Raw genomic sequence first — 283,176 nt, forward strand, 5'->3', positions numbered from 1 at the left:
TCTAGTATTATAGAAGTTAGAGTGAGCTCCAGCCATTTCGGGAGCATGCTACTTACGAAGTCCAATAGCGTGCTTGAGCCCGGTGCGCCAGTTTTTAACCCGAAGAGGCGAATGTTCTTCCTACGTCCTCGATCCTCTAATTCATTTGTCTTCGCCTCTAGTTCGGCAATCCGTTTCAACGCCTTCGCCAGAACCGCTCCGTCCTCGTTCAGCTTGTCTTCAGCGTTTGATATGCGTTGCTCGGCTTCCGCAACGCGTTGCGTGTTGGATGTGACCTCCGTCTTGATGTTCACAATTATCCCCTCTAGCGCTGCTACAGAGTTTGTCATTTCATTCAGTTGCCTGCTTGTAGCATCCGTCTTGGTGTTAAATTCACTGCGGAAAGCCATCAGCTCTTCTTTGAGCTCCTTTAGTACCTCCGCGGTGGACATGTCGCCAGGTGTATCCTCAGACTCGTTGCTCTCGGCTGGCAGATTGAGTTTTGCACTTCGTAGAGTTATTTTCCGCGCTTTGACCAAATTATCTCGCTCCTTTCTTTGTAGAGGTTTTGGCATAATCGTACCCCCATGTAAAATCTTCTTTGGGGTGAGTTTTTAAGCAGTTTAGTGTGGAGATTTACCGGAGCTCAGACACTACGCCGCCATCTTGACCGGGTCACGGTTCAGGCATGTTTTTAATGAGGGAATGACATAATAACATGATGTATAGCTTGAAAAAGTCAATTTTGCATAATACCCCCCCTTTAAAGCAGTACTAAGTAACGTGTTTACCTTAATAAATTCTTTCCGTAGTCCCTGTGGGGGTAATACAAGTGTTTATGGGATGCTTGGAGGGTCATTCATCTCCCCCTGGTGTCTCTGGCCAGAAAACCATGTTTGCAACTTTCCTGCCACCGGGTCGGAGTCACCAATACACACTAATAGAATCACGAAGACGAAGCTAACAGGCTAACGGGCAAAGCTAACTGCGGGCTAGCGTCACTTTAAACAGTATTTACAGCCAAGTTTAAGTGAAAAAAATGATTTCCATTGTGTAATTGGATGAACAATATCCTTCTCTCCCTTCGCCTTTTCTGTCAGTGTAGTATTTACTCTCACGGACAATTAATGAGTAAAAAATCGTAACTTGCTACGACACCTGCAGTTGCGCTTATGGCCTATAGGGGCAAGAGTTACTTAGTACTGCTTTAACACAGTGAGCAAGTTAACATAGATTATTCAGTATTTAGTAGAATGTTATGTTCAAAATGTAGCTAAAATACTCTCAAATCATCAAACCTTTTACTGAACCACATCATTAAAACTAGAGATTCACCGATCCAGATTTTATGCTACCGATGCCGATACTGGGGTTGGAGTATCTGCCGACATCCGATATTTACTGATACCAAAAGACTCTCTTAAGAAGTGAACATTTTAAGAGACTCTTCTCCATTGTGACATCAGCAAAGTTTTATTTATTTATTGGTCGGGACAGTGCATGTTAAAGGGACTATACAGAGTTTAAAATGTTAAAATAATGTATTTTCCTCCACCTACATGTTCCAGCCATGTCCTAATGAGAATGAGCCCAGTTCACCACAACTGCCTCTAAAATCCTGCACTGTCACTCAAAAAGGTGTTAATTCGGGTCCGAAGTGCCGTCATGCACCAGCTAAATATAGAAGGTGCAGTTACACGTATGACCTGAGGTGGCAGTAGTGAGTAAAAATGGCAAACTTGCATCTAGCCCCTTTAATAATAATAATAATAATAATAATACATTTTATTTGTCGGCGCCTTTCAAAACACCCAAGGTCACCTTACATGAGCTACAATGATAAAAGCATAACAAAATAAAACACATCAAAGTAAGTAGCTAACTTTAAATAGGTGGGTTTTGAGACGCGATTTAAAAAGGGGCAGTGAGGTCATTTGTCGGAGTTCAGCGGGGAGTGAGTTCCAGAGGTTTGGGGCTGAGCGGCTAAAAGCTCGAGCACCCATGGTGGCTAAGTGGGCAGTAGGTACAGACAGCTGAGGGGCAGAGGAGGACCGGAGGGTGCGGGAGGGAGGAGGCACATGAAGGAGCTCAGAGAGATAAGGAGGGGCCAGGTTTCTGAGAGATTTGAAGGTGAGGAGAAGGATCTTGTATTGAATGCGATGTTTGATGGGGAGCCAGTGGAGCTGCTGAAGAACTGGGGTGATGGGATGAGTGGATGGAGTTCTGGTGATTATTCGGGCAGCGGAGTTTTGGACGAGCTGAAGTCTGTGGAGTGATTTTTGGGGGAGACCAAAGAGGAGTTAGTTACAGTAATCTAACCGGGATGTGACAAGACTGTGGACCAGAATGGCAGCTGTATTGGGGGTGAGGGAGGGGCGGAGGCGGGTGATGTTCCGGAGATGGAAATATGCAGAACGGGTGATATTGCTGATATGGGCCTGAAAGGAGAGTGTGCTGTCCAAGATGACACCCAGACTCTTAACCTGAGGGGAGGGGAGGACTGTTGAGTTGTCAATGTTGATGGAGACGCTGTCAGTTTTGGATAAGATGGACTTCTTGCCAATGAGGAGGACCTCGGTTTTATCACTGTTTAGCTTGAGAAAATTGAGAGAGAACCAGGATTTGATTTCCTGTAAACAGGCACAGAGGGAAGAGGGAGGGAGAGCAGTGGTGGGTTTGGTGGACAGATAGAGCTGGGTGTCATCTGCATAACAGTGGAAACTGACATGAAATTTGCGGAGAATATGGCCAAGGGGGAGAAGGTAGATGGTAAATAAGAGAGGGCCAAGGACAGAGCCTTGGGGAACACCAGAGGAGAGGGGAAAATACACAACACGACTTCTTTTTACACATTTTAAGGTTATTATATTACTTATCATAATTACTTACTGTATCGCAATACGTATCGGATCGTCCCAGCCTAATAATCGTGTAGTTAATTGGCTAATTGGGAAAATGCACTAACTTAAACTGTATCATAACTACGTGCATTACATGTGAAAACGTTGTCTTATTAATATATAATCGATGAGAATGATCATGGAAAAGGAAAAATGTGAAATATATTGTTTTACACCGAGACAAACTCACCTTGTGCAGCTGCAGTCACTCGATACAAGATCCTTCAGTCACTGCGCTACTGAAGGAGCGGCAAGTTACCCAATACAACATCCGGGAGCAGCGCACATCCGGGTTTTCAAAATAAAATACAAAACGGTAACACACATTAAAACCAAGTAAAAATAAAATGCATTTCTAACTCTGTTACAATTGCCTGCACGTTTTTCAGCCAAATAATGGGCCTACACGTGGACAATGTATTTTGGTCACGTGTTTTATTTTGAAAACAGATAAATGCTCTTGTGTGGGTGTGTTCACTTAGAGTAGTTATCAATGATGATTTTTTTTTATAGCCTCACTCTTTCCCCTCAGCCTGATCAAGAGCAGACAGATCCGAGAGGAGCCTGTTTTATGGTGAGAAGACGATTAATTTAGTGAACTTATTCTCTCATTGACTTGACTTTAGTTTTTACTGACTGGACCTGGCTCGTGTTGAAGTAGCTACTTTGTATACGCCTATTATTAAGTAGCCTAAATAAATATTTGATTGTTTAAACACTTTCACAGGTTGCAGAAGCGATTAAAACCAAAGTTATAGCTGACTGCACTTTGCACCATGTGTTACTATCGACTGTATCGTTGTTTATACGGTAAATGGTCTCAACTTATACAGCACTATTCCACCTACATTAGGCACTCAGAGCGCTTTACAGCAAGGATCCACTCACCCATTCATACACCAATGCACGCAGACACTGGGGGCAATGTGGGTGAAGTGTCTTGCCCAAGGACACAACGACAGTGTGCATTTTCAGGAGGTGGGATTCGAACCCCCGACCTTCCGATCACGAGACGACCCGCTCTACCATCTGCGCCACCGTCGCCCCATATATCAGTGGTTCTCAACAAAGGGGGTTGCGAGACAAATTTGGGGGGTCGCCAGATCATGTAGATAAAATATACATATTTTTATTAGCATATAATATAATATTTTATTGTAGCAGTGCCATTATTTGTTCGGAATTTGATTAATTTTATTTTGTCCATTTGTTTTTTAAGAATTATGTAATGTTCCTATTTCTCACGGTGTGACTTGAGCTTTAACTGTTATAATTGGGGTCGCGGCTCCAAAGGGTTGAGAACCACTGGTCTATGTTCCATTGAGTTGCCTTGTGTACGAAATGCGCAGTATAAATAAAGTTGCCTTGCCTGTATGTGTGTTACAGGTAAGATGGACCTTTCACAGTATTTCAAAAGAATTGGTTTTGCTGGATCATTCGAGGAACCAGACCTTGCAACTTTGAAGTTGATCCATAAACTGCACGTGATGTCCATTCCTTTTGAAAGCCTCAGCATTCAGTGTGGAGAGAAGATCACCATGGACCTTGAGGATATCTTTGATAAGATCGTCAGACACAGCCGTGGGGGTTGGTGCCTTGAAAACAACTTTCTTTTTGCTTGGGTTCTGCAAAAAATGGGTTATGACAGCACGATGCTGGGCTCCAGGGTGTTTGACTATCGTCTCAAAGACTTTGGTCCTGTTGAAACCCATCTGATAAACAAGGTTGTGATCGATGGGAAAGTTTATATCGCTGATGTAAGTTATGGGGTGGATTGTCAACTGCGGGAGCCACTGGAGCTTGTTTCAGGGAAGGATCAAGTTCAAGAAGCCGGTGTTTTCCGTGTCTTAGACAAAGGAGACATGTGGGTGTTTGAAAAGACTGGTAGGAAAAATGAAGTGCTCGACCCGGCATTTGCCAATTATTCCCTGGTGAATAAAAAACAGACGAAACCAATCTACTGCTTTACCTTGGAGCCACGGGGTCGGGAGGATTTCACTGAGACGTGCCACTCTCTGCAAACGGATCCCACGTCTCTGTTCACCAACAAATCCATCTGCTCTGCACAAACACCGACTGGATTCAAAGCTCTTATTGGATGGACGTTCAGCCACGTCACCCACAGCCCTGAGGAACATGTGGATCTGTACGACATACGTAACGTCACCACTGAGGAGGTGGAGAAAATCCTGTGTGAAGAATTCAATATAAGACTTTCCAATAAATTACAGCCTGTGGACAGAAAGAGTTCATTCTCATTTGGTGAATAAAAGCGAGATGTTGAACAATATTGGTGGTTTGAGTCTCTTTCCTTAAGGAGTCTTTTATATGGTGGTTTTCAATAATTACAATTACAATGTCAATTTTCTCATTTATAGTCAAACAACAATCTGGACAAGATCTGTTACTTTTTATACAAATATGGAAAAGACCAATGGATTTGTTTCCCCCCTTGTAATGACATTATATTTCTTTTTCTTTCTTTTGTATCGTGAACCAGCAGTTGTTATGAGGATTCTTTTATTACCGTTGTGATTTGCTCCCTGAAAATTGTGAAACTCGGAAAGTTAAATGAGTTACACCACGACCTAACAACTACAGTAAAACATTGACTCCATGTGATTTAATAAGATTTTATATGTACTACATAATACTGTCCATGTACTTTGAACCCGTAACTCACGAGCCACTCACAGGTCAATGCAGTGTCACTGTTGATGGTTTATTCAGGGTGAACATGGGTAAAGTGGGACGCTGAACTTTAATAATGATTAATTGTTAATGTGTCACAGGCTGTTTATATAAGAGCACACACGCAGCCAATGTGCAGGATTTAAAACATACAATGGTTCTGTGGATAGTACTTCACTTCCTGGGGCGCGACAAACCATAATCTACAAGCGAGTAATAAAAAGTGGAGCTGTGTACACAATGACAAAGCATTTTGAGATTTATGATCTTAAACGGATATTTCATGATTTTTGACATTGGGCCTCATTTCCTAGTTATCCAGAGTGTTGCTGATTTCTGGAGATATTTTTTATTTTTTTGTGATTCATGCAGTTCTTGTGTTTGAAGAGTTTTGTGGCGCTAGGCTAGTTTTAGGCTAGTGCATTTCTATGGTATCAGCTAGCCTGCACTGAAAACAGTCTGACCCGCTCCACAGAGCACCTGAGGCAAATCACTTATAACACCAGACTAATGATATAAATGTTTGTGTCGATAGAAGAATTTTTGGAATATAACCGACCTTGCATCACATGAATGATCGCATTTTGAGGGACTATTTTCTAGCAGATCACTCCGCCGCTGCGTAGTTTATACCAGTGGTTCTCAACCTGGGGGTCGGGACCCCCAAGGGGGTCGCGAGACAAATTTGGGGGGTCGCCAGATCATGTAGATAAAATATACATACTTTTTTTTAGCGTTTATCATAATATTTTATTGTGGCATGTGTTGCTATTTTACCAGAGTGCCATTATATGTTCATAATTTGATGATTTTATTTTAGCCATTTGTTTTTTTCTTTGTGTTTTAAGAATTATGTCATTATGCTAATGTTCCAATTTCTCACAGTGTGACCCAGGTGGGGGGTCACGAACCCATTTAACTGTTATACTGGGGGTCGCGGCTCCAAAAGGTTGAGAACCACTGGCTTATACAACCACGAAGCTGATGCTGCTCAAATATAAGGTATTTTAAAAGCAAAATGGTTAAAATTATAAATGTCTATTGACACAGACATTTATATGGTTAGTCTGGCGTAATAAGTGATTTGCCTCAGGTGCTCTGTGGAGCGGGTCAGACTGTTTTTAATGCAGGCTAGCTGATACCATAGAAATGCGCTAGCCTTGCACTGGCCTAGCACCACAAAACTCTTCAAATAAAAGAACTGCATGAATTACAAAAAAAATATCTCCAGAAATCAGCAACACTCTGGATAACTAGGAAATGAGGCCCTATGTCAAAAATCCTGAAATATCCCTTTAAAATAACAGCCATGTAGTCGTTTGTACATTTTTGTTTATTCTTTACACTTTTATTTGGCAATATGTTAGGGCTGGGACAAAATATTGGATCAGATTCCAATACTTTTTTTCTGACCAGAGACACCAGGGGGAGATGAAAGGCCCCCCAGTCATCCCATTAACACTTGTAAAAACCAGACGGACGACGGAAAGGATGTATTATGGTAAACAAGTTACTTGTTTTCAAAGTGGCGTGAGTTACCATCTTAAGTTTATTTATAAAGCACTTTAAATGCTTTACAGTTGGTCAAAGTACCGTACACCCATCATAAAATGATTGACGAACTAGTTAATTGCGTAGATTAAAGGGGGGGTATTATGCAAAATCGACTTTTTCAAGCTTTACATCATGTAATTATGTCATTCCCTCATTAAAAACATGCCTGAAGTGTTGCCTTGGCACATTCACATTCAGCCATTTTAGGGACAGGTTTGCCTGAGTCCTCCTAGGAACGCCCCCACCTCCTGGAGACGCCTCCGAGCTTTCGTCACCAGCCGAGTAACCAACCACTGCTCCTCAGCAGAACCCCCTCCCCACTGATGCCACAGACAGCGTGTGGAGGGGGCGTGTCGGAAAGAGTCAGAGGTTCTTAAAGAGACAGGGGCCTATTTCAAGACATTCATTACAGCCATTTTGAGAGAGATTTTATACAAGGCAGTTATTCTAATTTACTGCATTTACAGACCAACAGAAGGTTTCGTCATCATTGTAGTGTGATATAGACTGGTGCTATGTGATTGAAAAAAGAATAATACCCCCTCTTTAACATAATCATAAAAGTACTTGCTGCACATATATATTAACTTTACCAATTACCCACTGATTTAGAGAAAATTGATGAGACATTTTTGAGCAAAACCTGCAAATGAATGTAAAATGGAAAAGTGCAGCTCTCATGTCTGTTGGGATCCCTGCTCTCTCCCGCTCTGTTCGGGACGGGGCGCTGCCGTGTTCATCACAAATGTCCCAAAAATCACGACGGATTTGGAGGCTTAATCCTGGGTTATCCACAGTGCACCGCGCCGTCTGTTTCGCACTGAATTACACTTTCACAGTGGGACGTCCCAAACAGAACGGCACTAACAGATTAAAATTACTGCAGCAGCACGTGTTTAATGAAGCTGGGTGTTTTCTGCAGTGGATCAGCAGTCAGTGGGTTATTTTAAAGTGGTACTGCTGCTGCCAACTATTACTGTTCTGGTTACCAATGTGTGAGGGAATTGAACCACCAACTTATTACTATTACCTATAATTCTGCACTCATTTATGCTGTTTATTTTGTAATTTCGATGTCGCAGTAACACTTTCACACCGAATTCAAAATTGAAATTAACATCTGTCCCATTAACATAATATTGGGGGTACTAGAAAACACACCGTTAAAAGTGTTGCTTAGATCTAAAGTAAATGACGTAAGTGGTTGCATTGCCCCAATTATGTTCTGGCAACTTTTGTCGATTTATGCTTAAAGGTAAAACAAAACAAATACGTCAAAAGAAACAATGGACATTGCTTCAAGATTATAGTTTTTCCCAACAATTGTGTGTTAAGATAAAGCAATGAATTGACTTTATCTTAACATCATTATGTTTGATAAAATGATTTTGAAGATACAAATGTGTATAAGGATGAACAGGACAAAGGAAGGAGTGCCCATTCTTTGAGAGCCACTGTAAAATATAAAATATAATGTAATAATGTAAATATAATGTAAAATATAATGCAAAAAAAAATATGGAATTTATGAAAAATATGTCAAGGACTTGTATGTCTTGTCTTTGTGTTTGTTTGTTTGTCTTTGTCTTGTCCTGTCTTAGTCTGGAATTATCTTTCTGTGAAATGTATCGTGATTTTGGTATCGTTGTGTTATTTATGTTTTTGTTTTATTCAATGTCTACTGTGACTGTGTCTATGTCTGAGGTGAACGAATGAATAAATAAAATAAAATAAAATAAATAAATAAAAATAAACACTTTCACACCACTAGAGGCAACAATGTTCTCCTTTATTAGATTTTTTAATTGTGCAAAATAGTTTTTGTCAAAGAAATCCAAAAATATACAAATATTATCTCAAAATACAATCTTCACAAAAAGTATCAGTTTCTAAACCGGTAAAGAACAACAGCAGCTGATAGTGACAGAGTGACTGCAGTTTGACCCACAATTATACATCGCAAACATCTTAATACGTCAAAGTGGCTGAGAATTGGAATATTTAGTCAAAAAATGCCAATGGAATTTAAAAAAAAAGTGTTATTTCAAGAAATTTGAGATTTATTATGTCATTTTTAAGTTCAGAAACATTGTTATGTCATTGTTACTTTTAGTGCATTCAGATAAAAAAGACTCTATCAGCAGATCATTTTACTTACCTGTTCTTATTTAATGTATATGCGTTGTTATTAACAAGCTGAAGACACAAAATGTACTTAAATTGAAGAAATTGTTGTAACAAACTGTGCTTTTTCAAGAGTTCGGGATAGAACGTTATAACTCCAGTTACCATGGAGCTCTGGCATGTCTGTGGGTGCTAGCATTTATTTAAATTGGCCTAAAAAGTTTAAAAAAGTGGAGAGAAACGCTGTGGAACTACTCCTTTAGCTACTGGTAAATCTATCAAACACACTGCGGTGTCCACATGTTTTTATGTAAACCATAACTCCAGTATTTTACCTTTTGAATCTCAAATCCCATGATGCTTAGCGATATGACATCACGATCCTGAACTCTATTTATGGGAGTTTGTTGATTTAATTTCAAAGAGCAGGGGTGGAGAAAGAGGGGGGCCTCGGGTGGCACGTACCCCCCTGGAATTTAACCTGTTGCCATTCAGGGGGCTAGGATTATGATGAGGGTTAAAGGCCGTATACCTGATTTTTTTTTATTGCAAACAATGAAAGGGAAAGCTACTAAATTAAAATGTTATTGGTCGTCCAAACTCATTCACGACTTTCCTATAATATAATATATTTGTAGCATCCAAAATCTTCACAGGGACATGTTTATAGGCACATTTCACAACTTGCAGGGTCACTTTTCAGGCTCACTTTCACAAAAGTACCAGAAAAAGAGCCTAAAAGTTCATGACATTGATATAAATGTTTTATATTTTGATGCACGCCGTTTTCCCCACAAACGTTTGAGTTTACAATATACTAGGAGGACAAAATACATTTAATTCAATTTGTAGAAGTAAAATCAGGTATAGCTCCTTTAAGGATGGCAAATGGGATGTGAGCTGTGTTCCACTCACACTGATCTTATATTTAATTTTAGAAACTAGAAGGTCTTGGCTTTAAAATTAGATATCAAACTGTTAGCTCTCCTGTTAATACGCTCTCAGATTTGGATATGCATAATTGGAGGAAATAACTAACACCAAACCTAACCCTAAGATGTCAGATAACAGGTTTAGCCTCACTGCTCAGGATGGCTCTAAACTTAAATAATTTAAAGAGCCGTTAAAAATGCTAATTTTTATATCAATTATTTTATGACGACAGCCTGAAAACGTACGTTATCGAAGACCTGACCGGTGACAGGCACCTTTTTATTCAAATGATCCAAAATGATGATGTTCTCCCTTTCAAAAATGTGTATGTGAATGAAAGTTTGAGTCAGAATCAACGCTACACATCGTTTTAGTGCAGAAAGCTTTCACCTGTGTTCCCTGCTCTGCTCGAGCCAATATATCTCGTTCACAGTCCCTAAAAAAGCACAGTTAGTTCTGCTATTTAAGTACATTTCGCATCACTACTGCGGTCTTTGCACAAACAAATGCACAGAGAACTAATTTTATGTTGTGCATTGTAGACAATTTGTAAATTACTGGGGCTGTTTTGTTTAAAGGGAGCAATAATAATAAAAACACATATATAAAAAAATAATATTCTGGCCTTAAACGGTTGCTGGTTTACAGAATGTGTCTAATATCTACATAATTATACAGTAAAACTCCTGATCTCAGGTGATTTTGCACATCAGTCTTCACTTATACAGATATACAGGCACACACACACACACACACACACACACACACACACACACACACACACACACACACACACGGTCCTCGCTCTGTCTCGTCCTCAGGCGGCGGCTTCGTTCCTCTGGTTAAACAGCAGCTCCACTACTTTAGGATCAGCCAGAGTCGAGAGGTCGCCCAGGTCTCTGTCATTACGAGCGATCTGCCGCAGAACCCGCCTCATGATCTTCCCTGAGAGAGAAGACGAGAAGAGGAGTTTGTATTTTTGTGTGGATGGATGGAGTCGTGGCTCCGCGGGGTCTTCACCTGAGCGGGTTTTGGGCAGAGCTGGGGCGTTCTGGATGAAGTCTGGCGTCGCGATTGGTCCGATTTTCTCTCTCACTAAAAACACACACAAACACAGAGTAGTTGTGTGGAGCTGCTTTGGTAGATTGGCACCATCTATTGGACACTGTTAGTTACTGCAACTCGCTGACAATTTCTATACTGGGCATCTTCCAAGCCTAAGTGGAAGGAAAATGTTTATTGTTTTATTATATGGAGAGTTTGTATATGGAGTTTATTTTCATTACATTTTCTCCAGCTGAAGCTAAATCTGAATTACTTATTATTGGCTATTATTGGCCCAGTCCACGATGCAGTCAGGAACCTGGGAGTCGTCTTTGACCGAGAGCTTAAGTTCAACCAGCAAATACATGCTGTTGTCAACGCCATCTTTTTACAGCAGTTCATAAACCCAGGACCTGTGACGTGGCATAAAAATACAATCCTTACATGTTCTCTCAAATAAAAGCTTGGTGTTTTTGATGGAAAGTACACTCTCTATGTGCGATAGGAGCGTTTCCTCACTGATAATGGAAGCGTTTCCTCACCCAGTGTCTTGAGCTCCTGCACCAGGCTGTAGTTGAAGTCAGTGCTGCCCTTCAGTGAGACGAAGCAGTGCAGACATTCCCCTTTCACCGCGTGGGGCCGCCCTACCACCGCTGCCTCAGCCACTCCGGGGTGCTCCGTCAGGGCACCCTCCACTTCTGAGGTGCTCAGCAGGTGACCTTAAACACACAATGATTTCAGTTACCATACCATACCATCTCTGTTTATAAAGCACTTTAAAAACTTTAAAAAGTGCTGTACACAAAAACACACATAGGCAAATATATATATATACAAAAACAATAATACATAAAATCACACATTTTCAAAGGCAAGTGGCAAGGCAAATCTCGATAGGCAACTGATTCCAAAGGCGTGGGGCTGCAACAGAAAAGGCATGGTCACCACAAAGTTTGCGCTGTGTTTTAGGGACCATAAGCTTCAGCTGATCTGCTGACCTTAGGGCACGAGAGGGAACATAGGGCTGAATCAGATCAGAGAGGTAGGAGGGGGCGAGGCCGTTTAAAGATTCAAAGGTAAATAAAATGATTTTAAAATCAACTCTAAAGCACAACGGCAGCCAATGCAGGGATTTTAAAACTGGTGTGACGCTCTCACGTCTACGTGTTCCAGTTAAAAGTCGAGCTGCAGAATTTTGGATGAGCTGTAGCCGAGAAAGTGTATGTTTGCTCACCCCACAATAAAGTGCTGCTCGAGCTAAAAAACAGTCATTTCTGATTTATCCTGGTTAAGATTCATAAAGTTTAAAGACATCCACAATTTCAAATCCAGTCCAAGAGAGAGGTAGCTGCTTGTGTTTCTTCAAATAAGTCTGACTATCATCAGCGTAAAAAAGAAAAACCACACTGTGTTTTCTCAAGATGGATCCAAGGGGGAGCATATACAATGAAAACAATAAAGGGCCAAGGATTGATCCTTGAGGAACTCCAGATGTCAGTGGGGCTTAAGAGGAGACAAAATCTCCCAAACTGACACAAAAATATCTATCGGCCAGGTATGACCGGAACCAGCCGAGACAGGAAGATCTCCAAGTCCAGCAGTCCAGCAGTACCGAAGTGGACAGTGTCAGTAGAAATAATAATAAATCTTTTTTCTTGCATTGTCACATTAAAAAAAAAATCAATTGCTTTTTTGTTGCATTTTCGTCAGTTTTTGTTACATTTTTGTCAGTTTTTCTTCAGTTTTTTGTCACTTTTCTGTTACTCTTTTGTCGCTCATTTTGATCCTTGTTTTTGTCTCATTTTTGTTGCTATTTTGACACTTTTTTCCAGAAGCTTCTAGATTTGGGTAAAGCCAAACTGGAGAGAAAGTGCTCTCGGTTCAGGTGGGAGTTAGAAAGTTATTGTTTTGATAAATGATTAAAACTAAATTCATAATATATGTTGCTAAAACTCTGTTGCATTGAGACATTTCTCCTGAATTGTGGAGCCTTCCGGTACCTGACACGTTGAGCATGTCGTCTATTCGTCCAGTGATCCAGTAATACCCGTCTTTGTCTCGTCTGCAGCCTTAAAACACACAAACACAACTATTTTATATCTTTATTTTCTTCATTTCTCCAGTCTTAATCCTCTTCTGTCTCTTACCGTCTCCTGTCACATAGAAACCCGGGAATTTCTTGAAGTACGTGTTTTCAAATCTTTCATGGTTCTTGTAGACGGTCCTCATGATGCCAGGCCACGGCCTCCTGAACACCTACACGATACAACACATAATGGTTTACTTAAACTTTTACTGCGAATATTACTGCTGTTATTTACCAGATATCCCTCAGCCTCGCCCTCCAGCTCCTCCCCGTGTTCGTTCAAAATGGTCGGCTCCACACCAAAGAAGGGAAAAGTCTGAAAACCAGGCAACAGTGAGTCAATTTTCATCTGCTTATGTTGAATTTATTTTTGTTCTTCACAAACATTCCATCAAACAAAGTAATGTTGGGAAATCTAGAGTATTGTGCTTTTTGCGAGTATTTTCTAATAATGCTAAGACCAGCCAGTGGGGAAAATTCAAAGATTACTCAAAAATGCGCTAGCAGCTTCAAACACAACTCCAGGTCTGTTTTTGATGAGAGAACAATATTTTAACATGGTAAAAAGCTCCTTTAAGACCCTGCTTTTGGCACAATTAATTTGATTACTTTTGGGAAAATTATAAGCGGTTTTACTGATACATCATAATCTTAACAGTAATGATAAAAAAAAATTAAAAAAAAATCTACATGAGAAACTATATTAAAGTGAAATTTCAAGATTTTTGACATAGGGCCTCATTTCCTAGTTATCCAGAGTGTTGTTGATTTTTGGAGATATATATATATATATATTTTTAATTCATGCAGTCCTTATCTTTGAAGAGTTCAGTGGTGCTAGGCTAGTGCTAGGCTAGCGCATGTCTATGGTAACTAGTAGCCTGCATTAAAAACCTCTTAAAAATCATGAGGTAGTCCTCCAAACGTTGCCATATCTGATTTGTAGAAAGCTCCTTTGTGAATTCCACGTGTAGTAATGCACGAGTAACAAACTACTGTAGATCCGGTAACGTAGCAGATCACTCCGCCGCTGCGTAGCTACAACCAGGAAGCTGATGCTGCTCAAACATTAGTTCTTTTAAATGCAAAATGGTTATATTTTAAAACAAATATTCAGTCAACAGAGACATTTATATGAGTAGTCTGGTGTTATAAGTGATTTGCCTCAGGTGCACTGTGTCAGACTGTTTTAATGCAGGCTAGCTGATACCATAGACATGCACTAGCCTAGCACCACTAAACTCTTCAAATATAAGGACTGCATGAAATAAAATTTTTTTTCAAAATCTCCAGAAATCAACAATAGTCTGGATAACTAGGAAATTAGGCCCTATGTCAAAAATCCTGAAATATCCCTTTAATGTTTGATATTCTGTGGAGAGACTTACAGCAGAGCCAGGCTTGAGTGGAGTCGCCGCAGGAAGAGGAGTGAGCACGTGACCTCCCTGTGAACAAAATGAGACGATCAGTATAATAAGTATAATAGTTAAGGTTGTGAGCGTTCTCCACTCACTGTCTCCGTCTGCCAGAACGTGTCGACCACGGGACAGCGGCCCTGTCCCACCACAGAGTGATACCAGAGCCACGCCTCCGGGTTTATGGGCTCCCCCACTGAACCCAGCACCTGCAGACTGGAGAGGTCGTATCTGCAGCAAACAACAGGCAGAGTTATTGAAAGCACTGTCTCAATTTATGCTTTACTTTATGGACTGTTCTATTCATAACTTTGCTGACAAAAATGGAATTAGAGATTTTCAGGATCTATACTTTGTATTTATGCTGAGATCTTTTTACTTTTACCTTCTACTCTTTTTGAGGCTGCGGTTGTTTGTTTGTTACGGGCCGACATATATGAGCGGCAGAATAAGCTAGTTCTCCATTAGAAAGCATTGCACTTTAGACACAAAAAAACTGTAAAAGCCTGACACCTAAACTGTAAAGCCTGATGCCTAATTTGCCTTTTTTGGAACTTTCTACAACTAGGTATTCCTCATGTGACAATGCTCGGTTAGGCTCAATCAAAGGGACCAGGCACGTTTTCGTAAGGCACATTTTAGGAATGTTGTATACTAATGAGGGCCGGACTTTCATTGACAGGCCGTTAGCATTAGAGCTAATGGCACGGGCGCGGTTACGGCCAAACTACATGTCACGTGAGGGCCGAGTCTACTTTTTAGGAACATGCTCCATCAGAGCTGAGTAGGAGGAGTCTGTAAATCCACCATGGACTCCCTTTTCAAACGTAGTTATTAACGTAAACAGGAAGAAGTGAGGAGGAGCTGTCCATTATTATTTTTACGGACTATGATGGTAACGCTGAATTCACACTGGTTAAAAAGAAGAAAAAAATCTACTGAAGGCAACCAGAACAATGTTATTGGCAAATGCAATATTGAATGCCTGAGCGCTCTTCCTCTTCATCTTCATCTGCACCTCAAGCAAGACTTATTTTGTGTTTGCCTTTCTTGTCTCTTTTTACACAGAAGTTATAATAATCATTTTTATTTGCCAATGAGAATCCTGCAGATATCTGGAATGTATCAATATTTCAGAATTATGTGCCAAAAACAACAGCGCAATTTCCTGTAAAGGATCAATAAAGTCTAAAAAAATAATAAATAATAATAAAGATCTATCTATCTGCAGTTTTCCAATGCAAAAAGCATTAATATGAGAGAAATTAGGGCTGCTCGATTATTGAAAAAAATAATAATCACGATTATTTTTGTCATAATTGAAATCACGATTATTCAAACGATTATTTGTTGCCTTTGAAAAAAGTCTATTTTATTTATATATTTATTAATTTAAAAAAAAAACATGGTGAATATTTTCTGTTTTCTGAACAGTCATAAAAGTACAAATGATTTAAAGTATGCCTCGATTAAGGAGAGGTCTCTGTTTCACACCTGCCCCCTGCTGGCCAGCCCTCACACCTGCGCAAGCAAACTGAGCAGCGCGGCCTGATGACATCATCACACAGCGCCGTTTGTTTTTGTGTCAGGCAAAAGCACGAGCCACGGCCCGTGAAATGTGAAGGGAAAATAATCCCAGCGCCCTGAAATAATGCAAGTCTGCTTTGCCAGAAAAAATGAAAAAAAAAAGAAGAGAAAAAACAACAACTTTTTTTCCCGATTATACTCATTTTGTAATCGTTTAGTGTAGTAATCGAAATTGTAATCGAATTTCGATTAATTGCACAGCCCTAAGAGAAATGATACATCACAAATCTTAGGTTCAAACATAACACTTTGAATCACTTGCTTAAAGTAGTTTGCTCTTACTTCTGCAGAGGCTCCCGTCCGTACTTCATGAGCAGGCGGATGGCAGTGGGCGCCGTGTAAAACTTAGTCACTTTGTGTTTCTGTACGATCTCCCAGAGTCGCCCCACGTGCGGATAGGTGGGGATCCCTTCAAACTGACGGAGCGAAGAGAAGCTTGTCATCAACATCTGTCTTTCTTTCGTCGTGCAAACTATTCCCTAACTCACCAGGACGCTCGTGGCGCCGTTGGCCAGCGGTCCGTAGGTGATGTAGGAGTGTCCCGTGATCCAGCCGATGTCCGCGGTGCACCAGAACACGTCTCCATGGCGATGGTCGAAAACGTACTTGAAGGTCAGGTAAGTGTACAGGAGGTACCCGGCGACCGTGTGGAGGACGCCCTGCAGCCAAAGCAGAGCGGAGGTCATTTTACATTATGTTCTGCGTTTGCGGTGGCCGTACCTTGGGTTTCCCCGTGGAGCCGCTGGTGTACAGGATAAACAGAGGGTCTTCTGAGTCCATCCACTCGGGCTCACACTGTTCAGGGCTGCCCCGCATCGCCTCGTCCCACCAAACGTCACAGGCGCCGTCCCAGGGCGTCTGCGAGTACATTGCCTTAGAAAAACAGATGCTGATATTCATAATGCTCATGGCGGTGCGTTAAACCTGTAGCTTGTTGCAGGACGCTCCGCTCTTGGTCCTCAGCGCCGGGTGTTTAACCACCAGGCACTTGGCCACACTGGAACAACCTCTGGGAAAATAAATGAATAATATATATTGCAGTCCAAATAATGTGACCATAATAACACTGAACAATTGTAAAACTCCATTTAGAAGAATGAGGAGATATCAATAATAAATAAAAGGTCTACCAGGGTTTAATAAGTTACATGAAGTCAAATTTAATACATAATACGACCAAAACACAATATCCAATCCCACACAGAGATGCACTGATCCCACGTTTTTGCTTCCGATATGATACTAATACTGGGGATACCTTAACAGGGGGCGACAGAGTGAAAACCCAGAGGGAGACCTTTTGGATTGAAACACTACAAACTACACGCTTCCCAGGCCTCAACGAAGATATGGACTTCTCTGTTTTCCTCTGATCAGTTTCCTGTTGGCCCTGCGTTTATTGGACATGTACATTTTTTACTTAATAATGAACTAATTAATCAATACATCTGTGGTTTCTGCTTAGACCTGTTGTCCCTTTATCATTTTTATTTTCAGTGCACTGAATGACACATGTATTTGAGTGGGGTTCTCACATTTTGGTCATCTTGTGTTTTCTTACTTGTCTAACATATGCTTCACTTTCTCCGCAAGGTATGTTTGTATACAATTGTATATAATTGTACTTAATACATGTTGTAAATATTTGTGACTAGTGTGTGTGGAAGATGGTCACATCAAACACATCAAACATATGCCCTGAGGACCATCTCTAGGTCGAAACGCGTCGGCATGTCCATTCAATAAAGGACTTTTAAGAGTGCCTCAGATCCCTTTTTTCCTTTTTTAAATTTTTTTATATCAAGTTAGATACCTGATCTCTGAAGAGCACCTGCGCCTACTTTTCACCTTTTACCTCTTTTCTGTTTTTCTACTGATACTGGGGGTTTGAGTATATCCAACACCAACAGAGACTTTCTTAAGAGTCACTTACTATTTATGAGATCAATAAAGTCTTGTCTTTCTTGCTAACCAGATGTTACTTTTTAATTGGTTTTCTACGACATGAAGTAATGGAAAATCATTTAACAAAGATCCTCACATAGGTTCAGTCTCAGCCTTGTTTAGTTGCCGCCACAGACTGTAAAATTAAGAATGGACCTGACTCATAGCGTTCAGCGCAGGCTAGCTTTAAGCTTTTACGTTTTAATGAACAGTCCCTAGGAGCCAAGAACTTCTGTAGCCAGATGCCATTTCCATATGGTTACAGGAAGTAGTGTACCACAATAAGTCAGTTCTTAGTTTTAGTCTATGGTTGCCGTTAGAGACGCTATTTTGCGAAGGTTAAAACTAAAGTTGTGTTTTTAAATTGGTGGGACTCGGTGTCTCCCTAAATGCCACAAACGCATTTATGATTTACAACGTGTTCTATCCATTCTAGTAAACCGTTTTGTCCACTTTACAAGCCAAGTGGAAACAATGGGAAACGTTTGAGCAAAAACTAGTGTAAAGGTTTTGCAGAGAGCAGTAGGAACCGAGGGTGCTGAGAGTGCAGCAGCCCCCTCTGTTGGACACTTTGAGCACGGCAGGCAATATCACTAACGCACAGATGGAGCAATTTTGGAGGCAATCTTGTCCCTCAGCTCCACCTAACCACTTTACTTACCAACTTAATGTGTTTAGGACCATAGTTTTTTGTACTTTCACTGGATTATGGTAAATTTAACGCCTGTTAGAATCCAATTTAGTGCTTTTTGATGACAGATAAGGCCTTAATTTTCGCATAAATCACTCATTCATTTCCTGTTTATGTTCACAAATGAAATATTTGCCTGTCGAAGCTTATTGATCGCCTGAACAAAGACATGAACCAATTACTGTCCTCCGTCTCCTGTTGCCATGTGGAGAGTGAAGTTTCCTGTGGTTTCCTTAGTAACATATTCACCGTGGAAACCTCTCCTCTCTTTCCTCAATAGCTTTTATTTATTTATTTATTTGAAATGAAACATTATGGTGAATTTAGTCGACTACACCTTAAATCAGTTTTATCAAATTCACATGTATATTATTCAATTCAAACACATTGTCTGTTTTATGGAGCTTTTCCTGTTCTACTCCTGTTCACACTCACCACCCCCCCCCAAACAAAGAACTGCACAATCTTTTAAATAACTATAATTAAACTCAGAAAACAAAAAAAAAGCAAAAAAATAGACAACATTTACTGACCTCTCTTTACATTTCTCCAAAGCCTCGTCCACAATCTGCTTCAGGTTGATCAGCTTCTCTCCTCGATAAACACCGTCTGAATGATATCAAAATATGTGAATTCATTATAACTTACATTATTACTGACTGAACCACCAAAGACTATTCACATGTGCAAACCAACAAGCACCAAAACAAGCCTATAATAGTGAAAAGCATGAAAGTAGTAAGAGTGTAGTTTACCTGCTGTGACCAGGACACAGCTCTGGGCGTCGACGATCCGCTCACACAGAGACTCAGCGGAGAAACCTGCAAACTGAGGACAGAGGAAGCAAAAGGAAATGAATAGAAGAAAACACTTGGTTATCTACCTCTGATGGGAGCAAACCGAGCAGTTAGTAAGTTTATAAGTTTATTAATGGAGTGCCCCTTGAGATGTGCCGTCTCATTTTCGAGGGGGTCCATAAACAACAAAACACAGTACAATATACAGACAGGACAAAACACACATTAAGACAGTCAGACAAAACAAAACATGCTCCATAGTTCTCCCAAACCCCTCACAGAAATATAGTCAAAAGGAAACAAAAACTCTGAGACAAGTAACAAAACAGAATTGACTCTGTGCATAACGTCAAATCATAACTTCCTGTTTCAATCCAGCATGCCAAAATAAAAGCACCACCTTATTCATTAGTTCAACATTCTTTCTGCGTAACTACTAACAGACAAAACACTTAAAGTATTATTGCATTAGTGTTATGCAAAATCGACTTTTTCAAGCTTTACATCATGTTATTATGTCATTCCCTCATTAAAAACATGCCTGAAGTGTTGCCTTGGCTCATTCACGTATTTTTGTAAAAACTCTGATGGCAGCCATTTTAGGGATAGGTTTGCCTGAGTCCTCCTAGGAACGCCTCCTGGCTATGCCACAGACAGCGTGTGGAGGGGGCGTGTCAGAAAGAGTCAGAGGTTCTTAAAGAGACAGAGGCCTATTTCAAGACATTCACTACAGCCATTTTGAGAGAGCAATTTTATACAAGGCAGTTATTCAGATTTACTGCAGTTACAGACCAACAGAAGGTTTGGTCATCATTGTAGTGTGATATATACTGGTGCTATGTGATTGAAAAAAGCACAATACCCCCTCTTTAAAATGTGTGTATTTAATTATATTCTTGTAATGTTGCCAGTACCTGCTGAACTAATCAATGAGACGAGCTGTGTGCTTTTAATTTGGCGTGCTGGATTGAAACAGGAAGTCACTTCTTGGGCGGCGATGATTTGAGTCAATTATACATATTTCAGACACAAAGTAATAGAAAATACAAAAGAGGCAAACTTAAAAACATGAACAAGGAGTTTTAAGGTGTGAAAATAATGAGAATCTTAATAAATCAAACAATGTTAAGGAACGAACACATGTAAGTGAACACATGCATTTAGAAAACTCATTCAGTGTAACTGTATTCTGGTACAGCTACAATTTCAAAGGAACAAGCCACAGTTTTTCCATACTTTTCCGTACCTGTCTGGTCTTTGTTTGTGCCCATGGAAGAGTGTGGTAGCTTCCAACTTCTGAGGGCACGCACAGAGACCAGACAGGTACACATCAACTCATCTAAGCTCAGGTAAACATATCTCAGTATGGAAAAAAAACGTGGCCTGTTCCTTTAACATCAATGACAGCTTGGAGTCTTTTGCGGTAGTTGTGGATGAGGTTCTTTATTTTTTCTGATGGTAAAGCGGCCCATTCTTCTTGGCAAAAAGCCTCCAGCTCCTGTTCATTCCTGGGCCGTCGTGCATGAACTACATGTTTGAGTTCTCCCCACAGTGGCTCAATGATATTAAGGTCAGGAGACTGATATGGCACTAACAGGACCTTCACTTTTTTCTGCTGGAGCCACTGGCACCAACGAACCAGGTCCATATTTCACCGTAGGCATGGTGCACTTTTCATCATAGGCCATCAAAGGTCTTTCATCATAGACCATCATTGGCCTTGATGACAACAAAAAAAGTGCTTAGGAGTGCAGTGCTGCCATGGAAGTATTCTTGACCCTCTGTTGACAGTTTAAAACAGGCCGACGCTTGTAGCTTTTCACATTTCTTACCACGACAGAGTGCACGGCTCCGATCCGCGCACAGGCCAACATGGTGTAGACGAGCTCCGGGATCATGGGCAGGTAGATGGACACGCGGTCGCCCTTCTTCACTCCTGCACCACCACACAAACACATGCACTTAATATTCTGCAGTAAACGGCCCTAAACAGGAGCTAAATAAAGCACAGAGGTGACGAGAGACGGCGATTTACAACCAGCGTGTTTATTCTGGGAAGCGCTCTGATGTTTGGCAGAGTTTCAAGTCTGTCGTCTCACCTCTGAAGGACAATAACAACCGGAGGAAATCTGTAGCACTGTTAAATTTGATCCCAGCTTTTGGCCCATCCTTCAATGCCACGAGGGGCAACCTGTCAGGAGCGGTGGGAGCAGGGCCAGGGGGTTCATTTACAGATTGTGAGATTATTATAGCTGTAGGTTTTAGACTAATATGCATTTCTATTTTAAGTTGATGGGGAAATTATAGCACCAAAAGTAAACCCACACAGACACGGACAGAACATGCAAAGTCCTCAAAGAAGGATCAAGAGCGCTAACCTCTCTTGTCTTTTACTTACCTAATAATTGTATTTATTTAATGTTCCTTTTATGGTCTTTTGCTCTTTTACTAGTTTTGATTGTTCTATATGGGGATAATGGAGAGTGTGGTGAAAGGCAAAATGAAGCAGGCAACGAAACGTGTGTCAAGAAAAAGTGACACAAATTAGCCTTTGTGTTTCAAGAACCAGGAAATCTTCATGGAAATTATGAATTTATGGATTTATGTGGTGCCTAAAACTTTGACATAATGTTCTCACACATTCAAACGATTGCACATGCTATATTCCAACTTTAGGCACTGGGAAAAATGTAAATATTTACATTATCAAATGTAATACAGTACAATAAATCATCAGCAGATGGCAGTATAGAGTGAGGCTTCAGTTTTGACTCTTTGCTGACAGTCGGCTGTGAAGGTGACTTGTTGTTTTGAGTTTTATTTCCATGTTTTGCTTCTTTAGTTGTTTGAATGTGCAAGATTAATACAGTGGATTTGGATCACACCACTATGTCAGAATGCTTAAAGGAACAGGCCACTGTTATACATGCTGAGATATGTTCTTATCTGAGCTTAGACGAGTTGATGCGTACCTGTCTCGTGTTTTGCTCAGTCACGCATGTGTTACTAGCATTTAGCCTCTCCTAGCATAGGTATAGCCATAACTTGGGTGAAGTTAGAAGCTACCAAGCTGTTCCATGTTTTCCCTATTTAAGTAAAGGGGTACTATATAGATACAGACGGCATCTCGTCATAGAAGGGGGCGTGGCTTCGCCGAGGGGGAAAATAGAATCTTTAGAGAAACACAATTTTCCACTCTTTTTAGCCATTTTCTGGTGGAATATCAACTTATTTATCACACATAAATAAAGTCAAGTGTAAATCGGGCCCATATGGATATTTTCTCACAGCACATTTTTCAGTAGAAGTGAAAAAACGGCAGTTGTACCAGGCGCTAGCTAACCGTTAGCATTAGCCCGATGCTAACATGTAGGATCAAGTTAGCATTCTCCGTTATTCATGTGTTTATGGGCTGTTGAACCACTTTGTTCCTCCCCATGTCTTTGTATCATTATTTAGTAGAAAACTATATTCATAATTCAGCATTTGTTACAGTAGTTTTTGAATTATCAGAAAAAAATTACATTTTTTCAAAATTGTTTTCCCCCTTAACTGTTTTCAAAAATGACCATATATGGGCGATTTCAGAGATGCCGTCTGTATCTATATGTAAGGCGTAATAATACAGTACATTAGGAGCACTTCGACGTCCGCACAGTAAAGTGAGATATTACTGCACTGTCAAAGTGCTCTTATGTTATTACGCTTTATAATAGACCCTTTAACTGCTGACATCATCAGTGACATCATCTGGAGGCAGGAAGTGATCAAGAGAAATAAGATTAAACTAAAACTAGCGATTATAAGTGTAAAACTACAACTAAAAATGTGGTCCTGTTGTGCAAGACCAAGAGGAATGACATTTGAGACGATAAAATAAGGTTTACTTGATATTTCCACAAACAGTTAGACATCTGTTTATTGTTACCATGACAACAGCTCCAATGGAAATAGATAGGAATTTAACTTCCTACCTCCAGCTAAGCCCCGAATGTTTACAAACAATTGAAGGGTCTATATAGTGCCCCTTTTTATCCGCTGAGAAAATCAACATGTTTAATTTTGTGTAACTTGACTTGGATCGTGTAAAGGCTCACGTAACTTTATTTAAATAGGGAAAACGTGGAACAGCTTGGTAGCTTCTAACTTCACCCCTGGCTATACCTATGCTAGGAGAGGCTGAACGCTAACAACAAGACCAGACAGTGGCCTATTCCTTTAATATTTTTTTCACTTCAACTGTTTGAGCGGTGATTATATGTATATTTAAAATGTTCAATCTATAGTCAAAAATAAGGGAAAAGACAAAATTGCAGAGGAAAAACCCCACTGCCTCTCTCCTCTCTACACCACTGGTTCTCAACTGGTGCGGCTTCAGGACCAACCTCCAACATATCACAACCCAAAAAACATATTAATTTCAACTTTTACTGAAAATATTTTACGGTTAGGCCATTTTTGTGTGATTTCAGTTGATTTCAATAATCACCCACAAATCATCTGGAATAGGTCAGTCCAGTCATGCAATAATATATGGTACATATGGTGTCCACATCCATTTAAAGTGATTCTGCCCTCAACTGTTATTATCAGTACAGTTTTTCTTCATCACTCTTGTTTTTGTTCTGGATCTGAGAATTCATCTTCTACTGAGCTCATTAAGATACTCTAATTAGTGCCATTGAATTGCATCCTACAGTGCAGCATAATAATTATTGCTTTGGTCTTTTTATAGCGTATTGTACAGTGTATTCCTCCAGTGAAAATCCCTCTTTAATCATGTATTTTTAGGCTGCTGGGTACAGTACATATTCTGCCTGCCTCACATAGTGTTTATGTCCACAGGGCTGTAAACTGTGTCAATGCACATACTGTACATAAGGCACAGGCTGCACTTGTTGCTTCTGTGCCAGACCTAAGTGCACATAATGTCCAATAAAAGCTGCACAGAGCAAAATACAAGGCAGATTATGATTTTTTTTTTCCAAAACAGAACAGTTCATGGTGTTTTTTGTAATTATAAATGTGTATAAAAGACTAAAGCTTGTATTTTTCACCATTTCTCCACCATTGACATCATATTCAACATAAATTGTCTATGGTAATTGTTTAGTGGACACAATAAGGATACGTAAAATAGTGAGGATTTAGTGTCACAGTAAAAGGAATTATTATAATCACTGTCCAAAATGAGCATATATGGCATTCTGGACAATAAGAACAATCGTAGCATTTTGTCCTTGGATTTTCTCAGGATTTCTACAGTGAAAATGGCTACGATTAAGGCTACAGGTTGTGGGAATTATGAGGAATAAAATCCAGGGAGGCTTTTGTGTCACTTCAAAAGGAATTATTATAATCCCAGTCCAAAAGTAGCATATATGGCATTCTGGAAGTAATAATGGTAACAATTATAAGAATTTTGTCCTTGAATTTTCTCCAGATTTCCACAGTAAAATAATTTAGATTCACAGGTAGAGGAAATGATGTGGAATAATAATTAAGCGAAAGCTTTGTGTCATCTCAAATTGGATTATTATACTCCCTGTCCAAATGTAGCATATATGGTATTTTGGATAATAATAACTGACAATTGTAAGCGTTTTGTCCTTAGATTTCCCCAGGATTTCCCCAGTGAAGATGCTTGAAACTAAATCCAGTAGTCGTGGAAATGATGAGGAATAATAATCCAGTGAGTGTTTCATGTCACTTCAAATGGGATTTTTATAATTCCAGTCCAAATGCCATCATTTTGGATAATAATAACTGACAATTGCAAGCATTTTGTCCATGAATTTTCTCAGGATTTCCACAGTAAAAATGGTTGAGATTAAGTCCACAGTGGAAATTATGAGGAATAATAATCCAGTGGCAGTTTTATGTCAACACAAAATGAATGATCATGATCGGTTTCCGAAATAGCATATATGGCATTGTGGAGTAGATAGATTAGATACAGCGCTGCCCTGAGTTACTATATCTGACTAAGATTCTACAGGAACCACTGAATGACAACATCATGTACATACTGGTACGTGCAATTGTTTTTTTCAATACAAAGTCAGTACTGCATGTATTTTGACAGTGGTTCCTACCGAGTTTCTTGAGCACGTTGGCACATTTGCAGACCTGGCACAGAAGCTGACTGTAGGTGATCTCTGTGTGTTGGTCCGGACAGTTCCCCTCCCTGAGAAGCAGAGGGAAAACATGAAAAAAAATATCTGCTGGCTTGTTTTAAAGGGATATTTCAGGATTTTTGACATAGGGCCTCTTTCCAAGTTAGAAAGTGTTTTTATTTATTTATTTTATTTTTGAAGAGTTTAGTGGTGCTAGGCTAGCTCATGTCTATGGTAACTAGTAGCCTGCATTAAAAACAGTCTGACCTGAGGCAAATCACTTATAACATCAGACTACCCATAGAAAAGTCTGTGTTGATATGATAATTATAACCATTTTGCATTTAAAAAACTTATATTTGAGCAGCATCAGCTTTGTGATTGTAAAAGCTACGCAGCGGCGGAGTGATCTGTTAGAAAACAGTCCCTAAAAATGCGGTCATTCATGTGATGTAAGGTCAGTTATATTTAAGAAATTGTTGTATCAACACAGACATTTATAAGAATAGTCTGGTGTTATAAGTCATTTGCCTCAGGTGCACTGTGGAGCGGGTCAGACTGTTTTTAATGCAGGCTACTAGTTACCATAGACATGCGCTAGCCTAGCACTAGCCTAGCACCACTAAACTCTTCAAATATAAGAACTGCATGAATTAAAAATAAATATATCTCCAGAAATCAACAACACTCTGGATAACTCAGAAATGAGGCACTATGTGAAAAATCCTGAAATATCCCTTTAAAGTTCTGTTGTCAACAAGAGGATCACTTTAACTGTTCCAATTTTGAAACAATGGACATTGACGGATTTACGCCTGACAGACTTATTTTTACTGGGGACAGGCAGAACTAAATTTAGCCTCTATTTATAATACATCCCAGTTTATTGTTATAATAAAGGCTGTGCTGATACTTGATCAAGGTAGAAACCATACAATTAGTAATACAGGAAAAAAGCTCAGGAAGTCAATGATAGAATTAGTTATTGGGGGGAAGGAGCTCTTCGGTGACTCAAAAGAAAAACAAAAAGCCAAGGCACTCCTCCCGATTATATTTCTCTATTTACATTTAAAAAGCCTTTATTGTGCTGGGCTGATGAGTGTTAAAATCTTTAAAACATGTTGCTGGTTTCTTCCATGCGTATCGGCTCCAAACAAGCCTTTGTCAAGAATTAGTAACTGTTGTCTCTTTGCATACTGGCTGCATTTAAAAAGGTCAACTTCAACCCGGGTTTCTTGTTGTGCCAACATTAGAGAAGGCTATGTCATTTCTAAAAACCACTGAGTCAGCGACAACCGAGGTTTTCACAGCAAATAAATGATCAAATCCTCTGTAATGACAATTCAATACTGCTTGTCTAATGCGGTATTTACATATCTGCAGTGCAACAGTCCAGATTGAACATTACAACACTATTCAAGGTATACAGTGTATTTTAACACCGTGTCTATGTGATCCAGTTCTCCCACTTCACCCACAGCTCGGAAAGTTAAACTCGGGACACGTTGTAGGGAGGGCTGTGGTTTGTTTTGGAGCAGGACGGTGTAGAGGTCACACCAGCTGCTATTTACTGAGCGCTGCACATATCTACGGGAAACGGCCCACTCACGGTACGCGATAAGAGCTGCAGGGAAACCAGATACTCGTAAAAAAGTCTTTCTGATTATTTTTCAACGAGTTATCGGAAGTAGGTAAATAAATGTTGCAAAGGTGCAAACAATCAAGGTTTCAAAAACAAAACAGCAACCAATAAAATATAGCATTCCATTGAAGAATTGTTCATTTAAGTCTCATAAGAACCAGTGTATTTGATTTCAATTCACGATGGCCGATGTGTCTTAATAATAGGATTCCTCTGAACTTTTCTTTACACGTGTTGAGATAAGATAAGATAAGATAAGATAAGATAAGATAAGATAAGATAAGATAAGATAAGATAAGATAAGATAAGATAAGATAAGATAAGATAAGATAAGATAAGATAAGATAAGATAAGATAAGATAAGATAAGATAAGATGATAAGAGAGCCTTTATTGATCTCACAATGGAGAAATTTACTTGTTACATTCAGCTCTTAGAAACACTCAGGGTGTGCAAATAGGCAGGAAATGTGAGGAAAAAACAACTAAATAGTAAATAGTGATACCTTATATACAATGACTATCAAGGACTTTGTGCGGACAAAACGTATAAACAGTAAATAATAAGTAAACAGACTATAACAAAAAAGTTATAGTCAGTATTAGCAGTGCAGGTTTACAACTGCTAACTGCTTCTCTTCAGCAGAACTTAAAAAGACTGAGATGTTTACGACGTGTCTTGCCCACAGACACAAAGGCAATACTGAGTGGGAAAACCTGCGCCGGCTCTGGGAGAACGTGCAAACTCCACACAGAACCTTCTTGCCATAAAGAACGAACATTAACTGTTCCGTGCCGGGTGTGCGCCCTGTTTTCATGTATGTAACATAAATAGCATGTTATTACACTGCCATGATATTTCTCTCCTATTACCAGGCTATTACTGTGCTTTAAGCTCTTAACCCCCACCTGAACCAAGCACATTTTCGCCAAAGCTTAAAGCAGCATTATGCAGCTTTTTATGTGAAAAATAAAAAGATATTTGTGCGTGTTTGACCTTGTAGTGACCCGGCGGCTGTATGAGTGGTCAGCAAGGCGCCTTTGCTTCCCGTGGTTTCTAGAACCCTCCAGGATCAATTGTTTGGAAGGTTTTCACTGTTGTCGGACCCTCTCTCCAGAAAACCTGCAAAATGTTTGATCCTGGAGCGCTGTAGAGGCCACCATGATTGAAATTAAAGACTACACTGGGGCAGTACAAGGTCAAATACACACAAAAAATAAAAATAGCGACAAAAAGTGACAAAAAGAGACAAAAAAGCAATGAAAAAATGTGATGAAAAATCAGCAAAAAAGCCACAAACAGTAACAAAACCTCGGCAAAAAAACAAACAGAAAAATGCAACAAAAAAGAGACGCAAACACAACAAAAATGCTTAAAAAAAAGTGACCAAAACACTGCGAAACGTGACAAAAAAAGCTACGATCACTTTTCTAAGTCTTAGCTTTCAAATGAGGCATTACACTGTTTCTCTCCAGTTTAGAAGCGTATAGATTTGGGTAAAGCCGAGGTTAAAGCAATAGCATTGTTGAGAGCAAGGTAATTAAGAACAACTTTTAATGGCAACAGATTTAGCGCAGTGTTTCTGTGCCATGAGCTAACTGAAAGGTAACACTTGCCCTACAGTTTAAGTGCTCCTCTTCCTTCCTCAGTGGTCTCCTATCTCCATCTCTCCTCTGCCCTTGTGCCCATGAGCAGCGGCCTCACACTCACCAGTAATAGGCCACTTTCTCTCCCAGATTCCCCCGTTTCACGTGTCTGTCCAGGACGTTGTAGCACACGTTGGTCTTCGCTCCCTCCATGCACTTGATGAAGACGTTTCCCTTCGTGACGTCGAAGTTGTGCTGAAGCATCGGTCCCGTCGCTGGCTTCTTCCAAAAGAACTCATCGGCCACTTCTTTCCAAAAAGCTGGGAAACACAAAAATATAATGTAAGGTTTTTAATCTCACTGGTAGAGGCAAAGTTAGGTATTGGTAAGGGATCAAATGGGGGCGTGCAAACAGACCCCATGAGAACTGGAAGTGCAAGCTTGTGTTTCCCACGCAGTTCAGGCAAGTTTGTACAAGAACTCACGCTTAAAGAGGGGGTATTATGCTTTTTTCAGCCACATAGCACCAGTCTATATCACACTACAATGATGACGAAACCTTCTGTTGGTCTGTCAATGCAGTAAATTAGAATAACTGCCTTGTATAAAATTGCTCTTTCAAAATGGCGTAGCAAATGACTTGAAATAGGCCTCTGTCTCTTTAAGAACCTCTGACCCTTTCCGACACGCCCCCTCCACACGCTGTCTGTGGCATCACAACAACACTGCGCTCGTTGTCTGCGTACAGTATTGAAACTACGATCGGTGCATTTTAATTTTTATTGTTGGAAAGGACCTACTGTTTATCACTTTGTGAACAATGGCCACACAGGATATTATTTGGAAACGAACCTTCCACACCGGACGCTTGGAAGGGGCTCTTGCCTGAAAAATAACTGCTGTTTGGAGGCTATCTCTTTGCATCTGCCATGCCCTATGGATCTCTAACTATACCCCCATGGACGACACCAGGATCTGCAGGAGCCCATACCATTCAAAGACGGACATTATCTGTGCAGGTGGACAATGGTTTTTCGAGGTTACCCGTTAGCTTGTTATAATCGACTACAGCTCATTGTTGATGAAAAGTCTGTAATAAACCACAAATGTGTAAAGCCAGGCTCATTGTGTGATCATCGTAAAGGCTGCTTCGAGTAGTTGCCGGCTTTATTGACGTTATTTGTGCATAATATGCTGCCTGTTTTCAATGAATGTTGTGAAGGTGAAGGTTGTTAGCTTGTCGCGGCTAATAGTGCCTTAGCTCCGGGAGAAAACCAATCGGCTACGACTCACTGTTGATGAAATGTGAGCAATAAACTACGAAATCAACAAGCCAGGCTCCGTGTGTCATCATCATAAAGGCAGCTTCAAGCAGTTGCCTGTTTTAGTGACGTTTTCAATGCATAATATGCTGCTTGTATTCAGTGAATTTTCCCGTTAGCTTATCGCGGCTAGCTTGTTAGCTCCGGGAGAAAACCACTCGGCTACGACTCACTGTAGATGAAATGTGAGCAATAAACTACACAATCAACAAGCCAGGCTCCGTGTGTCATCATCATAAAGGCTGCTTCAAGCAGTTGCCTGTTTTAGTGACGTTTTCAATGCATAATATGCTTGTATTCAGTGAATTTTCCCGTTAGCTTATCGCGGCTAGCTTGTTAGCTCCGGGAGAAAGCCACTCGGCTATGACCCATTGTAGATGAAATGTGAGCAATAAACTTCCAAATCAACAAGCCAGGCTCCGTGTGTGATCATTGTTAAACGGTTCTTTATGTGTGTGGTGGTTTTATTGACTTTATGTGTGCATATTTCTCGTTTTCACGTGATGACTCGAGGTTTAGCTTAGCATTAGCTTTCTCCGGAGGCTCTGTGCATCATCAAGGCCCAGCGCAGAATCAGACACTGAAATAAGTGTTCTTGTCACCGGTTTTAATCCTGGGTGTTTAGGTAACAGAAACACTGATGTGTGTCTTTGTAAAAGTCTGCTGTGGCTCCGGTTCACAACACATGAAGCTAATCCTCCATGATGACTCTGTTTACATCTTAGGGCTAGACACTGCGGGGAGGGGGTTCTGCTGAGGAGCAGTGGTTGGTTACTCGGCTGGTGACGAAAGGTCGGAGGCGTATCCTGGAGGTCGAGGGCGTTTCCTGAAGGAATCAGGCGTTTTATCCCTAAAATGGCCGCCATCAGAGTTTCTACAGATTACTCGAAAATACGTGAATGTGCCAAGGCAACACTTCAGGCATGGTTTTAATGAGGGAATGACTTGATAACATGATGTAAAGCTTGAAAAAGTCGATTTTGCATAATAGGCCCCCTTTAATATCAATGTCTTTATAACCTAGTAAGATAATCAATTAAAACGACAACTCAAAGTGCAATCTAGTAACACTTCCATTCATTTCCACCAGATCAGCAGCTTGGGATTCTGTTCCCCATTTTTGCAACACGAGAATTCCCCCATGCAAACTGACGTGTTGTTTCTTTGTGACTTATGTCATTGTTTAAACACATCATGTTCACTCAGCTTTCATCATCACAAAGGCGAAGAAGAAGTCAGTTTTATAAATATTTGAATGCTTCTCCAATAGCTGCAGATAAAGTGCTTGAATGAATGTTTTGGTTAATGACTGTCTGAGGGTCTTTCTTTGCTGTGACGTGACCTCGACTGTCAACGATTATTATTAGACAAAGACAGCAATATGGGAACACTTTATAATAACTACATCTTATTTAGCCTTAAAGGAACAGGCCACCATTGTTATATACTGAGATATGTTCTTGCCTGAGCTTAGATGAGTTGTCGCTTTTAACTTCACCCCCGTTTGGAGCTATAGGAATACAATGGGAGAGGCCAAATGCTAACAACATCTCTGGTCATTTTTGCATGACTGAGGGCACGCACAAAGACCAGATAGGTACGTATCAACTCGTCTAAGGTCAGGTAAGAACATATTGTGGGTATGTAAAATTGGTGGCCTGTTCCTTTAAGTGTTAACTCATCATTTATTAAAGGAGCTATACCTGATTGTACAAAGAAACAGGGTCATTCAAATTTCAAATTGCTATGGTCTGGCCCAAACTCATCTCAAACTTTCGTAATGCATTTACAACATTAAATTTCGTCACAGGGAATGAGTTTAAACCAGTTTTCACAACTTTCAGGGAGGAAAACAGTCACTTCACTGTAAAAAATGACTACTAGCCTGGTAATTTATGACTGTTTAAAAGGCTTTAAAACAAGTGTTTTTGGATAAAATGTCTGCTTTTACCATGTACTAAAGGACAAAATAAATTTTATTCCAATAACAGAAAATTGAACAAATCAAAGATAGCTCCTTTAAGGCTAAATAAGCTGGAGTTATCATTAAGTGTTACCCAATAGTGGTTCCCAGCCTTTTTTGTTCCACACACCCCTTGAAGCATTCATTTATATTCCCACGAGCACCCCCTGACTCGAGGTCCTGCCAAGATGTAAACAAAATGGTCAACTTAACACAAATAATGCTGTATTTAGTTGAATGTTATGTTCAAAGTTTAGCTAAAATGCTCTTAAAGTCAAAGTTTGTGTTGAAAAACATTAAAACTAACTTTTCTTTCTAAGTAATATTGACACCCCTCTGCAAAGTCCTCATACCCCTGGTTGGAAAACACAGCTCTAAAGTACAAAATTGTCCTACCATCTGGATTCTCGATAGACTTCTTGTAGAGTTCCAAATAAGTGTTAAAATCCGGCACATGGGCATCCCGCTGCAGCTCTATGGGCGGGTAGTACATTTCGTCCTGCGAGTCTGGAACAACCATTGTGAATAGACAGAGTAAAGCAGCTTGACCATGGGCTGTAATGACTAACCACCACTGCTGCTGCTGCTTCTGCTTCCCCTCTCTCTCTGTCTAACTCCTCTCACAGTGCGCCAAAGCAAAATATTTGAGCGTGCACATCCAGCCCGCGGACCCACCTCCGCTGCTCACGCTGCTCAGGTCTGCTCAGAGCCAGGCGGGCCAATGGGACGGCAGGAAACGGCACTCCCACTTTGTAATTGGTTCGGCCCTCCGTGGTCCGTGGATGGCATTATTTTTTGCTAGAGCGTGGAAGGAGGAGAGAGCCGAGCGTGAGGGGAGGGCAGAGGGACGGGTGCCAAGGATGAATACCAGGCCTTGAGCTGTGTACCAAACCGTGATGAGAGGGTTCAGAAAGCACTCACACCTCCATAATTATTCCTGTGTTATTGTGTTGCAGAGTCGGATACTTTACCACACACCTAGACTTTTAGAAATGTGAGGAATTGAATGGTTCTGTTGAGTAGGATACTTTAAATTTAGTTTCCCTCTTTATAGCATATACAAGTGTCTCCAAAACGTTTTAAGATACTGCAGATGTTGAACTTTTGCTATTGTTTTTTTATGATCTAAAAATAAGGACTTTTACGTGTTCGCAGTTAGATGGTCCGGGTTCGATTCCCACCAGGGGAAAAAGTATAGGCATTTACTTTGGGAAGACACGGGTATTTCTAGAGGTACACACCACCTCTAGTTCAAATTTGAGCACTCTTTTGGGGGCCCCCTGGTGGTCATGGGGCCCAAAGCAGATGCATGGTCTGTTTATATAGGCTACTGGACCGTTCCTGCTCATGGCCCCCACAAAAAATCACTCTACTGGAAAATATATATGTATATTACAACTCATATTTGACTTTAAAAAAATATATCACAATGATTTAAAGAAGTAAAAAAGGCATGTTTTATTTGTTTTCGTACTCAATTTGTTGCTTTAGCGGAGCCCCTAAAGTGTCTGTCAATCACCCCAAGGGACCCCTGGATTATGATTGATCAACCTAGTCATATCTGATGAAAAATAAAACACTCATCTACGTTTAAAGTGAATATGACACATTAGACACAATTTTTGCTAAAACATAGTTAACGCAACTAGAAATGCAATGGCTGCGCCATTGCGATTGACTGCGGAATTGCGGGAAGCGAATGCAGAAATTGCATAAACTGTTCAAATTGCATAAATTGCTTAATTTGCATAATCTAATTTGCATAAACTGGTAAAATGCATAAAATGTTATGTTGCATAAACTGTATAAACTGCATAAAGTGGTAAAATGCATGAATGGGTTAATTTGCATAGATTATGTAAATTGCATAAACTCTTTAAAATTCATAAATCCTAAATGGCATAAACTCTTAAGTTGCATAAACGGTTTAAAATGCATAAAGTGGTTAATTTGTATAAATTGTTAATATTGCATAAACTTTTATATTCCATAAACTGGTCAAACTGTTGAAAGTGCTTGATTGGCAGAAGCTGCATAAACGGCTGAAAGGCCTGGAGTCTCCCCATTGGCTGGATTCCCCCCATACACACCAATGCAAAAATTTCAAACTCTCGTATAAAAAAACTGAAAAACTGCAGAAGGCCAATTTTTTCTCAAAACCCACAAGTTGCAGAAGCTGAACATGCACAAAGTGCAGAAATTGCATAAAATGCAGAAAAAAGTGCAGAAAAGCATGGATTTGCGGCAGCCCCATTATAAGTCAATGGGAAAAATCTCAGACATTTTGGCCGATTGCGGAAAAACCGTAAGTTGCAGAAGTCCCAAAAGTAATAGCACCCTTCTCCTCAACATGCGGAACATTTTGATGCATAACTTGCATAAATTGCACAAAGCATGAAGGTGCTGAAAGCTCTAGAAAATCGGGAAAAAGATGGAAGAGGAATAATAATAAAGAACATGAAAACCAATAATTGACTGCGGAAGAATTCCGCAGTCAATCAATTATATTTAACATTTTGCAAAAGATTGTACCCAGCTTTCTTTAGTTTGGCCATTTTTTGTGATTTTTTTTTAGTTTCACTTCCTTATCGGACACCGACAGGAAGTGACATAGAAGAAGGTAAACAATGCTAAACTGTTGCCGTGCCGACCACGTAAAGTCAATGGATACAGACCACAGATACAGATGGCATGGCGTCATAGAAGGGGGCGTGGCTTTAGGGAAACACAATTTTCTACTCTTTTTAGCCATTTTCTGGTGGAATATGAACTTATGTATCACATAAATAAAGTCAAGTGTAAATCAGACCCATATGGATATTTTCTCGCAGCAGATTGTTCAATAGAAGTGAAAAAATGGCAGTCGTAGATAGCCGTTAGCATTAGCACGCTTCTGACATATAGCATCATGTTAGCATTCTCCGTTATTTATGCATTTATGGGCTGTTGAACCACTTTGCTCCTCTCCATGTCTTTATATCTTTATTTAGTAGAAAATTCATAATCCAGCATTTGTTAAGGTAGTTTTTGGATCATTAGAGAAAGGTCAGATTTTCTTCAAATTGTTTTCCCCCTTAACTGTTTTCAAACTTGACCATATATGGGCGATACAGATGGCGTCTGTATCTATGGGAAATGAGTCAAACTGCTATGGAATGTCACCTTCTATGTCACTTCTATGTAAAAAATAACTTTTCTGCCCAACTTTCTTCATTAAAATTGCTGCTTCACGGACGTCATCCATTTAAATAAGTCATAATAAAACCTGTCATATACACTTTAAGGCTCTGTCTGCACGCGATATCCTCTTCTCTTTTGGGAACTTATTTCTGAAGACAAATTGAAACCATATGAAGCGTGCAGTGCAGAGGAGTTCTGCAATCTTGCATAACCCGCGGTGTCCAATCCTCTGCAGGCTGAGATTGTTTTTGTACTCGGTTTTTTTTTTCATGTTTCTTCTCTCTGGGATCGATTGCTCTCCTCCCTGCCCCACGCGCCTCTCCTCAGACCCGATACATCGATCGTCGAGCTTGATGTTCGCCGCCGCTTCCCCGTCCAAGAGCTAACAACAAACCGGGGACAAATCTGCACCCCCAAGATGTTTTTGGCGTCTGCTTTCCGGTCTGCCGTCTCGCAAACGGTATATATATTTTGTCTTTAACGATATGCAGTGGTTGCTGATTGGCAAAGTTGATAGTTTTGAATGAAAATGCCATGACTTCTCACAAGGGCAAGCGAGCGCTGTGGGCCGCTAAACTAACGGTGGCTAACGTTAGCATTTAGCTAAAGCTGTCAAAACTTCCACGGAAAATGTAGCTTTGTTGAAGACTTAAAGCAGGATTGACATTTATAGCTTGGGAAAAGACATGCACTAGTGAATTATCTTACGTGATTAGATATGAAGATAATATTGCGATGTGTCCCTTGTTTTGTAACACGTTACACAAGGGAAGGAACCGTGTTTACATCAGCGGTGAAGTCCTTGGGGCTGAAATTATACAAGAAACAAAATGCTCTGTTTGTGATAAGCTAATGAAGGTTTATTACGATAGTATTTAATACAATTATTTGTATATTATTATTTTTGTTTTTATTATGTCTGTCATCCAATATCTGCTTTGACGATAATGGAATTTTTTTCTTCATGTAATGTTTGGAGTGGAAAAATTATTTTTGAAACGTTTTTTTTATTTTTTATTATCATTGATTTATCGAAGTCCTTGTTTTGAACATAATCAAAATCAATGAATGGAAATTAATTGAATTCAAATGTTTTAACAATTATTTGGATTTTACCAGATTCAGATAGTTGAATTTATGATAGGCTACCAGTTTTGTTTGTCATATAATCATTTTATTGTTTTTAATCTCTTAACCCCCACCTTTGCCGGGCATATTTTGTCCAGTTTGATATTACCCAAATCAAAAAGCTTCTTGATTTTATTTTATTTATTATTTTTTTGGGGAATTGCAATGAAAAGGGTGAAAACGCAACAGAAAAGTGACTATCTGTCTATAATCAGCCACATGTGTCAAGGTCAAGGCCTTGACACAGATGATTTAATGTGGCCCTTTGAGGAGCATGAATTCCTGAGCATGTCAAAGAAAAAAAAAGTAGTAAGTCTAGCCCATTCCTGTGCAGAGTTATGGATAAAGAAATGACCAGTTTGCTCACTCCAGCCACTAGGGGGCAGCTTAAATTGACAAAAGGAAAGAATTCCACACGTGTCCAGCAGAGGGCACTGACATAATAAGAGGGTATAACAGAATGTAAACAGCACATTATAGCCACGTGGTAAATGGTCAGTCTGTGGAGTGAATGAATAATGACTTCATGTAGCACTTTGAGAAACATGTGACACAGGCTGATCAAGCACAATAAGTGTAGCCGTTATTTATGAGGCCACAGTCCTTTACAATATATTCGGCCCACGACCCAAACAACTTCGACAGCCCTGTATTAAGCAATGAAGAAAGCAATGAAAAAGCAGCAAAACAATACTAAAAGGCGACAAAAATGCTTTAAAAATGTGACATAAATACAGTGACAACGCAACATGAAATTGAGGCGTTTCTCTGGCCTATAGGATCTAAACTCTCCAGTTGTGAAGCTTTTAGATTTGGGTAAAACCAAACTGGAGAAAATGTGATTAAGGGGAACAATGTGATTATAAAAGCTAAAGAAAATAATCTGTGTAGTGTGTATATAGTGTAAAGTAACATCAGATTTATCAGATTACATCAGATTTTGTTGACAATTACACTTGTAAACTTATCATCAGCAATTGTGTCTTTAATGCCTTTAATTTGTTTGTGTGCTGTGTTTTTGTGCCTTTAGGCCCGACAGGTGAGGGCTCTGCATCAGTCGGCTGCGAGAGCTGGAGCTGGAGGCATCTTTGTGGTGAGTTTTTCTTGCATAATCCATATTCAGTTGTCTCCTCAGTAGTGACGGTTTAGCCTGTGTGTTTGCTATACTCAGAGGCGTGTGTGGTGGCGCAGTGACCATCTTTTTAAGCGTCTTTAAGTCTTAACAGTAATTAATTATAACAGTGTGTTGGTAATTAATCCCCCACTGCCAGTTCATTGTTTCAGCCCTCGGCACCTGTTGTTCTTCTAATCAAAGCCACAGAAACCTCACTTGTGGTTTTCATGTTGTGGAAATACTCCATGGTTTCAGAATCCCAAGACAATCTGTTATGTATGTTTCACCGAGCCTTTGGTACAAACAAGGTCATTAATAATAAGTTGCTTCTTATATTGGTGAGTCCGTTATTGTCAAGGGTCTGTTACAGCACAGGGATGTGGAAGGATCTTACGACAGGAATGAACTTAAATACTAATATTTGATCTGTAACGAGTTGCAGCCAATTTTCATTTTCATTTGTTTACTGTGAAAAGTAAGAACCGAACCAGGGCAAAGATCAGGTCTAAACAAGGATTGGCTCCTACATTTCTTTCTAAATCAGACCATCTTTTATCCCTAGATGGAAAAGAACCACACGTGCAGGGCTCCAGACTGCGGCTAAAAATATAATGGGTGCAACTCCACCATATTTACTTCATTGCACTGGTGTCAGGCAGAGTAGTAAAGAACTAATTTTATTATGTAATTCAACTTGTGTGAAACTAATACATGATATATAGACTCATTACAGGCAAAGTGAGATATGTCAAGCATTATTTGTTATAATTTTGATGATTATGGCTTATAATATTCTAATTTTATAGGTTTTTTTATTCGGGTTTATAAAAGCTGAGACATACTAATCAAAATTATAACAAATAAAGGCTATACATATCTCACTTTGCATGTCATGAGTCTATATCATATATTAGTTTCACAGTTTAAGTTGAATAGCAGAAATGAATGCACTTTTTGAGTATGTCGCAGAATGAACACCAGGGGGCAGTGTGGTTGGAAGAGAGAATGGTCTTCTTTTACTTAGCATGACAATAGCCTGTTGAAATGACATTGATTTTGCTAAAGGGCCATCGTTTCTAAGTATTTTTCTGTTTCTTTAGCACAGAGATACGCCTGACAACAATGCCGACACCCCGTTTGAATTCACAGAGGAGAACAAAAAGGTAAAGAGCAAAGAAGCCACATATTTCTCTTTATTTTTCTTCTCATACACATCTCGCAGCTGCCTCATTGTGCACCCAGGTTTTTTTTTTTTTCCTCAAATGTGTGTTTTCTTTTTGCAGAGAATCGAGGCTATTATTTCATGTTACCCGGATGGACACAAGCAGTCGGCCACCATCCCGGTGCTGGACGTGGCTCAGAGGCAGCACGGATGGCTCCCAATCGCCGCCATGAACAAGGTCATTACACTTAAACATCCCGTCTAAAATATGATGCTGTTATTTATGAGAACACGGTGTGATAGTGATTAATACTGAACTCAGTATTTTCATTTCCTACTTGTACTAAATGGTTTCATGTGTTTTTGTCACAGTCTGGTTGGTCTAACATGAACAATAGACAATGTATTTGAACGGATAGACTCCCAACCTTTCAATAGACATTTCTTATCTTGAAATTAAAACACAGCTGTATGTTCATGCGCCCCATTAAGCTGCATAGTTTTTCACTCGCGTAATTGTGATTATGTATGTTATCAAAGCCAAAGATTGAGTTAAGGATTGAATTATAAATTACGGTCACACTTTATTTAATACTACCCTTGATGCATCGTACCTGACTAAATGTAGTACAATGTAATGAGCTCTGTAACAATGTGTAATAACTTGTACCTATGGGTTAGATACACAATGGAATAATATGTATTTGTAGTTTGTAGGTATATATTGTTATAAGACATAACTCTAAACTTATTTCCCCACTTTCTCCTCCTTTTTCCCCAATTTTTCCCCATCTAATTTTTCCCTAATTTTCTCAAAAAAATTAACCAAATTGTTTTCCTGTTTTCCACTCCTTTTCCCCCTATTTTTTAATCCCCCCATTTTTTTCAAATTTTTAACCTATTTTTTCCAGTATTTTCTTTTACCTTATTTTCTACTAATTTCTACCTTATTTTCCCCCCTATTTTAACCTAATTAAATTCTTCTATTCTAGTTCTTAACCTAAATTTTCCCTAGTTTTTTACCCTATTTTAACCAATTTTTTCCTAACTTTTAATTTTTTCCCCCAATTTTTTTACCTAATTATTGCCCCATTTTCTCCTCCTTTTCCCCCTATTTTTCTTAATTTTCATCCCTATTTTCCTCATATTTCCCCCCACATTTCTTCACATTTGAGACAAACTCAATATTACATAAATAAAGTAAATGTGCATATCTTCCAAACAGCAATTTTGATATGATCCTGTAGATGATATTTTCCCCACCTCTAGTAACGACACAGTATTATCAAAATAATTGCAACCTTAGTATTTTGCGAGCTGAAATACCAATGACAAAGTGCCAATAATGTGTAATATAGTAACTAGAAGAAACCACTTCCTCTGTATTTGACACTCAGGTGGCCGAAGTGCTGGAAATCCCTCCGATGAGAGTGTACGAGGTCGTCACTTTCTACACGATGTTCCTGCGGCAGCCGGTGGGAAAGTACTTCATCCAGATCTGCACCACGACTCCGTGCATGCTCTGCAACTCCGACAGCATCCTGGAGGCCATCCAAAACAAACTGGGTAAGACGCGCTCCCCGTCCACTGCCAGACGCCAGAGAAGACACAAATATGTAGACGATACGAGCGCTTTATGACCCGGCTTTGGGAAGGAAGGAATGGAAGTTAAAAAAAAACCTGCACAGTCGAACATTTACATCCACGTTCACGGTCGATGATACTAAGACCTTAATAAGTTTTAATACTAAATTATTATTGACAAATATGAGATCATACCTGCATTATTACTGTTCCACATTTTAGGGACAACCTTCTATATATACAGACGGCATTTCGTCATAGAAGGGGGCGTGGCTTCGCCGAGGGGGAAAATAGAATCTTTAGAGAAACATAATTTTCCACTGCTTTTTGCCATTTTCTGGTGGAATATGAACTTATTTATCACACAAATAAAGTCAAATGTAAATTGGGCCCATATGGATATTTTCTCAGAGCAGATTGTTCCGTGGAAGTGAAAAAACAGCAGTTGTAGCTAGCCGTTAGCATTAGCTAAATGCTAACATCAAGAACCATGTTAGCATTCTCCGTTATTTATGTATTTATGGGCTGTAGAACCACTTTGCTCCTCCCCATGTCTTTGTCTCTTTATTTAGTAGAAAACTATATTCATAATTCAGCATTTGTTCAATTAGTTTTTGAATAATTAGAGAAAGTTTCGATTTTATCTCCAAATTGTTTTCCCCCTTAACTGTTTTCAAACACACCATATATGGGCGATTCCAGAGATGCCGTCTGTATCTATAGGAATTGACTCCCGCCCAAGAAGTGACATCCTGTTTTGATCGAGCACACCAAAATAAAAGCACACAGCTCGTCTCATTGATTAGTTCAGCTTGCTACTTGCAACCAATGGCCGCTGGCTGCCCTGCTTTTTGACCACGAACGTGGGGGCTGCCATTGCTCCGCCATTGCTGTAGTACGTCCATATCGCCACTAGGCCCCCATTGAAAAGCATTGGAGTTTAGACACGTTAAAAACAACTTTAACGCCTGGTTTCAATGTTTTCAAACCTAGACTAGGCTAGATATTCCTCCTGAGATAATGCTGGGTTAATCACAATATATGAAACCAGGCTGGTTTTCGTAATATGAAGTTTTGAAATCTCGTACTTAATGAGGGTCGGACTGTTAGCATTGGAGCAGCGCGAGCTACACGTCACGCAAGGGCCGAGTCTACGGTGAAAATCCTGTCCGTATGTCCTTTTTAGGGACATGCTTCATCAGAGCTGGGGAGGGGGAGTCTGTAAATCCGCCATGAATTGCCCCACGGCCGTGGTCATTATGGTAAACGGGGAGGAGTGAGCATAAGACGTCCATTTTTTTTTACAGTCTATACTTGCAAAATTACAAGAATATAATAGTTACGCAGGAAGAAAGTTGAACTAATGAATAAGATAAGATGTTGCTTTTATTTTGGCGTGCTGGATCGAAACAGGAAGTCACTGCGTGGGCGGCGTTGTTATGATTTGAAGTTATGCACAGTCGAAATGGATTGATTCATCGCTCATTTTTTGCATCTCTAGACTTAAATGCACATTTTGAAGTTTCGCAAATGTAACGAGTGACGGAAACGCCACATTTTTCATTTAGAACCTTTATGTTGTATAAAAAAAGATTATCTGCTCACAATAAGCGTTAATGCACATTTTGAAAGAAGGAAACCTACAGTCGTGCTCAAAAGTTTACATACCCTGGCAGAATTGTAGATTTTTGACTATTTTTCAAAGAATATAAAGCAAAACATCATGGTCGTGGTTGTGTGAAGCCATTTATGCAGGAAAAAAAACACACAATTTACTCCTTTTAAATCATAATGAAAAAAGAAAGTACCAAAATGACCCTGATCAAAGAAAAGACTCCAGGCTGTCATTGATGCTAAAGGGGAAATACACAGAAGGGGGTTTGTAAACTTAGGATCAGGGTCATTTTTGGTACTTTCTTTTTTTTTTTCATTATGATTTTAAAAAAGTAAGTTGTGTTTCTTTTTCACCAAAAATGGCTTCACACAACCACTAACTGTGAGAGAAGAAAAAACTATTTGTGCTATTTTTTGTAAAAAAAAAAAAATACTGCCAGGGAATGTAAACCTTTCAGCGCAACTGTATTTACCGGCCATTTTCTTCTTCAGTGAAAGATGGCTGAACTGACCATTTTTTTTTGGTCTTTTGGCTTTATTGGACAGAACAGCAGGGCTTTAAAGTTGTGAATAGTGGAGAAAATCATTCAGCAAATGATTGTAGCCAGGTCTATTTTATATTTTAGTTTATTTATTTGAACAGGGACAATGTACAATTGTATTCACCTCAAAAAGGAGACCTGCATTATTTGCACCAGGCTGTAGAACTTATTTCCAGCTGCAGTCCCTGGGCAGGCTGATGTCAACAAAGTCTTAAAAAATACAACATATTATTAACACATTTCCCCCCACAGCTTTAAAATCCTTTTACATTTCATCAAAACTTAAAAACTCACTTCATTTGTGTCAATTGCATCCTTCAAAAGCTAGATATCTCCAATATATCAGTGCACGTTTGTAATGTTTTTACTGTAACCTTCTTTTGTTTATTTTGTTAAAGAGACTATACAGAGTTTAAAAATGTAGAAGTATTTTCCTTCTCCTACATGTTCTAAAATCCTGCACTGTCACTCAAAAAGTTGTTACTTCGTGTCCGAATTGCCGTCATGCACGAGTTTAATACAGAAGCTGCAGTTACACGTATGACCTGAGGTGGCAGTAATGAGTATAAAATGGCCAACTTGCATCTAGCCCCTTTAACTGTGTTTTTATGCCTTGACTGTACGGTTTACCAGTGCACCTTGGCCAGGTCGTCACTGTAAATGAGAATTGGTTCTCATTTGACTAACCTGGTAAAATACAGAAAAACTAAAATGTGGTAAGACTCAAACACTCAACACTGAGAACAGAAGAGCTCTGCCACATGTGCCGCAGCCTTAACCACTAGACCATCAGCTGCACAGAAAGCAGATGTTCTTGTCTCGCGCTTCTTTGCTCCATTTGGTGCATTGTTTTTCACATACAAGTCTAAAGTTACTGCGGGTATCCGTATTGGAGTGAGTGTGACCGTCTTTGCCATAGTACATTTTCAAAACAGTTTTATAGCATGTTTTAAATCATGTGGAAAACCGGTGTATAACGTTTGGAAATATTAAAGCACTACAAAGTAACTCTAGAGGCCACAAGCGCCACTGCAGGTGTCGTAGCATGTTGCGTTTTTTTGCTCATTAATTGTCCGTGAGAGTAAATACTACGCTGACAGTAAAGACAAAGGGAGAGAGGGATATTGTACATCCAATTACACAATGGAGATATTTATTTTTTCACTCAAACTTGGCCGTAAATACTGTTTAAGTGGGGCTAGCCCGCAGTTAGCTTTGCCCGTTAGCCTGTTAGCTTCGTCTTTGTGATTCTATTATGTATTGTAATTTCTGGCCAGACACACCGGGGGGAGATGACAGACCCCGCAACCATCCCTTTAACACTTGTATTACTCCTAAGGGGAATACGAAAAGGATTTAGTGAGATACACAAGTTACATAGTACTGCTTTAATATAAAAAATAAATCTGCCTTTGTAACAAGCACCCAAACACATCTTGGTATTTAAGTTTCAAATGACCAAACTCGTACACTTCTCTCCCATGTGTCGAGTTTCAGCAGAAGCTAAAGTGACGTGTTTTAGCGGCGTCAGTAACACAATATGTATTTGTGTCTGCGCAGGTATTAAGGTGGGGGAGACGACGCCAGATAAGATGTTCACTCTAATCGAAGTGGAGTGTCTGGGAGCCTGTGTCAACGCCCCCATGGTCCAGATCAACGACAACTACTACGTGAGTCACTGTGAACATGTTTTTGATCATCTGATTTTGTCACTTGCCAAAAGACGGGGACACAAACCTCTCAATTGTGGACCGAAGTCAGACGCCATTTTCTCCAAATCCTAGTGTTGTACATCATCTACGACCTAGCAGGGTTTTGGGAGCATTTCCTAAGAAAATTTAAGGGAATTATGAGTATTTTCTGCATTTTTGTTTAACTCTGATTTGTGTTTCTCATTGCGTACCACCGATTTAAAGAGTTTATAATGTTAGTAATGCCTTTTATATGCTGTTGCTGTTTATTGACGCGACAAACAAACATTTGAGGGGTGTCTAAAATGTGGAATATCAACAGTTACTTGATAAAATGAGTGATGACTTTATTGATCTCGCACTGCAGAAATTTACCCAACTTTACTTTACAGCCCAGTAATAACATTTAAATAGCCCTTAAGTGAATGACGGGTAATGCATTTGGTTGCTGTTTCTATATTAATACCATTTCCAGTCTTTACACTGTGTTAGAAATGTGATAAGTCATATTTAGGGCTGGATACTGTTACATTTTTTCTATACCAGTGGTTTAATGATACTTGGTTTTCGATACCGATACCTTAGGGCTGGGCGATAAATTGAATTATTTCGCGCTTTTAGACGATTTGGAAAATGGCTACATATTAAAATCGAGTCCACCGCTCCGTGTCCTCCCAATGTGCGGCCAATTTATCAGCGTATAAGCCAAATTTATAAGCCAGACCGAGACTTTCTGACGATCTCTGCTGCTTCACAAAGTGTTGTGTTTTAAGAGGACGCAGTGGAGTTTTCTTTTTCCACTTTCCTCCGGTCTGCTCCTGTGCCTTTCTCTCACTCTGCTCTGAGCGGACCATTTAACTCCGCCCCTTTTCCTTGAGTCTCCATGGAGACGGCTGTCAATCACAGCAGAGGCAGGGAGACGATAAAACTAAAACACTTTTGAAAACTCCATGGCTTATTAAGAGGTTTTACTTTTGAGAGCAGACAGGGAATATCTAAAACAGAAATAACCATTTTTTAAATAAAGGGTTACAGTATGTTATGTTAATGGGCCTAATTGTAGCTACATTATGAAATATTAATGAGCAGGACTCTGAGCAGTTTTCTTCAAAGATCAGGAGACTTTTTAAAGTGTATTTCAAATAAAATAAAATAAAAAATCGAGTTTTATTTTTTGGCCATATCGCCCAGCCCTACGATGCCTTAGTTATAATTAAATATTTCTCATCTAGAACCAGAAAACGGAATAATAATGTGTGGAGGCTCTGCAAATTCACAAGATCGGGAATTATCTCCAATGTCAAGAAATAACAAGGGAGGAAATTGTGGCAAAAATAAGGAAATGCAAAAATAGGGAAAATGTTAGTGATTAAAAAAATGAGCAAAAATTGGGCAAAATAAGAAAAAAATGGGGCAAGCTCTGGGCAGAAACATTTGAAGAAAATTAGGCAAAAATGGGGGGGGGGGGAAATCTTGCATTTGAGCTGAAACCTTTAGAGCTGTCCCTGGACCAACAGCATCAAAACTTGGATCTAAAGATAAAAGATTATTTTGTTGGTAATCTGCTTTCGATACCAGTAATACCTAAACTTTTTCCCCCAATACTATACTGGTATTGTTCAATGGTAGTCATATTACCAAGCAATAAAGTGTGCAATCTTTTAGACATGAATACTCGAACGATCTTTGAACACGGCAATGCTTTCTAAATGGTACAATATAGGCCTGACACAATAATTACAACTTGTTCCATATTTTCTAATCCACACGAACATTTTCCTGCATCCTGCGCTTGAATAACACGACTTTCTCACGGTTTTATAAAACTGTTCAGCATTTCTTCGGAAGCTTGACATTTATTGTGCTACTGGGAGATATTACAGCCCTTTTTCTCAGACGTGGAGAGAAAATGATCTAGAAGAAGGCTACAGTGGGATTATCGCATCGTTTTATTTGAGACTTGATAAAATGCTGTTGAATATTAATAATTATCTCTATCTGGTGGCTCATCTTTTAAATTGTGTTAAATAAAGCTCCCTGTTGTGCATTTTAGGAGGACCTGACGCCCAAAGACATGGACGAAATCATCGATGAACTCCGAGCTGGGAGAGTCCCACTTCCAGGACCCAGGTAAAAACGCTTAATAATGGATTTTCATTGACAGTTATTGGGATTTACGGCTCTTTTCTGGGAGCCGAGTCTTTGGGATCTGATCATTTCAAAGAGCCGTTCAAAAGACTGACTGTTTTTAGTATAAAATTGTATTAACGCCAGCCGGATAACTCACAATATATAATAAAATCAATCGAAATGTTCAATAAAAGACACACTTTTTAATTTAAATTAAAGGGCAACCGATATGAGTTTTTCTAAAGCCGATGTCGATTATTTGGGATTTTTATTGGCCGATGCCGATACGCGCGGACCGATATTTTTGACCGACACTTTCGGCCGATTTTACCATATGTCTGGTCTATAATCCTGTAAAAACATAAATTCTTGGCCACTCCAGCAGAGGCCGATTTTATTGTATTACTTTCGGTGATTCGATCAGTTTCTGTCCCAGCTTTGATTAGCTTCCGTTAGCATTAGCATACTGTTGCTAGCCACGGTGTTTTGGGCGGTGATCAAAAATACAATTGTGGAGGTTAAAACTCACTCAGCGATTTAATCCTCCAGGTTCTGTGCTTCAAGTGTGTGTCCATATTCACGGAGGCTTAGTGTTTAACAAACTTGTAGCTAACCAATTTTCATCGCGATGTTACTCTGTTCCTCTGAGGCCTAGGAAGTAGGGCTGGGCGATATATCAATATTTAAGATATATCGATAGATTTTTAAATGAGATATGGAATTTAGACCATATCGCATATATCGGGATATTTCAAATTCAGATAGGCTATTAAGTTAACAAAAAGAAACAGGTAATCTCAAGCTGTTTTTTTAAAAAGTTTATCTTCAACTGAGCACTTTATTTTGTTATCTCTTTATATAGAAATGCTGCCCTCAGATAAAGATTTAAACTATTTTCTTTCCTTTTTATTTGAGATGTTTTTTTATTTAATTGTGCACCTTACGCAGCTTTGTTATACAGTGTTTATATTTACATTTTATAGTGAGTTTTCAATCAAACTACTCGTATTTGGCTTTGACTTAACATTTCATTTCACAGCTCTCACTTTGCGGAAAAAATATCGGGACATATATCTATATTCAACTTAAATATACCGGGATATGACTTTTGGTCCATATCGCCCAGCCCTACTAGGAAGTTGAGGGATGTCTGTCGCTTTCGGTCCCGGAGATATCAGCGCTAGATCGGCCGATAGCCGATATTGCAAATTCCCCAAATAACGGCCCGATATATCAGCTGGCCGATATATTGGTCAACCTCTAATTTAAATCATGTTTTACAATGGGACTGATATTTACGCTTTGAAAAACGTGTTTGTGAATAAAATCTTGTTCCGCAACTAATAAAAAAAGTCTGTCTGACAAATCAGTTTTAGTGCATTTAGCTTTGACTCGTGTCGCTGATCCCTGTGTTCGTTCGGGGCAGTTCTGGCTCTCACAGCTGAGATCTTATTTGAGCCGTTCACCGTAAAGAGCCGTTCAAAAGAGCCGCTCATGAACGTCACATCACTAACATTTATGTGACGACTTGCATTACATATTGTTAGATTTATTGTTATAGATTTGCTACTAGTTTACTTGGAAAACCGGTGTATAACGTTTGGAAATATTAAAGCACTACAAAGTAACTCTAGAGGCCACAAGCGCCACTGCAGGTGCCGTAGCATGTTGCGGTTTTTTACTCATTAATTGTCCGTGAGAGTAAATACTACGCTGACAGTAAAGACAAAGGGAGAGAGGGATATTGTACATCCAATTACACAATGGAGATATTTATTTTTTCACTCAAACTTGGCCGTAAATACTGTTTAAGTGGGGCTAGCCCGCAGTTAGCTTTGCCCGTTAGCCTGTTAGCTTCGTCTTTGTGATTCTATTATGTATTGTAATTTCTGGCCAGACACACCGGGGGGAGATGACAGACCCCTCAACCATCCCTTTAACACTTGTATTACTCCTTAGCCGTTCACCGTAAAGAGCCGCTCATGAACGTCACATCACTAACATTTATGTGACGACTTGCATTACATATTGTTAGATTTATTGTTATAGATTTGCTACTAGTTTACTTTACAGTCGAGAACAACAATCACATTATTTCAGAACAAAATCCTAATCAATGGAGTTGTTTAACCGGTACAATATCTTTTACAAAAAACTAAATATCCTGTCTCCATGGGGCTTTTATTACATTTGTCTTACTGTAGTTCTGATGGTGACTCCAAAGAATGATCAAATTTAGGTGGATACTGATTAGCAAATACAGTGTGAATTGGTTTTAATAATGTCTCTCAGGAAGTCCTACATTTATTGTAATCTATCATTGAGTCACCATTTCATTGTCTTTCATTGTTGAGAAATAAGATCCTTGTTTTTGTACAGTTTTGTGCAGCCGCCTGGTGTAAAAACCACTGGGAAATTTACATGTATTATTAGGCCTTCCTCTGATATTGTTTATTTTCTCCTTTTATTCATTGGTTTTAAATTGCCTTGTCTGTTTTGCAGGGGTGGGCGTTTCTCGTGCGAACCAGCTGGCGGACTGACTTCTTTAACAGAGCCTCCCACAGGACCTGGTTTTGGCGTAAGAGCGGATTTGTAATGGTCACATTCGGCACCTGTTCCTCAGCTTAATCTAATGTTAAAATCTTATTGTGTAAATAAAATGTTCCTATACATGTGTTCTTGGTGTCATTGTGCCTCTATGACCACATTTGTCATGTATTCAATTAAACATGAGACTAATTAGTTTGGACATTGCAATAATTTACCAGCAATTTGTAAAAGACAACAACAAAGACGACTATGGCTGCTGCGATCTGTTTAATGTTACTTGTCCATCAAAAACAATTAAACATGAATTAACTATAGAAATTCAGCAAAATAAGGCATCTAAGATTTTATACTTATGACTGTAATTCGAATTTCTTATGGCATAATCCCTTTAAAAACATTGTTTCTTTAATGGCACATAAACCGGATCTTTACTCCATTTCCATGGCAACAAGCCTCAACGTAGTGCAACACCAAAGAAGAGCAAGAATAGAAAAGCTTTCATTCATATCTCAAAAACACAATGTGTAGCTGAAGTGACTATAAAACAGTTGTTTAAAATACAAAACAACCCCGTCAAGTCCATAGATGTAACATTCTGCATACATTCTAGGCTGTGGCCATAATAAAGGTTTCTCCTGTCATGCAGCCCTGCACCCATCCCCTGCCCCGGTGGCGTGTTCGTGTCTCGCCGCTGCCCCTCCCCCACTCCGGTTCCTCCGTGAATTTCAAGCTCTGCTCCGCAACATTTATTTTGCACCAGCACGCATGCGCACACGAGACAGCATGATGCAAATGCCACTGCGCAATCAGTTCAAAACTGCCTGACAGAAAGAACTGGCGGGATACAGACGACTACACGGCGTACACGGGCTGTTAAAATGTAGAAAATTATACAGGCACGTTCACAAAAAGACTGCAGCCACTAATCCTCCGTGAGACATAACTATGATCTTCTAGAAACTTCCCACTGACCGCAGCACAGCAGCGGAAAAGATGACGTCAAGCGCCCATTAGGGCTCGCACTCTATTCGTTTAAGTCTAAATTCACCCAATAAAGTCCATTAGCAGAGGTCATGGACCTTACCATTTGATGAAGTGCGATGCCGAGCGTAAAAACAATGCGGTCTGTACTGCGCAGTTACACACTACGTAGCAAAAAAACAGGTTAAAACCGATCACGTCCCGTGTACAGTCGTCGTCCACACGCGGACACTGCTCCGCTCTGTGGGGCTGGAGCCGTCACGTGGCAGCTCTCAGCCAATCAGCGCGCAGCTCCATGTTTTGCTGGGCTTTTCTGAGCTCGAGCGGCTGATGTTTTCAAACCAGCGATGAACGTCACACAGCCGTAGGCTCCGGTAAACCCAGTATTTAGGACGTTATTCTCTTTACTGCACTACATACACGTAGAGCAAAAGCTGTATGAAACGAAGGGGACACGAAGCCCCGTTTAAAGGTAAGAACTTGGCTCAGTTTTTCTCCGAGCATAAAGACTGAAATGCCAGTGAACGTTAGCCATCTGGCTAAGTTCTGTAGCACGTAGGCTAATGTAGAGTTGAGCTAACTTGACGTAAACTGCGTGCGAAATGAATGTAATGTTTTGCGTGGGTTTGGTATAGGCTTGTACCACGTGCGTTACACACCTTCATTACTTTTTGTAGTACAATAGAGACACGTTTATTTCGCCTCCAGAACCTGAACGCCCCTGAGAGTACACGGAGGAAGAGGAAAATGTCGGGGCTTAGCGGAGTACGCTGTTAGCCCCAGCAGCTAGGTTAGCTCTGAAGCGCTGGGGAGGGGAACATACTGAGGGCAGTCAGGCTGCAGTGGGCTTTTGTCTCAGGTTGTGCTCTGCTTTCGTAATACTGAAAATAACCGTGTAAGCGCTAGCCTTGCATTCACGTGTGCTATATGCCCAAGAACAAGCAGTGTTTTTTTTAAACCCCGCGTTAGGAAAATCCTCTCCAAACATTACTGTAAAGCTCCCATTTGTATCATGTTTACTTACCATGCCCAAGTTGAGCATTTTAGCGCTCACCCATGTCGCTGGCTCTTGGCGACATACCGTTAGGTGGGAGGTGCTGCCCATGCTAGTTTTCTTAACGCTCTGAAATAATCATCTCACAAATTTACAGAGCTCAAATTGTGTTACTTAAGGCTCAGAAAAGGCAGTCTGCTGAATAACGAGCAGCGTGCTTCTCCCAGTCAGAGTGTGACATCTTGGGGGTGTGTTGCCTGATACAAAAGCGGACTGTTTTAGATGGCTGTCTGCAACGACCGCTTTGAACCATAAAGCGATCGGATTACAATAAAATAACCTTGTCCGTAATGAAATATGATATTCATTTACAGACTAATTGCTAAACTACTATTCATATTAATTATTATTTAAGATAAAGAAATGATGGGCTGTTATCAAACCCACATTTTGAACATGTTTGAGGCCAACTTCAAAAGACAGATTTATTTTCTTTATTTAGTTTATTTTCTGTCAAAATTACCATTATCTTGACAGGAACAAAGGTCTTTGTTGAAGACACGCTCACCACAAGGCATAGACTCGAGCAAGATCAAATCAGGAGTCAGGACTAAATAGTATCTTAAAAAAAAGTTTAATATACTTGAATTGGACTAAAATGTGTCTAGACTAGAACTTGAATAAGCTATCAAGTCATAAATGATTTTTTTCTCTGATAAATTTTTATAAAGTCTACAATTGCAGATGATCCTGAGTACCACCCGAAGAAGCCCAAGTACATACATACATTTATCAATATCAAACATGATGTACATCTGCTGTACATCTATATGACACTGGAACGTTTGCTGATCTTTCTCTTAATGCAGAGTAATTCAGGGACAATATCGCAATACATTTCAAGGACAGACTGTTGTTCATGGAATGAGAATGTTTAAGTGATCTGAGCTATTTGCACTCAAACTGTTATCATCAATACTTTGTAAGTATGGCAAACCTAAGCCCCAACCTCCTGTGGTAGCTTGCATAGTGACTATACCACAGGCTGCATAGGCTTGTCAGGGAGAATGTAAGCCTCTTAGAGCATGGAGTATTGACCAAGACGCTGAACAGAAGGTAGCAGTGTAAAACAGGGCTCGAGACTAACTTTTTCACTAGATGCACCTGTGCGACTTTCTTTATTAGGTCTCACTACGTCGCTCAAATGTAAGTTTGATTGATCAATAAATGACAGCCCAGAGAATTTGGAAATGCTATTAGACTGGCCATTACTGTAGCAGTCACATTGAAAGCGTGTGAGTAGGCAGTTTACACGATGCATTACGGTAAGTAGCTTCAGCCGAAAACTTAACGGCGCTGCGATTACCCTACGCTGGACACAGAGCAACGAGACGAGCGTCATTTCATTCACACAATGAGGGTTTAGTCTAGTTACCTGGTTAGTATTATTCATCAATCCCTTGTATCCACTGAGAAGGAGGGAAAAACACTTGCATACTATCAATGCATACAATAATCTGTCGGCAAACGACATAATATCTGCCCTCAGCGGAGCAGCGCTTAGCACTTGTGCTTCACAGCCACAAGGTCCCAGGTTCAATCCCTGACAGGTTCTCCCTGTGTCTGCGTAGGTTTCCTCCTGGTGCTCCGATTTCTCTGGTGGTTGTGGCTGCAATAGTAGCTTATGAATAATGACTACAGTGTGGCGCTTTGAAAAACTTGGTAACACAGGCTTGAAAAGCGCAATACAAGTGTAAGCCCTTTATATAATTATTGTTATTAATGGGGTCTTATGTATGAAGCCCTGTTGTTAAAATGTCCTCAAACCTGCTCTGAAATGTTCCTAGACATGGCAGAATGTAAACTATGGACTAAATATTTTGTAAAAGAAAATTGCAATACTGGTCATCACAATTAAGCATTTACAAAATTGTTCAGCCTCACACCACAGCTCCGTGAAGGCATCTTTAGAGAAGTGGTTCCCAACCGTTTTTCCTTGAAGCCCCGGTCATGCTGTAGCCAGGCCGTGCCCCCTCAGTCCAAGTGTATCAAAACAAATAATCGCCAGTAGGAATTTCTTTCATATTAACAATCTAAAATTGGAGTGTTTTGTTCACCTACAGCCTTTTGTCTTTCATATTTGATTGATTTGTAACCATTTAATTGACTATTTGTACCGTTTTAATTGTACCATTTTAATGGTACTTAGGACCTGACCAGACAATGCTCTGGGCCTCCTGCAATCTCAGGCGCCCACCCTGGGGGGTCCGACTCCCAGAAGGGGAAGCGCTGTTTTAGAGAATAATAATTTTGTGCAGTGTTATGAGACATTTCTCCAAAGTCCAGTAATTTCACAGCGATGTTTTTGGACTTTCTTATCATTTTATTATGAATGGACTTTGAGGAATGGGGCTTAATTGTTTTTACATGAAAAATGGGCAGAGCAACAATCAAACTACCAACTTTACTGATTATTGCCAAAAAACGCTTATATATTTTACACACTCTACACAAAATAACTAGAAGAAAAATGGAAGCAGCAGAATCAAATGTCTACACATCAAACTAACCTTCAAATGTGTGAACCTTATTGGATTGTGCAGACACAGATTAAATTACGCTGTCTCATTACAAATAGTTTTCTTTTTGTGTTTGTTTTTTGCTTTGGTCATTTTAAGTAATATTTTATACATTATTTGGAATTAGGGCTGCACAATTTTGGAAATTAAAAAAGTTAAGTTTATCAACGTTCAGTTCACAGTGCACACATTAAAGCTTCAAAGAAAACTTCAACTAAACCATAAAAACTACTATAGTTTTAAACACAAGAGCCCATGGCAGACTGGATTTTTTGTTTGCAAACCCAGGAATGGAATGGACGTTGGACTTACCAAACAATTGCAATTTTTGCAGATATTCAAATTATGGTTTTGATTAATTGTTTTGGCTAATTTATTTAATTCTGCTTCTTTTATACTTGCTGTGCTACAAAACAGATGCTTCCTGCTCTGCAAATGCAGTTAGTGAGTTCAAGCTTAAGTCACTTATGTGAATGTTAAGGTGTACTTTATAGTCCATGTAGGGAAAATAGTCCTGCATTTGACCCATTCTTAGATCCCTCTGGGGCGACCCGTCAGGAGCAGTGGGCGACTGCAGTGCAGCGTCCGGGGACACGTCTCCAGATGTGGAGCCAGATGAGTGAATGTTTTTTCTCACCTCTATAGATTTTAAGTTGGACTGTACAATTGGCCTGCACTATAGAAGGGAAAGGTATATTCAATGCACTCTTATATTGTAATAGCCTTATTATTATTATTATTATTATTATTATTATTATTATTATTATTAATGTGATATTTCACTGAACTGAAGTGAAGTTCCCGTTGTTCCGGGCTCTGGTGGCTTTTTGCTAAATGAATGCGATGTGCTGAGCATATTTTGATGACGACTGTAGTAGATGTAATAATCTCTTGTGGAGATGATCACATAGACAAAGCTGTTGCACCTGCTCCGTACGTAATCCACATAATACTCAATTAATACTAGAAACCTTACACTAAACCTTACATGTTGCAGCATTCAGTGTAAAACTGCAAATGTTTTGAAGTCACTTTCACACTATTCCTTTTTGTAAGCGCCATTTTCAATTTCTTTTAATTTATGGATTTCTAAAACATGCCTCGTAGTAAAGTAGTGAAAATGCTTTCACTCCCACAGCAGCGTGATCTAGTTCCCCTTTTCTGTTTTTATGATCACAGCTGCTTCAGATGTTCGGGACAGCCCCTAAAATGACTGTTGTATTTCAACATCTCTTCTCCTCGACACCACGTGGAAACCATGTGCTTACTTTTAGTGGAAAGTGCAACATTGAAGTTAGTTACAATATTACCATATTTTCCGGAGTACAAGTCGCACTTATTTTTCATAGTTTGGCAGGTCTTATTCTCTGGAGCGACTAATATGTGTTTTTTTTTTTTTTTGTAAAATTCAAATATATAATTTCACATGCCGCCAGAGGGAACTGCAGGCTAATGGAGCAGCAGAAAGAACGTTCAGAGTGAGCGGGAAACTTGTGAGGGACTGGCGAAAAGCGGAGGTTACTCTTACTGCAATTAAGAAAACAAAAAAAGCCAATCACGGGCTAAAAGCTCGATGGCCACAGCTAGAGGAACGAGTTTGCAAATGAGAGCTTGAAAAACGTGCTGCCAGGAGAGGCTTCTCAACGGTGCAGTTGCGCCTCCGTGCTCAGATCGTTGCCAAGGCGATTGTTCAGAAGTGACACTGAGGATGAAGATTTCAATGGATTTAGAGATCGAGAGTTTTGTATGTTATGCTATAGTTATCTGAACTGTTTATGTGACGTTGCCATACCAGACTCTTATTTAGCTCGTTGTTTAGCTTAATGTGGCTAACCATCAATGTGCTACGCTAGCATACCGTACGCCTATTCAGCCTGTTGCTTTTTGCTCCAATAGGCATTTTTTGGCTAGTGTGTCTTATACTCCAGAGTGACTTATTGTCCGGATTACACGGTACACTTTACTTTGGTAGAGATCCCAAGACCTTTTTTTTATAGGGAATTAATCAATATTTAATCGAAATCGCAATATATACTTTGGTCAATCTCGATTATCATTGTAGGACTATATAATCGACAGGTTTACAGCCATTTCTTTGCCACAAACCATACCTAAACATACCTAGTTTCAATCAATCAAGTGCAAGACTTTTGTGCGTTAAATGAGACTTGAGGAAAGCATTTGTTTGAGCAGAGGCTTGAATAAAAAAATGCTTCTAATTTTATGAATCAAAATATCGTGATCGATTAGTATGGGGAAAATCGTGATTCTTTTTCCAAAAATCGCCCAGCCCTACAGCAAAGTCGAGTCATTGCTGTATTGGTTTGAAACTAAATACAAGGCAAAACAAATGCACTTTTGGCGGTCTGTGATGTAGATTTATTTAGATTTTTTTCATGTGTGTAAAAGATATTTCGGTTTATTTTAGATTTTTGATATGAACACAGACTTTTCCACTGGTAACGTCTTTGTGACTGTCCGCCATGAAATCTCAAAAGATTTTTAATTATTTTTTCGAGACACTGCTAATCCCTCAAAGGAAAATAACCCGAGCGGTGCCTGTCGGGAAAATCCAGTAGAAAGTCACTTGTCACCTCCGTGCACAAAGCCCATCGGCAAATCAAAGTCTAATGATTTTTTGAAGTACAACACCATTTCAAAACTACAAAATATGCCCTTTCCAAGGAATATACTAATACATCCTGCTAACCCTGTAATTAAGCGTCTACACCTGAAATTCATGAGATTGTTGCATTAGTTCAGCAGTTCACGCTCCAGTCTAGTCTCTAATCCTCCTGGACTTAATGTGCTCTGTGAAGCCAGTCTTGATTCAAAAATCACATTACAATCGGCAAACTCTATGACTATGCAATATTTTTTTCCGTAGTTGTTCGGCCGCACTTTAAGACTCTAAATATTTTCTCCCAGTCTTCGAGCTCCGTCTCCTCTCAGGCCTGGTCTGTGCTGCTCTGTCCTCCCTCTGGTTTCAGATTACCACCACTTTGTTCACGTTCTGTCCTAGTTTTAGTCCTGCTTTAGCCCGTTTTATAAGACTTGGTTCTCGGCCATATTTGTCTTTTTGATTTTAGTCACAGTTCAGCCCTTGAATAGTTTTATTTCTAATAATGGTACGATGCTGTTGTTTCTTTAGTCTTGAATTACAGGTTTTAATCCTAAACCCGGTTTAGTCAGTGTGGCTCAATCACGGTGGAAACTAAAGCAGAGATCTTATCCTCGACCGGACCAGGTTTGAGGCCAGGCTTAATACTTACTTACACTTACTGCTACCCCAAATGTTTTATTCTTATTTGATTATTGCAACTATATTTGGAAAGAAATGCTTCAGTCGGTTTAAGCGGTAATGACTTTTCGATATAATTTCACAGATTTGCTTTAATAGGAGTTTGTATTTTACCTGTTGTTCCTTTATTCTCTTTTGTAAAGCACAAAATATGATTGTGACTGTAAACACCTGAGCTCGGCTAGCTTCGACTGGTCATTATATACAGTAGTTTGACCGTTTGCAGTTCATTTTCTGGCTGCTCAGTCCGGGGATCTCGTGTCTTGAGGGAATTTTCGTGGAGGTGGGCATTTCCTCATCCTGGGTCCTTTCCCGATGGCTGCCTGGGATTGTTCAGTCGGACTGGGCTGAAGCGGATCCTCCCGTGTTTACACTCAGAGAAGTCAAGTTATAAGCCTCGCCCCTGGTTTAGTCCTGGTTTTCTTTGCAGATCTGAGTGTTTGAGAGTCGGACAGGACAAAAGAGGAGGGGCCTAATGGTTATTACACAACACACGCAGGTCTTTGCCAGCAGCACAGTGTGTTTCGTGGGCCTGTGCGTGTCTGTCTGTGCGTGCGCTCATTGCTGCTGTTATTTGGCAGGGTCTGTGTAACGGACGCTGCTGATTTGGTCTTGATAATCCAGCCATGTGCTGGAGTCTTTAAACATGTCCGCCTTCATTCACTCGCATTTATTTAACCTCTGCTTCATCTGGAAGGATATTGGGAACAAATTCTTGACCTGGATTCTCATGTAAGGGGAGAGATTGCACTTTCCATTTTGTGTTGGGATTCATTTCAGTCGACTTGTGTTTCAAACCTATGGTCAATCTTGTAAACCCTCAACCTTCTTTTGGAATGTGAGAAATAAAATGGCCACTATTTTGTGTTAGATTATCCTGGAATTCATCGTATCTTATTTTGTATTCTCACACGGTCAAGAGCTTGCAAAAAGCCAATAACTCTCAATAATTTGTGAGATATTGAATTCGTTTTTTTTTTGCATCCTCTTTTTTTACTCTATATTCATCATTATATACCCACATCTTTTACATGATACAGGTGACTTGTTTTTCCTGTGAAACGTTCATGTTTTAAATGAATGAACCTTGGCCTGTAATTTAGGCTCTGCTTTCCTGTCTGCAGCGTCCTACCAAAGATATTATTATGCAATTACTAGCGATGTTTCTTTCATGTCGGTGCAGATAGCTGTGAATATCTCTGAATGATTTGAAGCTTATCTTGACGTCCCGTTGAGAGATTATGGCCTTGGTTGTAAACAGCGAGGCCTGGTTCACGGTTTGGTGCCCGTGCAGAGCATGTCGGGGCAGGCCTCTTGTTTACATTACGCTACGGCTAAAAACAGAGCAGCCACATCCTACCGGAGCCTTTGTTTATTCCGTCTATTGAGGAAAAATAATGGCCACATCTTTCAAGGCATTCATTCAGAAATACTAGACCAACTGCGTCCTTTTATCGTCCAAAATCTGACTCGGCGTGAAGCAAAATTTCAGACAATTACGACTAAAATTAAGCTTCATTTTCGCCTGTAAGTCCATTATTGTTTCCTGCATTGCTTTTCTTGAATGATTTGGCGATATTGTCCATGTTTTTTCACTCCATTTACCCCCTGTTTTCACTGCGAGGTGTGGGGGATTGTTGCACCTGTATCTTGCTGTACGACTCTGCATCTTAAGGGTTTAAACGCTGACTGCAGTCAGGGGAAGAGGAAGGAGCTGGGGGATGACGAGGCAGATTTACTTGCCTGGTCAATACTAAAACGTAGTTAGCGCTTGATACTTGGCTTCCTCTGTGCATTGGGATGTTTTAATATAAGCAAGATTCTACAGCTACATTTTTTTTTAGTCTAGAAAGCAAAAAAGTGCAATAAACATTTGTCTTTTAGCATACCTTTTTTTTTTTTGAAGGCTGATCGTTTTTGCAAGTCATGCTCTTATTACAAAGCTGAACAAAAGTATTTGTTTATATGGCATGTATGATATTTTACCTACGTTGTTTACATTGCAATTATGGGTGGGCTGTAATGATGATTATACAAATCTTAATCAAGGCCTGATGGTGCTTGGAAGGCCAAATACTAATCAAATACAAATCTATCGTCTGGGTCCTTGACTTCAGATTTGAGTGGTGGATTAACTAATCGAAGACATGTGTGTTTCTTTCACGTCAACAAAAATGGTGAATCAGAGAGATTGAGAAACTGCGGGAATTCCAGTTGAATCAACCGGCGTATTACTATATGATAATACTTAACTAGGCATGCACTGGTCCGATATCGAAGCCGAAAGTGGGAAACATAAGAAATCGGGCAACTTTCACGGACTAAATCTAAGCGAATATGGGCAATACTGTACATCATTTTGTTGAGAACCAAGAGAATTCAATTGCTTCAAGTTGCTAGTTTTAACTTCCACAAATGTATTTCTATTCACCACGTAGGGCTGTCACAATAACTACGATATCGGACTTATAGTTTAATAAATAACAGATAAACGATATATTTTTGGGCTCGATATTTATCGTCTGGACATTTATTAGCATTTCCCCCTATTTTTCTTTGTAAAACCTGATCTCTAACTGAAGCAAATTGATTATATTTCATATTTATTGCAGCTTATGTAGTATTTTAGGATCGCTAGTCAATAATATTGTTTATCGCGATATTTTCCTGCGTCAATATATCTAACTTCAAATTTGTTATTGTGACAGGCCTATCGCTATGCTACAGCATGCTAGAGCTAGCGGGAGCATGCTATTGCTAGCGGCAACTAATTAAAGGACGAGTTGATACATATTTGTCTGGTCTTTGTGCCCGTGGAAGAGCGTGGTAGCTTCCAACTTCACTCCGTTTGGAGCTATAGGAATATGTTTGGAGAAGCCAAATGCTAACAACATCTTTGGTCGTTTTGCGTGACTGAGGGCACGCACAAAGACCAGACGGGTACGTATGCACTCATCTAAGCTCAGATAAGAACATATCTATGTATGGAAAAACTGTGGCCTATTCCTTTAAGGCTTGGTCAGAAACTATAATAGAAATATAGAAGTTGCCTAATAAAATAAAATCAGCCACTGTGTTTGTGTTTTAGTTAGTGAAATGCATTTGAAGTATAATTGATATAGGAAAGATGTATCTCAATCAAAGGAGTCGCTCTGTGGAACAGTCTTGATTGTAAAGTTAAAACTTCTAAGTCCATTGATGTGTTTAAGAAATATGTAAAATTATCAATGTTACAAAAATATGACACTGCGGAGTAGCAGATCAACTTTATTTATGTAGTTTGTATTTTGTGTTTTGATGTCTTGGACAAGAAAAAAAAGAAAAAGAAAAAAGACGGCTGCATGAGACAGTTTAACATTTAAATGAACTGGAACTGTAAATGATTTTGTGTTGATTAGGGGCAGACATTATAAGTTTTTACTTCTTTCTGCTCCTTTTCATTCATGCTAAATGCTGTTGTTGCATTTTTAAATGAATGAAATAAAAAAAAAAAAATGAAAATTGATATGAGATATTTGTAATACAGATGTTGTAATGATCAGATTAGTTTTATATTCCAGTGATCCTTGTTTTTTAATAGATCTAGTTGATAATTGATCTGTTAAGATAAGACTTCTCACACTGGAGAAAAAAAGACCATTCACTTTTTCACTCTGAGAAAGCCTCTTGGTATCGGTTAAGATTGGCAGATTCTCAAACCCTCGGTATCGGACGCAAAAGGTGCATCTCTATTCTTAACAGATGCAATGAGTTGTCGCTTGGTCCGTTGAAATGCAGTGGAGATACTTTCTGATTTTCCGACCTTTTGAAAATCCAACTATGGCACTTCAATGGCCTACTATTCAATCAAGTGCTGCTCACTCGCCCCGACGCTAACGGCTTTTACGAACTATCCCCAAACTAAACCTGGGTGGATCCTTCTCCCATCCTTCCGTTCCTCCTTGAGAGTAATTGCTTCTGCACATGTCCCCCGTCATTATCTTAGCTCGTATTGTTTTCCGAGCTTGTCGTCCGTTGCTGCAGATTTCGCCGCCGCTGAACAGCCGCCTCACTGTTCGCCCGGGTCGGTCATGTGATCCCCAACCCCACGCCACGGCCCTAACCTTTGCACTAATCCCTCCCCCCTGCGCCTTAACCACAACCGGCCAAACCAAAGGCCTCATTGTTCTGGGCTGTCCCAACATTAACCTACATTCAGCCGCCTGCTTAAGACTCGCCTCCCGCTCTCCCGCTCTCTCTCGCCTCGCCGCAGAGCCAGTTAGTTGGGCGTGTTTTTGAGCCAGAGAAGTTAACCCTTCGCCAACAGGCTGGTGTTTTTACCACTGTTTTGATTTGTGTGAGAATCGTACATCCCTTCATCGCCTCTGCCGTTTTCCTAGAAGCGGAATAAAATGAGTTTTGTCCGTCAGTGTATTTGGAAAAACAGATTCCCTGAATGTTTTGAAGCAGGCGTATTGTGCTCTTAATGTTGGTAAAATGCATTAGCAAAGTTTGTAGCACATCTGATGATTTAAATTTGACCTGCTCCTTTGGCTGCAGGTCTCGATAATTACTGTATCGGCATATCGTTAAGTGGATGAAGATAAACTATATTTATGTACATTTATTGCATTTTTCCCTGTTTTATCTAATACTCATACTTTTATTTGACCCGAAGTAACTGCGCTTCATTGTATTTCATGTTTATGGTGGGATATCTTAAGATTAAGTACTTTTTGAACAGAGCTTTACTGTCATTTTTAAGCTTTAGAGTTTAGTTTCTGTGGCTTTAAAACGGCGGTTCTCAACTGGTTTGGCGCCGGGACCCACAATCCCCCTGGGATGACGAGCAGCGACCCAAATATGACTTTAGAAAATGTTTCAATTAAATAATCCAAAAAAAGCTGATATTATGATGAAAAGCAACACAATAAGTAGTGATTATACTTTTTCTGTTCATAAATATTACAAGAAATGTTTTCAGGGAAAGGCTCCAGTTAAGAACGTTTCCGCAACCCACTTTTGGATCCCAACCCACTAGTTGGGAACCACTGCTTTTTCTTTTTGTCTCAGTATCTCAAACTTCAGCTGTTATCGTGGCAGGCCCATGTGCTCCCTCTGTCATTGTTTGTAAACTATGATTAGCTTTTATCATTTTCATCATAACTCGATTAAAATTCTAGTTTGGAGGAATGAAACGGAAACTGTTTTGTGAAGGACTGCACCGAAGTGAGTGATTTATTACGACTTGTGATATACGGCTCTTCACAATGCAATGAATGCTCCATTGACTTGAATGGGATTTTCCAACATTCTACCGGTCATTATTTTCTGATAGAGGACCTCCTGAAAAACATAATGACCGCTGCCAATTGCAACGGAGTTCGTACTTGTAATACAGGTCTTTCATATCACTCTGCACGTAGTAATAGAAGACACTGTCTCTGTCCCCGTCCCTGAGAGAGAAGTTGGTGGAATCGATCGTGAAGTTAACGTGAGTCCGACTTACCCAGAGATTCACCACCATAAACCTTTCGGCCTCCAGGAAAGTGTATGAAGTTTATTTTGTGTGTGTTCAGTTGGCAAATAGCCGTATAATAAGCAAGATAATGTACCTTCGGGAAAATAAGTACCTTCAGGGCAAAACAAGACCCCTCCTCATTTTCCCGATAATGACCAGCGTTCTATACATTATCCCTTACTAAATTTAGGTTCATTGTTCACAAGGTGTTTCTGGTTTAGGATCCATTATAGTGTTTGTGAATTATATTTGTTATAATAATTGCTCATCTGGGTTTGAAACACATTAATATCTCAGTGTTTTGTTTGTCCCGCAACTCTTGACTTCTATAATTGTAATTCATCAACTTGTGACTTAGCTCCCAGTCATAGCAACATCAGAACTGGCTCCTGAAGAACCGTCCTGAACATTGAGTCTTTTCTAGTTTGCGTTTTATGTGACGTGTTTTTGTAGGTTAAGATCCTCTCAGTCCCACTCGAGGCTCTTGTCGTCATCTGAACAGGGCTCCGTTCATCCAGCCTCTCTCTGGTTAAACGCTTGTTTAGTCTGTGGATATCAGGGGTCGAGGAGGTGTCAGTCTGTGTCCACGGGGCAGGAAGTGTGACGGTGCTAAACTGGTTTGGGACAAAGCCTCGTGGAGCTGTTTGGTTTTTCCGACAGCGGATCGACCAGAAACACTATTTTGAATGAACCAAGTCAAGAATACTGTAGGTCTTTTGGCGTAACAGCCTCATCCTGTTTCGTTTGGGCCTTTCGTTGGCCTTTCATCCTGTTGTTTTGTTTTAACTTCACAAGATTGAACAATTAAAGCTGAACGATTTATCGAATGGCCATAAGCAACGGAGGATGGAGGTTTTCTGTCTGTTTTTTCCTGTACCAGTTTAGCCATTTCTATCACGTTTCTGTCCAATCTTGACACTCCTGGATGCGCTTTAAATATGCTCTGTGATCCCAATCTCCCTGTAAAGGAATACCTCGCAAATGCAATCACTTTAATCAGATTCATCCGGATATTGTGGCTACATTTGTAACACAAACCATGAGCTGTACATGTTGGTGTTCTCGTCTGCGGTGTCTGTGTCGTGTCTAATCTTGGCCCTGGCTTTGTCCTGCGCCTCCTCATTATGCAGTCTGCGAGAGTCCTCCCCCATCGTTTAGACCGCCGTCACGTGACCCGCCAGCCCCCCCACCTCACACATAACACACGCATACTCTCCTGATGCTCAAGTCACATGACACCCCAGCCCCCCCACCCCACCCCTCTCCAGTCATGTGACCAGCTGTTTACCATCATGGCGCATCCACCACTCGCTCCTGCTGTTGCTGCTGCTGCTGCCTCCATTCAGCAGAGAAACCCTCAGAACCAGGCCTGGGACGGGTTATGTAACGTAATGTAATGGACCGAAAGAGATGCTCGGAGTACAGCTTTAGCAACAATGTGGTTTTAGAGAAAAGGACGGCCACGTTTCAGTTCCTAGATTGTGATGTCTGGCTCTTAGAGTGAAGACTTGTGCATCGATTACATGGCTTTTTTATAAAATCAGATATTTCCCCCAAAGCGACCTACTGTGGGCCTCTCTTTCCTCATTCCAGACACCAGACGCCTCGTGCATGTTGGGATGGTCTAAAACTCGACCAGCCGTGATATTATAATCATGACATAGTAGAAAAAAGAGAAGAAATTGAGCTTTCTTGTATCTTAAAAGGACTAGATGCGAGTTAGCAATTTTATACTCACTACTGCCACCTCAGGTCATACGTGTAACTGCACCTTCTGTATTAAGCTCGTGCATGACGACACTTGGGACCCGAATTAACACCTTTTTGAGTGACATTGCAGGATTTTAGAGGCAGTTGTGGTGAATAGGTCTGGGCTCATTCTACACAATAGGACGTTGGAACATGTATCGGGAGGAAAATACATAATTTTGACAATTTTGTATAGTCCCTTTGAAGACCTGCAAGACTATATCTGTTTGGTAACCACAAAAATCCACATTTTACCTACACTAAGATGACAAATCTCGCATGGTTGTCCACGGAGAATTAGTTTGAGTGGTGAAAAGTGGCTTTGAGCTTGCTTTGCAGGTGTGAACAAGCAGATCTAAATTGATTTTAAACAAGAAATGCCACATCAGGGTCCAGTTATCATGCAAGAGGGAGAAGACAAGCTTTAGCAAATGGTGCATTCATATTTGTTGGACAAATCCAGAGGACTGCAATTTTGTTTTGATTTGTTTTTGCTGTGAATGTGTAGCCTGGCCAGCCAGAATACATTCTGGGATATAATATAGAATATAATACTGGGATAAGGGGGCGAGCGTATTAATCAATCGGAGAAAAGCCGGGTATGGCGCAAACGGCATGCAGCATATCTTGTAAACATGGAAGTTATCTGTCAGATCTGTGCTATTTTTGCCACAAAAACACAAGGATACAAGGACTCATTTGCAACTGTTCCGATTGTTCATGTTGGAGAATTCAACACGAATGTGCAACAGCTTTTTCAATCATTGTACATTTGGAAATTCTTTTTTTTAATAGATTGTAACAAGAAGAAAATACTCCGGTTGATTCTTGTTAACTCATTGACTGCCATTGACATGTTGGACGTCAATTATGTTTTTCAGTGGGAACAGGTTCAGTAAAGCCTTCTGCTACTTCTATATAAAGATCTTACTTGTAGACGTTTTATCGAGTCAGCAGTGACAACATTGCTCTTTGGATGCCCGATCACAGGTGGCAGAAGTAGAAATGGCGACGAGATTAGAAGATCGAGAGAGAATGGCGAAAGGAAAAATACAGGCAACTTACAACGAGAGCCACCACTAACCAAAACCTGTTCAAGTGTAAGAGTGTCGGAGGAGATGATGGTGATCATAGTGAAGGAGGAGGATTAAGGAAGCAGACCGGTGTTCGACCTTAAAAAGCCGCCGACAAGCATGCTAACCCTGTGCCCGCATCCGGACATAGCGTCTGACGGCGAAGCAATTTTTTGCAGTTTTATAGAAGGAAACCACTATTCTGATGTTTGAGGTGTCACTAAAGCCAAACCTATTTAGCGTCAAAGTGAGTGGCGTGTTCAATGAAACTTACCTGTATTCAACTGGTTATTATGGAAGAACGAAGCAAGCTAGAAACCTTTTTTGTGCTGATGTAAGTAGAAAGTCTATTCTTTATTTCAGAATACAGTACACAATATTCTGTGGGGCTTGAAAAATCTGTGAAACGCCTGGTAATTTGGGGTTGGCTGGCAGCCAATGAGTTAATTACATTGAAGAAATTATTTTAATGACAACGTGGTCTGTCATTGGATCGATATTATAAAATGTTTCGAGATTTATTGGCTGTTAGCAAAGTTCCAGATGGTTGTGCTTTTGAACAGATACAAAAAGCAGGAGTGGATGGCTGGCCAGGCAAGAGAATGAGAGGATTGACTCCAGACTGAAGTTAAGGTGTACTTTGTCTTCTTAACTTCACCCATCCTCCAGTGCCATTTGTGCAACCAATGCAGCGCTCTCATTTCCAGATCTTGAGCTGGGTTTGGTCAGGAGGAGTACCCAGATGGAGTTTTTGGCCTATCGTTCATGTTTTTGAATTGATGGAAGAAATATGAGCAGCCTGAGAGAACCTACACAGGACGACCCTGAATCAAACCCGAGACTGTAAGATAAGAGCGCTAACTACTCTGCCGCCGTCATTATTAGACCAGTATCGCTAAACCTGCACTTAATTTGACCTCCTCTCACTAAATGGTGAAAGGGAATTACAACAGCAGAGCCGAAGCCGTGACTTGATTTGCATTTGTGAATCTTCAGACTGAAATTCCACATTTATCTCATGATCCGCCGTTTTGTGAATTAAAGCCAACGCAGACAATGGACAGACTGCTGCGTTGGGTCACAGAGGTCTGCGATGGGCTCAGTGTTATGTAAGGTTATGTGGAGGCTCTATTGAACGGCTATTCCCTTTTGTCTGTGGCATTGACGAAGACTTTGAAGATATGTTATAAAATGTGCCATTCGAAACAGGATTCTGCAGAAACACAACTCGTCTCGGAAGCATTTACTTTCCTTTTTCTGTCTTTAGTTGAACCTGCCTCAGACCAGAGAACGCTTTTCCCCCCATGTAAAGTCGATCCATAATGCTACGCCATGACGACATTTTCATCCCTTATAATTTCCATTCTCCTCTGCCGCAGACGTCTCTCTGCACACGTGTTGGGAGCGAGGCGTGGAGAGTAGCGTGTTGCTGGTTCGGCCGCTGCTCTGTGCTATATTTAGGCCCCTCTTCGCTCCGCTCTGCAGTGGATCAGGTTACTGTACTGCTGCATGTGCGCTGCCGCTACATCTGCCAACACTCGCTCTCCTCTTCCTCCCTCCCGTCTCTCCATCTTTATTACGCCGCTCCTCTCTTCACATCGCCAAACCTGGCACAGCCTTTTGTGGTCATTGTTACTCAAGAGTCGGCTCGTGTGGTCGTGGTCCACATGTGCTTGATGTTAGAGCTAGCATTGCAGCTAACAGACCCACACTCTCGATCGACGTCAGATACTGGCCATTCGTTATATCCTTATCCTATCCTTCTTGCAAGCTCGGCCTTAAACTGAAAATCCATGCACCTTTTTTATAGATTTACTGTTGCTTTGACACAATTCGCAAAAAAACTAATGACTTTTTTCTTCAACAGATTGTAATGGGTAAAGTAAAATATCGTTACATTGCTCACCCGTATCGCATTTCGCAAGTTCTTGGTCTCTGGACTTGACACAGCAGGCGTCAAATGTACCAATTGCTTTTAAACCGAAGCACATGGCTTATTTGCGTAATCCAAATCCAGGTTTGTGGTACGCTTTACTCCCACTTTGCAAAACAAAGACGCGGCGGACGTCACAAACGTCAGCGTTCAGTGATGAGTGTCCTCTGCAGCGTCACTGTGGTCACGGTTCATTTGCATCAGTCTGCAACAGTGAGAGGAAACGGTTCAAGTGCTAAAGCTTTGCATGTATCAACCCTCAACGGTCTAATATTTAAACTTCTTTGATCTGGAAGTCTAAGTTGAGTGACTTAAAGTGGTGAAAGAATGAACTCAGTGACTTGACCAGGTTATTTCATCAATGGATCAATCTTCCCTAGATGACAATGCCAGGATTCATCAGGTCGGCATCATTTTCACTCATGGATTGACCACAGAGACCAGATCCTAACCCCAATGAGAATCTTTGGGATGTGCTGGAGAAGGCTTTGCGCAGTGGTCATGCTCTCCCATCATCAGTACACGATATTGGGGTAACATTAATGCAACACAAGACGGCGATTGATGTTGCTGACCTTTATCCAAACAATACCAGTGTTTCCCCTACCATTATTTTGACAGGACGATAGCCTTTTGTAATGCAGCACCAATCACCGATAAAACGAGCGTCTCTACGAAATCCGTTCCGGGTTTTGTTTTTTAATACTACACTGCTCAATCCAGTCCGAGTTTTTTATTGATCTGGTCCGTGTTTTGTGCTCAAGTACCGTGTGGCAGACTCGGGCCACGCAGTCGTGTTTATTTGGAGCTTCGCCAAAAAAGATCGGAGAAACCGGGGCAGAGACAGGAGCTGCCGGTTCAGTGTAAGTTTAACTAGAGATTACAACAAGATTTACATTAAAGCCCTTTGGCACAACTACATGTAACAGTTGTGTTTAGGCAAAGTTAGAATTATCTGTTTCACATCAGTCACTGAAGTGAGCTCTGATATTGTAAGTCCTGAATTTAGCCGTACGCTGATCTTGGTTCCTCTTGTTTTATGCAGAACACAGACATTTGTGCTATTAGATTATAAACTGTAGAACTCACTAATATTTAACATGAATATAAGGAAAATCCAAACCGTAGCCTATATCAATCTAATAATAGTATATTACAGACTCAAGCTTTCTAAAACATAGTATTGTGTCCTACATTAAAATGCTTTATAGTTACTTAAACTAAATTAAATAAGTATTAAACAGAAATTCAAACAATAGATTGTTTATGTTACCCGGCACACGGACCGCACGTGTGGCTATACCCCCCCCGCCAAACCAGTTAACCACGGGGAAACACTGAATACCACAGCAAATATGTGCCGTATCCAGGCTGAAAGCCGTCCAACGTTAGTGCGTAAATGCGATGGTTTAACTCGTCCAGGAGCATGTTGAGAGAACTTATAAAACTGTGAGTTGCATGTGGAGCTTTTTAGCAGCACTGGTTCGCTGACTCACAAATTGAGCAGTTTTTGTTTCGCTCCTGGTTTTCTGGTTGTTTTGGCCACTGGAGTCTCTGGTGTTTGTTCTGTTCACTGATGATTAAATTTGTGATTTATATTTTACATATGTTCAGTTCACATTTGCGAGATAACTGTAAAATTAACTACGAATTAAAGACACAGATTTGATAAAATATTTGTACATATGCACGTCATTAAATATGTTGCTTTATCTGCAATTAATTGTGCCGCCCCCGTGTGTAGTTCAGGGTTCAGTGTAAGCCATTGGTTTTGCTCAGATGGAGGTTTTGACTGCGCGGTGAGTCATCCACTGTTCTCTCAGCACCACTGCTCTCCCTCATTAAGACGGCTCTATGTACAAAACAGAACCAAATATTTTTCTTATTTAGAAACATGTCTTATTTGACATATTTCATCATGTGCCAATCCCATTTTTTAGAGCGGTAGATGAGTTAGTTTTGAGACTTGCGTGAGATCAGGATGAAGACCCCACAGATGAATGGGATGATATTGGCTTTTAACCACTTTTGCTGGTGGTTTTCTTTGCTTTGTTGTTGTTGTTTTTAGCACCATGCTAATGAACGCTAGTAGGCTATGCAACACGGCCACAACTTCTTCCAAGACACAAAGCCTGAGCTCCATCCCTGCAAAGATTATCAAGAAGCTTCATTCATCCAGTCAGTGTTCATGTTGCTCTCTGTAGCTGCGATCTCGAGTCAAAATCGTGTGTGTGTGTAATTCCATCTTATCCAAATATGAAGCCTAGGCGTTAATTCAACCTGGTGGACTAATTTCAGCATCACCTACGTCCAGCGAATGGTCGCTTCCGAGAGGGCTCCACCTCCACCTCAGCCATCAGCCTAAAGGTTGAAATGGTTAGTTGTAATTTTCTCAGACGCCCCTTAAGTTTTACGCGTCGGCGAACTGAAAATATTTCTATCTACGCTAACGGTCCAAGCGGAAATCGATGGCGGAGAACAACTAGAATACCGAGCAGACCGTCCGCAGCTACCAAACAGTGAAAGGCCACTAGCGTCCGTCTGTGCGTCTAAACTCCACGCGGAATTGACCTGAGGGAAGTCTAATTAGACCTTAAGAGCCGCACCTCCGTGGCAGCCAATCATCGCCCTCGGTCCCGCTTTAAAGCCCCAGCAATCATGGTTTGTTCGCTTCCCAGCTGTGCTGCGACCCACCTCCGCCCCGTCTCCACCTCTTCTGCCCACCGCTTCTTCCTGCTGCATCTTCACGGGTCTCATATTCACCTTGTTCCGGAGGCTGGGTGGGCGCTGCCATTAATTGTGCCCGCCCCTTTTCTCCTATCTGTTAACATGGGACTGGAGAAGTCCACATAAAATCAGTCACTACACGAAAACAAAGCCGTTTTTCGGCCGCGCTGAGAAACGGTGCAGTGTTGACATGTTGGTGCAAATGAACATTGGCCATTTTACACAAATCAATCGACTTAACATCAGATTTGAGCGGGGAATATTTTCCCTCGTTCTCCGTTTAAATGAACGGGCTTCGCGCTTGACCGGAAGTGTCTGTACAACGGAAGTGCCGAGACACTTCCGTTGGGAAAAGTGGGCGGGGCGGAGTAAGGTGAATACCACCACCAGTGTCCAGGCTCCGGGGAAGACGGCCCTAACTCCAAGCTGTTCATACTGACTTTTATATGTAGGGATGCACCGATACCACGTTTTCTAAAAGCGATAAGAGTACGAGTACTTTGATTTAAGTACTCGCCGATACCGAATACCATTACGAGTACAAGGCATTTTCAACATTCTTACTTTTTTCACAGCAGATTGGTTTGTTATTAGTTTATTTACTCATGTACATTTCCTTAAGTAAAGTAGGCTACACATTTAAGAGCAGTTATATTAGAATGGTGCTGATGCCATTTATGTATTTATTTTTTATTTTCATTCAATATATTTTTTTATTTTTATTTCTCTGTCCATCATAGACAGAAAAGCCCATGTCCAAAAGCTCCCCAATGCCTGTGCTTTATTCATTTATGTATTTTTATTTAATAATAGTATTGAGATGGTTACTGGTTAATGGTCTCTTTTCGTCTTTACTTCAGCTCCGTGTGGATTTTCTCGTGTGTTTTGTAGCAACTTAGCGAGTAGCTACAGCGTTTTCATTGTTCTGCTGCAGCTCATTTTCGCTCAATATGGACATGCTGTTTAATTTGGATTTTCTGAGGACTTTTTAGTCGCTGGGTTAGTTTTTCAGAAGAAGAAAACGGCGTCAGAATGGCCAAAACTGCGCTAGCCGCGAGTTAGCAACGTTAGCCTGTATGTTGTAAACACTGCAGACGCTGCAGCACTAACAACATTAAGCTCTGGTTAAATCCAGCACAGACTCTGATTTAGAGAGCGCAGTCTCTAATAAAGTCAGCTCTATGTGGAATATTGTATTTCCACTAAAGAATTCTCCAGTTTGTTGCTTCTTCTCTCCTCAGCTGTGAGGTGCGCCTCGTAGGTGCGCTGCCTGGCCGTACGTCAAATGGTATCGGTATTGGTGCATCCCTATTTATATGTATACATCGACGTCTACCGCCAAAACTAATATACATGTCAATAAATCTTCCTAATCGCTGCTTTTGTCTGTTTGAGTCTATCCAGGTTGAAATGACACTGGTATAACGGTGCACAATGTGACATGGCCCAGCCCTTACACTGCAGGTTTGTTTTTGTTGAGGTTTACTCTTATAACATGGTTGAAACCTCAACGTCAGTTTAGCACGACGTAGGACTACCTTTAAATAAATATCAGTCTCTCAAACCTCTAGCCTGTGTTTACATCTCGGCTTGTCGCATTTCAAACACGGGTTAATCTCCTCCAGAGAGAGGAGGGAAGAGCGAGGATCCTGCGGGGATTACAGCGCCGTGTCCCAGCCGTAGCCACAGACCAGCGCAGCTTATGTCGTAGTAACCAATGACCATACATAGCATTATCAAAACAACGGTATTTATGGAAGCCTGCCAGGGTCACATTAGCTGTGGGATTTGGCCGGTTAACTGCGTGTTACACTGAACAAGTTTGAAAGAAAGTATTCTCCTTGATGTTTTGTGGCTTTGAGATTGTGAATAGTGTTTCTTGAGCATTACCAACATATACTTTATTAGAATGACAAATATTTTACATCTCCTCATGGCTTGGTTGTTGAACTTTCACCCTCTCTGTCCTTATAGAAACCCGCAATGTTAAAATTAGCCGTGTGGGATTCTGTGTTTTTAGCATTCCTCCCTATATTCCAAGTTCTTTTCCCTCTCGTTTTTGTTCCAGATGATAAATATAGCCGTTGAGTCACTGAAAGCAAACAACACGGCTTTTCCTGGTAAACATTTATGACTTCTGCATAACGGCCTCTGCTCAGCGCCCAGACTCTGCTTTGATTTATTGTTTTTTTGACCCTGCTTTGGAAATGACCAAGTTGTGCGGCCAAATGTTGCTGTTAGTTTTATTGTTGGATCATATTTAAAATGCGTGCCTTGTTTTTTTGTTTTTCTTTTACAAGTAGAGGATTGGGTTGTAGCTTAAGCAAGAGAAAACACGACTGTGAAATTGTGCAAAACCAAAGCAATGTCTTTTTTTTTTTTTCCAAGTGTGAGATCTGAGTGATGACCAAACCAGTGGAGGAAAATTGGGGATTTAATTGGCCCATAATCCTCCTAATCAAGCCTTTTAGTTAGAAACAGACAATCCTGTGCCTTTCCTACATTTTTTCAGATTTCCCAGTATAAGAAAGCCATCCTATTCTCCCCAAGGTTTCTCTTTTCTCCTGCCGGGTTTTTGAGTTTTTCCTTGCCGTACTGGAGAGTCTAAGGATGGGGGACGCCCACGCCGCTCATCGCTACCTTTGGACATTATATTTGCCTGGATTTACCTGAACTTTTAATTGTCATATTTATTGCTCTGTTTTATTGCCTTGATGTTTGTTGCAGCCCTTTGAGGCGACTTCTGTTGTGATATTGGGCTATACAAAACCATTAAACTTGAAACTTGAAACTCCTATATCATATAGGCACAGCACCTCTGGCCCTCAAAATGATTTTGAGAAACATTATCACACAAATCAGAGAGGACTTTTAACATTATTAGAGTTAAATGGGAGAAAAGTGGTAGAAATACTGTCAATACACCAAATTAGGGCATATATTATGTACAACACTGACATTTGAAGGAAGTGCACTGGATAGGAATAATCGTTTTAAAGAAGAAATTACATAAATCTACTTGAATTAAGAGATTAAATCTAAGGTTTGAGTAGATGTGTTCTGGTTTTAGATGAGATAAAACCTTTAGTAGTAGTTATTCTCTTAATTCAGATAGTTGTGTGTCATTTCATGTGAAAAACAATTATTTGTCTGATTTCAAGTGGGTTTTATTCTTGTTCCATTGGCGCTACAGCATTTGTATCTTGGATTAGTTCAAACTGACTGAAATTCAACATAGAAGAACTTTTATTCAAACAATTTTAAGTCATTTATCTCATTTAAGATGGTCATTTTTCCAGTGTTGTGCTTTACTTTGGGCAAATAATAATCGGCTTCGGCCCTCGATCTATTTACAATAAAGAAAATCGTCCCTCCGCCAAGAAAACTTGCCTACCCCTGATATAGGTCTTTTTTTTGGTTGTTCATGTCGTATCTTTGTAATGTTTTCTAACAATATCTAGATTGTAGACCACAACAACACGACATCTGCTGAAATTACCTTTTGGTGAAATTATAAAAGCTGTTTGAGTGAACCAAAGATGGAGTTCTCTGTGAAACCTGTTGCTTTCTACAGTGCAAGTCCTTCTCGCGGTGTAATGTCTGCCCAGTCCTTCCAGTCCAACACCGCGCTCCCCACAAATGCATTAGACGTTGAGAATGATTCCCAACAAGTTTTTATTTCAGACAAAGAGATGACGTTGCTGTGAGCTTAGGTGGTTGGACTGGGCGATCTGTCCAAAACTGCCTTTTTTTTTTTACATCTTGGACTAATGGGATTTTTGCTTTAACAGCGGTGGCACCTTAGAAATCACAGAAATGCCTTAAGCCTTCGAATCCCAGACCCAGTTTAAATTGAACATTCCATCCCCATACAAATGAATAGTGAAGCCAGGCGCAGTATTAACATAGGGGGAGGTATGTTTTGTCCTTTTCATGGCATTTATATCATTTCTGTGGTTTAGTGGCCACTGGACCCTCACAAAAAGCAAAACCTTAAAGGGATATTTCAGGATTTTTGACATAGGGCCTCATTTCCTTGTTATCCAGAGTGTTGCTGATTTCTGGAGGTATTTTTTTTGTAATTCATGCAGTTCTTATATTTGAAGAGTTTCATGGCGCTAGCACATTTCTATGTTATCAGCTAGCCTGCACTAAAAACAGTGTGACCCGCTCCACAGAGCACCTGAGGCAAATCACTTATAACACCAGACTAACCATATAAATGTCTGTCGATAGAATAATTTTAACCATTTTGCCTTTAAAAGAACTTATATTTGAGCAGCATCAGCTTCGTGGTTGTATAAGCTACGCAGCGGCGGAGTGATCTGCTAGAAAATAGTCCCTCAAAATGCGATCATTCATGTGATGCAAGGTCAGTTATATTCCAAAAATTATTCTATCGACACAGACATTTATATGGTTAGTGTGGTGTTATAAGTGATTTGCGTCAGGTTTTTAATGCAGGCTAGCTGTTACCTTAGAAATGCGCTAGCCTTGCACTAGCCTAGCGCCACGCAGTTCTTAATCAAATATAAGAACTGCACGAATTACAAAAAAATATCTCCAGAAATCAACAACACTCTGGATAACTAAGAAATGAGGCCCTATGTCAAAAATCTTGAAATATCCCTTTAACTGAGTTTGAGCTAGCATTTAGCTCAGAGGACACTTTTATACGCTAAAGTTAAATCTCAAAAGCTGTACATTCATTAATGATTTCTAGACTTTGACCTAAATGTGGAAAACATCTGGATCGTTCATAATTTGTGATGTTTGGTGGCTAATGCTAACGGCTATAGGGAAAATACATTGAGCAGGACTAGCTTACTTTCTAGCTTTCTGCATGCGTTGTGATCGAACGCCGCTTCTCCTTTTTATTTCTCTGGTGGCTGCTGGTTTTTCATATTAACCTCCTGAATGTTTTACTTCCTTTTAATAACCTTGAAAAAAAGAGTTGTGAATATTGCGGTCAATGTCGGGGATTTTTAAACAATAGTTAAGTTGATGATGAGTGTGATTTATGATGATTTATGTTTGCCTATTCATAGTATACCTTTCTGCACTTATTTAGAGCAGTGACATTTCATTTTCTCTCAAATGGACAATCATACTATGTGACTATGATGCATCAGTGATCTCTCAAACACATGTCAAACCTGGACTTTTTTCAAGTTACTCACATTTATTATCAGCTTCATCATCGGCAGCTGTTTCGTGTCTTGTTTTGCTGCGCCCCTGCAGCCTGCCCTGTCTCCCCCGTCTCTCCCCTCTGTCCCCTCTGCCGTGCTTTGGCCCACATCACACAGACCTGGTTCCCATAATGAGTGGGCGCCCGAGTTTTTCGGTTTCCTTCAAGCTCCCAGTCTCTGTGAATCACGCTGCAGCTCGGGCCTGTTTCCTGACTGATTTAAGGTCAAGAAACAGCGGCGGAAACTTCTATAAAACTCCCGACTCACTGATCAGCGACTTCCTCAAACATGGCCGACGTCTAAATTAGAACCTAAAAGTGAAAAAGGGCTTTATTTAGATTTTATTTGATACTGAGCACATCTTGTTGTTGATCTACTTGGCCCGCTCTTGTCGATGTTGCAAATTCAAAGTCTCGTTGTTGTTTTTAAGATGTGGAAATTTCAAAGCTTCAACAACAAAGGAGCAGCGTGGCGTCATGAGAGGATACATTCTCCACTTGACATTTACTTTACTCTTTGATTTGTTGTGCATTTACTAACCCCCTCTGCTCCTCTTTAGGTGCACGATGAGCCGCCTGTGCAGCTGCAGTGACAGCTAGTCTGAGCCGCACCATGGCCAAACCCGGGAGCGACCGCGATGGAGCCCTGGTGGACAAACAGCCCGCGGCCAAGAAGGTACTGCTCGCCCTCCACACGAGAACTAGTAAAAGGAAGGCTTGTTTCGTTTTTGTTTCATACACTCTTTGCGCAAATGAGAAAGATGAGATTTTTCACAATTTCAAAAGCAAATCTCCAAAGCTGAGGAATCTTAGACCATTCGATGTCCTCTGCAAAAGCGAGATGAGGTCCTATTACACTGTGTTCCAAATTATTATACAAGATGTGCATTAAACTGTCAACTCAAATGAGAGTCAGCATAATTTTCAAGTCTTTAACTGTTAGAGGATCATTTGAATGTGGTTGAAAAAAAAAACACCCAGAGATTACAGTTGTTTTTTTCAAAAATAAATATAGTAAAAAAACTCAATCTACTGTTCCAACTTATTATGCAACTCATGGTTTCAATACATTTTAAAGCTTGTAATTAACTGAAAGTGGTCAGTTTTGCAGCATTAGGAGGTCATATTTGCTGAAATCAAAACCGATTTCAATTAAAAACATCTTAACGTTATACGAAGTTATATTTTAACATAACAGCCCTTCTTTGATAGGAGCTTCAAAATTCTTAAATCCATTAAACTTGAGAGTTTTTGGAGAGTTTCTGCTTGGATTTGTGTGCTGGATGTCAGAATAGCCTCCTGGAGCTGCTGTTTGGAGGAAAACTGCCTCCCACCGTCATAGATGTTTTGCTTGAGGCTCCAAAGGTTCTCGATAGGGTTGAGGTCAGGGGAGGATGGGGTCCACATCATGAGAAAGTGGTCAGTCAGAAACTCTGCATATTTTTCAGAGGTCATTTTCACCCCTTCAGGGATCCTAAAGGGGCCGACCAGCTCTCTCCCCATGATTCTGGCCCAAAACATGACTCCACCCCCTTACTGACGTCACAGCCTTGTTGGGACGTGGTGGCCATTCACCAACCATCCACTACTCCCTTCATCTGACCATCCAGGGTTACACGGCCTCATCAGTGAACAAGACTGTTTGAAAATGAGTCCTCATGTATTTCTGAGCCACTGCAGCCGTTTCTGTTCACGAGCTTCAATGAACAGTTTAGGGGAGGCCGGATAGAAGGTTTATGCACCGTCAGAAACCGTCCTTATTGTGCCTTTATCTGCACAAACCCGTGTGTGTCTGAATCATCCACAAATCTCTTAACAGTACGATGATTGCGCTTAATCTTTCGTGAAAAATCGAAGGTTTTCATACCTAGACCAAGGCATTCAACTATTTCACGCTTTTCATCAGCAGAGAGATCCTTTTTCAAGCAATAAGGGAAAGAAAAAGGTTGGTCTGCTTAATAATGTGGAACGTCCTTTTTCAGTAGTTTTTCCCTTAACTGGGCTTAACCTGAAAACTATTTATCACAGGCGTCTGAGATAATGGCTTTATTTCCGTCTGACAGTAACTTGGTGAATGGTTAAGTCGGTCTTTTGTGGCGCCGACTCGGTGACGGCGTGACTTTGTCGCCTGTCAACAAATTTAATGAAGAGGCGAATGTAAACAAGCGGCGGCGTTTCTAAACAGCGCGGCTCTGACCTCTGTTCTCTGCACGCGCCGCTGTTTACAAGAGGCAGACGATCATCCATCTGAACATCGGGAAATTATACACGAACTTTGTTAACTTAAAAGAGGATTTGGAAAAATGTCAGGAAATCAGGGTCTTGTATTGAATATGTTTTTAATTCTTTAAGCCGCATTGACTCATGTAGGATTAGTAGCTGATGGTGGAAGCGGCATGTGTCATCAGGGTTTTTCGCAGAGCATTTCTTCACAAATGAAACCCTTGCTTGGTCTTTCACGCCCGCAGCTACAAAGATTGTAAATAAGTAGGATGGGGATGGGCATAAATAAGCATTGTTTGCTTCAGCCTACTCCTTTTGGGCATTGTTGTGTTTTCTTTCTCCTAATAACTGTATCCATGGCTTGCTTGATAAAACACAATTGCTCAAATAAATAATCTACAAAAACTGATCGAAAATGCAAGAACGTTTGCACCAAAAACTCATTCAACTCCATGTTTTGCTTTGATTGTCTGTCAGTTTTACACAACTGATGAACAAAGTAGAGGCCGACTGATATGGGTTTTTCTAAGGCTGATGCTAGGGATGCACCCATACCACTTTGTCTAAAACCGATTCGAGTACTTTGATTTAAGTACTTGCCGATACCGAATACCGACACGAGTACAAGGCATTTTCTTCAACATACTGACTTTTTCACAGCAGATTGGTTAGTAATTAGTTCATTTACTCATTTACATTTCCTTGAGTACAGTAGGCGACACTTTTAAGAGAAGTTCTATCAAAATAAACAGATGCCATTTTATTTATTTTCATTCAATATAATTTTTTATTTTTATTGCACTGTCCATCATAGACACAACACCCAATGTCCAAAAGCTCCTCAATGCTCGTGCTTTGTTCATTTATCTATTTTTATTTAACAGTAGTATCGAGATGTTGCTTATTACTGCAGCTAAATGGTCTCTTTTCGCCTTTACTTCAGCTCCTTGTAGATTTTTTTGGTGTTTTTATCGCAACTTAGCGAGTAGCTACTAGCCTGGCTAACACCAGACTAAAATCACAAGTGATATTTAGTCTGGGGACCACCAATTCATTTTCTCGTAGGAGAGGTGTGGTTTACGAGCGTCCATAGTCGTTTATTGGGCGATACGAAAAAAAAAAAAAAAAAGTCTCATGCGTCTGCACGTAGCCATGGCCAATCATATCATCGTATGAGATGACGTATGACGTACCCGCTGTAAACTTTTGAGCTAAATTATTTAGAACAAGGTCTAAAGCTTGATCAAAAAATACCATCGTGTCTGCTGCTGTCATGTTGGATCCGTAAATAAACTTTTTTTTTATTATCCGTAAATAAACTACAAGCTTCCATATATCGAATAGCGCGTCATCGTCTTGCCGTCCCTCCTCGCTCTGTGATTGGTTCCCAAATCCACCGGAGATTTGGCCATGGTCCCCAGGCTGTTGTGCAGTTCGAAATATTTCGAGCGCACACAGCAGCCTGGTGTTAGCCAGGTTAAGTAGCTACAGCATTTTGATTACTTTGCTGCAGCTCACTCAATATGGACATGCTGTATGTTTTTATTTTGGATTTTCTGAGTAACATTTAGTCGCTGGGTTACTTTTTCAGATGAATAAGCCCCTGGGTATTAAACAGCGCAAGAATCGTCAAAACGGTTCGCCGCTAGTTAGCAGCATTAGCCTGTATCTTGTAAACACTGCAGACGCTGCAGCACTAACAACATTTAGCTCCGGTTAAATCCAGCACACTCTGATTTAGGGAGTGTCGTCTGTAATAAAGTCAGCTCTATGTGGAATATTGTATTTCCACTAAAGAATTCTCCAGTTTGTTGCTATTTTCTCTCCTCAGCGGAGAGCTGCGCCCAGTAGGAGCGCCGGCCACACGTCAAGTTGTATCGGTTTCTGGTATCGGGACTTAATGAATAAGTACAAGCATTTTGTATCGGCCCGATGCCCGATACTGGCCGATAGCATTTTGCGCGGCAATCAAAAATACAATAGTGGAGGCTAAAACTAATTCAATCCCCAAATATCAGTCAGCCTCTAGAACAAAGTAAGTGTTTATTTACTAATTCCATAAATGAGCCGGGCTTTTGCTTTCCATGTTTAGCACAAATGACTTCTTAAATTTGTCATTGGCTTTAGCTTACTTAACATAACTTTTTTATTATCCAAAATCAACCTTCATCTTGGCTTATTTCTGCCCCATATTTCTATATTTGCCCCACATTTCTAATTGTGCCTGTAAATACCGGCGTTGTCTTTCATTCCTCTTCCTCGCCTCGTTTTCTGTGGAATCTGCTGGACTCCTTTTCTTTGCAGCTGGCTCCGCGTTTCACTAAAGATCAAAGAGGCGCCGCTCTGCAGACACTTCAGCTCCTGCCAAAAAAATGTATTCACTGCACCAAAGAAAACGGGTTTAAAATCGACTTCTGCGCGATCACTACGGCTCAGACACCTTACACAGTGTATGGGAATTTCAAGTGTGAGGTTAGAATGGCTGTAGCATAGTGGCAGAACGGGTATTGGCTATTTCAGAAGTTTATCCAGGACCGCAAGGTTTATCCATAGCAAATCGCAATTGCAGTTGTGACTACTGCAATAACCTAACCTCAAGAGGCTGAGGTGTTTTTTTTTTCCTTCTGTCTCTGGCATTTGAGTGATAGATGTTCATCAGAATTGTGGAGCCTTGCGATCTCAGGTTCAGCTGCAACAGATGAAAGGTCTGTTTCCATAAAGCAGATTCTAAAGTGTTGAATCAGAGGGTTCTGTCTGCATCCCGAGCAGCTGCAGTAAATGTGTAAATGTAAAATAGAAACTAGCCACCTTGTAACTTGTGTACCTTAAAGGGACTATATGGAGTTTATGTTAAAATTAAGTATTTTCCTCCCCTACATGTTCCAGCCAGGTCCTAATGTGTAGAATGAGCCCAGACCTGTTCACCACAACTGCCTCTAAAATCCTGCACTGTCACTGAAAAAGGTGTTAATTCGGGTCCTAAGTGCGTCATGCATAAGCTTAATATAGAAGGTGCAGTTACACGTATGACCTGAGAGCAGTAGTGAGCCTAAAATGGCCAACTTGCATCTAGCCTCTTTGATAAATCCTTTCCTGGGGGTAATACAAGTGTTAATGGGATGATTGGGGGTCTTTCATATCCCCCTGTTATCTCTGGCCAGAAAACCACGTTTGCAACTTCACTGCCACTGGACCGGAACAACTAATACACACTAAAGGAATCACGAAGAAGAAGCTAGCAGGCTAGCGGGGAAAGCTAGCTGCGGGAAAAGGGCATGAGTTACTTAGTTCTGCTTTAATTTAGCCTGTTTCAAAGTGGCCCTATATGCAGGCTGCACTGTGGTTGTAACAGGTAGCATGTAAGAAAATATTACAACTTTTTAAATTTATAATCTGTGTTTATATTTTGCGGCTCCAAACATTTTTTCCTTGGTGGAAAAGGAGAAAAATGGCTCGTTTTGATTTATGAAAACTGCAGAACTTACGTGTAGTTAATTAAGATACTCATGTTTGTGGACGTCTAAAACGTTCTTAAACTTTTCACACAAAGTACTGTTGTTTCTTCCAAGTACTATCAAGCCTTGTTCAAGATCAAATCCAGACTAAACCAGATCTCAAAAGGGTCTAGAATAAGTTTTGTCTGAATGATCTTCTCCTCGTGTCTTCAGTATTTTCTATAAATCAATCGAAGTTTATTTCTAGAGCATTTTACAACAGCACTTGGCAGACTAGGACTGCATACCATTAAACAATACCAGGGTATATGTTGAGTAAAAAGCTTAGGGACTCCTGGTATCGAAAGCAGGTACAGAAAAATACATACCCTTTTGGTCCAGGGACAGACTACTTTACAATAATGTTATCAAATTAACATTATTATTCATTTTTCTGGGTCTAGATTACACATATTTTAGGTGTAGGTATCAAAAAAAGCAAAAGTATTGTTAATGTATATTTCATGGTACCTTGCCCTTGTAATTTACCTAGTGATTTGTGTGATTTTACAAAAAAATCCTCTGGGTACGTGCTTTGCCATTTTGATTTTAACTTTTTGCTGTGTCATTGTGTAAAACTATTGCCAAAAGAAAAGGTTGTATATTTGCTGTCGGCCTTGGGTATTGCCATTATTCTTGCGGGTAAAACAAATATATATTCTGTTCCTGTAGTGCACTTTTTAAACTAGTTCAGAAGCTTTAAAGCTGCGGTAATGCACTTATTTTCCTTTAGTGGAGTAAACTTCTTTTGGCTCCATAGTTCTTCTTTGTAAACGCAGCATTTGTGAGAGTAAAAGGGTTTGATGTTTTGTTTACTGTGTGTGTCTGTGTGCACTTCCCTCTCGTCCGCACTGTTCTCTAAACTTTAAATCCGAATGCCGTGTGTCCCCAGAGCAAAGACAAGTTGTCCCCTTTCACCAAGACTCCGAAGCTGGACCGGAGCGAGTTACTGGGGAAGGAGGGAAAGGCCAAGTCGTCCATGAAGCGAAAGCTCTCCTTCAGCTCCAGCCCGCCCCCCACAGAGCCGCGAGCCGAGCCCCGGACGGAGGAGCGCGACTCGGACACAGGTACTGCCCTCTCACCCTCCCTCCCCTGTCCCCAACACTGGCCCGCAGCCACACTCACAGCGCCCTCTGCTGGAGAATTATAGCACTGTCATTACTGCAGGTCACTGAGCACCGAAATGTGTTTGTGTGGATGCTGGGATTTGGATATATTTCCTTCTATCAAGAGTTAAGTTCATTTATTTGACTTTTAAAATGTTTCTCACAAAGAAGTCAGGAGTTAATAAACTAAAATGGCTACTTGTTTTAATATATCGAGAGAAATATTCAGCATTTCGAGCATTTAGCTAACCTACTCTTTTATTGATTTTATTTAGTTGGTAAGGAGTTTGTAGAGAGATCCTTAAAGGAACAGGCCACCGTTTTTCCATTTTGAGATATGTTCTTACCTTAGCTTAGATGAGTTTATATGTAGTCTTTGTGTGTGCCCATTCACCCCCCGTTTGGAGCCATAGGAATATACCGGGAGAGGCCAAATGCTAACATCTTTGGTCTTTTTTGCTTGACTGAGGGCACAGAGTTCTTCCATGCTGAGATATGTTCTTACCTGAGCTTAGACGAGTTGATACGTACCTGTCTGGTCTTTGTGCCCGTGGAAAAGCGTGCTAGCTTCCAATTTCACCCCCCGTTTGGAGCTATAGGAATGCATTGGGAGAGGCCAAATGCTAGCAACATCTTTGGTCGTTTGAAGGCACGTACAAAGACCAGACAGTTACACATTAACTCGTCTAAGCTCAGGTAAGAACATATCTCAGTATGGAAAAATGGTGGCCTGTTCCTTTAAAGGCCTTATACCTAATGTTTTGTTAACTGTTTCACTGTTTCATTGGGAGTCAAAGAATCGGGTATAGGGCCTTTAACTAAAGTAGAAAAAAATACACGATGTAGGGATTTAACAATGACATGTGTAATGCAAGACACAGAGTTATTTGTTTTTGGATTAGGATTATAGAATTAGAAATGCACATGTATCTTTGTTTGCATGATTCTCTTCTTTTTCCCTTTTTGTTTTATCAATTATACTTTGTTATAATCCCTGAAATTGCATGTGCAGTCGTTTTTAAAATGACAGTCTCTGGTATTTATAGTCGTCTCGCATCAAGTAATGGCCGCCACGAGACGATTCTGCTTTTCTCAAACATAGGGCTGGTTTTCTGAAGGAGGATAATGACTTGAGTACACGGTTCTGCTGCGATTTCACACAAAATGACCCTTAATTTAGAGCCTGCTGAGTCATGGCAGACTTTGTTTATGTGGAGGTTTGCTCACAGATCAGATCATTTATGAACCAGTACAACAATGTAGCGTTTTAGTATTGTTTAGCTTGACTTCAATCTTAAAGGACTCACTACATTTTCATTTGCTTTTGTCCAACAGTTTGGCTTTAAAGTCGTCATTTGTGTTAATATCACTGATGTTAACTGAGGCGTGGGTGGTAAGTAGGGCTGCTGGAGTTTGTGAGAAATAACAATTGAAATGTCCTTTTGAGGGTGACATATCAATACATTTAAAAATCTAGAGCAAATCTGAAGCTAGCACACCTTTACAAAATGTCTGTAAAGGTCTAAACTACAGGGTATGTTTTATATTCACAAGATGATAAATGCTCTGCCCTACTTGCAGCCCGGTTTCGTACAAAAATCCCAAAGCCTTTGCTGCTCTGTGTTTGAGGGTCATCTCTGTGTCTTTACTGTCGAGGTTCCATATCATTTTTCGGCCTGTGACAATAAATACTTAACTATCTGCACGTTCAGGAGCATTGAGCGGCTAAACCAATCCAAGAAGCTTTTCAGGGCATATTCGTAGAGGTGTGGACTAGGGATGTACCGATCCGGGCATTTTGAGAGAGAGAGAGATCAGATTGGATCGGATTTGATGACTGGACGGGTCCGATACAAGACAGTCGTGAATCTGCAGTAAATCTGCTGACAGGAGCCACTGCAGATCCAGGACCACAGATTTACAGCCTTCATGCTATCGCTAAGCTAGGCTACTGAATTGATTTATTCTTATTATGTCTTGCACATAAGGGCCCAGCCCTCATGGACTTACAAGACACATTTTAAAACAGAATTCGGATGGCTGCCAAAATGAAAAACTGTACAATCAATCATAACAAAACAACATCAACATCACACAGGAGGATATAAATTAATTTGTTTACTATTGTTAACCGGCCGCTAACACCACATGCTTCTGAAAAACTTGCAATTTAAAATTCGGAGCTAAAGCCAAAACCTCTTGCATGTTTACATTAAAAGACTGGTAAAACTACTGTATTGTCCATAGGCTATAATATATATAATGTATACAAATATAATAATACAAATAGACTATTGGATCGGGAGCCCAAAAAAGTGGATCGGTGCATCCCTACTGAAGACTGCAGAGTTGGCGGAAGGGCTGCACAATAAATTACTAAATTATCATCACGTTTGAGGTGACGTAATATCCATATCGCAAAATCATTCAGCTATTCAGATTTAGTTTAATTTTGTGTTGATTTAGGTTTTTTTTATTGTATTTTTTTTTATTTAGTGAAGTTTTAGTAAAGTTATCGCAATATCCAAGATGATTGGCGTAATTGTGCAGCTCTAAATCATCGATCATGTGTGCCAAGCCTAAAGACTCAGCATCAGACTCTGTTGCCGTACGTGGTCATGTCGTGGTGGTGTCGTGGTGCTGCGAGCGTGTTTTTGGTGGAGGTGCTTGTGTGAGTGATGCTTCCTCTCCTGCTCCTTCTGCTTTGCTCTGTAGACGAGTCAGAGCCGGGCGTTTCCGCCGAGCCCTGGACCATTTTCACAGGTAAAACCCTTCTCTGCGCCCCGTCCCGTTTTTTTAGAACCACACCTCCCCCCGACGCTAAACAGCCAATACTTCTATAGACGCAGCGCACGTGCACGTGTGTTTATGTTAGCCACGCCCCCCCCACCTGCCCTCTGCATCCGCTGCCCCTCGCCCAGCTAACGCATGTCTCTTTGGTGTTTTTGATTTTGATTTGGTGAGGCTGACGGAGATGGGGAGGGGTAGAGGCACTGTCCCCAGAGTAGTAGTGAGAGTTTGTGCACTTGGCTGGCTTCAGAGAATGTGGTTTCCACTGCTGAGGTTTGGTACGGGTCAAGTACAAGTGCTTTATTTTTGAAAAGGTTCTGGTGATGCATTTACTGACCTATCTCTGCTGAAACCTAATTTCAGTACTATTTATGTGCTTTTTTACCATGGTGTCTGCCATCTGCTAATTTAGTCCTCTTCTAGAGAGGGGCACCAGCTTCTCCAGTCCTGAATTCCAATACTGATGGCTACAACCAACCAATGCCAGGAAAGGTTAAAAGTACAAAGTCTTGTCTTCTCGAAAACAAAATAAGGGCGGCGTTCACTCTTGGTTCTCTTGAAATAAACTCTGGTGCTCTTCCAGGGATAATTTGCTTGTTTTGTGGAGCTCATCCAACGCTTATGGATCAACTAAAGGACTGATGAAAGCAAACGGAATAAAGGTGCAATGTGATTTTAGTTGTTTATTTTTGACATTTTGCCATTGGTCTTTTCGTTTCAAAGCGTTGGAGCAAAACAGAGTCGAGGCGAGTTCATGAGCTGCACAAAATAAGCACTTTTTTCCTGGAAGTGCACCAGAGTTCACTTTTAGTCCGAACGCATCTTCAACACACCATCAAGACGAGACAAGTGTGATATATCATTGTAATACGATCATGAATTAACAAGCCTTGCTCCCTGTTGTTCTTGGTCTGTGCAAACCACAGTCCACTAATGGATTTTTATTCTCCAAGTTTGTATTACTGTAACACTGTATCTGTGCCTATTGCTGACTCTTGGCCAGGACTCCCTTGAAAAGGAGGTTTTTAATCTCAAAGGGACTTTCCTGGTTAAATAAAGGTTAATAAAAATGTGTTAAGCTTTCTTCAAATACCTCTACATCCAGAACACAATCTGCATAGTACCTGCATAACTTGTATTCTTTTCATTGGTGACCCTAAGTGCACTCTGCCAATCTTCCCCGTACCAAACCCCGCAGTGGAAACACGGCTTTAGTTTCCCCTCTTTTCAACACTTCAGCTTGTCATCTGTTCACCGGGACCTCGGCAGATACAAGGCGAAGAGGAAAATCCTCCTCCTTTTGGCACCAAACTTGCAAAGCTTCGATCAAATAAAGTTGCTCAAAAGTGTTGATTTGTCCTGGTGTTGTTGCAGATAAAGATGGCCCTGATAAGAAGCGTGTGAAGAAGGAGTCTGGAGGCAGGAAGTCGCAGTCGTCGACCCTGTTGTTTGGGTATCCGCTGTCGGAGAGGAAGCAAATGGCTCTCCTCATGCAGATGACCGCCAACAGCCCAGGTTAGTACCTCTCACACAAGTACTGCTCGTGTTTTGCTTTCCAGAAGCAAACAGAACTCCATTAGTTTTCTCTTTCATCTTAGTGGGTCATTTATCAAGACAGGTGCTAAACGGCGAGTGAAAGCTGAAAAATAAAATATGCTCTCTTGTGGGTATGTTGCACCTAATTTACTATTTGAAGCATCGTGTATTACGGTATTAGGGCCCCACATCTGATATTTAAATGAGACAATGCTGCGTGTGTAAAAAAAATGCACAAATCTGTTGCTGATACACTTTTGCACTTGAGTAAACGACCCCCTTAGTTTCATGTCGGAATATAAAAAAGCAAAAGCCCGTACTCACCCTGTACGATGCTTGATTTAGGATGCACAAAGGAGCTGGAGATATCGCACGTGTGCTCCGTGCATGTACACTATAATCCAAATATGTTCATTTCTTTTTCTGGGAGACTCCTGGTACGAAAGACTGTAGAAATGTATCGCTCGTGTGCACCAAACTTCAGGGTCGGTTTTCTCAAGAAACGTTCCACTCATGCAACAACTTTTCCCCTACAGACTCCAAACTTAGACTTAAAGCAGTACTAAGTAACTTGTTAACCTTAATAAATCCTTTCCGTACTCCCTCTGGGGGTGATACAAGTGTTAATGGGATGATTGGGGGGTCTTTCATCTCCCCCTGGTGTCTCTGGCCAGAAAACCACAATTGCAACTTGACTGCCACCAGGTCAGAGGTGCAATACACACTAATGGAATCACGAAGAAGAGGCTAACAGGCAAAGCTAGCTGTGGGCTAGCGCCGCTTAAACAGTATTTACAACCAGGTTTGAGTGAAAAAAGTTGTCTTCATTGTGTGATTGGATGTACAATATCCCTCCCTCTCTTTGTCTTTTCTGTCAGTGTAGTATTTACTCTCCAAGACAAGTAATAAATAAAAAATGGCAACATGCTACAACACCTGCACTTACGTTTATGGCCTCTAGGGGCAAGTGTTACTTTGTACTGTACTACTAATTCCAAGTCTGATTTCTTCAGCTTTGAACATGAAAAAACCAGACAAAATTTGAGTTTGTGCAGATTTTTTCACTTGTGACTAGCTTTTTCAAAAACTAAACAAGACTGAAAATCCCCTCAGAAAGTATCTTTACTCATATGTCAACAAAATAAAACTTATCTTAAATTTTGGTAGTTTTTTTTAATGCATAAATTCTATTCTTCATTTCTTTATAAAAACATGAAACAGCAGAAAACTTGCAATACATTTTTTCTCAAATTTCTATCTCTAAATGTAATTTTCCTTATTCACCTGCAGTGTCTTAATCCTGAATGAAGCTGTAAACCAAGTGTGTGTTTGAGATTAGGTGAATACTGTTAAAAGCTCTTGGATATTTGCCTGTGATGCTGCACTTTCCTGACCGGACAGAATGTCATTAAACTATTGCAATATCAGTTTTCAAACCAGACGACACCATACCACAAAAACATGCATCGTCCCAGCCCTGAATGCTCACATAATCAGCTCTTCCTAAAGACAAGAACTCAACCCAGGTGATATCACGACTAAAGTGAGTGCAAAGCAGGTCTAAACTACAACACGCTTTACAGTTGTGTCAGTTTAAACGTTTTCCACTCATTCACCCATTGACAAAACGCTGCTCTGTCCCTTTAAGAAGCCTCTGAATGAGTCGCACGGCGCAGTTAACCCACTTCTCATTCATCCCCATTGTTGACACAGTCTGAAGCCCGTCGTGACTTTGTATTTACACAAAACACCATTACTCATCTAATCTACCTCCAGGAAGTGCAGTTTGTTTAGAGAGAAAACCAAGGGGATCAGCAGCTGCTCGTCAACTGGTTTTACTGGAAACCTCAGCCTACGCTTTGTTTTTATCCAAGTTACAAACGCGACAGATCAGTGGATTAACTTTCTCACAGCATCATGTGTTTACATTAATGAAGAGTGTGTGTGGCTTATGTGTGATGAGGAAGTAGTAGTTTGTTTATTGGTCTATTTTTATTTTGTGAATAAAACACAAAAACTAAACTAAAAATTTTACACAATCTTTTGCTCAATAGTTTCCTGCTGTGTCCAATTTGGTTTTGAATTACAACATTTCCCCTCATTCCTCTGTTTGATTGTTTACACATTTTACGAAAGGAAATATGCTGAGACTTAAAATATAGTATTTAGGCATCCAAATGGCATTAAAAAGCATCCAACCTGTAGAAACCCGGTTAGAGACAGAACTAGGGCTGCCACGATAATTACTATATTGACTAATCGTTCAATAAACAGATACACAATATATTTTTGGGCTCGATATTTATCGCCTGTACTAGAGCTGTGTGATTAATTTTTATAAAAAAATATATATTTTCGATTTGATTTCCCCGCCCCCATTTTAAATAAAAATAACTGCGAAATGTAAATATATTTTAAATATAAATTTATTGTATTTAATTATAGTGCATCAACATAAACAAAATTACAAAGGCAAACCCTTTCTCTAACTGAAAAGTCACTGTGCAACAAAGATTGTTAAACATCCAAATTATTTATACTGTATTTGGATTGAGCAATAAAACGACAAGAAATCCTGAGGTAACTGAGGCACATTTATGCAGCAGGTCCTTTTTTCTCTAAGCAGAGGTCAGAGCTGAAAATAAAAAAATCTTTAAAAAATTGGACCTTTGACCTACCAACTCGATTTTTAAATCAAATCAATTTTCCCCCAGCCCTAGTCTGTACATTTATTAGCATTTCCACCCTATTTTTTCTTTTTGCAAATTGAGTTTCATTATATATTTCATTTTTATTACAGCTTGTGTGGTATTTTAGGATATTATGATGCACTCTTGGCACAAAGATTTACTGTCATTTTTATGCCCGAGACTTGACAGTGTCTAGTATCATTCAATATACTCGACATACTTTCCTGCCTCAATATATTGAACTTCAAATTTCTTATAGTGACAGGCCTTGACGGAATGCAATAAATGACATTGCTCGACCATTTTTACTGCATACAAATGTCAAAAACACAAAAAACTATGGCCGTAAACTAATTCAGCTGCAGTTCTGACTGAGATTTTTGTTCAGAGGTTTATTGTTGTTTCCAGTGTAGTTTTGAATATCAAATCTTTCCCCTCATTCCCCTGTTTGATTGAATGTTGTTGAATATGCCAAGATTTTTTGCATTTATGGCATTAAAATATAGTATGTAGGCATTATAATGGCATCAAAAAGCATTACAGCCACCTGTTGTAGGATTGGAATAATTTCTGAGATTTCACTTTATGACGTCACACTGTTCATCTAACAATGCAATACTTGTGGGTTGTTCTTACGTTTTGTGAAATGCTGCTTTTTCTCTACAATCTCCAGACAAACCTTCAGTGCTGTTATTGTTGTATTCCAAAAGAATTAACATGAAAGAAAGGGGTAAATAGAAAAAGTTCATGAGCTCACAATTCCAGACACTCCTTAACTGTCGGCGATTGTGATGATAAATAAACCTTTCCTAGGGCCACGTTGTAAACATGGTTCCTCTCCCCCTCCAGACTCCACGCCCAGTCACCCCTCGCAGACGCCCCCGGTGCAGAAGAAGGTGCCCTCGTCGCGACAGAAGGACAAAGTGAACAAGCGGAACGAGCGCGGAGAGACGCCGCTGCACATGGCCGCCATCAGAGGCGACGCCAAACAGGTCAAAGAGCTCATCAGCCTCGGGGCGGACGTCAATGTCAAGGACTTCGCAGGTACGGTGGCACGGGAGGGACATTAGGCCTGAATGAGTTTATTTGCAGATAATTCAGACCATTTTTACATTTAGTTGATCATTTTCTTCTTGTCATGTGAACGTGATGACTTTTTCCCAGATGTTTGTCTGACAAGGGAAGGTTATAGTTTACAGCTCAAGTTAAGCAGTAAACGTTGAATCTTCTCACCATAATGGCTTATTTTGAGATGTTTAATTGTAATCCAGACACAACAGGTAGTCAGTGGACATATCATGCAAAATAGGCTTTCTCAAAAACAGACTTGAAGGTGGTACAGTCACTATTTCACAACAGTTTTGAGCAATCCTCAGGACAAAGCTGTTAAATTTAGCTGTTTCTTCTTCTACAGCGTCAGTGCCTCGTTCTGCTCTCCCTGGTTACAGTAATTGTTCAAACCCAAAAACTGTCCTGCACGTTTTTAAAGCCCATAATTCAGCATTGAGTGTCTTTACAAGGGCTCGGTTATTAGTTAAATTCCGGTAATGGCAGTTTTCAGGATATGGTGTTTATATGTCACTGAGAAAACGGGAAACTCAAATGTTTACATGATCAAATACGGAAGCCCAGCTTTTCGTATTTAAGCTCTGTCCGTGCAGGCGCATACATTATATTTTTGAGCACATCACGGTGAAAATACTAAAAGCATAAATGTGTGGCTTATTGCGGGGCTTGTTCTTTTGAATGCCCACTTTGGCCCACTTATCCTCTACATCCTGAGCAACATCCAGATTGTGGATAATTCTTTACCTTGACCCGTCCTGGGGCTTTGTTTGCCACCGACGTGGACCAGGCAGCGCTGGGGGAAGGTTTGAAGCCGGGGCTGGTGTGAGAGAGTGGAGCTGATGGAGTTCACTGATAGCTAGTGGAGGAAAAACTTTATCCGTCTCTGTGCATCCGCAGGAAAACCAGCTGGTTTGATACCGACAGTTTCCCATAAATCCGCATGACGCGCTTCTTTCCATCTTAAATATTCACTACTTTTAGTTCTTTCATGGTTAAAATAAAAAACAGTCTCCTCTTCACTCCAGAAACAGGAGCTCTTCGGACATGCAGCCGCCATGTTTGTTTACTATGAACGTCGCATTTGCAAGAAATGGGAAGTTTCTTAAAACCGGAAAATAGCGTATACATGCTGCTATATCCTGGTTACTGGCGGAAAATCCTAGCCAGAAAATCCGGGTTTCTCAAAACTGGGAATTTATTTTCGGGTTTTTATAATCAGGAAACTGCGTTTATATGATCAAAAACAAAACCGGAATTTTAAAAACTCCCGATAATAACCGGGAAACTCGAGCCCTTGTAAACACACTCATCGAGTGTCTCGATCCCCACACCGTATCCAACTTGGAAGTTGTTTAAGAAAATTATTCCTAGAGCTGCCAGCAGGAGAAGCCCAAGTCAAGATTTTCACCTGGTCTTTCACCTACATTTCATTGTTACAATTTAATTCTTACAGATTCTTACAGAATTTCAAATTATAGCACATAAATTATCAAAGCTGAAGTACCCACAATAATGTTTTAAAGTCTGTTTTTTAGCTCCATATGCATGACAGGTCCGCTTAAAACAGCATTTACTGACTGTTTTCTTTCAGTCATGCCGTGTCCAGTTTAAAGACACCGTCACCTGCTCCCCTCCCATTCTCACAGCACTATATCTATATTGTGACCATCGATGCTTATTACTTTTCAAGTTTTGTTCCTGTATTTTCCCTTTTTAGGAGTAAAGTACTTATGAAAGCTGGCTTAGCATAACAGGCTCAATCAGAACTTTGTAATTCTTAAATTTTGTGCCAAACCAGCAGCGAGAAATCACGATCTTTACACAAATGTGTCATGAGGTGTTACTGACTCAAGAGACTGATCTTCCTGTTGGTGTTGCCAGGTTGGACCCCTCTTCACGAGGCCTGTAACCTGGGGTACTACGACGTGGCCAAAGTCCTGATCGCAGCCGGAGCTGAAGTCAACACACAGGGGCTGGACGACGACACGCCGCTGCACGACGCCTCCAGCAGCGGACACAAGGACGTAAGTCAGACGACACACTAAAGACTAAATCATCAGTATGTAAAGAGATTATGACTTTTAATCCATTGATTTTTCTATGCATAGCTCTGACAGTGGATATTCCTCATTTGACAGGCAGATTTTACTTTTTAATTTCTGACTTCTGTATCAGTTTTTACGTTTTTCGGTGTACAAAGAATCAAACCATAAATTGTTGATACAGTGTCAAAAGCTCTGGAGGCTGGGAAATCTTAGGAATTCTTCATCCTGCAGCCAGACCTTTAAATCACCTTTTGAACAATGTTAAACAAAAATGCTTTAAGTAATAAAGAAAACAAAGACGTGAGTGGTGGTATTTTCATATGTCTTTTCCAAATATGGCTCAAAATCTGCATATTCACTGCATTAATTGTGGCTGTCCCGTCTCATTAATGCTACAGGCCTATTGAATGCTTTGATTTCATTTTAACCTCCTCGATCTTGTGTTTTCCAGATCGTGAAGCTGCTGCTGCGTCACGGGGGAAATGCGTTCCAGTTGAACAAGCGTGGGGAGCGGCCGGTGGACGTGGCCGACTCCCAGGAGCTCGAGCAGCTGCTGAAGGGAGAGCTGCCCCTGTCCGAGCCCGAAGACAGCTCCTCGGGTATGCACTACTTTTAGATCATACTGTATCAAGAGGATTTCATATACAGGGCGTGTGATGTGGCTACAAACAACTTTTAACTTTTTACATTTTAGATTTTAGTCTCTTTGGCCTGAAATCATTTAATTCGTTCATTACCAGAAAAATGTAATGCAGTGAAGGCTATTGTGGATATTTATTTTATGGGTTATTTTAGTCTATCAGATCATTGGTCTATTATTAATACGATACTGAGACAGAGGGTGCAACATTTGGCTGCCAATTCTGTCATATCGCCTAGTCCTCATGCAACATGAGAAATGCTTTCCCGATTCCTTTTTCTTCAGTTCATACGCAGTGTTTCTGCCGGGCATTGAAAGTCATTCAATTAATTTTGCCAATATGAAGGCCTTATAAGGAGTTGTTAAAATGATGTATTTTCCTCCCCCTACATGTTCCAGCCGTGTCCAAATGTTTAAAATCCTGCACTGTCACTCAAAACGGTGTTACTTCGGGTCCGAATTGCCGTCATGCACAAGCTTAATATAGAAGGTGCAGTTACATGTATGACCTGAGGTGGCAGTAGTGAGTGTAAAATGGCTAACTTGCATCCAGCCACTTTAAATGTCAAAAAAGCATTAAAAATGGATTCAAACTGGCATTCAATTTAAATTTCTCATCAATTTTTTCTGCATGAATTCCTGAAAAATACAAAAACTATGGTCTAAAACAAACTCTGATGTAGGGGTGGGCCAAATCATATCGCATATCGTTATCACGATTTTTTTATATCGTTATTTTTTTTATATCGTGTTGGACACAATATAATTTAGAGCAGCATAAACACTGACTATGTAGGACACAGGAGAAGGTGTTTAAAAAGTAAAATGAAATGAAGGCTGTAAACTGCTTGATTAGATCATATTTGTGCGTAAATTAGTTTGGCGCTAAAAGAAGAAAAAAATCTTTGCATTATTCTTCCAAAAAGGCATATGGCTGGAATTTTGAAGTAATTTTTCCGTTGTCAATTATATCGTCAAATATGTCGTCATTGTGATATTTGTTTTTTATATTGTAATAGAGATTTTAGTCCATATCGCCTTGCCCTACTCGGATGGAGTTTTGACTCAAATTTTACTCGGTCTTATGCTCAAAAGTTTCCCGTTGAGTCCAATTTGAATATTCCTCTTATTCCTGTTTGATTGAATGTTTACAAATTTTACGAAAGCAAGTATGCCGAGATTTTTTGCATTTGTGGCATTAAAAGTAAAAGGCCTTTTTAGTTCTAAACAAATTCACAACTTTTTATTTTACTTTGTTCTGTGTCTTTGCACTTACACACTTTGTCTTTTCTGTCTGTGCAGATTCTGAGGACCCTCCGTCCGTGAACCCTTCCAGTGTGGACGACATCATGGAGGACTCTGAAACCGAGAAGGACTCCGACGGGAAACCCAAGTCCTCCTCGAACTCCACCGTCCCGGGACTCGACGAGTACGAGTTCAAAGACGAGGAGGAGGAAGAGGACCTCAGCAAGGCCCTGAACGAGCGGCACATTCTGCGGCGCGAGCTACGGCAGCGAGAGAAGGAAGAAAAGGAACGGAACCACGTCAAACAGAGCGGGAAGGGCGAGAAATCCAAAAAGCAGAAATCGTCCCGCGTGCACTGTAGCTCGGAGTCATCCAGCGACGAAATGGACAGTCTTCCGGAGAAAAGAAACTCGCCCACGTGCTCCCAAAACTCCGAGAGCCACAACAGCGAGTCTCGATCGAAAAAGGACGATCAGAAACTGGGCAAACTGAAGCGGAAAAGCAAAATCCGCAACAAGGAAAACCAAGAGGACGGGAAGGAGAACAGCAAAACGCTTGTCCTGTCGCTCGCAACCGTGTCGGAAACTACGGAAAAGATCAGGGAGGAGGATTCGTTCAAAATGTCGTTCAGCCCCAAAGACGACTCCTCGGTCCATCTCTTCCACTTGTCGTCGATAAAGTCCCCGAAGTTAAATCACGGTTTGACGGACAAGCAGACGCCGTTGAAGCAAGAAATCAACGATAATAAGTATAACCACTACACGGACTCGGATTACTGCACGGAAGGGTCCAGTACGAAAGGATGCAAGCACAAAGAAAAGAGCAAGCATCAACAAAAAGACACTATCGAAGGAGACGACGGGCATTCGAGTCCGTACAACAAAGATGCCGCCATAGGACACAGCTTAGACAGTTCGGACGGGGCGACGAGGAAAACTGACACTGACGGGAAAGTGGTGAAGAAGCACAAACTCAAGCATAAAGAAAAAGACAAGCATAGAAGAGACTATGAAGGAAGCCGGCATAAGCTAAAGGAAGGCCGCAAAGAAGGCCACAGGAATACGGAGTTCGACCGCGAGTTTTGGAAGGAGAACTTCTTCAAAAGCGACGATACGGAAGACGTGGTCAAAAAGGAAGGGGAGGAGTTGAAGATATCGGATTCGCCTTCGCTTCGGGAGGAGAGGAAGCATTCGGTGAGCAAAGACAAGCGGCCCAAAGAGGAGAGGGACAAGAAGAAATCCGATCGGAGAGATGACAAAGCAGATGGACACGGTTCGGGGAGGAGTTCAGAGGACGCGAGCGTGAAAGAGGAGCCTGAGGAGAGGGTCGTAACTGCGGATCCAGAACAGTCGGACGCATCGGACAAACGGGAAAAATCCGAAAAGAAAATGATCGCAAAAGAGTCTGAAAAAGTTGAGAAAAAGCATTCGGACAAGGACAAAAAGGTCAAGTCGGAGCATTCGGAAGATCGATGGAAGGACCGGGATAAAAGTTACAAGGAAAATGAGAAATTAAAATCCACGTCATCGATTAAGAGGCATGACGACGGCAGAAAGAGCAAGGATAAATTGGAGAAAAGGTCAGATAGGGAGAGTATAGGGGAGCACAAGGAACACAGAGACAAAGACAGAAGCAGTTTGGATAGGAAAAACAAACTGCAAGACAAAAGCAGCGATCACAGCAAATCAGAGCGTTCGAAGGACAAAGACTGTGATAAGAAGAGGAAAGACAGGCCAAAAGAGTCATCTGTTTCGTCAAGTTCGAATTTAAAGTTACTATTGGAAGAAAAAAGAAGTTACATCTCTGAAAGTGGGAAGTTGATATCTTCAAAATCAAAGGAAGAAGTGGTGCGAACGCCAGAAAAAGATAGAGATAGGAGAGACCGAGATCGCGATTTGGATCGGCATAAGGACAGGGATAAGGAGAGGCACAAAGATCGCCCCCCACTGTCCAAACCAAGCAAACCGAAATCCAATGACAGCGAAGCTGACAATAGGACGAAACTCAAGCCCTCTCCGGCGCCGCAGAAAGACGCGAAACCCAAAGAGAAACGACTGGTGAACGACGACTTGATGCAGACGAGTTTTGAACGGATGCTCAGCTTGAAAGACCAGGAGATCGAGCAGTGGCATCGGAAGCACATGGAAAAAATCAAGCAGAAAGAACGAGAGAGGCTCAAGCAAAGGCCGACGGGAGATTCGGTGAAGCCCAAGTTGAAGGACAGGACGAAACCCGAATCTTGTTTGAGCAAGGAGCTGATGAGATCCAAAAGCTCGGACACGCAAGAAGGCAAGGGCCTGAAAGAAGGCACTAGTCAAAGAACAGTGTCGCTAGATGGGAAAAATCTACCATCTATCGGCGCCAAAGTTATGTCCGTTGTCGAGAACTGCTTAACGAGATCGCCCCGACCGGATAGTAGCGATCGTCTAATGTCTAGATCCGTGTCGATGGTGTCTGTAGCGAGCTCCGAAGACTCGAGCCACGCGACTATTCTAACGCCAAAACACACGGAGTACGATTCGGACATGAATTTAGACGCTTCCGATTCACAACCAGGCTTCCTACAATCCTCCCTAGTCATCCAAGCAACAAGATCGCCATCCATTCATGACGCAAGCAGCGGCGTTTTGGACAGCAGCAGGACGCCGCTGCCGGTGAGGCACGAGTCTCCGTGTCTCAGGGCCATTTTGGATGAAGAAGCGTCAAGTGAAAGCAAAACGGTCGAAAATGTCCCGAAAATTAGCTTACCCGTAGAGGAGACGAGCTCTAGAGACGCTCCAACGGAGGGAGATTCAAGCTCAAACACTCAAAGTCCCCAACAGCATTTGAGTTTAGTGCCAGATAGCAATTTGGATAAAGAGACATCAAGCCCGTTGCAAAGTAAAGATGTGAAAATCACCACCGACCTAAAAGAGTCTTCCTCAGAATCCATTGCCGTACAGGACGTCCAAATCGTTGTTGAAAAGGACTGTAAGGATCAAGCAATGCCCACAACAGGGGCAGTACCTTGTCCAAGTTCTGATGCAGTGAGTTTGGACAAAGCAGAAGTGCCGGAGTCCATTGACAAACTGCAGGAGAGCGTCCCCCAAATGGACACTCTGACTGTGATCGGATTGACAGATAGCCAAGCCGAGATCGCAGATAAAAGTGCTAGTGCTTGTGCTAGCCCTCTGCCATCTACAAGCACGGCTAATGTTCCCAGCTCCACTCCAGTCGAGTCTCTACCGGGCTTTTGCGCAGACCCTCAAGAAGACATGGACGTGGATATAAATGACAATAAGAAATCCAAAACTGCGATTAGTGAGACGGCAGTTATCGAGGAGAAAAAGGAGATTCCAGAGGAAGACTCAAGACAAGAGACGCCCGAAGTCGAGGCTCAGCAAGATAAAAGTTGTGAGAATTTGGGAGAAATGAAACCGGAGATTGAGGAACCGATGGAAGTGGAGCAAACTGAGGACAAAACAGAAATCCAGTCTAGTTTGGAAGACCAGCGACCTGCCCAAAACGTAGCGGATACAAGCTGCACCACGTCCGGAAGCTCCTCCCCTCAATCCGGCGAGTCAGATTCGAGCGGCGGCGCAAAAAGCAAAACCCGAACTTCAGACGAGGAGATCGACATGAACGTCCCCCACCCGAGGAAGCGAAAAATGCCCAAAATGTCCTTGACCCAACCGCTGAGCAACCAACAGGACAAGGAGACGGGGCAGCAGTCTTTAGCGGCCATGGTGGACTCGGTGAAGCTGGAGGAGATCGAGCCTTACCAGACGGAGAGGGCCAACCCGTACTACGAGTTCTTACACATCAGGAGGAAGATCGAGGAGAAGCGTAAAGTGCTGTGCAGCGTGATCCCGCAGCCGCCGCAGTATTACGACGAGTACGTGACGTTTAACGGGTCCTACCTCCTCGATGGGAATCCACTCAGCAAGCTCTGCATACCCACCGTGAGTATTGCCTTTGAACTTTACGTTTTTCTAAAGCTCATGTTAAATGAAGTCTTTGTTGATCAATTCATTTGGAACCAGCGAAGGTTTCAAGGTGGGAAGGTTGTTGACCCATGTTGGAAGGAATTAGATTTCTGTGACGTGATCCATGTTTGACACAGTAAAAACTATTTAACAGACATGAATAATGGATGGCACAGCTTTGTTGTTTTGGCGCCAAAAAGGGCCAAATATAAACCAGCAAATTATGTGACATACAGAGATACGATCATATTTAATGGTTTAGACCAGGGGTGTCCAAAGTGTGGCCCTCAGACGTCTTGTTGAGTTGGCAAACATCATAGGGATGGTACTTTTTCACTACAAGTTTCACAGATTTACAAAATGAACCTCAAAAGCTAAAAAGAGCTGGGTTTAAATGTGCATTATGCAACTTTTTATGTGGAAAAGAGTTGATATTTGTGTGTATTTGACCTTGTAGTGACCCAGAGGCTGTATGAGTGGTCAGCATGACATTACTTAAGATTACACTGATCTCTGCAATGCTCTACAAGGTTTTCTGGCGACCGGGTCCGTCAGCAGTGAAGACCTACAAAACAATTGATCCTAGAGACCACGGGGTCACTACAAGGTCAAATAAGCACAAACTTTTTTTCACATAAAAGGTTGCTTAATGCACCTTCAAGGTTCCATGTAGTGTTGATCCGATACTTGGGTTCATAGTTGTCGCTGATACAGAGTTTGATGCCAAAGCAAATTAATACAAACAATGATGAAGCCTGTAAGAATATGCCAAAACCTAAAGCATTGTGCCTATTAAAGGAAGTCGGTTCTACGTGGGTAAAAAAAGATGATGATAGGAGTTTTATTGACTGCATGCATAGCCCAAAAAAGACAGTTTGGTGTTGTGTAGTTTTGGGGAATATCTGTGGTATCGGCATAAAATCCAATATCGGTATCGGAATAAACCTAGTTCCAAGCCCTGAGCAAAGGTCACTCGGTTGAATGAAAAAGTTTGGACACTCCTGGTTTAGAAAAGCTTGACTTAAGAGTAATGATTGCACAAAACAGAAATCTGAACACGTTCTAGTACTTCCAAAATACTCCAAATATTGGCACTTCTTCGAGGTCTATTGGACGATGTACAGTTCAGATGTTTGTAGAAAGTTGACCTTCCCAGCTCATGACTTGAAAAAGAAGTCAGCCCGCCATCATAATAGATTTGCCGTTCCCAGCTTTACCACAATACTTACAAAGTGTTGTCTCTGCTTTGTCTATCTCCAGATAACTCCGCCCCCCTCGTTACCGGAGCAACTGAAAGAGATGTTCAAACAACAGGAAGTGGTCCGTATGAAACTCCGGCTTCAGCACAGCATCGAGAGGGTGAGGAGAACATCCACATGACTCTCTTCCACTCTGTCCACAGCGGTTTAACCTTCTGTTTAACCTTCTGTGTTACTCTTTGTTCAGGAAAAGCTGATCGTTTCGAATGAGCAGGAAGTGCTCAGAGTTCACTATCGAGCGGCGAGGACCTTAGCCAATCAGACGCTCCCGTTCAGCGCCTGCACGGTTCTGCTGGACGCTGAGGTTTACAACATGCCCCAAGACGTCCAGGTTTGTGCAAATGTCAGTAACTTTAATAAACAGCATTATTCCAAATAAACTAGTGATTGAGAAGAGACTAAGGAAAAGCGTTTTTATTCAGAGCGAAGATGGGAAGACGTCGGTGAGAGACCGGTTCAATGCTCGGCAGTTCATGTCGTGGTTACAAGACGTGGACGACAAGTTCGATAAACTCAAGGTAAGAACATTTCACACGTTTATTTTCATATTTCCACCTAAAGGGAGGGGGTTTGATGATCAACATTTATCATAAACACTTCGAACTGTCAGAAGGATTATCCACATGCTTTAGTCTAAAACATCCTCCTCTCTCTCCTCAGACGTGTCTCCTGATGAGGCAGCAGCACGAGGCGGCGGCTCTGAACGCTGTGCAGCGCCTGGAGTGGCAGCTCAAACTGCAGGAGCTCGATCCTGCCACCTACAAATCCACCAGTATCTTCGAGATCCCGGAGTTCTACATCCCACTGGTGGAGGTCAACGACGACTTCGACCTGACTCCCATCTGAAGGTAGGAAACCGTCTGCACGTCAGGCTACCAGGGGAGCAGGGGGGACAAGACCAGTCACAATGTTGAAGACGGGGAAACGTGTGGTGGTGATTCTTCAGTGGTTTGTGCAGGTCACATGCAATGGCCGCTGGCTGCCCTGCTTTTTGACCACAAACGTGGGGGCAGCCATTGCTCCGCCGTTGCTGCAGTACCTCCATATCGCCACTAGGCCCCCATTGAAAAGCATTGGAGTTTAGACACGTTAAAAACTACTTTAAAGCCTGGTTTCAATTGTTTCAACACTAGACTAGGCTAGATATTCCTCCTGAGATAACGCTGGGTTAATCACAATATATGAAACCAGGCTGGTTTTCGTAATATGAATTTTTGAAATCTCGTATTTAATGAGGCTCGGACTGTTAGCATTGGAGCAGCGCGAGCTACACGTCACGCAAGGGCCGAGTCTACGGTGAAAATCCCGCCCGTATGTCCTTTTTAGGAACATGCTTCGTCAGAGCTGGGGAGGGGGAGTCTGTAAATCCGCCATGAATTGCCCCACGGCCGTGGTCAATCTGGTAAACGGGGAGGAGTGAGCATAAGACGTCCATTTTTTTTTTACAGTCTATGGTCACATGTCTCTGCAGAGATATTCAAAAATAAATCCTATTTAATCGCTTAACCGGGGTTTTTCTTTTTTTTATTCCGAAATTAGACACACTACTACACCTTATGCATGATTTTGGTAGCTCTGTGATGAACAGAAGTGAAATAAATGACGATCAAAAACTTGTGAAGAGTCAGGATCTGGACATTTTTATATATTTCATTGCGTTTCTTTTCCCTCTTTTTTTGTCCGAGGGGGCGCGGTGTTGTGCAGTGAACAGCTGTAAAGTCGACATTTCTCTCTCGCTCTCTGGAGTGCGTTTGACAAGCCAGAGCGGCTTCTCATGGACAGATCGAAACAGTTGAGATTTCAACGTTTCTCTGAATTTTTAAATGGTCAAAATTGGTCCAAGGACGACTGAGAAACATCCTGTTAAAGTCTTCAATCCGATAAATCTGCGGCAACGCAGTGTTTCAAAACGTGTCAATGTTGTCCTTGAAAATTGACTTGAAACTAATATATTTAGGTATTTGCCTCTTCACATAACGTTAGTGTCCGTCCAGTGAGGTGGAGAGAGGAGTTAATCTGAAAGGAGAATGTTTCATAAAACACTAATTATCTCAGAATCTAGAAAAAAATCTAGGATTTTGATCAAAACTAGCCTGAGGAACCTTAGGATTTCTCAGGAACCGAGGCACGTGGAATTAAACTGTTTTCACCTACAGAGAGTTTAGAGTCTCATCTTTCAAGCGAACCACAGCCTGTGTCCATGTCTATAACAAAGAATACAATGTGGTGCTACAAATATCATGGAAAACGTCTGGATTGCTGGCACTCTGCAGCTAAATCCCCAAAACAGCGCGGCACTCAATGTTTCTGTTGCTTTTTTGACCCTTTTTGGTTGCGTTTTCATCCTCATTTTCATCACTATTTTGGTCATTTTTTTTCAAGAAGCTTTTACATTTGGGTAAAGCCAAACTGGAGAAAATGCGCTCGGTTCAGTTGGGGGATTAAGAGATTCACACACATCTCAAGTCCATCTACTGTTAAAAGTTAATCAAAATCCATTTAGAATCATAAGGTTCCATCTGACGTTTTTGTGGAAATTGAATCACCATGAAACCTTCTCTATTAAGACATTTTTGCAACTTCTCACTTCAACGTCTTCTCTTTTCCTTTCAGTGCGAGACTCTGTGCATTGGAGATACTGAGCAAATACGAAGCACTTACAGCCCGGCACTTAAGACTTTGAGTCCCCGAAAAGACCCGAGTCCACGATCCCGAGTCCAGGGTCCGGTCGACAGAAGCGGGACGACGAAGAGACCGACCCCTCTCGGCGTCCCGGACGAGGAACAAGGAAGTGCTGCTCCTCCTGAACATAACTAAATATTTCAAGATGTTGTTCATATGTCGTGTACAGACTCGTGCTCTTAATTTTTTAACTTATTTTATACATACGAATTGTGCATTTGTAAATAGCCATGTAATTATTGTTTTAAACCTGTAAAAAAATGATAGATATTTTGATTGTAAACTCGTTCTGTCTCGTTTTATCGGACCAAAGTTGTTTTTTATATCGTGTCCTACGTCCGTGCTGTTCTTCTCGTTAATGTTGTTGAAAATTTAAAGCATGTGTTTTCGTTTAGCGTTTTTTCAGCTCTTTCTCTTCATGCGGCGCCACAGCTGACGTTTTTCAAACTTTTTGGCGGTTTTGAAAGCTGTGCATGCGTTTTTCGCGTATTCGTTCTTCTGTGGATTTTATCGTAAAAGGTTTTTCGGCTTCTTCTCCCCCCGTGTTTCACTCCTCGCGCCGCGAAAGAGTCATTTACAAGAGTTGAAGCGAGTTGGATTGAAAGATTAATCTACCTTTGAGTCGTTCGGACAAATGTTTTATTCTATTTATTGCTCGTTTTATGTCATTTCAGTGGTTTTAAGTAATCCACCCCCGATCAGCCTTTTCCTTCACTGATTCTCAGTAAGTTTATTGATTTATAATAATTTGAATATTACGACATAAAATAAGTTTAAAAGCTTTATTTGTCCCACAGTTGTTTAGTCTCAAGCCAGAAAGTACAAAAACAGCTGTAGAATCAAGTTTTCTTAATGGAGGGACAATTTTTTCATTGTAAAAAGACCGAGAGCCGAAGCCGCCAATTTTACACTGGAAAAATGACCGTCTTAAATGAGATAAAGGCCTTAAAATTGCTTAAATAAAGGTTCTTTATGTTGGATTTGAGTCTAAGATAAAGATACAAATGCTGATGCCAATGGAACCAGCATAAAACCCACTTTGAAATCAGACAAATTAACTTTTACTTTGAAAAAGATTTGTTTTTCACTTGAAATTAAACAATATAATCTGAATTAAGAGAATAAGCACTTGTTCCATTGGCGATAAGATGTTTATCTGATCTAAGACCAGAACAAATCTACTTTAAAGACTTAAGTTTGAATCTCATAATTCAAGTTTCTGTCATTTATTCTTATTGTTCCAGTGCACTTTCTACAAATGCCAGAGTTTTAATATGACCTAATTGGGTGCATTGACAGTATTTCTCCCATTTAACCTTAAAAATGTTAAAGTACTTTGTGATTTGTGTCATCTTGAGGGCCAGAGGTTTTGTGCTGGAGGGCTGGATTTGGCCCCCGGGCCTGACGTTGCCTTAGACGTTGATTTAGACATTAAAAAAATATGTTTCACAAAAACATAGACTTTGATACAGATATAAAATATGTGGGTCTAATGAGTCAAATCTGCTCAAATCTAGATTAGAAAAAGTCTGAATTCAAGTCATTTCAACTCCGTGTCGATCTGTTTTTTGCGGTGCATGTCGTCTGTGTCTCGCGCACATTAAAGTCTGTTGTGGCTTCAAGGAAAAAAAAAAAAAGGAAAAAAACATACTTTTACAGTTTCAATGTGAGATCACAACAAAACCTATTTTTTCAACATAATGCCTTTTTGAACGATAGTTCTAAAAATGTCTATTTTAATATTTACTTACATGACCTGTACATATCTGTAATATATAATTGAATAAATTTTATTTGTTGTGAAATGAAGCTTGAGCGTTTGGTGCGTAATTTAAGCTTTTAGGAGCTCACGGTCTTAAAGGAACAGGCCACAGTTTTCACATACTGAGATATAGGGATGGGACAAAACATCGGATCGGACTTTGATCACAACACTTTGTGCTGCAATACCAAGTATCGTTGCTTTAACAAGTATCGCAATACTTTCAATACTTGTGTTTGGAGGCATTTTTTATCACATACTCTGTTTTCCAGTAACCGTTACGCAGCACTTTTACATTTTGTGGTAAATGTCAAATGGCATATGGTTTCTAAACTTTGAACCTGTGACCTGTTTTTCCGCATTTTAAGGTAAATATATCACTTGTCATAGAAGAAGAGCTTTATTTATACAGTGCTTTTCACAGACATGGCCACAAAGCACTTTACATGAGACAATTGTACATTCACTCACACACAAAATTCATCCTGGCCTATTGTACATGTTATTAGTGGTAGGGGGAACCGGAGTACCCAGAGGAAACAAACGCAGACACAGGGAGAACATGCAAACTCCACACAGAAAGGCCCGTCCAGGTGGGAATCAAACCATGGACTTTCTAGCTGTGAAGCATGAGTGCTAACCGCTGATAATTACTTCCTGTATCGCAATACGTATCAGATCGGCCCCTGGGTATCGTGATAAGTATCGGATTGTGACAAAAGTTGATCGTCCCAGCCCTACTGAAATATGTTCTTGCCTGAGCTTAGATGAGTTGATGCGTATCTGTCTGGTCTTTGTGAGTGCCCTCAGTCACACAAAACGACCAAAGATGTTGTTAGCATTTGGCCTCTCCCACTATTTTCCTATAGCTCCGGGGTGAAGTTAGAAGCAACCAAGCTCTTCCACGGGCACAAAGACCAGACGGATACGTATCAACTCGTCTAAGCTCAGGTAAGAACATATCTCAGAAAAACGGTGGCCTGTTTAATGAGTATTTAAAAGATTCATCACACACTGAGTAAAGCCCGGATCTACAGGGATGCAAAAGGATGCGTTGTAACTCCATTTTAAAATGTTTGTACCCTCAGTAGCATCAGAATGTATTTTAATGTGGAGAATCTGTGCGCACCCCTTTTGAAACTCGGACCCCCTGAGTGCAAACCCTCTGCCCACGCCCCTTTTAGCAAACCGTCAGGACAGCGGGAAACACCACGTGCAGTGTAAAACTGGAGCTTTGCACAATCCATTCGGTCATCATTTCTGGCCGGCTCTTATATTTCCTAACTGTCCGCTTTAAATCTCAACAACAACCATCTGTTGGACGTGGCAAAGGCCTGGGAACATTTTAGTTTGATAATTGAATGGTTTGTGGACGCGTCAGTTTGTTTGATGGACAGTAGAGGGTGCTGTTGGCCACTTTTTAATAGATGTGTCTTTGAGTTATGTGGAGTTAAAACCTCTTAACCCCTACCTGAACTGAGCACATTTTCTCCTTTTTGACTTTACCCAAAAAATGTAAAATCTTCTTGGAAAAAAGAGCGACAGTAAAGTGACAAAAATATGTGGCGTAAGTGCAACAAAAAACGCCACAAAAAAAGAATGTATTAGTTTTATATAACACTTTTCTGGACACTCAAAGACGCTTTACATTGCATTATTGATTCACTCCATACTTGGGCGGTGGTAAGCCACTATTGTCGCCACAGCTGCCCTGGGGTAGACTGACGGAAGCGAGGCAACCAGTCAGGGCCGAGGGGAGGTATTTTGGCTAGGGGGGGCTGAGAGACGAGATTGCCCCCCAAAACGCTATTTCTTTGCTTTATTTCCTATTTATTTAACCCCTTGACTCCCACCTGAACCGAGCACATTTTCTCCAGATTGGCTTTAGCCCAATCCAAAAGCTTCTGGAAAAAAAAGAGGTGAAAATAGCGCCAGAACTGAGACGAAAACAATGATGAAGATGTGACAAAAAAAGACAAAAAGTGACCAAAAAATGACAAAAAATGTGACCAAAAAAATGACCAAAAAATGACTAAAATGATTTAAAAAAAAGACTAAAAAATGACAAAAAAATTGACAAAAAAATGACAAGAAAATGATAAAAAAAAAATTACAAAAAATGGACAAAAAATGGACAAAAAATGACAAAAAATTGACAAAAAACGACAAAAAAATGACCAAAAAAAATGACTAAAAAATGACAAGAAAATGACAAAAAATGACAAGAAAATGACAAAAAAATTACAAGAAAATTACAAACAAATTGACAAAAAAATTACAAACAAATTGACAAAAAAATTACAAACAAATTACAAAAAAATTACAAAAACTAGTTTAATACCCCCCTCAAAAAAATGGGAAAAAATCTGATGATGTGAGGGAAAAGATCCACTTAGATGAGTTTTGTAGATCTTAGCTTTCAAATGAGGTATTACACTGGCCTACAGGATTTGGGTAAAGCTGAACTGGAGAAAATGCTCTCAGTTCAGGCGGGAGTTAAGAGGTTAATATTGCTTGTAATGCATAGTCGATCCACCAGGGGGTGCTGTTGCGCCCTCAGCACCCTGGGTTCCCACGGCCTTGCAACCAGTCTGCGCTATCGACCCCTCCGACCAAGTACCGACCGCTTAGCCTCCGAGGTCTGACAGCCTCGGGCACAGCAAAGTATGATCATTAAAAAGCAACAAAAAGTGACGAAAACCCAACAAAAAAGGAAAAAGATGCAGCTTTGTAGGTCTTAGCTTTCAAATGAGGCGTTACACTGGTCTATAGGCTGTGACCTTATAAGCTGAACTGGAGAAAATGTACTCGGTTAAGGGGTTAAGTGTGAGAAGATGGGCAAAGCCTGAAGGGAAATAACAAAGTAGTGCCTAGAATAAAACAGGTCAACTAGATGTGGGAATGAATAAACTCTCCAATTACGCGTAACATGTTTGTAACTCGCACTCTTGGCTGAGTTCGGTCTGGTCTGGCCTTTCCAAACCCTCATTGCAAGGGCGACTGGGACTGAAAAACAGCCCTGGACTCTGACCAGCCTGGCCCAAATGAGCGTAATTGTGCACTTCCACAAATACATATTTTAACCTCTTACCACCCGCCTAAACCAAATGCATTCTGTCCTCTTTTGGCTGTGTAACACCTCATTTGAAAGCTAAGACCCACAAAACTGACCTTTTTCCTCGCGCTGTTGCTGTGTTGTGTCACCTTTTGTTTTTTTTGTTTTTTTTGTTTTTGTCACATTTTTGTTGCATTTTTGTCACATTTTTGTTGAGTTTTTGTCACATTTTTGATGAGTTTTTGTCACATTTTTGTTGAGTTTTTGTCACATTTTTGTTGAGTATTTGTTACTTTTTGGTTGAGTTTTTGTCACATTTTTGTTGAGTTTTTGTCACATTTTTGTCACATTTTTGTTGAGTTTTTGTCACGTTTTTGTCACATTTTTGTTGAGTTTTTGTCACGTTTTTGTTGAGTTTTTGTCACATTTTTGTTGAGTTTTTGTTACTTTTTGGTTGAATTTTTGTCACATTTTTGTCACATTTTTGATGAGTTTTGTCACATTTTTGTTGAGTTTTTGTCACATTTTTGTCACATTTTTGTTGAGTTTTTGTCACGTTTTTGTCACATTTTTGTTGAGTTTTTGTCACATTTTTGTTGAGTTTTTGTCACATTTTTGTTGAGTTTTTGTTACTTTTTGGTTGAATTTTTGTCACATTTTTGTTGAGTTTTTGTAATTTTTTTGTTGAGTTTTTGTCACATTTTTGTCACATTTTTGTTGAGTTTTTGTCACATTTTTGTTGAATTTTTGTCACATTTTTGTTGAGTTTTTGTAATTTTTTTGTTGAGTTTTTGTCACATTTTTGTCACATTTTTGTTGAGTTTTTGTCACATTTTTGTTGAATTTTTGTTGAGTTTTTGTCACATTTTTGTTGAGTTTTTGTCACATTTTTGTTGAGTTTTTGTCACATTTTTGTTGAGTTTTTGTTACATTTTTGTTGAGTTTTTGTCACATTTTTGTCACATTTTTGTTGAGTATTTGTTACTTTTTGGTTGAGTTTTTGTCACATTTTTGTTGAGTTTTTGTCACATTTTTGTCACATTTTTGTCACATTTTTGTTGAGTTTTTGTCACGTTTTTGTCACATTTTTGTTGAGTTTTTGTCACATTTTTGTTGAGTTTTTGTTACTTTTTGGTTGAATTTTTGTCACATTTTTGTTGAGTTTTTGTTACTTTTTGGTTGAATTTTTGTCACATTTTTGTTGAGTTTTTGTAATTTTTTTGTTGAGTTTTTGTCACATTTTTGTCACATTTTTGTTGAGTTTTTGTCACATTTTTGTTGAATTTTTGTCACATTTTTGTTGAGTTTTTGTCACATTTTTGTCACATTTTTGTTGAGTTTTTGTCACATTTTTGTCACATTTTTGTTGAATTTTTGTCACATTTTTGTTGAGTTTTTGTCACATTTTTGTTGAGTTTTTGTCACATTTTTGTTGAATTTTTGTTGAGTTTTTGTCACATTTTTGTTGAGTTTTTGTCACATTTTTGTTGAGTTTTTGTCACATTTTTGTTGAGTTTTTGTTACATTTTTGTTGAGTTTTTGTCACATTTTTGTCACATTTTTGTTGAGTATTTGTTACTTTTTGGTTGAGTTTTTGTCACATTTTTGTTGAGTTTTTGTCACATTTTTGTCACATTTTTGTCACATTTTTGTTGAGTTTTTGTCACGTTTTTGTCACATTTTTGTTGAGTTTTTGTCACATTTTTGTTGAGTTTTTGTTACTTTTTGGTTGAATTTTTGTCACATTTTTGTTGAGTTTTTGTTACTTTTTGGTTGAATTTTTGTCACATTTTTGTTGAGTTTTTGTAATTTTTTTGTTGAGTTTTTGTCACATTTTTGTCACATTTTTGTTGAGTTTTTGTCACATTTTTGTTGAATTTTTGTCACATTTTTGTCACATTTTTGTTGAGTTTTTGTCACATTTTTGTCACATTTTTGTTGAATTTTTGTCACATTTTTGTTGAGTTTTTGTCACATTTTTGTTGAGTTTTTGTCACATTTTTGTTGAGTTTTTGTCACATTTTTGTTGAGTTTTTGTTACATTTTTGTTGAGTTTTTGTCACATTTTTGTCACATTTTTGTTGAGTTTTTGTTACTTTTTTGTTGAGTTTTTGTTACATTTTTGTTGAGTTTTTGTCACATTTTTGTCACATTTTTGTTGAGTTTTTGTTACTTTTTTGTTGAGTTTTTGTCACGTTTTTGTCACATTTTTGTTGAGTTTTTGTCACATTTTTGTTGAGTTTTTGTCACATTTTTGTTGAGTTTTTGTTACTTTTTGGTTGAATTTTTGTCACATTTTTGTCACATTTTTGATGAGTTTTTGTCACATTTTTGTTGAGTTTTTGTCACATTTTTGTCACATTTTTGTTGAGTTTTTGTCACGTTTTTGTCACATTTTTGTTGAGTTTTTGTCACATTTTTGTTGAGTTTTTGTTACTTTTTGGTTGAATTTTTGTCACATTTTTGTTGAGTTTTTGTAATTTTTTTGTTGAATTTTTGTCACATTTTTGTCACATTTTTGATGAGTTTTGTCACATTTTTGTTGAGTTTTTGTCACATTTTTGTCACATTTTTGTTGAGTTTTGTCACATTTTTGTTGAGTTTTTGTCACATTTTTGTCACATTTTTGTTGAGTTTTTGTCACGTTTTTGTTGAGTTTTTGTCACATTTTTGTTGAGTTTTTGTCACATTTTTGTCACATTTTTGTTGAGTATTTGTTACTTTTTGGTTGAGTTTTTGTCACATTTTTGTTGAGTTTTTGTCACATTTTTGTCACATTTTTGTCACATTTTTGTTGAGTTTTTGTCACATTTTTGTTGAGTTTTTGTCACATTTTTGTCACATTTTTGTTGAGTTTTTGTTACTTTTTTGTTGAGTTTTTGTCACGTTTTTGTCACATTTTTGTTGAGTTTTTGTCACATTTTTGTTGAGTTTTTGTCACATTTTTGTTGAGTTTTTGTTACTTTTTGGTTGAATTTTTGTCACATTTTTGTCACATTTTTGATGAGTTTTTGTCACATTTTTGTTGAGTTTTTGTCACATTTTTGTCACATTTTTGTTGAGTTTTTGTCACGTTTTTGTCACATTTTTGTTGAGTTTTTGTCACATTTTTGTTGAGTTTTTGTTACTTTTTGGTTGAATTTTTGTCACATTTTTGTTGAGTTTTTGTAATTTTTTTGTTGAGTTTTTGTCACATTTTTGTCACATTTTTGTTGAGTTTTTGTCACATTTTTGTCACATTTTTGTCACATTTTTGTTGAGTTTTTGTCACATTTTTGTTGAGTTTTTGTTACTTTTTGGTTGAATTTTTGTCACATTTTTGTCACATTTTTGATGAGTTTTTGTCACATTTTTGTTGAGTTTTTGTCACATTTTTGTCACATTTTTGTTGAGTTTTTGTCACGTTTTTGTCACATTTTTGTTGAGTTTTTGTCACATTTTTGTTGAGTTTTTGTTACTTTTTGGTTGAATTTTTGTCACATTTTTGTTGAGTTTTTGTAATTTTTTTGTTGAATTTTTGTCACATTTTTGTCACATTTTTGATGAGTTTTGTCACATTTTTGTTGAGTTTTTGTCACATTTTTGTCACATTTTTGTTGAGTTTTGTCACATTTTTGTTGAGTTTTTGTCACATTTTTGTCACATTTTTGTTGAGTTTTTGTCACGTTTTTGTTGAGTTTTTGTCACATTTTTGTTGAGTTTTTGTCACATTTTTGTCACATTTTTGTTGAGTATTTGTTACTTTTTGGTTGAGTTTTTGTCACATTTTTGTTGAGTTTTTGTCACATTTTTGTCACATTTTTGTCACATTTTTGTTGAGTTTTTGTCACATTTTTGTTGAGTTTTTGTCACATTTTTGTCACATTTTTGTTGAGTTTTTGTTACTTTTTTGTTGAGTTTTTGTCACGTTTTTGTCACATTTTTGTTGAGTTTTTGTCACATTTTTGTTGAGTTTTTGTCACATTTTTGTTGAGTTTTTGTTACTTTTTGGTTGAATTTTTGTCACATTTTTGTCACATTTTTGATGAGTTTTTGTCACATTTTTGTTGAGTTTTTGTCACATTTTTGTCACATTTTTGTTGAGTTTTTGTCACGTTTTTGTCACATTTTTGTTGAGTTTTTGTCACATTTTTGTTGAGTTTTTGTTACTTTTTGGTTGAATTTTTGTCACATTTTTGTTGAGTTTTTGTAATTTTTTTGTTGAGTTTTTGTCACATTTTTGTCACATTTTTGTTGAGTTTTTGTCACATTTTTGTCACATTTTTGTCACATTTTTGTTGAGTTTTTGTCACATTTTTGTCACATTTTTGTCACATTTTTGTTGAGTTTTTGTCACGTTTTTGTCACATTTTGTTGAGTTTTTGTCACGTTTTTGTTGAGTTTTTGTCACATTTTTGTTGAGTTTTTGTTACTTTTTGGTTGAATTTTTGTCACATTTTTGTCACATTTTTGATGAGTTTTGTCACATTTTTGTTGAGTTTTTGTCACATTTTTGTCACATTTTTGTTGAGTTTTTGTCACGTTTTTGTTGAGTTTTTGTCACATTTTTGTTGAGTTTTTGTCACATTTTTGTCACATTTTTGTTGAGTATTTGTTACTTTTTGGTTGAGTTTTTGTCACATTTTTGTTGAGTTTTTGTCACATTTTTGTCACATTTTTGTCACATTTTTGTTGAGTTTTTGTCACGTTTTTGTCACATTTTTGTTGAGTTTTTGTCACATTTTTGTTGAGTTTTTGTCACATTTTTGTTGAGTTTTTGTTACTTTTTGGTTGAATTTTTGTCACATTTTTGATGAGTTTTTGTCACATTTTTGTTGAGTTTTTGTCACATTTTTGTCACATTTTTGTTGAGTTTTTGTCACATTTTTGTCACATTTTTGTTGAGTTTTTGTCACATTTTTGTCACATTTTTGTCACATTTTTGTTGAGTTTTTGTCACGTTTTTGTCACATTTTTGTTGAGTTTTTGTCACGTTTTTGTTGAGTTTTTGTCACATTTTTGTTGAGTTTTTGTCACGTTTTTGTTGAGTTTTTGTCACATTTTTGTTGAGTTTTTGTCACATTTTTGTCACATTTTTGTTGAGTATTTGTTACTTTTTGGTTGAGTTTTTGTCACATTTTTGTTGAGTTTTTGTCACATTTTTGTCACATTTTTGTCACATTTTTGTTGAGTTTTTGTCACATTTTTGTTGAGTTTTTGTCACATTTTTGTCACATTTTTGTTGAGTTTTTGTTACTTTTTTGTTGAGTTTTTGTCACGTTTTTGTCACATTTTTGTTGAGTTTTTGTCACATTTTTGTTGAGTTTTTGTCACATTTTTGTTGAGTTTTTGTTACTTTTTGGTTGAATTTTTGTCACATTTTTGTCACATTTTTGATGAGTTTTTGTCACATTTTTGTTGAGTTTTTGTCACATTTTTGTCACATTTTTGTTGAGTTTTTGTCACGTTTTTGTCACATTTTTGTTGAGTTTTTGTCACATTTTTGTTGAGTTTTTGTTACTTTTTGGTTGAATTTTTGTCACATTTTTGTTGAGTTTTTGTAATTTTTTTGTTGAGTTTTTGTCACATTTTTGTCACATTTTTGTTGAGTTTTTGTCACATTTTTGTCACATTTTTGTCACATTTTTGTTGAGTTTTTGTCACATTTTTGTCACATTTTTGTCACATTTTTGTTGAGTTTTTGTCACGTTTTTGTCACATTTTTGTTGAGTTTTTGTCACGTTTTTGTTGAGTTTTTGTCACATTTTTGTTGAGTTTTTGTTACTTTTTGGTTGAATTTTTGTCACATTTTTGTCACATTTTTGATGAGTTTTGTCACATTTTTGTTGAGTTTTTGTCACATTTTTGTCACATTTTTGTTGAGTTTTTGTCACGTTTTTGTTGAGTTTTTGTCACATTTTTGTTGAGTTTTTGTCACATTTTTGTCACATTTTTGTTGAGTATTTGTTACTTTTTGGTTGAGTTTTTGTCACATTTTTGTTGAGTTTTTGTCACATTTTTGTCACATTTTTGTCACATTTTTGTTGAGTTTTTGTCACGTTTTTGTCACATTTTTGTTGAGTTTTTGTCACATTTTTGTTGAGTTTTTGTCACATTTTTGTTGAGTTTTTGTTACTTTTTGGTTGAATTTTTGTCACATTTTTGATGAGTTTTTGTCACATTTTTGTTGAGTTTTTGTCACATTTTTGTCACATTTTTGTTGAGTTTTTGTCACATTTTTGTCACATTTTTGTTGAGTTTTTGTCACATTTTTGTCACATTTTTGTCACATTTTTGTTGAGTTTTTGTCACGTTTTTGTCACATTTTTGTTGAGTTTTTGTCACGTTTTTGTTGAGTTTTTGTCACATTTTTGTTGAGTTTTTGTTACTTTTTGGTTGAATTTTTGTCACATTTTTGTCACATTTTTGATGAGTTTTGTCACATTTTTGTTGAGTTTTTGTCACATTTTTGTCACATTTTTGTTGAGTTTTTGTCACGTTTTTGTCACATTTTTGTTGAGTTTTTGTCACATTTTTGTTGAGTTTTTGTCACATTTTTGTTGAGTTTTTGTTACTTTTTGGTTGAATTTTTGTCACATTTTTGTTGAGTTTTTGTAATTTTTTTGTTGAGTTTTTGTCACATTTTTGTCACATTTTTGTTGAGTTTTTGTCACATTTTTGTTGAATTTTTGTCACATTTTTGTTGAGTTTTTGTAATTTTTTTGTTGAGTTTTTGTCACATTTTTGTCACATTTTTGTTGAGTTTTTGTCACATTTTTGTTGAATTTTTGTTGAGTTTTTGTCACATTTTTGTTGAGTTTTTGTCACATTTTTGTTGAGTTTTTGTCACATTTTTGTTGAGTTTTTGTTACATTTTTGTTGAGTTTTTGTCACATTTTTGTCACATTTTTGTTGAGTATTTGTTACTTTTTGGTTGAGTTTTTGTCACATTTTTGTTGAGTTTTTGTCACATTTTTGTCACATTTTTGTCACATTTTTGTTGAGTTTTTGTCACATTTTTGTCACATTTTTGTTGAATTTTTGTCACATTTTTGTTGAGTTTTTGTCACATTTTTGTTGAGTTTTTGTCACATTTTTGTTGAGTTTTTGTCACATTTTTGTTGAGTTTTTGTTACATTTTTGTTGAGTTTTTGTCACATTTTTGTCACATTTTTGTTGAGTATTTGTTACTTTTTTGTTGAGTTTTTGTCACGTTTTTGTCACATTTTTGTTGAGTTTTTGTCACATTTTTGTTGAGTTTTTGTCACATTTTTGTTGAGTTTTTGTTACTTTTTGGTTGAATTTTTGTCACATTTTTGTCACATTTTTGATGAGTTTTTGTCACATTTTTGTTGAGTTTTTGTCACATTTTTGTCACATTTTTGTTGAGTTTTTGTCACGTTTTTGTCACATTTTTGTTGAGTTTTTGTCACATTTTTGTTGAGTTTTTGTTACTTTTTGGTTGAATTTTTGTCACATTTTTGTTGAGTTTTTGTAATTTTTTTGTTGAGTTTTTGTCACATTTTTGTCACATTTTTGTTGAGTTTTTGTCACATTTTTGTTGAATTTTTGTCACATTTTTGTTGAGTTTTTGTCACATTTTTGTTGAATTTTTGTCACATTTTTGTTGAGTTTTTGTCACATTTTTGTAGAATTTTTAATTATTTTTTCTATCATTTTTTGTTTTTAGATTTGGGTAAAGCTCAGTTGAGGCGGGACTGGTGGCCCTAGAGCCAGTGGCCCTTCTGTGCTCTTCCAGAATGGACATATGGCCAGTCCGCCCCTGCCTCATTGTGTGCGTGGCCCTGATGTCCGGTCATGACACCGGTGCTAATTGTCCTGAGCGCGGTCACACGTGCTCCTGTCTGTGCCCTGGAGGCGGGAAGCGCGGCTCCTCTCATGATGCGTCAGGACATCAACACGACCCCCGTGGCGCGCGCTACCTGCTCCTCAGAGACTTTACAAACCGCCTCTCTGCGGGGGGCGGGGGGGCGAGTCCTGGGACAGACACGGGCCCCTCCTCACCTCGGAGCGGCCCAGACAAACGGGACTCAGGCTGTAGGACGACGTTATTATTCAAGGCGAGTTGCGCGTAATGGAGTTGCAGCCTCTCCTTAGGACGCAGGACGCGCATTGGGCTTTTAAATAACAATGCAGGCGGTCTGATGTTTTTAATGTAGGCCATTAACTAAGAGCTACCGCTGCTGCTGACGGGATTTACTCTCCACAGTAGCCCGGGCAACTTTCAACATCCTCACTACTATGTGCAGCAGCCAAAAAACAAACTGTGAGGGAGGCCATTCATGCTTTATTTAGTGAGTTTTACGAGGTCCAGGCTTAATAACCTCACTGAAAGCAGACCGTAAAATTTAGACTTTTGGATTGTGAGTGAAAATTTGTGGTCATGATTTTATCCTAAATGAAGAAGCGATTTCGTGCAACTTGGGAAACTCGTGCTGAATTAACTTAACCTCTTAACTCCCGCCTGAACCGAGAGGATCTTTTTCCTCACGTCATCAGATCTCTTTTTACCATCATTTTTTTGTTGGGTATTCAACTCATTTTTGTAACTTTTTTGTCATTTTTGTCCAATTTTTTCCTTTTTTTTTCATCAATTTTTTATCACATTTTTGTCACATTTTTGTCACATTATTGTCATTTTTTCATCAATTTTTTGTCAATTTTTTGTCATATTTTTGTCATTTTTTTCGTCATTTTTTTCAAATTTTTGTCATTTTTTTGTCACATTTTTGTCATTTTTTTGTATTTTTTTAGTCTTTTTTTATTTTTGTCATTTTTTTGTCACATTTTTGTCACTTTTTCATCCATTTTTTGTCAATTTTTTATCACATTTTTATCACATTTTTGTCACATTTTGTCACATTTTTGTCGGTTTTTTTGTCATTTTTTGTCACATTATTGTCATTTTTTCGTCTTCCGGTCTGGCCTCTCACTTTACCTTACCCTTACCGAGCTTTACCCAAATCTAAAAGCTTAAAAGAAAAGCATCCAAAAACAAAAATGTGCTGGAAAAGCAACAGAATGTGACGAAAACGTGATGACAAAGCAATGAAAAAAGCGAAGAAAAAACAACAATAACATGAAAAAAAAAGCGGAAAACAAGAGATAAAACACACCGAAAAAGTGACAAAAAAGTGACAAAAAAGCAGTAAAAACATGACAAAAATGTAGCGACAACGTGACAAAAAGTTACTTTTCTAGATTTTAGCTTTCAAATGAGGCGTTACAGTGTTGCTCTCCAGTCAAGAAGCCTTTTGATTTGGGTAAAGCCGAACTGGAGAAAATGCTCTCGGTTAAGGCGGGTGGTAAGAGGTTAGCATATGTATTTGTGGAAGTGTCGCATTTACGCTAATTTGGGCCAGGCTGACCAGAGTCCAGGGCTGTTTTTCAGTCCCAGTCCGCCCCTGCCGAAAAAGCCACGCGTTAGCAACATTGTTAAAGCATTTAGCTCCTTACCATATTTGTCATTAGCTCCGCCCCTCTCTGGAGCCTAAACATCCAGGATACTGTAGTTGCTCGTGTGAACAGGGATATGAGTGTCCCAGTTTCCTCATATCCAGAACACTGTCATAACCAGGATATGCCTAATACCCGGTTTACCCGAGCGCATGTGAACACACTCCCTGTGAAGAAGTTGGATCGTACGAGCATGTTAGGAAAGTTAGGAATGAGTTTGGGCCACACCTCTTTCATTGATTGTAATGGAAAAAAATTCAACCAAAAAGTGACAAAAAATCAACAAAAATGTGACGAAAACTCAACAAAAATGTGACAAAAACACAACCAAAAAGTGACAAAAATACAACAAAAATGTGACAAAAATTCAACAAAAATGTGACAAAAACTCAACAAAAAAGTGACAAAAATTCAACAAAAATGTGACAAAAACTCAACAAAAAAGTGACAAAAATTCAACAAAAATGTGACAAAAATTCAACAAAAATGTGACAAAAATTCAACAAAAAAGTGACAAAAATTCAACAAAAAAGTGACAAAAATTCAACAAAAATGTGACAAAAAAATCAACCAAAAAGTGACAAAAATTAAACCAAAATGTGACAAAAACTCAACAAAAAAGTGACAAAAATTCAACCAAAAAGTGAGAAAAATTCAACAAAAATGTGACAAAAATGCGACAAAAATGTGACAAAAATTCAACAAAAATGTGACAAAAATTCAACAAAAATGTGACAAAAACTCAACGAAAATGTGACAAAAACTCAACAAAAATGTGCCAAAAGCTCAACAAAAAAGGGACAAAAACTAAAAAAAAAAGTGACAAAAATGCAACAAAAATTCAACAAAAATGTGACAAAAACTCAACAAAAATGTGACAAAAACTCAACAAAAATGTGACAAAAACTCAACAAAAAAGTGACAAAAATTCAACCAAAAAGTGACAAAAATTCAACAAAAATGTGACAAAAACTCAACAAAAAAGTGACAAAAATTCAACCAAAAAGTGAGAAAAATTCAACAAAAATGTGACAAAAATGCGACAAAAATGTGACAAAAATTCAACAAAAATGTGACAAAAATTCAACAAAAATGTGACAAAAACTCAACGAAAATGTGACAAAAACTCAACAAAAATGTGCCAAAAGCTCAACAAAAAAGGGACAAAAACTAAAAAAAAAAGTGACAAAAATGCAACAAAAATTCAACAAAAATGTGACAAAAACTCAACAAAAATGTGACAAAAACTCAACAAAAAAGTGACAAAAATTCAACCAAAAAGTGACAAAAATTCAACAAAAATGTGACAAAAATTCAACAAAAAAGTGACAAAAATTCAACAAAAAAGTGACAAAAATTCAACAAAAATGTGACAAAAAAATCAACCAAAAAGTGACAAAAATTCAACAAAAATGTGACAAAAACTCAACAAAAAAGTGACAAAAACTCAACAAAAATGTGACAAAAACTCAACAAAAAAGTGACAAAAATTCAACAAAAATGTGACAAAAACTCAACAAAAAAGTGACAAAAATTAAACCAAAAAGTGACAAAAATTCAACAAAAATGTGACAAAAATTCAACAAAAAAGTGACAAAAAATCAACCAAAAAGTGACAAAAATGCAACAAAAATGTGACAAAAACTCAACAAAAAAGTGACAAAAACTCAACAAAAATGTGACAAAAATTCAACAAAATGTGACAAAAACTCAACAAAAAAGTGACAAAAATTCAACAAAAATGTGACAAAAATTCAACCAAAAAGTGACAAAAATTCAACCAAAAAGTTACAAAAATTCAACATAAGTGTGACAAAAATGTGACAAAAACACAACCAAAAAGTGACAAAAATTCAACAAAAAAGTGACAAAAATTCAACCAAAAAGTTACAAAAATTCAACATAAATGTGACAAAAATGTGACAAAAACACAACCAAAAAGTGACAAAAATTCAACAAAAAAGTGACAAAAATTCAACCAAAAAGTGACAAAAATTCAACAAAAATGTGACAAAAATCATCAGGTATATATAGGGCCTTTTTAACTTATAACACTTTATACAGGCAATGATAAGATAAGACTGTGGAGAAGCTAACGCATTCAGCTCATTAGACACAAGGAGGGAAATGTCTGCAATAAAAAGCAAAGTTAAGGCCCTGGTTCTCACACTCTTTCATCTCATAGACCTTAAGGCCTCGCACAAAACCAACCGAGGACTAACCTGGGTACAAAACAGACCTAAATTATACCTAAACTGAGTGTAAACTATGCCTAGTCCAGAAAACAAACCAAAAACTAAAGCATACATGAAATGAACTGTCGTGACCTTGAGTGGCCAGTTTGAGAGCCACCAAACCACTCGTTTTATAATCACAATAGTCGCTCTGCGGGCCGTCACGTGACCATCGATCGTGGTAGTTTAACCTTTAATGTCTTCCCTCTCACAATCTGTGGAGGAAAACCGGTTCTGGCGCTGACCCGGCTCCGCTCCGCATAAGCCGAGCCTATCCCTTTAAGGCGCCGGTCTGCCTGCTGCTTTGTGCGGGGAGACTGCGCCCTCCCTCTGGCCACAGCAGCTCCGACTCTCACCACTCACCCACCGACCATCCTGGAGAGGTTCAAAGGGAAAACAAGGCTCCTCCACGGCCGAAAGAAAGGAATCACACTTTTACCGAGCGCACTGGTGAGTCTTTAAACGAACATTTTACGCACGGATAAAGCCGTCGGTTTTGGGCCATACTTTTTTATTTTTTAAAGGAACTCGCTTTGGGTGAAGCTAAACAACACGTTCCTGACTTTTGGGAGCTCGTGTTCTTCACTTTTTTTTTTTGCGGTTGAAGAAGAGGGGAAAAGGAAAAGTTGGAACAGCGGAAGACGCAGAGGGGAAAAAAAAAAGAAGCACCAGGTAGGAGTTTGTTTAAGCGAATTACGCACAGAAATGGCTCGGTTTTTTTTGGAGATGCTGATGTGCCCAGATGTGAACATTGTTAAGGCGCAGCGACCTGGCACTGAATGAAACGTGAAGCCCCGCGTTTTGGGATCAGCGCTGTTTACATGTAAAGGCTCGTGCCAGCCGAGCGTGACGTTCCTCAGGGAATAGCGTAGGCTGCGTGTCTTTTACAGCCCTGGGTTTTAAGCATCGTAGCTGTGGAGCGGCCGCAGTAAAGGTGAGTTTGAAAGTGTCTGGATTTACACAGTGGAGATGAGGACAGTGTAGTAACAGAGTACTCAGTTACATTTACTCAAGTACGTGCACTTCTTGAACTGATTGTACTTCTTAGAGTTGTTTTATCATATGCTACTGTCTGCTTCTGCTTGAGTGATATTATATTGAAGTATCTGTACTCTCACTGCAGTAAAAACAATAGTTCTACAGGGAGTAAATCTTTGAGTGGCAAAAGCTTCATGTGACACATAAAATATTCTCTTTGGAAATACTAGGATTGCAAGTTTAGCTTTATCATAGTTCAGGCCATTCCTGAATCATAAATCAGACTTTTACGCTCAAACATTTACTCCCGAGGTACTTTTTTACTCACTCTCTTGAGAAATTACATTGGTCACTGCTTTTTACTTTGGTAACACTGCATTTTACACTCCCCTTGATACATTTAGCACAATCTGCTTTGAAACAATCTGTAGTAACTTGTAGCTATGTAGTACAATGTAATAATGTGTATTAGTACTTTGCAGGTTCATAATGTAAAAAGACATGTGACCTTAAGGGATAGGACTTACGGTTAGGGTTAAGGTCTTATGTTATATTACATTATGTACCTGCAAAGTACTAATACACATTATTCCATTGTGTATCTGACCCTTAGGTACAAGTTATTACAGATTGTTACAAAGGCCAATATTACATTGGGCTAAATTTGGCAGGTACAATGTAATCTTCTTCTTCTTCTTCTTCTTCTTCTTCTTCTTCTTCTTCTTCTTCTTCTTCTTCTTCTTTCCTCTTCTTCTTCTTTCCTCTTCTTCTTCTTTCCTCTTCTTCCTGTTCTTCTTCTTTCCTCTTCTTGTTCTTCTTCTTTCCTCTTCTTGTTCTTGTTCTTGTTCTTCTTGTTCTTCTTCTTCTTCTTCTTCTTCTTCTTCTTCTTCTTCTTCTTCTTCTTCTTCTTCTTCTTCTTCTTCTTCTTCTTCTTCTTCTTCTTCAGTCAAGACTCATGGACATAGATTTCAGTTTTGATCTCAGGCGTTCATTTTTATGGTTCTACCTGTGACTGAACTTTACCCAAACTTTAGCCTCTTACCCTCTACATTAAGGGAGCGCATTTACCCCAGTTCAGCTTTACCCGAATCTAAAAGCTTCTGGACTGCAGAGTAACAGCGTAATGCCTCATTTGAAAGCTAAGACTTACAAAAGTGATCAAAAGTCATGGCCATTTTTGACAAAGCTTGGAAGCTTTTTTGTTGCATTTTTGTCATGTTTTTGTTGCATTTTTGTCATGTTTTTGTTGCATTTTTGTCATGTTTTTGTTGCATTTTTGTCATGTTTTTGTTGCATTTTTGTCATGTTTTTGTTGCTCTTCCATCGCTTTTCTCATAGGGCATTTTAATCATGTTTTTGTCACTTTTTCGTTTCATTTTCGTCCCGGTTTTGTCCCTTTGTTGTTGCTTTTTTGGTCACTTTTTTGTCGCGTTTCCATCCTCGTTTTCATGGCTATTTAGATGCTTTTTTTTCAAGAAGATTTTAGACTTGGGTAAAGCCAAACTGGAGGTAGGTAGATAGATTTCGACTCTTCTTTGTCGTCTGTGGCTACGCTCGTTTTCTTACATTTATTGCTTCTTTGTTTTTCAACAGTTTAGAGATAGTTTCGTTTATGCTTTACAGTTTAGTTTCATGTTTTTCAGGTTTACAGACATGATTTAGTCCAGTTTGGGTTCATTTTGTACCTGAGTTGATCTGGATCTCGGCTTCGTGGCTCTTTTGAAGGCGACACATCGTAAAGCTACTTGCAAATTCAAATGTTTCAGTTCAATCCCTCCGTCACTAATGTGTCGTTCAGCCAAAGCCTCTCCTCCATTGGCGTGCAAATGTGACGGCGTAATTAGCAACTGGAACGTCTCAAAAGCTGTGATTATGTTGTGCTGCAAACAAAAAGTAAATCTCCCTGTGTCTCTGTGGAGCTTCATCACAAACCTCCTAACCCTGTAGTTTACACGTCTACAAACATAATCTCTCTGGGACGTGTTCAAGTGCAGCTCGATCGTTTGGAAATCGATTCGTGTCAGAAGAATTGCAGCCCCGGTAGTTTGACGTCCCACCACAGGATCTGCACTTTTGTTTTTTTTTACTTCATTCACTTGAGGAACTTTCAGGTTGTTGTTGTTACAGAGTACTTTTGCTTTTACAGGTACTTGAGTAACAGTATCAACCGTCTCAGTCAATTCATTTTCCCCATTCAATTCCTATGGGGGGTTTTCATCGGAATTTGCTCATTGTTTATGTTTTGTTGGACGAAAAGCAAAAGAAAAAAAAGTTTATGCCCAATGTTGAGAGATGTGGGGGAATATAGGGGGGAAATTGGCGATAAAATGGGAACAATGTAGGGAAATGTGGAAGAAATGGGAGAAAAAAAATGGAGGGGGGAATGGAAAAAGTAACAAAAAAAATTGTATAATAATAAAGGAAAAAAAATTAGGCAGAAAGTTTGAGGGGGGAAAGATAATGAGGATAATTGGAACATTTTGGGGGGCAGGGATACAGGAAAAAATGAGGATTGGACGTGTGGGAAAATATAGTGGGAAAATTGGAGAAAAATAGAGGAAAAATTGGACAAAAGTAAAAAAAGTTTTTTGGGGAAAAGAGTAAAAAATAAAGAGGATAACTGGAACAAACTGGGGGGAAAATACAGGAAAAATTAGGGAAAAAATAGGGGGAAAATTGGGAAACAGTGAAAAAAAATAGGGGGAACTTTCGGGGAAAAAAGTGGAAAAAGTAAAAAAAGAAAATGAAATAAATTAAAAATAGAGAAAAAATTAGGAAGAAAGTTTGGGGAAAAAGTGAAAAAATAAGGAGGAACTGGAACAAATTGATGGAAAACACAGGAAAAATGAGGGGGGAAAGTGGAGGGAAAAAGTGGAAGAAAAAAATGGGTTGGGAAAAAAGTAAACAATAGAGGAAAATTTGAACAAATTTGGGGGAAAATACGGGAAAAATTGGGGAGAAAAAGTGGAAAGTTTTTTTCAGCTTGCACATTTTTTCATTTTTCTAATGGTTTTGCAAAAATATCTCTTCATCATCGTGATCCAGAAAGTCCGAAAAATATTGAGATATTCATTTTGGTCAATATTGCTCAGTCTCACTTCAACATAAATCAGGTTTTTATGCTCATGTTCATTAAATATTTGTCTGTCTTGAGTAGGAGAGAAAATTTGATGAGATGTGACTTTATTTATATCTCTGTGCGTGATAATTATGTAATACTAATCGGATAAAGGTGTCTTCTTGTATGACAGGAATAAAAACAGTTTGGATGACGACATTGCTTAAAGCCAGACCCTGCTGCTGTGTAATAAGCAGCAGAGTATTAAACCCTGTATTGTTGCTCTAACGTCCCTCCTGTGTTTGCAGTAGTCTCTGTCCGGCGGCCGCGGTTGGTCCAGGATGCGTCAGCTGCTCGTCCCGCTCTCCGCTGCCCTGCTCCTGCTGCTCCTCTCGGGCCTCAGCACCACCCACGGCTGCAACAAAGCTCTGTGCGCCAGCGACGTCAGCAAGTGCCTCATTCAGGTAACGAGCGCGGGACGATAACGGAGGAGACCTCGGGGGTTAGAGACGCAGTGAAGGATTTCAAAAGAGGCTTCAGGCGAGTCTGTGGGGCTTTAGAAAGCATTAAAACTGAAGCAACTGTGCCAGAAGCAAGGCATGGACGAGGCCTTTCTCTGTGGAGTCTGCATGTTCTCCCTACCACTTAAAACATGTACATTGGGCTTTATTGACATTTCTCAATTAATTCACTGATAAGCTGAACAATATTTTAAAAATCCAAATCACATTTAACTGCATTTTTAGCGTTTGTGTCCAATTTTCCCTCATTCCTCTGTTTGATGGAACAGTCTGTGTTGGGCAGTAACTAAATACATGTATTTAGAATACTCATTTTGAGTAATTGTATTGTGGTAAAGTTACTCTTTCATTTGAGAGTATTTAGAAAACTGTTACTTTCCAAATATCAGGGGAAAACATCTCAGTATCAGTCATTAAATTTTAGCTCCATATTGCACCACATTGTTAACACATTGAGTGCCAACAATCCAGACCATTTTTCATGATGTTTGTAGCACCACAGCATATTCTATGTTATATCTATGGACACAGGCTGTGGCTCGTTTGAAAGACAAGAATCTAAACTCTCTGTAGGTGAAAACAGTTTAATTCTACGTGCCTCGGTTCCTGAGAAATCTAAGCTAAAGAGAGGCTAGTTTTGATCAAAATCACAGATTTTTTCCTAGATTCGGAGATAACGGGTGTTTTATGAAACATTCTCCTTTCCGATTAACTCATCTCTCCTCCTCTATCCTCTATGGACAGACACTAACGTTATGGGAAGAGGAAAATACCTAAATCTATTCGTTTCAAGTACATTTTCAAGCACAACATTGATGACACATTTGCACATGCGTCACACGATGCTGTATCTGCTCTCATAACACCTGACCGTAACTGCACTGGTTCACCCTGGAGATGTCGACGAAAGGCAGCCAAATATTTAATTAGGTCAGGTCCTACAAATCCACTCTTTAAAATAGTATTCGGGCAGAACTAACCTGTTTATAACCTTCACCTCTCGAGATCTTGAAAAGGTCTTCAACTGAGAAGACCTTTTGAAAAACCTTTGCTGCTCATGAACAGTTCTGTTTATGTGTCAAGACCAGGAAAGGCTTTGTTGCATCTATTGAGTAACAACTTGAACTCCTTCCCCTGAACATCTTTCGCTGCTTACGCTCGCTTTTATAGCACGATTGTTCACATTTGTGCATATTTCTGCAAACGTCTGTCATCGTTCGACTCAGGGCTCGGGAGAATCGGGCCTGTGTTGATGGAAAAAATGTGGATTTGCGAACAAAAATCTGAGAAATGCTGCCGATTCATCCCTTTGACGAGGGTGGGCTGCCGTGACTAGGCAAATCCAACCGAATAGGGCTAAAGCAAGACTCAATGTGGGCTAAACCTGGGCAAACGCTTCAAACTTCTGCTTTAAATTAGACATCCAGCGCCGTCTTAAGTCCGTGGTTTCTTATTTTGAGTTAAGAGCAGCCTTTCTGTGGAGCTGCTGCCACTTTTAACATTTGTTGACTCTCTCACATCACCTCCCCTTGTCATATTTTCCTTAAGGCTGCGGTGGCCGAAGGGAAACTGGGCCGTACCTGTGTGTTTCTAGTGAAAAAATAGATTTACGGCTGATGTTTCCGCGGACAGGGGCCTGGCTCCGCTCTCCCTGCCTCCGACTTTAACCTCTGCTTTACTGTTCAGGAGGAGGCTTGACCCAGGGCTTCGGTCTGAAAAAGAAAAACATAACTCCTGGGTAAGGATCGCGTCCGTGTTGCGATGATTGATGTCGCGGAGTCCAGAATCGGGCCAGAAATGCATGTGGCACTTCGATTAGCAGCTTCAGCTTTCACTCAGAGGTTACGTGTCTAGACGGGATTGATTTCAAAACTAATTTCGCAAAGTGACACCAACATTCTGGGTGTTTTTCCCCAAATTCCCTGGATTTTGAGGTTTGTAAATCCTTTTCGTGATAAAACTCTTTGAACCTGGAGTGAGGACCGGTTTGTGACTGCAGGTGGAAGCAGAGGCAGGGAGGGAAAGGCTGTTGGATGAAGCTGTACGGTTGACTGATGGGTTTGGAGGTATGAGATGCATTTCTGAAGGCTTTGGTGTCAGACGGTTTGAGTAAATGTCCGAAAGAGAAGGCAGAGGAGCACTGATGATCTTCTCAGCTGATCCCACTCGTCGCTGGAGGCTCTTATGGCCTACCTGTCACGCTTTGGGCATGAAATACGGGAAATCTTCGGGAGACTTGACAGCTGACATTCAGGCTTCTTCAGGCGACAGTGCTTGCGAGTTTAGTGGCAGAGTTCAGTTTGGACAGTCAGAGGAATGTTTCTGTTAAAGGAACAGGCCACCGTTTCTACATACTGAGATATGTTCTTACCTGAGCTTAGACGAGTTCATGTGTACCTGTCTGGTCTCCGCGCTTGTCCTCAGTCACGTAAACACAGCATAGACGGCGTTAGCATTTAGCCTCTCCTCCTCTCCTCTATAGCTCCAAGGAGTTGAAGATAGAAGCTACCAAGCTCTTCCACGTTTCGTTTCCAGGAGTACTTCAACATCGGCGCAGTGATATCTTCACTTTACTGTGCGGATGTCGAACTACTCCTGGTATTATTACGCCTTACAACATAGTTCCCCTTTTTATCCACTTTGAAAATCCACATTGTTTCATTTTGTGTAATTATACTTTGTTGTATAACACTTCACGTAACCATATTTAAATAGGGAAAACGTGTAAGAGCTTGGTAGCTTCTATCTTCAACTCGTTTGGAACTATGGAGCAGAGGAGGAGAGGCTAAATGCTAACGCCGTCTGTGCTGTGTTTACGTGACTGAGGGCACGCGTGAAGACCAGATAGGTACACATGAACTCGTCTAAGCTCAGGTAAGATCATATCAATATGCAAAAACAGTGGCCTATGCCATTTAGTTTGAAAATCAAAAATCTGTATTTTTTCAAAATTCACCTTGTATTCTGAAATTCAAACTCAAGAAATCAGATTTGGGATTAGATATTACGCTATTCAAAAATATTGTTCAGACAAAGGCTAGAAAGTCTGTAGTTGCCAATTACGAGGAGATATTGTCGCACCAATGTGAGAAAAACAAAATAAAAATCCCAAATAAGTCTACTGTGAAACATTGAATCAATTCAATAATCACACATGTTATTGTGAAGATTTGTGCCTTTTTTGTTCCCAGGTGAAAGTTTGTATGTTAAAGCAGAACTAAGTAACTCCTGCCCTTAGAGGCCATAAGCGCCACTGCAGGTGTCGTAGCATGTAAGGTTTTTTACTCCTTAATTGTCCGTGAGAGTAAATACTTTGCTGACAGAAAAGGCAAAGGGAGAGAGGGATATTGTACATCCAATTACACAATGGAGATAAAAAAAATTTCACTCAAACTTGGCTGTAAATACTGTTTAAGTGACGCTAGCCCGCAGTTAGCTTTACCCGCTAGCTTGTTAGCTTATGAAAGACCCCCCAATCATCCCATTAACACTTGTATTAACCCCTGAGGGACCACGGAAAGGTTTTATTCATGTAAACAAGCTACTTAGAACTGCTTTAAGAGAACAACTTGGCCCCCTATGGAAAAATTGAGTTTTGCCTGTAGAGTCTCCACTTAAGATGTCATTTCTTGTCCAGTAATGTGTGTTTGTGAACCAGGAGAGGTTGTTTATGATGTGGACGCCCGGGAACTTGGTGCTAGTCAGTCTCTCCCCAGACTGTCGGCTACTGGCTTTCACTCCTTCCTGTTTTCATTTATTTATATATTGGTTTATTCGGTAGAGACAGTGCACGTTAATGAACAAGCCACTCTGGAGTCGATCTGTACCTGAGCAGCATTAGAAATATGTTGGTTGATTTGACTTTCTATCCCTAAAAATCCACTCTTCTGTAATCCATAGTTCAAGAGAGTCAAACGTGGGACTAACTCTGGGTTAATTTGGGGACAGACCAGGTCTAATCCAGAGCTAAACCTCAACGAAAGTGGGACAGCGTTGACCAAAAGCAAAATTTACTCAGTTTTTATCATCATGTCTTCAAAGCACTGGCCCGGGGCAAACCCAGAGCTAAACCTGAACTCTGCCAGTGTAATCCATCTAGTCATGGGGTTCATGGCTCTTTCATCTTTGGGATCAATTCATTTTTATACTGATTTATTAAGAAACCAGACAAAATGACTGTGACAGCTGTCTTGCAGAGCATTGTTTAAAGAACGACAAAACCACTAATCCAACACAAACTGGGTCAAAGCCAGGGCCAGCTCCAGTCTAAATTCAAGCACCCATTATACTCTATGTCCGACACTCTTTACTATCGATAGAGCTCCCCAAAGGTCTGGTCGGGGCGGCGCTCCTGTCTCCTGTCGTTTCTCTGATTTGTGGGAAGTTCACCCAGAGCCCGGAGGCGGGAGAACACGAGGAGGGAGGCGTCTGGGGAGGGGGAGGGCGGCGCAGTTAACGATGAAAGGACAAGTAAGTGTCCAAATTATTTACGGAAACGTGAAGGAGAGAATTTAGCTTGTAGGATGTTAATGACTCTTGAGAACTTATTACTTTCACTCAGATGAGGGGAGCACCGATCCAATACTTTATAAATGATATCTGGTATCGCTTCCACATATAGATACATACATAGATACAGCATGAAGCTTGGAATCTGGAGAATTCAGTCACTGACTTAGTTTTTACCTCCGCAAATGTATTTTTTATGGCCGCACAAAATGCCAAGAGAATCTAAACGCAGCCGATGGAGAGTGACGTGATCAGTGGAGCTCCACAATGACGTCACCTACACTTTTTCCTCCCTTTATTTAAGTTAATTTCAATAAAGCGCCTTTCATAAACTCCACTATCCTGACGGTTAGGATTAGGGTTAGTTTTGATTCGTTTAAAGCAGTACTAAGTAACTCTTGCCCCTAGAGGCCATAAGCGCCACTGCAGGTGTCGTAGCATGTTGCGTTTTTTTTACTCATTAATTGTCTGTGAGAGTAAATACTTTGCTGACAGAAAAGACAAAGGGAGAGAGGGATATTGTACATCCAATTACACAATTTCTTCTTCGTGATTCCATTAGTGTGTATTGGTGGCTCCGAACCATAGGCAGCAAAGTTGCAAGTGTGGTTTTCTGGCCAGAGACACCAGGGGGAGATGAAAGACCCTCAATAATCCCATTAACATTAGTATTACCCCCAGAGGGGCTATGGAAAGGATTTATTAAGGTAAACATGTTACTTAGTACTGCTTTAAACTAGCGTTGTCCTGCAGAGGTGACGTCATTTCCTGTGGAAAAGTAGAGCTCCACTGAGCACGTCTGCTCACTGTTTGTGTTAATGACCACGTTTGAAAGGGAATCCATGCTGGATTTACAGACTCCTCCTACCCTGCTCTGACGGAGCATGTTCCTAAAAAGGGCATAAGGGCGGGATCTTCACTGTCAATCAAAGTCAGGCCCTCACTAATATACAAGAATTCTAAAATGTTTCTTTGAAAACCCGCCTGGTCCCTTTAATTGTACCAAACCCAGCGTTATCACTGGAGGAATATCTAGCTGTAGAAATTTAAATAAATTAGGCACCAGGCTTTACAGTTGTTTAAAACGTGTGCTTTTTAATAGAAAACTAGCTTGTTTTGCCGCCGCTAGATGGAGGTACCACAGCAATGGCGGCCCCTAGTGTCGTGGTCACGGAGCAGTGCAACCCATGGCCTTCTCAGACCCTTCTCCAAAATGCTAATGCTAGCGGCAGCATGCTAACACAAATGTCAATCAAAGCTGGGACAGAAATGACTGTTTTACCACAAAACGTCCTTAAACCCCCCAAAATAAATGAGCCCTTTTCTCTGTTTTATTGAATATTGGCATGAGTTTGTACAGATTGTTTTTGCGTTTGCGGTGTTTTGACGTTAGAAAGCATCAAATTTGACTCACTGCTTCCTCTGTAAACAATGCATTACTCAAGTACTAAACTAAAGCACTTTGTCGTCAGTAGTTTATGAGCATTTGCCTCCTCATCGTCGCTCGTCTGTTCTGCCAAATCACTTTTACTCGACGCTGAAGTGAAAACGCTCCATGACTCGCCGGCCTTCGTCATTCCGTCTAATTTACCCACATGAGTCGTCATGTCATAAAAACGGCAGATGCTTTTCCTCCCGGGGCAGCGCTCGGGTTTGGTTTAATTGTGCCTTTCGTGGGTATTTGGTCTGAGTTGGAGCTGCGGTTTCTGAATGGAGCGGTGATTCGCTGAGAGCCTCTTTGGTGAGTCACGGTCATTTATCATCCCAGTGTTTACAAAGTGACTGAGCGAGTGAAAGAGTCGAGCTTTAGGAGCGAGTGAAGGAGAAGAGACGTGCTGCACAGGGTGAAGACGTTACACAATGATAGTATTAGTCAACACGGTGTAAATAAAAGGAATCGGTACAAGAACTCACTCATCCTTTTGTCGACTACAGCGTCATAAACAAGAGAAGATGTTCATTGCACTTTTGGGTTTTCAAATCCTACGGCTAAAGTTTGGAAACTAACTTAACGGGACTCTCTCCTGCCTGATCAGTGCTAGAGCAGGTACTTAAAGCTGTGACTGAACTGTGGAGGAACTTGGCTTCAAAAAACGATAACACAAAAAGTGTATTTTCACTCATAGTTACACCCAGTTCACAGTAAAAAAAAAATAAAACCTGTCTGCTCACTACTTATCTGGTCTTGTTTACCACCTGTTAGCATAATGTCGTAAATGTAAAGATTTCTCCATTACCAGTGACACAGGGGCAGTGTTGCAAAGCATCCACTTCAGTCGGGAGAGTCGTTGTTCTGGCAAATACGTCTTTTGTTTACAAAAACTATATACATGGGGCTAATCATCAGGTGAACCCACGTACACTTCTGTTCTCGTGAGTGTGTTTCTGTGCCTGGCGCGGCGTCTGTCGCGGAGCTGGCCACAGTGTAAGCTCGACTCACTGTCAGTGGTGGTTTGGGGCAAACCCGGACTTATCTACCATTTACCATCAGGACCAAACCCGGACTGAAGTTAATTTGAGCCGGGGGTTAGTTGTTGTGTGAAGCCATTTATGGTCAAACAACTGAGTTTGCTATTTTTAAATCACAATGAAAAAAGAAATTACTAAAACGTATTCCCCCTTTAACATCAATGACAGCTTGGAGTCTAGTGGTTTTTGTGGATGAGGTTATTTATTTTTTCTGATGGTAAAGCGGCCCATTCTTGACAAAAGGCCTCCAGTTCCTGGGTCTTGCATGAACTGCACGTTTGAGCTTTCCCCACAGTGGCTCAATGATATTGAGGTCAGGAGACTGACCTCAATATCATTGAGGCCACTGGCATCTGGAGCCACTGGAGCCACTGACATAACCAAACCAGCTCCACATTTCACAGTGGGTATGGTGCACTTTTTTGTTGTCAACCAGGCCTATGAATGTATGTAAACCTTTGAGCACAACTGTTCATGCCAAATGGCACGTCCACATTTAGTAAAACTTATGTTTCTTATCTGCAAGTAAAAGCAACCAAAGTTCTATTGTAGCCCTACAAATATATAATTTATAAGTGGAAAAAGTTGTTTTTATTCCTCTTAAAGAAAGGAGTATCCTAAAGCAGAGGTGAGCGAGGGCAAGCGGCGTCCCGTCTGCTCAGGTGCTGCCTCCTGCCGCTGGGTTCACTTCAGTCTGACCTCCGCGTGAGGAATGTGCTTCCTGTCTGCTCTCCTCTGTCTCACCCGCTTCTGCCCCAGTGTTTCCGTCTGTAACAAATCCAGGAGTTCAGTGTCGCATGTTCGATAATGTCTCAAAGTCACGACTGAGCCTCGTTTCCACTGAATGGTTTGTGTGATGCCATTGGCTCGCTCTCATGTCCGTTCGTGTTTTGCAGGAGCTGTGCCAGTGCCGTCCGTCCGATGGGAACTGCTCGTGTTGTAAGGAGTGCATGTTGTGTTTGGGAAACCTGTGGGAGGAGTGCTGCGACTGCGTGGGTGAGTGTTCAAGTCAATTCACGTATTCTTTACAACATTTGCATTATGTGTCATTACTAAAATGCCTTCCGAATAATCTGAGATGGAAAAGCTGGAATGTGAATGCAGTATTTCACTTATTCTGTACACATTTAATGAATTTTTGTAAGTATAACATCAACCTGTCCTGAGGGTGGAAATTTGCTTTTTTGCTCTAACCTGGCACATGATGTCTCTTCTTTTTTAGACTAATGTCTCTGGTGCATTGTCCCTGATCAAATAAAATATTTTTTTTTTGTTTTGAACATATGGGGTTTCACGGTAAAGCTTAATTTGCTGGGAATGACTTCAGAGAACAAGCTTTTAACCATGCGACGGCTTATCTCCATCAAAAACATACCTGAAGTGGTGTCTTTTCATTAATACATGAAGCGTTTGTGAGTGCCTCATCTCCCCACAGACCTGACTGTAAGTTTACTTGGAGTGGGTTGCAAAGGGATTAGAGGAAGCCAAATATGAGATTTCAATAGGATGGGATCTCGTCCAAATCCATTCTTTGATTACCCTCAGCCACAATAGCATTTTGTGTCCAGCAGCTCATTAGGGGCATGTTTTGTGTCACTGGCAGCCAAAGACATTGAAACTCATGGGCGTAGTTAACATCACTATTAGCTGCTGAAGCCTAATAGTAAATGTTTGCAGGCTCCAGAAGTTCCCTGCTGCAAAGGACTTTACATTGAAACTTTTTTTGTCAGCCATTATTGAACACAGGCCTGTCATTCTGACCTAAGACACACAACACCGTCCTTATTTTGTTTTAATCCTGTTCTCTAGGAGCTGACTCTTGCCAGTTTGCTAGCATGAACGAGCCTGAGTTAGCCCTCGCTGAAAGCTATGAGGGAAGCCACCCTCACTGCTGGTCCAGAGGTGGGAAATCTGCGGCCCGTCCATAATTTATATATTTTTCCTTTGCATTTTTCACGCCGAATTGCGCAGTGGTTTATCAGATGCTTCATGACAATCCCCTGCCCGAGAGGACTCAAAGGGTTCTATATTTCTATATTTCAAGCCAGTTCCAGATAGAATTTAGAGCATTTTGTAAGTTACAGTAGTTATCGTTGTTTCAGCCCTTTCACACTATTTAGGTTTCTCATTTGGCCCCACCCCTGTCGTAGGCCATCGCTGTTCTACAGTCGGCAACAGTGTAATACAAAATATTATAAACCCCCTCTTTTAATAAACTTTACTTTACTTTTATCTTTATTAAAGGGACATTAAGCTCATAGAGACAGAGATGTACTGCTAAATAGCTAGTTTCCATCCGTAGTCCCTGGTTACAGAGAAATAAATAACAATATATGACAATGCATTATTCTCACAGTCAATCACAAAGTCAACCACACAACACTTCACCCATCACTACATTTGAGTCTGCATCAGTCAAATCACCATTTCCTAGTTACAGACATGTATTAAAGGTCCTATATCATGCAAAATCGACTTTTTGGAGCTTTTAGGCATGTTGTTATGCTATTTCCTTATCAAAAACACCCCCAGAGTGGTTTGTGGCTTCATTCACGCAGCTCTCAGTAATCCTCCTGAATCCTGCTCTCTGAGCAGCTGCTCCTCCCTCTCCTGGTGAACAGCTGAGTGTTCAGTTGTGTCGTAACAGCGGAACGGAAGTGCTCGACGTCTGTAATGTAATGTCTTAATTCTATGCTTATGCCTGCTTTTAATTAGTAAAACAGCGTTTTCATTATTTCTGTCGTAAGAGAGAAACAAAGAGAAAAAAAAAGGAAAAAAAATAAATAAAATAAAATAAAAAGGTTGTGCCCGAGGTGCTTCCAGGTCAGCTGAGGCCAAAACAAACACATCGCCTTGAGCGTCTGAACAGATCAGTCATGTTTGCACTGCAGCTGTCAAGATGGAGCTCGTTATAAATGGACACACCTGTTCTTCATTCTTACCTAACGATCATGTCACGGAGAAAAAGAAGAGCGTTTGACTACGAGGACGGGAGTTTATTCAACCTTTTTCAAGAAGAGGCCACTCTCTCAGAAGCTGTTTTTTTCTCCGGGATTCAGCGACTATCACCAAAATATTGTTTTTCTGTAACTGTCACTGATGGATGTTTGGGGAACCTTCGCCAGAACCAAAGTGGATTAACTTTTATAACCAACGCGAGTCCCATAATGTAAACAGCGATGGACCAGAGCGGTGAGTCAGTCGTGTTAGCATGTGTGTTTGCCATTTATGAAGCTGTGTTGCTTATAACTGCTTTGTGAAGTATCTTCACTTATTGTTGTTTATTTATATTACGGTAAAGTTGTATGCGCGGAGAGAGGGGGCGGAGTTAACTGAATCGAAGCTTTGTGTCTTCCGGGTTTGAAAAATACCTCCAGAAAACACTTTATATTTATCACAAAAATGAGTGCTCCATAGCGGTAGGGGTACAATATATCATATAAATGTCTATACTTAACTTTGGAATGGCTAAAATAGCATGATATAGATCCTTTAAAATATGTTAAAATCATTCAGCGCTGCCCCCTACAGTTAACAGTATATAATCCAATTTCTCATAATACACTGACACTGGTCCAAGACCTAAAACTAACCAGTCCGTGCTGGCAGAGGCTGGCAGAGAACTAAAACATATAAAGCATTTGCCTTCCAGATAAAGTTATGAGCATTATTTATAATGTTAATGCGGCCTTGATCCTGCTAAAAGTTGTCTTAAAGTACTTTACAAACCATGATTTCAGCAGAATGTAGCACGTGGAGGAATGTCAGTGTCATAAACAGTTATTGCACGTCTTTCTTTCACTTGTCCTTGATGTTGACACGTCCAGATCTACGCCTTGGTTCGACCCTGTGTTGGACTCTTCTTGTGAGTGTCTAAATGGAGCTGTGTTTCCCCTGATACGACGTGAGTGTGAGAGACTGGAGGCAGACACAGAGACGTTAATGCACTTTTGTTTATCTCTGAGAGGTGCGTGATGAAAGTGAGTCCATCACAGGCTCGTAATTACGCGAGCGAACAAAGGAGTCGAGAGGAGTTTAGGAAAATGGGGGTAGAGGATGTAAGAGGGAAAGTAAAGATATAAAATGAATCATACACTTTGAGGAGCCTTGAGATGTTAAGATGAAAAACTACTCGAACATGAACGGGCCGGAACTGAACTTGTGTCTGCGCTGGTGAACTTTGACTCTGAAGCTGTGAGTGAGGGGCAGCGGGAGGCGTAAATTCAAAACAACCGGATTTGAGGTCCCAGCTCCAGCCTGATCCTGAATTAGTCCTGCTTTAGAGCTGGTGACAGGACTGGTGTATGCACTGACTTTATTAGGACGTTTCCATGAGCATGTCGTCACTCAGCTTTGCACCAACGCCACTTCTGCTGCTGCTGTTGTGGAAATGCCTTTAATCATCAGCCAGGTCTTGCAATTGCATTTCATTCAGTCGATTTATTTTCATAAATTCAGTCCTTAGTGCACAAAGAATTGACATTAAGATCATCTGCTAAGCTACAAGCCTCATGTGCATTTTCGAAGGAGCTGATAGAGGTCTGACCAGGGGTTCTCAACTTGTATGATGTCAGGTCCCCCATAAGCCAAGGAAGATAAATCGTATTTTCTGGACTATATGTCACACTTTTTTTCATTGTTTGGCTGAGAGTGTGATTTACTCAGGTGCAACCTATTTATCAAAATTTATTACATGGCTCTTCACAGTGCAAGTGGAACGCTCCATTGACCTGAATGGGATTAACCAACGTTCTATTGGTCATTATTTTCTGATAGAGGACCTCTGAAAAAAATAATAATACAGACCTGTATTACAATACTTGTTATACAAGTCTTTCATATCACTCAGCACGTAGTAATAGAGGGCACTATCCCTGTCCTCGTCCCTTCGAGAGAAGTTGGGGGAATCGATCGTGAAGTTAATGCAGTACTAAGTAGCGTGTTTAACTTAATAAATCCTTTTCGTAGTCCCTCTGGGGGTAATACAAGTGTTTATGGGATGATTGGGGGGTCTTTCCACCAATACACACTAATCGAATCACGAAAAAGAAGCTAACATGCAAATGGGCAAAGCTAACTGCGGGCTAGCGTCATTTTAAACAGCATTTACAGCCAAGTTTGAGTGATTTCCATTGTATAATTGGATGTACAATATCCCTCTCTCCCTTGGTCTTTCCTGTCAGCATAGTATTTACTCTCTAAGACAATTAATAAGTTAAAAATCGCATCTTGCGACGACACCTGCAGTTGCGCTTATGGCCTCTCGGGGCAAGAGTTACTTAGTTCTGCTTTAACGGGAGTCTGACTTTCAACTTACCCAGAGATTCACCACCATTCCTCCAACTGCACCTTCCACTAAGTAGCTAGGCTAGCAATAAGTAGCTAGCCTGGCTGCTACTAGTCTAGCCACACTGCCTGGAATCAAAACAAACGTTGCCAAGTTTTGGGACCTATTTGCTGCGGAAGTCATTAAATAAACCTTTCAGTCTTCATAAAAGTGTTTGAAGTTTATTTTGTGTGTGTTCAGTTGGCAAATAGCTGTATAATGAGCGGAATAATTTATAGAACGCTGGTCATTATCGGGAAAATAAGCACCTTGAGGATGAAACAAGACCTCTTCACTTCACGTCAGGGTCCGGTTCGCCCAGTCGGTACTTATTGTCCCGATAATGACCAGCGTGCTATTCATTATCCCTTACATATAATTTCACATGTTTGTTATTTTCACACTGACCGCCGCTAGAGGGCGCTCTAGGCTTGTATCTGCTAGTACTGTACCACTGAAGATTTAAAAACCGGTTATCGAGCAGCAGAAAGAAAGTTTGGAGTGAGCGAGAAACTTGCGGAGGTGACTGTTACTGCTGTGAAGAAAACAAAAACAGATAATCGCGGGGTGAAAGCTAGATGGGCACAGTTAGAGAAACAAGTTTGCAGATGAAATGAGAGCTCGTACAACGTGCTGCCGGGAGAGGCTTGTCAGCGCTGCAGTTACGCCTCCGTGCCCGGGTGATTGCCACGGCTGGTGCGACTTATATGTTTTTTTCTTCTTCATTGTGCATTCTTTGGCTGGTGCGACTTATGCTCCGGAGCGACGTGTAGTCCAGAAAATAACACAACATGCATTCTTGCCTATTGTACATGTTTTTAGTGGTAGGGGAAGCTGTAGTACCCAAAAGAAAGTCACAAGTCCAGCCCATTTAAGAAGGGCTTTCTCATTGTTTTATTGTATGAATTCTGACATCGTTTAGCTACGTTTGAACTTTTTAAACACATCTTGACTTGAGTTGTACGTCTGTGCCTAAACAACTGTGATTTTGATCCGACCGTGATTGATTTCTTAGCCCGTCTTTTGTCACTTTGTATCAGTCCTTACGAAACATGTCCTGGCTGCTGGTGCTCTGCGGAGACTCTAAACGTGCTCCAGATGTCCACATTGAAAAGTCTGGAGCGGAGTGTTTAGTTTGAGGTCTGAAACGAGGAACAAACCGACCACGTGCATAAAACTCTGTCAATAAATACTTTCTGCAGACCTCACTTGCACTAATAGTTTCTGAAGTAGATGAGTCATTAGTGTTAACACTTGCTCTGGAGCAAACAAACAGGTCCCCGGATAGAACAAAGTCTGGGAAAATCAATGAAAATGTTGGAACTTTGTTGTTGTTTTGGACACTTTCTGACCCCAAGTATAACATAATCTAATCACTGCCCTTCTCAGTCAGAGGAAAGGGGTGGACAAATGCACCCTCTTCTGGAATATTACAATATATAGGAGTATCAACTTTTTCTTTTGCTTCATTCACGCTGCAGTTTTGTGAAATCCTGTTCACTCTGGCTGTTTCTTGTTCATGTTGCATCATAGGTGTTCTCTTTAAAAGCCCATAAACCACCAAGTTGTTCTGCGCTAAAAAAACCCAACACATTTATCGCAGGGCCTTTGATTCAATTTCCTGTCAAAAAAATAAGGTTTGTAATTGTTTTGCCGATATTTTAAGTAGTTTAATTAGCCTTAAGTTAAACATGTATTATTATAGTAAAGGTTTCAATCATAGAAATATATAGAAATATCCGTCGACCAATGTGTGTTTTTCTGAGGCTGATGCCGATTATCAGGGATTCTGATTGGCTGATGCCGGTCTGCAAAACTGAGATTTTTGGCCAAATTTTAGAAATGTCTATAATCCTGTACGTGAAGCTTCTAAATGTGTCAGTGTTGAACTGTGACAGCAGGGAGCGCTAAATATGCATGCATCGTCGGCGCTTCAGAGAAAGTTTGTTTAAAAGACCAATATCATTAGATTCCAAAACAAAAAAGCGGTAAGTCTCTATCTCTTATGGTTCTGAAATTATACGCAAACGTTTATAAAATAAAAGATGTAAAATAGGTGTATAGACAGTTTTCACTGCGATGTTTCTCCGCTCCCCTGAGGATTAGGAAGTTGTGTGACGGCTCATTTTTAAGCTCTGATTGAGCTCTTTCTGGAAGTCTCTATCACTTTCGGTCCCGGAGATATCGGCCATTTTATCGGCCGATTTTGGCCAATAGCCGATATTGAAAATATCAGAATATCGGTCGGGCCCTAATAATTATTACAGACAACAGATGTTATCCATCTGAAAAAGTAATATTTTCAAAAGCATTGAAACCTGTATTAGTAGAATACACTGTGCATCACTCACGCAAAACATGCTCCACCTGCTTCTGCAATGACACCGCATTATGTAATAACAATAACAAAACCACATTTTATACTAAATCTGGGAACTTTGCATTATCAGGCAGTTTGTAATGCATTGGTGACCACTTCATTCATCATTTATAAAACATTTACACACATTTACTAACCGTTGTTTTAGAATCCAAAGAGACAACATAGTGTTTAGGGCTGCAACTAACGATTATTTTGGTAATCGATTAATCGACCGATTATTTTTACGATTAATCGATTAATCGCTTGGCTGTGAAAGGTGCATGGAAATTGTATTTTTTATTTTATTTTATCACATAAAGCTAAAGTGGCGCCGCTTGAGGACACGTGGATGGAGTAAACTTAAAGTAAACGTTTGTAGGAGGCTCTTTGTGCTAATTCTGCTTTCTGATTGGACGAGACAAAGACAGATATTTATGAAATTTACAATGTACAAGACACTGCAGATCCTAACTGTAAAAAACAAAGTAGGTTTTCATCCAAAATACATAATTGTCATGTCTTTTTTGCTCAATTTTAGTCTGTGTTCACTAGAAAACGATTAATCGATTACTGGAATAGTTGACAACTATTTTAGTAATCGATTAGTTGTCGATTAATCGATTAGTTGTTTCAGCCCTAATAGTGTTAATGTGCACCATTCCTTTGTCTGGTTAAGATGAGGCACAGGTGAAGGTTAGGGAAAGGGTTTGGGAGTTGTTTTATAGGTTCCAAAGGTAATTATTGACAAATACTGGAAAGCTTTGTGAGCCTAATCCTGCAGTGATAAAACATTGCAGGATTAGAAGATTAAACCAAGATGTTGTTTTCTTACACAAAGAACATTTTATAACACGTTGCACTGTGTTATTACAAAATGCAGCTCCACAGGCTTCTCCAAACCCCCCACATGACCTTCCTCTCGTCTCAAACACAGAATCCCACGGACCCTTTTACAGAAACACCCCTCTATCCCTTTAAGCTCCTGCTCAGACCTGGGAGGGGCCTCGCCGACTCCTTTATCCAAAACAGCTGCGCCCTTTTGCTGTCGGCGACCCTTTTTTTTTTTGTAACTCGATTCTCATGTTTGACCCTTCCCCGGCTGATAACTAACTGCTGCCATTTGCCCTAATTCGTTTTAAAAGGGGTAAGAAAGATCGTATCGGGCGACGTGAGGCTTGTGTGGAGTCATTATTCCCGCTTTGCTGAGATTTAGTGAAGTGTTAAAAGTTTTCCGGCTCAGATAAGATAATGCTGACAGAAGTTTGTTTTGCTAAACCATGGCTTATTATGGCCGTGTAACTACTGCAGTACTAGGTCAAAACGCTTGGTTAATATCTCTGTAGCGCCTGGGCCTATCCACATGAAACAAAAACTGTCACAAAGTCCAGCATCTTCTCCTTCAGCACATATGAGGGTCACATGACTGTCTCATTTCAGCATTAACATTAATCTATTTCAAATAATGATCAGGGAAAACATTTGTAGAGATTAACCATAAACCAAATTTAAATTCTGCAATTTCACGGTTACCATAGTTACCATCACCATCTTAGAATTAGCGCTGGGCTAATTATTGCCTAATTTTTCCCGAAACTATAATGAAGTCGGGGCACGGACCGGAGGCTCTAATAGACTCAACGTGGAAACGTTTTGGCTTCTCTTTGAGTCATTATTAAACACAGGCTTGTTGTTCTGACCTCCTTTGTTTTAACATGTGCAACGCCGGCCTTTATTTTTCCTTTTTTTCATATAACAAACAATGAAAGAGGACGCCACTAAATACAATGTTAGTTGTGTCCAAACTCATTCTGAACTTTGCTTACATATTTGTAGCATCCCAATTCTGCACAGAGACAAGTGTGTAGATACAGACGGCACCGCGTCATAGAAGGGGGCGTGGCCTCGCCGAGGGGGAAAACAGAATCTTCTGGGAAACACAATTTTTCACTCTTTTTAGCCATTTTTTGGTGGAATATGCACTTATTTATCACATACAAATAAAGTCAAGTCTAAATCAGGCCCATATGGATATTTTCTCACAGCAGATTGTTCAGTAGAAGCAAACAAACGGCAGTCGTAGCTAGCACTAGCATTAGCATGGTGCTAACATGAAGCATCCTGTTAGCATTCTCCGTTATTTATGTATTTATGGGCTGTTGAAGCTCTTTGCTCCTCTCCATGTCTTTGTATCTTTATTTAGTATAAAACTATTTATATAATATTTCAGCATTTGTTAAAGTATTTTTTGAATAAAGTTAGAGAAAGTTTAGATTTTTCTCATAATTGTTTTCCCCCTTAACTGTTTTCAAACATGACCATGTATGTATTTATAAGCACATTTCACAAATTTGCTGGGTCACTTTTAGTGAAATGCTATAAAACTCGCCTGCAAGTTCATTAAATTAATATAAATGCTTTATAATTAGATGCACAGTGTTTTTCCCAGAAATGTCTGAGTTTACAATATGCTAAAGGTGGACAACACACATTTGGTTCCATTACATCTTATAGTGCCTTTAAGTTTCATTTGACCATGGACTTATTTATAGAAAGTCTTTGTTCACTCCTCACCATTTATATTATATTCGAGAGAGAATCCATGACAGAAGCTCAGTCTCCTCCTACAGAGCATGTTCCAAAAAGGGACAAAAGAACGGGAGACTCGGGCTGAACAGCAACCGGTCTCCACAATAGATACAGACGGCATCTCATCATAGAAGGGGGCGTGGCTACGCCAAGGGGGAAAATAGAATCTTTAGAGAAACACAATTTTCCACTCTTTTTAGCCGTTTTATGGTGGAATATGCACTTATTTATCACATACAAATAAAGTCAAGTGTAAATCGGGCCTATATGGATATTTTCTCACAGCAGATTGTTCAGTAGAAGCAAAAAAACGGCAGTCGTAGCTAGCACTAGCTAGCACTAGCATTAGCACGGTGCTAACATGAAGCATCCTGTTAGCATTCTCCGTTATTTATGTATTTATGGGCTGTTGCACCACTTTGCTCCTCTCCATGTCTTTGTATCTTTATTTAGTAGAAAACTATATTCATAATTCAGCATTTGTCAAAGTAGTTTTTGAATAATAAGAGAAAGTTTAGATTTTTATCCAAATTGTTTAAACATGAACATATATGGGCGATTCCAGAGATGCCGTCTGTATCAATGCTCCCGTCAATCAAAGCCCAAAGCTAAGATTAAAAAAAAAAAAAAAACATAAAACCGGCGTGGTTCAAAACATTCTCTTCTCAGCATTGTCACGGGAATATACTGTTTTAAAGTTGTTTTTGAGACGTGTAAAGGCCCATTGGTTTTCATGCATTATTGAATCTTCTGGAGTCCCCCCGGCCACTAGGGGGTGGTATTGGTCTGTTGACTGCAGGGGAGAACTGACATGTCGACAAAGTGAAACCTCGAGACATTTGTCCATTAATTTTAAACCCTTTCCCTCTTTCTTGTTTGCGTCCCAGGCATGTGCAACCCCAAGAACTACAGCGACTCCCCGGCGACCTCTAAGAGCACGGTGGAGGAGCTGCACCGGCCCATCCCGTCCCTGTTCCGAGCGCTGACCGAGGGGGACACGCCCATAAACATGATGGTGTGGTCGTTCCCCGTGGCGGAGGAGCTGTCCCACCACGAGAACCTGGTCTCCTTTTTAGAGACACTCGAAAACCAGCACCAGAACGTGTCTCTGCCCGGCAACAGTATCCACGGCAACTACGACGGACAAGGTACAGTACAACAGACGAGAGTGCAGAGAGACAGCTGTCAAAGTGTGTTGTTGTGTCCTTGAGCCCTAGTTTTTGAGGATCGGTATATGCCTTGAGTAAGTATAGTTGATGAGAACTTAGTACTTTTACTGGCAGGTTATAATGCTTTTGAGAATATGACTTATTTAAATGAATAACATCTGTTGTAAGTAATAATATAATATTTTTTCAGTGAAGCAGTAATTTAATGAAGAAATGTTGGGCAGAAAAGTTTTTATTTGAATTTTTATTTGAATTTTCTAAGCTGCTGACAGGAAGTGACATAGATCGAGGTCCCATTTACTTTACACGGTCGGCACGGCAACAGTTTAAAATAGTTTGCCTCTATCTATGTCACTTCCTGCCAGTGTCCAATAAGGAAGTGAAACTATAAACATCATATCTTAAAGCAGCATTAAGTAACTTGTTTACCTTAATAAATCCTCTCCGTTGTCCCTCTGGGGGTAATACAAGTGTTAATGGGATGATTGTGGGGTCTTTCATCCCCCCCGGTGTCTCTGGCCAGAAAACCACAATTGCAATTTCGCTGCCTCTGGATCGGCGGCGCAATACACACTAATGGAATCACGAAGAAGAAGCTAACAGGCTAACTGTGGGCTAGCGCCACTTAAACAGTATTTACAGCCAAGTTTGAGTGAAAAAAATTGTCTCCATTGTGTAATTGGATGTACAATATCCCTCTCTCCCTTTGTCTTTTCTGTCAGCGTAGTATTTACTCTCACGGACAATTAATGAGTAAAAAACATGCCATGACACCTGCAGGTCCCCTCTAGGGCCATGAGTTGCTTAGTACTGCTTTAAATATAATCGTAAATTCGCAAAAATAATGTGTCTGATGTGTCATATGCACTTTAAAAGTCCTATACCTGATTTTTTTTATTTTTTATTTTATTACAAACAATGAGTCTCAGGAATGCTCAACCTGAAACTTCATGATTTTGAAACTTACGTCAAATATCTGAGTTTATTAAAGGAGGGCAAAACTAATTGTGTTATAATATTTGAAAAAATATCAAGTACAGTGCCTTCAAGTAAAACATTTGACCGAGGCACGTTTACTGGAGTAATATTTTTTGACCAGTAGTTCCTGTACTTGTACTCAATGAAATCAGGTATTTTGACCAGCACGGGGCAAGACACTTCACATCACACACAAAATAGAATCAAACCACACTTTTGTCACATTCCAACAACAACAAAATCAAGTTTATTCGTCCAGGAACCTTTGATTGTAGTGGAGATTTTCAAATATTGTCAACTAGACGAAGAAGAGAGACTTTCTCATGTAAAAGTAAAAAATTAATGAATGAAAATAAAGTCCATGATTGTTTTTTTCCACTTTCTTACATCATTTTGAATCCCCGCTCCTTCTCGCCCGCCTCTGTTTTACGCCACATTTTTAGGAAGTCGTAAAGCTGATAGTGAGTTGTTTTGTTCGTATTTCCGAGCCTCGTGTTGTTGTTGTTCGGCCCTAACTCATAATAGCAGCGTTTCCACTGCAGTTAACTCTCCTCTCCCGAAAACATGTGTCTGCACTTCAGCACATGTGTTTCATTCAGCCGCTCACCTGAGGCGCAGAGGGGGAGGAGGATCTGCTGCCACCTGCTGGTAGAAGTGGAGACTGTGATTCCTTTAAACCCTCTTAACTCCAGCCAGAGAAGGATCTTTTCCTCGCATTGTTGCCAATTGTTACTTTTTTTCTTCTTTTTTTGCCACATTTATGTTGCGTTTTCATCACTTTTCTATTTGTCTTTTGCTTTTTTATCACTTTTTTCATCACTTTTTTTGTCACTTTTCTGTTCCTCTTTTATTGCTTTTTTGTCATTTTTTTTGTTACTTTTTGTCACTTTTCTGTGTTGCTTTTCTGTTGCTCTTTAGTAGCACTTTTGTTCCATTTTCAACGCTTTTTTTGTCATTTTGTCCATCATTTTTTCATCACTTTTCCATCATTTTTTCCATTACTTTTTATCACTTTTTTGTTCCTCTTTTGTTGCTTTTTAGTCAGTTTTTTGTCACATTTTTGTCACTTTTTCCATCATTTTTCCCATCACTTTTCTGTTGCTCTTTAGTTACATTTTTGTCACTTTTTCGTCACTTTTTGTTGTGTTTTGTTGCTTTATCATCCATGTTTTCATCTCTTTTGTCTTTGTTGCTATTTTGACACTTTTTTCATTAAGATTTTAGATTTTTATAAAGCTAAACTGTAGAACATGTGCTCGGTTCAGGTGGGGGTTAAGAGGTACTTCACTTTGATTTCTTAGAGTTTATAATATACTTTTATATTGTCGGTGTTCTCGTAGGCAGCCGAAGTGCTGCTCCACATCTCGGCTATGGGAATACTTTGAAAGTGCTGGAAATATCTTCCCCCCTCGGGACGCCTCCCCAAACCCTCCCATTAGGCCATATGATGTACAACACTGAGATTTCAAAAAAAAAGCTAACCCTTTCCCTCTCCTCTTGTTCCAGAGAGCATGTGCACGGTGGTGTACTTCGACGACTGCGTCTCGATCCGGCAGTGTAAGCAGTACTGCGAGTCCATGGGCGGCTCCAAGTACCGCTGGTTCCACAACGCCTGCTGCCAGTGCATCGGGCCCGAGTGCGTCGACTACGGCTCCAAAGCCGTCAAGTGCATGAACTGCCTCTTCTGATCCAAACCAAACGGACTTTTTTCGCACAGTCGCTCTTCCGTCTATTCATGCCTTTCAGTCATGTGACTTCTGTTGTTATGGTGGCCATTTTGAATACCAAAGTAGAATTATGCAGTACTACAACATGTAACAATATCTCTACTCAGGATATAAATGAAAGACAACTGATTGACAGTGGCATTTTTATGTTCTTGTAATCATTGCTCAAGAAGAAAACAGTAAAATCAAGGCCCCAGAGAGCGCACTTTTATGTGAAGAAGCCAGTGAGTCAGTGTTTAAGACGCTAGCATGCTACCGGTTAGCATTTAGCCTCAACAACTCAGCTCTGACCTCTCCAAGAGAAAGCCCTGAACCACAAACATCTAGCCTTGGATTCAACATGTGACCGAGCTCAGAGCTGTTACTGTGGTATTTCCTCAGTGTTCATAGATGTGAGCCACACATGTGTTTATCGTGTTGAAGCCACTGACTGTTGATTGGCAATGGCTAACTGGTAGCATGCTAGCGTCTTGAGCTTCAACACTGAGAACTCAAATTGAGACTCTGTTGACATGACAAACTGTAAAAATAACAGAGAAAGGTTTTCTTTTTCCTCAATGATGTGTTAATTTAGTCTGAGGAGAAAAACAGATCTTTAGTAACTCCTGCTGTAGCTTGACAGACAGAGCTCCTACGTCTGGGCCACATTTCCTGGTTATATCACATAAACGTGTTTTAACTGTTATCTTCTTGAGCAATGATTACGAGTAAATAAAAATGTCACTGTCAATCAGTTGTTTTTCATTTTCATCCTGAGTAGAGATATTGTTCCATGTTGTAGTACTGCCTAATGCTACTTCGGTATACAAAATGGCTGCCGGAACTATATGTATGTACTGTATTGGGTTTTTCAGATGCTGCGATGTTCTTAAGGTACACTTTGTTGTCCTGTTGGGAATTTGTGGAAGATCGTACTTTGCAGAAAGATAAGGCTTAAGTTCAAGTTTTAGGCTGATGTGTCTCCCCCTGAACAGGGCCAAAAAATAACAAATGTAATGTAGAAATCAGATAATCACTGCCAAAGAAAGACTTCTCCATCCTGATTCTAGACCCCAATCTCAAGGGCACTTCAGAGGCACAGAACAATAGAAAGTTAGTGTTTTAGAGTCGAGAGTGGTTTTATTTCTTAGGATAAATTACAACCTAAGCTCCTCCTACTGGCTGGGTATATCTCAGACCTGCTGCCAAACAAAGATCGTTTGTGCTGACAAAGGTGACAAACGTCCAACATTCAACCTACAAAGAATAGATGACGGTTTAAGAACCTTTGTCAACGATGGAAAAGTCTGAGAGCTTACACGAATCTGTTGCACCGAATGACATGTTTATTCCATCGATGTAATTTCTTGTCGCTAATGTCAAAGTGAAATCTAACAGTTACGTTTCTGCAAAATATGATTAACAATAGAAATAATGTACATAGCCCCTTCTCCGTTAAACTGAATGTCGTATCTGAAACCCGGCGAGTCCCGTTTGTAAAATAGTCCTCCGTCCTCCTTCATAAAAGCCCCGTGCACAATGGTTACTCTGCTGTTTGTTCCACTGTATATTTAGATATATTTTCAATAATGTTTTTACTAGATGTGTTTACGATGAATAATGTATTTTTACACTTAATGATCGACCTGTGTCAAAGTCTTGTGCCAAATAAAGACCAGATTGGTACCAGAGACTGTTAAACAAAGTCACCCCAAAGTTTGGCCTCATTTTGTACAAAAAGACAAAAAAAAACTTTTTTTTTAAGTGGAAATATAGAGCATTGTTTTAGCTAACAGGGGCTCCCAAAGCAGAGGTCAAAAATACTGAAAGTATATTATTATCCATCCATTCACATCCATTCTACCACTTTTCCGTTTCCGGGTCGTCACATTGCACCAGCCTCTTTGACTTCTCCTGCAGGTGGTGGGTCTACGGGAGGACGGCCTCATGGTTCTAACTGGGCCTGTTGGTCTCTCATAAGGGGCTTCTGAACCGCTCCTTGTCTGACCCGTCACTTAGGACCTGTTTGCCCTGGGAGACCCTACTGGGGCACGAAGCCACAGACAATATTGCCCCCAGGATCATTCGGGCGCTCAAACCCCTCCACCACGTTAAGGTGGCGGTTCCAGGAGGGGATATATTATTATTTCTAAGTAAATGACATAAAATATTAATATTTAAACAGATTTGAAATATTTTTGTTTTTTGTTTTTGTTTGCATCAATATTTTGAGGTTTGTGACCTGAAACGTTTGGGAATGCCTGGTTTACAAACTTTCTTTGGCAGCCTGGCCAGTCACACTCACTTTTTTCTCTTTATATTTTAAATGAATTCTAAAGAATGTCTCATGTATAGAATTAACTCAGTTTAGAATTAACAGAAAATAGTACGGCCAGGCTACCGCTTCTGTTACGTTTCATGATTTAGAACAATGATTCTGATGCGGCTTCAAATTCAAAAGATTCAAAGATTCTTTATTTGTCAAAACATTTGTGAATGATTTGAAATGATATTCCTCTCATCCTTGATTGTGGAACGGGGGGGTGGGGAGTGCGGGTTGGGAGTGCAATGAGAGCAAATCTGTTCAGTCGACTGGAACTGGCCCGTGGATTCCGCAGTCTCCTCCCCAAAGGTATTACTTTGAAGAGACTGTGTGACGCCTTTGCGGGTGAGACGGGTGGAGTACATGTCCTTAAAGGAACAGGCCACGGTTTTTCCATACTGAGATATGTTCTTACCTGAGCTTAGACGAGGGCTGAATTACTTATTATTATTACTTATTATTGTAAACACAAAGTACAAGCCACTACTTTTAGCCAATGAGATGCTAGCAATCTCATGGCTCAGTAATGGCTGTAGGTATAAAGTCAATAGAGGGTACAAGGAAAGGCATATCTGATCATCTGCGCAGAATGCTTCAGAAATAACTCACTCAAATCAAAGTTAAAACCACAGAGACGAAGAATAATAATCTAAATAGGCCTGTAAAGTTGCCACATTTTTACTTCTGCTTTTTACATACAAGATAAGATTTATTTATAACACTTTGTTCCACTTTCGTCAATATTTGTCTTCTTTATTACACGTCTGCCACTGTAATCTCAGGCCCGAGTGTGAAACGCATCATTTCCTGGGAGGACAGAGTTGTTATTATCTCACTCTGGTCCACAGGTGTTCGAAGGCTCACGCAGGCGGAAGGAAAAAAAAAAAGAAAAAAGGGGGGGGGGACGGCGGCCGATGCCAGCTCCTCTGCGCCACACAATGCTCTTTTGTCGATGCCGCCGTTGGGACCCAGTTACTGATGCTGTTCCCAGTTGGCACAAACGGGCAATTTGCAAAAAGAAAACTGATGGAACTCACTAAGTGGCCACACAATAAGATGTTGTTCATACGTTTTTTTCAATTGAACTTTGGCCAAGAGCAGGAGTTAAAAGAAGCTGCTGAATTTTTTGAAAGAGAAGTCCATTTTATGATATGTTTACCCATTTTAATCCTGGCTAGATGTCTACTTTGTAAAGTGTGGGAATCATATAATCAAGTTGTGGTATAGGCCCAACTACACCACGTTCCAAATTATTATGCAAATGACATTTTTCTCAGGTTTTCTAAATTGTCAACTGGCTTTGTACCATGGAAGAAAGTGGTCAGTCAGAAACTCAGAGGTCATATTCACACCTTCAGGGATCCTTAAGGGGCCGACCAGCTCTCTCCCCATGATTCTGCCCCAAAACATGACTCCGCCCCCTCCTTACTGACATCACAGCCTTGTTTGGACATTGTGGCCATTCACCAACCATCCAGTACTCCATTGATCTGACCATCCAGGGTTACACGGCCTCATCAGTGAACAAGACTGTTTGAAAATGAGTCCTCATGTATTTCTGAGCCACTGCAGCCGTTTCTGTTCATGAGCTTCAATTAACAGTTTAGGAGAGGCCGGATAGAAGGTTTATGCACAACTGCAGCCACTGGAGGGTCCTACACCTTGATGTTCGGGAGACTCCAGAGGCACCAGCAGCATCAAATACCTGTCTGCTGCTTTGTAGCTGCTGTTCTATTCATCTGATGTGTTTGTCTGGCAGAAACCGTCCTCATTGTGCCTTTATCTGCACAAACCCGTGTGTGTCTGAATCAGCCACAAATCTCAGTACGATGATTAAGCTTAATAATTCATGAAATATTGAAGGTTTTCATACCTACACCAAGGCATTCAACTATTTCACGCTTCTCATCAGCAGAGAGATCATTTTTCTTTCCCTTATTGCTTGAAAATGATGCTTAATAATGTGGAACGTCTTTTTTCAGTAGTTTTTCCCTTAACTGGGTTTAACCTGAAAACCAGGTCTCTGAGATTCATGTCAGTGATTCAAAGAGCCCTGAGACATGAAACCATCCATGAGTTTCATTGAAAAACGTTTTTTTTTTTTTTTTTTACTTTTTTGACACTGAAATACAATTTACATAATAATTTGGAATGCGGTGTAAAGTTTGCATCCAAGGCCCATTTCACTCTATTATGCACTGTTTTATATTGTCTGTGGTTCAGATTTTAGTCCTCTTTTCTGTTCTACTCCTTAGCCCGCAACATTAAGGAAAGCCCTAACCTTTTTCAGCTAAAGAGAAGGGGAACATCTACAATATTGTCTTGGGGTTTAGTCCTGATACCATTCTATGATAAAACAACTCTTGGAAGTGTAAGTAAATCCGGGGTACATGTTTCTTATGACTGCCCGCCTGACCTCATTTCTCTGCTGCAGCTGGGTTTGAGCCGACAGTGGCTGCGAACATCAAAGGCATAATGCGTTTCAGATGTCCGCGTGGTCACCAACCGCAGCGGCTGGAAATGCAGCCCGTATGAAATGCTTCATAGCAGCAAGTGATTTCACACCAGTTTAGATTAGAATGGCTAATGTAAACAGTTTGTCTTGTTTTTCTTTGGTTGCTTTAGTTGTGGGCAAAATGACACACACCCTTTATTGTTGGACAATTGGGTATGTGGCTTTCAAAAACAAGAGAACTATACAGAAGAAGTTCAGTATGTGACTTTTGTGCACTGAATTTTGAATTCTTATTAATGTCAACATTTTAACCTCTTTACCTCCATCAAGCACATTTTCTCCAGTTCAGTTTTACCAAAATCTTACAGCCTATAGGCCAGAGTAACACCTCAATTGAAAGCTAAGACCAACAAAACTAGATCGAATGGAGGAACCTGGGTGAACGGAGGAACTGGCATTCTGGAATCTGAGGACTGGACAGTCTGTGATTGGCCCGTCTGCTGAGGGATCCTTCGGCCCTGGGTCTCTATAGCCTGTCCGTCCATGGGAGTGGATCTCTCCTTCTGTGGTTTTCCCCAAGGTTTCTCTTTTCTCCTGCCGGGTTTTTGAGTTTTTCCTTGCCGTACTGGAGAGTCTAAGGACGGGGGACACCCACGCCGCTCATCGCTACCTTTGGACATTATATTTGCCATTATATTTACCTGAACTTTTAATTGTCATATTTGTTGCTGTGTTTTATTGCCTTGATGTTTGTTGCAGCCCTTTGAGGCGACTTCTGTTGTGATATTGGGCTATACAAAACCATTAAACTTGAAACTTGAAACTTGAAAACTGATCTAAATGGATCTTTTTCCTTGCGTTGTTGCCGCCTTGTCGTCACTTTAAAGTAGGGGTAGGCAACATCAGGCCCGGGGGCCAAATCCAGCCTTCCAGCACACAACCTCTGGCCCCCAAGATGATTTTGAGAAATATTATTTTGCAAATAAGTGATCAAATACCTAGTTAGTGTCAAAATAGTGTCAGTATTATAAAAATAACCTGTCAGATCCCACTTGGTCATATATAATGTTAAACAGGGATTATTTACTCGTGAGGGACCCAAAAGTGGGTCACAGAACCATTTTCAGTGGGTTGCAAGTCTGTAAGGAACATTTATTCAATATTTTCCATCTGAAACTGCATGGAAACACTAACTGTGTCTTTCATTTTATTCAATATATGACAAATTACAGTTTTATTTGGGTCCTCGGCTTGTCCTCTGAGGGTAATGGTGGCTCCCAAAGCTCTGCCACTTGGGAACCACTGATGTAAAACATTTGCATTTGCATCTTTTGTTTCGTTTTCATCCTCGTTTTCATCCCTTTTTTCAAGAAACGTTTAGATTTTTAGACTGGAGAAAATGTGCTCGGTTCAGGTGGGAGTTAAGAGGTTAATATAAATTGTGCAAATATTTCAAAAGAAAAATCTTAATACGATAAAATGTAACAGAAAAAAATAAACAAATCTCAAAATAACTTACATTTCTTGACGATAAATCGACGTTTACTTTTAAGAACTCCATTTCCCGTCATGCATGTGGACTTGGCGCATGCGTACTTTGATTTATTTGGACTACGGAGAACCGGAAGCTGTACTCAGAAGATTGACCAAACGGGATCGGACTTGGTAAACTTTCCCCATCTTTAATATTTATTTGATGCACTTCACAAGCACGAATTACAATCAACATCCGCATTTGATAATTAGTGTCTGTCCTGATAGTTATTTTGTGATGTCAAAAACGGCAGATTGTACCATGATGAAGCGATGGGGCTAATCAGCTAACTTAGCCGATCAAGCTAAACTAACGCTAGCATATGGGCCCATTACAGGATAACTGTCTGTTTTTATGCATATTTTTATGATAAAATACGTGAGTTATGTTTCAGTAAATATATATCTGTTTGTAGCTGTTGAACTGGCTTGTATTGGGTGGTTGTTATGTTGTTAGACTGTGGTTAAAACATTTTGGTAATAGTTGTAGTTGCAAAATCGGAGTGAAGAAGATTAACAGGAGGGCTGCAACATATGAGCTCTGGACTGTTTATTACTGGCCTGATGCCTTCTAATGTGGTTAAGCACGTTTGTCATTTGACGAACCACTTAGTTCTTTAAATGTGGTCAGTTGTTCCTCTTTGAGTTTCGTTGAAATTACAGCTAAGTTTAGACAGGTTTGTGCCTACAGCCAAACGCGTTATAACTGCTGCCTCACTGCTTAATGTGTTGTTGATGCTTCACAACAACAAATGGACAGGTTTATATTGGAGGTCAGTTGCCACAGAAGTGTGAGTCATATCTGTAGTGAGGCCTGTCACTGTAACACGATTTGAAGTTTGATTATGTTACCATTATAAGTCCATTATGATCTGTAACCCTGAGGCTGTACCTAAAGCATGGAAATCACAATCATCCCATATTCTTTATAGACTTAACTGTATACAAGGAGTGTTGAATACTCAGTTTGAGTAACTGTATTCAGGTACAGTTACTCTTTCATTTGAGGGTTTTAAGAATACAGTTACTTTCTTGATATCAAAGGAGTTAGGAATACATTACAAACTCAATCATTACATTTCATAATCATAGCATAAGTAAAAAATTAGAAGAAAAAAAAAGATCAAAACAGTCGGGAAAAGTTTAGCTCTATCTCATTCTGGGTTGTGGGCATTTTCAAAGGGCTTTTTTTTGGCATTCATGATAAATAAGTTCATAACAGGCGTGCAGCAAGTGTAGCCCCAACATCCTCTTAATCATACACAGCTTTTATGCATGAATATTATACAAATCAACGTGAAAGTATCCCAAGTATTCAGAATACAGTTCTCAGTTTAGACAAAGTAATGGAATACCTTAGGGCTGATCAATATGGATAAAATTTCATATCTCGATATTGATACGATACGATACTATGTAGCTCTGGTTTAGGTGAAAACCAAGCATTTTTCAGAAAATAAAAACATAATATACAGTGCAGTTTTATTGATGAAAATCTATATCGTTTATATCTTGCTTTTTTCGATATTAATGTCTTGGATGTTCATATCTCGATATCGATATGTTGTAAGATCTTAATTTAATCAAACTTGACATGATTGAATATTTTCGCCATGTGATGTCGCTGGTTCTACTTCTGCCAATAAAAAAAACAAATAATAATAATGCATTGGTTTTATATAACGCTTTTCAGGCCACTCAAAGACGCAGTCCGGTCTGTTACTTGTCTGTCTGTGTCCATTTAACCAGTTTCTTTCTGCAGGTGTGATGGAGAGGTGAAGCCCGCCTGCAGTCGCGTCCCGGGGCGCCGCAGCCATGACGGAGTGCTTCCTGCCCCCCACCAGCAGCCCGGCGGAGCAGCGCCGAGCGGAGCATCCGGGGGGAGTGGCCCGCACCCCCAGCTCTGAGGAGATCAGCCCCACCAAGTTCCCAGGACTTTACCGAACCGGAGAGCCGTCCCCGCCACACGATGGACATCACCACGAGCCGCCGGACACGTATGTGTCTGACGATGACAAGGAGCACAACAAGAAGAAGAACAAGTTCAAGAAGAAGGAGAAGAGAAGTAAGAGATGATCACCTGTTTTAAACAACATCACAATCTTATTAAATCATTTAGAAAATGAATTTGATTACATTTCTATCTTAACCTCTTATCTCCGCCTGAACCCCCACCTTTTCCCCAGTTCAGCTTTGCCCAAATCTAGAAGCTTCTTGACTGGAGTTTACAGCCTCTAGGCCAGAGTAACGCTTCATTTGAAAGCTAAAACCTAGAAAAACAGATCTTGAGTCTTTTGTTGCGTTGTCGTCGCATTCTTGTCACATTTTTGTCTTGTTTTATTGTTGTTTTTGTTGCTTTCTTCATCGCTTTTTTTTGCCGTTTTTGTCACTTTTTAGTCATGTTTTTTTTGTTGCTCTTTTGTTGCTTTTTCATCACTTTTTAATTGTGTTTTTGTAGCTGATATTTTGCTTTTTTGTTTCTTCATAGCTTTTGTTGCTATTTTGATGCTTTTTTCAAGAAGCTTTAAGATTTGGGTCAAGCCAAACTGGAGAAAATGTGCTCGAGTTCAGGTGGGGGTTAAAGCAGTACTAAGTAACTCATGCCCCTAGAGGCCATAAGCGCCACTGCAGGTCTCGTAGCATGTTACGTTTTTTTTAACTCATTAATTGTCCGTGAGAGTAGATACTACGCTGACAGAAAAGACAAAGGGAAAGCGGGATATTGTACATCCAATTACACTATTTGTTCATTCAAACTTGGCGGTAAATACTGTTTTAGTGGCACTAGCCCACAGTTAGCTTTGCCCGTTAGCCTGTTAGCTGCTTCTTCATGATTCCATTAGTGTGTATTGTGCCTCCGACCTGGTACAGGGAAAGTTGCAATTGTGGTTTTCCTGGCCAGAGACCCCCCAATTATCCCATTAGCACTTCTATTACCCCAAGAGGGACTACGAAAAGGATTTATTAAGGTAAACAAGTTACGTAGTACTGCTTTAAAAGGTTTTATTATTATTTTTGTTTTGTAAATGGTTTATTTCTGACGCCTTTGCTGAGTTTCTTTGGCTTGTACTTGTTATGTGCTATATTTTGTTTGTCTATTGTTTCACTCTCAATCAGGAAGCATCAACAGTATTTTTTTTTATAGTCACCCTCACGTTTGATCCTTTATGTAAATGCCGAGATGCAAATGTCGTATTCAAATCCTCGGGTGCGTTTCTTGTTGTAAACGTTTATGCGGATTCTCCCTTTTATCGTTTTACGAGAGGATTTTCCATAATATCTGCTGTCGCTGTAGTTTTAGCTGTTGTTGGTGGGAAAGAGGAAGAGCCGGACAGTTTCAGGGCAACACCCATGAAGTGCATCGGAGGTGGGACAGGACAGGGATAGAGCTGGGAAAAACCCACAGTGGAGATTTAGATTGGGACGACGAGCATAAAGGTAGGACTGCGCTGCATATTGTGTTAAAGTGTGGGCTGTTTTTATCATCTCTGTGATTTTCATATTCAGTATTTCTTAATTTAGTCCAAAATCAGACAGTTTTTTTGTTATGAACTCACATGGTTGGATGGACAAATATAGAAAACTAATTTTAAGCATTAGATGTGGGACAAACTCTTCAGAAATTAAATGTGTCCAGATATCAGGACGGTTTCCCTCCCTTTAAAAATGGAAAATATAGTGAATTCTTTGCTCGATTCGTTTATTCACTGCAGTATCTTTTCTATAATCTAGGCAAATTGTTCACTTCAGCCACTAGGGGTCAGCAGAGAAACAAGGGGGCACCGACGTCTTCTCTGTTACATTGAATTCAGCATTTACCCCAGAACTAAAGCCCAGTCTGTGTTATGATGCGCTGTTTCCGCAAGTGAATTGTGTGAAAAGTACAAAAATGAACTCCTTAAATGCCATTACAAATCATTGGAAATTGATTCTAGCTGGAATTAACCTCTTAAACGCCGCCTGAACTGAGCATTTGGCTTTACCCAAGTCTATAGCCAAAAAAAAGTCAAAAGAGCGATGAAAAGGTGACAAAAATGTGATGAAAACATGAGGAAAAAGATCCGTTTAGATGAGTTTTGTAGGTCTAAGCTTTCGAATGAGGTGTTACACTGGTTTACGTTTAGATCTGGGTAAAGCCGAACTGGAGACAATGCACTTGGTTAAGAAGGTAAGGCCTTAAATGTCATTAAAAATCATAAAAATGTATTCTAGTTGGCATTAAATCACTCACAGACCCTTTTGCTGCTGACATCATCAGTGACATCATCTGGCGGCAGGAAGTGATCACGAAAAAAAAGATTAAACCAAAACTAGCGACTATAAGTAAAACTACAACTTTAAAATATGGTCATGTTGTGGCTTAAGGTGCAAGAACAAGAGGAATGACATTTGAGACGACAAAATAAGTTTTATCTCATATTTCCAACAACAGTTAGACATTTGTTTATTGTTACTATGACAACAGCTACAATGGAAATAGATAGGACTCTAGCTTCCTGCCTCCAGCGAAGCCCGGAATATTTACATATATATTAACAATTAAAGGGTCTATTAGTAATGTGCCCCCACTTTAACCGAGCACATTTTCTCCGGTTTGACTTTACCCAAATCTAACAACAAAAACGAGACGTAAATGAGGATGAAAACTTGTATAAGATAAGATAAGATGATACTTTATTGATCTCACAGATGGAGAAAATGCATAAAAAGCCATGTCAAAAAAGTGATGAGAAAGTAGGGCTGCTCGATTATTGAAAAAATAATAATCACGATTATTTTTGTCATAATTGAAATCACGATTATTCAAACGATTATTTGTTGCCTTTAAAAAAAACTCTTTATTTTATTTATATATTTATTAATAAAAAAAACTATGCTGAATATTTTCTGTTTTCGGAACAGTCATAAAAGTACAAATGATTTCAAGTTTGCCTCGTTAAAAAGAGAGGTCTCTGTTTCGCACCTGCCCCCTGCTGGCCAGCCCTCATACCTGCACAAGTAAACTGAGCAGCGCGGCCCGATGACATCATCACACAGCCCCGTTTGTTTTTATGTCAGGCAAAAGCATGAGCCACGGCAGGTGAAAAGCAAAGGGAAAATAAGCCCAGCACCATGAAATAATGCAAGAAAAAAAAAATGTAATAAAAAAAATTTGATTTAACTTTTTTTTCGATTATGCTGATTTTTTAATCGTTTAGTGTAATAATCGAAATTGTAATCGAATTTCGATTAATTGCATAGCCCTATGAGAAAGCACCAAAAAGCAACAAAAAACAGGTTAGATCAGTTTTGTAGGTCTTGCCTTTCAAACACTGGCCTATAGGCTGTAAGCTCCAGTCAAGAAGCTTTTAGATTTGGGTAAAGCTGAACTGGTTAGGGGTTAAATTTGACTTCCTGCTGCCTGTATAAACCCTGGCTATAACTGTGCTGAGATGTTGATGTTTTTTCGACTATGAGAAGAAAACAATATCATGTTTTGCACCATCGAGCTCGCTAGTCCCGCATATCTTAGAATTCGCTCTCGGTTCTATAAATAAAACTCTCAGACTTGTAGGAAAAAGTCGACACAATGAACAAAGCCTGACCTGCTCACTCAGTCAGAGGAAAAAGCATTTACCCCTGAACTCGGCCCTACATTGGAGTCCCTGGGAGGTCTGTCCCATCCCAGCGGTTCTCGTCTGTGCTCTGACTGAGCCGAGCGACGGCTGCAGTGGGAACTCGGCTAAATAAGAAACTGACCTCTTTTCCTCCCCCTGCTCTGCTTTCTCTCACACTCCACACTTCCCCTTTTTCTATTTCACAGCTCCACTGGATTCACAACGGGGAGGAACCGCCATTTCTCCTGATTTGTAACACTTTTTTTTTTTCCCCCTGTTGTTTCTTTTGTGCTCGCGTTAACCAGCGGAGGGGTACGCCGCCTTCCAGGAGGACAGCTCGGCGGATGAAGCGGAAAGTCCGTCCAAAATGAAGCGCTCCAAGGGCATCCATGTGTTCAAGAAACCCAGCTTCTCCAAGAAAAAGGAGAAGGACTTTAAGGTGAGGCCTAGGCTTTTATTTAAGGTGTTTTTATCAGGGGAAATGGCGCTTTCACACTAAGATCTTGACAGTGTTTTTGTTTTTTGCTGTTATTATTTTTTATATGTATTTGAACGTTGATTTTGGTTTTGTATTCTACTTTTCTTTCCTAATCCTTGGTTCTTTTGGATACAGATAAAATTGTAATGTAAACGGTCACTGATTTCATTGTATTATACTTTTATATATTATAACACTGTGTTTCAAAATTCAGATTGTGTTCCTTATTTCGCTGCACTGTGGTTTCATTTTTGCTCGACACGAGAGAAATAAGACCTCATTTGCATAAATCAGGTCCATTTTCAGTGGATCCTTTTCCAAGCAACATTTCCTTCCGTATTTATCTTCCGAATCTGTAAAAATGACTTGTTTTGGTCATCATTTCAGCTTAAAGGGATATTTCAGGGTTTTTGACATAGGGCCTCATTTCCTAGTTATCCAGAGTGTTTTCTGGAGATTTCATGCAGTCCTTATATTTGAAGAGTTTATGGTAAAAGGTAAATGGTCTCAACTTATATAGCGCTTTTCCACCTACATTAGGCACTCAAAGCGCTTTACTGCAAGGATCCACTCACCCATTCATACTCTCATTCATACACCAATGTACGCAGACACGGGTTCAGTGGTGCTAGGCTAGCGCATGTCTATGGTAACTAGTAGCCTGCATTAAAAACCTCTTCAATATCATGGGGTCGTCCTCTAAACGTTGCCAAATCTGATTTGTGATTTCCACGTGTCGTAATGCCGCCGCAGGTAAACAAACTACTGTAGATCCGGTAACCGAGCAGATCACTCCACCGCTGCGTAGCTACAACCAGGAAGCTGATGCTGGTCAAATATAAGTTCTTTTAAATGCAAAATGGCTATATTTCAAAAAATATTCAACCGACACAGACATTTATATCGATAGTCTGGTGTTATAAGTGATTTGCCTCAGGTGCACCGTGCTTGTGTTAGACTAGGGATGCACCGATACCAGTATCGGGTATCGGGCCGATATCACATGCTTGTACTCATACGCGTCCACATTAATAAGGTCCCGATTACGGCTGAAAGATATATCGTTATCGTATTGATATCGAGATATGAACATTGAAAATATTAAAATCGAAAAAAGCAAGGCATAAACGATATAGATTTTCATCAGTAAAACTGCAATCTTTTGTGGTTTTCACCTAACCCATAGTTATATCGTATCATGTTGATATCGAGATATCTGGCATGAATATCGAGGTATGAAATTTTGTCCGTATCGTTCAGCCCTAGGCCCAGAAACGATACCAATTGACGTGTGGCAAGCGCTCCAATGGGGCGCAGCTCTCCGCTGAGGAGAGAAAATAGCAACAAACTGGAGAATTCTTTAGTGTAAATATAATATTCCACATAGAGCTGACTTTTTTACAGACTGCGCTCTCTAAATCAGAGTCTGAGCTGGATTTAACCAGAGCTAAATGTTGTTAGTGCTGCAGTGTGGAGTCTGCAGTGTTTACAAGATCCAAGCTAATGTTGCTAACTAGCCGCTAACTCGCGGCTAACTGTTCGCGGTCGATTCTTAGGCCGTTTTATGCCCAGGGCCTTATTCATCTGAAAAACTAACCCAGCAACTAAAAAGTACTCAGAAAATCCAAATTAAAGAGATACAGCATGTCCATAATGAGCAAAAATGAGCTGCAACAAAACAATCCAAATGCTGTAGCTACTGTTTAAGTTGCTATAAACACACAAGAAAATCTACACGGAGCTGAAGTAAAGGCGAAAAGAGACCATTTAGCTGCAGTAATGCGTAACCATCTTGTAGGAGACATTTTAACCTTTTGATTTGCAACAATCAAATCGTAATTGCTGCAATCATTTAGGTCAGTGAATCCTCAACTTTTTTCTTAATAATTGCAGATTTAATCTACAATATTCAAAACAACACAGCTGGACATTTGTAGACTTAGCTGCCCAACGTTTCATCAAGGTGAAGAAAGCTGTGTTGTTTTATTGGCCTCTTTTTATTTATAACCCTGGATGATTGAGAATTCTTGTGAAATCTTAAATAAAGTTTTTACTCACATCGTCCTCTCACTTTCTTCAGGTCAAAGAGAAAGTTCCCAAAGAGGACAAGGTCAAGGATAAGGATAAGGATAAGAAGTCCAAGGACATGACGGCGGCTGATGTGGTCAAACAGTGGAAGGACAAGAAGAAGAAGAAGAAGCCCGGGCCGGAGGCGGAGCCGGTGCCGGTGGAGGCCCCCACGGTGCGGCCGGTGTTCGGGGCGCCCCTGTCCGAAGCCGTGAAGAGGACGGCGCTGTACGACGGCATCCAGCTGCCCGCCATCTTCAGGGAGTGCGTGGACTACATCGAGAACTACGGCATGAAGTGTGAGGGCATCTACAGGGTCTCGGGTGAGTTCATTACAGGGAGTAAGAGCTGTGGCGACCCCTCATGGATTAATTATAAACATTAGGCTGTTTGTACGACCATTGCAGATAGATTTCAGCTGACATTCCTTCCTTTCTGTATCCATCTTCTTCCTCTGTCTGGGTTCAGGTCGCCGTGGCAGCCGTTGTGTGTCCAGTATTTTCCCACAGTCATTGCACAACATTACAAAATAACCTACTGTATGGACATTGATGGTTTCATTTGTTTGTTTGACTACGTGGATTGTTGTCAGGCCACCGTTTTTCCATACTGAGATATGTTCTTACCTGAGCTTAGACGAGTTGACGCATAACTGTCTGGTCTTTGCGCGTGCCCTCAGTCATGCACAAAGACCAAAGATGTTGTTAGCATTTGGCCTCTCCCAATGTATTCCTATGGTTCCAAACGGGGGTGAAGTTGGAAGCTACCAAGCTCTTCCATGGACACAAAGACCAGACAGGTACATATCAACTCATCTAAGCTCAGGAAAGAACATATCTCAGTATGGAAAAATGGTGGCCTGTTCCTTTAAATGTCATTTAAAAGCATTAGATCAGATTCAAACTGGCATTAAATCTAAATTTATTGCAGTTTTGGCTGAAACCGATCACATATTCCTGCTAAAAGTTGCCAATTTGTCTTTTTGACAAAATGTTTGCAAATCTTAAGAAATTAAATATGCTTGTGGCTTTAAAAACTAAAAATGGCATTAGAAAGCATTAAATGAGATTTCCTTCTACCTATGATAGGGCTGCAACTATCGATTATTTTGGTAATTGAATAATCGTCCTATTATTTCTACGATTAATCGATTAATCGTTTGGTGTTAACTTTTTAGCACAAAAAGCAAAAGTAACGCCTCTTCAGCTTTTTTTTGATGGAGTGAAATTAAAGGAGCTAGATGCAAGTTGGCCATTTCATACTCACTACTGCCACCTCAGGTCATATGTGTCACTGCACCTTCGGACCCGAATTAACAACGTTTTGAGTGACAGTGCAGGATTTTAGAGGCAGTTGTGGTGAACAGGTCTGGGCTCATTCTACACATTAGGACATGGCTGGAACATGTAGGGGGAGGAAAATATTTAATGTTTACATGTTTTAACTCTGTATAGTCCCTTTAAAGTGAAAGTTTGTTGAAGGCTCTGAGCTCTTGGATGAGACACAGACAGATATTTATGAAATTTACAACATACAAAACACTACAGACCCTAAGTTTAAAAATAAAGTTGTTTTTGATAAGAAATACAACATTTATTTCAGTCCGTGTTTACCAGAAACGATAAATCAATTACTAAAATAGTTGTTGTAATCAGCCCTACTGTATAAACCCTGTTGCACCTTTTTGAAAAATATAGAGAAAGATTTTGACTCATCCTAAACGTATTTTAACGGAAATATTGTCCTTGAAGTTTGACAAGCTGCAAGCTTAATTTAAAGAGGGGTATTATGCTTTTGGTGGGTATTTGGTAAGAAACACAAACAAAATATCCAGTAGTTTCACTTCCTGATTTTCAAGCCTCTCCCTTCTCTCTCTTCACTGTGCAGCTGTTTCAGTAAAAAAAAAAAAAAATTGCTGTAGTATCGGTCAATCAACATTTATTTGTAGCACCTTTCAACAAACGATGGCAAAGTGCTTCTCTGAGCAAAGATAAAAGACAGACAATAAATGAGTCGAAAGGCCAGTCTAATATAACACCTTCCCTTTTACAGGAGGATATTTAGTCTCTATCGCACGGACACAAAAACACACACACTTTCCCTTTATTCATGTTTAAAAATGTTCTCGTCCTGTTTCTGCCAGGAATGAAGTCCAAGGTGGACGAGCTCAAAGCGGCGTACGATCGCGAGGAGTGCCCCTGCCTGGAGGAGTACGACCCGCACACGGTGGCCAGTCTCCTGAAGCAGTACCTGCGCGAGCTGCCGGACCACCTGCTGGGGCGCGAGCTGTGCCAGCGCTTCGAGGACGCGTGCGGGCGCCCCCTGGAGGCGGAGAAGGTGACGGAGTTCCAGAGGCTGCTGTCGGAGGTGAGCTCGGAGTCTCGCCTGCTCCTGTCCTGGGTCGTCACGCACATGGACCACGTCATCGCGAGGGAGGCCGACACCAAGATGAACATCCAGAACATCTCCATCGTACTCAACCCCACCATCCAAGTGAGACGGGGTTTTATTCAGTCTGATTTTTGTTCTGTTCTTATTGTAGAATCAGACCTCTCCATTTGGGAAAAAACACTGTGCATCTAATTATAAAGCATTTGGATCAGTTTCATGAACTTACAGGCCAGTTTTTTTCTAGCATTTCTGTAAAAGTGACCCTGAAAGTTGTTAAATGTGCCAATAAACTCGTCCCTGTGAAGAATTTGGATGCTACAAATATGTTGGGAAAGTTAGGAATGAGTTTGGACACAACTAACTTTATAATTTAGTTCCCCCCTTTATCGTTTGTAACAAAAAAAAAATCAAGTATAGGGCTACATAAGGGCTGACAGATTGTTTTCTATCGAGATATGAACATTCAAGATATAATTATGGAAAAAGCATGACATAAACGATATAGATTTTTATCAATAAAACTGCACTCTTTTGTGTTCTGATGCTTTTATTTTCCTGAAAAATGTTTGGTTTTCACCGAACCTGTATCGGATCGACATCGAGATATCTGGCATGAATATCGAGATGTGAAATTTTGTCCATATCGTTCAGCCTTAATGTACATGACAGCTCAATGTGCCTCACAGCAACACCAAACACCCAAACACAGTAAAAAAAACACTATAGAAATCTATTTAAAAAAATCAATCAATACATACATTAAAAAATATGTATATGTATACATTAAAATTGTATATAGCAGTAAATAGGTGTCCTTTCAGCCTGGACTAAAACACAGTCTGGGTTGAGGCCTGTCTCACGTCCTCACTGAGGCTGTTCCAGACTTTTGCTGCATGAAACTGAAACGCAGCCTCGCCGTGTTTATTATTGACTCCGGGAACCACCAGGAGACCCCTCCCTGAACTTCTCAAAGCCCGAGGTGATTCATACGGCTCTAACATCTTTGGTGCCTGACCACGAAGAGACTTGTGCACTAGCAGAGCTATTCTAAAATCTTTTCTTTGAGCGACAGGAAACCAGTGCAGAGACCGGAGCACTGGACTAATGTGGTCCTATTTCCTGGTTCTGGTCAGGACTCGAGGAGCAAAGTGTCCATATGAACCAGATTTTGGCTTGACTTTATTGGTTTGTGATAAATATGTTTATAGTCCGCCAGAAAATGGAAAAAAATGGCGCATTGACGTCTGTATCTGTACAAGAGTAAGCCACTATATATCCAGATGTTTTGTTTGAATTGGAATTGAAGCTTCAAATTAAACTCAAACATACAGCGTTGAAATCCAAAAATGGACCAAATGCCTTTTTAAACAGTTTTTTGTTGTTGTAAACCACTATTTATTTAAAGAAATCTATTTTGTAAGAAGAAAGTCATGGCCACAGTTAAAATTGCCAACATCTTTTAAAAAAAATTGATTTTAGCTTCAGGTTCAGCTTAAACAGTTTCCATTACGCTGCTTATTAGTATAGTCATAAACCAGTAGTTTTCTTGCTCTTTCTTCTCCATTTATCTTATAAAAAGAACCCGCTCCTGGCAACAGCTGAACCAATGGCCTCTGGATCAGTCGGTCCCAGTCTGGCCCAGTTTGGTTTAATTTATTCCCAGAAGACTGAAGCTGCCCCAGTTATCGTGGACCTCTGCGGCAGCTTCATCTCTGAATATATTAAGATTAAACCTGCCTGTGTATGTTATCAAATGCTTAGAAGTTTGTGTCCTAAAGGCATAAGATTTTACTCCTGTGAATCTAACGTGCTCTTGGTGTTTTGTTTTGTGTTCTTTCCAGATTGGGAACCGTGTGCTGTACGTGTTCTTCACTCACGTCCGAGAGCTGTTTGGAGACGTGCAGCTGAGGCCGGTGGTGCGGCCGCTGCGATGGTCCAACGTGGCCACAATGCCCGTCCTGCCCGAGACGCAGGAGAGCATCAAGGAGGAGATACGCAGACAGGCCAGTTTCTTAGTCCTTTTCTTGGTATCGAAGTCCAGTTTGACATTTTACAACACTTTTACAACACTTATTACTACAACTAGGGCGATATTGACAAAATTCTATATTTTTGGATTCTTTCTAAATGACGATGATGAAACGTTATTTTTGCAAACCATCTGAAATGTGCCGCTCTTCATTCACCGTGTTTACCAGACTATAAGTCACACTTTCACTGTTTGACTGGGGGGTGTCTTACACTCAGGTGTGACCTGTATATCAAAGTATATACAGGTGCTCGTCATTTAATTAGAATTAGGGCCAGACCGGTATATCGGCTGGATATTTTCAATATCGGCCAAAATCGGCCAATAAAAAGTCCGATATCTCCGGGACCGAAAGTGATAGAGACTTCAAACAAGCTCCCTCTGAAATTACTACAAAACATAATTATACAGCGCCCCCTGCTGTCACACTTCAACACTGACACATTTAGAAGCTTCATACACAGGATTAGAGACAGTTCTAAAATTTGGCCTAAAATATCAGTGGTGCAAACCGGCATTGGCAAATCAAAATACTCGATAATTGTTTAGTAGTTTAGTTTAGTTTAGTTTAGTTTAGTTTAGTTTAGTTTAGTTTAGTTTAGTTTAGTTTAGTTTAGTTTAGTTTAGTTTATTGAAAGGACAGTGTGCAGTTACATTAAAAAGACGGCTGCACCAGATTTAGCACTATGCTAATTTCCATCTGTAATCCCCACATCGGTCGACCGATATTTCTCTATATTTCTATGATAGAAACCTTTACTATAATAATAAATGCTTAACTTTACGCTATTTGAGAGATTTACAAAAACAACAACATCAAATTAAATTATTTAAAATATCGGCCTTTATATCGGCTATCGGCCAGGCCCAACCCCCTTCATATCGGTATCGGTCCCGAAAATCCATATCGGTCGGGCCCTAATTAGAATATCATGAAAAAGTGCATTCACTTCTGTTATTCAGCTCAAACTGTGAAACTAGTATATAATAGACTCATTACATGCAATGTGAGATATGTCAAGCCTTTATTTGTTATAATTTTAATTATTATGGCTCAGCTTGTAAAAAACCCAAATTAAAAATCTCACAAACTAATATTTTGAAAATGGACTGTAAGTAATCAGGAAAATTATAACAAATAAAGGCTTGACATATCTCACCTTGCATGTGTTGAGTCTACGGTACATAGCGTTGTTGCTCAAAAAGATAATTGAGCTCAACAAATTACAACACGGCAGAATGAATAAATGAAAAAAAAAAAAAAAAACTTTCCCCACTTTAACTTAAAAATGTTTTACCCCATTTTTTATACATTTTTTTTGTAAAATTTCTCTCTACCCCCCATTTTTCCGGATTTTTCTTACTTTTCTTTTTTTTTCCTCATAATTTTTTTCAATTTTTTCCAATTTTTCCCCCCATTTGTTCCCAATTTCTTTTTCTTTTTCCACCCTATTTTTCTCCTATTATCCCCCAAATTTTCCGGCATTTTTCCCCCTCAAATCTTTCCCATATGATGTATGCTTCGGCTGTTTTGAAGTTATTCCCGACCCTACTTTAGCTCAGTATTGTAAATTTGCAGCAGTTTCGATATGATCTTGCAGACGATATAGTCCCCGCCTCAAACATCATCTAAAAGTGAATCCATTCTGCAGGAGTACCTGATAAACCGGCTGCACCGGGACCTCCAGGCCGGGGTGAAGGACTTGTCCAAAGAGGAGCGACTGTGGGAGGTGCAGCGGATCCTCACGGCGCTGAAGAGGAAACTCCGAGAGGCCAAGAGACAGGTGCGGGTTTAACACTGGTTACATTTTACACAAAGGAACAAAGTGTGTTTATATGTTTCACGGTCTGTCTTTTAGGAGTGTGAGAGCAAGATCGCACAGGAAATAGCCAGTTTATCAAAGGAGGACGTTTCTAAAGAGGAGATGACGGAGAACGAAGAGGAGGTCATCAATCTGCTCTTGAAACAGGTGCAACAAAGTCATTCACTCAACTGTAAGGCTTTAAATGTCATTAAAAAGCATCAAACTGGCATTAAATCTAACGTCTTTGGAAAGTAATGACATTGTTTGACTGTTGTACTGCATAAGTCTGTCAAACCACTTATTACCTACTATTATTAATTACTTATTTTTAGGAGAACGAGATCCTGACGGAGCAAGAGGAGCTGATCTCTCTGGAGCAGGTGTTGAGGCGGCAAATCGCGACGGAGAAAGAGGAGATCGAGAGGCTCCGGGCGGAAATCGCAGACATACAAAGGTGCCGATCACACTTTCCCCTAAACTGTGATGTGACGGTGCAGTGTGTGATATGAGCTGCTGTTCCTGTAGTCGCCAGCAGGGGCGCAGTGAGACGGAGGAGTACTCGTCGGACAGTGAGAGCGAGAGCGAGGATGAAGAGGAGCTGCAGATGATTCTGGAGGATCTGCAGAAACAGAATGAAGAACTGGAGGTGAAAGCAAACACAGCAACAGAAAAGAGCAAACTGTTTCTATGCCTCTCAGGCAGTTTACACTCAAATGGTTCAGAACATCAAAAGAACATCAGAAGAGCCAAAGGATGCATCAATTTTAGATAGTATGATGTGAAGTAAATACATGAAAAGTTCAAATTTCATGTCATATTGTTGAAACTGTGCTTTTTTTAATTTAAAGTATGTATGAGAGGATCTGGAGGGTTATTTCCTGGAAAATTTGAGCAAATGAATTGTCAGTGCCTTAATTGGGCAACAGTGGCGCAGATGGTAGAGCGGGTCGTCTCATGATCGGAAGGTCGGGGGTTCGAATCCCACCTCCTGAAAGTGGACACTGTTGTTGTGTCCTTGGGCAAGACACTTCACCCCCATTGCCCCCAGTGTCTGCGTACATTAGTGTATGAATGAGCCTAATGTAGGTGGAAAAGTGCTATATAAGTTAAGACCAATTACCATTTAATTCTGACTCTGTGTAGATTTATACTAAAGCAGATTACCTCTATTCTAAATACACTTTATGGGTTTGCTTTTTTCCCCATCAAAGCTCAAAAGAGCCGCACACGGGGCATGTGGCTCTTCAGATAGTTGGACAGACTCCCAAAGTAGCGTTAGAAATTAGAAATAGAAAGGGACACAATGCAGTTTAAATTCAGTGACTTGGAAACGCTCTGTTGTCTAATTGAGGCTGAAAACAATCTTTTGGTTTCCCCAGCATTGAGATTTTATGTTTTATTATTTGAAAGAATGTATGTAAGGACACAGGGTCCAGGACTGGTGAGGAGTTTGCCTGCAGCGTCCTCTACAGGCAGCAGTGGGAGTGACTTTCAGTTTCAGTGAAAACCGTGGTGGTGCAACTTCACAGCGCTGTGATGAATGTAGAGGACAGTTTTGTGTTTTGCTTATGAGACATCAGAGCCCAGGAAGTACAGATCTGAGCACCTCAGCAGTAGAAGAAGAATCAACGATTAAGTGCAATAATGAAGAGAATTATTATTGTTGGTGTGTTTTTGACTTGAGGGCAACATTATTACGTGGTTTAAAGCTCAAACAACTGTGGTAGAAAGAAAAAGCTGTAGACGCTTATGATTTTCACAGGTTCGAGGTCAATTTGCAAAGGCAGCCCAATTTTTTGTCTTTTGCATAGTCTCTTAACTCCCGCCAAGTGCATTTTTTGTAGTTCGGCCTTACCTGAATCTTTAAAGCTTCATGACTGGAGAGCTTACAGTCTTTGTTGCTTTTTTGTCACTTTTTTGTTGCATTTTTGTCCTTTTTTGTCACTCTTTTGTGGCTTTTTTCTGTGGCTTTTTAATCACTTTTTGGCTGCTGTTTTCCTTATTTTTGTCACTATTTTTTTGGATGAAAGCTTTTAGATTTGTGTAATGCCAACCTGGGGTTACGATATGAAAGTGTCGGGTCTTTTCTTTCCATGCTTTAATTGTAAAAGTATAAAGATAACTGAATCTTTCTTTTTGATTTGCCAGAACAAAAACACTCACCTGAACCAGGCCATTCACGAGGAGCAGGAGGCCATCTTGGAGCTCCGCGTCCAGCTGCGCCTCCTCCAGAGCCACAAACAGCAAGAACTCACCGTCCAACCGGCCTCTGAACCAGCCCCGCCCGCCCAGCCCAGCCCGGAGGCACGCCCCGAGGAGCAAGCCAAACGCCCCTCGACCAACGCTGCCCCCGCGGCTGCTGCTGTTGCTGCTGCTGCTGGTACTACAACTCCCCCCACCACCACCTCCACCACCGTCACCACTACGACGACTACTGTGGCCATTACAGAGGCTCCCGCTTCTGCGAACGGGAAACCGGCGAAGGACCCGCCCAAGCCGTCCCCAAACAAAGACCGAAGAGACACCAACATGTGAAATATCGATGTCTAATGCTCCTGTGCTAATCTGGCTCCTCGGCGTCATTGGTTACGGACGTTTGGAGGAGAGTGGTGAGTTGTTTTGGCAAAGATGTTTTGAAAAGTGCTCCATATTTCCCTGTGATTTTGCCCCGTCAGCGACAGAAACGTCCGAGTTTTGGTTTCTTCCTTTGTAAAATACCTTAAAACGACATCACTGCGTTCATTTAACCAGCTTTTTGTTTCAATGGGACCAGATTTGCTGTGCCAAGCCTGTAGCAAGCAAAGGCTTTTTTGTTTTATATTTCCCAGTATATGTCTATCTATAGAGTCAAAATTAAATCTTTTTTTATTTATATCTATCTTGGTGTGCAGCAGGGGTAGGCAACATCAGGCCTCAGTTGATTTGGAGTAATCAGATTTCACACAACAAAGAGCCAAACTCCTGGTTTTCAATTTCTCATGCAATTTATCCACTGGAAAATTATACATGCCTTTCAGTCATGTGACTTTTGTTGTTTTGGTGGCCATTTTGAATACCGAAGTAGAATTATACTACATGTAACAATATCTCTACTCAGGATTATGTACTCGTAATCATTGCTCAAGAAGATAACAGTAAAAACACGGCCCCAGCACACGTGAAACCAGTGTGTCAATGTTTAAGATGTTAGCATGCTACCGGTTAGCATTTAACCTCAACAGCTCAGCTCCGACCTCTTCAAGAGAAAGCCCTGAACCACACTCAAAACCTTGCCCACAACATGTGACCGAGGTCAGAGCTGAGCTGTTACTGTAGTATTTCCTCAGTGTTCATAGACGTGAGCCACACATGTGTTTATCCTATTGAAGCCATTGACAGTTGGATGACAGTTGCTAACCGGTAGCATGCTAACGTCTTGAGCAGCTTTAACACTGACTCAAACTGAGACTCTGAACTTGACACATGACAAACCGTAAAAATCACAGAGAAAGGTTTTCTGTTTCCTCTTTGTTATTTTAGTCTGAGGAGTGAAGCAGATCTTGAGTAAATCCTGCTGTAGCTCGACAGACAGAGCTGCTACGTCTTTGCCACGTTTTCTGGTTATATCACATAAACGTTGTTTTTACTGTTTTCTTCTTGAGCAATGATTACAAGTACATAAAAATTCCACTGTCAATCAGTTGTCTTTCATTTTCATCCTGAGTAGAGATATTGTTGCATGTTGCAGTACTGCCTAATGCTACTTCGGTATTCAAAATGGCCGCCGGAACTATGTGTGATGTCATTGGAAACGCATGTATAAAAACACTCCTCAAAAGCTGTTTTTATCAGGATTGGTTGAGGTGTGTTTGATGCTTATTCAACCATAAGTTGTGGGGCAAACACTGCATTTTACCTCGTTTATTAGAAATTCAAATCCTACACCATGCCATTTGAGAACCAATGTTGAAAAACACATTGCAATTTCCTTCACAGACAAGAATAACTTGCCTGCCCCTGGTGTCGAATTTGGACAATGACCACTGTGCCATTATTAGTTTCGCCCAAAGAACCACTAAAGCAAATTTTTTCTTAATATTTTACAATTTATAACTCTTCGAATGAAATATATATGAAGAATTTATAGAAGTGAGAACAGTTTAAGTTTCTTTCTTTTTCTTAAGTAATATATTGTTTGTCTAATTATATCCATAGAGGCTTTGTTTAATATAATGAGCCCTGTATTTTGTAAAGGTTTTTTTCCCCCCTCTTCTTTCTCCTGTCTGCTTCTCCAAATTTAACTGAACTGGAAATGCCCTGCCCCGAGAAAATAAATGCTATTCATGAATGTCTCTATCATTTCAGGTCACTGTTCGATATTATTGTTCTGATATTTAAAACAACAACATGACTTACGTACTGTTAAATGAAGTGTATTGTAAAATTGCAAACATACTGTATTTTCCGCCATGCTTCCTTTGCCACACTATTTTTGTCTTATCAAGGCCTTGTGTGGAAATCGATTGTCGGTTCTTCCCGTGTCAGATCGAGTGAGTTGGACTTTGCTTTTATAGCCGACTGTTGCAGACGTTGATAATGCTGTGAAGAATAAAGTGTCAATCTAATTCATTCGAGACAAGAGAGTGTGGTGTATTTTGTTTGTGTCACTTTTCCTGGCCTAGAGTAAAATACTTATTTCGAAACAGAATGACAACACAAGATTGTAAACCGATCACGTCAAGTCATATAAGTGAGGTCCACCATGATTTGTGAAATTCATTCAAATATTCAAAATAAACTGTTTAAATACACATAAAAGGAACAGGCCACCGTTTTTCCTTACTGAGATATGTTCTTACCTGAACTTAGATGAGTTGATGCGTACCTGTCTGGTCTTTGTGCGTGCCCTCAGTCACGCACAAAGACCAAAGATGTTGTTAGCATATATCCTCTCCCAATTTATTCCTATAGCTCCAAACGGGGTGAAGTTGGAAGCTACCACGCTCTTCCACAGGCATAAAGACCAGACAGGTACGAATCAACTCGTCTAAGCTCAGGTAAGAACATATCTCAGTATGGAAAAACAGTGGCCTCTTCTTTTAACTTGATTTTAAAATGTTTTTCTTCCGTAAAGTAGCGTAAGAGACAATGACTTTATACTATGGGGGTCCCGAGTTGTTTACGTGTCCATTTTTGGGGTCCCGGCCTAAAAAGTTTGGGAACCCCTGCCCTAGATCAATATAAAATCACACTAGATCTGAAAAGTGTTTAGAATAGACCTAAATGGGACTTCATTGTGTCTCAAGTGGCTGTTAACCATTTCTTAACCTGAAATAACAAAAATAAATGCAATACAAAAGCTTAAATACAGTTTTCTCTAAAAATTACGAGTTATGATTTGCTAATGACCTTGTTTAACATCTGAAAAAGCGCAAGTATCAACAAAATGAAAACCACTTCATTGATTTTTCCCGCTTTTCTTTCGCTTCACCTTTATTTTGAAGCGCACTTCCTGTTTGACCGCGTCGGCTCTTATTTTGAAACGCCTCTCCCGGATGCGGCTTGTCTCCGCCTGCTGCTCTGGGGCTGGGTGCTTTTATTCGCGAAGACCGGAGAAGAAGGGGAAAAAAATAACAAACCATGGCAAAAAGACAAAGACAGTGACTGAATTTCAACAAAACGATGATTTAAAACTCCTGCTCGACTCGCCATGGCCATACGGGAGCTCAAAGTCTGCCTTTTAGGGGTAAGTACGGCATCGGGGGAGACTTTTATGACTTGTTATGAGCAAGAAATTCCTCCATTTAGTTAGGAGCATCGGGCATCAAGACCACCAGAACATTTTTTAGCAAACAAATCATTTTTTTCCCCATTCTTTACCCACTTACTGTAATACATTTTTGGTTTATAACTTTAACTGAAGAGATCCTTTATCTCCTAACTGTAAACGTGCGTGCATCCTTTTTGCAGTTAGACAACGTTAACGCGTAATAAAGTGTATATTACTGCCATTTACGATACTGACATCGCCCCACGTCATATTTTAGCTTCGTATTAGTGTGCGCAAGTCCAGTTTGTTACACTTTCACGACAATATTTCGCATTTTTGGGGCATTTTTTCCCCCAAATGTCTGACGGTACATTAGCCATGACGTCACTCGCAGACCATCCGCCGTTAGTTTTTCCCGCAGCGTTCGCAAATCAGAAACAGTCCGCCTCACTTCATTAAATCGGACGCAAATTCGAGTTTTACGGCGAAATAAAAGTATTTAGACACATTTTACGATGTGCTTTTTGGGGGGGTAGTGATGTCCTGTCAGCACATTTTGGAGGAGCAGACATGGGAACATCGTTATGACTAAGACGCAGCAAAAGTACGCAGGCTCCTCTTAAGTAATGGGTTTACCGACTGTTTCAAAGGAGCTTTTTCATCCTGCCGAATTGTCTACGTTAAAAAATATCTTTATGATTACTGTGAAGTTAGTACGAAAAGTGTGTCCGATGCGTTTTTCTACATAGTTGATGTTGATTCTTTTTCATTTTGAGGTATGTTTCCTTTGAAAAAAGACCCCCGCTTTAAAGGAACAGGCCACCGTTTTTCCATATTGAGATATGTTCTTACCTGAGCTTAGATGAGTTGATACGTACCTGTCTGGTCTTTGTGCCCGTGGAAGAGCTTGGTCGCTTCCAACTTCACCCCCGTTTGGAGCTATAGGAATACATTGGGAGAGGCGAAATACTAACAACATCTCTGGTCGTTTTGCGGGACTGAGGGCACGCACAAAGACCAGACAGGTACGCATCAACTCGTCTAAGTTCAGGTAATAACATATCTCAGTGTGGAAAAACGGTGGCCTGTTCCTTTAACCGAGGAGTATTTTCTCCAGTTCAGCTTTATCCAAAACTATCCATAAGGTCACTGCATATAGGCCAGGGTAACGCCTCATTTGAAAGCTAAGACCTAACTGGATCTTTTTGGACATTTTCGTCACTTTTTCATCACATTTTTGTTGCGTTTTCATCCTAATCTTTGTTGCTATTTTGACACTTTTTTCAAGAAGCTTTTAGATGTGAGCAAAACCAAATTGTAGAGAATGTGCTTAAAGCTGGAGTGCCTGACTTTTTGTTGTTGTAAAGTAAATTTGTTTTTACCACCACAGAGTATGTTGTAAACACAGCTAAGAACAGACTTTGTTGCATGTTTTTTTAATTGAGCAATAGAAGATAGAAGTAGAATCTAAATTAGTGAAATTTTTGTTGAGGGCTGTCCCGTCTTCCTCACTTTGCCACCGCACAAAGCTGTACAAGGCTTGAGACATGCATATAAAAAAATCAGCTTGAGCAATTCGGACATGCACGAGGGATTGTGAGAGCTAGAAACGAGTTTGGACCAAATCAAAAAGTGTCACAGTTTGTGCAGGAAAAATCAGGTACTCCAGCTTTAAGACGTTAAACCTTTTTTCAGAGGTGAGTAGAGTAGCCAAAATATTTACTGTAAGTAAGAGTAACGTTACTTTGAATTAATTTTACTCAAGTACAAGTAAAAATAGAAACCTAAATAAACACTCAAGTAGCCTACTGAGTACATATCTATACCTGCATCACTATTATTATTGTTGTGACACGTTTTTTCTCATTTATACTCGGTTTGATCGGGTCATTTTCTCTGCTAGTTGTTGTTGTACACAAGTGAAGTGCCAATTTTATGAATGAAATTAGGGGGAAAAGTAGATATTTTAATGTTCACATGAAAGAGGTAAAGAACTCTTGACAGGATCTTCTTTTTCTCACTCATACAGTATCTCATTGTTGGGGTCATTTGGATTCACATCGCGAACAGATTGAGATTCTACCTCTTCCCATGGCATTTCCTGTGTCTAAGGATCCATAATAAACGCAACAAAAAAAGTCAAACCAGCGAGAAGTTGTGGTAGCATTTGTAGCAAAATCTTAAATATCACAGTGTTAGTGTCATATTCACTTTCAAGTTTAAACTCGCCAACAGTGACGTGTGTGTGGGCAACACTGGGATGACATTATCAGTACTATAATTATCCGTGTTGCCTAAATGAGGTTACGTCATCAGTGCTGAGTAACACACAGAGGAAGTGTGTTTATATTTAGTATCTTTATTCCGGAATAGCTGTGTCCAAACCTCATCATCGGCTTTCCTCATGTGACCCCATTGATCAATGCAGTTAAACAGTGACCAGTGACCCTCTGCTGTCTGTTTGTGAATAACATGTACCTTGGAATGTCACTGTGTCACATTAAGAGTGGCTATTATTGTATTACGCCATTGTAATTTAGGCAATAACAAATATGCATTAAGTTACTCTCTTTTCAAACAGTACAGAGCAAAATCTAATAATATACGATACAGATGTAGAATTATAGTAGAGGTGTTTTCAGTGGTCACTTCTGGGAGCATAAACATTTGAGCAGAGTGATTTCTCTAATTGTTGACGTCTGTTACAGGACACCGGAGTGGGGAAGTCCAGTATTGTTTGCAGATTTGTCCAGGACCACTTTGACCACAACATCAGCCCAACCATAGGGTAAGATGAGCTTAAAGCAGTACTAAGTAACTTGTTTACCTTAATAAATCCTTTCCGTAGTCCCTCTGGGGGGTAATACAAGTGTTAATGGGATGATTGGAGGGCCTTTCATCTCCCCCTGGTGTCTCTGGCCAGAAAACCACGATTGCAAATTTGCCTGCTACGGGTCGGAGGCCCCAATACACACTTATGGAATCACGAAGAAGAAGCTAACAGGCTAACGGGCAAAGCTAACTGCGGGCTAGCGCCACTTAAACAGTATTTACAGCCAAGTTTGAGTGAAAAGAAAGAATCTCCATTGTGTAATTGGATGTACAATATCCCTCTCTGTCTTTGTATTTTCTGTCAGCGTAGTATTTACTCTCACGGACAATTAATGAGTAAAAAAATGCAACATGCTACGACAACTGCAGTGGCGCTTATGGCCTCGTCTAGGGGGCAAGAGTTACTCAGAACTGCTTTAATGAACTGGAAAGATTTGGTATACATTGCAGATTTTTGTCACTTTGGTAAATAAAATCCAACAATGGGTAACTTTATGTAGTGAATTGTTCTTGATATTTTCACTTACTTATTGTTATTTACATTTTAAAACGTGTTGCTGTTTGTTGCAGTGCCTCTTTCTTGACCAAAACAGTGCCATGTGGGAACGAACTACACAAGTTTCTGATCTGGGATACAGCCGGACAGGAACGGGTGAGAATACAATACATTTTTCCAGATGACTCGCATTTCATGACACAGGATTTAGGTGGAGCAATGTTTCCAAACTTACTGTGGCGTGTGAGCTGCTGCATGAGGCACTCGGACTCCCCTGCAGGTCTACTTTAGAGATAATTATGTACACATTGGGTTGGACATTGTTAGAGCTACTTTAATCAGGGTGTAGTTCTATTTCGGACATGGTTTAGTCCTAGTTTACATCTGGAAAGCCACTTTTTTTCTCCTTAGGTGGTGCTTGGTGTGTAAAGTTAGAGAAACATTGGCCTAGACGCATGATTAATGTAAGACACAAGTGCACTAGTAGTGAATATTCAACCAGAAAACAAAGTACCTAAACCCCTATAAAAGGCTACCAATTTGGGCTGCACGTTATGGAGAAATATTGTCTTAAATATCGCGGTAACAGTATTATTGTGTTATTTTAATTAACCATTCGAAAGTACATTTCCATGAGATAAAGATTTGTCAAACAAGACTAAACAAAATCAGAACAAAAACATGGACAAAATCATGACTAAAACTGAACCTTTGCACATTTTATTAAAGTGATAGTCTGTAAGTTTGCAAAGTGAGGAGAAAAAAGTGACATTTTAAAGTAAACAATCAAATTAGTCCTCTCTTTAACCAGAAAGCCTTTCTTAGTTTGCAAAATGAGGAGAGCAGGAACAGAGTTTTCAAAAGTAAACGATCAAGCTCCTCCCCCTCTCTCCTGATTGGACCTGACAGGCTGGTACACAGGAAGAGCTCATCTCATTGGTCGACAAGGGAGGATACTAGACTCTGATTAGTTGCTAAGATCCGGGAAGGAGGGACTCCACAAAAAATAACACATATGTATATAGGCCTGTCACAATAAATTTAAAGTTTGATATATTGAGGCAGGAAAGTATCACGATAAACGATATTATTGATTCAAACAATACTAGATAATGTAAACACTCAGGCATAAAAATGACAGTAATCAGTCATCATATCCTAAAATACCATACAACGCGCGATAAACTTGACATATTTTCAAACTCAATTTGAAACTCAAAGTTTTACAAAGGAAGAATGGGGGGAAATGCTAATAAATGTACAGACGATAAATATCAAGCCCAAAAATGTATCGTTTATCTGTTTTTTATTGAATGACAAGTCGATATGGTATTTATTGTGACAGCCCTACATATATATTATTAATTAATTTACATCAACATGCATGACCAGGTGGTTGATTTTGCACATTTTGTAACATTTGTTAACATTTAGACTTCCAGACTATCACTTTAAGATACTGTATCTTGTTTTTTCCTTTAGACCATGTTAGCAGATGTACGACTTACTTGTGCTAACGATAAATGTAGCAATATAACAAAAAGGCTTCACAATTAGATGCATAATGCAAGCAGGTATTTTTTCCCCCTCGCAAATATCTGCAAGGACAAAGGAGAAATGTTTTCCACTACATCGGGCCTTTACCTGTGGAGCACTTTTTTACCCAGACAACAAAAAGCTACATATTTTTTACTTGTATTTTCTATTTCAAGCTGAAAATATTTAGTATAAATACCTGAATGACTTTCAAATGCTAATAATAAGCTGCATTTCTGAAATTAAGCTTTGACTACAGCAGCAAACCAGGCTCATTTATCTGTACAAGTTCAGAGTAAACAACAAAAGGTAGATTTAAACCCTCCATGCATGTAGTATTTCCTTCCGGTGTAACTTTTCCACAGAGTCAGCAGTGCTTGGATGCACACGCACACCCCCCCCCCCTCACGCCCCATGATCAGCTGAATCACAGCGATGACGAAATGCCCCAGTGGCCTTTGAACTCGTCATTATCCACGTTTAATAGTGATGATTTGCTTTTGTCCGGAGGAGGTGTGACACTGAGCAATACTGAGTCACCCCCGCTCAAACTGCCTTACTCTGCAGGCGCACTACAATACTGCAATCACAACTGCCACCCACACTTTGGTCTTGAAAAGTTTTATTATAAGAAAATCATAAAATTGTACTAACACAATCCCACTTTAATTACTGTCGTCGTTTATTTCTGTCTTTTTCAGTTCCACTCTTTAGCTCCTATGTACTACCGGGGATCTGCAGCTGCCGTAATAGTTTATGACATCACCAAACTGGTAAGACGAAAATGACAAAACAACAACTAAACGCTTTGCTACACAACAGAGCTGCATCGTTTTATTTTTTCCTTTAATAATAAGTCAAAGCTGCAAACTCTTGTTGACCTCTCAGTTCCCTTTTCTCTGTGCAGTCGTTATGTGAAACAATGTTGGCTTCAGGTTGAGTTCATGCTCCATTGTAAAAGTCAATGCATTTTCTTTTATCTTTCTTTGCTTGTCAGAACTACGGCTTTGAATTTTCCAGATTTCCTGATTAATTATTGGCTGGTTTCTTTGCTACGGAGGAATTTATCAATAACATACCAGGTCCATATGCAGTTGATAGATTAAATCAGACTGTAGATTCCTTCAAATTTTCACTCAAAGTTAGCCGATGTTCTTTGTAGGATTATGCTAATACCAAAATAGGACATGTTTTTGCAATAAGGTCTCTCTTGTTTTGTGCAGGACTCTTTCCAGACTTTGAAGAAGTGGGTGAAGGAGCTGAAGGAGCACGGCCCAGAGGACATTGTGGTGGCGATAGCGGGGAACAAGAACGATCTCGGAGACATCAGGTAAAACATAATCATTTCAAGTGGACATACTATATCATGCATATTATGGCTTATTATGAACCGGCTTTTGGCATTTCAGCATTGATAGTGTTGTATAGTTTGAATTCAATGTGTTGTATGCAAAAGAGATCAGTGGGAGGGGGGCGAGGCTTAGAAAGACTGAGGCACGGTGTGACTGCAACAAGCACTCGTTGCTTCTTCCCCTTTTCTCTCCTCATCTGTTCATCAACATTGCGTGCGGCCTCATGTACTTCCTTCAGCATTTTCAAGCTCTCACAGGACAAACTTTATTCGTCATTTTTATACTCACTACTGCCATCTCAGGTCTTACGAGTAACTGCAGTCTCTATATTAAGCTCGTGCATGACGGCACTTTGGACCGAAGTAACACCTTTTGAGTGACAGTGCAGGATTTTAGAGGCAGTTGTGGTGGACAGGTCTGAGCTCTTTCTACACATTAGGACATGGCTGGAACATGTAGGGGGAGGAAAATACTTAGTTTTAACATTTTTAAACTAGTACCTTTAAACATTGGCTCTGTCCGAGAGTAAAAGACCATACTGCTGGCTCTGGTTGAATAGTCCCGTGCGGGGCTCTAAACACTGCTGTCCTACCCCCGCTCCACTATTGTACATAACATGTACAGTCTGGAACTGAAGATTTCAGTGTATCCCATCAACGCAAAGGTCTTGTCTAGTCTAAAGATCGGGAACTAGATGTGTAAGGACTGCTCTTTTAATCATCTCGAGTGTAGCTTGAAACGCCCTCCGCTGGCAGCACGGGGAACTAGCAAAGTTAAAAGTTCTGCTTAACTGTATAATTTGTTTTAGCTGTGAGTCTAATTGCCTTGTATTGTTTATAATTGTTTTCTCGGTGCAGCACTTGGACTCGTAGTTAACTGTACACTCCTCTGTGTTGCAGGGAAGTCCCCATGAAAGAGGCGAAGGAGTTTGCAGAATCGATATCCGCTATTTTTATAGAGACCAGTGCGAGAAACGCCATCAATATCGAAGAGCTCTTTCAAAAAATCAGTAAGTGCCAGTAACCAATGCCCCTACTCTCCAGTGTTGCTCTGGGGAGTTCTGAATGTGTGTTTTTGAAGACACAAATACAAAGAGAATATTTTGAGGTCACTCATGAAACATACTTATGACTTAATTCAATTACTTCTGTCTACTGTATTCTATCTACAAGACATTCTCAAATTAATTCAACTCGTGATCGTGGTTTATGACATTTTTTAAAATGAAATGAATGCTGCTTGTAGATGGGAGCTACATTTTTGTGACTGAGAGGGTTATTGTCCCTGTTGGGTTAAACAGAAGCTAAGAATTTCTAATCTGTTGCCTCAGATACTTCATACAGATGATGGTTAATGTTTTTAAAATGGGCAGCTGAACCCCACTGTGATCATTACAGTTGTAACATTTGCCTGCTGTTGGTTTATGAAGTAATTATAGCTACAGCTTTTATTATATATCTTTATTAAATCAAAAGTATGTAGTTTTGCTAGCTGCTATTGTTAACATTAATGTGCGTTTTAGGACTCGTAATTGACATGCTGAGCACGTCTAATTATAAGGATTATATACCAATTAAAGAAGTCACAAAGGGCAGGATACTCAGCCACCAGGTGGAGCTGTTTCCCAATAATGACCCTTGACACAGATTAGCAATTGATAAGTTGTTTTTTTACATTCAAAATGACATCTACATCGAGCTCCCAATCGTCTATGGCCAGTGAACTGATGCGTTTGTGGTTCTTGGAATATTTTATGAAGAATGAGAAAATATCTTGAGATTTTGTATCTGGCAACATAGAATAAAAGGAGCTGTTTTCACCCTGAGGGGGCGGGGACTTGGCAAAAGTACCTTATGTTGCTCCCATCTATATTTTTGTAACAATGACACGAGGCAGGGATGTGTTGTTAATGTAAAGCCACACTGAGGAACAATCCAGGTTATGTGCCGCTATTGTACGTCAATCAAGTGTTGAAAAACGCTGAGACACAGAATATGCTTAAACCTAAAGGTAATATTTGGCTAAAAACAGCAGCAACACATTGTGGTGATGTCCCGCTGCCAGCAAAGGTACAAGTCAGGTCTGGGGATAGTAGAGTCACAATGAAGACACTGTTCTGTTAACATTACTATATGGATTGAGTCTAGTTTGTTGTAATAAGGATCTTCGATTATTCTATTTTGTTGCAATAATGAATGTCAAAAATGTTTAGAATATAAGCTCTTTGAGGCTAATTAATGAATGGACATGATTTTTTGTGTGTGTGTGTGTGAAATCAAAACTGTATTGTGATGTTTTTCCAGGTAAGCAGATCCCACCTTTGGAAAACCCAGACGCGGATAGTAACGAGTCTTTTAAACTGACCCGACAGCCGCCTCCTGCTGCCAGAAGGTGCTGCTAACAACACCGCAACCACAAAACATCCATAAGGCACTGCGCACAACTGGAGGGGGAGAGTTCTAGTCCATCTGTGAGGGTGGGGGCGATGTCAAATTCATATCATGATTCTGTGCTTTTATTTGTAAACTATAATGCAGCTTAATGCCATTTGAGAGTATTTGAGCTTCATTTTGAACACTACACTCTACTAATCACTTGTAAATCTGAGTATAGTTTATCACTTTGTAATAATTTTGGCAGGAGGTGTGGGGTACTCAAAATATAACTGAACAACTCGAGGATTATGTGATAAAAAAGTTCTGAATGTACTGCTGCTGTCAGGGAGGCCAGATTTATGGAAATGTAAAGCTACTGAATTCATGATATGATTTTTGCCAAACCTCCCACCCTAATTTCAAATATAACTCTACTCAGTACATTTATTGGATTTGAAGCCCTCTGGTGATATTATTCCTGTATTACATCACATACTGTACATAATTCAACTTTACAGTGCACTGTTCAAAGCAAATATTCCTGTGTATAAGCATTTTTATTGTATACTTTTTGTATTACTTAAGTATTATTTTGAATTGAATTTGTCCCGGCCTAAAAGATGAATTAGTGCAATGACAGAAATGCACACAAACATTGCTCGTGCCTAATACATTTATCGACAGTGTTAGTAGCATTAGTTTTGCCTGTGAAACGGCGGCTGGGTTCATGTACGTGTCATTTTGTCCTAGTTTGTTGAAAGTTTTGGCCGTCTTTTACATTCCAGTGCATCATGCGTGTATTTTTCCGCGCTTTCGCTGTAAAATTGTATCGCTGCAGATTAAGATGTGATCAGGGCTCGATCTGTTTACGTAGAAGCGAATTTAAACCTGTTTTCTGAACTCCTCCACATGTTTACTCTAGCGATGTTGCTCAGAAACGCACTAATACACTAATATTAACCAATCTCTATGGCTGTGCTCACACTTGCTCTGCTTGAAATGAACCCTGATGCACTTCCAGGGATGGGAGGATTTGTTTTTGCTTTTTGTGCCTGATCTTGGTGTGCACCAGCGTTTACAAATGAAACTATTGGACAAATTGACCAATATCCCTGGAAAAGCTCAAGGCTTCACTTCAAACAAACAAAGGGGAACTATTCTTAGCATTAAAGAAACGTGGCAAGCTTTGTAATCGTACACAAAACTCGAAACCAAATGAATACAGTATGGCATTGATTTCACAGAATTTGACCACTTTTTGATGTGTTAAAGTACCGGTCCGTTTATCAGTGCTGTTGCAACATTGCAGCTGTTTTCTCCTGCCCAAGGAAGGTTTTTTATATCTTTTTATTGACATGAAGCAGAACTTTTAGCTGAAACAGTGTTGCCTTTATTATTCATTCATTATTATCAAGAGCAAGTTGCACCAGGAACAGCATCAGTTTCAACCTGAACAATTGTCTTATTTTAGAAACAGTTTTATACGATGATGCTCTTTGATATTAAATGGACGTAAAAATGTTTTTGAATGACGAAAAAAAACAAGCATTCCAGATATTGTTTGATGCAAAAATGTTTACCTTGAGTTCAAATTCAAATTCCCTTTCTATCCTGTATGCTGTTATTTAAAGCCACACTGCGGAACATTCTAGGGTGTAGATACAGACGGCATATTAGGCAACGCTCACAAATGGTCACAGTCGAGAGGGAAAACTAAGGAAAAAACTCTTTCGTCTATAATTCCACCACTATTTTAAAGGGACTATACAGAGTTTAAAAATGTTAGAATAATGTGTTTTCCTCCCCCTACATGTTCCAGCAATGGCCTGAGTTGTAGAATGAGCCCAGACCTGTTCACCACAACTGCCTCTAAAATCATGAACTGTCACTCAAAAAGGTGTTAATTCGGGTCCAAAGTGCCGTCATGCACGAGCTTTCGAAGGTGCAGTGACACTTAAGACCTGAGGGGGGAGTAGTGAGTATAAAATGGCAAACTTGCATCTAGCCCCTTTAACAAATTGTTAATTATTGTATTTCTGACAAGATACAGAGACATGGAAAGGAGCAAAGTGGTTCAACATACATAAATAACAGAGAATGTTAACCATAATGCTAATGTTAGCTGTATGTTAGTAGCTAAAGGCTAACTGCGAGTGCCAGTTTTTCATTTCTAGTGGACAATCTGCTCTGTAAAACATGTGCTTTTACTCCACAGAAAACCTCCATTCTTTACAACGACGTGTCCTGCTTTTGAACAGAAATATAAAGCAGGTGTTGCTGTTCAGGCCAATGACGCCCTGCCGTCTGTATCTAGGTGTTGCTATGCAAAAAATGTTCGCAGTACGGCGTTAATATAATAATATCAACTTAGCATAATATCTTCAGAGACTGTAGTTAAAAAAGTGCTAATTGTTGCTGTTAACCATTTGTGCCTTTTAACATTTTGTATTTTTTAAGTAATTTCCATAAGTGCCTTTGTAATATTAAAACAATGCATGACGTCATTACAGACTAATGTAAGTGTCATATTAAAACAGCCAATTATGTCCAAGTTGCCTGTACATCTTGCAAAAAAATATTGTGTAATAAATAACATGGTTCTACCCTATTGTGTTATTATTCCAAACCGTGAACCCACCAGGCCACCGTAGCTCACTGAGTCTAAGTTAATGAGGCACTCATTTGGTTGTGCGTGTTTGAAGACGTGTTTTGCTTATGTAACATCCCTGTAATGTTATTTCACTCACAAGATGCCTTTTAAAATGAGACCTTAGAAGGAAGGTCACTAAACCAATTACTCATGTGCTTTTTTGTAAATAGGTACAGTAGTTTCTGGGGCTAAATAGCTCTAAATGAACAGAATTAGGTCTTTACACTAGTTTTACATGGACTGGGAAGGTCTCTGGTTTTGTCACGAATCAGAAATAGTCTTGGATAATGTGTGAACTGAAGTCCACACATTAACCCTGGTACTACTACTATGATTGCTTTTCATCTACACTATATTTCAAGCGCCACTGATATTTGTGGTTTTTTTACTATGTATCATTACTAAATTCAATTGCCTAATGAGCATTACTAAATAAGGACAAAACAAGGATTTAGCCAAGGCAAAATGAGGACATGACCATGAGGAAAAACGGAGATGAACCAAGTCAAAACATGGACTAATCTAAAACTAATGATTACAAAATAATTTCAAACAAATGTAATCAAATGGCCACCACACTGACTAATACATTTATGACTCAATCCTTGCCCAAATGTTTGCACCCACAGCAGGCAATGATGCAATTCTCCTCGATAAGCATTTCACCTAATATCACATTATTTTAAACACCAATGGTGCATAAGTCTTGTTAAAGCTACACCAGGTAACATTTCACCTCAAAAATACAGTCAGCTCTCCTCAGTAGGGCTGAAACGACTAATCGATTAATCAACGACTAATCGATTATTGAAATAGTCGACAACTATTTTAGTAATCGATTAATCGATTTCTGGTTCACACAGACTAAAATGGAGCAAAAACGACATAAAAAATGTAGAATTTTTGATGAAAACCGATTTTATATTTAGGGTCTGTAGTATTCTGTACATTGTAAATTTTATTAATAAGGCCTTCAAAAAACATTTCCCTTTAGTTTACTCCATCAACACATCCTCAAACAGCGCCACTTAAGCTATAATGTGATAAAAAAATAAAATTTTCCTACACCATTCACAGCCAAGTGATTAATCGATTAATCGTAAAAATAATTGATAGATTAATCGATTACAAAATAATCGTTAGCTGCAGCCCGACTCCTCAGACTTGACTTTACTGGGAGCGGGACGTCTCCAGCTCGTTTCCATGGAGACGATGACTAAAGGCAGCCAAATATGAGATTTAAATAGTCCTCATCCAAATCCAGTCTTTAACCTCTTACCAGCCAACGAATCTGAGCGCATTTTCTCCAGTTCGGCTTTACCCAAAACTACAAGCTTACAGCCTAATGAGAGTAACACCTCATTTGAAAGCTAAGACCTACAAAACTGATCATGTAATTGTCACATTTTTTAAGCATTTCTGTTTTGTTTTGTCGCTTTTTTTGTGGCTCTTTTTTTTTCTTCTTCTTTCTCATTACTTGTTTTACGTGTTTTTTTTCCTTTTTCATCCTCGTTTTCGTCACTGTTTTGACGCTTTGTTGAAGAAGCCTTTAGATTTGGGTAATGCCAAACTGGAGGAAATGTGCTCGGTTCAGGTGAGGGTTAAGAATAGCATTATCTGTGTCTTTGTGTCTTTCCTTTAACAAATCTCTATACTATGACTAGTAAATGTATGTTAGACTTTAAAAAATATATACTGTTTAATTTTAAGCCCTATAATTGCAAGCTGGTGTTTCCCCACAGGTTGTGTCACTAATTCCCTCAAACTGGCCATTTTAAACCACAAACCTGGTAGCTAAAATGTTCAACTTATTTACCCAAGATATAACCATTTCTCATGGGCAAACAGATTCCCATAGAGTCCAGAGAGAGGCCATTCTTCACGCTGGAGAGTATTACGTGAGCGTCCACGTAGGAAGGTCCCTGTTCGTGTCACTAAAGATTGATTCCTGTTGTCAATTTGATCTAGAGCAGCAGCAGCAGCACACAACATAATTCAAAGATACCAGATTCCACAGATGGAGAATTTGTTGGTACTACACTGCTATCCATCTTGCTTATCTAAAGCCAGGTCTGCAGCCAGCAGTTGAAGAAGCAGAGACGCCCAGACTTTCCTCACCCCAGAATCTCAATAATAATGCTCTATAATAAAAAAGGGGTATTGCGCTACACAAACCGAAGTTGAAAGGTTTTTACAACTGTAATCATTACTCATTCAACACTCACTTGAAGCTATTTTAGTTGTCCTGCGGTAGATTGCCGGAGCAAGGCATCAATCATACATTCCCATAAATTGTCTTTGCCAAGGACAGCCCTGGTCAGCCTGGCCCAAATTAGCGTAAATGCGACACTTCCACAAATACATATGTTAACCTCTTACCCCCCCGCCTTATCCGAGAGTATTTTCTCCAGTTCGGCTTTACCCAAATCCAAAGGCTTCTTGACTGGAGAGCAACACTGTAACGCCTCATTTGAAGGCTAAAATCTAGAAAAGTGATGGTAGCTTTTTGTCACGTTGTCGCTTCATTTTTGTTTGTTGTTGTTTGTTTTTGCTGCTTTTTCATTACTTTTTTGTGGCTTTTTGGCCTGTTTTCGTCTCTTGTTTTTCGGGGGGGTTTTAGTCATGTTTTTGTTGTTTTTTTCACCGCTTTTTTCATTGCTTTGTCATTACGTTTTCATCACATTTTGTTGTGTTTTTGTCACTTTTTTGTTGCTTTTCCAGCACATTTTTGTTTTTGGATGCTTTTCTTTTAAGCTTTTAGATTTTGGTAAAGCTCGGTTTCGCCCGGGGGTAAGGGTAAGGTTAAGTGAGAGGCCAGACCGATGGCCCTAGAGCCAGTGGCCCTTCTGTACTCTTCCAGAATGGACATATGGCCAGTCCGCCCCTGCCAAGGACACAACAGCAGTTTGCATGGGTCGGAACTGGGATTTGAACCACTGAACTTAAACAATAATTTAATTGACCTTTAATCAACCAACTGAGCCACTGTCTCCCACTCAGAGTTCCTCCAGCATCCCCATCTCAGGTGGCCCTAAAAAAAAAAGGCATTCAAGATACCTGAATGCTGAAATTAAGTGCACAATTTTGCCTTAAAAACTTGCCAAGGGCCTAGTCCCAACATGGCTTCTGGACAACCCAACATACCCCCATGTCCTCAAGTATCTCACCATATTTGGACCAATCATGTGCCAAATTTAATAGAAACATGTTAAAACTAATACACACATGGTCAGCTGCTTCTAACGAGCTAAGTTTTTCCTTCCAACACTAATAGCTGCCACTGGGTTTCCACACCTCAGTAATAATTCACTTAAAGGGTTAATGGAGCCCACATGTTGCGCTTTATAATGCGCATCACGCCTGTGTCCGAAGTTAAACACTGCAGTCGCTCTTTAAACCCGCGCGCGTGTAACCTGATATAAGATATACAATTTCATATCAGCGTTGACGCAAACCCGCGTTCAGTTTTGCCTGGCGATTATAACCAATTCGCCACAGCCTCTCCATAATCACATCAGCACTTGCAGCCACCACGAGGGCGCGCAACAGGGCAGTCCAGCAGCAGAAGCAGCGGCAGCAGCAACAGCAGCAGAGCGCGCACAGTGTTATAGCTCCACCACCACGGGCTCCTGTGTCAGCCTCCCAGCCCCTCTCTGCGCTTCAGTCTGCGGCGTTTTGACTCGGCAGCGGTGGCTCCTGCTCCAAGGCTCCCCACTCGTAGTCAGTCCAGTCCCTGCGCCGAAATCAAGTGCATCCCCACCGCAAAAATGTCAAAATTGGACCAAGTGCTTCTCCTCGACCCTCCCTCCGACCTCAGATTTAAAGGTACGCGCATGTCTCTACTTTAAAACTGTAAAGGTTGTCTTAAAAAAAGCATCTGCAGGGAATATTTTTTTTCTACCTTCATTCCAGTGGATTCTGTTGCTAGCCCGTTAGCTCGCTAGCGCCCACCGCCATTTTAAGTTAGCGTTAGCAACGTCAACAGGCCGCGTTCGAGTCCCCGGGCTCGAGTGGCGCGCGGAGCCGCCGCAGGGTCGCACTCGGGCGCGGGGGCGGCGGGTTGACAGAACGGAGCAAGAAGGCGAATAGCAAGGACAGCGCCGTGACTTCGACAAACGCGAACACGCTAGATTTACAACCAAATATCGATGACATGTTTCCCATAAGTGACAATTGAAGGTTGGCTACTTGTTGGTGCTAGCATTGGCAGACTGTGTGGGGCTATTCCCTGAAACATAACCTGGGAATTGACGTGGAAACTACTAGAATTTTGCCGCCCCGACAAAGCGTTTAACCCGCCGACCCTCGGGCATTTCAAACCCCCCGCATGACAAATGGCTGAACGGGCAAACTTTGCTATAAATATGGATGCTAGCCTGGCTAAATGTGCCTTATTTTAGTGCAATGGTCTTGGTCTGTTGACATTAGTGGCAATCCTCAGAGGTAGCCAACTTTTCTCCAGGCTTTTCATGTTTTTGGCAAGCTCACTTGAATATTCAAATAATGATTTTACTACTGTGAGAGCACTCATTATGTAACAGGAATTGCCTTTTGCATAGCTAGGCAGGTTATGTCCATGATCTAGCATTAGGTCCATTTGATTGTTGTACATTAGCTTGTAAAGTTCTCAGCACATTCAAGACAAAAGTATGTTCATTTATATGCAGCAAGTATTTCCCTTTTAACAAGTTATATAACATTGTTGTACTATTTCCGCACAAAAGCACCATGTTGTCTCACAAATACACACACTAACTCCATTTTCATCATTTTACCACCGCATATGTAGTTTATTTACACAGTATGTGCTCGGAGTGATTTACCAGATGCGTCAAAACTTTCAGCTATGTGTCACTCAGCAATTGGCCTGAAATTGGCTGCATTTTTTAAGTTGTAATAACAGCTACTCCGTTGACTTGTCTTCCCCCCTAGCATGTTACTGAATCTGTCTTTAAAGGAACAGGCCGCCGTTCTTCCATACTGAGATATGTTCCTATCTGAGCTTTGATAAGTTGATACGTACCTGTCTGGTCTTTGTGCCCGTGGAAGAGCTTGGTCGCTTCCAACTTCACCCCCGGTTTGGAGCTATAGGAATACATTGGGAGAGGCCAAATGCTAACACCGTCTTTGGTCTTTTTGCGTGACTGAGGGCACACAGTTCTTCCATACTGTGATAGGTTCTTACCTGAGCTTAGAAGAGTTGATACGTAGCTGTCTGGTCGTTCTGCGTGCCCGTGGAGGAGTGTGGTAGCTTCCAACTTCACCCCCGTTTGGAGCTATAAGAATAAATTGGGAAAATGCTAACAACATCTTTGGACATTTTGCGCGACTGTGGGCACGCACAAAGACCAGACAGCTACGCATCAACTCGTCTAAGCTCAGGCAAGAACATATCTCGGGATGCAAAAATGGTGGCCTTTTCCTTTTAAAGCCACACCGGGTAGAATTTCACCCAATAAATACAATTGTAATAGAAGCATTTATTTTATGACGGATATTTTCATCATTGAGCGGATCACCTTTCCTAAGACATGACTGTAACTTTACTGGGAGTGGGAACGTCTCCATCTCGTCGCCATGGAGACATCGACTAAAGTCAGCAGAGTTTGAGATTTAAATTGGTTATAGATCCTCATCCAAATCCATTCTTTGATTACCACTGCAGCATATAGCATTTTCTGTGCAGGAGCATGTTGAGTGATGGCAACAGTATAGTCCAAAATGTTACGCAGTGTGCCTTTAATTGCTGTGGTTTGGTGTATCAATAAAATAAATTATGTTTTTCACTTATTAGTCTTGACATTGTCGCACAAATAACAAATACTTGCGGTCAGTGATGTGCAAAAAATGCAATAGGCTTGATTCACTTAAGACACGGTCAGTTAACAGACATTTTGTTCATGTTCTGGACTATAGCCCATTGCTAATCTATTTTTCTCGTCCACGTTGCCACAAGCCACTGCAGACTTGTGCTGAATCAGCCTGTCACTGTTGTAAGAGCCCAATTGTTGCCTTATTAAGATACCCATGAGTGAAGGTGCATTGAGACATCGTGAAAGTGAATTGGTCGCGTCTGAGAACTGCATTACATAGTTCAAATCGATTTGTTAGAGCCTCTTCAGTTCAGACTGGTATTTCTGTCCCGCTATCGCCCCGATCTTGTCATGGTTTAAACCTTATCAAAGCTTTAACACGGCGGCAAACATTTTCACCATTTGGTACAAGATGTTCTATTCACTTGCTCAAAGGGACAGATCCTTGTTCCGACACATGTACGTGTGTAAAAAGTGAACTCGCAAAGAATGTTCCGGTACATCAAACGAACATGACGAACTTGCAGTTAAAGCAATACTAGGTAACTTGTTTACCTTTTAATGAATCCTTTTCGTAGTCCCACTGGGGGGTAATACAAGTGTTAACTGGATGATTGGGGGGTCTTTCATCTCCCCTTGGTGTTTCTGGCCAGAAAACCACATTTGCAACTTGACTGCCACCGGGTCGGAGGGCCCAATACACACTAACCGAATCATGAAGAAGAAGCTAACAGGCTAACTGCGGGCTAGCCACTTAAACAGTATTTACAGCCAAGTTTGAGTGAAAAAAAAAAATTTCCATTGTGTAACTGGATGTACAATATCCCTCTTTCCCTTTTGTCTTTTCTGTCAGCGTAGTATTTACTCTCACGGACAATGAAGGAGTAAAAAATCGCAACATGCTACGACACCTGCAGTTGCGCTTATGGCAAAAGTTACTTAGTACTGCTGTAAGTTTAAGACATTGTCAAAATAATCTTCATTTTCCTGCCAGTCAACGCTTTGCTTTTAAAACATTTTATAGCAAACCCGGAGGAATGCTCTTATGCACTTAGGATTTGTTAGTGTCGTACTGTTGGGTTAATCTCCACTTCAGTCGGAAAAGTTGTAAAACGTGCAGATGAATTCAGGCACATGAACTGGGATGTCGAAGGGTTTTTGCAAGATTTCTACTTTTCCCTCTGGAGATTGATGTTTTCTCTAGTTGTGGAATCTAATTTGTTTAGTTCTTCGGTATATGGTAAAAGCCGACATTCATCGACTTCATCTGCTGTGCATCAAATTATAAACAAGTTGGCTCCCTGAAAGTTGTGAAACATTCTGCTCTGGAAAGCGTTTGACAAAACAAAATCAGTCGCAGGCCTAAAGGTTTGACCATGTAGGTGCTGCTGTTTCTGGCACTGACACTGTCTGTTGACCTTTTGTCTAGCTCTCTACACCATTTACTCTGATTGGCCAGCACTCAGACCTCATGTATCAGCAGATGAACAAGCTGCTTTTTTCATAATTCCGATCATCTTTAGGCTTCATAACAGGAGATGCTCAAGGCTTAGCTCTTGTGTCAGACCTGTTTTAGATCAAAAAATGATTTAATAATGCATGTCTACTACTCCTAAACTTCTCTTAGGGATTCCATGTCCGGGCCTGTATTAAATTTTTCAAACCGTTCCACATTTGGGTTTGGATGCTCGGTTTGCCCGCTGGTTGAACCTCCTCAGTGAGCGGGGCGAGGCGAAGGGGGCTGATAGCAGAGACGTGGTGCATCATAATCGTATCATGGACAGCCTTATTTCACCTGATTCCCCAGCCGTTCTCCAATTAGTCCCGTTCTGTTTACCTAACGGTCACACGGTCCACATTTCAACTCACAAGATCCAAAAATGTTCCCCCTGAAAGTCTGGAAAACAACCATATCACAAAGATGCATTTCAGTATTCGAAATATTAACTCACACGGACACGGGTTAATGTACGGGATTTTGTTTTTGCAGTCACAACAAGAAAGTCCCAGGTTCATTTTCTATTTTTCTGTGGGCTATAAAGTCTACAAAATAAATTATCCATACTGCTAATACTACTTTCTTGGAAATTCTGTGGTTGCTATGACTCGAAGAACTAACTATCTGATCTTTACTGGCTCATAATCATAGAAATCTCCACCACTTCCCCCACTTCGATCTCTTTGGTCCGAGAACGACATGTAAAACAGTTGCAAATGTGAGGGATTAGCTGTTAAGGAACAAACTAAATCTCGCTGTAAATTCACTCTTCCTGATTTTTGCTTGGGATTTGCTTTTGGGTACAGTTTGTGCAGCTTTGTTTTTTGTTAATGTTAATCGTATTTTTTGTATAGGTGTTTCCTGTTCCTTTAGTCAGCGACTCGGGCCGGTCCCACTGCGGTGTCCGTAGTCCGCTTCTCCGTGGTTTTGCTCAGGGTTTAATAAATGTAATGTGTAATAATGCCGCGGTGATGGGATTCAGTGATGCGTTAGCCATGTCTCTGTCTTGCTCTTCTGTTGTGGAAACCTCTTCATGTGACATGCTTTAAGGTGGATGTGTTACTTCATTTAGTTCACTGGCATGAATGTGACAATCCATAAGAGCCACAAAATAAGAACTCCATGTATTTATTTATTTACTTACTGTGGTTTAGTTTCGGGTCCCCAGAGCTCCCACCTGGCACTCACACAGTCCCAAGCTGGTCTAGTGTCCCAACCTTCATTTCTCCTTTCCGTTGATCATAAATTCAAGCTAAAATACTATTGTTTTGTATTAATACATTCTTGTTTGATTTCACTAGAGCTGATGCAAGTCTTTGTCCCTGAACGTTTTCATATTTTTCCATGACATTTCTATTTTAAATGCATTACAAGGAAGTCAGTGTAGAATTGTTAAAGAAAATAAATGTGTGTGACTTGATGATTATCACAGACTGCTGAGCTGAGTGTCTCTGAAACTTCCTGAACTTCTGTATAACTGAACTATACCCAGGCTAAGCTTATTTCATACAAGCCTGGCTATGCACTAGTTAGGGCTGGGACGATCCACTTATGTCACGATCGATAGATGCATATCACGATACTCAGGGGCCGATTAGATCCGTATTGCGATACTGTAAGTAATTATAACAAGTGATTTGTTTAACTTGTGTAAAAAGTCTACAAAGTTCATAAACCAAATGCCATTTCACATTTACTAAAGTGTTTAGATTGAAAAGTGCATCCATACACAAGTATTGAAAGTATTGCGGTACTTGGTATTGCAGCATAAAGTATTGCGATCCAAGTCCAATCCGATATTTTCATTACATTAAAGGTGCAGTATGCAACTTGTGAAACAAAAAGTTGATATTTGTGTGTGTTTGACCTTGTAGTGACCAAGTGGCAGTGTGACCTTTGTCTGGTGCCGTTACTTTCCGTCACAGTGGACTTTAGGACGCTCTAGTATGAATTGTTTGGAAGGTTTTCACTACTGACCGCTCACTAGAAAACAATTGATCCTGGAGTGTTGTAGAGACCGTGATTGAAAGTAGAGGCACTATAATAACCAGTCATACAGCCTCTTGGTCACTACAAGGGTTAAGGGTACATTAGTGTGTAAGGTCACTTAAACTACATGACTACGAGCAGTCTGTTTAACAAAATGGAAAGGAATTCTCCAAAACCTCGCTGTCAGCCGTGAGGGGAAAGTGCTTGGACTTCCTTTTGCGAGTGTCCTTTGCTGAGCTGTGCAGGTGGGACGGAGACGAGCGCGGCTGGTTCCGGTCTCTGAGCTGGGGCTAAATCAGTCGCAGAGTACGGCAGAGTATGGGAGAGGTGGACTCTTTTAGCCGCTCTCTGCTGGGATCCCTCCTGCGCGCCGACAGGGCAGCCCTCCTTCCTTCCCCGCTGCCGGTATTTTTAGTTGAGGACAGGCCTGGGGGACCCTGATGGGGGAGGAGAGTGAAGGAGGAGCGAGGAGGGGTGAGAGACTTAGATACAGGAGAGCACAGAAGAGAAAGGACTGGGTTTCCCGCTGACTTCTGCTGTTTGTGCAATGTTTCATAAATGATTAATAATGCATTGATTTGTTGCATTAAATGGATCGTTTGCTAAAGGAGGAGGAAGAGGAGGAGATGGGGGTGGGACAGGAGGAAAAGGATTAAGTCTAAGGGTTGTTAAGAAGCGGAGGGAGAGCAGAGGGGCGTCAGAGCAGAGTCAGAGCAGAGGGTGGGTAGTGATGGAGAGAGAAGGTGGGGCGCTCAGGAAAAAAGGAGCATGTTTCTCCGAGTTGGCCGGTGGATGCAGGACGTGGGTGGAGGATGAGAACAACTGCTTTGCTCTGCACTGGTTTCTGTGGCTCAGTGATGAATGCTAATATTACTGTCTGCGTAAGACGAGCTAAAGTAGAGCTGCACGATGAATCCGCGAGTTATCGTTGTCATGATGGCAGCGGATCTGGCTGTAAAATTATATTGTTAGGTTAAATGTTGGGATTCACCTTTAGCATACAAGCTCTTTCTTAAGCTAACTTCGTGTTGGGCAGTGTAGGAAAGACTACTTCCTGCCGACGAAAGCTTACATAAACGTGGCTGATTTTGGGGGAAATCCGATTATTTTCCCCATATTGATCGATCTCGATTCCTTTCCTGGAGGTAAACCGATGCTGCGGCCGGACTGAAAACTGCAAACTACAAAAGCAAGCTCCACACTTGTAGCCTTACAGAACAACATGCCCATGTCACCTCTTCACCGGCCCTGCACTACACAAACATCTGCAAAGGAAACACAAAAAAAGTGTTTTAAAAATATCAGAAGCCATAAGAAGACGGCAAGAGTTGGCGCATTACTGATGTTTATGCAGAGCCTCATAAAGCCACGACTTCATGGAGTTTAGCACAACTTGATGTACATAAAGAAATACTAGTAAACAGTGCATTTATAAGTATTTAGCACGATCAAACTTACAATTCACCGTTAGAGTCCAGCTAATCCACGGCTGCTGCCTCAAAAAATAGTCCACATGGTCTAAATAGGGATAGTTTTCCTCTTCGAAGGTAAACTTTTCATCCTCGTGTGTTTCTGTTTTGCCCATTGACGAAGTATCGAGACATTGTAGCTGAATTTACTCTTCGAATTCCAGATCCAGACTTGCTGTTGTGTGTGCTTCCTGTTTGTTTGGCCCGAGTATTCCCTGGGCTTGACCTGACAGGCGCTGCAGCATCGCCGAGCCCGTATTTTTGTATTCCAGACAGGACCGGCCATTTCTTCTGTCGAAGATCACCACGTGATTATCGAGATCGACCTTTCTTAAAATTGCGATTAGATTAAGATTCGATTAATTGCCCAGCCCTAGCTTCAAGGCTAATGCTGAGTTCTTCTAATTTGGTCGAAAGTCGTAAAATCTGACGAGGATTATACGTTTTCTCTAATTTGTGGTTTTCCAGGTCGGAAACATTAGAGATAGATGCTTCTGCTAAAGTTACAGCTGTTTAAAGCGTCATCAAAATGCATTTACTAACATGAATTTGGATTTAACAATATACCGGAGCATGTACAGGACTCAGAAGCTCATGTTGCTCTTGAATTCAAAGTTTCTCCTCAGTGAGAGAAACTTCACTTTATCTATAAGGGTGATCTATCAGTAAATTGAATCTTCAAATTGGATTAATGTATTTGAAGTTGGCCAGTCTTAACGGTTCATTCAAGGTGAGCGAGCCGTACTACACTGTATTCTATATAACGATAAACAAGTTAGGGTTTGTCATTTATTTTATTGGCATCTAACAATCTTTACCTTTCAAATGATTCTTTGTCAGGGTTTGTGCTGATGCTTGAAATGCAGCAAAAATATTTAGTTTAGTTTTAGCTCGACTGCAACAAATCTGGGGCTTGAAAAGTGGATTTTAGTATTGAAAAGTTGTGTGATTTATTGTTGATGACTTGCTGTGGTTATTGATTTGATTTTTCTGATTTATTTTTTGAATCGAGTTCATCATCATCATGTTTGTATGACCAGGAGGAGGCAGGACTTTTTGTCATTTTGTGCAGACATAATTGCAGCCAGTACAGTTTGTAAATTGTGATTTGGATCAAGCTTTGTGTCCTGGTCCTTAAATTTAAAGGAGGAGTTGGTTAGAAAGTGATATGTGGATATAAAATGCCTTTAAGTTTTCCTTGTGGCTTTCTTCCTGGTTCAAACACTATTCCTATTACTCTTTGTTAGTCTGTACAGTAGTAGTTCATATGTGTCATTCTTCTTGTGTGTTCTTGTGCAATCTTTGGTTTTTCCAGTTTACAGGAATGCCGCACCTGTCACCTGTCTCCTGTCTCCTGTGTTAGCTTTAGCCGTCTGCTAATGTCCCGCTCCTTATCTCTGGAGTAGTGGGTGCAGTGAGGCGCAGCAAACCTGAGCTGGCATTTGTGTCAAAGGAAAACGGCCAGGGGAGTTTGTTCAGTGGCGTCCTCAGGTGTAGAAGAGATTGAAATGACACTCGCTTTGGATCGACACATCGTTGATGCAGTTTTGAAACATAAATATCTTAATTTAGTGAAATAAGTACTGAAGACTATAGCGAAATAAGTACTCGAGACTAGCAAAATAAGTACTGGAGACTATAGCGAAATAAGTACTCGAGACTAGCAAAATAAGTACTGGAGACTATAGCGAAATAAGTACTGGAGACTATAGCGAAATAAGTACTGGAGACTATAGCGAAATAAGTACTGTAGACTATAGCGAAATAAGTACTGGAGACTATAGCGAAATAAGTACTGGAGACTATAGCGAAATAAGTACTGGAGACTATAGCGAAGCAAGTACTCAAGACTATAGAGAAATAAGTACTGGAGACTATAGCGAAATAAGTACTCAAGACTATAGCGAAATAAGTACTCAAGACTAGAGCAAAATAAGCACTGAAGACTATAGCGAAATAAGTACTGAAGACTATAGCGAAATAAGTACTCAAGACTATAGAGAAATAAGTACTGGAGACTATAGCGAAATAAGTACTCAAGACTAGAGAAATAAGTACTGGAGACTATAGCGAAATAAGAACTCGAGACTATAGCGAAATAAGAACTCGAGACTATAGCGAAATAAGAACTCGAGACTATAGCGAAATAAGTACTGGAGAATATAGTGAAATAAGTACTGGAGACTATAGCGAAATAAGTACTGAAGACTATAGCAAAGCAAGTACTCAAGACTATAGAGAAATAAGTACTGGAGACTATAGAGAAATAAGTACTGGAGACTAGAGCGAAATAAGTACTGGAGACTATAGAGAAATAAGTACTGGAGACTAGAGCGAAATAAGTACTCAAGACTATAGCAAAATAAGCACTGAAGAATATAGCGAAATAAGTACTCAAGACTATAGCGAAATAAGTACTCAAGACTATAGCGAAATAAGTACTCAAGACTATAGCAAAATAAGTACTCAAGACTATAGCGAAATAAGTACTCAAGACTATAGCGAAATAAGTACTGGAGACTATAGCGAAATAGGTACTGGAGACTATAGCGAAATAAGTACTGGAGACTATAGCGAAATAAGTACTGGAGACTATAGCGAAATAAGTACTGAAGACTAGCGAAATAAGTACTGAAGACTATAGCGAAATAAGTGCTCGAGACTATAGCGAAATAAGTACTGAAGACTATAGCGAAATAAGTACGGAAGACTATAGCGAAATAAGTACTCGAGACTATAGCGAAATAGGTACTGAAGACTATAGCGAAATAAGTACTCAAGACTATAGCGAAATAAGCACTCAAGACTATAGCGAAATAAGCACTCAAGACTATAGCGAAATAAGCACTCAAGACTATAGCGAAATAAGTACTGGAGACTATAGCGAAATAAGTACTGGAGACTATAGCGAAATAAGTACTGGAGACTATAGCGAAATAAGTACTGGAGACTATAGCGAAATAAGTACTGGAGACTATAGCGAAATAAGTACTGGAGACTATAGCGAAATAAGTACTGGAGACTATAGCGAAATAAGTACTGGAGACTATAGCGAAATAAGTACTGGAGACTATAGCGAAATAAGTACTGGAGACTATAGCGAAATAAGTACTCGAGACTATAGTGAAATAAGTACTGAAGACTATAGTGAAATAAGTACTGAAGACTATAGCAAAATAAGTACTGGAGACTATAGCGAAATAAGTACTGGAGACTATAGTGAAATAAGTACTGAAGACTATAGCGAAACAAGTACTCAAGACTATAGCAGATTGCTATCTTACCTTCTGCTGCGTTTGGAGTCTGACTTAAGACAAATACATCATTGAAATAAGCCGAATGCCCATCTCTGGTCGCCCGTTGCATTATGGGTAATGGAATTTCTTTTGGCTACCAAACAAAATTGATAGTTAGCGTAAAGCAACGAAGAAAGCTCTGATTTGGACCGTTTTAACAGCTGGAAAGTTGATGTTTTAAAGCGTTTTTGTCGTCGCCGTGGAGCTTGTTACAATATTAGCATAAAGTAAACTAAAACATTTCTGGCCCTTGAAGGCGACTGTTGGAGACAAAGTGCAGGGTCTGAAACTGTGGCCTCATGTCGCCGATATTCATTACATTTAAACAGGAATGAGAAATAAGGAGGCGGACAGTAAACACATTTTTTTTTATTATTGTGACCAGAGAGATCCACATACACACATTGGCTGCCTCTAAATTTGCTTTATTTGTATTTTTTTTTATGAGTGATCTGATGGTGTACAACATGGCTAATCGATCGCTAATTTGACAGACGGAAATGTACCCTCTATATTTAACATCAACACCATTTTGAAACTTTTCCCTGTGATTTCAAGATTAAATGATTTTAAAAAGTGGCGGTGTTTATGTCAGGCTGATCCCAGGTCCTGTCGTCCCCCTGTCTGCTATGGTCCACTATGGTCCACTATGGTCCACTATGGTCCACTATGGTCCACTATGGTCCACTATGGTCCACTATGGTCCACTATGGTCCACTATGGTCCGCTCCTGCCGTCGGAGCCGCCGTCCTCCTGACTTTTCCCACGCTTTTAAGATATTGACAAGTTGTGTTAAAGGCCCCATGATTTTTTTTTTTCCCACAAGCTGAACAGAATTAGTTTCATCCTCTTTCAGTATGTTTAGAAACTCCGACATTTGTGGGGACAATGTTATGCTTCTAATTATTTCAATTTGGGGGTTAGTTTTAATTTACTTTCTCACTCTTTCATTATGGACTGAAACCTCTGGAGGTCCGGATCTGGGCCCAGGTCCATCAGTTGGGGACTCGATGGTCTATAGAGTCATATGTGACGCACACACAGGCCGTTGGGGTCGTGTGTTTCCTTGTTTTCTTTGGAACCGTGTTATCCACTGGTTGCCTGTGATCCTTTGCACCTTTGCATTTCTTTATTGAAAGGATGTTCTCGACCGCTTTCCCATCAGAGCTCATTACACATTGTGAAGTTTGACGGGTTTCTGCCGGTGTCGTTGCTTTTGAAGTCTTTCATTTGTGGCAGTACGGTGCTGTTTGACGTGGTGGGGGTTTGTTTGCCCGAGTGTTTGTTCTCCTTCTCTCAATGCAAAGTGGCCCATAGCTCCTCCTTGAGTAAACCGATCCCAAAGTGAACCGGTCCAGACCCCGCCACAGAGGAGCTGAGATGGTCCCCAGTTGGGTGAATGGATCAGGCTTTGAAGGCAACCATTACAAATACAATTACATTTGATATTAATGTTCAAATAAAATGATGCTTTATTCATTGACATTTCCTCAATAACAGGATCTAAAGAGAGCAGCAGGTGTTACACTACATGATCAATCTGTATGGAGATGGATTTTTGTGTGTCCCTTGATGGATTTAAATGATTTCCCATCATTACACATACCACAAAGGGTCATGTGTACCGCTCTGCCACACCCTGACGGTCCACTCTCCTCCTCATCATGGGACCGGTTTGTCCTGAAGCTCCCAGCCTAATTGTCCTGATCAGGTTTGGGGTTTGCCTCTGACTCTCTGGCGTCCGCTCTTCAAAGCTGCAGCCTGCTGTTGTTTTTCACCCAAGTTAAAGCCCCTAATTCAGGCCCAGCGCAGTCACAAGGCGGACGAGACCTGTGGTTTGATATTGATTTCTGATCTGGACATGGGATGTCTTCTATGAAATTAGACTACATAAATGTGATTATCCCCGTAAGAAGGTAATGTTTTGGTAGCCGCTTATCGGTATCTCATTGGGAATAAATGAAAACTACCTGATCAGTTTAGTTCACATCATGTTTGACCCAGAAGCCACAAAATACAGCGCATTGTGATGATTTTACATAAGGCTGGGCTGTTATGATGTCTCTAAAGGACTTTGTTGCGTAAATAAACTTGGTAAGTAACACCAGTGGTTCTCAACTGGTGGGTCAGGACCTCAAATGGGTCACGGAACCTTTTCCAGAAAGCATAACTTTTCATATTTATGTGCAGAAAGTATTATCAGGTTGTTTTGAATTTGTGCGTTTTAGGCTTATTTAAAGGGACTACATAAGTTGGTCATTTTTATGCTCACTACTGCCACCTCAGGTCTTACGCGTAACTGCAGCTTCTATATTAAGCTCGTGCATGACAACGTTTTGAGTGACGGTGCAGGATTTCAGAGGCAGTTGTGAACAGGTCTGGGCTCATTCTACACATTAGGACATTGCTGAAACATGTAGAGGAGGAAAACTCTTAATTTCTGGTTCTAAAGTGCAATGCTTTCTAATGGGAGACTAGCGGCTATATGGCGGTACTACAGCAATGGCGGTCCAATGGCGGCCCCTAGTGTCGCAGCCAAAAAGCAGAGGTGGAGGTGATCGGGGAATGATGCGCTAATCAGATCGCCATGTGCTCATGACGTGGAGTTCTACTTTTACAGAAACGTCCACCAAAAGACAATTCAAAACTCATTTACTTTTAGCCATGAGGGGGCAGTACACACACGGTTTAAAGCGGTTTTGGACTCCCAGCATATAAGTACGCGTGTGTACTTATATACTGTGTGCGTCCACATGGGTCGACTCAGGTCTGTGAAAACGGGGCAATTCATCTTCCAGGCCGGTGTGAGGCGCTGTGACGCTAACACAGATAATAGAACAAGATGCAAAGGGCGCATGCACAGTAAACTTTTGTGTAATGTAAACAGTGAAAATGAAACTGATTCAAGGATTTACGATCTACAGAAGAGACGAGCAGGCGAGTTTATTCTTCAGACGTAACGGAACTAAAGCAGAAAAACCTGTCAGTGACTTTTACTGTCAGTCCAAAACACAGACTGACTCGGCCGTGTTTTTCTACTTGTCACCTGTGGCTTGTGGACGGCAGTGGAGCAAAGAGGAGTGTGAGTCAAACTCATTCTAAGGTCAGTAGATTATGGATAACAGACTCCACTCTGGCGCTGTGATGTCATTGTTTTAATAAAAGTTGCGGAGACGTCGTAACAACGGCGCCACGTAAACGGTGTTTTCAGTTCTTTCTACTGGGAGCTAGTTTGGAAAATGTTCATTTACAGACCCCCAAAACGCCAGGCTCGTTTGGACGATACACTGGATTGATAAAAATATCTTTGCGTTTGTTCCTCAGCTTGACTTCGTATGGACACGGCCTGTATTTGTTGTAAATTGTTCAGGAGAAAGTATTTGTCTATTATGTGTTGTTGTGGTTTTAAAAATGTATAATTTGATTTACTAATTCAATCCTTTAATTTACTAATTCAATCCTAAAACTGACTTTCCGTGTCTCAACCATCATAAGATCATAAAACGGCTCTGCCACCTCAGCCATTTGATTTTGTCTTTACGTGGTCTCATTTGCCTCTGCCTAATATATTGTCCAGCTTCGTTTTTCTTTTGACACCTGCAGAGTCCAGACCACCGTAGTCGTCTTGTTACTGGGAAACACGTCTCCTCTGCCCAGCGCCCAACTCAAAAATAACACAAAGGCAGTTGTACTTTTCCTCTGCGTCTCCAGATCAGGTTTACTTTCACTGTGGAGCGGTGCAGGAGCTGGGCCCGGGCCAAAGAAAGTCACTATTCGATTAGTCCCTGTAATCACGTCTCCTAACTCACTTACAGCCTCAAACCGCTCTTTCTGATAATCGTTTTAGAGGGCCTTTTTTTTTTTCTACGCTGGCATCAAAACACCCCCTTCACCGACGAGGTGCAAGCAGGCGATTCAATTTCCTTTTGGTGACCGGCCGCTCATCCACACGCAACATTCTCTGGTTCAAAGGATCGACGTTTGGTGATTGTTTTCTGTTTTGAATCTACTACGCCTCGATATCTGCACAGAGTGACTTTAGAGGAGCAGGGTTTAATCGATGCTTGAGCGGCGAAAATATGCTTTTGAAACACTTCTTACCTGTTGCATTGCATGGTTTTCATTGATTTATTGTTCTGCAGTATTTGGCTGGCAGCGTGGGAAAATTAAAATACGGTTTGAGGCGTTTCCACAGATCTAAAGTGAACCAATCCACTGTGATGACATTTGGACATTGCTAGTCATCGCACATTCGATTAGGCAAGACATGTTTATTAAGGCATGACAAGAAGAAGTATTATTGTTTTTCCTTGAACCGACAAGTGAAGTGTTTAGCTGTTCTGTGTAGTAAAACTTGGGTCTGGGCAATGGAAATCGCAATCTCAATATTCATACAGCCATGTCTTCGGCAAAACCAGCACCTAGTTTTGGAGTTTGTTTGAGACGATGGAAGTGGAAGATGGTGTGTTAAAGGATCTGTATCCTGCTATTTTAGCCATTCCAAAGTAAAGTATAAGCATTTATATGATATATTGTACCTCTACCACTATGGAGTGCGTTTTTGGTGAGAAATATAAGTGTTTTCTGGGGATATTTTGCAAACATGGAAGACGAGACTCTTCGATTCAGTTACTCCGCCCCTCTTCCCATGCAACTTTTGCAGTAGTGGAAATATAATATCACAGCAAAAAGTAAAGTTACTTCACGATGCAGTTATAAGCAGTTGACATTTGCAACACAGCTTCAGAAATGGCTAGCATGCGTTTGGATTGACTCACCGCTCTGGCCGCTCCATCGTCGCTGGTTATAAGAGTTTAATCCACTTTGGTTCTGGCCAAGGTTCACCAAGCATCCATCAGTGAAGTGACGGTTGGCTGATTGTCGCTGAATCCCGGAAAGAAATTCCAATTTCTGGCGAGTGGCCTCTTCTTTAGGAAGGTTGAATAAAGTCCTGTAGCTCTCGTAGCCAAACTCGCATTTTCGCCACATTATCGTTAGGTAAGAAAAAAGAACAGGTGTGTCCAGAGAAGGTTAGAAAGAGCTCCTTCTTCACAACTTTCAGTGCAAACATGACATCTGTTCAGAAGCTCAGAGGGTGTGTTTGCTTTCACCGCAGGGGCAGCGACACGTCCAGCTCTTCCATTTTTTTTGTATTTATTTTTTATTTATTTCTTACAACCATTGATGGCATAACAGAAATCAGGCCGTAAATCATTACATTACAGACGTCGGGCTCTTCCCGTTTGTCACGTGACGCTAAAGACTTTTTCCAGGAGAGGGTGGAGCAGCTGCTCATAGAGCAGGATTCAGGAGGATTGCTCAGAACTGCGTGAATGAAGCCAAGAAACACTCTGGGGGTGTTTTTGAAAAGGAAATAGCATAACAACATGGTTAGAAGCTCCAAAAAGCTGATTTTGCATGATATAGGACCTTTAAATAGCAACGCTAAATGCAGCCGTCACTGAGTGGTGAAAAATGACCTGAATGAGCGTTCCTCTGCTTTAGCGCCATCTAGTGGATACAATATTCGACCGATATTTATTAATCTAGTATCATTAAACGCAGCTTGAATCAAAACTGGTGATTTTAGTTATTTGGTAGGCCAATTACTTCGAGTTATGAATGAATAAAGTTCACCTGCAGCGTCAAAATCTTCGATCAGAGGTCTGGACCTCGCTCGAAAAAAACACTTTTTTCATCTCGTTTTTCGCTGCAACAAATCCCGTTCCCGGACCGTGATATTTCCCAGTCAATCAGAACACGAGTAGCCGAGTCCAATGGTGCTGGTGACTTCTGCATATTTGCTGTAAATCCTGAGCGGCCGCTCTAAACCACTTTTTGTGATAAATCGGTCCAGACCATATCCTATTGTTTTAATCGATCGATTTAGATCGATTTCACCAAAAGTGCCCGAAAATGAAAACTGAAATGTTTATAACTTTGGAAGTGATTGATGTATTTAAAAAAATCAAAAAGCCTTTTCATCCTCTTGCTGACCTCTACCACCCTATGCTCTTATGAATATGATCTACTGTATTTTTTAAGTTTTCATCTGGCATTGCTACTTTAAATGATAGTGGAGGAAAGCACTTGTTCTTGTTTGAGCAAAGGTTTTGTATAAAAGTTCATGAATCAGCTCCATATAACAGGTGTTTCCGGTTGAGCACTCGCCTCTAATAATAAAGGTAGCTTCTAAGCCCCCAAGCACATTTTCTGCAGTTTGTCACTCAAATCTAAAAGCTTCTTGAAAAAAAGCAGGAATGTATTGACAAAAGCGAGAAGAAAACGAGGTTGAAAACGCAACAAAAAGGCGTCAAAATAAGGGATGTGAAAGTGACAGTTGGTCTTAGCTTTCAAATGAGGCGTTACAATTTCCCATAGACTGTAAGCTGCAGTCAAGAAGCTTTTAGATTTGGGTAACGCCAAACTAGAGAAAATGCACGCGGTTAACGTGGGGGTAAGAGGTTAAACAATATATTTCTTCCATAGACCGCTCTTGGAAAGCTTCTAACTCTCGTTAAATGCAATGATGAGCTGTTAAAATTTAATACGAGCACAAAGGTGAAATTGATACAAAAGAGTTGGCAACAAACAGGAAGTAGTTTCCTGCAACGTTGCTAGACCTCAGCCTCCAACAGCACAGACCCGGCACTTTCTCCTGAAACGACCCTCTGAAACGTGGGCCTGCGCTGCTCTAAATGAAAGAAGTCTTTACGGACGTTTAGTCATCGTTCTCGAGATTAAAATAAAGTTACAAACAACAATTTTGCTTTTCTTTTTAGCGTGTTGTCTTTACTCGACTTTATATTGTCTCTTTCATTCGATGTGCAGCTCCTCCTTTACCAAACCGAACTCACCAGATCGTCTTAAATGAATTAGTGCACTTTGGTTAACTGATCCGTCTCCGCCCTGGGCCAGAATAATGAGAATGTGGCGGCCCTTTCCCGCCTACAGCCGCCCCGACCTCCTCTGCTGAGCTACCGTCGCTCCAAGACAAGATTCCAGGAAGCTGAAAAGCCTGAAAAATATCTTACGACTGAGAAATGTTTCCATGATTTGGTCGTGTTGGGGCAAAGCCAAGAAATTGCATAATAATAAAAATGTCAGATGACCAAAAATATTCCCTGAATCTTTTGTGAAACATTTTCCACATCGCAGACGCTGGGCTTTACTCTTGTGTCCTGCGCAAACAGACTCTTCTGTTATGTTTCCCTCTCCAAATGGGACGCTTTGATGGAAGAGGCTATACTCGCACCCTAACCACTCTGCCACATAGTTACCATTTCTTTTTTGTGTTCAGGCTCCTTATGCCAGTCCAAGGATAGATATACATTACTTTTAATACAATTTGAAATGTCAGACATCTCCTAATTATGATCCACAGTAGCATGCTATTGGCTCGTGCAGGAAACGTCAGGCCTGTGTGCTGAATCCGGCCCCTCGGTCGAGCTCCTCTGGTCTATGTGACTGCATGTATGTATGTATGTATGTATGTATGTATGTATGGTCAGTTTGTGTATATAATGAGTTTGGAAGGACCACAGGAACTGTATGGTCTATGTAGCAAAACTCCATCTTTTGACTGAGACAGAAATCGGCTCATGATTGGACAAACTTGCCTTCCCGTGGCCGAGTGGTTAGGGTAAAGTTTGCCCCCTGGCTTCAATAGTCTTTTAACCACTGAACTGTCCTGTCAAGTAAAGATTTTAAGACATTTTTAAACCTCAATTAGCTGAAATATGATTTGAACTGCGTTATTCTGTGATTGCTATGCCGCCCAAACGTCATATTGATGGAGGAATTGATGACGTTGCTCTTGAGATTCTTAGTCTTGTTTGGTGCTCGTTGTTTTCCCTCCTGGATCCAAAGTAGAAGTGTATTTGTGTCGGATAATAATGACCTGTACAAAGATCACATTTATAGCTGTGATGAAATAAAGGCTGGGCATTGTGGGCAATCAATCTCTACTTTGGTCAATCTCAATAATCGTCATAGGACTTTATAGTCGACAAGTTTACGGACATTTCTTTGGCACAAACATTACCTGGTTTGGGAGTTTGGGTGGAAGATCTATGTATGTTAACACAATGAGGCTGCGCTGTTTTGGGGATTTAGCTGTAGAGTGCCCACAATCCAGACCATTTTTCATGATATTTGTTTGAAAGATGAGATTCTAAGCTCTCTGTAGGTGAAAACAGTTTAATTCTATGGGTCTCGGTTCCTGAGAAATCTAAGCTAAACCGAGGCTAGAGTTAACGGGGGTTTCATGCAACTCTCTCCTTTCTGATGAACTCCTCTATTCTCTCTGGACAGACACTAACGTTATGGGAAGATGCAAAGGCCTAAATTTCTCTGTTTCAAGTCAATTTTGTATCGATCACCTTTTATCGCGTGTGCATTTAAACAGCCTGGTTCTCGGGTTGAAGACTTTAACAGGACGTTTCTCAGCCGTCCTTGGACCGATATTGAACATTTAAAAACTCAGAGAAACGTTAACATCTCAACTGTTTCGATCTGTCCATGGGAAGCCGCTCTGCTTTGTCTCTCCAGACAGCGAGACAAGTGTCCGGTTTACAGCTGTTCGCTATGCAAAACCACGCCCCCTTGGACAAAAAAAAAAGAGAAAAACACAATGATAATATATGAACTTTCCAGATTGTGTTTTTTGTCATTTAATTCACTCAATGTGTTTAAATGATGGAGGAAAACAGTTGTTTTTGTTTGAGCTGAGGTTTGAATAAAAGGTGTATCTAATTTTATGAATCAGCAAGAAGTATTTTATTTGGTAGGAAAAATCGAATCGAAAATCAAGATCTATCGGGTTTTTTTTTTTTTTCCTAAATCGCCCAGCCCTTGATGAAATATTAGTTATTGTGCCTTTTGTGAATGTGTTATTTCCATGTCCCTATGTCAGTCTACTCGCTGCACAAAGGAATCAAAGTACATGCACCTTATAAATTGATAAATTATTAAACTCACGGCCCAAATCAAACTCATTGGAAGGCCGAATTTGGCCCGTGGGCCCTACGTTGAGCACGTTCACAAATTTGCCCTGATTCTGTCCATGGGAAAAGCCATCTTCCCTGTGGAGCTATTGTTGCTGCTTAATTTTGAACCACTTCCTTATTCCTTGCATCGGTAAGAGCAGATTGTTTGTCCTCTGCTGGAATTTTGTGTCATTACATTTTAAAGCATCTTGAGTCCTAGGGATATTTTCTTGGCATTGTTTTTATTGTGTTTCCCTACAAAAGTACCAAGGCTACGGTGTCTAAAGTCGTTTTGAAAGCCTGAATAAAGTTTCTCCTGTTTGTGTCCCTCTCAGGTCCGTTCACAGATGTAGTGACCACCACGCTGAAGCTGAGTAACCCCTCGGACAGAAAAGTCTGTTTCAAAGTGAAGACCACAGCTCCGCGCAGATACTGTGTACGGCCCAACAGCGGCGTCATCGAGGTGGGAGGCAGCGTCAACATCTCAGGTACCAGGACTGGAACCAAGATTTAAACAAAGTCAACATGAGGCTGCAGCTCTTTAGGTTATATAATGTTCTGCAGAAGACCAAGTATCTCGTCTTCATGGAGTCAAACTGTGGATAAAACGTGCTAAGCCATTCTTGTTTTGGTTTAGCAGCTCATATTTGTCCTCTCTCAAATATTAAATCTTGGATATAGGGGTGTGACAATACATCGATTTTGTGATATTTATATCGCGATATTTTGCGGGATGATGCAATGTTTTTTATTCCGATATCAATACTTTTTGTGACATCATGCATAATAATGAGGTATCAGTCCCACTGCTTTCAGTCAATAGAGGCCATTAAAGGGCAAGTCATTTTATACTCTCTACTGCCACCTCAGGTCTTTTGTGTAACTGCAGTGTCTAGATCAAACTCGTGCATGTCGGCACTTCGGACCCGAAGTAACAACTTTTAGAGTGACAGTGCAGTTGTGGTGAACAGGTCTGGCCTCATTCTACACATTAGGACGTGGCTGGAACATGTAGGGTGAGGAACTTAGTAGCTGATACTTAGTTTTAACATTTTTAAACTCTATATAGTCCCTTTAACAGTCAGAACAGTAGAGAGCAGCACTGCTTTTGGACCACTGTCAAACAAATCTATTACTTTTAACTATAGTTTTTATAATTATAAATAAGATTAATCTGTAGGTGATTCCCTTTTGAAACAGGACTGCGGTTTCTTGTTTAAATGTAAATGAAGTCACTGACGGATCAATGACCCATTTTCAGTGTATATGATCACTTAATTACAATAAATAAGTGATAAATTAATCACTTCTTTAAATTTAAAAAAGAGTACAAAGCACATAGCCAAAAATACCGCCTTTGCTCCTCCCGATCCCGTCACACCTGGAAAGCTAAGCCGGGTCGAGCCTCTTGGTACTTGGATGGGAGACCGTTTGGGAAACACTAGGAAGCCTGTGTGAATGAGTGGTCGGAGGAGCCGATGGCGCAGACTGGTTGCCTAAAAAGCATGATGTATCAGGTTATTTTTGTGCAATATATCAATTATCGCAGTTTCGGCGTATCATGAGATTATCGTGAGCCATGTATCGTGCATCGTATCAAATCGTGCGGTACCAAGAGGTTCCCACCCCTACTCTAATGTATAAAATCACAATGGGAATACAATGCTCGTCAGGAAAATTAGATATGTTTCCTAATCCTATCTGTGCACTAACTGGATGCTTAAACTAATAATGAACTCCCATTTTCTCCTCTGATAGAGAACATGTGTTGTTGATTCAAACAAGGAAACGATGGAACATGAAGCCCATTAGAGCAGAGCTGCTAAATACCCGCTCAATGTGTGATCGCTTTTGTTATCACTTTAATTGCTGTGACTCGTGTACAGTGACGCGCGTATTCCCTTTAAGGTGCTAAACGTTATTCCACAGTTGGCCCTGCTAACCAATCACACGTCTTTAGACTCTTTACAAAGCCGGTCCGTCGGGAGTAAAGCGAAACATGAGCAGGTTTTCAGCTCCCGTAGAGGCTTGGCCGTGTTCCCCTTGTGTCTGCTCTGGGTACTCTGGCTCGTCAGATGTGGACTGTGGAGAGACCAGAGTATATATGTCGCACACGGGATCACTTTCCACTGAATATGCAAAACCACTGGAGCTGCGTTCACTACAGGGGGTCGGACCGCTCAAACTACGCTCTTCAACGACACTGAACAGAGCGTAGATTAACAGCCGTGATGATCAGACTCACTCACTGCACTCAATTACTCAATGATTTACTCTACAAACTTTCAAAACATTCCTCTGTGTTTTCATTGTGGAGCTACAACTGAGCATTAATTATGGTAAAACTTAGTCTAAAGCTAGTTTTAGTCTGATTTGATCTTGATCTAGGGTTTGGGAAATCATCCAAAACTTTATCTGTGCGTTTAAGCCCTTAACCCCCATCTAAACGGGGCACATTTTCTTCTAAACCAAATCTAAAGCTTCTTGAAAAAAGAAAAGCATCTAAATAGCGACAAAAATTAGGCTTAAAGGGGCTATATAGAGTCCTAATGTCCTAATGTGTAGAATGAGCCCAGACCTGTTCACCACAACTGCCTCTAAAATCCTGCACTGTCACTCAAGAAGTTGTTCATTCGGGTCTGAAGTGCCGTCATGCACGAGCTTAATATAGAAGGTGCAGTTACACGTAAGACCTGAGGTGGCAGTAGTGAGAGTAAAATGCCCAACTTGTATCTAGTTTCTTTAAATGATGAAAATGCAACAAAAATAAGTTGGAAAAGTGACAGAAAAAAAGGATGGCAACAACGAAAAAAAAGATCCATTTAGATCAGTTTTATAGGTCTTTGCTTTCAAATGAGCCGTTACACTGGCCTATAGGCTGTAAACTCTCCAGTCGAGAAGCTCTTAGATTTGAAGCTGAACCGGATGAAAAAAAACTGCAGAAAAAAGGACAAAAAAAGTTGCAAAACGCAGCAGAAAGTGACAAAACTGTGCCGGAAAAGCAACAAAAATGCAACAACAAGAGCAATGAAAAAGTAACAGACCCCGACAAAGACACTTAAAAAATGTGACAAAAACATTGAATGTTTATTCAAGACAATTTTTCTGTTTAGATGCAACTGAGCCTTCCCAAAATTAAACACAAGTAGTAGCATTGTCCATAAATTTAAGCTTTTGTAATAAAAAACTAAAATGAAGAATCATCTTTGGAGTAACAGGAGTTGGCACATGGCTCCTTATTTAGCTCTAAAGTTTATAATAATATTAATTATTAGTACTTTTTTGACAGGACAAAGAATTATTAATAACTGAGAGTGAGCACACAGGACAATGGGGTGGCAAGACCTTTGTGCCACCCCTCTAGATCCGCCCGTGTTGTCCCACAAGGGGAAGTTTGCTCTGGACACGTAGTACAGACACAGCTGAACACATAGACAGCAATTAATATAAAATTGGTGATAAGAATAAAATCAGATTTGTACAACGTTATAAATAAAACATTTGAAGAACAAACAACCATGGGTTTACAGGTAATGTACATTCCAGAGCAGCAGATGAATAATATTTAAAATAAGTAATTGAATAATTGATTGGAGACGAGAGGAAGGAAGGACAGCAGATGAGGCGTTACACTGTAGCTCTCCAGTCGAGAAGCTTTTAGATTTGGGTAAAACTGAACTGGAGAAAATGGGCTCGGTTCAGGTAAGAGGGTAGTAAAGTGTAAAGTTGCAGATGTCTTTAAGTCCCATCAGAAGAAGCCAAGACACAACCAGGATACATGATGTCCCACAGTTGGAGAACCTTCAGATTGAATGGAGACCCGCTGATTTAGACGATGAAAACGTTTATTCACGCTGTACCTTTTTAAATGTGCTGTTTCCTCTGTGTTGTGTGTCCACAGTCATGCTGCAGCCCTTCGACTACGACCCCAACGAGAAAAATAAACACAAATTCATGGTGCAGACGATTTTTGCTCCGATGACTGTAAACGACATGGACTTATTGGTGAGTAACCTTTTCTCTATGATGTGAAGTGTTTTGATTTACTGTAAAGGAGCTGGTTTTATTGGCTGTTAGAGGCAAATACAGACTTACTAATAGAGGATGTATTACTGAGAATCCTTCACACAGTTCATGTTGTACAGCAGAGGGCAGCAGAAGCCCGTTCATTCACCGTTTAGACCTAGATCTGTGCTAAAAACACTGAGGTTTGTTTGGAACTTCCTCCTCTTTAAACCCGACTATTGAATTTCTTTTTATAACTGGCCACTTCCCAAGATCACGGTGAAATGTTTGTGTAATTTGATCATGTGTACAGTGAATATGAATCACAGTTGTGAAGTGGAGATTGTAAATGGGAGAAGCCCAATAAGGAAGTGAAATCCTATACGTTGCAAAGAAATGTCAATCTAAGAAAAAAACTGGCAACAATATCAGCTTTGAATCCACTCAGAGTTTGATGTTATTCTCAATAAATAACAAAAGACAAAATATGTAGCTCTTTTCAAGTGTCGCGTAACTCTTAATTAACTCTTAACCGAGTGCCTTTTCTCCAGTTCAACCGGCCTTACCCAAATCTAAAAGCTATAGGCCAGTGTAACCTTTCATTTGAAAGCTAAGACCAACAAAACTGATCTGAATGGAACTCCTTGCGTTGTTGCCGTGTCGTCACTTTTTTTTTCATTGCATTTTTGCCTCTTTTTCCATCATGTTTTGATCACTTTTTTTGTTGCCTTATTCATATTCTTTGCCTCATTTTCCATTTTTTTTGCCGCTTTATTAGTTTAGTTTAGTGTTTATTTTAGTTTATTTGAGCAGTTCCAAGTTGTTGAAAAAAAGGAAACACAATAATGCCCATAAAGGAGTAGGCTGAAGCAATATTTAGCTTATTTATGCCTCCCCTGTCACATTTTTGCCAACTTTTTTTTTTTGGTTACTTTTTCCATCACTTTTTTTGTCATTTTTTGGCTCTTTTTCCATCACTTTTATTTTGTCATTTTTTGGCTCTTTTTTCATCACTTTTATTTTGTCTTTTTTTTTTTTGGCTCTTTTTCCATCACTTTTTTTTGTCATTTTTTGGCTCTTTTTCCATCACTTTTTTGTGTCATTTTTTGGATCTTTTTCCATCACTTTTATTTTGTCTTTTTTTTTTTTGGCTCTTTTTCCATCACTTTTTTGTGTCATTTTTTGGCTCTTTTTCCATCACTTTTTTGTGTCATTTTTTGGCTCTTTTTCCATCACGTTTTGATCACTTTTTTTGTTGCCTTATTCATATTCTTTGCCTCATTTTCCATTTTTTTTTGCCACTTTTTTAGTTTAGTGTTTATTTTAGTTTATTTGAGCAGTTCCAAGTTGTTAGAAAAAAACAGAAACACAATAATGCCCATAAAGGAGTAGGCTGAAGCAATATTTAGCTTATTTATGCCTCCCTTGTCATTTCTTTCACATTTTTGCCAACTTTTTTTTTTTGGTTACTTTTTCTATCACTTTTTTTGGTCATTTTTTTGCTCTTTTTCCATCACTTTTATTCTGTCATTTTTTGGCTCTTTTTCCATCACTTTTATTTTGTCTTTTTTTTTTTGTGCTCTTTTTCCATCACTTTTTTGTGTCTTTTTTTGGCTCTTTTTCCATCACTTTTTTTGTCTTTTTTTTTGTGGCTCTTTTTCCATCACTTTTTGTCATTTTTTGGCTCTTTTTCCATCACTTTTTTTGGTCATTTTTTTTGTGGCTCTTTTTCCGTCACTTTTATTTTCATTTTTCTATTCTTTTTGTCACATTTTTGCTACTTTTTTGTCATTTTTTGTTGCTTTTGTCTTTTTTTTCATCACTTTGTTGCCACCTTTTCCATCGCTTTTTTGTCATTTTAAAAAAAAAATGTTTCATCCTTGTTTTCGTCTGTTTTTGGTGCTATTTTGACGCTTTTTTTCCAAGAAGCTTTTGGACTCGGGTAATGACAAACTGGAGAAAATGGGCTCGGTCCAGGTTGGGGTTAAGAGGTTTTAATCCTGGACAAAACAGATTTGAAGAATGAAGAATGAAGAAAAGCCTCTCGAAACAAAACTTGGGCTAAAGTTTGTTAAACACAAGACTTAACCAAACTGTAAATCAGGTTTAAAGCAGGGACTGAAATAGTTCTTTGTGCTGATGTTTGTGAAAGGCGTCTCAAATCCAGTCCAGTTTATGACGTGGCCCGTTTGTTTTTCAGTGGAAAGAGGCCAAACCTGACGACCTCATGGACTCCAAACTCAGATGTGTGTTCGAGATGCCTTCTGAAAACGACAAAGTGGTAAGACACAGGAATGTAAAGCTAAAATGCTTTTAACGAGGACTTGAAAGCATCATTTCTGATTGTTAAAAAGACAGTGGCCCTATAGTAATGTTGTTAATACTTCAGCTGCCATGACCTCATCAGCCGGTCCACAGTGCGGTCTCCTCTCGCTGCCTTCATGCCGTCTGTCCCACATCAAACGGGATTGTTGGAAGGATGCGCTTCCTCTTCGGTCTTTTTGATTCTTACACTGGATTTTGTGCAAATGGAAAAAAAACAACAGAGTCTAACTTGTGGTAGCAGTGAAGTAGAACATCCCCAAACAAACACACAAACAACAAACAATACTTTGTCTTCATTGATGGCACAGTAATAGAAGCAGTAGCACTAACTAAATAACCTCATTGCAACCACTGCCTTTGCAAAGTCTTTCTAGGTGGTAAATCTCTTCAAGGCTGTTATTAAAAGTCTGCCAGTCGTACTTAGTGTTTCGTCTTTATTCTGGTTAGTGTGCTTTGGCAGAGGTTTCGATCTTTACTACATTGAAGCCCTTCGTTTCTTCATAGCTGCTGTTGTAAGTCTCTGAATCCTTTCTCAGTACTTTGTCTCTGTCCCGCAGAACGACATAGAACTTAAGCCGTCTGCGGTGGTGAACTCGGTGAAGGCAGAGCCCACGGCTGCAGCGGCGCCGGGCGACGACAGCGGCGAGATCAAGAAAATGCAGGATAAATACAAGAGACTTCAGGCCGAAAACGGCAAACTCGGCGACGAGGTCCGGCAACTAAAGGTTAGTGTGCAGGTGTACAATATATGATTGTGTCATCTTTAACGCTCTAAGACAGTAGTAACTTATAATGGGAAAGCTCACTGTGCTGGTAGACAGTACTTGTTTCTTGTATCCTTAAAACATTATTACTAAGGCTGGGCCAGGTCTTGTGATAAACATTAAATGTGTTGTAGTGAATAAATCGATGGCAACACTTTAATGGTATTAAACCTGTTAAAGAAGCCAAACAACAAAATCCAATGCAGCGCCGCCATTAGTGATGATTATTCTGAAAAGTCCCAGTGAGTCCAAGCTTAAAAGCCAAGGCTTGGGGATCATAAAGCCGAGATTTAAGCCATTTTGTTTCACGGGGATCAGCCGCTGTAGGAGCAAAGCAACGCAAACAATCAAATGTGGCCCAGCTTTTGGCGTGGAAGCCTTAAGACACAATCAGAAACTGACACTGTTGAGTAACAGGAACCTCTGGGTACCTCACGATTCGATACGCGATACAGCATTAATCGATATACTTGCACAAACATAACCTGCAATACATCAGGATAAAAAAGAAAACATGCCACGTTTAACCTTTATTTTAACATACTACATATTATTAATCATTTACATTTCTTTCTTTCTTTTTTTTTATCTCTTTCTGTGTGACTAAATGATCCCTGACTTACACACTGAAGATGGGTCAATAGATCTCTGAGGTGTCACTTCATTCACATTTAAATAAACTAGAAACCAAAGTCCAATTTCAAAAGGAATAAATCAACCCCAAATTAATCTAATGTATAATTTTAAAAACTATCATTAAAAGTAATATGCTGTGCTTAAAGCTGTAGTGCTGCCCTCTAATGGCAGAGTTATTGAATTCTTGATCATCATTGGCCTCTATTGACTGAAAACAGTGGAGCACTGCTGCCTCATTAATATGTATGACATCATCAAAAGTATCGCTTGAAATAAAAAGTCGACCCCCACAATATATCGTGATATATCGGAAAATCAATATATTGTCACACTCCTACTGTTAAGTCACATTGTTAGACCCAGGGTTTGGTGGAGCATGATTTCAAACCACAGACACAGTATCTGGCCTGTCGCCACCGCAGGAGCGGAAATGTATTTCTGCCGGCGTACTTTCCATCAGCTCGCACTCAGCAGCTCTGGGTCATGTGAGGCAAATCATATGGACAGTCATGTGACATGGGTTACACAGAAGTGTATCAGCCCAGCCTTAAAACCTCAATATTATGAGGAAATGCTTTGTTCTAAAAGGCTGATGATTTTCATGTCGTGTCTTTTGAATCCTGACCGTTAATGCTTAAAGGGGCGAGATGCAAGTTGGTCATTTTTATGCTCACTACTGCCACCTCTGGTCTTGTGCGTAAGTGCAGCCTCTATATTAAACCTGTGCATGACGGCACTTCGGACCTGAATTAACACCTTTTTGAGTGACAGTGCAGGACTTTAGAGGCAGTTGTGGTGAACAGGTCTGAGCTCATTACACACATTAGGACATTGCTGGAGCAAGTAGGGGAGGAAAATACATAACTTTAACATTTTTAAACTCTGCATAGTCCCTTTAATAAACTGTATGTGGCACCAGTGTTTCCTCATGGCATTTATTTCACATGAATGAACATAAAACTAGAGTTACCGTTCGCTCCTTTTCATTGTTGAACGATAAAAATGAGTCTTGTTGTTTCTTCCAGGAGGAGAACGTGAGGATGAGAAAGCTCCCGCGCACAGACCACATGAGCACAAACTCCACCGGGCTCCTGGCCAGAGAAGCCAGCGTCACCTCCCTGCCCTCCCTCTGCGTGGTCATCGCCGCCATCTTCATCGGCTTTTTCTTTGGGAAGTTCGTCTTGTAAACAAACAAAAGAAAATCGTATATAAAATCAAAAATAATCGACGGCGACGAAAATCTCTCCCCGAAATCTCGAGAAATCTCTGAAATAAAAAAAAAGTAAAAAAAAAAAAAAAACGAACTCACCACCGACAACTAACCAAGTCCTGGGTTTTTTGACTTTACCATATCATTTGGTCTCGCGTGGCCGATACGATGACATGTTGTACAGCATCATTTGAAGGCGTTGTCTTTTTTTACTCTGCTCTCTCTCTCTCTCCACGGTTAAGTGTCACACAAAACACGCAAAAAGAGCTTGAGAAAAGAAAAGCGTCAACTCTGTATTTAGTTTGTCGTTTTTTTCGGAATGAATGATTTCGCCGGTGACATTATGGAAAAAAAACGAACAATGTGTTTAAAAAGCTGTATCAGTACGACAAAGCAACACCCACGGGCACGAGGCGCTCAAATACACACAAGATCCTCCGTTTTTATCAGGTTAACAGAATGTTAGGCGTCAGTATGTTATTTTTAAAATGCTTTTAGGCACACAAGGAAAACGTGCAACACTTTACAGAGGGTATGCAGGCGGCGTCACGGCATCGAAAACCCAAAAGGAGTCACTGCAATCTAATAACTGCCAATTATACACAACTTTAAAGGCACTGTACCAGATTTGTTTGGTGTGCAAATATGTTTAAACTCTTAGCCGTGGTCCAAACTCCTTCATAACTTCATAAAGCAGTTTTAGCAACCCAATTCTTCAAGGGGATTAAGTTTAAAGCATGTTTCACAGCTTTCAAGGAGCGGAGTTTTACTGTCACGGTGCGGACAAGAAGAAGAAGCCTACGAGTTCAGAATAGATTATTTTTTTATTAGATGCACAGAGGTCTTTTTTCTCCACACACACACGTCTGCTTTTGCAATATATATATATACTGAAGGACAAAATGTTTTTTTTTTTTTCTCATTCCAATTGTTCAGGTAAGCCGGTTCGAAGCACGTGCTTTTTTTTGTCAAATGCTGCTTTTAGCCAACAAGCTAACTTCGTGATGTCTAAGCCGTGACGGAAAAATGGAAACACTGCAAAATGTAAATCGAAAGGTCATCCACGTGGCTTTGTTTTTTTTACTAATCCACATCTTGAATCCATCGAGTGAAGAGAGTGTGTTACGGTTTGTCTTGCCTCGCCAGTAGGGGGCGCATCTTGAATAGAGAATGACGTGAGTGCTGCATACCCTCTTTAGTAACGACACACTATTAAGCCTTTGTAAAGCATTGGTAAATCATCTTTTATGAAACACTTACAAAGCATTCCTCATCAATTGCACGGAATATGTTTGTATCCTGTTAGATGACGAGAGAAACCCTTTTCCAAACCTCGATCGTTTCCTGCTTATGCCGAATATTGATTGATTGGACTCATACAGAACATGTGTAGCCAACTGGGGTCTTCACGATTCGATACACGACAACCTCATGATACGGCGATAATCGATACAAGCTAACAATAACCTCACGATACGGCGATAATCGATACAGAACATGTGCAGCCAACTGGGGTCTTCATGATTCGATACACGATAACCGGAAGATACACCAATAATCGATCCATAACGTGTAGCCTACTGGGGTCTTGACGATTCGATACACGCTAGCGATAACCTCACGATACACCGATTATCAATACAGGACACGTGTTGCCTACTGGGGTCTTGACGGTTCGATACATGCTAATGATAACCTCACAATATGGCGATAATCGATACAGGACACGTGTTGCCTACAGGGGTCTTCACGATTCGATACACGATAACCTCGCGATACACCGATAATCGATACAGGACACATGTTGCCTACTGGGGTCTTCACGATTCGATACACGCTAGCGATAACCTCACGATACACCGATAATTGATACAGGACACGTGTTGCCTACTGGGGTCTTCACGATTCGATACACGCTAATGATAACCTCACAATATGGCGATAATCGATACAGGACACGTGTTGCCTACAGGGGTCTTCACGATTCGATACACGCTAATGATAACCTCACAATATGGCGATAATCGATACAGGACACGTGTTGCCTACAGGGGTCTTCACGATTCAATACAAGCTAATGATAAGATCACGATACGCAGATAATCGATACAGGACACATGTAGACCACTGGGGTCTTCACGATTCAATACACGATGACGATAACCTCACAATATGCCAATATTCTATATAGAGCACGTGTTGCCTACAGGAGTTTTCACGATTCAATACAAGCTAATGATAAGATCACGATACGCCGATAATCGATACAGAACACCTGTAGACCACTGGGGTCTTCACGATTCGATACAAGCCAACGATAACCTCATGATACGCTGATAATCGATATATTGCACATGATAAACAATGACTATTTTTAAAGTAACACATGCGATCTCTAGCCTACTTTATAAACAACTTCATTGTACATACATTTTTAGAGCTTTTTTACCGTGTTACAATGTTATCCTGATCAAAAACATCTTGCGCATCTTTTGAGTTTTCTCCAGTGGCTGTTCTTAGCGCCGCTGTGACACCTCTCGAGCTCTAGCTACGCTTTATCCTTTCATCGCAAAGTAAAAAACACTCATCGTAGCTTCACTACAGCCACACAGACTTTATTTTTATTGTTAAGAATTGTCTTAATTAAAGGAGCTGCACAGTGATGGAGTGAGAGGAGGGGGTGTGAGGGGCTTATAGTAAGTGACACTAATGGATGTTTTGTTTCAGCCGTTTTAGATCAATATTGCCTTTTCTAACCAACAAAACGTAAGATTGTGATAAAGATGTGTTTGAGATTAATTCAGATTCCAACAAAAACACCCGCTCTAAGTAAATAAATGACACCTGACATCGTCTGTGCGTTAGTGGTAGGTCACTTTATAATCAAAAGTTAATCTTATTTATGATTACAGTGCTGCCCTCTACTGTCCAGACTGTATTCTTGACCAGCACTGCCGCCTCATTAATATGCAGGACGTTGTTCATGAATGTGCATCAAAAGTATCGATATCGGCTTAAAACTGTATCGTATTGTGCCGCAAAATATCGCGATACATCTCAAGATCGATATGTTGTCACACTCGGACACGGAGAAGTGGACAGTAATGGTACGCCAAATAAACGACGAGGAAAGCTTTGTAAGTCTTATAAAAATGTCGAATTAAGTATTTATTACCAAATGCTTATTAGTGTGTTGTTGCGAGTGTTGCCGTGAAATCAATGTTCGAAAGAAGCGGTTGTTTGGAGCCTCCATTTTGTTTATGTGCTTTCTACGCGTCTTGAATGTTCAGGTCCAGCTGGGGATATAGGTGCCTCTCTTCTTGTACATTTGTCTCCTCTTCCCGACCACAACAATGCAGACTTTATATATATTATTGTTATATTATTAATATTATTATACAAATTCTATATTCCTTAAGAGGCTATTATTGACTGAACGAAGGTCTCCATTCTTACAATCCTGTTCCATGGTATTAAGCATTGAAGAAATAAAATTGAAAAATGTGGTTTTGATACCAGTGTCTTTTCTTTGTCATATTTCAACCTGTGTTATGGTAACTAAAGTATGGGATTGAATGTTCTGGCCAAAATCTGTTTTTATGTAAGGCCAGCATTGTCGAATTAGCAACATTAGCCACTACACCATATTAGATATATAGAACTGCTGAAGGTGATTGACATAATTTTTTTGTTGAGTCAATAATTTACTCTATTCAAAGGAAGTTATTTTACAGTCAAAATCACATATTTTTTTCCATTTCTACTCCAAGTACCCCTCATCTCCAGGGTACTACCAATTATTTACACAATGATCAACTATATTCAAAATTTACTTTAATTTACATTTCTTTTAAAATTAAATTGAAATGCAGTTCACTTCTTTTTTTATCTAAATAATTCCAAGGACCTCCTACCAAACGCTCACGTGCCCCCTGGTTGGGGAAACACTGGGCTTCATACTGGCCTCTGAGTCCCACCAGACCACACTTTGGGAACCACTGGAGTAAAATAAATGTCAATTTCAAATTAAAGTACCTAAAAAGGTCTTTGTGTTTTTTAACTTAAAGCAGTACTAAGTAACTCATGCCCTTGGAGGCCATAAGCGCCACTGCAGGTGTCGTAGCATGTTACGTTTTTTTACTCAGTAATTGTCCGTGAGAGTAAATACTACGCTGATAGAAAAGACAACGGGAGAGAGGGATTTTCTATATTGTGTCCCGACTCAATGACACAATGGAGATACAATTTTTCACTCAAACTTGGCTGCAAATACTGCTAAAGTAGCGCTAGCCCACAGTCAGCTTTGCCTGTTAGCCTGTTAGCTTCTTCCTCGTGATTCCACTAGTGTGTATTGCGCCTTTGACCCGGTGCAGGGAAAGTTTGCAAGGGTGGTTTTCTTACTAGAGACTCCAGGGGGATATAAAATCATCAAATTAACACTTGTATTACCCCCAGAGGGACTACGGAAAGGATTATTAAGGTAAACAAGTTGCTTAGTTCTTTAATTTGGTGGAATAACGGTGGACTTTTTTTTTTTCCTTTCTTTATGCGGGTGGAAAGTCTACATCCTTGTCCTGGGGTCGATACAAGTGTCACCACTCCGACAAAGAGGGAAAAAATGTCAATAGAGTTCAGGAAAATTCACAGTTACCATGGAGATCCGCCATCTTTGCAGTTGTTTGCACACATTTTCCATAGACTAACATTAGCTAAAAACAGTATAAAAAATGGAGGCAGTGTAACAACTCCATTAGCTGCTGAGTTACTGCTGGTAAATACATCGAACTCACTGTGGTGTCCAAGTGTTTTAATTTGAAAAATAACTCCAGTATTTTAACTTTTAAAATCTCCATTGGATTATAATTGGCGCTAATCCCATGATGCTTAGCGGTATGACGTCACATTCCCGAGCTCAATGTCAGAATGGCAGGGTGTGCCTAGTTCTACACAAGTGAAGATTTTAAGGCAAAATGTTCCAGAGATTCAGTGCTGGCTCTAGAACAGACAGACTGAAGGCGTAGCTGAGTTTCACTGAAGCGCAAAGAGATCGGCATCATTAAAATCCACAAAAACTTAAAGACATCTTAAAATTAGGTTGTAGTGCAGCCTTTAGCACCTCCTCAGGACATGACTGGGACTTGCTCACGGCCCATTGGTACAGTATGGTTTGCACAGCGACAGTTACAGAAAGTTGACTACTTTTTCTGTTGCAATTAATTTCCAATAAGGAAGTTAAAAAAAAAGTCAAACCAAGAAAAACGTATATTTTTATCACTGTAATAAGCTTCTTTGCATCATTATGAAGGGCTGCAAAATGCATCATCCCAGTTATTCCTGTCCTGTTACCGTGTAATTAAACTGTCACGTAAAGTTTCCTCGTTGATTCCCTTCATTGTGTTACAAATTACCCCTCGTGGCTGAACATCGATACCGACATATTGACCATAATTCCCCATTCCCTGCTTTATTCGTTGAATGAAACGCGCCTCGTCGTGGTCTGTCCTGGGTGCATTCGGCGCCACGGTCTGACTAATCCTCACTGAACTGTTTGGAAACTGAACTCCACTCTGTTATTTTCACTTCGTTGAAGAGACCGCTCTGAAGTGACGCTTGAGTTTTGGGGTTTAAAAGTCTTTAATCCAGCGAAAGGTAGTTTTGGAACAAACCAGGGTCGTCTCTGTGTGGAATAATGGATCTCACAAAAGAAATACTATTTTCTCACAAATCAGTTGCATTTACGGGAAGTTGGCATTTTCATAACTAAAAGCATCTGCTGTGCTAAATGAGCTTGACGCTGTGGCGATGGTGAAATAGATGGATGAAACATTTAATGCTGTGAACATGTACAACACTTTTTATTTCATGACAATAAAGTAGAAAAGGCACAAAAAGTCATGTGCCATAAGCGCGACCCTTAGACTAGCTTTTGTCAGTCTTCAGGCTTCCTCTAGCATTTTGGACTGAAACAGAGCTGCATTAAGGTTCCAAACCTGGATAAAGGTGTGGTCATGTAACCAGATAAATGTTTCACCCACCTCTTAGAGCAGTGGTTCTCAACTTGTGGGTCAGGACACAAAAGTGGGTTGCAAAGTGGCCTTTCCCAGAAAACATTTCTTTTAATATTTAGGAAAAAGTAATGAATCACTACTTGAATCGATTGAAATGATTGTTATTGGGTTGTTTTTCATAATAATTTCAACTTTTTGGGTTATTTGATGCTTATTCAACAACATTTTTTAGGAAAAGACAATATTTTGCATGATATTTTACAAGTTGTCATCACAGGGTCATTGTGGCTCAACCACTGTGTGAGAGCAGTGTTTCCCAACCAAGTTTACCAAATCTAAACACTTATCATGACACCTCATTTGAAAGCTAAGACCTACAAAATTCATGCATTGTTTCTGCGTTGTCGTCACTTTTGGACTTTTTTTTCAGGTGTTTTTTTTTTGCGTTTTCGTCACTTTTTGGTCATATTTTTTTTTCTCTTTTGTCACTATTTTCAAACCATGTGAATGGTTTGAAAATATGTTTCTCTCATCCTTGATTGTGGAGCGGGGGAGGGGGAAGCGGGTTGGGAGGGAGGGCAAAGAGTTCAGCTTCCCGATGGCTCTGTGAACGAAACTGTTCTTCAGTCGACTGGAACTGACCTGTAGATTCCACAGTCTCCTCCCTGAAGGCAAAACCTTGAAGAGACTGTGTGATGGGTGCGAAGGGTCCCTGACGATTTTGATGGCTTTGCGGGTTGACGCCTTTTCAAGCAGCTTTCCGATTTGGGTAAAGCCAAACTGGAGAAAATGTGCTCAGTTCAGCTGGGGGTTAAGATCTTTAAGTGATAGTCTGTAAGTTTAAATGTTGTTTTGTGTATTGTGTATAATTGACTGCCTGAGTCTGAAATTTGCCGTAACGTAATGATAATATAAAATAATAATATTTTTTCCAGAGACCGTCCCTTTGCTGATTTCAGCAGCTAATCAGAATCTCCGGGACACCACTTTGACCAATGAGACGAGCTTTTCCTGTGAACCAGCCTGTCAGGACCAATCACGGGGAGGGGGGTAAATGCTTGATCGTTTACTTTTGAAACTTTTGTTCCTGCTCTCCTCCTTTTGCAAACTAGGAGTGGCTTTCTGGCCCAAGAGGGGCTTTAAGAAAAATAAACAATTGCAACATGGCCGCCAGAGCTGGAGATTAGTATCAGACAGTGAATAGAGTTTTATTATAGATCGAGACTAACAGTATACACTTCAATATACTGCACACTTTAATAGCTTGGACACCCCTGTACAATGTTCTTTTTTCTTGTAAACACTTTGACAAAGCTTTACTCCTCAGTGTTTTTTCCAAAACAAAAACACCTTGTGGATACAGTATAATGTGTAGGAAAGTCTTCCATGGACAGTTCAAATGTACAATAAAGTGCAGTTCATGTGGTGCAGCGGAGTCAAGTCTTTGGCCTCTTAATGTTCACGAAAGGCTGTTTTCGCTTTGTTCACATCCACACTTTCCTTTTTGTCTCTAACTATTTCACATAAACGACGCCACAGACAAAACCAACACCAGCATCAGGCCTTTCCTTCGATCCCAATGCTTTCCCGAACCGTCACTGTGAGCCCGATGCTCCGTGCCCCCCCTGTTGTTGTAGTAAAAGCTGCTGTCCGAGCACTGCACGAGGGGAGACTGGTAGGACGTCGCTCTCTTTTCGGGCCGGTCCGGGCTCGAGCCGTCGCTGGGCCGCTGCCCGTTGAAGAGGAGGTAGCGGCCGAGGGGGTCCTGGTCCATCCGGAACAGCTCGTACTCTGTGTGCGGGAGGCGGATGCCCAGAGCCAGGCAGCCGTGGGTCGCCGTGACGTCCTGCTCCACGCCCACCTGCCAGGACCGCTCCGCCCCGCACTGGTCCCCGCTGAACACGTTCAGGAGGGACGTGGTGGACATGTCCATGGGGGTCACGCGCATGTGGTTCACTGGGAGAGAGGAAGAAGAGTAGATTACATAGACTGCTTCTGCTCACTCCTCCATATTAAACATAATAACTACGGTCGAAAGGGAAATCATGGCAGATTTACAGACTCCTCCTTCCCAGCTCTGACGGAGTATGTTTCTAAAAAGGGCGGGGTCTTCACTGTAGACTTGGCCCTCATGGGGGGTGTAGTTCAGTCGTAGCCGCGCCCGGCCCATTAACTCTAGTGCTAACGGCCTTTCAATCAAAGTCCGGCCCACATTTGTTTACGAGATTTCTCAAATGTTTCTTACGGAAACCAGCCTGGTCCCTTTAATTGTAACTAACCCAGCGCTAGCAATTGCAATATCTAGTTGTAGAAAGTTTAAATAAATTAGGCACCTGGCTGTACAGTTGTTTAGAACATGTCTAAAGTGCAATGCTTTCTAATGGAAAACTAGCTTGTTTTGCTGCCCATATATGGAGGTACTACAGCAATGGCAGCTCCTAGCATCGCGGTCATAAAGCAGTGCAAATTGACAGCAAACTTATCTATCAGCCTGTTGTTCCTCTATTTTGGACCTGGTTTAGATCTGAGGATCAGAAAATGTCTTGAAACTTTAAGAACCACTGACACAGGGCAGTCACACCCAACCGCTCCAGTTATTACCAGGTGTTCTTCAGCGCTCCCTGGTGGTCTAGTGGTTAGGATTCGGCGCTCTCACCGCCGCGGCCCGGGTTCGATTCCCGGTCAGGGAACTGAATTTTTGAAATTGGGATTTAACAATCCTCCTGTGACCCAACCCATGCCTTTATGTCCTCTGTAGTGGACATTGGTCTTCAGTCTGTAAGTCAGGTTTGCGTGCAATCTGTCTCCAGAGCTTTCTAATGATATATAATGTAATGGAGTGGCTCTAACAGTGCGTTTGAGACTTTGCATCAAGATGGCCGAATTTTCATCAGTCAAATTTGTTAAAGAGGGGGTATTATGCTTTTTTCAATCACATAGCACCAGTCTATATCACACTACAATGATGACGAAACCTTCTGTTGGTCTGTAAATGCAGTAAATTAGAATAACTGCCTTGTATAAAATTGCTCTCTCAAAATGGCTGTAGCGAATGTCTTGAAATAGGCCTCTGTCTCTTTAAGAATCTCTGACCCTTTCGACACGCCCCCTCCACACGCTGTCTGTGGCATCAGTGGGGAGGGGGCTCTGCTGAGGAGCAGTGGTTGGTTACTCGGCTGGTGACGAAAGCTCGGAGGCGTCTCCAGGAGGTGGGGGCGTTCCTAGGAGGACTCAGGCAAACCTATCCCTAAAATGTTTTTACAGATTACTCAAAAATACATGAATGTGCCAAGGCAACACTTCAGGCAGGTTTTTAATGAGAGAATGACATAATAACATGATGTAAAGCTTGAAAAAGTCGATTTCTTTAAGTTAACGACTATAGAGGTGATTTTAACTTGAAATTAAATGTTAAACGTTATCCTACTTTAATATATTAACTCTCACAAATGATATTGATCTGTAATGATTACATAATGATTACATATAATGTTTGTATCCTCTCCAGCTTTTACTGAACCTAATACAGCGCTCCCTGGTGGTCTAGTGGTTAGGATTCGGCGCTCTCACCGCCGCGGCCCGGGTTCGATTCCCGGTCAGGGAACTGAGCTTTTGAAATTGGCCTTTCCCCTCTATCTTCTCCAAATGTATACAAAAGATAACGTGTGGATATCAGCAAAAAAGGAGGGGAAACAAAATAAAACAACCAACAAGGAATAGAGCAATGCAGTTCAACAACATAATTAAGTTCAGCTAAAGGTGTTATGGCAGGTTTTAGTACCAAGTTTGATAATATTGTGTACATTGTATAGGTGTAACATTTACAAGTTCAAGACTGAATTCTATGAAACTGTAAGAATGATCACCTAATTTATGGCTTAAGTTTTCCAAACTGACTCCAAACCACTGACCATCAGAGTGCGCTGTAGGGGAGCAGTGCTGAGCAATAGACTGACCTCAGCTGTGGTTTCCTTAAAATGTAGTAAAAGGCCTTCCTTGATAATTTAACGCTATGTTATTTTGAACATAAGAATCTGCCCCTACACTGTTTCATCTAGCTTGCTTAATCGTTGAAAAGGGACAGATGCAAAATGTACATTGTTTCCCTCATAGAAACAACAAAACAAAACAAATCAAACCTAGAGCAGTATTTTGCTACATTCACCCTGTTTTTAGTAATTCTTAGGCCGTAAAGGAAACACAAAATTCACATGAGCCCAAAATCTATCACTCAACACATTCAGTAAAGTTTGTTCACTACAGCACCACTGATTTGCTGGCATGCCGTTAACGAAGTGTGAAAGCTTATTTTCACAGTTAAATAACGTGTGATTACCCAACAAGCCCAATCTCTTCTTTTTTAACATGGATTCATCTTTACCTTTGAACACAAACTCGGTGCCTCCCGTCACCCGGGTGGAGTGCAGTCCTCGGCTGTAGCGCCCCCTGGCGTAGATGGTGAACGTGGGGTATTTGCAGACGGGGTCGGAGTAGTGGTAGTAGCGCCCCTCCCAGGTGCGGTTGTGCTCGTGGAAGCTGAAGTGTCTGGTCAAAAACAGCACCTCAGGGCGGACCTCGCAGCGCTGGCTCACCCACGTCCCGAACAGCCCCACGGTCAGGTCGCCCCGGGGCGGGAGCACGGGCGGGTGCAGCTCGTCGGACCGCGAGATGATGCGGCACACGATGCAGCCGTGGTCGTGGTGCTGAAATGACAAGGAGTTAGTGTTTTCACAGTTTTCAGACTGAAGCCAGAGAGCAGGGCTGAAAGAGACAATGTAAATGTTGAAACTAACGCGTCACAAAGACTTAAAACTATACTGTTCTCGGCAACAGTGTTCATTTCATCGGCTAAAATATTTGGTCTTAATTTTAGTCAAAGTGAGACTAAAACTATGACTAAAATGTCCAGATATTTTAGACTAAAGTAAGACTAAATAAAAATGAAAAGGAGAGACTAAAATCATCCTCTCTTCTATTGACCGTCTGAAAGATCCAGTAAATTCTCTGCCAAAGGAGCAGCTCTGAGCTTTGTTCATGCGGGAGCAGCTCCATGAAGCCGAGGACTTTGATTAAATATGATTATAGTGAATAATATAAATGCAAAGTCGACTAAATTTACTTACAATTTTAGTCGACTAAAACTTGACTAAAATTTAAGATATTTTTGGACTAAATCTGGACTAAAATTGAATTACATTTTCGTCAAAAGACTAAGGCTGAAACTAAATAAAAATATGTCAAAATTAACTCTGCTCTGCAAACACATCCTCTCCCCAAGTGTAAAATCTAAGTTCAGTCCTCTAGTAGTAGTAGTAGTCTTTATTTCGAAAATGTCGTAAGACATTTCGTAATGTCTTACGAAATTATTACAATTGCAAATGAAAGTTTAAGGAGGGGAGCCCTAAGTTGTCTTGTAATTTTGGAGGTTGTGGCTCGAAATGTTTGGAAACCAAGCATAATTCAGAAACATTTTTCTGTAAACGTTTCTGTCCTATTTTGGGTTTGTAGTTGTTTAGAACTTTAGTCATGGTTATGTTATAAACCTGCTTTAGATCCGGTTTAACGCAGAGTATCTTTTCTTTTTCAATCTAAAATGGAACTTCGTGTGCTCTGTAAGTTTGAGAATCTCTGAGTAAAATTGTTATAGCACGACTAACTATACATACAGCAGACATGAGCTCAGCCCATAAACCACATGCTCATATCCACAGCTGGGACGTCCCGCTCAGAGACAGCCAGTTGTGTTTTATGGAGCGGTACTTCCACTCTGATCTGGAACACTTTCTCCACACCTGCTCCAGGAAACACTTTTTCCTCTCTCTTAGACATGAGTTTCCAGTTTCCCCAGAATCCTCCGTATGGGAAGTGTCTAAATGAATCTGGCTCCAGGACTGAGACAGGACTTATTCAGAGGCGGTTGTGGAGAAGGTAGGCATTTAAAGGGGGGGTATTATGCAAAATCAACTTGTTCAAGCTTTACATCATGTTATTATGTCATTCCCTCAGTAAAAACATGCCTGAAGTGTTGCCTTGGCACATTCACGTATTTTTGAGTAATCTATAAAAACTCTGATGGCGGCCATTTTAGGGATAGGTTTGCCTGAGTCCTTCTAGGAAAGGAACGCCCCCACCTCCTGGAGACGCCTCCGAGCTTTCGTCACCAGCCGAGTAACCAATCACTGCTCCTCAGCAGAGCCCCCTCCCCACTGATGCCACAGACAGCGTGTGGGCGTGTCGGAAAGAGTCAGAGGTTCTTAAAGAGACAGAGGCCTATTTCAAGACATTCGCTACAGCCATTTTGAGAGAGCAGTTTTATACAGGGTAGTTATTTTAATTTACTGCATTTACAGACCAACAGAAGGTTTCGTCATCATTGTAGTGTGCTATAGACTGGTGCTATGTTATTGAAAAAAGCATAATACCCCCTCTTTAATTTCTTTATAATATGATTTTGGGAGTCATGGAGTTACCACCTACAACTGTGCCACGTACTAATAGTTAAATACTATCAAGACTAATCCAGACTGTGTACCCCTGCTTTAACCCCCTGCCCCACAGCGCTCCCTGGTGGTCTAGTGGTTAGGATTCGGCGCTCTCACCGCCGCGGCCCGGGTTCGATTCCCGGTCAGGGAACTAAACTTATGCCCCAGGTCAGTCAATGCACTGATACTTATTGACCTCTCCACTGTATTACTTCAGAGAATCCTACACTGACTCGCCCGTTCTCTTTGTGCCAAACACAGAGTAAAGATCTGATGATGTCACTGTGGGAGTAGGGTGTGTGTGTGAGGAGGGGAGACCGGCCGGAGTGCAAGGGGTGAAGGAGCAGCCAGTTCCCGTAGTGTAGTGGTTATCACATTCGCCTAACACGCGAAAGGTCCTCGGTTCGAAACCGGGCGGGAACAGCTGTTTTTCCTTCAAAAGGGCAGAAAAACTTACACAAGAAACTACTGTAAATCAACAACATTACACAAGAGCTCAGTGTATTCTGCTGCCAATACCTGAACACTGATCAGCCACTAAAACAATCCCAAAATGTGTTGCAACCGATCTCAATCCGTTACTTGATTGTTCACAACAGCAAAGTGCAAAGGCTGCAGATCCTCCAGCGCAAAGTGAGAGCAGCTGAGAAGATCATAGTTTCCCCTCTCCCTCCATTCAGGGCATTTACTCCTCCCGTCTCACCCGTAAAACCTTCAGAATCATACTGTAGATGATTCCACGCACCCACCACAGTCTGTCTTTCCTTCAGGGAGGACACTGTGGAGTCTGTGAGCCAGGTCCAGCCGTCTGAAGAGCAGCTTCATCCACCAGGCTGTCAGGAGGCTGAACTCTCTCCCTTCCCTCGCTCCCTATGCTTCCACCTGCATTCACAACTGTAGTGCAGCCACTCAAAGTCATTATTATTGTGTACATATTTCCATTCAAATTTCACCAAGGGCTGGAGAGCAAAATCATTTAAATTATTTTCTTGTGGATTCATCGACAACAAAACTAACTTTACTATTTTATCTCTAAATCTTAAATTATTCAGTTCCTCTTCCAACATTATATAATTAATTAATAATAAACGAGGACAATACATTTTCTACGACTGGAGGAGCAAATTGTTTAAAGATACAACACGTAACATTTCACCCAAGCGTTACGAGCATAAACGAACATTATGTACCTGACCGGACTGTAACTTATGGGAGCGGGACGTCTCCAGCTCGTCTCCATGGAGATGTGACTTTAGGCAGCCATATACGAAAGTTGTTTGATTACCCACTGCAAAAACATCACTTTTTTGCTGGCAACCGTATTATCCAAAATGTCACACAGTGGGCCTTTAATGGAGAACTAAGTAATTTGTTTACCTTCATAAACCCTTTTCGTAGAACGTCTGGGGGTAATACAAGTGTTAATGGGATGATTGGGGGGTCTTTCAGTTCCCCCCGGTCAGTGTTAATTTCGTCGACTAAAATAATTTTAGTCAAAGTGATATTTTTGATGACTAATATTGGACTAAAACTAAATTAAAAGTTTCTCATGAGACTAAAACTATGTCTAAAATGTCGACTAAAATAAGACTAAATAAAAATTTAAGGGAGAGACTAAAGTCATCCAAACTTCTATTGACCGTCTGAAAGAGCCTCAGATCATGTAAATTCTCTGCCAACGGATCAGCTCTGAGCTTTGTTCATGTGGAGCAGCTCCATCAAGTCGAGGAACAAGATTAAATATGATTATAATGACTAAATTCATCTTAATTTTAGTCGACTAAATTGAAAAGTTTTTTTTGACTAACTCTTGACTAAAATTAAATTACATTTTAGTCAAAAGACTAAGACTAAAACAAAAAATAAAATATGTTGTCAAAATGAACACTGCCCCTGGTGTCTCTGGCTAGAAAACCACAATTGCAACTTTCCTGCCTCCGGGTTGGAGCCACCAATACACACTAATGGAATCACGAAGAAGAAGCTAACAGGCTAATGGGCAAAGCTAACTGCGGGCTAACACCACTTAAACAGTATTTACAGCCTAGTTTGAGTGAAAAAAAGTATCTCCATTGTGTAATTGGATGTACAATATCTCTCTCTCCATTTGTCTTTATTGTCAGCGTAGTATTTACCCGCACGGACAATTAATGAGTAAAAAAACGCAACATGCTACGACACCTGCAGTGACACTTATGGCCTCTAGGGGCATGAGTTAGTTCAGTTCTGGGGCCAAAGCTGCCCACACCAGCTGTTCGGTCCATCAAGGGAAAAGCGACCAGAGTGACAAGTCCAGCTTTAACCCTGTGGCGCAAAAGGCTCCCTGGTGGTCTAGTGGTTAGGATTCGGCGCTCTCACCGCCGCGGCCCGGGTTCGATTCCCGGTCAGGGAACTAGCCTTTTCTACCATTTCCACTCCCATTGAAGTCTAACCATAACTTTGTAAAGAGACCTCCTAGCAGATCAAAGCAAGCTGAAGTCACATAAGCAACAGTAATCACAGTCCAGCAGCAGTCAATATCAGCGGCAAACAAACAGACTCCATTTTTGTGTTATGTTTTGACAGGAGGGACAACCTTGCAACATTTCTTCTGTCGTTCAAGATGTCCAGCTTGACTCATCTTCATACCAGCACCTCTGTTGCTAATTCAGTCGCGCTTTATGGCACAATAATAACATGGTAGGATAGCGGAAACTGTATGGTAACAACAAGGGATGAGAATTAGGTATAACTTGTTTCCATATTATTGCCTCTCTCAGACTTTGAAAGCATGAATGTAAATCGACTGTAATCCATTATAAAACTTACATCATTCAGAAAAGCTACATCTGCTAAAGCTATATGTCACTGCTTTTGCATTTCTTGAGGTTTGTTCTTGGTCTAATTTGCTGCGGTTTGTCCCTGTCCTGGTCAGAAGCACGTCTCTGTGTGTAGGAGCGTCGTGTATTTGTGGGTGGACCTCACATCTCAGTGACGTAACGCTCTTTTTCAGCCCCATCGCCGTTTTATCCATTTGCCTCTTCTGTTCGAGTACGTTACGGTTTGGTGTTGCGTCATCGCCCACTGAATGATGTGTGAGACTTGTGTGTTTTGAATTTCTGCTGCTTCAGAGTAGATGTGTCTCTCCTCAACAAAAACAGCCCAATCTCCAATGTCATTTCATACACAGACAGCGTTAAAACATGAAGTGATGTTGTGAAATATAAAATAATGTATGAGATTTCCTGAATGAGAGCTGATCAGTCCCTCCTACCATTGTATGATTTTTTGTTGTTGTAATATTTCTTTGTTTTGTGCTTTGTTTCTTTGCATGTGGATAGACGGGTGCAGTACTGTGCCAGCGGAACCAAAAAGTCTAGTTCCCTGACCGGGAATCGAACCCGGGCCGCGGCGGTGAGAGCGCCGAATCCTAACCACTAGACCACCAGGGAAAACTGCTGTGACATTGAACGACACTGGACTTTGCATTCTGGTGTCAGGTCATGTGAGGTACATATTTGCATTAGAATAATCCCAGCCAACAGTGATTAAAGCCGGTATTGGAAATCTACATAGTAAAGCCTGTAATCTGACACCAAAGTCCCACTTGCTTTTTCCCTGATCTTTGCTGATTCTAGGCTCGATACACACATTTATACTTGGCAATGGCTTGATTAAAATGCAATGCAAAGAGAAGAGTTCCTCCCTGGATCCAGAAAGTGATAACGATTTATATAGTACCAATCCTTACATCCATTCATAATAAAATGTGTTTAGTGTTTTAACCCTTTAATAGTTTGCTAAACTGTTTGGTAGAGCACACTTTATTGAATCATGTGTTGTGTCTAATTCTGCCTATCTCTACCATTCTCTACCAAGTGTGTAATACTCCAAATATTCAGTTTAGATAAGGATTGGACTAATGTGTTCTGATTTATGCTGGTTTGGATTGGTTTAGACCTGGTTTGGACTGGTTTAGATCAAGTTAAGACTGGTTTAGATCAAATTTAGACTGGTGTATGCTGGTTTGGACTGGTTTATGCTGGTTTGGACAGGTTTATATCAAGTTTGGACTGGTTTATGCTGGATTGGACTGGTGTATGCTGGTTTGGACTGGTTTATATCAAGTTTGGACTGGTTTATGCTGGTTTGGACTGGTGTATGCTAGTTTGGACTGGTTTAGATTAGGTTTAGACTGGTTTATATCAAGTTTAGACTGGTTTATGCTGGTTTGGACTGGTGTATGCTGGTTTGGACTGGTTTAGATCAAGTATAGACTGGCCTAGATCAGGTTTGGACTGGTTTATACTGGTATAAACTGGTTTAGGCCAGGTATAGATTGGTTTATACTGGTTTAGACCAGTTTTAGACTAATTTAGATCAGGTTTGGACCGTTAAAAAAAAAAAAGTTGTTTGCCTCCCAAATGGTTAGAAAATACTTTTTTTTTTGGTAACGTTGAGGGGGTAACATTAAAGGGTTAACCTCCACCAAGGAATTAATAATGTATTGCCCCTTTTCGACTTAGTTTGTCCCTGTCGATTTGTACTTAATGTTAGCCGACATTGCTGCAGTACCTCCATCTAGTGGCTGCAGAAAAAGCTAGTTTTCCACTAGAAAGCATTGCTCTTTACACACGTTTTAAACAACTGTAAAGCCTGGTTCTACAGTTCTACAGCTAGATATTCCTCTTGTGACAACCCTGGGTTAGTTACAGTTAAAGAAAGCAGGCGGGTTTTCGTAAGGTACATTTTTGAATTCTTGTATGTGAGACCCTGACTTTGATTGACAGGCCGATAGCATCAGAGCTAAAGGCGCGGGTGCGGTTACAGCTACGACCGAACTCCATGCCCCGCGAGGGCTGAGTCTACAGTGAAGATCCCGCCCTTATGCCCTTTTTAGGAACAGGCTCGGTCTGAGCTGGGTAGGAGGTTCCCTGTGAAACGTAGTCATTAACACAAACAGGGAGGAGCGTGCCGGCGCCGCTAGCCCTTGATGCCGCTAGATGATTTTTAAAAACAACTTAACACAACTCAAAGATCAAATGCATATTAAAGTACTCAAATGTGTGAATAATGCCGTCAATTCCTATAAACTTTCTTAGCAGAACACCCAGTTAAGTCATATATGATGTAAAACTCTGGCATCTGTTGAAAGTGGTGCTTTACTTTGGGCTACGATCGAGAGCTTCGGCCCTTGGTCTTTTGCCGATGAAGAAAATCGGCCCAAACTTGCCTACCCCTAATGTACTGTATATGTAAGAGACAATCCACTGCTGTAGGGGAGGACAGCACAATTAATTTCAATACAACCAACATTACAAGAGATTTACCAAGTACAATATCCTTTGCAAACCACAAATATCATGTCTCCACACATTTTTTTATTATGTTTAAATCTTGCAAAACCTGTAGAAAATGCTAATGTCAGCCAAATGTGCACATGAACTAAAAATGTATGATATAAACAGGCTAATCTAATCACAATTGCTACACTAACAGACTAACCTTAGCGTTCTGCAGCGCCGTCTGGTAGCTCGACGGTTTGTAGTACATCCTCTGTGCCGTCTCCGTGTGGATGTCCCCTAAAAACAGCTCCTCCACCACATGGTCCCGGTTTAAATCCGAGTCCTGGTTCAGGTCCTGGCTCAGATCCTGGTTGTGGTTTGGCGTGTGCACGTACTTCTTCTCCACTCTGATCAGCTGGAGTTCGTGCATGGCAAAGTTAAGCTCCTTGGTGCAATCCAGCGCCCCATCCTCGCTCCTAATCTCGTACAAGACGCCGCCTTCAAAAGCCTCCTTCCCGGCCCCCTTGCACCCTTGCATGTTTTTGGCCGTGGCTTCGGAGTGGAAGATGATATGAATGCGGTGGAGGTGGTACTCGGCCTCCGTGCCGCCGCGAATGATCCAAGAGGCCTGCCGTAGCCGCACCCTGCCCCGGATCACCAGAGAGTGAGTGGGTTTGGTGCAGTGGTTGTCCTCGTAGTAAAACTGATGAGCCTGAAAACTGTTGTTGGCGAAGAAACGGTAGGAGCGTGTCAGGAACTCTGGACCCGGGCGCACCTCGCAACTGGAACAAAACAAACAAAAAGGGTATTTGATTGAAACGGCGAGGTTATTTTACATTCATTATCTTTCCTTGGTTGAGAATTTTGTCTGCAAACAAAAGAATTTCCACTCGGGGATCAATTACGTTTCTTGAAGTGGCCAAATGTGTCAGAATTCCTTCTAACATTAGCAACAGAAGAGTGAAGTAGACGGGGAGAAATCTGAACCTAGAGAGAAAACATGTTCCCTGACCGGGAATCGAACCCGGGCCGCGGCGGTGAGAGCGCCGAATCCTAACCACTAGACCACCAGGGAGCGCTGTGGTCACCATGGTAACAACGGGGTAGTGTGGTCGAGAAACCTTTGTTTATTTTAAGAAAAGAACTTCAAAGGATTTGATGTTTTTTATTGTAGGGGAACAAAACACACATACTTCCATTTAGAACTAGGTTTACAGAGCAGAACTTTTTTTCCCCCACGCCTCTGAAACACCTCATAGTTCAGGTGCCTGCTTTATAATCATGAGGATTTCAGCTGCATCAGAGCAGGTCGGTCAGATGTTTGTCAGTTTACGCTCTTATATAAACTGCTGTCAATGCTAAACTCTGACCGTGTTAGCCGCTAACTGTTGTATGTGTGTCGGGGTGAGTTGAGGGCTGTGTTGGGGTGAGGTGAGGGGTGTGTTGGGGTGAGGTGAGGGGTGTGTTGGGGTGAGTTGAGGGCTGTGTTGGGGTGAGGTGAGGGGTGTGTTGGGGTGAGGTGAGGGGTGTGTTGGGGTGAGGTGAGGGAGGTGTGGGGCTCGTCTGTTTCTACAGGGAAAAGCTAGCTCACTGTGGGAATACAACCATGATGGTCCAGCAAAATGTAGCTGAGAGTAGCTTTAAAGTCCAATATATTAACTGGTGACATAAATAAACATACTCAACAGGACTTTCTTCATTATTTCAAAATGTATTTGAAATGTTGGTACATACATAAACACAAATAGGTGAGTTTGTGCACAAGTCTTCCATTTTTCCTTCTGTTATGAAAGAGGTGCCATAAGAATACGTTTTAGGTCCATAATTGTTTTCCATTCATCAGAACAAAGTGTGTTAAAACGTGTCAGAAATGAAATTCCTTCTACCACTAGCAACAGAAGTGTGAAGAGAGTAAGAAAATAAACTTTTTCTTAGGGAGCATATTTACTAAACAAGAAAATATGTTCCCTGACCGGGAATCGAACCCGGGCCGCGGCGGTGAGAGCGCCGAATCCTAACCACTAGACCACCAGGGACAGGTGCAAAGGTCAGCCTTAAAACTGGGGTGGTCAGAAATGGTGTAAAGACTTTTACTTCATTCAAAGGTCAGAAAGGGAACTTAAAAAGATTATAAGAACGTTGCAGGGAACTCGTGTATTGCTTTGTACAAAAAATAGGATTTTCCACCTACTCTTTCTAAACAAAGGGGGCTGTGGATACTCCTCAAAGACATTTTCAAAGGAACTGACAATATTTTCTGTGTTTTTTTGAGTATTCAAAAGGTGTCTCATATTTTTCATCATCTGAGGGGCCAGTGGCCATATGTCAGACGGCCGGATTTGGCCCTTGGGCCGGACGTTGCTAACCCCCGCAACAGAATCTAAATGCTAATGCAGTGTTAGTTTTGAATAGCAAACAATCCATTTAAGATATAATAATAAAAGTGCAGGAAGAGACAGAAAACTGAAATAGGCTCTTAATTACGCCTCCACGTATATATAAAATTGATACATTTAGTCTGGAGGATAAAATAATACAAAACTATATCTGAAAAATGAATTTGAAATGTTCTTTTTGTTGATACATCTGTGAATATAAATATAATTGTGTGCATAGACTAGACATTTCTTTTTCCTTGTGTTCTGAAAGGAGTGCCACAAGGATACGTTTTAGGTCCATTACTGTTTTCCATTCATCTACTGTATATTAAGTGTGTTAGAACATAAGGAGATGAGGCAGGGGGGAACCAAAAAGACACGTTCCCTGACCGGGAATCGAACCCGGGCCGCGGCGGTGAGAGCGCCGAATCCTAACCACTAGACCACCAGGGAGCGCTGCACCAGATAGAGTTACAACTGGGGTGGGTGCTGTGTTCTAGGTCCTTTTACTTGCAATGATTTACATGCACAACTGCCTCTGTATGACATTATAAGCACAAAATAGAACCACAATGTTAATGCAGTGACGTCATATGAGCAATATTGGGAATCTCACGATGCAAATCCAAAACAGTGCTGAGGCTCGCGGGCCAAACATCTTTTTTCCTAAAATGACTGAAATACTACTTCAATAAATCAATGAAAACAGTGTGTATGATGATTTGAATTTGGTACATCTGGTACATTGAACACTTTATATTATATCTGTAATACCACAGTCAGTTTGTGCTTTCAAAGAACCCTACAGGAAGAGATCCATGGACGTTTTCTGAAGCGTACAGACCTGGTGGAGACCCAGTGGCCTTCGACGTTGGGGGGCATCTGGACCGTGACGCGGGCTCCGTGGTGCAGGTGCTTTAACATGTGCTGGCACTGGGGCAGCTTCACTGAGGGGGAAACCAGAGACACCGCCCCATCTGAGAGCAACACTGAGGAGACGCCCGACAGCTCTGAGGACAGACAGAACAAGGGGTGGAAGATTAGTCAGAATCAGAATCGGTTTTATTGTGATCAGGTCCACAAACAAGGATTTTTTTTTAACATGAAACTTGGTAGTAATAAATGATGAACTATAAAAACCTTAAAACTACAAGGGCAAGCATAAAATGGATTAAAATAATATAGACAGAAGACAACAACAATTTGACACAGAACAACTGCATCGAAAGAGCAGTTCTAATGTTGTTAAATCACAAATGTGTGAAGTCTCCAGACTATGGCTACAACTAAAGATTATTTTGGCAGATTAATCTTTTTACAATTAATCGATTCATCGCTTGGCTGTGAAAAGCACATGAAAATTGTATTCAAACTTTTTCCCACACAAAGCTAAAGTGACCCCGCTGGAGGACATGTTGACGGAGTAAACATTAAGTTAATGTTTGTAGAAGGCTCTTAGCGCTTTAGAAAAGTCACTACAACTGAACTTGGTTTGCTCAAAGTTGGACATAACAAGGACAAGTTTCTGTGAACAGGCCAGTCCTCTTTTGAAAACTAAAAACCTCCACATTTCAGTCACTGAGCTATAACGACTGGCGGCTGCACTGGCACTGTCTGGGACTTTATCAGGGACAGGAGCTGGAATTGAGGAAGTTTATTTCCAAACTGGCTCAAACAATAGGATCTGGCAATATTCTGCTTTCTGATTGACTCTGTGCATAACTTCAAATCATAACAACGCTGCCCAAGAAGCGACTTCCTGTTTCGATCCAGCACGCCAAAATAAAAGCACCATCTAATTCATTAGTTCAGCAGTTCATTAGTTCAACTTTCTTTTAGCCCAACTATTAACAGACAAAACAATGAGATGAGCTGTGTGCTTTTATTTTGGCGTGCTGGATCGACACAGGAAGTCACTTCTTGGGAAACGTTGTTATGATTTGAAGTTATTCACAGTCAATTAGATAATTGTCCTGAGACACAGACAGATCATATTTAGGAAATTTACAATGTATAAAACACTCTGCATGTGCATCCATCCATCCATCCATCCATCCATTTTCTTCCACTTTCTCCGTTGCCGGATCGTGGGGGCAGCTGTTGGAGCTGCCCACATCACATTGCACCAGCCCCTTATGGCTCCTCCTGCAGGTGGTGGGTCCACAGAAGGACGGCCTCACGATTCTAACTGGGCCTGTTGGTCTCTCATAAGGGGCTTCTGAACCGCTCTTTGCCTGACCCGTCACCTAGGACCTGTTTGCCCTGGGAGACCCTACCAGAGGCACAAAGCCCCCGACAACAGAGCTCCCAGGATCATTCGGGTGCTCAAACCCCTCCACCACGTTAAGGTGGCGGCTCTAGGAGGGGTCTACATGTGCAAGTGACCACTTAATACAGTTTAAAAGCTGCATCCTGACAGATCACTCGAGTACCACCCTGACAAAGACCTAAAACGGCTGAAATGTGTGGGCAATGTTTTAATCTAATGACCATTCTGCAATAAAGGCATTTTACCATTATTTTTCTTTGAGTGCCTCAGTTTTTTTTTTTTTTTACACAAATGCTGATCCCCTGAGCATCAAAGAACTTTTGAAAGAACCAGTATATCCAAGTAGCACTCCTGCATGTTTTAGTTCACTCTACATACGAGTTGTTAAATACGTACTTTTCATGTAATTTCGCTCTTTTTGTGTCACTTAATCGAATTTAAACTATTACTCGACAACTCAACTATTTCAATAATCGATTAGTTGTGGATTAAGCTGTTAGTTGTTTCAGCCCTACTCCAGCCCCTACATGTACTGAAACGCATGCGACTCTCGGGTGCTAATTTTAGCTCCTCCTTCAGAGTGGAGAGATGGGAGGGGCTGTGAAGGGGGAAGGAGCAGCCAGTTCCCGTAGTGTAGTGGTTATCACGTTCGCCTAACACGCGAAAGGTCCCCGGTTCGAGACCGGGCGGGAACAGCTGCCCTTTAGCCTCTGAAGGCGAGAAAATGGTTGTTATTTTTATGTGCCAATGCAATGAGTAGGTACTGCATAGGAGTAGATAATGAGTAGGGAATACTACAACTTTACCAGCTGTTCCCATATCATTAAGCCCTGCAGAAATCTGTATCAACAATATGAGGTGAAACTATGAAATATAGGAAAGGAAGGGAAATTAAAGCTTTTATTCTAGCATGACTTTATATTGCCTTTACTTGTAACAAATAGACTTGCTGAAGAATGTGACAATTCTCTGATTCTTGGCGAGAACAGTGATGTCAAACAATCAAGACAAACAAACAATACCTTTTTTTGTTTTAGCAAAGAAAATCGACCTAAATCTGGCCCAAACTAGGTCACCACAGAGATTTCATAGAACTCTGTCACAAACACAAGAACCACAAACATCAAGATGTACAAAGCACCACATCACACTTGTCCCACACAGTGTCAGTCAAGACGCTTATTGGCTTATTGGCTTATTGGTTACATGCATCTGCAGCAGAAGAAACTGTGAGAGAGAAGGTTGCCAGATCTCAGAAGTAAAGCCGAAATGAAGCAGTTGATTTATGGGACGTCTCGTTGAGCTGGGGGAGGAGGTGCATCAAAGTCAAACCACTGAGGGAACGCGGTGTGAGTTTAATGATGGTGAAACTTGGAGCAATGTGCAAGTGCAAAAAAGTGGATGTTGTGAGCATTTAAAGAACGAACACTGCACTGCTGTGGAGACTGCGAGGTGAACTGCAATCAAGTCAAAATCACAATTATGAAGCTTGCAATCCTGAATACGAAAGGCTGCAATTACTTAATTCGTTCTGCTCTCCCAAAATTTCATCCACTGAGCGGCGCTGTGATCAAAAAGTGACACCGTTCGCGTCCTAGCGCACTTCCTGTTGCTATTATACTGCATTCAGACTGAACGCAATGGAGACTTTTCTGTTCTGTTTTATTGCCTTAATGGTTTGTGCAGCCCTGTGAGGCGACTCCTGTTGTGATATTGAGCTTTACAAAACCACTGATTGATTTAGACGTCAGGGGCGAGTGATTTTGAATGTGTTCTGAAGCGTAGGAAGGAGCTCTTGACTGAAAAAGAACTGCTGTTTTGGTTCTAACTAGTTCCTCTTTGTTACTGCCATGTCCAGTGGATCTTCAACTATAGCTATACACACGATCTACGCAAGGATCTCCCTAGTATTTAAGCACATATCCAGCCCATATGTCCGAATAAAGGACTATTATTTGTGCCATTTGGACAATGGTTATTCCAGGTTAGCCCCGTTAGCTTGTTACAATCGCCTGCAGCTCATTGTTGATGAAAAGTCCACAATAAACCACCAATGCATCAAGCCCGACTCAGTGTGTGATCATCTCAAAGGCTGCTTTATATAGTTACCGGCTGCATTGATGTTATTATTGCATAATACTTGTTTTCACCGGATCTATACGCTGCTAAGTAGCTAGTTAGCTCCAGGTGAGCGGTTAGCAGCTCGAGAGAGAGATAATCAGAGGCTCAGTGCTTATGAAATGGCTGCTTTTTACTATAGTCTCCCAGGGACAGCTCACAGACCCCAGGGGCAACGGTTAGTTACCCTGCCCGGCCTTCGAGGCTCCGAGCCGGGCGGAAGTATAGCGGGGCAGTGCGTGGCTAAAAGTGTCCGCTGAAGGCAGGCGGGCTCGGAACAGTCGAAGTCTGCATCATAAAATATCCGCTACAGAATTGTATTCCTCTCTTAGCAAAAGATGAAGCAAGCAAAGCGAACGAAAACGCTCCGGCAGACAGAGTAAGTAAATGTCCCAGTCTGCATGAGGCTAAAGATTTCACAAATAACTGAACTGAAATGACAAAATATCCTTTAACATCAAATGTAGTAACTATAATGGAAAACTTTTCTTGCAAACAAAAACTCTAACCCACTCTTTAATTTGAACTTTGGCAGCGCTGACTCTACGATGTAATAACTCGCTTATCCAGGCACAAATGTCACAAATTATTCTTTTTCTTCACAAGAAACAAAGAACCACAGAACATGGTCCTTTTCTGAATAAATAAATATCATAATTATACCGAAATACAATCACTACCCTACCGCCATTTCGAAATTTGCTTCAAATCCAGATACTTAAAATGGATATTGGCCTTTCCCCGATTCCCGGGAAGCTGAACGAGGAAATTGCTCCAAAAATCTTGAGCAAAGTGACTTGTCAAAACATAATGCCAGGATCACGTCGTTACACTCGCTTCAGATGTGCGCTGACATATTGAAAAACTGGGACTTTTCCCAATAGATTTTCCATCGTTAAGCCCCATGGTAATAGTGCGGACTGCAGTGTTCCCAAAATCAAAACCACCACAGACTCTGAACATTTCCACTTGGCCCCGTCCCATCGGCAGAGGCGGGAAGTACTCGGCTTTAGTATATGTACCTGAGTAACTACTTTAAGAAAGTTTTATATAATTAAATTAGGTTGTATTCTTTGGTTACATTCGTTTTTTTATACACATTTCTTAATGTTTTTTTTTGTTGGATTACATCAACACTAAAATATTTAGACCCAAAGCTTTGTCTGGTCAGAGAGTCAGGTCTTAAGTCAGTGTTTTTCAACCTGGGGTACGGGGACCCCTGGGGGTACGTGAGAGCATAGCAGGGGGAACAATTCAATAGAAGAGTAAGCTCAAACTAATTTCAATATTTGAACATTACTGTCACAGTAAAGCTAGTAGAAAAGGATAAGGACTTTGAGCGTTTCCATAACTGATTTTTGCTGGTTATGGAGATGTCTCCGAGATGTCCCCTAGAGATAAGGCAAGTCTGGAGGGAGTCTTGCTGAAAATGAACAGGTTTGATTTCAGCTGAGTCTCCGCGTGGTCTCCGAGAGGTCTACATGGTCTCAAGCAGTTGTTGCAACGTTGCAGACACTATTTGTTGTCCTCATTGAGATGTATGGAGTCTCTTTGAGATCTCCGTGGTGTCCGACAGGGACATTACAGAAATGTCTCACAGGTTGAGGAGAACAAATAGTATCCGTAACTGCTTGAGACTGCGCACACAGAGCACTTAAAAAAGTCTCCATGCAGACTCCGCTGAAACCGAACATGTTTGTTTTCTCTAAGACTATCTGGAGACGCGCCATATCTCCAGGGGACGTCTCGGAGACATCTCTGTGACCAGCAGAAACTCGAGTCTCTAACTAGTCTCCAGGCCGGAGAGATAGGCTCTTTATTCAGATGTATTTTTGTTACTAAATAAGAGTATTAGACATTCATTTTCTAACCAATCATCAATACCTTCAAGGCAGGGGGTACTCGGAGCAAAAATGAAATACGAAATATGAAAGTTTGGGCGATATATCATGACATATGAGTTAAGTAAATAAGTGTATTTGTTTGGAATAAATGCTCACTGGTCATCATTATGTATTGGCATTTGTGGGGTTAGGGTTATGGACTGTGGGGGGCATGGCCTGACTACTGCACGCACAGGGGGGTCTTCAAGGAAAAAAGATTGGGAACCACTGCATTAGAGAAGATATTTGTAGAGGTTTAAACATATTTAGCAGATTTTAAACATGAGACGAATAATATGAATAGTGTGACTTGGTAGTTAAACTGCCTTTTTGACTAATTGTGAAGCATTGCCATAAGAAATAAGTAAGCTAAAACTATACTTTTACGGCACATTACCTTAAACACTGAGGTCGACTTTAGTGAACTGAACTCATCTTATCTGAAGAGTGTATTTGAACCAGATGCTTGGTCTCACAGGATTCCCACTACCGTACACACAAAGGCTGAATGATATTAGACAAATATTAAAATGCAACTACTCTGACGTACTACTGTATCTTGCAGCTACGATTACAATTCAATTTGTTAGACATATCCAGATAAGAAGCCTTAACATTTCAACACAAGAGGCTTTTGCAGGATAGTCGCACTGTCTACTACTCAATTTGTGATTGAGTTTTGAACGGGATGAATGCCTCCACACCCGGTCACATTCTCAGGGGTTCGACTGCTGCAAGGAGCTCTTAACCTGCTCTTTCATCCAGAGCCTGAAGGGAAGAGGTTTTCATTACGTCTGATCCTGAACACACTTCTCTGCTCAGGAGACACCATCCTGGATTTAGAGTCCGGGCAATATCCGCAGGACTGCAAAGATTCAGTCGCTTTTTACGGTCATCAAAGTGACATTTTTTCCCATATTGTGGTTTGGTAGTGCAGAAGCTGTTCAAAGCACTTGAGCAACTTGAGATACAGGAAGGTTAAAGGCTTCGTTATTGTCCATGTTGGGATGTTTGTGCTCTACTTTGACCTAACCTTTAATAGGAGGCAACCTGTCAGGAGCAGTGCGGATCCATCTCCAAAACAAGGGTCTTAATCTGGACTACGTAGTTTAAGATTCATGTATTGTGCATTTTTTTTGTTTGAGATCTACAATACTAGGGCAGGAACAAAATATCACTTTACAATATATCGCAAGACTTTTTACCGCAATACAAGGATGAACTACTCAAAATAGTCCAAGTTAATATATTAAGATGCAAGACACTATTCCTCAAAGTTGCTTCTTGGCGTATTTTAGAAAATTAGAAGCTTAGTTTAGCTTTTGGGTGAAATTAAGGGGGTTATCAGGGGGCTAGGGTTAATCCGGATATAATTAGGGTTAAGAACAGCAAATATAATGTAAGTTGTGTTTCACTCACACAGATGTCTCACATATTTTCAGAAACTAGAAGGTCTTAGCTTTCAAATTGGTATCACACTGGCATATGAGCTGTAAACTCTCCACTTTGAGATTTGGATATAAATAGTGGTTAACCCTAATCCTAACCCTAAAGTGGCAGTGAACAGGTTAACCTCTTACCCCTCGCCTGAACCGACCGCATTGTTTCCAGCTCGGCTTTACCCAAATCTAGAAGCTTCTCGACAAGAGAGTAATGCCTCAAGCCCTACAAATGTGATCTGAACTTGTTTGTCACTGTTTTTTGCGTGTTTTCGTTTCTTTTATGTCATATTTTTGTAGCTTTTTTGTAGTTTTCACCACATTTTTGTCGATTTTTTGTTGCTTTGCCGGCACGTTTTTGTCTCCTTTGTGTTGTGTTTTCGTCATGTTTTCGTCATTCTTTTTTCAAGAAGCTTTCAGATTTGGGTAAAGCCTAGGGCTGCGGCTAACGATTATTTTGGTAATCGATTAATCTACCAATTATTTTTATGATTAATCGATTAATCGCTTGGCTGTGAATGGCGTATGAAAATTGTATTTTTTCATTTATTTTCAATCACATGAAGCTAAAGTGGCATCTCTTGAGGACATGTTGATGGAGTAAACTTAAACTGTGTTGTAAAGTGTTTTTGTAGTGCCAGTTCTGCTTTATTAATTGGATGAGACACAGACAGATATCTATGAAATTTTCAATGTACAAAACTCTACAGACCCTAACTTGAAAAACAAAGTAGGTTTCCATCAAAAATAAAAAAAAATGCATGCAATTTTTGCTTTTTTTAAGTCTGTGTTTACTAGAAAACGATTAATCGATTACTAAAAGAGTTGACAACTATTTCAATAATCGATTAGTTGTCGATTAATCGATTAGTTGTTAGCCAAACTGGAGGTAATGTGTTCAGGTGGGGGCTAAGAGGTTAAACTATTTGCAATAGTTTATGTGCTGCGTTTTTATCTTGCACTCCTTTATTTTTGCTAAATTTTTGTTGTGGACACTTTTGGACTGTTCTCTGTATTAACACATTTTAAGGTTAATATAATACTTATCATAATTACTCACTGTATCGGATTGGCCCCTGAGGATCGTAATACGTATTGGATCATGACAGTGCATGGAAGTGTATTTTGTTAGAAGAATACATCAGGTTTTTTCCCTATCTGAGCCACAGAGTTTTAATTATGCATTCATGTAAGTTATCATGTTAGCACCTGATAAACAGCTTCTCAACTTTACTACCCCAGCATTACATTAAACTCGCACAGACATGTCCAGCTTTGTTATAACTTGGCGCGTTCATGTCTGTGCCGTCGACACGTGGACGACGCACTTCACGTTCAACGTAAAGCTGTTCTTGTTGTTACTCACCCAGGACAAAAACGAGCAGCAGCATCGCACATGTGGCCCCCATTTGAGCATTAAAAAAAAAAAAGTTCAGACGTCCATCATTGTCGCGGGCACAAAACTGAGCAGATAAATCCAGAGAGAGGCTTTAACGATGGCGCGTAATCCCCGGCGCATCGTGGAGGAGGGTTCAAAGCGTGCGCTGACAAGTCCGCAAAAGGAAGGAGACGCTGTGAAAGTTTTTTGGGGGTGATTGAAGGATGGATTGATGCGTCTCGAGCGCGGTTCGCAGGAGGAGTGAGCCGCGCGTGGATGCTCACAGCCCTCTCTGCCTCTCTCTCTCTCTCTCTCTCTGCGCTGGGGGTGGAGTCAACGTGCCCAAAGATGTTCCCAAACTTTTGAAGCAATTTGGAAGCCTCGGTGTGAAAAGTTGTTGGTGCTCATAATTATTGCCAACTTTAATCACCTTTGTTAAAGAATATGGATTTACACAGTTTATGATGCATTGAGATTTAAATCGAAATCCATTCTTTGATCACCCACTGGAAAAATAGTGTTTATTGTGTCATAGGAGCGTGTTTTGCGTGGCTGGTTACAGTATAATCCAAAAATGTTACGCAGCGCGCCTTTGAAGTAACCGCTTCTGCCCTAAATCTAGTGGGCCTGTGCAGTCAACAATGATCAGGGCTGGTCAGTAGTTGTGTGGTCTTGCTCAAAGGTGGAAAATGAGAAGAAATCCTAGACTCAATGTCATGAACGAAGTCGTAGGTATTATAAGACCGTCTTTTGAAGTCTTTACAAACTCAAGAAATGCAAATTCCCATTTTGTGCTTACTGTTCTATCTATGCTAAAGTTTGAAAGCAGTACTAAGTAACTTGTTTACCTTTATAAAACAAGTGTTAATTTCCTGTAAAGGATCATTTAAGTATCTATCTATCTATCTATCTATCTATCTATCTATCTATCTGTCTGTCTGTCTGTCTGTCTGTCTGTCTGTCTGTCTGTCTGTCTGTCTGTCTGTCTGTCTGTCTGTCTGTCTGTCTGTCTGTCTGTCTGTCTGTCTGTCTGTCTGTCTGTCTGTCTGTCTGTCTGTCTGTCTGTCTGTCTGTCTGTCTGTCTGTCTGTCTGTCTGTCTGTCTGTCTGTCTATCTATCTATCTATCTATCTATCTATCTATCTATCTATCTATCTATCTATCTATCTATCTATCTATCCATCCATCCATCCATCCATCCATCTATCTGTCAATCTACACAAGCTACAATCTACATAAGCACCACTGCAGGTGTTGTAGCATGTTGCGTTTTTTTAACTCATTAATTGTCGGTGAGAGTAAATACTACACTCACAGAAAAAGCGAAGGGAGTGAGGGATATTGTTCATCCAATTACTCAATGGAGATAATTGTTTTCACTAAAATTTGGCTGTAAATACTGTTTAAGTGGCGCTAGCCCACAGTTAGCTTTTCCCATCAGCCTGTTAGCTTCTTCTTCGTGATTCCCTTAGTGTGTATTGGTGACTCTGACGTGGTAGCAGCGAAGTTGCAATGGTGTTTTTCTGGACAGAGACACCAGGGGGAGATGGAAAAAAAAACAATCATCCCATTAACTCTTGTATTACCCCCAGAGGGATACGGAAAGGATTTATTAAGTTAAACAAGTTACTTAGTACGGCTTTAACCAATGGAATGCTAGCAAATGTATGGCACAAACATGCTTTTAGCCCCTGTCGAGTCCAGATGCATTATGGGCTTTAAAATTTGGTGATGCAGTAGAATAGGAAACTATCCAAGTAATTACACAACTGCCTGAATGAACTTCTTCTCCAGGTGTGTTTTTGACAAGAGCGTGTTGTGTGACATGGTTAAAAGCTCAAGAAAAAGTCAATTTTGTGCGATATGTTCTTTGCCAATGCAAGTCAAACACATGGATGAAAGTAGTTAAAACCAAAGTAGTAAAAACAGGAATACTCTGTACTTACACTCTTATAATTTTCTTACCCACAAATCCCTAAATTTCTTGAAACCCAGAGACCAATGTTTCTCAGAGATCCTTGTAATTAATTCCCATTGTTAGCTCTCCCTCTCCTCCCCTGCTCTCTTTAGTCAAACCTCCTTAATCCTTTGCTTTGGTGTAAGACCAGAACCTTAACCCTATTTCCTCGCTCCAGTGTCCAGAGAAGTTGTCCCGCTTCCGGATTTGGAGGAGTGGGGGTGAACGTATAGAAAAAGGCTGGCGTATGGTCCACTGGCTGCCCCGTTAGTAATCAAAGCTTCACTGCCCTGTGTTTGAGTGTGAAGGAATGCGAGTGGGAAGTGGACTATGGGGTTTTCAATGGAAGCGGTGAGACAGGGCGACTATTGAGGATCAGAGTATCAGATAGTTTAGTTTTGGTTTAGTCAGGCCCAAAGTCTATAGATTGTATTATTGATTTTTCTTTTCTTTTTTTGCTTGACAAAAATGTGGAGGTCAGTTTCATCTTCCCTCTATGATACAATAAAATCCTAAAAATACATCTGAGCGTTTCAGAAGCAGAAAATATGACAGTGACCTACACAAACCTGCATGAATGAAAAGACTACAGAGGTGGGTAGAGTCAAGGCCGTGGGAACCCAGGGTGCTGAGGGTGTCACAGCACCCCCTCTGGTGGATAGTTTGCGAACTGCAGGCAATATTAATAATATAATAGGAAATATGTAAATTTTGTCCCTTTGCACCCCCTAACTAAAAAATCTTCCCATGGCTCTGGGTAGAGTAGCCAAAAATAAGAGTAAAAAATAATTTTCCTCAAGTACAAGTGAAAGCTATGACCCAAATAGATATTTAACTAGGTAAAAAATTGTACTTGAAGAAAACATGACTTAAGCACTTTGAGTACTGAGTAACTGAGTGTTAAAGATTGAGAGTTGCGACATAAATAATACACAAAAGTTGTGATAATGTGAAAATCATAATATTCCCAAGGAAAATGTCATAAAACTGTATTAAAAATATACATTATATTATAATACAGTTTATATTAAAAAAAAAAAGTAGTGTATATTTTTAATATACATTATATTTTTGGGGGTTGGCCTGGGTTTGGGGTCACCCAGGCCAGTTCTATAGCTTCTTTACTCAGCACAACAGTTTTCAGCAGTGCTAGCATAATTGCACGAGGGTTATCATCAATTACCCTCTAACACCGTTCACTAACACAATGTATATTGTTTATATATTTCTGAAGAAATTGGAGGCAAACTACACACAAGTAGCATTTTTATACTAAAGTAAGAGTTAAGATACTTCCTTACAATATTAATCAAGTAGAAGTAAAAAGTACTGAATGATACAACTACTCTATGTACAGTTTCTTCATAAAGTTACTGAGTGTTACTACTGAGTACTACCTGCCTTTTCCACTCAGGTATTCTTTGTTTTTTTCAAGGGAACACTTTAATAGCGTGATTCAAATCTGACCAAAGTTGCATGATGTGTCTCCTTTAAAGAGGATTAAAAAAAAAGTAGAAAAAATGTCATAGTTTAAATTTAGGCATGTTTACAACTCAGCCAACCCATTCCAAAGCTCTCAATCATAGTTTTACTATTTTGAAAGTCCACAAAAGTTAAGACTGTGATAAATTCCATTCACTTTCCATGATGCATGATACTGTATATAAAACCTGTACAAAAGCCAGGTGTACGTAAGAATGAAAATAAAAATGCTAAGCCCTTTTTCAACATTGATAACTCGGGAGTAAATTTGGCTTCTAGACCCTTTGTATCTCCACATTGTAATTAGAAACCTACTCCAGCAGCGACTGTATACAAGTCTATGCTAAAATGCTTGAGAAATGAAACTGACATTGACCCAAATCCCTCTCTTTCTCTCTCTGTCTGTTCTAGATTAGTTGTTCATATTCTCTGCGTCAGACTTTAATCATGTCCTCAAACATTTGTGTGCACATAAATACTGGGGGACATTTAGAGGCTCTGTTTGCCATTAGGGGCTCGTCTGAAAAGCCTGAGATGCTTCATCCCTTTAAACGAGCTGTGGGTGTGGTGCCCTGAGTCACAAAGTCAGAGCTGTGGAGTGGACGCAGCGAGTTCAGCTGTGGCCATTTCAGCCGCCATCTTAGGACAGTAGGAGAAGACGAAATGTAATGATAAATAGTAAGTTACAATAAAAGCAATAAAGTAACACATCTGGAAACATCTGACAGTCTTATGAATGTATTTTGACCTAATACAAGGAAATGACTATAGAGTTCGGGAATGTGATATATTGCTAAGCAATATGGGATTAGCAGCAATTGTAAAGTAATGGAGATTTAAAGAGTTCAAATACTGGAGTTATTGTTTACAGAGCCGGTGCTGGCCCTTCTGGGGCCCTAAGCATAAATCCACACAGGGGCCCTACAGTATGCATCCCATTTGACAAAGAGCGAACCCATTTACGGTCAGAATGGTTCCCCTGTGCAGTAGTGCAGGAGAGAAGTAGAAAATAATGACCTCAATTCAGGCCCCGTCCCTCTGTGTGAGAACCACTAACCACTAAGCCACTGTGGGACTGGATTTAGGACTACTACTAGTCTATTTCCCAACTTTTTTAAACTGTATATGGCAAATGGTCACATTCTCTCACCTCTGGTCCCTGACCCACATTGGGAACCGCTGATTTAAAACTAACTGCCCAATTCGTTTTAGACTGTGCACATTCAGAGAACCAGAGTTACTGTAAGTAACTCATATTTGAGGAGAAATAGGCCCCTAACAACGCCTTGATAAATGAGTGTAACAACACCGTTTGACTGAGATGCGGGGCCCTTGCCCCCCCCATCACTGCTTCACTGAAATAAAATGATAATCAGGCAACTGATGTTTTCCTTCTAAATAAGTCATATTTTGAAAGGCCTTAAAACCTGTTATATGCACTTTATATATTTCATTTTACACAGTTTACTAACCATTGTTAATAAGCATCTAAACATATAGTTCTGTGACAGTGTGGGCTTGATGCAAGTTAGCCATTTTGTACTCACTACTGCCACCTCAGGTCGTACATGTAACTGCACCTTAATCTATCCATCCATCCATCCATTTTCTTCCGCTTTATCCGGGGCCGGGTCGCGGGGGCAGCAGTCTCAGCAGAGATGCCCAAACTTCCCGATCCACACACACCTCCTCCAGCTGTTCGGACCCCGAGGCGACACCAGGCCAGCTCGGAGACATAGTCCCACCACCGTGTCCTGGGTCTTCTACGAGGCCTTGTCCCACTAGGACATGCCTGGAACACCTCCCGCGGGAGGCGACCAGGAGGCATCCGGAACAGATGCCCGAGCCACCTCAGCTGCTCCTTTCGACGTGAAGGAGCAGCGACTCTACTCCGAGCTCCTCCCGGGTAACTGAGCTCCTCACCCGATCTCGGAGGGTGCGCCCAGCCACCCTGCGAAGGAAACTCATTTCGGCCGCTTGTATTTGCGATCTTGTCCTTTCGGTCATTACCCAAATCTCATGACCATAGGTGAGGGTGGGAACGTAGATCGATCGGTAAATCGAGAGCTTTGCCCTCCGACTCAGCTCCCTCTTCACCACGACAGACCGATACAGCGACCGCATCACTGCTGACGCCGCACCGATCCGTCTGTCGATCTCACGCTCCATCCGTCCCTCACTCGTGAACAAGACCCCGAGATACTTGAACACCTCCACTTGAGGTAAGGACTCCCCATCGACCTGTAGAGGGGAAGCCACCTTTTTCCGGTGGAGAACCATGGCCTCAGATTTGGAGGTGTTCGTTGAGGCCATCAGAACAACATCGTCCGCAAACAGCAGAGATGAGACTCTGAGGCTCCCAAACCGGACACCCTCCGGCCCCTGGCTGCGCCTAGAAATTCTGTCCATAAAAGTAATGAACAGAACCGGTGACAAAGGGCAGCCCTGGCGGAGACCAACACGCACCGGGAACAGGTCTGACTTACTGCCGGCAATGCAAACGGACAGCCCTTAGCAGAGGGCCCCGGACCCCATACTCCCGGAGCACCCCCCACAGGGCACCACGAGGGACGCGGTCGAACGCCTTCTCCAGATCCACAAAACACATGTGGACTGGTTGGGCGAACTCCCACGAACCCTCGAGCACCCGACGGAGGGTATAGAGCTGGTCCAGTGTGCCACGACCAGGACGAAAACCGCATTGTTCCTCCTGAATCCGAGGTTCAACTATCGGCCGGATCCTCCTCTCCAGCACCCTGGAGTAGACCTTACCGGGGAGGCTAAGGAGGGTGATTCCTACCCCTTACCTTAATCTATATTAAAGGGATATTTCAGGGCCTCATGAACAGGTCTGGGCTCATTCTACACATTAGGACATGGCTGGAACATGTAGGGGGAGGAAAACACATAATTTTAACCTTTTAACATCTTTAAACTCTGTATAGTCCCTTTAAGGACAGGGGCAAGTCAGAAACAGTCAGGTATGTTGTATAATTAAGTCTAAACTCATCATTTGACTGAACAATGAAGTAATCACTATTTAGCTGCTTATAAATGAGTAACACATGATGAGGAAAGCTTTGAATGTTTTTGAAATTCTGAAATAAGTATTTACAAATGCTTTAATAGCGAGCGCAGAAGCCATCGTAAAATGTTACTGCACATTTGATTGCGTTACATAATCGGCTATTGCGAAATTAGGAAATTATTACAAAATGTGGGTTTAATATACAAAGACACAAGTTGCACAGTCAAGACATACCCGCCGTATTTGGTCTTTAATTACAGTAGAATGTCTTTGCTCTCCGTCTTCTATGTTCTCGGAGTGACTTATGGGGATAATTCCTGATTGTTTGTTGCTGTGTTTAAACTCAGGGGACATTGATGTAACTAAAAGCAGACAGTCTTCTTCAGAGAAGCCCTGAAGCTGATCCTCTGGTGCCTCGCTGTCTAAAACATGACAAAGGGAGTTCACAAAGTTATACCAAATGTTGTTTAATCCAAGCAGCATGTTTGAATGAGAACAATACACTGACAAAGCTCGTCTCACAGCGAAGACTCTTTTACTTAATGTGTTTGTTTAATAAATGCATTAGTCTTGTCTTATAGATGTTGCTTTCGATTCACGTCTCATGATCGTAAGGCCCTGGAGTGTCATCTGTGTATTTGTGTGTTCTCGTCGCATTATGAGCTTTGGAAACATCTGTGTGAGTCCTAAAAACCGAAAATGATTAACAAACCAGACGTCCTCAGAGCCCTTTTCATCTCCGCAATATTAACTTTCATTAAACTCACAGCTGCACATATTAATAATGTTTTATTTCCTTCAAAAAACGGGCGACGCCAGCTTCAAAAAACCAACTGGAAACACATGGAGAGAGTCGATTCAAGTCTCAACCCTCCACGTGACACGACATTTCCTCATCGTTCACAGTGTACGAGCCAGTGGCACTTCCCTTGTCGAGCCCAAGCCTGGAGAAATAGGTTAATTCAAGGAGGTCACCTGGGGTTAAGCTTGTGGAAAAATCAACATCACTGAATACAAGGAGGGAGAGAGTTTGGAGCGACACTCTGAGCAAAGGTACGGGCAAGCAAGCAGCTGATGCCCATTGCCTAAACAATAGCATTTTCTCAAGTTCAACTTTACCCAAACCTTATAGCTTCTCGACTGGAGAGCAACAGTGTAACACCTCATTTGAAAGCTAAGGCCTGCAAAACTGATCCTAAGTTCTTTGTTGCATTGTCGCCATGTTGTTGTTTTCATAGTTTTTATTGTCGTTTTTGTTTTTTTGTTGCTTTTCATCATGGGTTTGTCACCTTTTTGTCACTCTTTTGTTGCTCTTTTGTGGCTTTTTCATTGACCTTTTGTCACATTTTTGTTTATTTGTTTGTTTGTTTGTTTGTTTGTTTTGTTTCATCCTTGTTTTTGTTGCTATTTTGATGCTTTTTCAAGAAGCTTTTAGATTTGGGTAAAGCCGAACAGGAGAAAATTTTGTTTTTGTTTTTTGTTTTTTAACATATAAACTTTCATTTGGAAACAAATAAAAATACCTAATGTTCACAATAACATATTATTATTGCACTGAATCAATGTCTCTCTGTAGATTTATTTAGGAAATTGTAATTTCTTATGAACTTCATGTGCCTCCTAGGCTTGTGTTTGTTGCTGATTGGATCAAACACACCTCGTTTTAGCCACAAATAAATCTTTAAACATATCAAAAGCACAAAGTAAAAGTGTTTTTCCTGCATTATTTTGTGATTTGTGTGAGTTTGTGGCCTCATAATCTCAGGGATAGAGATGGGATTTATAAAGTTCTTAAATGGATGAATCTTTGGAACATGTTCATGTAAAAGAGCAGTTCAAAAGACTGGCTCATTTTAATAATGATTTACGAAGAAGCCAGACAGGAAAGTCATGCTGTCTGAGAATGTGTTTGCTCAAAGGTACATTTTGATTCAATTAAGTTCATAATGTTAACCTTTTAAATGCGTGTTTATGCAACTTTTTATGTGAAATATATTAATATATTAGTCCGTATTAGACTTTTGAATGTCCCTGCGGCTGTATGAGGCTGTAGCACCTTCAGTCACAGAGGCCTTCACGGCCTGGACGGAGCCTCTCACCAGAAAACCTACAAAACAATTGAGCGTTGTAGAGGCTGCCGTGATCGCAAGTAAAGGCGCCATGTTGACCACTCCTACAGACATTGGGTCAAGTGACATCACAACATTCGAAACAGCCGACAGTTTAACATTGAGGTGGACAGGTGAGACTTCCAGCATGGTAACTATGGTAACTGTCAACTATGGTAACTTCCCAATCCACGCACACCTCCCCTCGCTGTTCTGGGGGGACCCTGAGGCGACGCCAGGCCGGCTCGGAGACATGGTCCCACCAGCGTGTCCTGGAGCCAGGCCTCGGGTTGTGGCTCGAATGCAAACGTCTGGTGGTTGGACCTCTGCCCACGGGGCCCAGCCGGGCACAGCCCGAAAACACGACAACATGGGCCCGCCGTGGACCCACTACCCGCAGAGGGATCCGTAGTGGTCGGGTGAAGAGAGGACTGGGTGGCAGTCAAAGGCAGGTGCCTTGACGACCTGGTTTGCGTGGTCCCTGCCCTCACCATCAAATTCTAGAACGTGAACGTCACCTATTACACACATTCAAATTACTAAACAATACTAAAGAACATTTTCTTAAAAAGTTTCATATTGCAGGCCACCGTTTTTACATACTGAGATATGTTCTTACCTGAGCTTAGACGAACTGACACGTACCTGCAAAACAACCAAAGATGTTGTTAGCATTTAGCCGCTCAGGTAAAAACATATCACAGTATAAGAGACTTCACCTCCTCTACCAAGTCATATTTCATGAAAAAACATTTAACTCCTGGCACATATAGTAGAGCAGGTCGTCTTGTGATCGGAGGGTCGGTGATTTGAATCCTGCGGGTGCACACTGTCACTGTGTTCTTGGGCAAGACACTTCACTCACCTTGCCTCCAATGTCTCAGTATGTATAAATACTGTATGAATGAGCACATGAATGGGTGAGTGGTTCTTTGATAAGTAAGTACTTTGAGTGTCTAAAGCAGGTAGGAAGGCGCTATATAAATGGGACCATTCATTTACTCCTAGCTCCTGCTCTGCTCGTGTGCTGTTTAATTGTATTTGCTCTGTTACTTTTGTGCAAAATTATTTAAAGGAACAGGCCACCGTTTTTCCATACTGAGATATGTTCTTACCTGAGCTTAGACGAGTTGATGCGTACCTGGTCGTTGTGTGTGAATGTGGAAGAGCGTGGTCGTTTCTCACTATGTAAAAACCTGTTCCTTTAAAAACAGACAGAAAAAGGTTCAAAAGGTTCAGAAATGCTATCCAGTTTGAACTGTTCACGTCAAAGAACCGTTCAAAGGAGCCGATTTGGTCACATCAGTGCTTAGGACAATCCAGCTGTCAGCTCAAAATGCTCTGGGCAGATGTTGGAGACAGGCTCTTCCACATCGTGTCCCGCAGATTAGCCACAAAACAAACAACTAAGCAAACAAATAACAAAATGGGTAAAGCTGGGGAAGTGGATACGGGGCAGACAGCAGCACCACGACAGTCTCGGTAAACAGCTTCTCGTCTGACAGCAGCGGTCGGATCCCCGTCCAATAACACAGCTGTGGTCTTTATGTTCCATAGAGACAGACAGACACTGTATTTACTATGTGTTTGGCGAACGGCACAAACTCCAGCTTCAGCCAGAACCGTCCCACACTCACGACGAGGTTCATCTGTTCCTCGTTTTCATCCGAAGGCCCGGACGTTTCTGCCGTACGAAAGTTCACGGAGTATGTCCCGACACGTCCCGACACAGAGGACACAAAGAGGAGCAGAAAGACGCGTTTTGAGCGGTGTTGTGGTGCGTTTAAGTGGCGGGGAAATTGCAGGAGGGTCGTGTTTCAAAGTTCAAACTGCTCAGAAAACATTTGATCTCTGCTTCCGTGTCTTTAAGTGCGAGTGGGTGTCTGAGAACCTGCCCCGGCCTGAGGACAGGAAGAGCTCTCTTAAGTGGATTTTTGATGGTCGCAGGGGTGAATTTGAACTTCCAGCTCTTAAGCAAAGACAGTTTTCAATTTCTCCTCCTGGCGATACTATTAAGCTGCTTCTTTAGTGCAGTTAACATACTCTATATTGGAATTGTTTGATGAGCGTTGCATTCCTTCACAGGGTTAGTTTGAACCGTGAGTTAGTGCATAGTGGAGCAACAAAATCACACATAAATCCACTTAATATACAACAGCAATATGTGGCATTTCTAATTATGAAGCCTAGGCGTTAATTCAACCTGGTAGACTAATTTCAGCATCACCTACCTCCAGCTAATGGTCGCTTCCGAGAGGGCCACACCTCCACCTCAGCCATCAGCGTAAGAGCCGCACCTCTGTATCATCCAATCATCACCCTCAATCCCGCTTTTAAGCCCCAGCAATCATGATTCGATCGTGCTGTGACCCACCTCCGCCCCATCTCTTCTGCCCACGGCTTCTCCCTACTGCATCCTTCACGGGTTTCCTATAACATCAACAGTGTCCATGGGCTCCGGGGAAGACATCCCTAACTCCAAGCTGTTCATCCAAAACTAATATACATGTCAATAAATCTTCCTAATCGCTGCTTTTGTCTGTCTGAGTCTATCCAGGTTGAAATGTCTGGTGCGGCTAAAGTTACGTTTTAAATAGAGATAATGTAATTTAAGGCTTTAAGGGCCTGTCTTACCAGCCTGGAGACTAGTTAGCAGTGTTGGGGGCAACGTATTACAAAAGTACCAAAAAGGGAGTTCAACCTTATGTATAAAACTGTTCTTCAGTCGACTGGAACTGACCCGTAGATTCCGCACTCTCCTCCCTGAAGGCAAAACCTTGAAGAGACTGTGTGATGGGTGCAAAGGGTCCCTGGTGATTTTGATGGCTTTGTGGGTGAGACGGGTGGAGAACATCTCCTTAATAGAGGGGAGAGGGGCTCCACAGATCTTCTCCACTGTTCTCACGATGCGCTGGAGGCTCCTTCGGCAGGAGGCAGTGCTGGCGCTGTGCCACACAGTGATGGAGCTGGTCAGGATGCTCTCTATAGTCCCTCTGTAGAAGAACCTCACAGTGAAGGAGCTGGTCAGGATGCTCTCTATAGTCCCTCTGTAGAAGAACCTCACAGTGATGGAGCTGGTCAGGATGCTCTCTATAGTCCCTCTGTAGAAGAACCTCACAGTGATGGAGCTGGTCAGGATGCTCTCTATAGTCCCTCTGTAGAAGAACCTCACAGTGAAGGAGCTGGTCAGGATGCTCTCTATAGTCCCTCTGTAGAAGAACCACACAGTGATGGGTCAGGATGCTCTCTATAGTCCCTCTGTAGAAGTTGCACATAACGGAGGCTGGGACTCTGGCTCTTCTCAAGTTGCGGAGAAAGTTGAGACGCTGATTACTTTTCTTGACCAGTGATGTAGTGTGCATGGTCCAGGAGAGCTTCTCTGTGATGTGCACACCCAGGAACTCTCCACTGCTGCACCGTGATTGTTAGAGGAGCATGCTGGACCCACGTTCTTCGAAAGTCCTCAACAATCTCGTTTGTCTTCTCCACATTTAGAGAGAAGGTTCTGTGTGCACCACATGGTCAGACTGCTCACTTACTCCTGTAGTTTGACTCGTCTCTGTTGCTGATGAAGCCCACCACTGTTGTGTCGTCTGCAAACTTCATAAAGAGGTTTGAGTCGTGCTTTGGAGTGCAGTCATGGGTCAGCAGAGTGAACAGGAGGGGGCTCAGCACACAGCCTTGAGGAGCCCCTGTGTTCAGTGTGATGGTCTTGGAGGACTTGCCGCCACCTCGTACTACAATACAAACATACTACATTTTTAAAGCTGTAATCACCAATATAGAATCTATTAAATAATATGTGCTGATAGTAAAGACATTGAGCTTCATGCAAGTTTTCAATAATTGCATAAACATCTGCATTTTGACAGTAATAATGCAATCCAAATACAACTCAATAATGAACGATCTGCATCTTTGAACTCTTGTTATTTCACATGAACGCAGCCCATAGAAGAAAATGCATCTCATATTCTTGACGTTACAACACCAGGCAGTGACAGCAAACTTCAGTGTCGCTAAACCTTCTGCCAAAGCGTCCAAACGGGTCCCGGCTCGACTGGAGCGTGGGACAGACAGCTCTCCTCCTCCTCCTCCTCCTCCTCCGAGTCTCCTCCGGCGTGCGGTGTGTGTGAATCTAAACCACATTCCCTCCTGCTCTCCAGTCTTCAGTCTGCGCAGAGGAGCTTTGATGTGGCTCTGTGTCAGTCCCGTCAGTCGGAGACCACAAGAGGAACCAGATGTGAAGAGAGAGAGAGAGGGGGGGAGAGAGGAGCGAGAGAGAGAGAGAGGAGGGGGAGGGGAGAGAGGGACGGAGAGATTAGCGTCAAAAGCAACTTAAGCAGGATAATTACATGAAATTAAAGTGTATTCCTGACTAATCTATTGACTAATATTCTGACTTATTTCATATGTTTGATTCCAGACCTTGTGGGCCTTTCTGTGTGGATGTTCTCCCCATGTTTAGGTGGGTTTACTCTGGATTCTCTTGTTTCCCCAATAAACCCAAGTGGTTCCCAACCCGGGGGCCAGAACTTTGTTTGATCAGAGGGTCGTGTCCTAAGTTATATTACTTTATGTTCAAATGGAGAAAGTCATTTGGTGCTTTTGTCATTATACAATTGTACGAGAGTGCGTGGAACAGATGTTGGGCTAGTCCTTAGATCGGAAGGTCAGGGGTTCGAATCCCAGCTCACATAGGTTCAGTGTGTCTGCGCACACTGAATGAGATTGAACGGATGACTGGTTCCTTGCTGTAAAGGTCTTTGGGACTGATGAAGGTAGAAAAGCACTATATAATTTGAGACCATTCACCATTATAATGGGGGCACAGCCTGACTCCAGCAAGTGCAGGGAGGCTTCAAGGTGAAAACGTTCCTCTAGATCAGACGTGCCCTAAGTGCGGCTCTTGGACGACGTTTTCTCAGGCTTTAACTGAACTGGCACACATCGCCAAATGTTGGTACTTATTACTGCAAGTTTAATCATTATGATTATGACCTCAATAAATAACTTTTTAGTGTGAGACAGAGCTGCCAGGTTCCAACCCGGAACAAAGATGTAAGTATATGGAAAACCTCTACTAAAGGCAGTTGAATGTTTCACTGCATTGATCACTGATTATAGCCATTCACACTCACACAATATTTACTATATTGACTTATCATTCAATAAATTATAGATAATTTATACATAGTTTTAGATATGGCCATACCGCCTTTGCTCTGCCCCATCCCGTCAGACCGTGGAAGCTAAGCAGGAAGGGCCTGGTCGGTACTTGGATGGGAGACCGTTTGGTAACACCAGGAAGCCTCGCGAGTGTAGTGAGTGAGTGAATGGGTGGTGGTGGTCGGGGGGGCCGACGGCGCAGACTGGTTGCCTCGTTTCCGTCAGTCTACCCCAGGGCAGCTGTGGCTACAATAGTAGCTTACCGTCACCGAGTATGGACTGAATGAATAATGCAATGCATCTGCAGCGTCTTTGAGTCTCCAGAAAAGCGTTATATAAAACCAATGCATTATTATTATTCTTTTTTGTGATAAGAATAATTTCATTGAAGTAAACGGTGTTTCACTGAGTTCTATGTTAATTGCAAGTCTTGTTGAAATACATGTTAACCTCTTTTGCTTTTTTGTCACTTTTTTGTGACTCTTGTTGCTTTTCCGGTTTCTCTTTCAACGCTTTTTTTTCAAGACACTCTTAAAGGGACTATACGGAGCTAAAACATGTTAAAACCCTGTATTTTCCTCCCCCCACATGTTCCAACAATGTCCTAATGTGTAGAATGAGCTCAGACCAGTTCACCACAACTGCCTCTAAAATCCTGCAAGATGTTACTTCAGGTCCACATTGCCGCCATGCACGAGCTTAATATAGAAGGTGCAGCTACACATATGACCTGAGGTGGCAGTAGTGAGCAAATAATGACCAACTGGCATCTAGTCTCTTTGGAGAGAAACTGGAGAAAAAGAGTACTTTCAGAACAAAAGACTGAGATTTCCATTTGTTTCAGTGTCATCAAGTGGTCCTCAATAATAGTCCTGCCTAAGTATATCGAACGTCACATTTTCACATTTCAGCATGTGGCAAACTCAGTGGTTTCCTACGTTTCCCAGAATGCAAAGAGAGTAAAAGAAAACACGCCTGGGCTTAACCTGTTAGTGGTTTACTGCAGCAGGTGGACAAAGTGATGACAGCAGAGAAAACAAGTTCAAGTGCAGCCTCTTGTTCGCACATCAACTATTTCTTTGAGCTATTTCTGACATTCAACTCCAAGAAACCCATCCAAATCCACTTCATGTTTCTAGTATTTGTCAAGAAAGCACTTTTTCCGGTCACTTTACACTCCAGCTCCGTGCAGTGGGCAGAAACTCGGCTGACCCTGCACTTTCGCGATCCTTTTTAAGCCACGTCTGACCACCGTACAGGCCACAAAAAACACCCCGAAATTCTATGCGTTTCCTTCGTCTCGACGCACCATTTCACCAGCCTCATCAGAGTTTTGATTTATGACCCTCACGTGACGCCGTACGCTCCCAAGGCCGTAAACCGCAGGAACATGAAAACGTACGTTGAGAATTTCCCTTTGGGTTTGTAGGTCAATAGGGACGTTTCTGGATAATTTTAGAAAGCGGAGATTTCCCCCCCCGAGTGTTTGCGCCACATGTAAACTGTCGACAGGCCGCAGAAGGTGGTTATGGGTAATGTAGGCGCCGCGATGAAAACGGTGAGATAGCATGAAGTGTTTTGATTGGAGGTCAGTCAGATCCGGTGGAGCGTAAACAACAGTTGATTGTGTTTATATGAGAAAAAGAACATTACAGTGAGAAAAATAGACTAGTGAGTGAGTAGAGGGGACGTTTTTGGGGGCTAAGTTTAGCTTCTCGTTCAATTGAGGCATATTTTGATCTTTTTTAGACCTTTTTTTTTCTCGCAAAAATGAAATGAAATGAAAAAGAAATTGACAATAAATTGACAAAAAAATGTCAAAAAATGTGACAAAAAATGACAAAAACGTGATAAAAAAATGACAAAAATGTGACAAAAAATGACAAAAATGTGATAAAAATTTGACACAAAAAAATGACAAAAATGAGTTGAATATCCAACAAAAAAATGAGGAAACGTGAGGAAAAAGACCCTCTCAGTTCAGGCGGGAGTTAAGAGGTTAATGACCAGCAAAGATATTAATTTAGTTAAAGCAGCACTAAGTAACTCACGCTCCTAGAGGCCATAAATGCAAGTGTCGTAGCATGTTACTCATTAATTGTCCATGAGAGTAAAAACAACGGAGATACTTTTTTTCACTCAAACTTGGCTGTAAATACTGTTTAAGTGTTGCTAGTCCACAGTTAGCTTTGACCGTTAGCCTGTTAGCTTCTTCTTCGTGATTCCATTAGTGTGTATTGCACCTCCGACCCGGTGCAGGGAAAGCTGCAAGGGTGGTTTTCTGGCAGAGACACCAGGGGGAGATGAAACCCCCCAGTCATCCCATTAACACTTGTTTTACCCACAGAAGGACTATGAAAAGGATGTATTAAGGTAAACAAGTTACTTGGTACTGCTTTAAAGGCACAAAATGTAACTTTTTGGATTATCCTGTTGCCAATACAAAACATGCTCCTACTGACCAGCTAGTTACAGTAAATGCTATTTTCACAGTGGGTAATCAAAGTCAGGTTTGAGGAGAGTTGAGCCGCTCACAGTAAACACACGCTTATTCATTTGTGTTTTTCCAACGATTAAATTATCTGCAGTAAAATAAATGCTTGTATTTTATTCTGTTTATTGGGTGAAATGTTACGCGGTGTGGCTTTACATTTAGGCTCACTTCATTGATTTGATCTTGGCCTGGTGGGGTTAGGAGGGTCAAGTATTTTTTTTCAACTATACTGGGAGCGGGGTTTAACCAGCTTGTCCTCATTCAGATGATTTATTAGATAAACTACTGCAGAAATAGCTTTGTTCTCAAGCTGATCATTCGAGGCATACTTGGCGTTACTGATTTGTTTATATTTTGAGCTTTACAACCATGTAGTTTCAAAATTCACCCTGAAATGTTCCGCAGTGCGGCTTTAAATGGACACTATTATTGTTTTAAAGATTGATGAGAACAATAAAGTGACATAATTGTAGTGTCAATGAGTAAAATTTAAGGGAGCTGCTTAAATTTGAAATCCAAACATGAGTGCGTTAAATAGATATTTCCTTCAGTTTCCTGCCGCAAACGAATCCTCAGAAAAAAGCTCATAAAAGTATAAAGCTGGAGACGTGTTTTTGCCGGACAGATGTCGCCGACAGAGACGCGCTGTGGTCTGTTTGATGTGGGGAGCAGTGCCAATCCCATGATCCTCTCTGGTTCCTCTTAAAGATCAAAGCGTTTGGGTCCATCGCCACGACAACACATCACAGAGGCAGGAAGTCGAGCTCTTCTTCACGGGTTTTTGGTCGTCCACAATGCGCCCACTCAGCAGCGTCTGACCCACAGAAGTCACCGATACGCGAGCGCTTGAACGGAGGGGAAAATAAACTCTGCTCCGGGCAGAAGTCAGGGAGTTTGAAGAGCGTTTTGTTACAATCACTGAAACAGAAACTTACCCATAACCCAGGAAGGAAGGACAGAAGGAGAGAGGAAAGGAAAGAAGGAAGGAAAGAAAGAGGGAAGGAAGGAATGAAAAAAGGAAAAGCAGGAATGATGGTAGGAAAGAAAGAAGAGGGAAGGAAAGCAAGAAAGAAGGAAGGATGGAGAGAGGGAATGATGGAGGGAAGGAAAGGAGGAAGGAAGGAAAGAAAGGAGGGAATGAAGGAAGGAAAGCAAGAAGGAAGGAAGGAGGGAAAGAAGGAAGGAAGCAAGAAAGAAGGAGGGAAAGAAGGAGGGAAAGCAAGAAAGAAGGAAGGAAGGAAGGAAGGAGGGAAAGCAAGAAAGAAGGAAGGAAGGAAGGAGGGAAAGCAAGAAAGAAGGAAGGAAGGAAGGAAGGAGGGAAAGCAAGAAAGAAGGAAGGAAGGAAGGAGGGAAAGCAAGAAAGAAGGAAGGAAGGAAGGAAGGAGGGAAAGCAAGAAAGAAGGAAGGAAGGAAGGAGGGAAAGCAAGAAAGAAGGAAGGAAGGAAGGAAGGAGGGAAAGCAAGAAAGAAGGAAGGAAGGAAGGAAGGAGGGAAAGCAAGAAGGGAGGAGGGAAAGAAAGAAGGGAGGAGAGAAAGAAGGAAGGAGGGAAAGAAAGAAGGAAGGAAGGAGGGAAAGAAGGAGGGAAGAAAGGAAAGAAGGAGGGAAAGCAAGAAGGAAGGAAGCAAAGAAAGAAAGAAAGAAAGACGTCAGAAAGAAGGAAGGAAGATGGGAAAGAAAAAAAGAATGAAAGAAAGAAGGAAGGAAAGCAAGAAGGAAGGAAGGCAAGAAGGAAGGAAGCAAGAGAGCAAGAAGGAAGGAAGGAGCGTAAGAAACAAGGAAGGAGGGAAGGAAAGAAGAAAGAAAGAAAGATGGGGAAGGAAGGAAAGAAAGCAAGAAGGAAGGAGGGAAAGAAAGAAGGAAGGGGGGAAGGAAAGAAGGCAGGAAAGAGGGGAGGGAGGGACGGACTGAAAGAAAGAACACTACCCTACACTTGACAAGACACTGGCTGCCAGTCTGCGCCAGCGACCACCAGTCCCTCAGACACAACACTCATACAAAGACAATTTCGGAGAAGTGTCTTTCTCAAGCCAAAAATTCAAATTCTTTTAAATTTTTCTAAATAATGTTGATTTGTATTTTAGGCCTTTAGTCGAGCAGATGCCTTTTATTACAACAACTATCTCCACTTAGCTGGGCTTGGGACCGGCACATTAAGTCTCATGGTCGTATAAATACCAGGAGACATCTGTAATGCTCTCTTATGAAGTTTTCCAGTTGTTTTGGACATATTTGACTTACAATGCGGTTGTGATTTCAACACGAGCACATGAATCTAAATCAGTGCCACTCGGAGGCTCGTCTCAGAGGGATAAAAGTCATTAGTTACGCTCTTAAACTATTACAGCCAGTCCCCACCAGGACGACACAAAATTCGGATCGTAAAACCTCCTCTGTTTACCTGTTATAGTCGTGGGGATAATAAACTCGAGCTGTGGGATGGTTATTAAGATCAGTAAGGAACTTTGGATGCTCAACATGGGCCAAAAACAAGGAAGAAGATCAAGCTTGCTTCAAAACGTTCACCAAGATGCTTCAAGTCACTTTCTATATCATGGAAAACGCCATTTCAAGGCATTTGTGTTCTTTAAAAATAGGCGCACAGGAGCTGAAAGGAGCACATTTAAACTTCTAATCACTTTCGGCAAACTGACTGTATATTTTTCTCTTTAAGTGAACTGGCTCTAATCCAGGTCGTCCCTGATCTGAGCGTTTCAACACGTCATTAGATAAGTGTTAGTCAAAGGCTTCTCGATCTGTAGCATCTTCTCCATATGTTTTAAACCCCGACAGGACGATCCCTGCACCTCAAAACTGTCGGCGCTAATGATGTGTTGGAAAAAAGAGGGAAGAGAAGAACCAGGAGAGAAGAGAACAGTATGTAAAATCCAGGAATTTTGTAATGTAGGTTTGGAAAGTTGTCAACTGCACTGGGTATTTGAGCTTTTTTCCCAACAAATTATTTAAGAAGATGTGTCTGTCGTGTCCTGGTCCTCCTCCACACACACACAATCGTGTACTTCTATCTTAGTGGGGACACTCGTAAGAAAGAAGGAAGAAAGCAGGGAAAGAAGGAAGGAAGGAGGGAAGGAAGGATGGAGGGAGGGAAGGAAGGAAAGAAGGAAGGAAGCAAGGAGCTAAAGAAAGATGGAAGGAAGGAGGGAAGGAAGGAAAGAAAGAAGGACGAAAGAAAGAAGAAGGAAAGAAGGAAGGAAGGAGCGAAAGAAAGATGGATGGAACAAGGGAAGGAAGGAAGGAAGGAAGGAAGGAAGGAAGGAAGGAAGGAAGGAAGGAAGGGGAGAGAAAGAAGGAAGGAAAGAAGGACGGAAGGATGGATGGAAGTAAGGATGGATGGATGGAAGTAAGGATGGATGGAGGGAAGGAAGGATGGACGGAGGGAAGGAAGGAAAGAAGGAAGGAAGCAAGGAAGGAGCTAAAGAAAGATGGAAGGAAGGAGGGAAGGAAGGAAAGAAAGAAAGAAGGAAGGAAGGAAGGAAGGAAGGAAGGAAGGAAGGAAGGAAGGAAGGGGAGAGAAAGAAGGAAGGAAAGAAGGACGGAAGGATGGATGGAAGTAAGGATGGATGGATGGAAGTAAGGATGGACGGAGGGAAGGAAGGATGGACGGAGGGAAGGAAGGAAAGAAGGAAGGAAGCAAGGAAGGAGCTAAAGAAAGATGGAAGGAAGGAGGGAAGGAAGGAAAGAAAGAAGGACGAAAGAAAGAAGAAGGAAAGAAGGAAGGAAGGAGCCAAAGAAAGATGGATGGAACAAGGGAAGGAAGGAAGGAAGGAAGGAAAGAATGAAGGAAGGAGGGAAGGAAGGAAGGAAGGAAGGAAGGAAGGAAGGGGAGAGAAAGAAGGAAGGAAAGAAGGAAGGATGGAAGGAAGGGGAGAGAAAGAAGGAAGGAAAAAATGAAGGAAGGAAAGAAGGAAGGAAGCAAGGAAGGAGCTAAAGAAAGATGGAAGGAAGGAGGGAAGGAAGGAAAGAAAGAAGGACAAAAGAAAGAAGGACAGAAGGATGGAAGGAGCGAAAGAAAGATGGAAGGAACGAGGGAAGGAAGGAAGGAAAGAAGGAGGGAAGGAAGGAAGGTGGGAAAGAAAGAAAGAAAAGAAGGAAAGAAAGACTTTCATTTTACCTTAATCCTAACCCTAACCCTAAACTAAACCCAATTCTAACCCTAACCCTGAAACCACATCTTGACCCTCAAACAGTCCTTCAAATAAGTGATGACCGCCCAAAATGTCCTCACTTTACAAAAATGTCCTCACTCTGTTGATTAAAAACTCAAACCGGTCCTCGCAATGTCATAAGTACGTGAACACACACACACACACCCTCACGGGCCAGTTTGAAGGGGAATTAGAGGAGGTTCACATGTTGTAAATGAAAGGACGTGGAGGCAGGAGGAATGTGTTATTAGACAGCTGCCACAAATGCACAGAGCCAGATTTAGCAGAAACACAGACACCTTTTAGGATAGAAGAGGTACAAGTCTGACATTAGGAAGACAAAAGCATTATTATAGCAAATTATATTTATCCCTCCGTAGTTCTACTGTACCCAGCATCGTTTTTGTCATATTATTTTTACCCCAGTTATTATAAAAAGAGTGTCTATATTATTTGTAGCTGCATTGTTTTGCTTTAAATCAGTAAAATAAATACACTACTACATGATACACTGATAGACGCTGTGGTTCCTGCCGTAGATTAAACATAAAGAAAAGCTCAGTCTGTCACCAATCATTGACTAAATTAGCTCAAAGACGAATGACTTTCAAAGCTGGATTTCCCCTCGACCTCATCCTAAGAGCAAACATTAGCGGTTTCCTCCCTTCACTGTCAGGAGCGTGATGGATTTAGCTCTTCAAATATTTATCTTTTTGTGTCTTTGGGCCGACGCATCCGCTCAGCGTCACCTCTGCACATGTTTCACCGATCTGAGCGCGAGGGTGACGGGTGCCGCTGACGACCCGCAGGACTGACTACAACTTAATAAAGGTATGTTATAAATGATCCAGGCTTTCTAAAACTCTTCTGGACGGCATTATTAGGTTCATAACTTAAAAATGTATGTAGAATTCAGTCATTTCTATTGGACATTGCTAAGCTAGTTCTCCCTAAAATGGCGGATTTTGATCTTAGCTTAGGTAGTGTTTAAACTTAATCCTCTTTATCTACTTTGAAAAGTCTTTATCAAACTGGTCAATGATTCACGTCTGCAGCCATTTAATCTCCATTAGAGGAGGCCCAGGGTCGGCTGTCAGGAGGAGTGTGTACTTTACGGACAAAGGCATGTGCTAACTGAGTGTTAGCGTAGCGTTAGCGTCACAGTCAGATCCTGTTTACGTTGGAAGGCAGAGGTCCGTAGGCTAAGCTGGTCTGACAAGTTCGGTTAATTTCTGTTTTTGGTGGGTCATATAATGAAACAATACATTTTGTAAAGCATACCAGGGGTCATAAACTTTTACTTTAAAGGGACTATACAGACTTTAAAAATGTTAAAATTAAGTATTTCCCCCCCCCCTACATGTTCCAACAATGTCCTAATATGTAGAATGTATATGTAGAATATTCACCAAAACTGCCTCTAAAATCCTGCACTGTCACTCAAAAAGGTGTTAATTCGGGTTCGAAGTGCCGTCATGCACGAGCTTAATATAGAAGCTGCAGTTACATGTATGACCTGAGGTGGCAGTGGTGAGTATAAAATGGCAAACTTGCATCTAGCCCCTTTAAAAAAATAAAAACACATGGTGGCATTTCTTTCAAAAATGACTTGTTCTAGCCACTCTGTCATAAAGGCCATATTTGTGCAGTGTACGACTAATAGCTCTTCTGTGGACAGTTTCCCCCACCCGAGCTGTAGCTCTCTGCAGTTCATCACAGGCTTCTTGGTAACAGCTCTGGTCAGTGCTGTGCTTGTTCGGTCAGTAAGTTTAGGAGGTAATGTTTTTATAACCTAACCCAGCTTTATGCTTCTCTACTTTATCCTGGACCTGTATGGTGTGTTCTTGGACTTGATGATGCTTCTGCTCCACAATTCTCTGAATAGACCTCTGGGACCATCACAGAGCTGCTGTATTTGAACTGATATTAGATTACACACAGGTAAACTCTATTTAGTCTTTGGGTCAACATGTGATCATTCAGAAATCATCAGGCAACTTCTGAAGGAAATTTGTTGCACTAAAAGGAAAGGGGGGCCATCTCACTTTTCAGTTTTTCTTATTTATAACAAAAAATGTAAATCATGTATACATTTCATTTCCCTTCACGATTGTGTGTCACTTAGTGTGTGTCTTTCACATCAAATTTCAAGTAAATATATTTATGTTTATGGTCCATAGTATGGCAAAATGTCGAAAAGTTAAAGGGGGGCGATACTTATGCATAGCACTGTATATAGACCTAATATTGAGGAATAATGCCTTGGTTTTTTGTTGTCTATAGGTACCGTTTCTTTTTTGACAGTTTAACCCTAAAGACCACTAAATATTTCCAGTATCTAGAATAAACCCCACTCCAAAGATCACCTGTCCCGTCCAACTTTACATGTTCTACACCAGTACTCAATAAGTGCTTCTCCCAAATGGTTTTACATGAATGAAGGCCTCGATATCGGCGTCCAAATGTTTTCATTGAGGGCCACGTAGCCGACTACAAAGCTCTGAAACGGAAAGTCGCTCAATCACGGTCATGTTTTTCAGCCAATTGTAGAAGAAACAAAGATACAGTTGTCCTTTTTCCTGCCAAATGACAAATACTGTTATAATTTGGGCCATGTCTCCGAGCCTAAAGGCCAACAAAAAGTGTTCAGATCTCCACAGATGCGCTGATAAGTCAACAACACTTCTCCCTCTTGCTGCACCTGTTTGGTCACGCTTTGTTCCACTTCTCTGTAACAACAACTGCAGAAGCCTGAAGAGATTTAAGTCACTTTGAACTAACCGAGTGACCCTATGTCTCCGCCTGACCCCCGCCCGTCCTGCTCTCAACGGAGAAAATGCCACAACGCCAGCCTCTCTGATCGCTAAGCCCGCGGCGGTAACATTAGCTGGTGGGAATAGCTTGGCGAAATGCCCACTTTTTATCCGCGTAATTGTCCCAGAGTTCTGCGACTTTGATGATTACGGTGCATGCGAGTGTCGGCGACAACTGCGAGGGCCCGACCTACGCCTGGACTTTGCATGACTTTTAGATCTGGATTTGGAGATCGTCGCAGACTAAAACAGGATTTAGCCCATCAGCTGCGATAAGGGGTGTGTCTGGGACTTCAAGATTGATGGAAACTATGATTAAAATGGTCACAATTAGCAAATCTCAATGGCTTTGTCCATTTAGATAGATTCAGAAGTCCAAGGTTTGTGGCAAAACATCAGCTTGACAGTCAAGAAATTCCAGCTGCTTCGATTGGTTGGAGTCTTTTTGGTGGTAAGTTCAAAGGCGGGTCGATGATTGTTGAAGTAGATTAGTGGGACAAGGCTTTCACTGTTCACATATCAAGAGCCTGATAAGACAGGAGCTGAGGTAACCACTCAGAAACACAGGCCTGTTATTTTGGCACATTTCGAACTTTATCAATGACTCTCTTTAGCTACACTGTGTATACACTATATACACTATACTGATGACAGGAGCTGCTAAACATTGTCTAAAGTGATTAAATGGGACAGCTTCTATAGCTATAAAGAATTATAAGCAAAATAGTCAATCATTTGAATGGGGAAAACATAGAAATCACAGAATTGCCGTTAGCTATCCGAGCCTGTTCCTATATGAGCACATTTTGTTCACCGTCGAATCCCGGACCCGGATAAGGTATGTTTTGTCCTTTACATGGCATTTATATACTGTAATTTCTGTAGTTCTGTAGTCACTGGAAGTGTATCCGACCCCAGAAAAGTAGAAACCTTTTACTTTTATACACTAAGATTGAATTAACGATATAAAATACATTACGATGATTGACAGTGTCTTACCCCGTAGCTTGGACACTGGTGGTGGTAGAGGATGAGACCCGTGGAGGCCAGTTGACAAATGACAAGCAGAGCAGAGGAGAGGCCAGGCGGAGGAGGGGCGGAGGAGGGGCACAGCACAGCTGGGAAACAGAGGAAGCTTAAGAAGGAGATCCTGGGCAATGAATGGCTGAAGCAAGAATGAGCAGCTGCGGTCACTGGCTGTGGCGAAGGTGCGGCTTGAGAGGGGACTGTGATTGGATGATTGGTGAAGAGCTGCAGGTGATGAGGCAATGAATGAATGCTGCAGGTCTTTCATGTTGAATTTGTGCAAAAGCTTAATTTCTCAAAAGGTTTCATTCATTAATGTTTTTTAACAAGGCTTTGACCTAAATGTGGTCGATGGGTTGACAACAGCTGAAAACATCTGGATCATTAGTAATTTGCGATGATTGATGGCTAATGCTAACGGCTATAGGAAAAATATGTTGAGCAGGCTAATGGACTCTGAAAAATCCCCCGCTTTTCCTTTTTATTTCTATGAGCCAAAAGCCAGAGAATATCGGCTACAATGAGCCACAATGAGAAAACGTGTACTTGTCATCATTTCAGAGAGGCCAGGAGCTGATATAACATAATAGATTTCAATATCTCCACCGTAAAAAGGTGGCTTCCCCTCTTCAGGTTGGTAGGGAGTCCCTGCCTCAAGTGGAGGGGTTCAAGTATCTCGGGGTCTTGTTCACGAGTGAGAGACGGATCGGTGCGGCGTCAGCAGTGATGCGGTCGCTGTATCGGTCTGTCGTGGTGAAGAGGGAGCTGAGTCGGGGCAAAGCCCTCGCTTTACCGATCGATCTACGTTCCCACCCTCACCTATGGTCATGAGATTTGGGTAATGACCGAAAGGACAAGATCGCGAATACAAGCGGCCGAAATGAGTTCCTTCGCAGGGTGGCTGGGCGCACCCTCCGAGATCGGGTGAGGAGCTCAGTTACCCGGGAGGAGCTCGGAGTAGAGTCGCTGCTCCTTCACGTCGAAAGGAGCCAGCTGAGGTGGCTCGGGCAACTGTTACGGATGCCTCCTGGTCGCCTCCTGCGGGAGGTATTCCAGGCATGTCCTAGTGGGACAAGGCCTTGTGGAAGGCCCAGGACACGCTGGTGGGACTATGTCTCCGAGCTGGCCTGGTGTCGCCTCGGGGTCCCCCCAGAACAGCTGGAGGAGGTGTGTGTGGATCGGGAAGTCTGGGCGTCTCTGTTGAGACTGCTGCCCCCGCGACCCGGCCACGGATAAAGCGGAAGAAAATGGATGGATGGATGGATGGATGGATTTAAATATTCAAATATTTGTTAAAGATTGTTTCACAAATTAAATGTGACCTTGTAACATGATTGTAAACGTTGTAAATGACCCGATATTAAATAAATGAGTGTGTTTTATTATTTATATTGGGTAAAATGTTGCGCAGTCTGGATTTATAGCTTCAGAAAAAAATCGTTAAGGATCATATTCAATTAAAACCTTGTCTTGGACAGGCCATTTTCAAAAGAAAGACATAGAAAAAGCAGAAATAGAAGTAATATGCAGTAAAATTACTTATATGTTGGTGAGCTCATGGGTGTAATGGATTCAGGGACAAAGGTGGCCTGTCCTCCTCCTCTGGGCCCAAAGAAAAAGTGAGTTCGGACATATGTAAGAGGAGTCAGGGAAATATGTAGGTGCTGACTGCTATCAGATAACAAGTGTATGACATAGTGATGGAGACACAGTAGCAGTGACCGGACGTCCCACTGTGGATTGATCTGATCCTTATCTGCACATCTGCTCAGAGTTAAACTTACTTATGTGAGTTTTAGGTTTATGAAATAGGTCTAATTCTGTTGTATGATTTAAAAAAAGCACTTTATTTTACTCGCTTATGCTTTATCTTTGATCATTGATGACTGGTTTCTATCCATTTGAACCCGTATCTCTGTTTTTGCAGTGCTGCTCTAGAAGGTTCTGCCCCTGCGTGGGACCTCTGCAGAGATGGTCCCGATAACCCAGATCTCTATGCACCAAAGGCTGGTCTCCTTCTGCGGGACAGGCCCATGTGGAGATACAAAGAGGAGTGTTGTCTAGTTTTGAGGCATAGTTAATAAAACCTGCTCTTATGTGGTCTGACACAGGACACAGGGGGGTAGAGAGGGGGGTCCTGTGTGGAGCGAGGAGAAGCATTCCTCATAGATACCACCTCTGCTTTAACGGGACAAGGATGAGCCATTACAGGGGATCAGTTTACATGGCTGTCATATAGATGTCCAAAATACTATATTAGGGAAGACATATTTGTACAGTAAAGACGTTTTAGGGGTTAGCGACATTGATATCTGAGCTCTAAGATACATTTCTCTCATTATGTTTAGTTACAAACAAATACGCTTAAACCTAGGCCAACCTTCAGGAACACTTCAGCCCACAAGTGACTGCAGTGGCTGACTGGAGTGCTGGAGTGCAGGCCTTGGTGTGTAGAGTTTGCAAAACAAGCATAAGAGGTTAATATTGGTTTTGACCATTAGCCTGACATCTAGACAGAGAACTCCGGATGCTGGGTCAAATGCATTTCATGTACAACTGTATATAATGAGAGGCGTGGCACAGATAGAGAGAGAGAAGGCAATTAAGAAGCTTTTAACATTTATTTCCTTGGAGCCAATGAGGTTTATTGTTAGGGTTCATTGTACATTTACACTGGTTTCGCTGGGTCTAGTCAAAGGTGGAGCAGTGGTTCTCAACTGGGATGTTGTTTGGACCCACCATAATCCTACTATGGCAACAGTTAGTGCTCAATCATCTGCTCGGGCGGGACGGTCTTCTGTGTTTTTGTATCGATCTATGAGTCGGTTTGTCTAAAAATACAAATAACCCTAATCCTTAAAGGAACAGGCCACCGTTTTTACATTCTGAGATATGTTCTTACCTGAGCTTCCAACTTCACCCCCGTTTGGAGCCATAGGAATATGCTGGGAGAGGCCAAATGCAAACAACATCTTTGGTTGTTGTGCGTGACTAAGGGCACACACAAAGACCAGACAGTTACGCATGAACTCATATAAGCTCAGGTAAGAACATAACTCAGTGTGTAAAAACAGTGGCCTGTTCCTTTAAGGTTAACCATTTCCCTGGCCCTTAATTTGTGTCATGACATCTCAAGTTTTCTCAGCCGACTGTCCCTCCAGAGCAGACGATCTAGCACCAACCCGATGGCAAGTCCCAATAAGAATTTCAATTGTGATATCTTTACAAAATACTGTATTTTTCCCATAAATGTATTGCATTTATTAATAATATTTATAAACCTATAAAACTGACACAAAACAAAACAAAAAAACATTTCAACATGTCATTTTCACAAATTCAAATCTTGTTATACTTTTATAGGAGAAAAATATGGAATTAAATATTCCACTAAAAAATGGTTCTGCGACACCCACTTTTGGGTCCCGACCCACCAGCTGAGGATCTCTGGTTTAGAGTGCAAGTCAGGGGTAGGCAAGTTTGGGTCGTGGAGGGCCGCTTTTCATCTTCGCCAAAACACCAGGGTAGTCGAAAGTAAAGAACTTTTGTCTGCAAATACCAATGTTTATCAGTGGTTCTAAAGTGGCTTGGCTTCGGGACCCAACATTAAGCCCTCACAAGTTTTCACAACCCAATAACAAAAATTTTACCAAACTATGTTAGTGTTCCCATGCAGTTTCAGATGGAAAATATTAAATAAATGTTCCCTTCAGACTCGCGACCCACTGAAAATGGTTCCGCGACCCACTTTTGGGTCTAGAATCCCCATTTTACTTCATATAAAATGACCAAGTGGGACGTTCTGTCACGAAATCTAATAATCTAATATAATACTGACACTATTTCTCTCATTTTTAGGGTACTTTAACAGGTATTTGAACTCTTATTTGCATAATAATATTTCTCTAAATCATCTTGGGAGCCAGAGGGTCTGTGCTGAAGGGCCGGATTTGGCCCCCGGGCCTGACGTTGCCTACCCCTGGTGTAAGTAATCCAACAAGGCGCTGTTCATTGCATTAAAGCAGAACATAATGTATCAATTCAAGTAAATTGAGATCTACTTCAAGTGCAATAAGATGTTTTTTTTCTTTATTTAAGTGCAAAAATACATTTCCCCACAAAATGTTTGTATTTAGAATAGAATAAACTTGCTGATATTCGGCACAAGACAACAGCTCACAATCAAGAACAAAAACAAACCCATGGCATTTAAAACAGAAAATATTAAGAAGTGATTTAGACTGAATTAATTTAATTGAGCTGCTGCTTAAAAACAAACAGTGCATTTGTCACATGTTTCCCACAATGATTAACAGCATTTGAGCCTAAAATACTTCCACACTTTTATCCCGAGGCTCGTGATTCGCTAAAAAAACTCACCACAGTTTTAAAACATCCACTCCGAGTCCAGTTTCCTTTCTAATTACGACAACTGCAGCGCGCTTTGAAAGATTAGCGTTTTTACCCAGTGACGCCGGCGAAACGCTGCCTGGTCTTTCCTCAAAAACATAAAACTACTCATAAAACGACTGCAGACGACACAGGACATAATCAGGCAAAGAGAATCCAGATGGCAGCGGAGAAAAGACCAGAGATGATGAAAATCTGTGTGAATAACGTTGCTGTCTTTGTTTTCGACGCACTTGTTTCATTGTTTTGATACTGTATATATGAGGGATGAAGGCGGCTGAAGTGTTTTTAATGAGACGCTGCTCTGTTCTGGGAAGTCGTGGGGCTGTGATGGGTGGATGGGTGGGAGGAGACATTTAGCAGAGGCTTGTGGTTTGGAGCAGTTCAGGCTGAAGTAATGGGAACCGGCTGCAGGCGCACTGTACGGGTACACTGAGAAGAATACGAACAGGCGGGTCAGGCACATCTGAGAGAGGAGGAAAACAAAGCGGATAATCACAACTGCTTTTATCCCCTCCATTGATAAGACTCTTGATTCATACTTTCTGGACACTCCAGGAGAGTTTGTAAAAGATATAATGATATATATAATAATATAATAGCCTATATATAAACAAACAACTAGTCGGATATGACTGAACTGGGTCTAAAATAGACCTAAAATGGACAAAGGTAGGTCTGAACCAGGGGTAGGCAAGTTTGCTCGGTCGGGGGCTGATTTTCTTCATTGTAAAAAGACCAAGGGCCGAACCTGACAATTTTAGCCAAAAGTAAAGCACACAAATGCCCGTGCTGTGCATAATATATGACCTCATTTGGTGTTCTGTTTGGAATTTTTAAAGTAATTGACAGTATTTTTCATATTATTCCAGTACTTAACCCCTCAAGCGAACACATTTTCTCCAGTTCGATCTTTCCCAAATCTTAAAAGCTTCTTGGGAAAAAAAATGAATCAAAAGATCGACAAAAACTAGCAACAAACGCAACAAAAAAGTGAAGACAACGCAGCGGCAACCTGAGGAAAAATCGTAGATCAGTTTTGACGGTCTTAGCTTTCAAATGAAGTGTTACTCCTATAAGCTGTAAGCTCCAGTTGATTTGGGTAAAGGAAAACTGCAGAAAATGTGCTCGGTTAAGGCAGGGGTTAAGAGGTTAAATTCTACATTAGTTAAAGTACCTCTGATTTGTATGAAGTTAAGATAAGATAAGATAAGATGATACTTTATTGATCTCACAGATGGAGAAATTGCATTCGATGAGAGAGCATCCGGCAGCAGCACCCATTCAGTGCGCACCACTCTTTTTTATTATTTCTCAAAATCATCTTGAGGGCCAAAGGTTCCATGCTGGAGGGCCGGATTTGGCCCCCGGGCCCGACGTTGCCTACCCCTGGTCTAAACCATGGTTAAAGTGCATATGACGGGTTTTAATGCTTTTGAAATGCTTATTTAGAAGGATAACAACAACTAGTCTGATATCCAAGGTACTGAGAGCCCCGTCTGAAACCAGTACATTTGTAAGAGGTCTAACGCCAAACCGGATGTGCGTCAGCGTCCGCCATGACAAGAAGCTTCCGAATTGGGCTGTCAGTTAGGAAGAAAGAAAAGGAGCCTCAATGCTAACTATCAAAGCCACTTTAGCATAGGGACCTCTGGTGCTAACCGGTGATTAGGAGCGATGTGCCATCCCATAAGCCACTGCGCCACCAATTCCCCCACCCCCCTGGCCCCCACCCTCGAGTGATTAATGCGCAACCAATGTTGATTTACAGGTGCACATTTAATAACAAAATAAAAAATAAATAAATAATAAGATTCTGCACAAGCCAAACTTTATAAAAGTGACAAAATACATGTTAGAGTCATCACAGCTCAGTCACATGTCAGTGTGTTAAAGAGCCGCCTCAGTAAACGGCTTAAATAAAGACAGTTTGTGCAATTGCTTTCATTTAGTAGAAACTTAAAGAGACTAAGGGACAGAGTTTAAAAATGTTAAAATTACGTATTTTCTTCCTCCTACATGTTCCAGCCACGTCCTAATGTGGGGAATGAACTGGCAGCATTTCTCTTTCGTTTTCTCAGCTTTTTGGTCAGAAAACAGCATTTTGGGTGATTACACCTATTTTCTACGGACGATTACTAAAGAATGGAAAGAGGTGCAAACAAACTTTTTTTTTAGATGAAAGAAGAGTCTAATTTCTTAGGTGGTTTTGACCTTAATTTTCTGTGGGTCTTGAAAAAACAGTCAAAATCCGGAAAAACCTCTGGCAGTGGGGAGCTCTGATATGAAAATGGCTGGCAGTCAATGAGTTAATGATGGCTTTTAATCCTAAGTAAATCGAATGCCACTGAATAAATAAAATGTATCACCTGTTTCTTCAAATCAACCATGTCCAGAATATACTGTTCCTTATCGGCCTGGACCGATCCACACCTCCTCCAGCTGGGAAACTGGGTAGCCAGTACTTTTGACTTCCTCACTGGTTTCTTCACATAAACGTGCGTCCTTGGTGCCGTGTTTTTGCTGTTTTCTTCTAGAGCAATGATTACGAGTACATAAAAATGCCACAGTCAATCAATCAATTCTTTTATATCCTGAGTAGAGATATTGCTACATGTTGTAGTACTGCATAATTCTTCTTCGGTATTCAAAATGGCCGCCAAAACAACAAAGGTCACATGACTGAAAGGCATGTATAGTCTGTAGGCAAAAAGAAAATCTTGTTCCTACTGTATTTTAACACCTCTGCTAAAGAATATAAAAATGTGGTTTGATGCAGTTTGGCCACTCTCCTCCAGAGGTCACTAAACATCACAGTTATATTCCCAGTATAAACTCAATCCACTTAGTCACGTCCCAGCAACATCACGCACGCCATGAATCCATCATGCGCCTCTACCCGGCTCTCAGTCCACACACGAGCCACATTTGCATGCACTGACACACGCACAGGGACCAATGCCTACCAACCATCCCGCCTCGCTCTCCTCGCCTCCCTCTGGTCCATAGCATATGCATGAGAGCCGGTTGCCTGTCAGTCTCATTATAGATGCACACACTGCACTGTGAGCTGCAGCGCACGCACACGAAAACGCCACGCTCCAGTGCACTCGGCATTCACACGCACTCAACAAAACCTGCGCCGTAAATGGAGCTTTACAATTAACACAGCGGAGGCCCAGGCTCAGCAGGCGCAGCCCCACAGGTTCGGATACAGCTGGGAGTGTTACGGTCCATAGAAGAAGAAGAAAAAAATCTTGATATTATTGTACTTTTATCCAGGCAGGTTATGAAAGTCTGTCTCCAACATGTTTGCTCTGATGTGACTGTAATACACATATGTCTCTCAAACCTTCCACACCAGATGGTAGAGCGGGTCTCATGATCTGAAGGTCTGGGGTTCGAATTCCTTGTCCTTGGGCAAGACGCTTCACCCACCTTGCCTCCACTGCCTGTGTACATTGGAGTGTGAGTGGTTCCTTGATGTAAAGCTTTGGATAAAAGCACTATATAAGTGGAGCTCATTCACCATTAGTACTACCGTAGTACTAATGGTGAATGAGCAAGACACTTCACCCACATTGCCCCCAGTGTCTGCGTACATTGGTGTATGAATGACAGTATGAATGGGTGAGTGGATCCTTGCTGTAAAGCGCTTTGAGTGCCTAATGTAGGTGGAAAAGCGCTATATAAGTTGAGACCATTTACCATTTACCAGGCCTGGATCAATATCAAATTCGGACTGAACTGGGTCTAAAATAGACCTAAAATGGACTATGGTAGGTCTAAGCCATGGTAATTATCATTTTGCTTCATGCTGGGCGAAAGAAAAAAGGAAGTGACATAGAAAACGTTCATGGTAGTTTGACTCATTTCCCATTGTAAATTAAATTATAGAGGATCTTGAGGTTTTCATTAAAATACTCTTTTTGTAATTTGAGTCAGAAAGCCGCACTTAACTCCTGGACCAGCATTCTGGACAAGTAAAGGCATTTGAAACTAAATAGGCCTTTCTCTTATCGTTTTAAACATTTAACCCCCACCTTGACCAAGTGTATTTTCTCCAGTTCGACTTCACCCAAATCTTAAAGGTTCGGCAAGTGTAACAGCTCATTTGAAAGCGAAGACCTACGCATTTTTGTCACATCTTCATTGCTTTTTTTTGGGTCATGTTGTCACTAATTGTTGCATTTTCGTCTCATTTTTGTCGCTATTCTGACACTTTTTTCAAGAAACTTTTTGATTTGGGTAAAGCCAAACTGGAGGATGTGCTTGGTTCAGGTGGGGGGGATTAACCTGAGTTTTTGCAGAAAAGGTCCTGGTGAAAGCTACTGTATTTAGCGTAAACTACTGTATATTCACCAGCTTACTGCAGTGGCTCCTAAAGCGGTTCCCTCTGGGGAGTCACGAGGCACGAGGAGTGGGGGGCCCAAGATGATTTCAAGACACAAAAATACAGATGTAATCTATATTTGATACAATACTTAACCTCTTATGGCAGTACCCAAATCTAAAAGCTGCTCGACAGGAGCTTACAGCCTATAGGCTCAGTTGAAAGCTACAAAATTGATCTAAATGGATCTTTTTCCTCGCATTGTTGCCATCACTTTTTTGACTTTTTTCATCATCACTCTACTGTCACTTCATTGTTGCGTTTTTGTCACTTTTCCATTGTTTTTTGTCACTTACTTTTGTCACTTTTTGTCATGTTTTTGTTGGATTGTTGTCACTGTTTTGATGCCTTTTTCAAGAAGCTTTTAGATTTGGGTTAAGCCAAACTGGAGAAAACATGGTCGGTTCAGGTGGGGGTTAAGAGGTTAATTGAAAAGAGCACATCTTTGTGAATTAAAGTGATAGTCTGTAAGTTTGTAAAGCAAGGAGAGATGGAGTGAAATCTGAAAGTAAATGCCTTTCTAGTTTGCAAAATGAGTAGCGCAGGAACAGAATTTTCAAAAGTAAACAATCAAGCTCCTCCCCCTTCTCTCCTGATTGGACCTGACAGGCTGGTTCACAGGAAAGCTCGTCTCATTGGTCAAAGTGGTATCATGCGGATTCTGATTAATTGCTGAAATCAGCAAAGGGAGGGACTTAACAAAATAAACAAAACGCTACGTTACCTTAAATTTCAGACCCAAGTGGTCAATTATACACAATCTATTAAATTTGTGAAATATTTAAACTTACAGACTATCACTTTAAGGTCAAATTGCAAAGTAAACCAAGCAAATCCATATTATTAAACTAGATTTGTATAATTTTGCTGCTTACTGTAATTCCTAAGTACGGTAAGTTTGTGTGTGGGGGTTGTGGCCTGAAAGGTTTGGGGACCCCGTGGCTCTATTTGTACTCTATTCAAACCGAGTGTTTTGCCCAATGACACAACAGCCGTGTGCTTCAAACCAACATTCTTCCGATTAGTGGACAAACACTCGTCCACTGAGCCGCTGCGTTCTTGAATCTGAATATAACATCTGGTCACAGGCAGATGTTGAATAAACGCACATAAAAAGATCTTGAATGAAGTGGGAACAGCTTTGTCTCCTACACATGATTAACCCTCCTCCCCCCATGACTGCATTCAAATCAGCAGGGAACGTAAACGCGTGAGTTTGCATTTGATTTACAGAATACTTCCTCTATTTCCAGTGTAACATGTTTAGAGCTTCTTCATAGTGTGAAAAACCAACTTTTTTCTCTGGGGTTTACAGGGACAGATGAAGCTGAATGGACACAGAGAGGCTGGAAAGCAACAGGTCAGCGACTATGAAGAGGGCACCATCTAGTGTTGACAGGCAAAATAAGGTTAAAAGCAAGATTTTGAGATGAGAGCGACTCGAATGATCGTGAAACAAGGTGAGGTTTGTCTTTGTGAGGGTGGTATCTTCACACACGGAGACTGTAGCTGCAGAATAGAGAAAGAAGCAGAGCTTAAAGGGATATTTCAGGATTTTGGACATAGGGCCTCATTTCCTAGTTATCCAGAGTGTTACTGATTTCTGGAGATATTTTTTTTTGGGATTCATGCAGTTCTTATATTTGAAGAGTTTCGTGGCGCTAGGCTAGTGCAAGGCTAGCACATTTCTATGGTATCAACTAGCCTGCATTAAAAACAGTCTGACCCGCCCCACAGTGCACCTGGGGCAAATCACTTATAACATCAGACTAACCATATAAATGTCTGTCGATAGAATCATTTTAACCATTTTGCATTTAAAACAACTTTATATTTCAGCAGCATCAGCTTCGTTGTTGTTAAGCTACGCAGCTGCGGAGGGATCTGCTAGAAAATAGTCCCTCAAAATGCGATCATTCATGTGATGCAAGGTCAGTTATATTCCAAACATTATCGACACAGACATTTATATGGTTAGTCTGGTGTTATAAGTGATTTGCCTCAGGTGCTGTGGAGTGTGTAAGACTGTTTTTAATGCAGGCTAGCTGATACCATAGAAATGCGCTAGCTTTGCACTAGCCTAGCGCCACGAAACTCTTCAAATATAAGAATTGCATGAATTACTAAAAAAAATATCTCCAGAAATCAGTAACACTCTGGATAAAAATCCTGAAATATCCCTTTAAATGAGTAGGATAGGGCATTTAGGCAATGAAAATGTGTGTAATTCAATAGCTAATCACATTTTGGTCATTGCTGTCATAGTCAAGGTTAAAATGTTACGATATAAAAGCTTTGTAGCAACAGTATTCATTTCAGACACTTGTAGAAAGTAGCATCATTATCAAAATCATCAGTTCATAAAAGTGAAGAGTCAAATACAGCGTCCCACAGAAGGAGACAGATCATTTGTTTTGGATTCCCGGTCTGTTTTGTGGCCTCGGTGCAAATTTAAGCCATCTAACCTTCAGCTCGGTATCGACAATAATCTGAGCCGTGTTTTGTTCTTGGTCATACGGGCCAGGAGTGGAAGCACATTCTTCCACAGATCCGTATCTCGGGCACAGTTTGTAGACATTTTATCTGCATGGCGACTGATATAACGGCGGATAAGAAGTGGAACCTTGAGGTGATTTAGTATGAAGTCTTTTTAGGTTATAAAGGATTACAGCATTAATAGATATCACATGCTGGAGCACTAATTTTCCGCTTTACCAGGTCACAGAAAATCACCTTTGTTTGAACTCGCTCTTCAGCTCTAACCTCAGCTTCCTCCACAGTTCTAATATTAACAGAAACAACATTTTGCATGAGAGAAAGCATCCCTAAGCACTTTTGGTTTGCCAGAACTCAAATGACAAATAGTAGTTATGCACACAGGACAAAAATACACGCTTCTCCAAATCACTATATTTTCATTTTATCAAAATAATCACTGAAGACAAAGAAATGCAGAGGAAGAACCAGGCTTTGTCAAGACAATAAAACACAGCAAATGGTGTTTATTGTCAAAGTGGGAATAGGACAATGTTATATGTGCATATTTTCATAGTGTATTTTCTATTTGTGCAACAAACTAAGCTACAGTATTTACACGGTTCATACCTGGTGAAGCGGTGACTTTACTGTATAACAGTAAACCGACCGGCCGCGCTCGGGCAGGACGGCCCGCGACGGACCATCCGGACTCCCAAGACTTTGGTTTGTCTGTGTCCAACGCTGAACGTGACACTTAGTCTTACAGTGTAATAGCAATCAGTACAACTAAACACATCCGATAAAACATCCACATGAATATACTCAATGCAACAAATGTTATGCAGAAAACCTCCACATCTCTCTTTTCATAAAATCCAGAATTAAACAAACATAGTACATGTTACATACCCCATTAAAGTAAAATATGACATGGAAACCTCAGATCTCTGTGACGCTCTGAAGTGAACTAAACATTTACATGTTTTACAGGTGAGAGATGACGTAATAATAAGAATAGTACAGCCCCAGTCTGAACATGCTTCCTGTGTCCGCTCACAGCCTCCACATGTCTCTGCTGTATGGACTACAGCATCTCATTTCGTTTATATATTCTATCCTCCGTACAGAGTCCTCAGTACAGAGTCCTCAGCAGTCCCCCGAGTTGTGTGAGTGCGGCCCGGTCTCTAGTTTCCAGTCTCTCTGGTCATTGGGGTCCTGTCCATGGGCCGTGGTGGGGGACAGCGCCATCTGTCTGCGCGGGTTGGCACTGTGCATGGTATTCCAGTGGCGCTTTAGGTCCGATGCCTTTATAAAGGCCTTGTCACAGGAGCCACAGTTGAACGGCCGCTCTCCTCTGTGCTGCCTCTCGTGGTCTTTCAGGTGTGACTTGTGTTTGAAGGCCTTTTCACAGAGTTGACAGGCGAACGGACGCTCGTTACTGTGGACGCGCTCATGCCGTTTCAGGTCCGGCCCCCTGATAAAAGCCTTCCCACAGACCACACAGCGGTGCGGCTTGAAGCCAGAGTGGATCTTCAGGTGCTCTTTGAGGTGTGCCGCTGTGGTGAAGGCTTTAGGGCAGTGCTCACAGGCGTAGGGGCGGTTGGCGGTCAGCAGACGCTCTTTTTTGGCGTTATGGTCCATGGGTTTGGGCCCTGGGGGCTGCAGGGCTCCGTGGTCGCGGTGGCCGTACAGTAAATACTCCAGTTTCATGTCTGTGGTGGTGGCGGCGCCCCAGCCGTGGGTGTGGGGGTCTTTGGGGATGTTAGTGTTGTAGGTGTGAGGCTGAGCCACATGAGAGGCAGTGGCGGCCATACTGTCCATGCCCTGGTCATAGAAGCTGTTCTTCCTCACCTCCTCCATGGCCAGCTCCTTCAGGATGGCGTCCTGAGCCCTCAGGCCGTGGTCCCCGGGCGCCTGGTTCTCTCTGGTTTTCATGTTAGTCAGCTCCCTCTTCTGTGTGCACAGGTTATCCAGGAAGTTAATGCCCAGGATCTGCCCGGAGGACATCATCATGTTGATGTCCTTCTTCCTCACTGCCAGTCGGGCCGTGTACATATAATTTAGCACCTCCTCAAAAATGTCCGAGCGGATAAAGTCCAGCTCCACAATAGAGTTGTCCTCGTCGCTCTGTTTCTTGAACAGCTTCTTGAAGTAGTTGCTGCAGGCGGCCAGCACGCAGCGGTGCGCCCTAAACTCAATGTTTTCCACCACGACCACCACGTCGCAGTGATCGCCCTCCATCCGCTGCTGGTTCAGCATCTTCAGGAAGGTGGCTTTGTGATCATAGTCGATGTATCTCAGTAAGTCGGACATGGTGCCGGTCAGAAGGGTCAACCTGCGGGGGCAGACCACCATCAGACTTGGTTCACATGTAAACACACACAGAAGAGGCGCACAGTCCCTGACTCACAACAACACACAGCTCTGCAAACTTTACTTTATGCAGTGCTGTCAGTGTGCGCGTGAGAGCGGCTCGAGAAGCACTAACCACAAATCCCTCAGAAAACACTAGGCCCGACAGCGCTAAAAGTCCGAAACTGTTATTGAAAAAGTGCAAAATGTTTAAACGTGCACTTTCTGTGACTTAACACGTGCATTTGCCGGACTGCGGGCCGATGACAGCGGCGTTCTCCGCCTAAAGATTAAATTAGCAAGAATATTTTACATTTGACTGCGCCCAGCCATTTTGCTCGCAGCCTCCATTGGCATGTTACGGTGTTAGAGCTCAGTAAAACACGGTCAAACAGCGCAGCGCTGACCCACACAAACCTCTCAGAGCCCTCCGTCTGCCTCCAAGGCCGCTCTAAAATCACAAACAGACAATAAAGAGCTTATTACCCGAAGCCTGAGCGCTCTCCTTGTGTTGTCACGCAAAGGCGATCGACGACGGTGCAGAGCTGTCCTCCTCCTCTCCGTGTTGTGACCAAAAAGCTCACAGGAAGCGCGCCGTGGCTGTGCTGCCCCCTGCCGGCCTGGGGGAGCACTGACCGCGATCCTCTCTGAGCGACAGGAGGCTCACTCTGCCTCTCAGGGCGACGATGGGAAGAAGCAGGCAGTGGTGGAGAGGAACAAAGTAAAAAGTACAAATTATAGGTACTTTTACTTTGCTTAATTACATTTTATGATGAATACTTTTTACTTTTACTTCACTACATTTTGGAGCCTGTATCTTCACTTTCTACTCCAGTACATTTTTAAATTGGGTTAAAAGTGAAAGTATTTTATTTTCAAAGTGACCTCTCAACGATGAAGAGGTTTAATCCCAGTTTAGACTTGGTTTAGTGGTTTACTCCTTTAGACCTAGTTTAGACCTGGTTTAGACCTGGTTTAGTTCATGTTTTTGACCTGAGTTCGTGGTTTACTCGTTTAGACTTGGTTTGATTCAAATGATTAAAAAAATCCTGCACATTAAATGCTTAAATACTTTTACTTTTTACTTATAAAGTACGTTTTACAATGCATACTTTTACTTAACTAAAAAAATAAATAATAATCTGATACTTTACTTAAGTACATAATTTGGTCCTGTATCTGCAATTGTACTTAAGTAAGAATATTCCACCACTGGAAGCAATGAAATACTACATAAATACATTCGTTTTACAGTCTTCAATGAAGGTAGTTGAAGTGTTGAACATTTCACCTCTCATCCAAAAGGCTTCGTCAGCGACACTAAAGTTTCATCTCAGCCTGCAGACCAGATATAGAGGAGTTTAGCTTGGCTCAGTCCCTCCCCTCTATTAACGGCTACTCTCACCTGTTGAGAAACATCTTTGTAGTTATGAGTCTTTGTAGTTCTCAGTCCTAACGACCTAACTCACACCTGAGTTTCAGACTGTAAACAGCTGTGAGTCTCAGCCAGAGCCGTGGGAAGATATTTTAGTTAGGGGGCGCTGAGGGACAAAATTTACCCCCAAAATACTTTTTCTGTGCATAAATCCTATTTATTAACCTCTTAACTCCCGCCTGAACCGAGAGCATTTTCTCCAGTTCAGCTTTACCCAAATCCTGTAGGCCAGCGTAACACCTCATTTGAAAGCTAAGGCCTACAAAACTAAATTGATCTTTTCCCTCACATCATCAGATTTTTTTTCATCCCTTTTTTTGTTGGGCAGTCATCTCATTTTTGTCAAATTTCCGTGACTTTTTTGTCACTTTTTCGTCAAATTATTCACATTTTTTTGTCAAATTCTTATCACTTTTTCGTCCATTTTTTCTCAATTTTTTGTCAAATTTTTCTCACTTTTTTGGCAATGTTTTCTCACTTTTTTCTCACATTTCCATCCTTGTTTTCGTCTCAGTTTTGTTGCTATTTTCACCTTTTTTCCAGAAGCTTTTGGACTGGGGTAAAGCTGGAGAAAATGTGCTCGGTTCAGGGGGGAGTTAAGGGGTTAATATTGCCTGCAGCTCACAAACTATCCACCAGGGGGTGCTGCAGCGCCCTCAGCACCCTGGGTTCCCACGGCCTTGATCTCAGCTGAACACTGCCAATTCTTATTTTACAGTGAAGCAGCAATTTTAATGAAGAAAAGTTATTTTTATTTGACTTTTTCAGCTACTGACAAGAAGTGACATAGATAAAGGTAAAGATCCATAGAAGTTTGACTCACTCACTTCCCATTTACTTAACATGGTGTCCTCTATGTCACTTCCTGTCAGTGTCCAATAAGGAAGCAAACTAGTCTAAACATCTCAAAAACACTTTAACTTTGCTTTATCCAATTGAAGATTCATCAGCTCAGCGCAATAAAGGATTTTTAAATGTAAATAG

At 40.7% G+C, this 283,176-nt stretch overlaps 10 protein-coding genes and 2 long non-coding RNA genes across 17 annotated transcripts; 7 read left to right on the forward strand and 5 right to left on the reverse strand.

Annotated features, from left to right (window-relative positions):
• Positions 1-3,407: 3,407 nt before the first annotated feature.
• On the forward strand, positions 3,408-5,149 carry LOC306972859 (arylamine N-acetyltransferase, pineal gland isozyme NAT-10-like; the record flags this gene model as incomplete). The annotated part of the gene is made up of 2 exons (XM_079569566.1): positions 3,408-3,453; positions 4,266-5,149. Exon 2 carries the CDS (start codon positions 4,271-4,273, stop codon positions 5,147-5,149), a length of 879 nt encoding a protein of 292 aa, XP_079425692.1. The 5' UTR covers positions 3,408-3,453; positions 4,266-4,270.
• A 5,499-nt stretch (positions 5,150-10,648) lies between these two features.
• Positions 10,649-33,214, reverse strand: acss2l (acyl-CoA synthetase short chain family member 2 like). 2 transcript variants are annotated; one of them, XM_079569745.1, is made up of 19 exons: positions 33,050-33,214; positions 32,771-32,881; positions 29,214-29,409; positions 25,841-25,932; positions 21,578-21,681; positions 19,704-19,776; positions 19,482-19,557; positions 17,238-17,322; positions 17,034-17,171; positions 16,802-16,972; positions 16,596-16,729; positions 14,825-14,957; positions 14,700-14,756; positions 13,547-13,627; positions 13,373-13,481; positions 13,226-13,294; positions 11,768-11,944; positions 11,202-11,276; positions 10,649-11,126 (listed from the first exon to the last, which is right to left on the reverse strand). In XM_079569745.1, exons 2-19 carry the CDS (start codon positions 32,865-32,867, stop codon positions 10,999-11,001), a joined length of 1,995 nt encoding a protein of 664 aa, XP_079425871.1. In that variant the 5' UTR covers positions 32,868-32,881; positions 33,050-33,214; the 3' UTR covers positions 10,649-10,998. The 2 variants fall into 2 exon arrangements, with proteins under 2 accessions (XP_079425871.1, XP_079425870.1); XM_079569744.1 differs by having other exon boundaries at positions 32,771-33,214.
• A 2,643-nt stretch (positions 33,215-35,857) lies between these two features.
• ndufv2 (NADH:ubiquinone oxidoreductase core subunit V2) lies at positions 35,858-49,193 on the forward strand. Its single transcript, XM_079569896.1, has 8 exons — positions 35,858-36,014; positions 37,713-37,775; positions 38,897-38,959; positions 39,080-39,196; positions 40,356-40,524; positions 44,259-44,368; positions 46,443-46,519; positions 49,022-49,193. The coding sequence occupies exons 1-8, from the start codon at positions 35,973-35,975 to the stop codon at positions 49,113-49,115; spliced, it is 735 nt and encodes a 244-aa protein (XP_079426022.1). The 5' UTR covers positions 35,858-35,972; the 3' UTR covers positions 49,116-49,193.
• Positions 40,398-50,288, reverse strand: LOC306973130. Its single transcript, XR_013793549.1, has 2 exons — positions 50,154-50,288; positions 40,398-40,545 (listed from the first exon to the last, which is right to left on the reverse strand). It is a non-coding gene; the product is annotated as an uncharacterized lncRNA (long non-coding RNA).
• Positions 50,289-50,361: 73 nt separating this feature from the next.
• Positions 50,362-102,592, forward strand: ankrd12 (ankyrin repeat domain 12). 4 transcript variants are annotated; one of them, XM_079569659.1, is made up of 14 exons: positions 50,362-50,522; positions 75,655-75,770; positions 81,704-81,878; positions 84,633-84,680; positions 86,082-86,222; positions 89,783-89,977; positions 91,883-92,025; positions 92,498-92,645; positions 93,989-97,872; positions 99,157-99,255; positions 99,343-99,498; positions 99,578-99,673; positions 99,816-100,003; positions 101,769-102,592. In XM_079569659.1, the coding sequence occupies exons 2-13, from the start codon at positions 75,708-75,710 to the stop codon at positions 99,999-100,001; spliced, it is 5,334 nt and encodes a 1,777-aa protein (XP_079425785.1). In that variant the 5' UTR covers positions 50,362-50,522; positions 75,655-75,707; the 3' UTR covers positions 100,002-100,003; positions 101,769-102,592. The 4 variants fall into 4 exon arrangements, with proteins under 4 accessions (XP_079425785.1, XP_079425786.1, XP_079425787.1 ...); XM_079569660.1 differs by having other exon boundaries at positions 99,343-99,486; XM_079569661.1 differs by lacking the exon at positions 84,633-84,680.
• A 15,993-nt stretch (positions 102,593-118,585) lies between these two features.
• Positions 118,586-144,126, forward strand: twsg1a (twisted gastrulation BMP signaling modulator 1a). The gene is made up of 5 exons (XM_079569905.1): positions 118,586-118,794; positions 122,689-122,844; positions 130,776-130,875; positions 141,041-141,301; positions 143,807-144,126. Exons 2-5 carry the CDS (start codon positions 122,722-122,724, stop codon positions 143,986-143,988), a joined length of 666 nt encoding a protein of 221 aa, XP_079426031.1. The 5' UTR covers positions 118,586-118,794; positions 122,689-122,721; the 3' UTR covers positions 143,989-144,126.
• Positions 144,127-150,373: 6,247 nt separating this feature from the next.
• On the forward strand, positions 150,374-167,358 carry ralbp1 (ralA binding protein 1). Its single transcript, XM_079569940.1, has 11 exons — positions 150,374-150,449; positions 152,080-152,382; positions 156,220-156,353; positions 158,473-158,782; positions 160,603-160,952; positions 162,692-162,853; positions 164,532-164,663; positions 164,739-164,849; positions 165,017-165,138; positions 165,210-165,330; positions 166,833-167,358. Exons 2-11 carry the CDS (start codon positions 152,133-152,135, stop codon positions 167,217-167,219), a joined length of 2,079 nt encoding a protein of 692 aa, XP_079426066.1. The 5' UTR covers positions 150,374-150,449; positions 152,080-152,132; the 3' UTR covers positions 167,220-167,358.
• A 2,852-nt stretch (positions 167,359-170,210) lies between these two features.
• On the forward strand, positions 170,211-179,339 carry rab31 (RAB31, member RAS oncogene family). Its single transcript, XM_079569910.1, has 7 exons — positions 170,211-170,409; positions 173,142-173,221; positions 173,836-173,917; positions 175,999-176,070; positions 176,521-176,627; positions 177,549-177,658; positions 178,953-179,339. The coding sequence occupies exons 1-7, from the start codon at positions 170,374-170,376 to the stop codon at positions 179,048-179,050; spliced, it is 585 nt and encodes a 194-aa protein (XP_079426036.1). The 5' UTR covers positions 170,211-170,373; the 3' UTR covers positions 179,051-179,339.
• Positions 179,340-185,148: 5,809 nt separating this feature from the next.
• vapal (VAMP (vesicle-associated membrane protein)-associated protein A, like) lies at positions 185,149-213,658 on the forward strand. Its single transcript, XM_079569898.1, has 6 exons — positions 185,149-185,499; positions 205,062-205,214; positions 208,628-208,731; positions 210,932-211,012; positions 211,614-211,781; positions 213,482-213,658. Exons 1-6 carry the CDS (start codon positions 185,442-185,444, stop codon positions 213,641-213,643), a joined length of 726 nt encoding a protein of 241 aa, XP_079426024.1. The 5' UTR covers positions 185,149-185,441; the 3' UTR covers positions 213,644-213,658.
• On the reverse strand, positions 193,243-216,153 carry LOC306973125. Of its 2 annotated transcripts, XR_013793542.1 has the most exons (3): positions 215,128-216,149; positions 214,229-215,094; positions 193,243-193,255 (listed from the first exon to the last, which is right to left on the reverse strand). It is a non-coding gene; the product is annotated as an uncharacterized lncRNA (long non-coding RNA). The 2 variants fall into 2 exon arrangements; XR_013793543.1 differs by lacking the exon at positions 193,243-193,255 and having other exon boundaries at positions 214,737-215,094; positions 215,128-216,153.
• A 4,919-nt stretch (positions 216,154-221,072) lies between these two features.
• LOC306972860 (protein APCDD1) lies at positions 221,073-256,693 on the reverse strand (the record flags this gene model as incomplete). Its single annotated transcript, XM_079569567.1, has 5 exons — positions 221,073-221,630; positions 224,056-224,377; positions 231,641-232,202; positions 234,643-234,808; positions 256,675-256,693. 5 exons carry the CDS (start codon positions 256,691-256,693, stop codon positions 221,194-221,196), a joined length of 1,506 nt encoding a protein of 501 aa, XP_079425693.1. The 3' UTR covers positions 221,073-221,193.
• A 22,184-nt stretch (positions 256,694-278,877) lies between these two features.
• LOC306972273 (zinc finger and BTB domain-containing protein 14-like) lies at positions 278,878-281,364 on the reverse strand. Its single transcript, XM_079568823.1, has 2 exons — positions 281,244-281,364; positions 278,878-280,740 (listed from the first exon to the last, which is right to left on the reverse strand). The coding sequence occupies exon 2, from the start codon at positions 280,716-280,718 to the stop codon at positions 279,552-279,554; it is 1,167 nt and encodes a 388-aa protein (XP_079424949.1). The 5' UTR covers positions 280,719-280,740; positions 281,244-281,364; the 3' UTR covers positions 278,878-279,551.
• Between the last annotated feature and the right edge of the window lie 1,812 nt (positions 281,365-283,176).

Source organism: Gobius niger, assembly GCF_951799975.1.
Source record: "Gobius niger genome assembly, chromosome: 13".
In the NCBI taxonomy this organism is placed as follows: Eukaryota; Metazoa; Chordata; class Actinopteri; order Gobiiformes; family Gobiidae; genus Gobius; species Gobius niger.

Bases quoted from the DNA above. Each gene is read 5' to 3' on its own strand.
- twsg1a (XM_079569905.1), top strand. From the start codon at position 122,722: ATGCGTCAGCTGCTCGTCCCGCTCTCCGCTGCCCTGCTCCTGCTGCTC. The intron at 122,845-130,775 runs GTAACGAGCGCG...CGTGTTTTGCAG, and splicing joins TCAGCAAGTGCCTCATTCAG to GAGCTGTGCCAGTGCCGTCC. The intron at 141,302-143,806 runs GTACAGTACAAC...CTCTTGTTCCAG, and splicing joins CGGCAACTACGACGGACAAG to AGAGCATGTGCACGGTGGTG.
- ankrd12 (XM_079569659.1), top strand. From the start codon at position 75,708: ATGGCCAAACCCGGGAGCGACCGCGATGGAGCCCTGGTGGACAAACAG. The intron at 89,978-91,882 runs GTACGGTGGCAC...TGGTGTTGCCAG, and splicing joins CAATGTCAAGGACTTCGCAG to GTTGGACCCCTCTTCACGAG. The intron at 97,873-99,156 runs GTGAGTATTGCC...GTCTATCTCCAG, and splicing joins GCAAGCTCTGCATACCCACC to ATAACTCCGCCCCCCTCGTT.
- ndufv2 (XM_079569896.1), top strand. From the start codon at position 35,973: ATGTTTTTGGCGTCTGCTTTCCGGTCTGCCGTCTCGCAAACG. The intron at 36,015-37,712 runs GTATATATATTT...TTGTGCCTTTAG, and splicing joins GGTCTGCCGTCTCGCAAACG to GCCCGACAGGTGAGGGCTCT. The intron at 44,369-46,442 runs GTGAGTCACTGT...TGTGCATTTTAG, and splicing joins AGATCAACGACAACTACTAC to GAGGACCTGACGCCCAAAGA.
- vapal (XM_079569898.1), top strand. From the start codon at position 185,442: ATGTCAAAATTGGACCAAGTGCTTCTCCTCGACCCTCCCTCCGACCTC. The intron at 185,500-205,061 runs GTACGCGCATGT...TGTCCCTCTCAG, and splicing joins CTCCGACCTCAGATTTAAAG to GTCCGTTCACAGATGTAGTG. The intron at 211,782-213,481 runs GTTAGTGTGCAG...TGTTTCTTCCAG, and splicing joins ACGAGGTCCGGCAACTAAAG to GAGGAGAACGTGAGGATGAG.
- acss2l (XM_079569744.1), bottom strand. From the start codon at position 32,894: ATGGTTGTTCCAGACTCGCAGGACGAAATGTACTACCCGCCCATAGAG. The intron at 21,682-25,840 runs GTAGGAACCACT...GTGGTGGTGCAG, and splicing joins CAACGTGCTCAAGAAACTCG to GAGTGAAGAAGGGCGACCGC. The intron at 13,482-13,546 runs GTAAATAACAGC...TGTATCGTGTAG, and splicing joins GCGAGGCTGAGGGATATCTG to GTGTTCAGGAGGCCGTGGCC.
- LOC306972273 (XM_079568823.1), bottom strand. From the start codon at position 280,718: ATGTCCGACTTACTGAGATACATCGACTATGATCACAAAGCCACCTTC.
- ralbp1 (XM_079569940.1), top strand. From the start codon at position 152,133: ATGACGGAGTGCTTCCTGCCCCCCACCAGCAGCCCGGCGGAGCAGCGC. The intron at 158,783-160,602 runs GTGAGTTCATTA...TGTTTCTGCCAG, and splicing joins GGGCATCTACAGGGTCTCGG to GAATGAAGTCCAAGGTGGAC. The intron at 164,850-165,016 runs GTGCAACAAAGT...ACTTATTTTTAG, and splicing joins TCAATCTGCTCTTGAAACAG to GAGAACGAGATCCTGACGGA.
- rab31 (XM_079569910.1), top strand. From the start codon at position 170,374: ATGGCCATACGGGAGCTCAAAGTCTGCCTTTTAGGG. The intron at 170,410-173,141 runs GTAAGTACGGCA...CGTCTGTTACAG, and splicing joins TCAAAGTCTGCCTTTTAGGG to GACACCGGAGTGGGGAAGTC. The intron at 176,071-176,520 runs GTAAGACGAAAA...TGTTTTGTGCAG, and splicing joins TTTATGACATCACCAAACTG to GACTCTTTCCAGACTTTGAA.